The sequence below is a fragment of the Eretmochelys imbricata genome, chromosome 5 (genome assembly GCF_965152235.1).
Source record: "Eretmochelys imbricata isolate rEreImb1 chromosome 5, rEreImb1.hap1, whole genome shotgun sequence".
NCBI classification, from domain to species: domain Eukaryota; kingdom Metazoa; phylum Chordata; order Testudines; family Cheloniidae; genus Eretmochelys; species Eretmochelys imbricata.
Genome location: NC_135576.1, coordinates 12624083 through 12872317, shown reverse-complemented (window position 1 = coordinate 12872317; position 248235 = coordinate 12624083). Strand labels below are relative to the sequence as shown.

At 44.1% G+C, this 248235-nt stretch overlaps 5 protein-coding genes across 8 annotated transcripts; 3 read left to right on the top strand and 2 right to left on the bottom strand.

The window, feature by feature from the left end:
• Positions 1–11329: 11329 nt before the first annotated feature.
• On the bottom strand, positions 11330–30776 carry HAUS1 (HAUS augmin like complex subunit 1). Of its 2 annotated transcripts, XM_077816641.1 has the most exons (10): positions 30656–30776; positions 25046–25219; positions 24288–24462; positions 21203–21338; positions 19684–19818; positions 18670–18793; positions 17090–17155; positions 15546–15617; positions 13220–13267; positions 11330–11646 (listed from the first exon to the last, which is right to left on the bottom strand). In XM_077816641.1, the coding sequence occupies exons 3-10, from the start codon at positions 24319–24321 to the stop codon at positions 11563–11565; spliced, it is 699 nt and encodes a 232-aa protein (XP_077672767.1). In that variant the 5' UTR covers positions 24322–24462; positions 25046–25219; positions 30656–30776; the 3' UTR covers positions 11330–11562. The 2 variants fall into 2 exon arrangements, with proteins under 2 accessions (XP_077672767.1, XP_077672766.1); XM_077816640.1 differs by lacking the exon at positions 25046–25219 and having other exon boundaries at positions 30656–30763.
• A 5058-nt stretch (positions 30777–35834) lies between these two features.
• ATP5F1A (ATP synthase F1 subunit alpha) lies at positions 35835–46560 on the top strand. The gene is made up of 12 exons (XM_077816639.1): positions 35835–35989; positions 37141–37219; positions 39067–39236; positions 41173–41346; positions 41436–41602; positions 41781–41929; positions 43640–43791; positions 43928–44152; positions 44283–44390; positions 45094–45238; positions 45612–45762; positions 46334–46560. Exons 1-12 carry the CDS (start codon positions 35930–35932, stop codon positions 46413–46415), a joined length of 1662 nt encoding a protein of 553 aa, XP_077672765.1. The 5' UTR covers positions 35835–35929; the 3' UTR covers positions 46416–46560.
• Positions 46561–76683: 30123 nt separating this feature from the next.
• On the top strand, positions 76684–128341 carry PSTPIP2 (proline-serine-threonine phosphatase interacting protein 2). Its single transcript, XM_077816638.1, has 15 exons — positions 76684–76789; positions 101309–101409; positions 105316–105393; positions 107382–107416; positions 113000–113106; positions 114627–114689; positions 115306–115404; positions 116140–116185; positions 117213–117292; positions 119881–119979; positions 120400–120496; positions 120892–120976; positions 121667–121701; positions 122350–122407; positions 122987–128341. The coding sequence occupies exons 1-14, from the start codon at positions 76757–76759 to the stop codon at positions 122397–122399; spliced, it is 1008 nt and encodes a 335-aa protein (XP_077672764.1). The 5' UTR covers positions 76684–76756; the 3' UTR covers positions 122400–122407; positions 122987–128341.
• Positions 128342–129106: 765 nt separating this feature from the next.
• Positions 129107–215364, top strand: EPG5 (ectopic P-granules 5 autophagy tethering factor). 3 transcript variants are annotated; one of them, XM_077816635.1, is made up of 44 exons: positions 129107–129231; positions 139800–140741; positions 142928–143171; positions 144002–144138; positions 144728–144835; positions 145265–145338; positions 149133–149241; positions 151447–151561; positions 152064–152214; positions 152768–152923; positions 153413–153570; positions 155176–155330; positions 155985–156125; positions 156462–156626; positions 157575–157697; positions 159378–159637; positions 161859–161999; positions 163896–164040; positions 164884–165081; positions 167572–167682; positions 169353–169472; positions 170807–170973; positions 171194–171421; positions 173748–173871; positions 174938–175082; positions 180587–180758; positions 183956–184118; positions 185183–185325; positions 187256–187412; positions 188599–188793; positions 189517–189730; positions 190775–190929; positions 191079–191286; positions 192128–192203; positions 193376–193479; positions 195910–196085; positions 199193–199378; positions 204198–204407; positions 204543–204687; positions 206163–206405; positions 207354–207573; positions 209228–209443; positions 210834–210948; positions 213001–215364. In XM_077816635.1, the coding sequence occupies exons 1-44, from the start codon at positions 129169–129171 to the stop codon at positions 213181–213183; spliced, it is 7761 nt and encodes a 2586-aa protein (XP_077672761.1). In that variant the 5' UTR covers positions 129107–129168; the 3' UTR covers positions 213184–215364. The 3 variants fall into 3 exon arrangements, with proteins under 3 accessions (XP_077672761.1, XP_077672762.1, XP_077672763.1); XM_077816636.1 differs by lacking the exon at positions 129107–129231 and adding an exon at positions 139594–139706; XM_077816637.1 differs by lacking the exons at positions 129107–129231; positions 139800–140741; positions 142928–143171 and having other exon boundaries at positions 144013–144138; positions 144728–144837.
• Positions 215365–225697: 10333 nt separating this feature from the next.
• Positions 225698–238773, bottom strand: SIGLEC15 (sialic acid binding Ig like lectin 15). The gene is made up of 5 exons (XM_077818130.1): positions 238722–238773; positions 233409–233792; positions 230548–230907; positions 227325–227355; positions 225698–225776 (listed from the first exon to the last, which is right to left on the bottom strand). Exons 1-5 carry the CDS (start codon positions 238771–238773, stop codon positions 225698–225700), a joined length of 906 nt encoding a protein of 301 aa, XP_077674256.1.
• Between the last annotated feature and the right edge of the window lie 9462 nt (positions 238774–248235).

Here is a 248235-nt window from a genome sequence, read left to right as displayed (position 1 = left end):
TGTACAGGAGGCTCTGGGATGGAGCGGGAGGAGCAAGGGCACGGGGGAAGGAGCGGGAGGAGCAGGCTCAGGGGAAGGTGTGGGGGCCTTGGGGGAATGGGTGGAGTGGGGGCAGGGCCTAGGGTTGAGCAGTGGAAAGTTAGCAACTGTAGTTCCAGCCCTGGAGTCAGCACATATGCAAGGAGCCACTTATTAACGTCTGAGGAGCCTTGCAGCTCTGGAGCCACAGGTTGGCCACCCCTGCTTTAGGCAATAGTGAGTGTCCCAGTGCAGAAGAAATTGAGGAGCAAAGTGTAAATTATGGAAGTCTTATTACTAAGGAATTAGCAGATTTACCTGATAAGGAATAGAAATGTGAGGAAAGTGATGAAGAATCGTCCAGTTTTCCTGGCGATGTAAAGGAGAGTGATTATAAAGAAAAATCTGGTTTACATGGAAAGGAGAGAAACAATAGAGAAGAATCAGCCTCGCATGATGACAGAAACAGCAGTGAGAAAAATTACACCCCACAAATCGATACATCAGATCCTGCTTTATGGCCAGCAATCCTAAACTCTGCCGATACTGATCATAAAATTTTGAAGGGGCTGGGCAAATTCAAGGATATGATGTTTCCAGTAAATGAGCAGAAGCGACACTTCTCAAAGTCACACTGCGAAAGAGTGCTCAAGAATGCTAAGAAACTGAATCGGCATTAACTAGTTTACTCAGAATCAATAGACAACGTGTTCTGTTTTTATTGCAAAATATTTGACAAGAATGCCAAATGATTGCTTGTGCTTTCGGGGTACAATTACTGGCATAACTTAGCTGATGCTTTGAAGCAACATGAAAAGGCATCTGGCCATTTTATGGCCTACTCCAAATGGATGGCATTCCAGTCCAGGTTCAAGCTGAATAAATGCATAGATCCAGAAAACCAGCGCATTATTAATGTAGAAACCCAGCTTTGAAGGAACGTGCTCAAGCCTCTGATCTCAATTACCCTCTTCCCTGCAAAGAATAATTTGCCTTTCTGGGGTTTGGATAAGTTGTTCACGGAACATAATGGTAATTTCCTCAGTTTAGTAGCGCTCCTTGGGAAATATGACAATGTCATGCGTGAGCACCTGCATTGAGTAGTTCGTAAAGAAGCTATCGACCATTACTACAGCAAAACAATTTGTAAGCAGGGTCTGAATGAGTTCTTTCCAGACAGCTAGTTGGGGAAGAGGAGAGACTTGGACAAACTGGAGAAATGGTCTGAAGTAAATAGGATGAAATTCAATAAGGACAAATGCAAAGCACTCCACTTAGGAAGGAACAATCAATTGCACACATACAAAATGGAAAATGACTACCTAGGAAGGAGTACTGCAAAGAGAGATCTGGAGGTCCTAGTGGACCACAAGCTAAATATGAGTCCACAGCGTAACACTGTTGCCAAAAAAGCAAACATCATTCTGGGATGTATTAGCAGAAGTGTTATAAGCAAGACACGAGAAGTAATTCTTTTGCTCTACTCTGTGCTAATTAGGCTTCATCTGGAGTATTGTGTCCAGTTCTGGGTGCCGCATTTCAGGAAGGACAATGTGGACAAATTGGAGAGAGTCCAGAGAAAAGTGACAAAAATGATTAAAGGTCTAGAAAACATGACTTATGAGGGAAGATTGAAAAAAACTGGGTTTGTTTAGTCTGGAAAAGAGAAGAATGTGAGGGGACATGATAACTGTTTTCAAGTATGTAAAAGGTTGTTACAAGGAGGAGGAAGAAAAATTGTTCTTCTTAACCTCTGAGGATAGGACAAGATGCAATGGGCTTAAATTGCAGCACGGGAGGTTTAGGCTGGGCATTAGAAAAAACTTCCTAACTGTCAGGGTGGTTAAGCACTGGAATACATTGCCTAGGGAGGTTGTGGAGTCTCCATCATTGGAGATTTTTAAGAGCAAGTCAGACAAACACCTGTCAGGGATGGTCTAGATAATACTTAGTAATGCCATGAGTGCAGGGGACTGGATTAGATGACCTCTCAAGGTCCCTTCCAGTCCTATGATTCTATTAATGTTATTGTCTTTATTGTATGAGTAAAGGGGAGCAAAACTGTGCTTAACCTGTCCCAAATAAGGAGGTCACCCTCAGCTGAAAGGACCTCGTTAAGCCAGGGGCTCGAACGCCAGACCCCGATGAAAGTAACAGGGGTGAGGAGGAGACATGTTTCCCAGCTAGGAGGTGTGGACTCTCCCTAAGGGTCCACGGTCTGGTTTAACTCCCCACTTTTCAAAGATAAAGCTAAATAGGCTCCATTAGGAACCTTTTGTTATTTTAAGTGCTCAATAAGAGCTGAAATCACTTGTGCAGGGACAGTGTTTCTGCCCAGCCTGTTAAGAGCTAAAAATCACTAAGAGCTGACAAAAAGAAAGCTCTACACGAAAGCTCATGAAAGCTTATGCTCAAATAAATTTGTTAGTCTCTAAGGTGCCACAAGTCCTCCTTTTCTTTTTGTGGATACAGGCTAACACGGCTGCTACTCTGAAACCTAGGAGCTGACAGTCACTAAGAGACTGACCTGCAGAGGTCACAGCAGAGAGGCAGATGGCAGCAGAAGGCGAGCATTCAGCTGGCGGGAGGTGGCTTGTCATTGGGAGCAGCCAGCGAGAGGCAGCTAGGAATAGCGGCTGGCAGAATGGCCAGGCAGCCAAGCAGCGAGGAACAGTGGCTGGCGAGGCAGCCAGCCAAAGCAAGCACTCAGATGGTGGAGCAATCACCTTCTTCCCCAGGTGTGAGGTGAACTCACACAGATGCACCTCTGAACCCTCGGTCCTCACTGACCAAGGTCAACCACTGTGAGTAGGGTATGGTGAGGAAGCGGGGGCGGCGGCGAAGGGAAGGCGTGGCACAGTAAAGGAAGTTTTGGTTGTAGAACTCAAGAACATGAGACAGAAGAAATTGCCCCACACGCTCTGGGGTGGGTATCCTGCTTACAGGTTTATGTTTATGAATCCTGCTTGTGGCGTTTTCCCTAATTAATGTCAGGTGAGTTCCTTCCTTTCATTAAAAGTTTCTTTTCTACACTCAGACTCTGTGCTTGCAAATGGGAAAGTATTGCCTGTCAGAGGCGTCCAGGGGTGGTGTGTAATTTTCCCAGGTTACTGGGAGGGAGCTTGAGCCAGTTCTGTGTTGTATTGTTGAAAAGGAACCCCTAGATATTGAACCCCGCCCTGGTTGCTGCTGGCTCCACCTGGCAGAAGGGTTACAAATTCAAAACAAATTGATTGACCTTATGGCAAGGAAGGTTCTTGATAACATATTGATGCGGCTTGGAAAAGTGAATTACTATGCCATAATAATGGATTGCACTCCCAACATTAGTCACACGGAAAAGATGTCATTTACAGTAAGATTTGCTGATGACAAGGATGGCTGTATCCAAGTAAAGGAACACTTAAGCTGTTTCCAGTCAGTGGATGACTCTACTGGAAAAGGCTTAACAGAACTCTTCATGAACGTTTTGAATGAGAATAAAATAAAGCTTCACAACTGCCGCAGCCAAGGCTACAATAACAGCATGAATATGAAGGGAGGAAACAGTGGTGTCCTGGCAAGAATCCTTATGCTGAATTCAAAAGCTTTCTTCATGCCTTGTGGTTGTCATTCCCTCAACCTGGTTGTGTCAGATGCAGTGTCTTCTTTAGATTCAATCTCTCTCTTCAAAGTACTGCAAGGGATATACATCCTGTTTTCAGCATCAACTATCAGGTGGAAAATCCTGTAGGTCATGGACAATGCTACAAATCTGACTCTGAAGCCACTAGTGACACTTGCTGGGAGAGCCACATTGACAGCGAAAGGCCAGTGAAATACCGAGTGCCTGAGGTTTACGACACCCTCATGGAACTGCTGTAGTCAAGTAAAGCCAAGGCCAGAATCCAACACAAGGTGCAAAGCCTGGAAAACCAGATCACTGACTTCAAATGTCCTGTTCCAAGTAAACATTGTAAGCAAAGCGTTACAAACTCAGTTGATGGACATTGCGACCACTACTACTTTAAGGAGAAGCTGACTTAATTTCATCGTGGCCCACAGAGATAATGGATTTGGAGGTGCCATCACTGCTGCCAAAGAAATGGCGGAAAACTTAGGAGTTGAGCCTGTCTTCAAGGAAACTTGTATTCGTCAGAAGAGACAGTTTGGTTCTGAGGGAAGAGATGAGGTAATGGGAAGCTCGGAAGAAAAATTCAAGAGGGAGGTTTTTTGCTCACTCGTTTACAATGCTTTAGTGTCCCTTGAAGAAAGGTTTGGACAAATGAAGCACCACAAAAGGACCTGGGGGTGGAGTTGCGGGGGGTTGTATTACCTTAGTAATGTTCTTGAACAGTTGTACAGACCTTCACCAGACACTGACACATGGGGAATGGAATGTTCAGATGTCAATGATAAAGATCTCTATGTTGAATTGAACAACACCTGTCACATTTTGCAACACGGGAAGCACTCTCCACCCCAGGTTCTCCAATTCATTCATGATGCAGAGCTGAAGCACACTTTTCCAAATGTGTGGATAGCTTTGAGGATTCTGCTCACACTGCCAGTCACAGTCGTGAGTGGTGATTGCTACTTTTCAAAGCTCAGGCTCATTAAAACATATATTCGGTCGATGATGGCCAACAAGAGATTGATATCGCTTGCTATTTTATCACTTGAAAATGCCATTGGCCAGTCTTTGGATCTCTCGGACGCTGTGCTTCAGTTTGCAACCAAACCAAAAATCAAGTGCATACTTAGACTAGGGAAACAGAATACATACTTCCCTGTGGAGCTTTCTAATGGCCTCTCCTGGAATTATTCCCCTTAGAGTCATTGTGTAAGGGAGGAAAAAGGCATACAAAGATCAACATTGATTTGTTACAAGAGCTCCATGACACAGCAGCATCTAGAGATACCCATTCAAGTGCTCAGGAAGCAAAACATTCCTTAAAGTAAGGTGGGACACCTTTAAGACCCTTCCAATTCATACTAACTTGGTAAGGAAAAGCACCAATGACGCCGTCTCAGTAAGTTCACACAGGCAACATCAGACTGATATTTTGCACACCTCATTGATACAAGCTGCAGAGTCCTTAGCCAAGAGCAGGAGTCTTAGAAACTGCTTTAAAAATGAAAGCCAAGCAAGTCAGATTTGGTTTTAGATTTAGATCTTAAAACCTGTCTCATATAATGTCTTACTAATAATCCGGAAAAGGGTGTGAACAGCACACTAGTGAAATTCACAGATGATAATTTGGGAGTCCTCTAGATTCTAAAACCTGACAGGACAGATAAAGAAATGGAGCAAGGTACAGAATTAATATATAATCTACCGAGAGATATAGTGGATTCCCCATCATTTGGTGTCTTTAAAATCAAGATTGGATGTCTTTGTGAAAGATACACGTCAGATTCATGAGCAGTTATGAGTTTGATGTAGGAGGTACTGGATTAAATTCTATGGCCTATATTATGCAGGTAGTCTGGCCTTAGAATGCATGGGCAGAAAACAAAATCTAGGAAGCAACTTGGAAAAATATACTCAGCTACTTCTGGGGAAAATAATCCAGCATACATATTCAAAAGGAGGGAGACACCTGGAATTATTAATGCTGAAAGAGACCTGGGGGTGACAGCCAAGTAGAACTACATTTGTATTGTGATATAGGGACAAAAGAAAGAGCTGATACAGGTTTGGACAGCATTCAGAAAGGCAGAGCAGGTAGTAAACCTTCATTTCTGCACAGCCATGGGGCAACAATATTACACAGCAACACAAACATGAGGGATAATAACTAGTAATAATGGGAATAAGTTAAGAAAGGGCATGTTTAGGCTGAATATCGGGATGGGAAACTTTCTGACAGAGAAAACATAGGGCTGGGAGGCAAGCATTATTACTTGCAACTTTTAGAACTAGATTAGAAAATATAGCATGGAATAATGTGTATGCACTGCAGTAGCTGTGTTGGTCCTGGGATATTAGAGAGAGACAAGGTGGGTGAGGTCATATCTTTTATTGGACCAACTTCTGTAGGGGAGAGAGATTGAGCTTTCGCGCTTACACAGAGCTCTTCAAGTCTGGGAAACTGAAGAGTCTGGGGCACTCTGAGTACATTTCCCAGACCAGAAGAGCTCTGTATGAGCTCGAAACTTCATTTTAACATTAGCTAGCTAAAGGGAGGGACATGACATCCCCTAGGTAGACACCCCAAAATAGGATTGCCAAAGGAGGTCTTTTTAAAGAAAAAAGTTGGAGGATAGCGTTTCAGCACTGCAATGCTGGAAATGGTATTTAAGTAAGTAATAACGGGAAGATATAGCACAAAACTTGCATTTACAGAGGATACTGAAACCCAATTTGCAACACTCACACTAGCTACTCAAGAACACTAGAAGAAAGTTAACTAAGCCTTCATAATAGATGATCACAGTGAGTATAAAATAAGGTCACCTCTAAGCACCAGAGTGAAAGCTCATCTCTAAAGAAAGATATACTTAAGTGCTTGATACCAAGATACAATTCTAAATTTGAACCCCTTTTCCGATGGAAGTCTCAATCATGCCGACCCTCCCTTCCTGATCATTGCACTTAGGTAGAAGCCACCTCAAAATTGCTCATTGTTAGACCTCCAAAAACTAGTTCTGGGGGGTAACAGTTCCCAATCCAAGACCTGGACTTCAGTAAAGAGCCCTCTCTACCGGAGGATGACTTTTAAAAACCATACCCAAATTGAACAATTAGAGATCTCTATCGTCATGTTACTAAGCACCACCTAGAATAGAAATACACACATCTCCCCCACTCTCCTATTGTAAAAAGAAGTCACATTTAAAATATGCATTATTTTCCCAGTTTAGACATAGGTCCCCGAAAGTCTGAAGTCTTAAATGCACAATTAAAATCCATCTAAAATTTCAAACCACTCTGCTATTTTTCTCACAATAGACCACACTCAAATTAGGCTACAACCTCTTTCATACCCACAACCTAGTTCTTCTAAGAAAAGAAGAAAGGAAAAACAGCAAAGGCCTACCTGTTGCGGTTTTATACAATCCCAGTATTTAGCTAATTAACTGACTGGACTAGTAAATTAGCATGAGGGTATATGAGGAACGTCTATCAGCTTAGACTACTAGGGGATGTGGTGTTTTAAGATGTTCACAAATTTCAGTGGCTGAATTACTCATGGGTAGCTGGAAGTTGTGTTAAAAGTTCTATCTACAATTCTTTAGGAATACCAGGAAAGGTCTGAGTCTCTAAGTCATGAACAAGAAATGAAGTTCAGTGCATCGCGGTCATAAACTCAAGAAGTAAGTCTGCTATGCCACAAGAATAGTAAGACTTGCCATAGTAAGCCTGCTTTGCCACACAAGAAGACGACAAGAAGTAGTAGAGTATTACAGTGAGGAGATATTCAGCTAAAACAGCTGAGCGAGAGAAGAAATTCTGGATTTTTCAGTTTAAACAGATATTTGTTAGTAAATCCTAGTTTATTTTCTGATTTTGTGGAAGAAACACTTGAGTTTGTGAAATGGAAGTTCTAGTTATGCTAAGCCAAATTTATCTCTAAGATCATTTTACTGAAGACAATGTAACTTCAAAGTGCAAAAAAGAAGAAAAAAGTTTCTAAATCCATTAAGATAGTTGAAGGACAACTGAATGCTCAGATAATAGTGGGATGGGTATAGTATATAAACCTGAATGGAACAGAATTATCTATTGCCTCATTTACAAACCACAAGTATTTTAAAGCAAGAAATGAATAGTTACGAATTTCTTAAATCTTACCCTATCATCATCATCACAACCACAGTCACATTCTTATTAAATACTAGAGCTACTTCTGGATTTTTTGAACCTCTTTTTGTTCAAAATGGAACCAAAAAGAAAATTCTCATTGGATAAATTATTAGAAATGTTGTTCACATACTTTGCTTACAAAAAACATTTTTGGTAAATGAAAAACTTTAATAACCATTTCAGTAAAATTTTATTTGTTAATAAATATTTCCCAAAAACTATTGCAAAAAATGATCTTTTGAATACTAGAGAATGAAAAGTTTGAAAAAATTGCACTGAAATATTTGTAAACAGAAACATTTTACATTAATTTATTTTGAAAAAAAATCTGTAAAAAAACAACAACCACCACCACCAAAAATGTTCAACTAAAATTTTCAACAACAAACTTAACTTTGCCCCTTGGATTTGTTTTTGTTTTCTTTAGTTTTTATCTTAATTTCAGCACCTCCATATTTTCTTTTAAGGCATATGCTGTTGATTGGGAAACACTAACCAGGTAATATATCTGACAGTAGATTTTTTTAAAATTACATTAACTGTAATTTAATAGGAAAAGTAACTATCATCGTATAGTAAAATGTACACATATGAATGTGTATTTGAAAATGACCAACGCATTGTGTACTTGTGTAATTTTTCTTTTCCAGAGATGTTTTTGACCTGTTTGTATCTTGATATTCTCAATGGAAGAATAGTGTTTGTTTTGGGTCAGATTATTGCATTATAGTCAAGTATCTTTTGTACGTGATAAGCGTAACTGGGTTGATTTTCAGAGACTGAACAATTCCATAACTCATACTGACTTTGGCCCAGATCCTCAAAAGTGTCCATTGGTGCTTAAATACATTTGAGGATCTGGGCCTTTTGGCCCCAATCCTGCAAAAGCCTTCATGCCTGCTTAATTTTATGGTCAGTGAGTAAACCTTTTTGAAATCAATGAAACTACATAAAGCTAAGTAAGCACACAAGTCTTGGCAGGAGGAGGGGCCTTCTCTTGAAATGGTGCATACTCAGCACCTCTGAAAATCAGATGCAATGTCTTTCAGAAATATGAACAGATAATTTAAATGGAACTGGACTATCTAGTGTCTGGAGTATTTTCAGTTGTGTGACAGTTTCATAATGTACAATACCAATGATGAGGGATCTCTTACTGTTTTGTAAAGCAACCTGTACATTTACAACACTATGTAACTGAAGAACTGAGAACGCTTGTTAAAAATAAGTGTCAAGGTCTAACATTTATTTGGTTTTCACCACACTTACTGAAAGCTGAACTGTGCTGTGTGACAACTGGCAGCTGATCTACGTGACTGCAGCAGATGGCTCAGTTCTGGCACAGAGCTACCACATGGCTGTTTGATTCCCCCCCGCAAGACATTTCCTAGCAGTACCAAGTAAGAGTAGCAATCCAGCTATCTTTGGACAGTAGCACAGAAGTCAAACTCCAGCCTCTGCTGCTGTCTGTATGGTCAGGCTGTCGGCCAATACCAACGTGCATAGTGTGGATGCTTGGGTAGGTACTGCTGCTGCTGCAAAGCCAGATGTGGAACAATGCAAGTTTGCAGTGTACGGTACTAAAATCAAGGGCTTAACTTAGCGCTGAACTGAATAAAGCCTCACAAGTATTATTCCCAGCTAGTCCACGGCCACAAGGTTTCCAGTAGATTGATGTTCCTGAAGCCTCTAGGTCCTACTAACTGAGCCTAGAAAGAAGTGAGGTGAAGTGAGGTCCTACTAGCTGAGCCTAGAAAGAAGTGAAGAAACTCTCACCTGAGAAAGCCCTACCCGTGGTGAAGAGGGATCAAATTCATGAAATAAGTGCCACACCATTGATCCTAGTGGTACAGTCCAAAGAGAAGGACGGTCTCATAACTGTGATCCTGACTGTATAGGGCTTTAATGATTATCAACACCTTCAATCGCATCTACAAGGGTAAATGGCCCTAATCCTGGTTTATTTAACATTACCATTTAACAGCCAAACCACAACAGTCCTCTCCTCCGGAAAGGTGAGATGGTCCAGAAGACTCCCATGGAGATTCAACCCACGGAGCTTTCTTCAAATCACCCCCTCGGGGAAAGATTTGGGGAGGATCACAAAGGAGGCTGAGTGTAGCACACCAGCCCTGTAGATCTCCTGCTCCTGATCACACACACCATCAAGATCACCGTGGCCCTAGATCCCATGCTGGTATTGTATCAAGCGGCAGGTAGGCACAAGTGGGAAGGTGGTCATGGAGAAAGTAGATCCTCCTATAGGTCCAGCAAAGCCCAGTCCCTACTGTACATTGAATGGGGGAGTGCAGTGGAAGGAGGGGACAGTAATTGGCATGCAAAAGTGGTGACTAATGGATGCAACTAACTCCTCTCCCCTCGTTTGCCTGCTCATTCAGCCGTTGCTTGTATCTCTACGTTCTCCAGGCTTCATGCGCCAAAAGCTTAGGCGCTCCCAGCACTAGAGGAGTCAATTAGGCACCTTTATCTTTTTTTCCTCTCACTTTTCCCCTCATAGTTGAACTACAGCAAGTTCTCTGGAGTTTCTTCCATTGATTTAGTATTAATCATAACGGACTAAAGAGCACAAGGAAGGAAACCAAGCATTAACTCGGTGTAAACCTGTTCCCCACCCCCTTACCGTACCGGAGCCCGCCACGCTGCCCAACAGGAGCGGCAGGCCAGAACACTGCCCGCGCAGCTGCAGGGGAGGGGGGACAGTGGGGGAAGGGCCCCCGGGCCGTAGTTTGCCCCCCTCTGATATAGTCTAATTTGATTAGACTGCAGGGCAAGTGGAGACCCTCAAGAGGTCAGTATTAAGAGATTTCAGCTCTCGGTCACTGATTCAAATCCAACCCAGGTGAGCAGTGAAAGCTGTTGCCAGCCAAAGGCTGTTAAGTGATCTCTATGAAATGAGGCGCTGAGCTCAGGGTGATGGCAGGCCGCCGTCGATCCCACCGAAAAAGGCATCCTCCTTGTTGGCGGGCTGCAGGGCTTGAATAGGCTATAGTGACCTTACTACTGTTAGTGCCCTACTACTACGCTCAGTGCCTTCCAAGTCAGTCTCTTCGATCTATGTCTGCAGCAGGCACCAGTTATGTTAAAGTGGGGAAAGTAATTAAACTTTGACTTAACAGCTAGAACTCTACATTCATTTTTAAAAAGGATTTGAAGAGGAGAAAGGAAGAGAAAAGTGATTGATGTTGGGTGAGGAGACTCATCTCACAAGATGTAATACCGAATACTGTCTAGTTTCTCTTGACTCACCAAATAGAGGACCCTTCCAAGGCTAGAGATCCAGAACCTGATAGGGTAGAAGAAGAGACCAAGACTAACCAGGCAGCTTTCTATCAAGCCCCAACTTCTTCCTCCTTCCCTCCCTTTTTCCCCAGTTGATCTAATTTAGTAAAGCAGAAGATACCTGGTACAGACATTGAACCAAACATAAAAACTGCTTGTTTGCTGATTAGGTCGCCATCTGGAGGTCATTTACCAGTTTTAGCTCATATTTATAAAAATACATAGAGAAGGAAGCCTTGTTTTTATTATTCAGCCTTACAGAAAACAGAAATATACATACTTTTTACAAAACTAAAGCTATGAGAAACCCTCAAAATCTGTGCGCCTGGCAGAAAGATGGCAAGTGTGCAGGCCCCAACAGCGTGGAATACGCCACCATGTTTAGGAACCCAAAAAGTCTTTAAAAAAAAAAAAAAAAAAAAAAAAAGTGCAGTCCTTTTCCCACACAGGTGACTTTAGGTAAATCGGCGTTTGCTGGGCTCTGGTACTGACAGTGCCATCATGTCCACTTTACTGGAGAACTCAGCCTCAAGAGCATTCTAGAGGAGAAAGAAGCAAGAGAAATCAGTGGCAATGCAAATAACTTTTACATCATTGTTAGACAAATATGTCTCTAACGGTCAGCCCCATTGGACATCATTTGTATGCATTAACCCAGCTGACTGAAAGAGCCTTACTGGTGTGGGATATTTATCAGTACTCAGTACAGAGCACAGTTAGTTGAGAATATAATAGCATTTAGCAGCTCTTGAACAGAGAAAAATGAGTCATTACAAACAGCCAAAATTAGCATTACTAATCCAAATGATGACCCAAAAAGATATACAGTATTCTTAAATATTATGACAGTGTTGCATTGTTCCCAGGACAATCTCCAAATATCAAACCCAATAAAGCATCCATTGTTTATGGACTATAACAAGACAAACTTGTTTGTTATACTAACATCTAGAGAGCTTATCGCCAGGAACCTAAAAGGCTAAATCACAGTAATTGTTTCCAAACTGACACCACTGGTCCATGCTGTGTGATCCTCATGGTCCTTGGAATGCAACATTTTTAGAACCAAGCAGCTGGTGAACAGGGGGTGAATAGAGAGCCCATGACACAATCTCTTACAATGTGATGCACAGAACGTGAATTTTGGAGAACCTTGTACTCTTGTTTTACTGAGATTAACATACAAATTCCACACGTATGCACAAATGATAGTCATATGTGGTGGGCTTCCCATCATGCTCGGAAGGATTACTAGACACAGATAGGCTGCCAAAGCAAATTACTAAGGTGAAAAAACTCTCACCTGAGAAAGCCCTACCAGTGGTGGAGAAGGATCAAATTCATGAAATAAGTGCCTCACCATTGATCCTAGTGGTACAGTCCAAAGAGAAGGATGGTCTCATAACTGTGATCCTGACTGTATAGGGCTTTAATGATTATCAACACCTTCAATTGCATCTAGAAGCAGGTAGGAAGCTAGTGCAAAAACTAACGCACAGGTTTTATGTATATATTGGTCCATGATACTCAGGAGGGCAGCTGCAGTCCCATGTGGACTTCAAAAGGAAGCATATACACAGCACTTAGCAGCAATCAAGCCTGCAGGTGACAAATGCATGGATGACCATTGCGCAGTCTGTTTTATATAGAAATGGCCTTACTCCTGTCCAGCTGCTGATTAAAAAATGCATTACAGGCCACAACTACCCTCTGAGAATCCAAGAGCAGCGAGTGATGTATCCAAAAGGGCCTAGAGACTGCAAACCATTTTAGCAAAAAGCACCCTCGAAAAGTGGCGCAAAACTTCCGCACAGTTCTTCAAAGCTATTTAGGAGACTAACTTCCACTGATTGCTAAGTGAGAATAAGGCATCTAAAGAACTCTGAAAAGCTGGGCCTTCCCTCAACATCTGTTCCTCCCTATCAACAAGAATCACTTCTATCTAATCTGAGCCACATTTATACCCAGATCTTTATCTCTGGAGAGCATCAAGATTAGAATCTGAGGCAGATGAACCCAAACCTAACCATCAGCTACATTGGAGTTTTAGATGATTTTTTTCAGGAAGTGACAGTGTCCATTTAAATCTCTGTAAGTAACAAAAGCTCCTACCAGCTCCCGCTTTGCTTCTTCAATCTTCACTCGAGCAAGAGAAGGATTCTAAAAGGAAGAAAAATGGCACGTTAACTGCAAGTAGTGACAGTCCTATTTCAGCTTGAAAACACAGAGTTTCTCCTCACCCAAAAGATTTTAATAAAGGGTAGGAGAGGAGTGGGGGCTAAACAAATGGTCTCCATGCATTCCCCCAAGATGCAAAAAGTGCTGCAATTAAAGATAGAAAAACCCCAAATGTAATGGATTTTGAAAGAGCTGTTAAGAGGCCTAATGTTAAAAGAAACATCTCCATGAAATTTGCAAAACTGTTGATCAAGAGAGCCTGGCTTTAAACATTTCCAGCAGTGTTTGCAGCCCAGACACTGGATAGGAAGGTGCCCACAGGTGCACATAGCCTGCCTGTAGGATCACTCTTCGCCCCACTCAGCATCTCAGGCACTCAGCCAGTGATGAGAGAAGCACAAAGGCTCAGGGGCAGGGGAGGCCGAGCCTTCCACATTCACTGAAAGCAAGATAGGGAAAATGGGAAGATTAAAAGCCAATTTTGGTGTCTCGAGTCCCTTGACAGAACAAAGCAAACTGCCTCTGGGGACTAGGATAGAGCCAGGCCCCACCCCTTCCCCAGGAATGACACAGCAGGAAGCTTTCTGTTTTTGTAGCAGGGGTAGCAATGGTCATCTAAGGCCGTGGGTCTCAACCAGGGGTACACAAACCCCTGGGGGTACACAGAGGTCTTCCAGAGGGTATGTCAACTCATTTAGATATTTGCCTAGTTTTACAAAAGGCTACATGAAAAGCTCTAGCAAAGACAGAACAAACTAAAATTTCATATTGACAATGACTTGTTTATACTGCTCTGTATGCTATATCAGTGTTTAACAACCGGGGGGTGGGGGGGGAGGAGATCACGATTTAGTTTATAATTACATGGTAAAAATTTGAAAGGAAGCAATTTTTCAGTCATAGTGTGCTGGGACACTTTTGCATTTTTATGTCTGATTTTTTTAAGCAGTAGTTTTTAAGTGAGGTGAAACTTGGGGGTACGCAAGACAAATCAGCCTCCTGAAAGGGGTCCAGTAGTCTGGAAAGGTTGAGAACCACTGATCTAAGGTGAGAGAGTCAGGCCTGCATCAAGGATGTGTGTAGTGGGGAACTCACGGCAAGGAGCGGGTTGGTGAAGACAAGAAGGATGGTCTAGTTGTTAGGACATTAGCTGAGGACCTGGATTCAGTTCCCTGTTCCAGCACAGATTCCCCATGTGACCTTGGGCAAGTCACTTAATGGCTCTGTACCTCATTTCCCCATCTGGGATAGGGGATAATAGCACTTCCCTACCTCACAGGGTGCTGTGAGGATAAATACATTAAAGATTGTGAGGCGCCCAGAGACTACAAGAATGGGGCCAGATAAATACGAGAGGTAGAATTGTGAATCTCGACACATAGGTTCATTTAATAAATCACAGTGCTACCCTCCCAATTGTTACAGCATCTTCCTTATGTCCAAGAGGGAGAATCCCTCACTGATTTGAGAAAGGAACATGAATTGCTTCTTTCATCCACTTGCAGAGGAGCTCTGCAAGTGCTGCAATTAGATTGTCCCCCGACCAACACATATAGGTGACCTGTCCACTTCATACAAAGCAAGGGTTTGGATACCTCTCACGTTGTGGATTTATAAACTACTGTTGGCTCTAATCGCTTTGAATTACTGTACAGTTATTTACAGAGGTTCCCTTAACTGAACTCCAATTACTACACAATGCTGTAACCATTTATACGGCTACATACATGAGTAACAGTAATGGTGGTATGTACCAGCAGATTCAAAGTTTGATGTATATACCGTTTAAAATTATTGATAATCTTTGGAAAATAACCGTGCCATAGACTTTTGTTTTCCTCTCAACTTTTCCAGATAATTCACCTGATGCCTAGCTTATCCAACCAGTTTATTTGAGTTCGATTCCCATGCATTATGATAGGAGAGAGCAAAATCTATCTATTGAAACTATTTAAACAGCCTTCTGTTTAAGCAAAATCCTTCATCTAGACAATTCATTAAGGGACATACACAGAGTTCGGACACAGCACAACTGTCAGCCTGTCAACTCCATTGCAACAGAATTTATTTACATTTTGATGTTTGTCTACATATAAAATATTTCAGCTACAAACACAACCTCCACCCCCTGAAGTTAATTTGACAGTGAAATTAATCCCTAAGTATAGCACCTAAAAAGAAAGTTATTCCATTTTCTTATATATGCACATACACGTTTAGGATACTAGAAGATAATAGTAGTAGAAGAAGAAATAATTACAGGAGTTAAGTCTAAATAGGACTCCAGTTTCTTCTTCAAAGGCACAGTCTGTTGCTTTAGTTCAGTCAGTTTCTGTGAACACAGCAAAGCACCAGGTTATATTTCTGCAATCTAATTTGGTATAAGTGATGCAAATCGGTAAAACAAAGCATTTATGAATTTCCAAATGTTTTATTCTGTATAGATTTTAAGGGAGCCCATTGTTGCTGTAATTCTGATTAAGGATCTATAACTCTTCCCAGGATTTAATATTCCAACAATTTTATTTAGTCAAATCCAGTTAAGTTTTATATTGAAGTAAAAATGCAAATTTCTGTATTACCCTTATGAAAAAATACAAGGTCTTTAAACACAGTGTACCATTTGATGGCTGTTCGCTGGTCTGTGTGAAATGAGGTGTTGATCTCAATGTAGAACCTAGTGGACAGGTGTCCACGTCACAGAAAAACACCTTCGCAATGGGTACTACCTGAGACCCTTGCTGGTGATCTCAGCACAGGCCAAGACTGAATAGATCATGAAGAAATGAGTTACACACTAACACCTAGAGGCTGCCCTGACAGAACAGGGCTGAGCCACATAGGTGCGAAAGTGTGGGGAACCTTCCACTGCCACTTTTGGTGCTGTACCCATTCAGTGCACAAAGGAAAGAGTTAACTCTTGACTGTTACTGATCAAGCAACTTTCACCAGCACTAAAGCTATTTAAAAGTCAAAGATAAACCTATGATGCATTATGATGCAGTAATTTACAACCCCTCCACCCCAAACATTTGTTCTGCACTCTGCAAAACAGATAAAAACACTGTCAAGTCAAACTTGCCCCCATATTTAGGCTCTATGAGAAAACAAAAGTTTTACAAAACCAAGACCTACATAGAAGTTTCTATGATTTTTTTAAATTTAAGATTTCAATGGGAACATTTTTCAACCAGCATTTCTCCTGCAACATTTTGCAATCCAAATACTGCCAAACAATGCTAGTTCATGACATCCACAAAGTGAAACCGACTAGGCTATATTCATCATTCAAACTAACTAACAAGCAAGAAATAAAACAACATAAATGGCAAAAAGCACATTTCAAGTTTGGAATTCTCTCGGTTATGGTAACAGGGTGATATTAGTGTTGTGACAGTAGAAAGAACACACTCAGACAGACATCATGTGCAGCCGCAAAGAGCTGGACAATCCACAATTAGAAACACAGAAAACATGTTTTTAAAAAATGAAAGTATTGTGACAGTGTCCCTTTAACAAATTACACCATTATTGTCTTATGTAGTCACAATTATATCCAAAAATGTTATATTCACATAAAACTGGAGGTGGCCTCAGGATGTAAAATTTGGATCACAGATTAGATTTTGGACACCCCCACACATCAGAGGCATTTGTATGTGGGATGTTGGTTTGGGCCCATCCCTAACATACACATGTACTCAAGTATCCATATGGAGAAATGTTATTTCCTTAAACTATCCAAACAAATGCTGATTCACATGCACCACTTCAGAAATGTCCCTCTTGTCACAACACACCCACCTCTGAGAGGCTCACTAATGACTGATGTGTCAAGGAAGGATCCATCCCGCTTGCCGAAAGCTGCTCCTACAAGAGAAAAAAACAGTTCACAGTTTGTACAGCACACCCTGCTCCTCTACTGAACAGACAGTGTACAATACATTATTCATCACAAAAATTTAAACAGAAAATGCATAGAGATATTTTGATGCTTACTTGTATTTTAACATAAGCAGGCAAAAAGAAAAAAAAGTTAACTATAGCAGGAATTTAGGTCTGTTTTAAGTGCTAATCTCCAAGCAACTTTAACTGTGGAGTCAGTGGCTAATGAAACATGCATAAACAGCAATATACCTACTAGAAAACCAGCATGACTAGAGCATTCAGAGAGGACATGAGTAGGTTTACCTAGTAAAATGTCATCATACTAATAGAACACTTATCCCTCAAAATTGCCAGACTATCGTACATAGTTATTCTGTCAAAGTGGCCTGTAACACTCACCCTTACTTGCATCATAAGGGGGTTGGGAAACTTTATTTCTCATATAGTGCTTAACTAGTCCAACATTGGGTTTCAGAATCAGTCAAGTAACCAATATGCAATGCACGTTACACTGTACGACTACCAAAATCATGACACTGGAAGAGAACATGCTCTCTGATATCATCTGTATAGAAATATGTGAAGAGTAATTCCAACTATAATCCATGCTTATACGTTTTTAAATTTATGAAGGTTCCGCAAATTTATGAATGTTCCTGCTTTGAGCAGGGGGTTGGATTAGATGACCTCCTGAGGTCTCTTCCAACCTGAATCTATGACTCTGTATCAAGGAACACTGGAAAAAACAGCTATTTTTCTGTTGAATAAGAGCAATGGGGGACCTGAATTTACTCACGTGTAACTGTTGCTTTAAGGTCCTAGTCCTCCAACACTTAAAGCCCACGTGTAACTTTGACTTTAATTGGACAATTCATGTGAGTAAAAAGCTACATACTTGCTTAAGTATTTGCATTTGTCCTCCCAGTATACAACTAAGGCTATATTTTTGGCACAGCAGTGTTCATGGTAATCATTAAAGTCAATTTAATAAAGCCACCATTGTGGGGTGAGCTCATTCTTCAACCCCCACACCCCCAGACAGTAACCTTTCTGTGAGTATGGTTCCTCCTACCCGCCTCCTGTTGTGAAATGACTAAATATTTGTATGACAAAATCATAGCCTTATATATGATTAGCAGGAACTTCCCTAACTTTAAAATATTGGGGCAACTACTTGCCACCCCACTCCAGCAGGGGACACATTCAACCCCTAAGGCCTCTGTTACCTTTTAAGCAAAATGATCCAAGCATCACAACATCCATCCACTTATCCCCAGCTCTGCAGGAAAGGTGACTGGGGATCAGTTACAACCGATTCCCTTCAGGGACCAACCATACTTTATTTCCAAGTGTCAGCTGTAATAGATTCCCCCTCTTGGAGGCTAAGAAGCTCCAAATATGTCTCTAACTAGTAGTGAAACCATACATTTTGAGGCCCACTTTGACATAATCACATATTCCTTTAAGAATACTGGTAGAAGACTTTTATCATCAACCTCTGCAGCCTTGATCCTGAATTTAAAGTCCTCAGATTTATCCTTCAGGAACTTCATGTTCTGGGTTCGGCTGTCAGCTTTGGCTTTTTCCGTTGCCAGATGTTCTTCTGTTTTTTTAAGGTCCCTTTAAGAAGAAAATTATGGTGAATATATGTGGCTTACTAACCTTCAGCCAAATTAACGCTCTCAAGTAAATACCCACAGGAAGGACAAAGTGAAGCAGAAAACGGAGTTGCACTCAGTCTCTCCACCAGCTCAGTCTATTGGTGGGATGAGATTTCCATGTGCACAGATACCCCAAAGATTCCCAAGACCCTAGGATATGCATGAAAACTCTAACAACCGCCTGGTGGGTCACTATACTAGATTAGTTAGTGGAGAACTTGGGAATACAACTGTTAAGTGACTTAACTAAAATCACGCAGTGCAGTAATGGCAGAGCTGGGACAAGTACACAGGAATGCTAGTTCTACAACATTAGCTATGCTGCTGCTGCTCTCAGTGCCACAATAGTTAGAGTTTACTGTAGTGCCCCTCACTGTAGTATCCAAGCACTTCAATGTAAATTAAATCTGCATGGTGAGGTCGCTGGTAGACTTAGTGGAATCTGATAATCTTTTGGTTAAAGAAGAATCTTCTTGGGAATCTTTTTTGTTTTAACCCAGTCCTTTATTTTTACCACTAAACAACACTGCTCATGCTCAGAAAAATATGCTCACTTTGAACCTGTGCACAAAGCAATAAATGGGAGATGCAGGCACGTACTTATGAGCACTATTCAACCCATAATATTTAATTACATCATTGTAGGCTTGGGATTTTTAAACCTTTTTTGACTATTTGAAGTAAATTTGCTGCAAGGACCTTGACTAGTGGTTTAAATTGCGGTGAAGTAGAGCAATATTGAACTGAATGTTCAGATATCCTGGTTACTGTTCATAGACAATAAAGTTGCTGAGAACAGGGGACCAGCAAACCCCATTCAGCTCTTTCCCTTTTTCCCCTACTACTCACTCTTTGAGATGTTTTTCCAGCACCAGAGCTGCAGTTAGCTTTTTCCTAAGGCTGGTCAATTCAAGCTCCATTTCTCTGTTTCTCGATTCTGTCGCATGTAAATCTGAGGTCAAATCATTGATAGCGGAGATGAAGCTAATGAAACAAGAGATTTCATTGATCTGTTTAGAAGTCAACTCTGCTGAAGCTCAGGGTTATATAATGACTTATTTTCTTTCACACTTCCCATAAACTTTTCTCAAATCATGGCAAATCTGATAGGTCTCTCTAAACTATCTTACAATCCAAATAGCTAAGAACTTCTCTAAGCCAGTGTTTGACAATGTACATAAAATTCAAAATAGCTTAACATTTTAATTGCTATGCAATACACATGTATACAGCTCCTTTTATCATGAAGCATTTCACAAGCTATAAACATGCACTAACTGAACTGCAACCACTTCTGGGACAGATGATGGCATGCAGCCTGAGCACACCCCACTGCACAACAGCTGGAGTAGGAAGGAGAGGAACAGAGGCAGAAAGGGACATTTTAGCTAAAGGCACATGGAAAACCCCTACTTTTATTAAGAGAGCCAGACTGAACCTCATTTTCGTATGGTTTCACCTGAGAAATCTATGCAGGGTACACAGCCAAATACTCAATTTAAATCTCTCCAAAAGGATGAAGGGCTGGGCAGACCCTGGCAGGTTTTAGGGAATCAGATTTGAAATAATGAGGTGTCCAACCCATGGCTCTTGAGGATGACTACATTAAGGAAAAGTCTATTTAATTATGAATTGAAAATGCAACCCCTGAAACTACACCCTGCAATTCTTCAGAAGCCTCTGAATCAGCCAAACACTGCAGCTGCCCAGGGAGCAGCTATGGGTTCTTCCCTGCTGCAAGTGCTCAGCAGTGCCCCTGCTGGCCACCTGCTGCACCACAGGAGTAGGAGGTGAGAGTAACATTGACTACTCCATTGCCTGCTTCTTTGCTGGCTCTGGGGGCCCCAGGAAGAGCATGACAGCAGCTAGACTGGCTCCCTCTGTGCCTATGGGAGTGGCTAGCAAAGGATGGCTCCCACCTCCACACACTGACTCAGAGCAGCCCAAGAGCGGGGAAAAAGAGGAGAAGCTGGGAATGAGCAGCCAGTTACAGCTCCCTGATTCTTTTGCTGAGTCCAGGTTAGAGTAGTCTGGGAGCTGCTGTAAATTGTGCCAGCTAGCATAAGAGCCCCCAGGGAGGGACCATATGCCAGCAGGGGATAGCTGGAGTGCAGCATCCTTCAACTACTCCCTCTCGTCTCCCCTGACCTGCCACAGGGAGTATAAGGAGGGAGGAGTAGGAGATGGCCATTTCATCTCTACATCCACTGGGAACTCCCCCACCCCAGAATTGCAGGTGCTTTCCACTCCCTTTGTGCTGCATGAGTGGCACAGGGCAGAAAGCTGGCCCCAGAGTACTGACTGTGGTCTCAAGCTGAGAAGGTTGGACACCATTGACCCAGACTTCAGCAAACTGTGGAAGAATTACCTTGCTAGGGAAGTGTCCTTTGTTTCAAGCGCCATTGCACTATCTACCAATGCATTCAGATAGCTGGTGCCTGCGCTAGAGAGACTGTTGAAGGAAAGATTCACACTCTCCATGAGAAGATCCTGTAGATAGTTGACTGAAAAACCAAATAGTTACCTTCATTTAATATTCATCACAGGTGTGCATGGGACTGTACACATTTAGAATACACAGTCTCTGCTTCAAGGTGCTCTAATCAGACACAAAAGACACAGTTTAAGGTTCAATGTGTTGTGCTCCATTTTGTAAACATAAACAATCTATTGGATGGATCTTAAACAGAGTCCTACAAAAAGTGAAAACTAGGTCAAATTACACAGGATGGATATAAACAAATAACACAAGTATGTAGGGACAAAATTAGAAAGGCCAAGGCACAAAACAAGATTGAACTAGCTAGCAACATAAAGGATAACACAAAAACATTCTACAAATGCATTTACAGCGGTTCTCAAACTGTGCATCGGGACCCCAAAATGTGTCACCATCCCATTTTAATGGGGTCACCAGGGGCAGCATTAGACTTGCTGGGACCCAGGGCTGAAGCCTGAGCTCCACCCCCACCTGGGGTGGGACTCAGGCTGCGGCCCCTTCTCCCACCCTGGGTCATAAAGTAACTTTGTTGTCAGAAGGGGGTGGCGATGCAGTAAAGTTTGAGAATCCCTGAAGCAAGAGGAAGACCAAGGACAGGTTAGGCCCATTACTCAATTGGGGGGGGGGGGGGGCGCGGGCGATAACAGAAAATGTGGAAATAGCAGAAGTGCTAAATGACTTTTTTTGTATCAGTTTTCACCAAAAAGGTTAGTAGCAATTGGATGTCTAACATAGTGAATGACAGTGAAAATGAGGTGGGATCAGAGGTTAAAATAGGGAAAGAAAAAGTTAAAAATTACTTAGACAAGATAGATGTCTTCAAGTCACAAGGGCCTGATGAAATGCATCCTAGAATACTAAAGGAGATATCTGAGCCATTAGCAATTGTTTTTGAAAAGTCATGGAAGAAAGGAGAGATTTCAGAGGACTGGAAAAGGGCAAATATAGTGCCAATCTATAAAAAGGGAAATACAAACAACCTAGGGAATTACAGACCAGTCATCTTAACTTCAGTATCCAGAAAGATAATGCAACGAAGAGTCCTGTGGCACCTTATAGGCTAACGGACGTATTGGAGCATAAGCATGCATCTGACGAAGTGGGTATTCACCCACGGAAGCTTACGCTCCAATACATCTGTTAGTCTATAAGGTGCCACAGGATTCTTTGCTGTTTTTACAGATCCAGACTAACACGGCTACCCCTCTGATACCAAAAAGTTAATGGAGCAATTAAGCAATCAACTTGCAAACACCTATAAGATAATAAGGTGATAAGTAACAGTCACCATAGATTTGTCAAGAACAAGTTGAACATAATAGCTTTCATTGACAGGGTAACAAACCTTCTGGATGGGCGGGGTGGGAAGGGAAGTGGTAGATGTGGTATATCTTGACTTTAATAAGGCTTTTGATTCTGTCTTGCATGACCTTCTCGTGAACAAACTAAGGATGGAGCTATTATAAGGTGGGTGCATAACTGGTTGTAAAACCGATCTCAGAGAGTAGTTATCAGTGGTTCACAGTCAGGCTGGAGGGGCATATCAAGTGGGGTCCCGCAGGGATCAGTTCTGGGTCCGGTTCTGTTGGGATCTGGGGGTCACTGTGGATCCCAAACTAAATATCTGTGAGGAATGTAACACTGTTGCAAAAAAAGAAAAGGTCATTCTGGGATGTATTAGCAGGAGTGTTGTAAGCAAGACACAAGAAGTAACTCCGCTCTATTCCTTGCTGTTTAGGCCTCAACTGGAATATTGTGTCCAGTTCTGGACATCACATTTCAGGAAAGATGTGGACAAACTGGAGAAGTCTAGGGAAGAGCAACAAAAATGATTAAAGGTTTAGAAAGTATGACCTATGAGGGAAGATTGAAAAGATTGGATTTGTTTACTCTGGAGAAGACAAGACAGAGGAGACATGATAATAGTTTTCAAGTACAAAAAAAGTTGTTACAAGGAGGTGGGAGGTAAATTGCTCTTGTTAACCTCTGAGGATAGACAAGAAGCTAGGTTGGACATTAGGAAAAACTTCCTAATTGTCAAGGTAATTGTAAGCACTGGAATAAATTGCCTAGGGAGGTTGTGGAATCTCCATAATTGGAAATTTTTAAGAGCAGGTTAGACAAACACCAGTCAGGGATGGTCTAAATAATACTTAATCCCGCCATGAGCATAGGGGACTGGACTAGATGACCTCTCGAGGATCCCTTCCAGTCCTATGATTCTATGATTCATTGGGAGACTACACAGGGAAAAAAAAAACAAAACAAAACACATTTTTGGGAGCGATTAGGAAAGAAGAAAGAAATTCTCCTGCATACAATATCGGAATTCTTATGATATCGTAAACTTATAGAATCCTACCTAATTAAAACCTTGCAAGTGATTTTTATTAGTATATGAAATGTTAAAATAAAAATAATTACGGTGGCCTGAGCTGCGGGGTTGCTCGAGAAATACTGATCGCTGTTCTCCATTTTATCCAGTGCTCATGCCCTATGATTAGCTAAGGAGTTGCTAAATAACATCGCTGCTGTTTCAGAATCCTAAATTGCTTCCCTTAGTTAGAGATTAGCATTGGCTCAGACACTTGAGATCAACACTATCCCTGACCCCCACCCTTGCACATATAGTATCACTATTTCCGTGCTGTGCCATCTAGCTTAGCAGTGTAGGAAGTTTAGCAGCTAAGCTGCTTGTCAGTCTTTATAGCCTGCTCAAGTTGATTTAAGAAACTGTTGTGGGCCAATCTGATGTCACTTTTGGGAGAAAAGTATTTGTGTACACGGTGTATGACAATATATAGCTGGATTTCAGGAAAACCCTAGCCTATTGCTACTTTTTTACACTTTTTATAAGATATTACAGTGAATAGAAAATAGAAACCCAAACCCTATAGTGTCACTTAGAAAAAGGCGTTTTTACTGTAACTGGAGTTTGAAGCTCCACACTCACCTTCTGACTCATATTCAGCAGTCTTCTGTTTCATGTCATCTATCACGAGGGAGACATCCCTGTCTCTGGTTTCATTGCATTCCGCAAGTTCATATAAAATATCAACAGTCCGTGAATTCACTTCGTACTGTGGAATGGGTTGATCCCCAAATGTCCTTTTAAGCCATAAAGTAACCTGCCAGGAAAGTGGGAGTAAAAAAGGTAAATGATTTAATTTAAGGAACTGGAATTAAATATCAGGCAAGAGACTGGAATGTAGAGCCATCAACCACAATTCTTACTCCTGTCTGCGGGGTTTTGTCTACACTATACTTTTTGAGGAGGATCTTCCATTGTTGCACTACCGTTGGTTGTAGCAATGGTAGAAGCGCAAATGTAGACTGGAAGCACAGGGTTCATCCCCAAATTTAGTCTGCTGATTGGATCATTAGCTTCCCTGGCCCTGGCTGGGTACTGATGGGGAGCACGGCATGAATGCTTATCCATGCCACCCTTTGCAACCATGAAGGAGCACATAAAGTTCACATGCAAAGTGGGATAAGATTTCAGGACAACACTCTCAAGACAATGAAATAGTAGACAACATCTGGTAAAATCTAACAGTCTGGAATTTCCAATACTATACAAAACTGTTTGGCATGCTAACACAGATAAAGCCTAAACAGTTTCAAAGGTACATTGTGGTTGAATGCAGTTCTTTAATTTATATTTAAAGAAATTTTTTAAAACCATAATTGGCTTTTAGGCAACCCAGTTACCTTGCCAGCAAGTGGTGTTAAATATAGTTTTTCTTCAGAATTCAACTGTAGCCTTGATTAGAAGCTGTTTGGCTCATCTGCTCTAGCCAGACAAAGACAGAACGCACTGTGGCTCCTGTTGCCATCGTATCTCAGCCTCCCACGATGTTTAATGTATTTACCCTCTCAACAGCCCTGTGAAATAGGGGGATGTTATTATTCCCATTTTAACAAAGGGCCAGATCCTCAAACTTCCCCCACGGACATTAGGACCCTAAATACCTTTAAGGATCAGGGGTCTAACTGATGTGCCCAAGGTCATATAGGAAGTCTGTGGCAGAGTAGGGATTTGAACCTAGGTCTCCCAGATCCCAAAGTAGTGCCCTAATCACTGAACTATTCTTCCTGTCAGGTTAGCCTGAAATGGTTTTATATTGAATTTAAATGTGGTATGAATCCACAGAAAAAAAGCCCAGAAAATGAGAGACTTAACATCAGCAGTGATTTCAGGTTACAAACAAACCACATGAACACCGCAGCATGAACTAGACACTTCATAAACAAAATCCTTGGAAGGAAGTGTGAGATTTTAAAAAGTCATTTCAAAAGATCTTTATGAAATCTAAAACCCATTTTCGTATCACCCTTGTTCACCTCAACAGACCAAGCAGAACTTGGAGAGTTCAAAAGGCACACTCTTTTTTCTGCACTCCCACCAGAGTAGAATATTGACCTTGAGCTTTGTACCTCTTACTTAATCAGTGGCCTTCATCCTAAATCATACTGGAGAAAGCAAGGTTATAGCCCCGGGGGAAAAGCCAGACCTCCTGGAAATGTACAGCAATGACGTTTTATTGTAGTGAAATATTACAAAAGTTCCAAGGGTCCATCGACACACGATGGAATGCATCTTCCTGACAGGAACCTGGCACAACATAATGTGATGCTGGCAAACCCAGTGCTACCTCCTGACAAAGTCCCCATAAGACTCAACGGAACACTGACAAAGATGAGCCAGACTGAATCCAGCTACGTAAATGGGTTAGTATTGTTTACAAGAATTATAAGAATGTGTTTAGACTTTATTGAATGCCTGTGAGTTGCTGCCTGCATTAATTTCATTTATAACATCTGTATCCCATATTGTAAGGTAATATTTGAGCATTTGTATTGTGAGCCTCTCTGACTGTAAATCACCAGACAGTAGAAAGACATTAACCAGTGTGAAGTGCTGGTTTCCCACAGAAGGTGTTACATCCTGCCCTACATCCTACCGATGGACTATTGTGGGACATTAAAGAGGACAAAAGACGTTAGTTGTTCTGTCCCCCTCATTTTAAAGACAAGCCATGCAAGTGGATTCCGCCGATCAGCTGAGTCTGCAGCTCAGAGCACAATGGAGGAGGGGGAGAAAGACACCTAACAAGAAGGAACTGGATCTCTATGCTGCTTAAAGTCTGAAGGGCAAAGTTTTCTAAGCATAAACCAGAGGTCTACAGCCTCTTAGCCTGGGTTAGCCCTAAAGCAGTAGTTTTCAACATATTTTTATTTGTGGACCCCTAAAAAATTTTGAATGGAGATGTAGACCCCTTTCGAAATTCAACCTGTAATTCGTGGACCTCTATCATAGAAGTCTTAGACTGAAAACTGACTGAACAGAATTCAACTATAAATGTTGCGTGTGCTTGGCACAGCATTTGACGTAGTGTGAGAAAGGGTGCTAAACAGTGGGCTTCTATGGTACTGACAACACTTCCAGGTTTTGACATGCATGTGGAGGATTCACATACTTTTGACTGAAACTTTATTTTCATAGTATCAGAGGGGTAGCCGTGTTTGCTGCTTTTACAGACCCAGACTAAGAGTCCTGTGGCACCTTATAGACTAACAGACGTATTGGAGCATAAGCTTTCGTGCGTGAATACCCACTTCATTGGATGCATTTCGTCGGGTATTCACCCACAAAAGCTTATACTCCAATATGTCTGTTAGTCTATAAGGTGCCACAGGACTCTTTGCTGCTTTATTTTCAGTCACCTTTTGTGCCCTTTAGATATAGTCTGCGGATCCTCCAGGGTCCTAAAGGACATATAGAACTTGCTGAATAGAGAAGCTTCTATTATCTTTGGAAACTTAAGACTGTAACTCATCTGGATGTGTATGTTCACCTGCTTTAAATTTTATAAATAACTCATTTCCTTTTCCTACTTAATATATTTTCTACAGTTTATTATAAAATTGGCTACAAGCATCATCTTTGGTGTAAGATCTAAGGGTCTTGGATGAAGAGGGTAAGTAACTGATCCTTTGAGACTGGGTGTAACCTGAATATCACTGTGATTCTTGGTGTAAGGAACCATCTATCACAAAGGTAAGCTTACTTGGATGGCAAGATAGTGCCCAAGGGGACTGTCTGTGACTGCATGTTAAGGCTGTATAGCATCTGAGGAGCTTATACTTGATAATTGGTTGGTGTAATCTAATTATAGAACTCTCAGCCAATTTGGTGTTTGTGCCCTGCTTCAAAAACAGTCTGCCCTGAGGCTGGTACTCCTGGTTTAGAGTCACTGCAGGCAGCTTTACATCAGCAAATCACAATTTTCTGACACATAAGATCTATTGTCGGATCATATTAAAGAAGTTCTGTATTAAAAATCACAAATAATTTTGATTCCCCATAGTTTAAATCCCAGGGTATTACTAATTAAGAGGTCTCTTCGTTTTTAGTCTCTTGTTTTTACTGTTTCTCTCCCTCTCTTTGTGAAACTTGCAAGCTGCTAATTGTGTTAGTACATCCTAAGACAGAGTCTGTTCTCAAAGCAATACTTTGTAACAATAGAAACAGCACACAGAGACTCCCCGCCCTTTTGTTGTATTTATCTTGCTTTGTTAACAATTGTGATTAAAATAGAGAGATAGAGGATGGATGCTTGGTGTGGATAGTAACTGAATGATCAGGGAGGTGCTAGCCTAAGAATCTAGTGTCCATCGGCCGAAGAAGGCATCAAGTGGAAATAATCAGAGGACCCCCGGACGGCAGACTGGAATCCACCCAACAGCCTCAAGGATGGGAGAACCGAAGAACAACAGGGAGCCGTCAGAAATGTGCCATCTGCTGATTAATTCAGCAACAGCATGATGAAGCAATTCCCATAGACTGGCATAGGAATAAATTCCTATAAAAATGGACTCTAGAAAGTGAGAACTTTGGGGTCTGATTCTGCAAACCAACTTCCAGGAGCATCAGATGTGCATCTAACAAGGCCCTGCTCCCTCCTCGTGTCCCTCCTCGTGTCCAGGTCACCTGGTCAGTGTGTGCCATCTAGTAACTATGATAACAACCTTGTAAAACCTGTGTCTGTGTGTGTGTATGAATGAATGTGTGAATAAATATGAAATTGAATGGAATGTTATAGCTATAACTAACTGCTTACTATGATTCTTTCTGTATTCACAATAAATGTGGCATTTTGCCTTTTCCCCTTTAATAAGATCATGCTGGTTTTTATTTTATTGGTATAACACTATCTTAATAGTGCAGTTCCTTAAACCTACCAAGGCTACCAGCCCAGACATCATTTAAGGCACACTGAATTAGGGCTGACTACTTTTTTAATGGGACTTTGTTTTGTTTTAAACATTCCCCTTCCTTTCTTCTGGTTACAACCATAATAAGAAAGAAGGGTTTTTGGTTTAATGCTCCATACAAACAGGAGGCAGGAAAGCACTATCTAGGATAACATAGGTGTACACCAGCCTGTGCTACTGAAGTGGGATGTGGAATCTGCATCCCCTGTTCTTCCTGAGCACATATCTATTTCTCTACAAACTTTGTGCAAAGCACAGTGTCTAGTTAAACACAGCTCATAAGCTACAGAGTTCCTCTCCCCCAAAATTGTTGAGAAGGGTCAGGGGGCTTCAAGTAAGCCCAAGTGACCCTACCCATTAGTAAGTAATATACAGAGTATATTATGAATGTACCCCTCCACATTCCATAGGATGGATAGATATTTGTGGCACACTTGGGGGCGGGGGGAAGGAAAGGGGAGAGAAGGGAGGCCTTGAGAAGATTTGGGGCACACAGTGGGGATTTGAGGCACACACTAGGAGCAAGGGAAACCACAAGGGGAGAATATTTAGCGTACACACCAGGGAGCAGGAGAGGCCTGGGATAGGAGAATATTTGATGGCACACACCAAAGGGAGGAGGCCCATGGCAGGGGCACAGAGTGGAGATGGAGCACGGGCTGGGGGGGAAGGCCCATTGTGAGCACATGGAGGGGACAGGGGCACAGGCTGGGGGTCCACTGAGGGCACACAATGAGGACAGGGGCACGGGCCAGGAAGGTGCCATTGGGGGCACACAGCAGGGACAGGGAGGCATTGGAAGCATATATCAAAACCAGGGCATGGGCCCGAGGACCAATGCGGGCACACAGCGGGGAAGTGTGGGGAAGCCGGGGCAAACACCGGGGGGGGAGCGGCATTAGGAGCACACAGAGAGGAGCTGGGGGGCATGGACTGCGGGGAAGCAGAGGCAAACCCTGGGGGCCATTGAGAGCAGACAGCGGGGAGCTGGGGGATGACAGCCTCAGGTGAAGCGGGGGCAAACACAGGGGAGGGCCGTTGGGGGCACAGAGTGAGGAGCTGGGGGGGGGGTGACAGCCTAGGGGGAAGTAGAGGCAAACCCCATGGGGTCATTGAGAGCACACAGCGGAGAGCTGGGGGGGGGAGGGTGACAGCCTAGGTGTAAGCAGGGGCAAACACGGGGGGGGGGCATTGCACACAGCAGGGAGATGGAGGGGTGACAGCCTAGGGGGAAGTGGGGGCAAACACCGGGGGTCCACTGGGGGCACAGAGCGGGGAGCTGTTGGGTGACAGCCTGGGGGGAAGTGGGGGCAAACCCCAGGGGCCATTGAGAGTGCACAGGGGAGAGCTGTGGGGTGACAGCCTAGGGGGAAATGGGGACAAACACCAGGGGGGAGCATTGGCAGCGCACAGCAGGGAGCTGGGGGGGGGTGACAGTCAGGGGGGAAGCGGGGGCAAACACCGGGGGAGGGCATTGGGAAGCGCACAGCGGGGAGCTGGGTGGGGTGACAGCCTAGGGGGAAACAGGGGCAAACACCAGGGGGGAGCATTGGCAGCGCACAGCGGGGAGACGGGGAGACAGTCGGGGGGGGCAGCGGGGCAAACCTGGGGGGGGCATTGGGAGCACACAGCGGGGCGACGGCGGGGAAGCGGGGCAAACTTCGGGTAGGGGGGCCATTGGCAGCGAACAACAGGGAGACTGGGGGGAAGCGGGGGCAAACCCCGGGAAGGGGGGGCCATTGGCAGCGCACAGCGGGGAGACGGGGGGGGTGACGGTTGAGGGGGGGAAGCGGGGGCAAATCCCGGGGGGGGGCCACTGGTAGCACACAGTGGGGAGACGGGGGGGTGACAGTCGGGGGGGGGAAGCGGGGAAGGCCTGGTGGGGGATACCGTGGCCGCGCTGCGAGGAAGCGGCCAGGGGGCGTCAGGGGCCAGGAGCCGGGGGCGGCGGGGGGCGGACTCGGGCCGGACATGCTCCTCTCTGCGGGGCCCCCCGCGGGGACCGTCAGTCGGCAGCCGCCCGGCCCGCGCAGTGACCGTTACCCGTCTGAGCTTCTCCTCCATCCCGGCCTCCGCCGCGCTGAACCCCGAATCCTCCCGCCTCCTTCCCGGCCTCCTCCGCGCACTGCCCCGACCGGCGCAGCGGGCGCCGAGGCCCGCACAGATGACCTCAGGGCCGCGGCGCTTGCTGGGAGTTGTAGTTCGCAGCCGGTGTCCTTGTCTCAGGCCCCGCCCCCTCCCGAAACCACTCCCAGAAGGGACTGGCAGGCTGGTGGCAGCTCCCGTTGCCCTAGAGACGGCACACGAGGTGTCTGGGCTGTGACCCGCTCTCTGTCTGCAAGGAGGGGCCTCGCCTTGCTCGGCCTGGGGCAAGAAGAATGTTGCAGAATATGCCAAAAAAAACCATGTCACGGTTCAGTACAGTAACAAGTCCCCAGCAGGGAACCTGTCACCGTGTCAGGACATGGTCCTCTCGTCGCGTCACCCCCCACCCCGCCCCAAAAAGCCCACCACCGTTGTATCACAATATATTGATGCTGTCAGGAAACCCATCACCATGCCCTGGCGCAGTGACATGGTGTCACAAAAACTTGTGATTGTACCATCGTGTCATTGTCAGGAAAACCCATCATCATGCCTTATCACAGTGACACAGTGCCAGGAAAACCACCACTGTGTTGTCATGCCATGCTGTGATGACATACTTTTGTTCTGAGAGGAGAAAAGAGTGTTGTTAAAAAGTTACCACGTTGAAAATGTTGTTTCAAATGTTACCATGTCACACCACTTCCACACAGTCTTAAAAAATAATCACTGTGCTGTTACATGTGATGATTTAATGTTATAAAGAAACCATGGTGTGCAAAGATTACATGATATAGGGGGGAAAGTTGCTATACTGCAATGCACTAACCCTGTGGGGAGAAAAAGTGTTGCTCTGTCATGACATGATGTCACAAACTCGTCTTTATATCATGATGTTATGATGTTGGTCACAAAACATGGCACTGTTGTGCCAAAAAAAAAAAAAAAAGGACCTGTGATATCACTGTGTATCCACACAGTGTAGTCAGGTTTCAGAGTAGCAGCCGCGTTAGTCTGTATTCGCAAAAAGAAAAGGAGTACTTGTGGCACCTTAGCGACTAACCAATTTATTTGAGCATAAGCTTTGTGAGCTGTAGCTCACGAAAGCTTATTTGAGCATAAGCTTATGCTCAAATAAATTGGTTAGTCGCTAAGGTGCCACAAGTACTCCTTTTCTTTTTACAGTGTAGTCAGATTGCTAAAACGTGTTATCAGGTCACAATACAATGGAACAATGCCCTGAAAAAAGTCGTCATAATATAGGATTTGGACATCTTGAAGAAAATAACATCACACCATGATATGATGTTGCCCATCTCCTCAGTAACACTAGCCGCTATGAACACATCTGTCAAGGTTCCTTCCCCACTCTGAACTCTAGGGTACAGATGTGGGGACCTGCATGAAAGACCCCCTAAGTTTATTCTTACCAGTTTAGGTTAAAAACTTCCCCAAGGTACAAACTTTGCCTTGTCCTTGAACTCTATGCTGCCACCACCAAGCATGTTAAACAAAGAACAGGGAAAGAGCCCACTTGGAGACGTCTTCCCCCCAAAATATCCCCCCAAACCCTACCCCCTGTTTCCGGGGGAAGGCTTGATAAAAATCCTCACCAATTTGCATAGGTGAACACAGACCCAAACCCTTGGATCTTAAGAACAATGAAAAAGCAATCAGGATCTTAAAAGAAGAATTTTAATTAAAGAAAAAGTAAAAGAATCACCTCTGTAAAATCAGTAAAAATCAGGATGCCCTTATAGGGCAATCAGATTCAAAACATAGAGAATCCCTCTAGGCAAAACCTTAAGTTACAAAAAGACACAAAAACAGAAATATACATTCCATTCAGCACAGCTTATTTACCAGCCATTTAAACAAAAGGAAATATAACACATTTCTAGCTAGATTACTTACTAACTTAACTAACTGAAGAGCATTCCTGACCTGGTCCCGGCAAAAGCATCACACAGAGAGACAGACCCTGTGTTTCCCACACCTCCCCATCCACCTTTGAAAATAATTTGTCTCCTCATTGGTCATTTTGGTCAGGTGCCAGCAAGGTTATCCTAGCTTCTTAACCCTTTACAGGTGAAAGGGTTTTGCCTCTGGCCAGGAGGGACTTTATAGTTCTGTATACAAAAAGGTGGTTACCCTTTCCTTTATATTTATGACAACATCAAACCTGTCTTCCTCTCCCTGCATTGCCTTCCCATAGACTAACAACTGAAGTTCAAGGTCAAGTCCTTCTCTTCATGATGCTCAATGGCCTGGACCAGGGTATCTGAAAGATCACCTAAAGGTCTGAGATGAAGACTGTTTTCAGCAACTTTGCTCCTCTGGTACAGAGCAACTTGACAGTGGAAAAGCTCATCTATGCAAGATGCAAAGCTTTCTCTGAGGCTTGCCCAAGTCTGTGGAATGAATGTCCCCAGCAATTAAGGACCATCATAAACCTCGCCACTTTCTGCTCTAGGTGCAAGAAGCATTTCTTTGACTTTGCCTTCTCCAACAAATGTATAACAACTTGTATATTTGTTATCAAAAAACATTTCCTAAATAAAACAGTCCACTGCATGTACTTCTCCCCATGAAGGGAGGATGAGACAACAAACCCATGACAGATGTTAGTCATGTTGCTTAATGCACTACTGGAAGGCCTCAGATACTACCATGGTGGGTACAGTAAAGAATCTGAACAGAATATATTAGAATAGCATGTTTTACAGGTTTGGATATAATTTATGATGGTAAAAAGATCTTTCACTATGCAAAATTGCCCCAGTAAAATCGAGACAATCCCTCTAAAATTCCAGACAGGTGGCAATCCTGGTTTAGTATCATAAAGACGGATCATAGGTAGGGCTCTGTGTCTGTCACAGTGGTCGCGGAAGTCATGAATTCTGTGACTTTCCGTGACCTCCTTGACTTCTCAGGGGTCCCACAGCCAGCTGCACTGGTGGTGCTCAGGTTACCCTGGGCATCTGGCAGGTGGGCAGACCCGCAACCAGCCACAACAGTGCTGCTGGAGCGGCCGAGGGCCAGCCGCACGGGCCACTTCTCAGGTGGTCCCAGGCAACTGACCACAATCCCTGGGCTGTGGGAGCAGCGGCGGGTGGGCAGCCCCGGGGGCAGACGGAGCAGCCACTGCTTGGTAGCAACCCCCCAGCAGCTGGTGTCACTTGCCTTGGTGGCCCCCGGCTAGGGTTGCCAGGTATCCAGTTTTCGACCAGAATACCCAGTTAAAAAGGGACCCTGGTGGCTTGGGTCAGCACCGCTGTCAGGGCCGTTAAAAGTCCGGTAGGCAGCGCAGTGGGGCTAAGGCAGGCTCCCTACATGCCATGGCTCTGTGCGGCTCCCAGAAGCAACGGCCTGTCCTCCCTCCGACTCCTACGCGTAGGGGCAGCCAGGGAGCTCCACACGCTGACCACACCCCAAGTGCTGGCTCTGCAGCTCCCATTGGCCAGGAACCACAGCCACACCTGGCGCACCTCTGTGTAGGAGCCGGACAGGGGAGATGCCGCTGTTTCTGGGAGCTGCTTGAGGTAAGCGGCGCCGGGAGCCTTCCACCCTGAGTCTGCTCCCATGCCCCAACCCTCTGCCCCAGCCCTGATCCCCCTGCTGCCCTCCAAACCCCTCAGTCCCAACCTGGAGCACACTCCTGTACCCCAAACCCCTCATTCCCAGCCCCACCCCAGAGCCCACAGCCCCAGCCGGAACCTTCACCCCCTTCAACACCCCAACACCCTGCCCCAGTCTGGTGAAAATAAGCAAGTGAGTGAGGGGTGGGGAGAACGATCAACAGAGGGAGGCGAGATGGAGTGAGAGGGAGTGGGGCCTTGGAGAAGAGGCAGGGCAAGGGGCGGGGTAGGAGTGTTCAGTTTTGTGCGAGTAGAAAGTTGGCAACCCTGCCCCCGGCCGCTGGTGCTGCTGGCCCCTGGGACCCCTCCCACAAGAGCAGCAGCCCTTCGCCCTTCCCATAGCAGTGCCCAGCCCCAGCTCCCCAAAGCAGAGTTCCCCTCACCCCGCAGCTAGTAGGGTATATAGTAAAAGTCATTTCTGAATTTTAGTTTATTGACTGTGACCTGTCCATGACTTTTACTAAAAAGACTCATGACTAAATCATAGCCTTAATCATAGGCACTGAGTAGAATAATAGATAGATAATACTTTGCTTTTCTGTTTAGAAGTCCTAAATTCCAAGCTTTCAAAATTCATGAGTCAGGCCACCAAAAACCATGAGATATCTAGGGCCACAAGTACTCCTTTTCTTTTTGCGAATGCAGACTAACACGGCTGCTACTCTGAAACCTTAAAAATAATGACAGGTTTCAGAGTAGCAGCCGTGTTAGTCAGTATCCTCAAAAAAACCCAGGAGTACTTGTGGCACCCTAGAGACTAACAAATTTATTTGAGCATAAGCTTCCGTGAGCTACAGCTCACTTCATCGGATGCATTCAGTGGAAAATACAGTGGGGAGATTTATATACACAGAGAACATGAAACAATTTATATACCTGATCACTCTCGTTACAGTGTGTATGGTAACACCCATTGTTTCATGTTTTCTGTGTATATAAATCTCCCCACTGTATTTTCCACTGAATGCATCTGATGAAGCTTATGCTCAAATACGTTTGTTAGTCTCTAAGGTGCCACAAGTCCTCCTTTTCTTTTTTCAGAATCCCATGACTCCAGGATCTGGAGCTTCAAGAAAACCACCAAACATAAGGATATTATTGTGAGAGCTGGTGACACTGCGTACCAGTGTGGAATGGGCACTATCATGTTGGCTATGGGACAGGGTGGCAGGGGTCACAAGTTAGCTCTACCCTCTGCCAGCCTGGACTGGCCTCACCCCTTAGACGCGGCCTGCCTGGGGGAGGGGGAGCTGCTTCTGCTTACGATGGGTGGGGCCATTTCAAGGGCAACGGACAATTTTTTTTTAACGATTTCAAACTGCTTTTTTAAAAAAAAAAACAAAAACAGGCAACTGCCTAAAAACGGTGACAAAACCCCGAAATCGTGAAATAAAAGGTGTAAGAGCTCACTCTGCGGGACGGGCTGCAAGAGCCGCTTCCGGGTCAGGGCCCGCGCTTGCCCCGTCGCGGCGGGGTGAGGGGCGTGACCTTCCCGCAGAAGGGGCGGAGCGGAAGCGGCCATTTTGTGCGGAGTGTGTAAGGCGCCGGCAGCAGCTGCAGGAGACGCTTCCCGCTCGCTCCTCAGCCCAGCAAGATGCTCTCGGTCCGTGTGGCTGCTGCCCTCGCCCGCTCGCTGCCCCGGCAGGCCGGCCTGGTGAGAACCGCGCCGGGCGTGGGGGAGCCGGGTGCACCCGCCGCCATCTTGGAGTCCGGGCCTGGGGTGACATTGAGAGGGGCCCGTGGGGCTGCCCGGAGCCGGACCCCCCGCACCATCCTCCTCGACTGGCTGGGCGCTGCGCGGGGCCCGGCCCCAGCGAGGGCAGGCCCGGCCCCAGCGAGGGCAGGCCCGGCCCGGGTCCCTAGGGCGGGAGGAGACGCGCAGGGGTCTGGGAGGGCAAGCGCAGGACTGAACTCCAGGCTGGGGTAGCCCTGGCACCTCCCGCCCCGGGGCAGGCGCCTTGGAAGCCTTGGGATCCCTGGTGGGGGCTGGGGTGGGAGCGCAGGGATCTCTGAGGCTACTCAGCCCCAGGCAGTGACCCTGGCGAAGGTGAGTGAGGGGCGGTGGGGGCGTCCCGGTCTGACTGGCCTGGCATTTGCTTGTGTTAACACTGGATTAGACCGTCTTCTGGAAGCCGTGGTGCTGCTTTATGTCTTGTGCAGTCTGCCTTGGTGGCGCCAGCTTCTTTGTTGTTGTCTTTTACCCAAACTCATGTTCATGGATCTCACTTATGAGGGTGAGAACTTAAGGAGGACACTCTGTGCTTAAATTGATTACATTTTTTTTTTTTAAAAAAAAATCCCAGTTTCTGATAGTGCTCTTCTAAAAATCCTTAAAAAAAAATCAAACGGTCTGGGGCTTAAAAACCTTTATAGCAAAGAAGAATGTCATTAAACCCCAAGTGCTGTGAGTGATCACCTTGCTTAAAGCAGTTCTGGAAGATGCTCATACACTACAGTGATGAGGACAGCATAGAATCTGAATAGAAAATGCATTAAGTAAACTAAAAATTAGGAACGCTTTACTAGCTACTTTTAATTATACTAATCTTGGGCCTGATCCTTCAAACTGCGTAGGAGGCCTTCTGTTGAAGTCGGTGGGGTTCTGCATGGGGTATCCCCAGGAAGCAACTTGTGAAATTGAGGCATTAGGTGTTGGGTTTCTGTCTGGAAATTTTTGTACATGCAGATGGCTTTCAAGGTGGTGGTGTCCTTTAAAATACTGTTTCTCCTGCATGTTTTTACATAGTCAGTAGAAACCCCCCCCAAAATTACTGACTCTTTAAACAAAATGCTTTTTGTTGTTAGGTTTCCAGAAATGCGCTGGGTGCAACATTTGTTGCTACAAGGAACATCCATGCCTCCAAAACTAGTCTTCAAAAAGTTGGTGAGTCCAAAGAAACTTCTTAACATAAGACATACGCTATTCATGCAAATGTACAGGTTCAGATTTGCTAACTAAACGGCAATATTCACAGCAGATAGAAAGATGTCCTTGCGATATGAGTGCTATGTTTCAGTTTGTAACAGTGTCTCCCATCTCCTTGTTTTGTGGAGATTTGTTTATATCAAACCATCTTTTAGAAGTTTCATAGATATTAAGCTGTACCTTAGTTATTTTGTTTGAATGACTTGGTCAATTGTCAATGGTATGCTCAAACTAGAGAGAATGGTGTGGTAGTCTTAAGCATCAGATCTAGTTTACCTAGACTGCCTGGAACTGAAGGTTGAATTTAGCCCCCCTAAAAGAGATAAGGGGAGTACCATGCAGAAGAGCTTTGAAGTCTTAAACCCCTGGTTCCTGTTGGTTCAGTATTCGTGCTAAACTCATGGCTTTCTCAAGTGTTCGGCTTTGACCCTGTGTCCTTGGTCATAGTTTCCCTGTCCCTCCAGCAGTATGCTTTCTCTGGTTGGCTGTATTTTCAGTGCTGCTGTAGACCACTAGTCAAGTGGTTTAATACCTTTCAGGATGAATGAAATTTTTTTTATAAAATATAAATGTCTTAACAGCAGGGGCCTAGTTTGTCTACTCTGTTGGTACAAGCTTTTGACCTTAGTTTGGCAGTGTACCATAACCAAATTCTAATGGAGTAGGACACAACTCATTCAATTAAACATAAATTAAAACAAAGAACTAAACAGACTAGATTAATCCTGCTTTGGGGGAAAAAAAAACATTTGTTAGACTAAACAGATTGAAACAAACCATGTTTTGTGTGTGGTGGTGTTTTTTTTTTTTTTTAAACAAAGCAAGATTAATCTAGCCCAGGGGTGGGCAAACTTTTTGGCCTGAGGGCCGCATTAGGGTGCGAAATGGTATGGGCTGCGTAGGGAAGGCTGTGCCTCCCCAAACAGCCTGGCCTGTGCCCCCCTCAAAACACCTGACCCATCCAACCCCCCTTGCTCCTTGTCCCCTGACCTCCCAGAGCGCTGCCTGTGCAGTGGTGTGGCTGTGGGGAGGGGAGGGGCTGGGGGCTAGCCTTGTGGGCCAGGAGCTCAAGGGCCTGGCAGGACAGTCCTGTGGGCCGTAGTTTGCGCACCTCTGATCTAGTCTTAGTTCTTTGTTTTGTTTTTCCCTTGCTTTGCAATAATGAAAATAAACTGTTCAGTTTCTTCAATTGTACTTCCATATGCTAATGCAACACTACTACAGTCTGAGTTGTGAATTTTAGGGGAATGTTCACTTCTTAAACTATCTGCTTTTTATGGGAACACTTCTCTGGGCTTTTTGTAAAACTTTGTTTTTGCATTTACAGAATTTTAATGTTTATCCAGTCCGAGTGAATGCTATAGTAGTCTAGCCACAGTGGAACTAGGTTTAGATCCTGCAACTGGATTAGCCCAGGTGCTCCCAAGTGGAGCCCTGTACACCTTGTTACTACCTGTCCACCAGCTTCTAACCCCTCAGTGGGTCCAAATCTAATGGTTTTTTTGAGAATTAAGTGGTCACATCTTAATACACTTTAGCCAGCATCATTCCTGAATTCATTATTCTAAGCCTGACAGAGGCGCTGTACTGTTAATGGTGATAGCAAATTCCCATTTAGATATGGGAGCAGATAGGGGTACCATTGGCTGTTCTCCTCAGCAAGCTGTAGGTTCTAAAGAACAGTTGTGCCTAAGATCTTGCATTATGCCAGGTTTAACTTGTATTTTCTTGAATTAATGCTCCTAAATTCATACAACTGTTTCAACAAGGTACTGTTCTAGTTTAAAATTATTTGTTCTTACCAGGCACTGCTGAGGTATCCTCTATTCTTGAGGAACGTATTCTGGGAGCTGACACCTCCGTTGAGCTAGAAGAGACTGGGCGTGTGCTGTCCATTGGTGATGGTATTGCACGTGTATATGGCCTAAGGAATGTTCAAGCAGAAGAAATGGTGGAGTTCTCTTCTGGACTAAAGGTAAACTTGATACAACTAAAACTTTGTTTCAGTCTGAGTGATTCTTGTGATGCTAAAAGCGTCATTGGAACTTCTGAGATTTTACTTGATGGCATACTATGTGCTGAAGCACTTATTCTCTGCTTCATATGGGAGTGCAGGGAATATTTTGAGTAACATTTGTTGTGGAGACGAGAATTTAAATTGGAATCTGAACAATAATGTCATGGTTTTAGCGTGTTGGTATTTAGTTTCCCTCTGATGTATCGCTGTCTTGCTGCTTTATTTCTTCGCATTTTCACTTATCCAGTAAGTCTTAAGATAGAAACTAAACGGAACAGGTGAACTTGTGAGGGTCTGAAGGAGGGGCTTCCCTAGTTTCAGGGAATGTTTTTTAGTTCAGTGAAGGAACTTTAACATGGATGAATACAGTGCACAGTAATTAGCTGGATTCTTTATTCAGGAGTCAGCAGTCCATTATGAACAAAGTAGTGAGATGAACATATTGTTCTGATCCTCACAACACCTGTGAATGCTTGGTTAGTAACTTATGAGTGACTTTTGTTTTCCATATGACTTGTCTCCAAAACAATGGGAGGGAGCTTGAACTTGATACTAGAAGCCTATGGCTACTCTGTTTCAGGGAGTGAGGTGGTTTTTAATCTAACTAGACATTAGATTGCCAAAACTAGTACAGTGAAGGAGCTTTAATTTAAAGATGACTTGGAAAACACACTTCTCAAAGACTACACTTCCCAGGAAAAGAGTTAATCCAGTATGTGCACCAAAACTTTTTAAAGGGGGCATTGTTTACCCCTTTGAACTGATATTTCAGTTGTCATAGTACTGAAATATTTACCTTGAGGGAAATTATTAGTATGTCTCTTCTCAGAGCTAACTGTCAACTTTTTGCTATTCTTAAGCCAGAATTGCTTGTTTTAAGATCATAAGAATGGTCATACTGGGTCAGACCAGTGCTCCAGTGATGCATCCCCTGTTGTCAAGTCCAAGATTTTGGCAATTGGAGGTTTAGAAGCAGTCAGAGCATGGGGTTGCATCCCTGACCATCTTGGCTAATTGCCATTATGGACCTGTCCTCCATGAACTTACTAATTCATTTTTTTAACCCACTTATACTTTTGGCCTTTACAATATCCCCCCACAAGGAGCTCCGCAGGTTGACTGTGGGTTGTGTAAAGAAGCACCTTGATATTTTTTTAAACCTGCAGCCCATTAATTTCATCAGGTGACTTTTTTTGGTTCTTGTGTTATGTGAAGGGGTAAATAATACTCGCTTTCTCCACATAGCCATGATTTCATAGACTTCTGTCATATCCCACTTTAGTCACTCTTTTCTAAGCTGAACAGTCCCATTCTCTTTCATCTTTCCTCTTATAGGAGTTGTCCTGTATTCTAATAATTTTTGTTGCCCGTCTGTTTCTTTTCCAATTCTAATCTTTTTAGAGGTCCAGTGACAAAAATGGATTTATGTAATAGCATTATATTTTTCTGTCTTAGTCCTTATCCTTTTCCTAATGGTTCCTAACATTTAGCTTTATTGACTGCTGCTGCACATTGATCAGATGTTTTCAGAGAACTATCCACGATGACTCTAAGATCTTTCCTCTGTGATAAGAGCTAACTTCGACCCCATCATTTTATATGTATAGTTGTGGTTTTCCAATATGTATAACTTTGCATTGTCAGTGTCTTGTCATTAATTTAAAACATACCTCTAGAGGTCCCTTTCCTTCTAGAACCAGCTTAACTATAGATACACATCCTCAGTCTACCTGTTGTGGCAACTTTATCTATGGAGAACTCAAATGTGTTTAAGCCTGTTATCATTCAGAATACCTTCATTTTTTGTAATTCTTAGTTCTTGCAACAGTTTAACCAGATATTAATTGAATTCCTGGCTGCTTCATGTTCCATAATGGCATCACCTCTGTTTTAGGGTATGTCCCTGAACTTGGAACCGGACAATGTTGGTGTTGTTGTATTTGGTAACGACAGACTGATTAAGGAAGGGGATGTTGTGAAGAGGACTGGGGCCATTGTGGATGTTCCAGTTGGTGATGAGCTCTTGGGCCGTGTCGTAGATGCGCTGGGTAATGCCATTGATGGAAAGGTAAATATGGCAAACAAACTTTGCTGTATCTTAGATTATATAGTCACAATGCTTTGTGAATAGCTACAGAATCTTTCTTTGCTTTCAAGGGTCCACTTGGTTCTAAGATACGTAGGAGAGTTGGTCTAAAGGCTCCTGGGATCATTCCCAGGATCTCTGTGCGTGAGCCCATGCAAACTGGCATCAAGGCTGTGGATAGTTTAGTACCCATTGGCCGTGGCCAGCGTGAATTGATCATTGGTGACAGACAGACTGGGTAAGCAATATGTGTCTTCTGAAGCTTACTGTCTAATGTCTAAGCTGCTAAGGAGCTGTTCCTTTATTGAAGAAAAGGGGTGGACTATACAAAGCTAATCTGTACATGTGGAGGGAAGAAAACAAAGTAACTTGGACAAATTAGCCCATCTGAGTTCTCACTTTCTACTACTTTGCAGCAAAACTTCAATTGCTATTGACACAATCATCAACCAAAAACGATTTAATGATGGAACTGATGAGAAAAAGAAACTGTACTGTATATATGTTGCAATTGGTCAGAAGAGATCTACTGTTGCTCAGCTGGTGAAGAGGCTTACTGATGCAGGTATAAAGAGTTGGAGAAAACACTGGAATTCTTTAAAGTGACTTTCCATTTCCGCTTTTACACTAATACTATTCCTTCTGTGCACTTAATAATGGGTTAACTGGTGCAACTTGATTAACTAATACAAATGTTAAATGTCATGGGAGTGCACAAATCTCCCCAAGAACAAACTGTCTGCTGAATCTCTGATGCACAAGAAAAGAACCAGCTTGATTTCAGATCCCAAATTGTGTTTTGCAGTACTTCCAGTTGGCAGAAAAAGCACATTCTGTTCTTTCCATGCTTGCCTCAGCGACTTCCAGTTTGACAGTGCTCCTGTCTGGGTGGCTTTTCAGAGTAGAACCACGCTATTGATTTTAATGTGTAGCCAGCCCTTCTCTTTGGCAGTAGGCTGGTAACTATACCTGACAAATTGCTGTGCATTGTACACACTTCATAAAGTAGATAAATGAATGTCAAATAACCTGTGTCTATACTTCATGTGCAGATGAGTTTGCACAAAATAAATGGGGCATTTTAAGAGTAATGATAGCAGGTCAGGCTGAAGGAAAGACCTTAATTGTAGTCTCATGGTTAGTAACTACAAATGTTGTAGGTCGGTGGTTCTCAAAGCTGGTCCGCTGCTTGTTCAGGGAAAGTCCTGGCGGGCCAAACAGGTTTGTTTACCTGCTGCTTCTGCAGGTTCGGCCGATCGTGGTGCCCGCTGGCCGCACTTTGCCGCTCCAGGCCAATGGAGGCTGCAGGAAGCAGTGCAGGCCAAAGGACGTGCTGGCCGCCCTTCCCGCAGCCCCCATTGGCTTGGAGCGGTGAACCGTGGCCAGTGGGCACTGTAATCGGCCGAACCTTCAGACGCAGCAGGTAAACAAACCGGTCTGGGCCACCAGGGGCTTTCCCTGAACAAGCGGCGGACCGGCTTTGAGAACCACTGCTCTAGGTCAAAAAGAAGGTTCTTCTTTGCTTACCTCTATTTTGAATTCAATAGTCTTTCACTGCTATTTGAAAATACCTGACACTAATCATGGAGATGTACTGCTTTGCTTCATGGGCAAGTGGTGTCAACTTCTGGCAGGGGGGAAAAGGTTGAACTCTGCTGCAGTACATTCTCACTCTAACATGCTGTAGTCCCATGGAGCAAAGGGCAGTGATAACTTTGCAGAAGCTGAGAAATTGTTACCTTGGAGTCACCTGAGGAAGGAGCCCTTCAGCTTATGCATACTTCAGCAGATAATGTAATACTATAGCAGCAGCTTCATTTCAATTTAAACTATAAATATCTCATTAGAGGGAGACCAAAACAGTGACTGAATTAGTCACTAGACTTCATCGCTATTATAACAGGTTTCTGTGAGATTTTATTTTCATCTATCTAGGGAAAAGTGTGTTTTGTAAGCCAAAGATAGTTTTGCTTGCTATTCTATGCATCTTAATTTGAGATTGCCAATTTGACTAAATCTTACAGTACATGTAAACATTTATCAGATGCAGTTCTTAAAGAAACCTATCCTGATAGAAACTTTTCTGCAGCAAATTCCCTAATTGGGGAGTCAGTAACTGAATTGTCTTTGAGGTCATATTACTAAAACAGTAATTGTTTGGCAAATACAGATGTCCATTTTTATGTCCAACGGGGTATGTAATCTAAGAGGAAGAGTCTAAAGTGGTTTTTAAACAAAGCAACATTTTTCAATAACTGTCTCAAACTCTTTTCAGATGCTATGAAGTACACTATCGTGGTTTCTGCAACAGCATCAGATGCTGCTCCTCTTCAGTACCTGGCTCCTTATTCTGGTTGCTCCATGGGAGAGTATTTCCGAGATAATGGGAAACATGCTCTGATCATTTATGATGACTTATCCAAACAGGTAAAATGAAATATTCCCTATTTCAAGAAACTGACATAGCTTTGGGAACTTAACACTGGAATTTAAACAGATGTATGATTTTAAACTTGTCTTTAGAAATTTGTTACTTTTCTAAAGCATTTTTCTTTTTATACAGGCTGTTGCCTACCGTCAGATGTCTCTGCTGCTGAGACGTCCACCTGGTCGTGAGGCCTACCCTGGTGATGTGTTCTACCTACACTCTCGTCTCTTGGAGAGAGCAGCCAAAATGAATGACTCCTTTGGAGGTGGCTCCCTGACTGCCCTTCCTGTCATTGAGACTCAGGCTGGTGATGTGTCAGCCTACATTCCAACTAATGTAATCTCCATCACTGATGGACAGGTAGGATTTAAGAATCTATTCCTTGTGTGCTGGTGTAATTGAGTGATCTGATAAGTAATCAACTATGCACTTTAATAGTGAGTAAGTCTGTTAGTATTTAGGTAGAAACTTCAGAAATCTCTCTCTTCAGATCTTCTTGGAAACTGAACTGTTCTACAAAGGCATCCGTCCAGCCATCAATGTTGGGCTGTCTGTTTCCCGTGTGGGTTCTGCTGCCCAGACCAGAGCCATGAAGCAGGTGAGCATAAAATAACTCAAATGTTAACAGAACACTTGCTGCTTAAAAACAAAGACCTCTAGGTCCTGTCCTATACTCATTTTCACTTCTTTTTGCTAGCGTTTAAGATCGTAACACACAAAGTAGCTGCACACTTAAAATGTCTTCACTATTTACATAAAGCCAGTTGTAAATGACTGTAAACTCCCAAAGACTAAACCTCAAGAAACTGGTCTCAGCTTCCTGTTTTTGTAAATATTTTGGAGTTATAGAAATCCCCCCCCACCCCCTCTCAATTTAGACATGATGAAATCAAACAGAAGTATCAAACTATTGTCTGTGTTGAATCCAGACCTGAAGGTATTATCTCTGATCAGACTTGTGGTAATCTGTTTAATCAAAATATGAAGGTGATAAACACTAACTTTAGCTTTAATGTAAATTGCAACATTGTTCTCCACTTACAAATTTGCTTCAGGATGCAACACAGCTCCACTACCTGAACTTCTGCTTACCTTCTCAGTTCTTGACCGTCTGTTTCTTCTCATCCTTATGCACATTATGGTGCTCTTTTATGCTTAAAAGTGAACATAATACCCATCATATGGACCTGAAATGAACCCATGTTGCTCTGATAGCTTTCTAAGGAAAATAAGTTAGAGGATTTTAGCCGCTTGCAAAATGGAGCATAAAACCAAACCCAATAATTTTTCTTGTATTTTAGGTGGCCGGTACCATGAAGCTAGAATTGGCTCAGTATCGTGAAGTAGCTGCTTTTGCTCAATTTGGATCTGATCTGGATGCTGCTACTCAACAGCTGCTGAATCGTGGTGTGCGTCTGACTGAGCTTCTCAAACAAGGACAGTATTGTGAGTTCCCTGTCTTTTTATCCAACACTTAACTAGCTGGGGAAGAAACAAGTCTGGGTCCATAGCAAGGTCAGACCGGCTGCAGCCAATGGGAAACAGTTCAGTCCTTTTGGGTGACTTCTGGTTCTGATATGATGTTGCTAGGCCAGTAGAACTTTGATTACTAATCATCAGGTCAGCTTGTTAGTACAGCTACAATAACATAAAGCTGAGTAGTTGTGAACAAGTTATGTGCAGAATGCAGTCTTCATTATTTTTGAATCATCTTGTTGCACAAACACTGAACTTTCCAGGGACTCCTGCACAACTCTGAGCTATGTTCTGAGGCCAGAAATACAGGTTGGCTAACACTACCCTCTTCTCTTCTGTGCAGCCCCCATGGCTATTGAGGAACAGGTTGCAGTCATCTATGCTGGTGTAAGAGGTTACTTGGACAAACTGGAGCCCAGCAAAATCACCAGATTTGAGAATGCTTTCCTAGCCCACGTTCTGAGCCAGCAACAGACCCTTTTAGGCACAATCAGGTATATGTGTCTTCAGTGTTCCCACTTTTTTATTTTGAAGGTGATGTATGCATAAATACTTCAAACACAAAGATTAAGATTCTTATTGGTATGTAACAGTGGAGTCTTGAGGATTGAAATTGGATTTTTAAATTGTGTAAGTAGAGAAGGAAGGGATGAACTATTTGAAGGATAGCAATGGAGGGCACATGACCTGGTCTCTAAAACTTATCTGAAGCATATTGGATTATCTTGAAGTAAAGGTCACTGACAACAAACAGAACCTCATTTAACCTAGATACTGAGATTTGTGCCAGAAGTGTACTTTTCTTCTCACCACAACTGAAATCTTACTGTTGTTGTTTCCACAAAATAGTATATTAACTTCAGTAGTACACTCTAAAGTACAACTTGATGCATTACCCTTGCATTCCTGTTCACTCACTTGCTAGCCTGCCACAGACCTCCCACTTACTAGTTAGCAAGATTCTAGATTGCATTGGTGGTGGTGGTTTTTTTGTCAAGGGGGAGAGGTTAAGGAATGACCTATTGGGTCTGAAGTGTAATTTGTGCCTGTCTTTTTCTCTAACAGGACTGATGGGAAGATCTCCGAACAGACAGATGCCAAGCTGAAAGAAATAGTCACAAACTTCCTGGCTACTTTTGAAGCATAAACGCTTAACTGTTCTAATATGCCACACTGTTTGTCACTGATAATTCTAGAGCTCTAACTCCATTCTTCAGAAGTTTGTGTGACTTGACTGTACAGATATCTCACTGAGAATAAAAGGTCCCATGTAAAAAAGCTCTAGACATTCATTATAAACTGACACCTTTCTATCCAGGTATTCTAGGTGTGTATACATAAACTACTAAAACAACACAAATTTAAAATTTTAACTGGTAAAACTCCCTGAAACGTTCCCTACTCATTGAAGTGCTGTTTATAATTCTGGAAAGCATGTGGAAAATATAAGGCTCAAATTTTGTCACAATACTCAGATAAAATTTTGCTTAATGTAAAACTATTTGTCCAGGGATGGCACTGAGAATCTAAAGTCTTAAAAGCTAAAGTCTGGGTCCCTTCTGGCTCACTTATCAATAGGAAAAGATTCTGTAGCTGAAATGAACAGCTCAGATACATGGTGGGCTGGTAGCAGGTGCCCAGATCATAATGACAGGTACTAGAAACCACTTAAATCACATTCTCCTATAGCTGTACTGGCCCTGCAGCATAAAATATCTGCTCAATGCATGTATTTGGAACCTGGAGAAGCATGCATTGAGTTTGACAGCTCCGAACTCAAGATTCCTAGACAGTCCTGTCTCCTGATCACAATCCCACTTTACAATCTCTCCTCCGCCCCAGTAACCAAGAGCTTCTATAAATGGACTTTGTAGCAAGTCATGAACTTGAATTGAGGCTGAGAATTCTATCCGCATTGCTACCTAACACTTTTTGGGACACTTCCTAGAACAAATGGTTTCTGAATATGTTCAATTCCCTAATGTAGAAAACTCAAGAGGGGTAAAGGACCATTCTAAAACTTATGCATATGAAAGGCCCAGGTACTACTTGCCCCCAAGCGCTAATTTCAGTTTGGGGGGGGGAAAAACATAGCTATTTGGGGAGAGCAGAGGGATATTTAGTAATGTTCACTAAGTCTCTTAAGGGAACTGAAGTTTACAGTAAACTTGCTATTTCATTCTTAATTGCTTTCAGCTCTGGGACTAGCCGTTTCAATTGCTTGAGGTATAATATACACAGCATGTGCCAGTAGCCTGTCGCAGTTTTCAAATCTGTATTTGAAAACTGTCCCATCTGTCCCACTTTTGACATGATTCAAACAGCAACTCTTAGAAAACTAACAGCAAGCAGAGGAAGCAAACAGTAATCAGACTGATATAAGGCTGTTGTACCTGTCTTGTTGCACTATATACACTTGGAGTTCTGTGCACAATGAAGAAACGTCCTCCCACAGGTTGTCTTTGCTTTCCAGCAGAAAAATGGTTTTGGTGGGGAAGCGAAGAGAATCTGCCCCAGTGCTTGTTCACCCCTCCCTGGCAGCATGGGTAAGTTATGTGTGTGGTGTGGGGATGCCCTGGCTGCCCAGGGCTGTTAGTCCTGGCTGGGCGGGGGTGGAGGAGTTCCTCCCCTGCATGGAGCAGCTGGGTCTGGGTCAGATCACCCCCCCACAGAAACTCCCTTGGCTGCAGGAAGCTCTGCATCGTGGGGTGGGGGGCCTGATGGGGTCTGAGGCTCCGCAGAGGGGTTTGGGTCTGGGGGGAGGAGAGGGTGTCTAGGTGCACAGGGGTTGGACAGGCAGGGGCAGCAGCTCAGTGGACAGTGACCCCCTCCCCCCACTTGCCCCATGGCTCCTTTGCCGCAAGGAGCAGGGTCACTGTTTGGGGAGCTGTTCCCCATATCTGCCCAACCCCTATGCATCCAGGCCCCGCTGAGCTCCCCCCACCACACACACATTGAGCCCTAGCCACCTGTACCTGGACTTTGCTGTGGAGTCCCATTCCCCCTGCATCCAGAACCCCTACCCTTCCTCTCTCTCCTCCCTCCCCCCCCCCCCCCCCCCACCAGAAGCTCCTGTGCATCCAGATCTCCACTGTTCCCAGACCCCGCACTGACCTGCTTGTACCTATATTGTGCCACACAGTACCCTGGTACTCCCTGGGGGAATTCTGCACCAAAAAATTAAAAACCTGCATACAATATTTTAAAATTCTGCACATCTTATTTGTCAAACATCACCCTATAAATTACACCACTTTCAAATATTTTGAAATAAATTACTAAAATATTTGAAAGCATAAATAACCCTCAACACTCTTCTCCAGGCATTGGTTCTGGATCACTGAGCACCCTTCAGCTTTAATTTACAGTGGTATTTTAAGTGCCTAAATAGGCAGATAAGTATGAAGACATCTAGTGGAATTTACAATAACCACCTTATCTGCTTGTGTGCACACCTGCTTCTGGAGGTGCTTAGTGTAACTTAAGTGCTTAAATATGTTATGTAAAGTTGCTAAGTAACAGCAGTCCAACCCTTACTAATATGTGATTATGGAACAAATTGCGGTAGAAGCAATCAGTGTTCTCTCTAATTTTTTCCATCCATGTGTGGAATGAATTTTATGTGCACCATCTTGAGGTAATGTGTGGATGTGCACCACCAATAGAAACAAAAAAAAATTAGATATATATTTAAAAAGTTACCATAGAGATAATTACTTCAGCCAGGACAGGTTAGGCATTTTAGAACTTACATTTAAATTTAATTCTGAGTAGTAAGAGAAATAAAAACTATGGAGGGCATAGACCAGTCAAAAAACTAAAGGAGTACTTGTGGCTGCTACTCTGAAACCTGTCAAAAAACTAAACATGTTGCAAAGTGTCAGGTAACAACAATAATACAAACTTGTGTTGGGAGGTGAGTGTGAAAGACAACGTGTGGCTGAGAGAACGACGCATGCTGCCCTTTTAAGGAGATCTGCACTCAGCAGTCTGAAGCCTGCTTGTTTAGACACAGCAGCAGCTGTCAGCAAGGTCCCTCCCTCCTGAGTCATGTCATGTCCTGTCCCCCTCTCCTGCTCTGTGGAGATGGGGTAGAGCAGTGGAGGGAGGGGGACACCCTGACATCAGTGACCCCCTCCTCTATTCCCTCCCACCTGCTCTGCACAGAGAGCAGGAGGCTCCTGGGAGCAGCTGGCCAGGGGCTCCAAGGCAGAGAGCAGGAGCAGCCTGGCAGTGGGGAGAGGGGCACCTGAAGTGCAAGGCACTTGATAGCCTGCTGAGCGGCTGCCTGGCCACACAGGTTGGTGGGAACTTAAGAAGCAATACTCTATCCATAAAATCATTACATAAAATTATCACCTGTTTATAATAGGATGGCTATAATGAACAATGCTCTCAAACCAGCTTATCAATATGTAACTTTGGGGGGAGGGATAGCTCAGTGGTTTGAGCATTGGCCTGCTAAACCCAGGGTTGTGAGTTTAATCCTTGAGGGGGCCATTTAGGGATCTGGGGCAAAAATTGAGGATTGGCCCTGCTTTGAGCAGGGAGTTGGACAAGATGATCTCTTGAGGTCCCTTCCAACTCTGATATTCTATGAACTTTCAGATATACTGTGCTTTCCTTGCATGTTATAAAAATGTAAGGGTCAGCTGCCAGTACCATCTTAGTCCACATTCTTCAAACTCTGGGAAAAATATAACTTGCCTGCTTTTGAGAGTTTTAGGTATTTATTAACCACCAGGAATTTAATTTGTGCTGTTGAAATAAATCATCCTACAAAAGAACCCTATTACAGTTAAGACAACTGCAGACTTTAGCATGTGCATGAATAAAATAGCTATCTTTGCTTTTACATTTTTTATTAAATAATGAGCTCTAAGTTCCTTGGAGTCTGGTGGGTCCAATATTCAGAATTTGCTCCTTAATATTCAGCTGCTTCATCCTTTTGCAAGCCTAAAATAGCACCACTAGTGTTAATTCATTGTCAAAGTTCTGTGTGGAGCAATACTCCACTATCTAAGCATGCTGGGATTCACAGCTGAAAGGTCTGACAAGTGGGAAGATGTGACTATTTAGCGTGGTGAAGTCGTAACACAAACTACTAGGATTCTGTAGTTGACAGCAAAAACCGACTGTTGTATGTTAGCACAATATGCATGTTTAGTCCATTGCAGGAAAATGCACTGGCACTGAATAGTCCATAGGTCCTCACTACACAGCAAATGTCAATACCTGCCATGTGTAGCACTTGTCTTCAGAGTGCTTCACAAACATTAATCAATACGGTATTACCTACTTGTCTTCCAGGAATATCCCCTTTTATACAGGTAAGTGTCTGAGGCTCATTTTAATTGAACGGATTTGCCCAAGTGCTAGGGTTAGGATGTTCCTAGCTCCCAGATCTGTTCTCAGACTGCCAGACTTTCCAGTTTCCACATTCTATGGGGACTAGTTGCAGAGCAAGCAAGTATAATTTTTTTTGTTACTGTATGATCTGTAGATGTGACAGGATTTATTGACATTTTTTCACTGAGTATTGGAGTATGAGGTGTGTGCATATTGTATATACAGTCTGGTGCACTGGTTCTCAACCTATTTGCTATTGTGGGCCGCATCCACAGCTCTCTGTTACGTGGGCCGCATCCACATATATACACTATCTGTATGGCCTTGAGGATGTTACATGGGCCGCAGCTGTGTGCTGATCGGGCCGTGGGTTGAGAACCACTGGTCTGGTGTATAGTAAGATTGGGGGCTAAGGTAAGAGTTCGACAGCCTCTTAAATTCTAATGTTGTCTACCATTGGTATGCCTTTGGACAAGTGTAAATTGTTTCCTCATGGTGATGGAAAGCACACCATATAAAGTAGGTACTAAGAGGCATACAAAAAATTTAAGTTAGGACTTCCGAAAGGTTAGCTGAAAGTGAAGTGACAGCTTTGACCACAGGATGGTGCTAGATTAACAATGCTGTTATCATGGAGTACTGGGCCTGGATAAACTGTTAGAACACAATGTGGTGACAGCTTTGATTCACAGGGTGTTCATGCTCTGTGGATACTGGTATATAATCTTGAGCACCTATTGCAAAAGGGGTGCTAGCAGACATACAAAAACTAAGGAACACTTCTGAGAGGTTGTCCATAAAGCCCTGTACAAGTATTAAACAAGACTCAACCCTGGAAATCAAATACTGCTGAAAAGCAAACTTTTTTATCTCTGCAGTGGACTCAAGATTTCTGCAGTGTGGTGAAATCTAGAAGTGCCCTAGAGGAGACTGCCGTAACCTCCCCAGCTGTCTAAGACCTTGAACGCTGTCCAACTACCACTCTGAAAGGGGTAGTAACTGCTGACAATAAGGTTGCAAAGCCATTTCCGTTACAAACTCCTGTTGTTTTCAGCACAGTTCTCAAGAACAAAGTATAAATGTCCTCAGCAAATGCACTGTTTGCTGAATGGTGTTATCTTGGTTACAGTTGAGCAGCTTTGTTTCAGTAAAGGGGAAGATAAATAGGCCTTCAGCCCTCCTCCGTGTGAACATGGGGGTTTATCTCAGACTGGTTGACATGTTTTTAGGAGCCCTTTGTTAAAGTATTGACAGCACATCATGGCCAAGTTCAAGTGACAGGGACAAGAGGAACTGTCAGGAATAGATCAGCTGAACACAATGCAGTGACTCTACCCTCATGAAAATTGAATGGCTTTGATTCACTGATGACCGACCAAGCATCACGTGCCTTCTCCCTTCCTTGTAGGGGAGAACTGATTTCTGAAATACCCAGCTGGAATTTCATATAGTTGCTGATGATGACAGAGGTGAATTAGTCCTCAAACTTACCGTAGTTGCACAACAGAGCACATCTTACCCATCACTGCCTACAAGCTTGCTCAGTTTGGCTAATTTCATTCCACCTGCTGAAATTCCCCTTCTGTTCCAAAGGGCAGTTGTGGTTTTCAGTTTCTGTCCTTGACTGTGTGCTGTGGGTAAACAGCTGTCATGTTCCACTTGAGAGGTGGCTGCATCTCACTAGTGGGTGAAGTAATTCTCAGCAGTGAATGGCATGCTCTACATCTATTTTTATTAAACCTAGCTAACTATGCTCTTTCTGGAGTTAGTGGCCTAAAAAAGGATTGTGTGGCAATTCAAAGCTCTGTATCTTAAAAGAAGCTTTGCTTTCCTCAGTTTCTCCATATGGAACTGCCCTTGGACCATACTGGAAACCCAGGTGCGTATGGTTATCAATTCCCCCAATGCTGAGGCATTCGTGTCCTCTCTCAAGGTTAGGGATTGAAAGAATGACTGGAAACTTATTGGAGGAGAAGTGGAGATCTCAGCACAGTCAACACTATAGAGAGGAACAAGCAAAAGTGACACATCATAGACACAAGATCCAGAGGAGACAGAGATGGAAAAGACCCAGCAGGTCATAAAGTTCATCCACTCTACAAGGGCAGGACATGTGCATTCCATTCATGGCCATGATAACCTAGTCAGTATTTCCTTCATGAGCCTCGCCCTGTATCTCTACAAGACGTCACATGCTCTGAGAAGCAGCTTTTGACTCTTGCCTGCATCCCGGCTTGTAGAAACAGAATCCAAGTCTGTTGGCATCTTTTTAGTTGTCTGTGAAAGACGAGGAAGAGAGGACTAGATCTTAGCTAATGCTTTGGAACATGCCAAATGAAGGTTTTGATTGGATGACCCACATTTTCTCAGTTAAACCAGCAACTTGAAATATCATGCTAATTAGCAAGAACCACATGGGGTCAGAAATTCAGGGTGCGTTAGAGCATGCTGAGCAGAAAGGACCCTGGTTTCAAATTGGGTTTGGATAACATTTTAAATTTTTTTTGACTGCGGCATACAGTTATTCTATTTATGTTGTGACTTCTACCCTGAAATGGATCTTTACAAACTTAAACATAGAGAGAGAGAGAGACACACACACACATCCCACTTCGTTCATGCTCTTCGGAGCTGTTGTTTCCAGAGAGCAGCAGAGATAGGGAAGGAGAGCACTCGGCAAAGGGCAGGCAATGCAGGTAGGCAACTTCCCTAGGCTTCACATGGAGGCGCTGTGCACAAGTGTCTGCAGGGGGGCCCAGGCCCTACATGTATTAAGGGCAGCTTTTGAGACTGAAAGTCAGTTCTGAATCACCCTAGGCCTCTTCAAGGTGTCTGAACAGAGCTGATTATCCCACACAGCTGGCTAGGAGGTGCCTGCTTGGCCCCTGGCCATGTTGAGCACATTGTAATGGACTATTTCACTAAACCAGTAACAGATAAGGGCAACACAGTGAGGGCAATAGAGGCCTAGCAGCCGGAGGCTTGGCTCCAATGGATTTCCATGTGGAGTGATAGAGTAAAGCAGAGGAGCAGTTCCTGTAGCAAAATTTGGCTGTCCATGATAAAATCACTTTGGCTGTAGAAAGCTGTGTCACACACACACACACACACATGTGGTGCTTCTCTTAAAAGCAATGTAGTGAATTCTCCATTTCCTGGACCCACTGAGAATCCAGCAGTGGAGCGCTGCACAGCTCTGAAGTCAAGGGAAAGACATTTTGCAACCCAATAGCTGCTTCCCTTCTGGAAAAGTACTTTGAATTCACAACCCAGTGCAAGGAAACAGGTTGCACAAATGCCTGGAGCATGGGGTATATTTGTTGCTTTCATCAGTCTCATGTACGAACATTCACGTTTCTGGCAGGCCGGCAGATAGGATTATTATTTGTATTGTGGTAGCACTAAGGAGCCTCAATCATGAACCAGGACCCAGCTGCACAAACACAAGAAAAAGCCCATCCTTGCCTCAAAGAGCTTACAGTCTAAGAGCGAGGGGGTGATCCCTTAGGGGGAGGCTTTTTAAGACTTGTTTTTATTGTCGTATGTTCAGTGCAACTCACAAAAGGAGAGATCTGAACGACATTCTCAACTCCCTGACCTAAATATACCATGGGGGGGGAAAAAACCTGAGTGTCAGTATAGATTTGCTATATGTTGTATTTCCTTGCTCAATAATAATCGATCAGTGGTTTGCACTTCTGTGGAGTCGTTCATCTGAGGCTCTCTCAGCACTTCACAAACACTAAGCAAGCCTCACAATGCCCCTTTTAGGTATAAAAGGATACAGAGAGGTCACTTTACCCACAATGGAAATGCAGCCACCTCTGGGGTGGAACATGGCAGCATCCACATTATTTCATCTTCTCGTTTAAACTGGTTTCTTATGTGAATAAGTAAACCCCCTCAAGATACCACCTCTATTAAGAATGTGCTGGTTATACTCATGTAGAAAATAATTGTAGGCCAGGCCTTTTCTAATGTGTCTGGTGTGTTCCACCCCTTTCCAATTAATGAGTTATAAGCACCCAAAATCTACTAGAACCTTTACAGACCAATATACAAACAAGGCTGCTTCCCCGAAGTGTTTACAATCTATGGCCTTGGTCCTGCATTCTCATCTTTGTCAGCCAATCTGCAGAGAAGTCACTAAGTCAACAGTCATCCCTCCGGCCGCTGCAGCTCCCTGGGGCCTAAATAGTTGTAGTTAGAATGATCTAATGGAAGTGGCTGAGTGATGAAATTAGCGCACAGCTATAGCGGGCAGGAGAAACCGTACCCCACAGAAGTCAATGACAAAATTAATTGACTTCAAGAGGGCCAGGATTTCACACTCTCATGTTTTTTGTTGAAGAGGGTTTTTTTTTTCCTAATTTTAACTTGATTCTCAGATACTCGTTTCCATGCTGAGTGATGGATGCAAGTGCCTGTACCTAAATAACTTCTGTAAATTTCACTGATTTTTTTAAAATCAGTGAAAATAGTGAATGGTAATGGAGTGGAGGTATTTCAAGATTGACTGTATGTTATTGATAAAAATTGCCCACACAGATCTTCAATTTACTTTAAGTTTATTTAACAATTATTTTAGAAGCATTAACAAATATATATGTGCAGTAGCTTGTTTTATAGCTCAGGAAAATGAGCACATAGTGGTTAAGAGACTTGCACGAAGCCACAGAGATAATCCGTGTCAGAGCTGGAGCAGTTCTCAGCTCCCCATCCTGGGTTCAGCTGACCAGACAAGGGTTTCTTGCAATAAACAGTACTGATTATAATAATTAGAGACATAACACTATTTCAGGACTGAGAGATCTGGGGAAACAAAGCACCGAAAAGAAAACAGGACAGTGACTCTTTAAAAATATGAAAAGTGGAAGTTTGCAATAGCTAAGAATCATAATTGCAAAACTAGGAAAGGACCACACTGAGATTGCTTCATATGCGCTAGCTGTTACAGTGACCTGAATCTCCCAATGGGGAAGGCAGGCCCGTGACCTCACTTTGTGTTTTGATCAGCCCAGACTGGTTTCAGGTTGGCAGCACGAACGTTCTGTTTTGGAATCCGCAGACCACCTTTTCTAGTTAACTTTTTTGTTGCCAGGCTGGACAGAAACCTCACATCCAGCTGAAATGTCAGGGTTTGTTGTTTGGTTTTGAGGTCAGTATATTGCTGCAGGGATTAAAAAGAGGTGATCTTTTAAAAAGGATTAAAAGGCTTCTAAAATGAGTTTGTCCTATTATATTGAACATCTTATTTTCATAGCGTTTCTTCATTTTCATTCATCTATTCCCAAGCTTGCTTTTACTTGCCCACTCACTAGCATTAATTTCTGGACAATAATTCTTAGGTTTAGTGCACTGTGACGGCTAGATGAATTTCAAGGCAAGGATTGTCTGTTGGGGGATTCAGGCACTATTGTTCTATAAATATTTACTTATGCTATTACCAATGTGTGACATTCCCCTGTGGTGTTATCTGGACCGGTGATCTGCTACGTCACGCCAATCCTTGACTCTGGTACCCAGCCTTACCCTGCTCTGCTGTGAGAACCCCCACTCCTGGGCTGTTCACGCACATCATCTGGCATGTAAGCTGCTCCTTGGATTGTGCAACCAAATGACACTGGCCAATATCTCTGGTCCCAGACACAACCCTAGGAGCCTCCGTCTTGCAGTGTCTAGTTATGCCCGCTGGACACTGCAAGCTTATATGAGTTCATCAATTTAACAAAGAAATTGATATTCACCAGGCTTGTTATCCCAAGGGGAGCCTCTGACATGCTTCAAACCAAATGCATGGCTTCAGGTAGAATAAACAAACAGATTTATAAACTACAAAAGATAGATTTTAAATGATTATAAGTCAAAAACAACAAATCGGATTTGGTCAAATGGAATAAAAGTGAAACGCATTCTAAGCTGCTCTTAACACTTGCAGTGCCCTTACACGCTTAGATGCTTCTCACCACAGGCTGGCTGGTTGCCCTTCAGCCAGGCTCTCCCCTTTGATCAGTGCTTCAGTCGCTTTGTGGTGATGTCTGTAGATGGAGGTGGAAGAGAGAGGTAGAGCATGGCAAATGTCTCTCCCTTTTATCATGTTCTTTCTTCCCTCTTGGCTTTGCCCTTCTGCCCTCTTCAGGGGCAGGTGAGCATTACCTCATCATAGTCCTTGAGTGACCACGGGAAGGGGGGTGACTCACTCGAGAGTCCAATAGATCCTTTGCTGCTGCCTAGGCCAGTGTCCTTTGTTCCTGTGAGGGTGGGCTGGGTTTGTCCCATACGTGTCCTGATGAGGTGTGAACTGCCCCTCTGTTCCTGGAGAGTTTTGCCTAGGCTTATTTTAAGTCATGAGGGCACATTTTCAGCCTCATAACTATATACGTGAAATTACAACCTATAACATTACTGTAACAACAATGCTCAGTGCATCATGCGCCTTCCGAAGACACCCGACGTGACAAACTGCATTGGATACCACACAATCATATTATAAGGATGAACATGGGGGTGCAGGGTGTTCCCCTGAGGTACATAGTGTCACACAATGGATATGATTTATTTTCTGCCCTGAAAAACTTGCATTGTCAATAAGGCAAGACAAGTCTCCGGTGAGCAGAGCTGATTTAAAAATTAAAATAAAAAAAGTTTGTGACCATTTTTTAACTAGACGTTATTTTTTGTTTCACAGGGATTGAAAAGGGCTAGTTTTTCGTGAGATTTCTCTCCTCCCAACTCACATTTCTTTTATCAAAAATTCTGTTGAAAGCATTATTGGCATTCTAAATAATTCAGTTACCATTTTGAAACATTTTTGTTTACCAAAAAAACCAGGGGTTTTGGTAAACAAACCATTTTGATAAAAAAAAGATTTCAAAAATATTTTTAAAAATTCCAAACAAAAATGATGTCAGTGCTATTTTTTGCAAATATTTTGACTGAAAAAGAACTGTTTTTTAATTAAAAAAAGTCATGAAAAATTTCAAGCCGTTCCATCTGCGAAGCACTTTGTGGGGTTTGCTTACCAGGCTGGATACTGGCAGGGTTCTGAAGGTGCAGAGAGTAACTGGTAAATGAAGATAGGTGTTTTGGGAAGCGTGACAACAGAAAGGGGGAAAAGCAGTGAAGTTCCAGTCCATGTTGGTATGAATGACTCTTGACTGATTATTTTTTCCGCACCCCCCCTTTAGCACATTTCCGTTCAGTGACACTCCTTGCAGATGGCTCAAAAGGGAGCATGAGCTGTGCAGTCAGTTTCCACGCAGAAGCAATGCACGATCCTGGCTCTGTTTAACAGTAAACATTCAAGGTCCATTTCCCTGGCAGGTGGATATAGCTGGAACAAGAAGTACTGTCAAGGTGGGAAACTGAGCAGAAATGCTAAAGAGGCCTGTCCTACATGATGAAAAAGAGGCCGTGTATTTCCCCACCCATGGTAGCAATGGTGGAAGCTGCATAGTGTAGTCAAAGTAGGGTTAGATAACCCAACGCTAAAAACACCTGTGCTCTATCTGGACTACAGCTTTTCCCACTGTGACCACTAGCAGAGCTGTACCATTGGAGGATTGCAGGTGTGAATTTTGACTGTGCAGTTGGGGCCAGGGCGGTAGTTACGAATTGCCACCCAAGGTCAGACCAATAGCCCAGCTAGTCTCCAGCAGTAGCCGTTGCTGCTGCTTCAGAGCAAGGCAAAGTCCCCCAAAATGCTCCTAATTTTGCAAGGCTCTCCCTTGGATATTTTGACCAAGAATCTCAATGCACCTTAGACGCATTGATTAAAGCTCTTGGAAGTTATCAAAGTATTTCTATTCTCATCTGATAGGTAGGTCAGCTAAAGTTAATTGACTTGTCCAAGGTGAAACAGTAAGCCAATGGTAGCCTATAGATAGTGTGACCAGACTTTGTGATATTGGGGGCTTTGTCTTATATATGTAACTATACTCACCCTCCCACCCCCCCCATCCCCCACCCCCCAAAAAAAGAAAAAAAAGATGTGTCCCGATTTTTCACACTTGCTATCTGGTCACCCTACTAGAGGTAGGACTAGAACCAGGAGTCCTGATTTCCTATCTGTAGTACTACCCTGCCTCCTTAACAGAGAATATTGTATTAACTGTTCCATATTAATAGCCTGATCTAGGTCCCACTAGCAGGAGGGTACATACCCACTGCTACACCCTTCAGAGGATTCTTCATAGTTCCCCCACATGCTGGTTCTGCTCCAATGCCATTGATTTTAATGGTGGTTGGATCAGGGCCTAACGGAGGATAAGCAATTTATGCTTGAAACTGCAAGTACTTAACAGTGTAGCAATGTACAGGAAGAGTGACCAGAAAATACACTATTACAGTAGTAATCTTCCCCATCAGCACAGACCACATGGCCCAGTGGTTTGGGCACTAGCCAATGACCTGCTCTGGTTCAGTTCCCTGCTCTGCTACAGACTTCCTGTATGACCTTGGGACAAATCACTTAATCTCTCTGTTCCTCAGTTCCATGGGGACAGTAATACTTACCTGCCTCCTGGGCATGTTCTAAAGATAAATACATTAAAGATTGTAAAGTGCTTTGAGGTCTAGTGATAACACGGGCTATATCAGAGCTACGTAATATTACTTTAGGAACATGCTTGCTTGACTAGAAAAATATGATTAGGTCAGAAATACAATACAATCTGGAGAGTAGGTCTTGCGGCATGTACTGCATAAGCAAATTCTGATCTGTCTGGCTCTCTAGTGTTCTGAGACAGTTAAAGAAAATGAACACTCTTGTCATGTTGATCTCAGATGGAAAAATGATATACAGTAGGTGGGTGAATATGAGCCATTCACTGGGTTAGCCTCACGATAGAACACACTCCAGAAAGGACCACTAATCCACCTGGTGTCCCTGTGCAATGGATTTAGCCTTTGGAGTTGGAGCTGGCTGCCGGATGTCATGTCTGAGAGGTGTCTACACACAAAGCTGGCACAAGAACAAATTGGTATAAACTGGTCATGGATCAGTTTAGGCTGGAAATTAGAAGAAGGTTTCTAACATCAGAGGAGTGAGATTTTGGATCAGCCTCCCAATAGGAGTAGTGGGGGGCAAACAACCTAACTAGTTTTAAAATGAAACTTGATACATTTACGAATGGGATTGTATGACAGGATTGTCTGCAGTGGCAGAGGACTGGACTTGATGACTCAGAAGGTCCTGTCTAGGGTGACCATATTTTCCCAAAGGGAAAAAAAAGACACCACACTGGGCTGGCCCAAGTCCTGCCTCCCTGCCTCCCGTGAGCCCCCTCCTCCAGCCCTCCATGCCTCTTACCCATGCGGGGCTGGCCCAAGGCCCACCTCTACCCCCTGCTCACTTGGGACCAGCCCGAGGCCCCCATACCCTCTGCATGGAGGGCCAGCCCAAGACCCCCTGCCGCCAACCTGTGCAGGACTGGCCCGGCCTGAACCGCTCTCCTGAACCCTCCCTCCTCTGTAGGTCTGGCGTTGCCACTTGCCCCTCCCCCGCATGTGTTCCTCTGCACCCCAATACAGGTCACACCCCCCCAAGGGTTGCACCCCGCTTTTTGGGCAAAACTTTTTTTGGTCAACTGACCATCAGTTGGCAAGAGCAAAAGGGACAAATGCCCAGTTTTGCCAAAAAAGTCAGGATGGCCAGGATAGGGCTTAAAAAAAGGACTTTCCTACCCAAATTGGGACACATGGTCACCCTAGTCCTGTCCTATGTCCCTGTGCAGCCACATGGCTCTCTATTAGTATTGAGTCTAAGCAGGCTGTGATGGCAGTTATTTGAACTACAGATCCATAGTTACCTATGCTCCTCCAGGAGGTGCACACCTACTGCTGAGGCGTGATCGAGGAGTTGAGAGGAAGCAGCATGGTCCTGCCCCTTTGGGGTACTGCATGCTCACCAGGGTGTATGAAGGAAGCAGTCCTTGCACTCAGGGACTGCAGTGTGTCTGGATCTTACGTGGGCTGCACAAGGACAGGAAGGTTCATCCATCTGCCCCATGTGTACAAGGGCCAGGCCCAGATCAGCTACTAAATGAAAGACATTATCTAGTGCACTGAGAGCCTTTGACACCTGGATCCCCCGATCACTGACTCTCTCTGTGGCTTGGGGATAACGCTGCTTCCACACCTCACAGACAGGGCTGGCCTTACCATGGGGCGAACTGAGGCGGTCGCCTCAGGTGCCAGACTGTGGGGGGCGCCACTAAGACCCAGTGTGTAGAAAATTGTGTCTGCTGCTGGTGCATCTGTATTCTCTCTGCTCTAGATGCACAGAGATGGGGGAGTGCTGTGCTGGAGGAAGGAGGGCACAAGAGACATAACAGGCGGGCAGGAGAAAAGGTGAGAGGGAATAACAGAAAGCAGCAGGAGCTGCAGGGAGAGAGAGAGGAGGAGGAGCCTCTTATGTACCTCTCTAGCACCCCCAAGGCCTGGACTGATTAACCCCAGCTTCTCAGGGAGCTTCCTGTTTCCTGCTGCTTCCCTGAACCCACCTGAGGAGAACAGGCAGTCAACTGAAGTGGTAGGAGCCAGTTAGGCCCTTAAGACGCTGATATCTTCCCTCACTCAGGCCCTGCTACCAGCCTGCTTATTTGTCCCCTTCAACTGAGTGTTGAGAGCCACTATAGCTGGCACAGAGCAGCAGTCATGAGTGAAAGGAGAAAACGCCCCTCTGGGGCAGCATTCAGAAAAAGAAAGCAAGCAAAGGAAGCTTTTCTATCTAAACAGGAAGGAGCTCTCCTGAGATACAGAGACACAAATGTTCACGGTGAGCCTTCCGGCCCTAGTGAGGATGTGAGTGGTGAGGAGATGCCTGATCTTCCAGTTAGTCAGAGTGCAGGTGACCTGGCAGCTACTGCAGCATCCATATCTCCATCTCAAATGGATGTAACCATGCACATTCCTGAAGAAAAGTATAGATCAGAGAAGAGTGTGGTGGAGGCGCAAGAAACAGCTGCTGCTGAGTTTAGTTCCTTAAGTCTAGATGATCCAGGACTGTGGACCCACTTGAGCAGTGGTCTGAGGGACTTCCTTATACTGCATGGGCCACAGTAAGTGAAAAACTTCATGTTCCCCAAAGACAATGAAAATAGAAATTTCCATCCAACACATTATTGGCTTGAAATCCCCAATGGTGACAAAGTGGAGAGAGCATGGTTTATGTACTCAAAAACCCAGAATGCTGCATACTGTTTTTGTTGCAAACTCTTCCAGTCTAATGTTCCAGCCACATTGGGTTCTACAGGAACAAAGGACTGGAAAAATCTGGCTTGAAATCTGGCATGCCATGAGAAGGCAGCAAATCACCAGAGAGCAGTCCACAGGTGGAAAGAGCTTGAGATGAGACTAAGGTTAAAGGCCACCATAGATGATCAGCATCAAGAGAAGATTGCATCAGAGTCTCTTTACTGGCGAAATGTTCTGAAAAGGCTCATTGCCATTGTGAGAATGCTGGCTACCCAAAACCAAGCACTGCGTGGCACTTCAGATCAGCGGTATGTGCCAAACAATGGAAACTTCCTTAAAATTGTGGAGCTGATGGCTGAGTTTGATGCTGTACTCCAGGAGCATCTAAGAAGAGTCACCACCCAAGAAATGTACACACATCACATTACCTTGGAAAAACAATTCAAAATGAGATCATACAGTTACTGGCAACAAAAGTCAAACAGAAGATTGTGGCAGATCTGAAGTCAGCAAGATATTAATTACTCTGTTATTCTGGACGGCACACCTGACATTCGGAACAAATGACTTTAATGGTGCGTTTTGTAACAACAACAGCTAGAATTTATTGACATTGATGATACTACAGGAGCTGGTATGACAAATGTGCTCCTTAAAAAGCTGGAAGATACGTGAATTGCGAAAGCTGAAATGAGAGGTCAGGGCTACGATAATGGTGCCAACATGAGAGGAAAGAACAGAGGAGTGCAGACACGGATCCGAGAGTTAGACCCCTGAGCTTTTTATGTCCCATGCAGTTCTCATTCATTGAACTTGGTGGTCAGCGATGCAGCATCAGCTTCTAGTGAGGCTGCTGAATTTTTTAATGTAATTCAAAGCATCTATGTATTTTTCTCTGCATCAACTCATCGATGACAAATTTTGAAGCAACATCTGGGAACATCCTCTCTGACACTGAAACCACTGAGTGCCACATGATGGGAAAGTCGAGTGGAGGAGATAAAGCCTATCAAACACCAAATTGGGAAGATAGATGATGCCATAGTTGCCATTATGGAGGATAATGCTATGACAGGAACGGTTCGTGGGAGAACAGCGGCAGAGGGAAATGGAATCACCAGAAACATACATAACTTTGAATTTCTGTGTGGCTTAGTGTTGTGGCATGACATACTGTTTGAAATAAATGTTGTAAGCAAGAGACTCCAAGGTGTTGACCTTGATATATCTGGAGCAATGGAACAACTGGACAAAGCAAAGTCATACCTACAGTCTTACTGGTCAGATGCGGGATTTCAAAATGTTCTGAAGAGTGCATAGAAGTTGGCAGAGGAACTTCACACTGATGCTATTTTCCCACCCATTCAAGAATACAAGGGTCACCAAAGAAGAAGACGACATTTTGATTACGAGGCACGGGATAATCCCATAAGAGACCCCAAACAACAATTCAAAGTTGAATTCTTTAACCAGGTGCCAGATTGTGCAATACAGTCAGTTGAAGAACATTTCATGCAGCTCAAGGAACACAGCAGTATATCTGGGATGTTGTATGATATTCCAAAACTCCTCACTATACCTGAAGAAGACCTACACCAGCAATTCAGGGCACTAGAGACAGTGTGGACACATGATAACATGCGCGATATTGATGCGAGTGATTTAGGTGATGAACTGAAACCCCTTTCAAGATACATTTCAGCAGGATCAACTGCAAAGGCTGTTCTGGAATATATGTGCCACTTCCTGTAAGAGTTGCCAGTGGAGAACGCAGCTTCTCCAAGCTGCAGTTAATAAAAACACATCTACGCTCCACAACGACACAGGAGAGGCTGGTCGGCCTTGCAATCATCTCAGTAGAGCATGAGCTGGCCCAGACTGTGGACCTTCAGGAAGCAGTTCAAATCTTTGCAACCAAGAAGGCACAGAAAGCACCACTTTGATTATTCAAACAGATAAAAATGCCAGTGTTTACTATGGAGACAAGAAAAGTTACATTTGCTGTTCAGGCATTTGAAAGTTAAGTGTTATTTAAAATTTTTGAACAAGGAATTTTAAGTAGTTAGTTCTCCTTTATTGGGATAGGTAGCAGAGCAGTACCATGGGAGGAGTAGAACAGGAAGAAGGCAGAACTGAGACCTTTCAAAGTTTTGGCCCAAGCAAGGGGGCATGGGGGCATCATTTGAGCTCCCCGCCTTAGGTGCCAAAAGGTTGTGGGCCGGCCCTGCTCATAGAGGTGGTGAGAATGAATTAGCTGGGTTTGTGAAAGCACAGAGCTGCTCCATGGTGAGCGCTGAAGCTACTTCTCTGTAGCTACCCCGTGCCGAATATCTCCTTCCCCCACCAGCTTTCCCAAGAATTAACCAATTCCTCTGGGATGTCACATGTGCCCCGCATTTTCCAGGAAGCTGGGGATGCCAGACAGTCAGTAAGTCCTGATTTTGGTCAAATAAGTTCAAAGTCTGCAATGTTGGAGGTGGGAAAGGGGTTATTTATTGACAGAAAACAAACTAGAAATTCTAATGAACCAATAATAGCCCAGAGATTAACTTCAGGAACCGCAAAGCCAAGGCTTTCAGCAGGGGACACCTCTGACCCTGAGGCTGAGCTGTGATTGGCTGGTTCTCCACCCATTCGACCCTCTCCTAGCTTCTGGAGTGCTCTGGGCAACACAGCTCTCTCCAGGGGAGATTTCCCTCACATGCTGCACTTGGTAAATAGCCTGTTAAACAAGGTCCTACCCAACGCCTACATACTTTTGGGCAGGGGTGTCATTTCAGAAAATCAGGTTTCAACCGACAGCCTCACTCTCCCCCCATCCCCATCCTGCCCAAAATGACACTTCCCTTACAAATATTGAACTTTAAAACTCAAGCCAAGCTGAGCAGCTATGTAGTGTATACTCCTTGGTCCCTGTTGGCACATGTAAGTAAAGAACCCTTTCAACTGGTGACCTTTTTTTCACAACGACCTTTCACACTCAGTTGTTACAGAAAACAATACAGCCTGGAGCTTCTTACCCACATACAGGCCAGAATGTGTAAACCAGGTGCCTCAACAAAAGTGGGGCCCCATCTGCAGAGGTGCTGAGCACCCCCAGCTCCCCTGGACTTCAGTGGGATTTGTGGATGCTCAGCACTTCTAGGGTTACAATATTTGAACATTCAAAAAAGAGGACACTCCACGGGGGAGGGGGGTATTTGCACCAGTATCTACCAACTCGTGTTGTATTAATGTGTTATTATACTGTTGTATGCTGAGTGCTACATGTTGTCTATATTGAGTATATATAAGAAAAAGTGATATGACCTCAAAAGTGAAGTTTAATTATTTAAAGTTTACTGTACTTCTTTATAATGTAGTGAGTCCTTTCCTTTCACCAGTTCTTCAGTTTTCTTTCTCCTCATGTGCCCACACATACTTCTCTGCAGATCGCATTTTTCTCAGCAGTGGTTGATTGCTCTTTAAGAAGGCATGAAAGCCTTTACAAGAAATTTGTCTGAAGTTGTACTGTACAAGTAGAATTCCTTTCAGTGACTCAACATTCAAGTTGTTCCTTTCCTTTGTCCACTGGCTTTGCATCAGTGGAAAAATTCACTCTACATTTGCATTGTGAGAAGGAATAGCAAAGAAGAACTGTGCAATCTTTAACAGTTTTGAATGACACTCAAATGCTTTTGGATTTCTCAAAATATTTGGTCCACTTCTGGTGTGCTAGCAAATTACTGAACTCTTCATCACTGTTGCAAGTTTCCGTAAACTTCTTCAGGTTGCTGACCTGATCAAAACACTTCACATCATCAATTTGAACCCCCTTATTGATCAGGTACTTGATGAAAGGTTCCACATCACTCCAATTTGGTGTCTCATTCAGGGTAATCTACCTGAAACAAGAGAAGTCTTCCAGGGGTCTAAGCCACTTCTCCAAATATTCTAAGCATCTGCTGTACATATTATCTACTTCAGCACAGAATTTGTCATACTCTTCATCAATTCCTTCCATGCGCTTTTGTGCCAATAATCTCCTAACTTTCAGGGACATAAAGTTGTGAGCCTTGCGTTCAAGAAAGATAGTGTGAACCGAGTTCAAAGTTTTCAGGACTTTCATGACAGAATTGCTTTCCCTTTCGATTTCTTGGATGTAAGTTTGGAATATACTCATAAGTGAATACATGTGCCAGAGGTAAATCTCACTTAATTCATACTCAAAAAATGTCTTAAGCACTGTGGGTGGTTTGTCCTGTGACAGAAAGAATGACTTGAAGGCCAGAAACATCTGTATCAGCCTTGAAATGCCTGGAAATAATGACTGCTGTCGTGTCTTGCTTGAAAGCAGCTTTCTGTATTCAACATCAACAAACTCAAAGTACTCCTTCAGCCATTCAGTTTGGACAGTGTAGATATGAAAGTACTGGTAAATTTTAAAAATAATGTTCTCAATGTCACCGTTCATTCTTTCTGCTGCATGGTGAACACAGTTGTTCAAAATGTCTGCTGGGCAACCCACACCAATTAATGTTCTCTTCTGCAACAACTTCTTTAAGTTTGCAAACACATTCTTTCCATCTTCATCACGCCAGAGTCCTCCAAACATTGTATTGCTGTTGTCACCTGTAAATGCAATACACTTCTCGAACAAACCATTTTTTTCAAGCGTTTCTTTTACGTAATGAGCAATCGTGTCGGCAGTCTCATTAGGTGTGTTCTGGACCTCAATCAGTTTTGACTGCAAACCGCCAGTCTTCCAGTCGAAATACTGAATAATTACTGGAAATATTTTCACTGAACCATGATTGCTTCCATCTATAGCAACTGCATAGTAAGCGATGTCATTTTCTTCACACATTTTCAGAAGAACATCAGCAGAATGCGGTGCAAGCACAGAGATAACAATTTGCTTCTGTCTTGGTTCGAGCGCTTGAAAATTTCCGTGCAACGTCAGAATCAGGGAGTGTCTTCTTCAACAAGACAGATGTGCAATCCATTGACGTAAAGCGATCGTGATGCTTAGCGGTGTGAAATGCAAAAGCACCCTCTGCTGCAGTAACAGCATCCTCTGATTCGCTGCCTGGTTTTACAAACTAATCTGTCAATTTTGATGATGAGCTCTCTTCTTGAACTACTTTTTTGTGCTTGTCGGAGTCCACCTGAGTTTGTAAATCATTAGTGTCTTTATTTTTCACAGAAACGTAAGTACCAGGTCTACCGACCAAGCACTCAGCTTCCCACTCTTCTCTACCACTTCGAAAACACGGGAATTTCGTCTTTAGTTCTGCAGTGAATTTACATTTTCGTTTTGGCTTTGTGTTTGGGGGCAGTAAAATAAAATATCAAATAAAGAGCTCTTGAGGAAACACTACCGTACACGGCACGAACTCAGAAGAGACACTGAAATTGTCGACGTTGCGCTGTCGCCACAATGGAAAAATGATCAGACCTGTCTGGAACCAAAGGCTCCAACTTTCCCCGGCACTGGAGGGTGCTCGCACCCCCCTGGCCCCAGCCCCGCCCCTTCCCCACCCCCATTCCAACCCCTTCCCCAAAGTCCCCGCCCCAATTCCATCCCCTCCCTGCCTCATTGGACCCCTTCCCCAAATCCCCGCCCTGGCCCCGCCTCCTCCCCTGAGTGTGCCACGTTCCCCCTCCTCCCCCCTCCCTCCCAGCCATGCGAGACAGCTGTTTCGCAGCGCAAACGCTGGGAGCTGGGGGAAAAAGCGGACATGCGGTACACTCAGGCGAGGAGGTGGAGCGGAGGTGGAGGTTAGCTGGGCAGGGGGGCGGGGAGCTGCTGGTGGGTGCAGAGCACCCACCAATTTTTCCCTGTGGGTGCTTCAGCCCCAGAGCACCCACGGAGTCGGCACCTATGGATCAACATTCATTCTCTTTCTTGAATGATCAACTCTTCTTTGGGGAAAAATAATAATGGCAAAATCCCGGATATTTTTAGATATTTAAAAATTCCTCCCAGATGGCGATTTAAGAACCAAAAAGCCAGATATGTCCGGGAAAATACGGTCGTATGGTAACCCAAAGCACTTCTGAAAAATCGGGTTTCTTTACTTATGTGTCCAAATAGGGACTGAGGAGCCTAAGTTACGTAGGCTTGGCTTGATTTTTAAAGCTCAATGAGATCTTATTTATGGTCCTGATCCAAAGCTTATTGAAATTAATGGAAAGATTCCCGTTGACTTCAATGGCTTTGGATCAAGTCATACATACCTATCTTTCTAATCTAGAGTTTATTTTGCCACGCCCATAACTGAGCACATTACGACCTTGTCTACACACAAAAATTGTCGTGCTTTATCTATACCAATATAGTGAAAGCAGTACTACCCTCCAAGTGTGGGCACAATTATACCAGCATAGAAGTGGTGTATTTCATTCCCACATGGTATATACCAGAATATAAACACTTCTATATTAGTCCATCCTTGGGGTTAGAATAATAGAAATGTAAGGCGGGAAGGGACCTCAAGAGGTCATCTAGTCCAGCCCCCTGCGCTGAGGCAGGACCAAGTATGTCTAGTCCATCCCTGACAGATGTTTGTCCAAACTCTTCTTAAAAACCTCCAATGATAGGGATGCCAGAACCTCATTTCAAAGTCTGTTCCAGTGCTTAACTATCCTTATAAATTAGAAAGGTTTTCCTAATATCTAACCTAAATCTCCCTTGCTGAAGATTAAGCCCATTACTAATTGTCATGAGTTCAGAAGACAGTTGACCACCGTTTCCTTTATAACAGCCCTTAACATATTTGAAGACTCTTATCGGGTCTACCCTCAGTCTTCTTTATAATTCAAGGCTGTGGATGCAACCCAGGATTTCTAGGAATCCAGATATTTCTCTCCTTTCTGACTAGAAAGTTATTGGGGAAGATTATCAACTGGTGTAAATTGTGGCCCTATGACAAATTACACCATCTGATAATCTGCTCCCTCTACTTTTCTATCTTAGAGTTTTCATGCTGTGCCCGTCACCGTCGAATCAGAGCACCATCCACGTAAAATTAATATCAACAGCAATGTCTGTATTGGATTCCCTGAGGTCTTTGGTACTTCTCTTTTGGATTACCAATTTTGCTAGAGGTCAGGCTTTTGTTTTTTTTAAATTTTATATATTCGTGGCTGGTTGGGGTGTGTTGGGCAGAAGCGTGGCAGTGGTGTGAGTATTGTTCTTATGGTGGAAAGGCCTTTTCAAAGAGGAAGGAAGACTTCAGGATGCCGTTGCTGCCTTTGCAGGAACTGATCTGGTCTGAAGGTAACAGAAAGGCTTCTTTCTGAAGCTTTCAGAGTAACAGCCGTGTTAGTCTGTCTTCGCAAAAAGAAAAGGAGGACTTGGGGCACCTTAGAGACTAACCAAGTTATTTGAGCATGAGCTTTCGTGAGCTACAGCTCACTTCATCGGATGCATACCGTGGAAACTGCAGTAGACATTATATACACACAGAGATCACGAAACAATACCTCCTCCCACCCCACTGTCCTGCTGGTAATAGCTTATCTAAAGTGATCATCAAGTTGGGCCATTTCCAGCACAAATCCAGGTTTTCTCACCCTCCGCCCCCCACACAAACTCACTCTCCTGCTGGTAATAGCCAATCCAAAGTGACCACTCTCTTCACAATGTGTATGATAATCAAGGTGGGCCATTTCCTGCACAAATCCAGGTTCTCTCACCCCCTCACCTCCTCCAAAAACCACACACACAAACTCAATCTCCTGCTGGTAATAGCTTATCCAAAGTGACCACTCTCCCTACAATGAGCTATTACCAGCAGGAGAGTGAGTTTGTGTGTGTATGGGGGTGGGTGGGGGGTGAGAAAACCTGGATTTATGCTGGAAATGGCCCACCTTGATTATCATGCACATTGTAGGGAGAGTGGTCACTTTGGATAAGCTATTACCAGCAGGAGATTGAGTTTGGGGGGGGGGGCGGAGGGTGAGAAAACCTGGATTTGTGCTGGAAATGGCCCAACTTAATGATCACTTTAGATAAGCTATTACCAGCAGGAGAGTGAGTTTGTGTGTGTATAGGGGTGGGGGTGGGGGGTGTGAGAAAACCTGGATTTGTGCTGGAAATGGCCCACCTTGATTATCATGCACATTGTAGGGAGAGTGGTCACTTTTGATAAGCTATTACCAGCAGGAGAGTGAGTTTGTGTGTGTGGTTTTTGGAGGGGGGTGAGGGAGTGAGAGAACCTGGATTTGTGCTGGAAATGACCCACCTTGATTATCATACACATTGTGAAGAGAGTGGTCACTTTGGATGGGCTATTACCAGCAGGAGAGTGAGTTTGTGGGGGCGGGGGCGGAGGGTGAGAAAACCTGGATTTGTGCTGGAAATGGCCCAACTTGATGATCACTTTAGATAAGCTATTACCAGCAGGACAGTGGGGTGGGAGGAGGTATTGTTTCATAGTCTGTGTGTGTATATAATGTCTACTGCAGTTTCCACTGTATGCATCCGATGAAGTGAGCTGTAGCTCACGAAAGCTCATGCTCAAATAAATTGGTTAGTCGCTAAGGTGCCACAAGTACTCCTTTTCTTTCTGAAGCTTGTATCATCATCATCATAACCCTAAGGACATATAAAGTGTCTTCAAAATGTTTAAGAAACATTAATTAACTTTTACAATCCTCTTATGAGGTAAGGAAGTATTATCACCTCTGTTTTACTGTTGGGGAACTGAGGCACAGAAAGATTTAAGTACTGTAGTGTACTCAAGGCTACACAATTAACCAGTGTCAGAGGCAGGGTTAGAACTCAGAAGTTCCTGGTTTCCAATTTTACGCTGAATGGAGTAGCCTAATTTCTTCTATGTCCCTTCATGTATGTTTTCCATGCAACTTTTGGACTTAACTATGTTTGAGCTAAATTCTTCAACAAAAAAACTTCAAAAACAGACTCCAATGAGAAACTGCAGAACTGGAATTAATTTGCAAATTGGACACTATCAAATTAGGCCTGAATAAAGACTGGGCGTGGATGGGTCACTACAAAAAGTAATTTTCCCCTCTGCTAATACTCGCTCCTTCTTGTCAACTGTTGGAAATGCGCCATGTCCACCTTGGTTGCATTGGCCTCGTTAGCACTACAAAAGTAATTTTCCTCCTTTGATATTCACCCCTTCTTGTCAACTGTTGAAAATAGGCCGCTTCCACCTTAACTGAATCAGCCTCATTAGCAGTGACCCCCTCACTTGGTAAGGGAACACCATCTTTTCATGTGCTGTAATATTTATACTGGTCACTGTATTTTTCACTCCATGCATCTGATGAAGTGGGTTTTAGCCCACAGAAGCTTATGCCCAAATACATTTGTTAGTCTCTAAGGTGCCACAAGGATTCCTCGTTGTTTTTGATTTTGTATTTTTCTGCATAACATGCAACTATATAAATCTGTGGAGACATTTCCCATGGGCTCACATGTCCCCAAACACCATCCCGTGCTGGTGTTTGCCCTGCAGTGCCCCACCTACATTTGTGCTCCACAGACTGCTCTGTTCTAGAACTCCAGAATAGCTGCTCCTTCCTGTTACCTATGTTCATACCTGTTACACTGGCTCTGCTAGTTGGGATGGTGCATCAGAGCTGGCAGGTGCTGAGAGAAGGAGAGACATGGAATTCTTGTGGAATAGCTTTGCCTCAATAGAAAAACCTATCTTCAAGGTGATGGCACCGCAGATGCAGGTAAGAATCTTTGGTTGTGTTTGGGGTGGGCAGGGGAAAAGTGAAATGCCCCCCCAGCAAAATGAGTGAATGCTGGGGATAGTGATTGACTGATGGTTTTCCAAATGCATTGGTCACCTGTGTCTGGCATGTATCTGAATAATAAAAGGAATGTGCAAAATTAGCCAGTTCAGAACAAGAGACAAAAGTGTCACAAATAGCTACAGGCAGAGGTTCCGGTGGGAGAGTGATTTTGTTGTTATGACGCAGGACTTGGAGTTAGGCGATGGGGGTTCTGCTTCTGGCTCTGCCATATGACCTCAGTCAAATCACTCACCAATTATATGCCTCAGTTTCCCTACCTGTTCTGAGAGGGTGATAATACTTCTCTACCTCACAGGGGCAGAGGCAGGTTTTAGGACACATGCAGACCACGGGATCCCACTGCTTTTAGAGACCAAGAAATATCGAGATATATTTCAGCCCCTCTCCGTGTGGAGCCCTGACAGCCTAAACCAATAGGAACTGATCATTTATGATGTTTCTGTGGTTTTCCCTGTAGATCCCATATAAGCTACTGAAAGCAAAGGACTGCAATGGGCTAATCTCAGCTCAATCACTGACTCCCTCTGTGGCTTTAGTAAAGTCACTTAGCATCTTTGCCTCAGTTTCCCCATATTTAAACCTGTGATGCAGATACTTTACTTTATCTGCCTGTGACAATTAACTAGTTAGTGATTGTATAACACTAGTCATATATGTGCTCAAATTCACCAGAATGCATCCACATTCTCCAGTACCTAGCACACAGCCTCAGTTCATTTGAAGGACGATCCCTCAACTAACCTTTCTGAGAGCTGGAAATGATGGGCCATCTCCAGCTTGTAGCTAGGCTTTACGTAGGCTCGGAAGCTGATGATGATGATTATTGTTTAATGGTGGTGCCTAGAGACGGCAATTGAGATCAGGACCCCATTGTGCCCAGCACTGTACATGTGCATAGAGAGAGGCAAACCCCACCCCGGCAAGCTTACAATATGCATAGTTAAGACAATTGGAGTGGGAGAAAAGAAGTACTTGGACTGTAAGCTCTTTGAGGCAGGAATCATCCTTCTGTTGTGTGTTTGTACAGCATCTAGCACAATGGGGCTCTGATCCATGCCAGGGGCTCCTAGGCACTATGGTAACAAAAATTAGTAATAATATTGTTATCCCCGTCTTACACTGAGACACTAAGTGACTTGGCCAAGGTCACACAGGATGTTTGTGGCTGAACAGGGAACTGAATCCAGGTCTCCTGAGTCCCAGGCCAGTGCTTTAAGCACAAGACCATCCCTTCCAGGAAGGGTGTTTCTACTCTGTTTGATAAACAATAAGTCAGTTAAGATTTGAGAAGCCCTAAAGGCTTCTCTGGACACGATAAGTACAGAAATCTATTTCAGGTTCTCCTCTTCCTGGCAGCAGAGGGAGCTCTGCCTGTGATCATGGTTCCTAAGAATCATTGGCTTTGTGGATCTGTGTGAAAGATTGTTCTGTGTGCCTAAGGCTGGCTTTGCAAACTCTGCAAGCAATGAGGCTAAGTCCATGAATACTCCCGGAGCACCAGTAGATTCTTGGACGGGTGTAATTTAGCCAAGCAGGTCAAGTGCTCTTTCATTATACACACCCAAAGCTTGAGCCAACATACGTGGAGAGTCATTATTCCATCAGTCTTGGGACAGGAATTAGGAAGCCTAATGAGTTAATAGTTTTCATGCTGTGGTTACTGAGCATGGAATGTTGCCTCTTCAAACATACTTCATGATGGGTAGCCTTTTGTTCTCTCAAAGAGGCCAATCGTGCACCGGTATGTTAAACTGTACAAATATCCCTTCCCTAAGGATGCTGCAGACCCTCAATCTGTATCAGAGGAGAAAGAAACCCCATTAGGAGGAATTAATTAGATTGGTGCCTGCCATTGTCCCATTTAAAAACAGACAAATCTCTTTGCACGGAGGACTGACTTGACCCAAAGCTTTCCTTCTCTTTACCCTGAATAGAAAGGGAGACTAATGGATTTAATTATTATTCTCAACAGCCCTGCTTCCCGTTCCGGCTCTGAATCACAGGGTTATGTGACATCCACATGTATATTACAGGGCAATAGAGCAGGAACCTGTTTTATTTTTCTCATCAGGTGGCAGAGTTATTCTTAGTAACTTGACAGGGCGGATTCATTGACGGAACAGCCAGGTCTTTCTGCTTTTGTGGGATGTTAATGAACAAATGACATTGCTAATGGTTATGAAGCTACTTAAAGCCTGTAATGAACCACCCTGAGAGCTCATTCCTCCTTCCACGTGGTGTTCTCCCTTCCCACCTCTTCATACACATTATTACCAGCATGTGACAGCTACAGCTACTGTTGCCCTGTCCAGGATGGAATGGCAAGAGCTGCTCAAGTATTTATGACTATGTCTCCTTCAAATGGCTGGCCCAGAAATCATAAGACAGTTACAAGCTCCCCCTCCTCTTCTAGATAGAAGCCTTGGTATTTTGGGGCTGAATGGTGTTATGTCCATCTAGCATTGGGCAAATCTTGGTGGTTTCTTTTGTGTCCTGCAAAGGACTAGAGATGATCCTTTGACGTTTTCAAGTAGAAGGGCCTATTTCCTCCAGGTTTTCTACATGGGTTTAGATGACACCTCACAACAACACAGGATGCTTATTGTCACGCTTTCATTCTGAAGGATCCCAACGCACTTTGCAAGCTAAGGTCTGGATGGTTCCATGCAGAGGAGACCCCTTACTAACGTGGAAAATGTGGATAGCTGCCTCTATAGCAGAATCTTTCCGCATCCTGGGAGCTGGTGGTGTACCCTCCAGGGCTGGGGATGTGTGCTTCATCGCCCCTTTTAACCTGCAGTCCTTTGAGAAGTAAATACAGTCTCTGCAGCCATAGTAAGTAGTTGACATGGAAGCTGGAAATGGCGAGGGTCCCTGGAGCCAATGCAGCTGCATGGGGCCTTTGCACACAGCGACATGGGCTCCAGCAGATTCTCATTTTATCTCTAGATCATTTCTCCTAGGGACAACACTGTCCTGCCATGGAGTGATTTGGGTTTACCTTGTTAGTTACAGCATGTGATAAACCAGGTAGGCAGCTACACGTCTACATTGCAATGTTAACCCAGGCTCTTACCCAGGTTTTAGCCCAACCCTCCCACCCACACTCAAAAACCTCCTATCTGGATTGGGAGGTGCTTTAAACCTGGGTTGATCTTATGGGTGCATAGACTAGAACCCAGACTCTACTTCAGCTTGGGCTGGAACTTGCCCGCTTTGCAGTGTGGATGTAGGCTAAATCACTTCAGTGCTTATAGTCCTCCCGTGCCTTACCATGGTGCCCTCTGAAGGATTGAGTAGTTCTCTCACTATTGAGTGGGAAAGAATCCTAGCCTAGAGTGTCTCGGCACAAAGAACCATGGGCTGTACCCTCCAGCAACACCTGGGGGAGTGCAGAAACAGCGAGGACACAGTAATGCTCGTAGGACACTTTTTGCAGTAGGGCTGCTCAGAGCCAGCCAGGCAAGATTAAAACTCAGGTGCCAATCACACAAGTTAACTTAACCTGAGTGAGATCTACCTCCCCCTTTGCCTCTTTGTGGGAAGAAGCATTAGTAAGTGACTGACAGCAAATATTACCCTAGGATATGCTGGTTTTCTGCAGGTTTTGGTTATCCAGTGGCTGAAAAGCAGCCACGAGACTGACTAATTCTAGGCTGTTTGATTAGTCAGATGTCAGTAAATGGCCCTGCAGGTTCACGTCAGAAGGTTCTTGCTGGCGACAGTGCTTATTACTAAAGCAAGGCATTGGCTCTATGGAAAATAATCAGATGCATGCAAGGAAAGCAGCACTGTCTAGCGATTAGTAGGACAAAGCTTGGGTTCTCATCCTGGCAATGCTCCTAGCTCACTGTGTGACACTAGGATCAAAGGTGCCCCCAGATTGCTCGACTGAGGGGGAGAGGGGCTCTGGCCTTCCTTAAGATCAAAAGTGGGCGCTAATTTTGGGTGTCCAACTCGAGACACCGTGAAAGAGTCTGATTTTCTGAGGGGATGAGCAATCCTAGGGTGAGGTTTCCGGTCTACTGGAAGTCAGACTAGATGATCACAATGAACCCTCTTGTCTTGGAATCTGTTAGTGATCTAATCTGAGGGGAAATTCACACACACCTTGTGGGAATGCTGCCCAGCCAGTTGCACAGAACTAATTGTGCTCTTTGCCTGTTGGCACACATGCAATGGAACTGTGCCTACATCCCAGGGATTCTTTAAAGAAACCCTGATTATTTGCTGTCTTGGTATTTGGGAAGGTGATTACCACTGGGCGGTGATTACTGATGGTGTTTTTTCCTCTTTTTCTTGGTATTTCCATTCTATCCTTGAATTACTCCTCACCCTCACCCCTTGATTCAGCCCTGCAAATAACTGTGTGTGTTTCAGATCATTCACTTGGAAAGGCTGAGGCCCATCCAGAGCCAGTCGTGGGCATGGAGCAATTGAAAATCTGGCCCCACATCATTCCTGACCATGTTCTTTGCCTCATAATGCTTTACACCTGCAAAGGGTTGTACATGCATTAGCGATTTAACATATGATTATTGTTAATCATAATGCCTAACTCTTACAGCTGTTTTCATCAGTAGATCTCAGAGCACTTTACAAAGGAGGTCAGTATCACTAATTTTCTCCATTTTTAGATGGGGAAACTGAGGAACTAAGAGTCACTTGCCTGAGGTCACCCTGCAGTCCAGCGGCAGAGCTGAGAATAGAATTCTGGTCTCCTGAGCCCCAGCCTAGTGCTCACTCCACTAGCCCACACCGATTAGGGGCAGGGACGTGACCCGTGATTTTGTAATCTGCTGCAGTCATTAACTAGCCCAGGGAGGAAACATCCAGCCAGGTGTGCGCTTGCTGGGCTCTTCACTCCTAAAACCCAGACTCTCTCTATTCCTTGCCCTTCTTCCTCAAGGAAAGAGCCACTAAAAAGGAAACAAGCCCAGAAAGGAAAGGGGAAAGTCCTGCAATCCCATGCAGATAATCGCTGCTTTGGCAGGGAGGAGAGGAAAAAGCAGGGTGGCTGGTTGCTGGCATTGGGGTTTAGGACCCAGAGGAGCCAGCGGCAGGCGCCAGGGATTGAGGAGGAACTAAAAAGTTCTCGGTTCTCGGTGTGGCTCAGACTCTGCAGCCTGGGGCGCTGGGGGACTCTGCTGCAGCCCTTCCTGCACCATGAAGGAGACTCTGTTCAAGGGGAACTTCTGGGTGAGAGGGGGAGCTGGCTGGGAGGTGTCGGGGGGAACAGCTGGCCTGGGGAAAGAGGAGCTGGAATGAAGCTAGTACCAAATTGGGCTTTTCTTGATTCCCAAGAGCCTTTAAGGAGAATACCCTGGGCTGGAGCTGCCTGCTTGTCCCAGCCTTTCTGATCCTGCTTTCCCTCAGCTGGAGTAGGCTGGCTTCTGCTTTAATGCATGTCATCTTGGAGACCTCTGATGCACAGCAGGAGAGGAGCGCCAGGGTTTCTGTGGCTCATAAAGTAAATAATGTTCATGGTTAAAATTGCCTGCCAGGCAGTAACTGCAGCTGGCTGGTCCTCTGTGGCGTTTGGATGCCATATGCTGCAGCTTTCCTTGGATGGGGTGTTCTTCGCTTACTGTTTGTGTGGCTTTTGTTGTGTGCTGTCCAGCAGTGGCTGTGCGGCACCCCAGAAGTGGCTGCAGTTTCGTGGTGAGTGACACCGTCCCTCGGTGTCTACACTTGGGGGGACATTCGGGTCCCACTGAAGACAATGGGAGTTCTGCCAATAACTTCCATGGGACCAGGATTTCAACCAACGGGGGGGCACACAGGGTCAAATGCTCCCCCCCTCCCCCAGATTGCCCAAGAGGGGCTCTGTCCTCCTGCTGTGCCTGCCCTCTGGCACCCTGGGCCCCTGTCCCTGGCAGCTGGGTCAGGCAGGGAGTGGAAGGGGTATGAGCAGCCGCTATATATATATAATATTATGTATAGTCATATAGCACTTCTATGGCCTTGATCTCCTACAAGCTGCTCCGCAAGCCAGATCCAATCGCTCCTGTGAGCTGTCTCTCCACTGGGGACAGGATGTAGTCAGCTGGGCTCGGTGCAGGGGTCTGCCTGCATGAAGTAACTTGCCAGGACAGGGTAGATGATGGAAACTGACTTTCTGGTCCCTTGACATAGTCTAATCGCAGGGGTAGGAACTAGACACTCTGGCGTTTGATTCTCTGCTCTTACACTAAATGGTGTGTGATCTTTAGGAAAGCCACTTGAGTCTGGATTGCTCCATTGTCTTTGAGTTCTTTAATTTTTGGGTGCCCAAGTGCTGAGTGGCTACAACTCCAGTGACAGGCAGTCAGAGCAGTGGGTATGCAGCACCTATGAAAATCCAGGTGCCTAGATCTGGATACCCTAATACTGAGGCACCCAAAATCGGTGGGCACTTCTGAAAAGGTCGTCCTTAGGAAATGGCAGCACCAAAAGGCTATCTGTAAAATGGGGCTAATGACGCCTCCCCTACCTCACAAGGATGTTAGCCCGTCTGAGAAGCACAGAGCAGCCTCCCTGAAGCCTGCTTAGGGGTTGGCTGGATTAGCTGAATGCGACTGCTGTGGTTTGCAAAGTGAAGTGTAAATTCTGAGTGTTGTAATGGGTTCATTGTCTCGGCCTGTAGCATGGCACAATCGGTATGCAAACACAAGGTATGTATTGGGAAAAAGTATGAAAATAAGCATTGGTTCATGCCTCACCCTCGTTTTTCAGCTATAAACGACACCCCTTTTTATCTTTGCTCTGTTTTGTAGATGTGCCACAGAACTTCATCGGTAGGGAAGGAGGTCTGTGAGATCCAGGGCTGTGTGTTTAAAAAAAAAAACAACCTCACCTCCTGAAAACTAAATTCAACTAAATCCTCCTCACCCCTAGGATTTTAGAGAGGGCTGGGAAAAAGGGTGTGTGAATGAGCCATCAAGTGCATGTGTAGGGAAAGTATTAGAGAGGTTTGAAAAAACGGGCCTCTGAGCAGTTTGCCTCTCTGAAGTCACTGTGGACTAAGGGAATGTCTTGACTCCAACTTACTTTGTGGTCACGTACAGTCAAGTTCGCTAGCTTGAGCGACAGCAGCCCTGCCACAAGATAACCCAGATGGGTTAGATTAGCCACCCAGAGCAGCTGCATTCCTTCTGTGTTACTCGCTTGAGCCCCCCCCGCCCCCCCCGACAGGTCAGCTACCTCAAGTTTAACGTAGCACCTAACCCAAGCTAGAGATTTTTGTGTGTGGACCGGAGTGAGGTTAGGGGCGGTGCTCAAGTTATACCTTGAACTAGCGCTGCAGTGGAGACAAGCCCTTAAGTTAAAAATGGGGCATCAGATCATCCCCTCCCATTTTGAAAAGCTGCAGGAGGGGGCTCTGTGGGAGGAAATCTCTAAATGGAGTCACCTCTGTGCCACCCCCCCCCCCCCCAACCCTAGTTGGAAGAGCCAGGACCATCTTCTCAGAGCCCTGTGTCTGTGGTCTTGGCTGGGCAGCCCTCTGCTTCCTGGCTCCATTAGATTGCTGATAGTGTCTGTGTCCCCAGAGGGGCTATGCAGGAAAGGCTGGGGGCTGAAATATCTTTTTCTGTTAAGGCCCTCAGAGGCCAAAGGAGAATGATGTATGTTTCTTCCCCTGCTACTCTCCCCACCCTTCGAGACTCCCCAGCATGGAGTTTCCTCTACTACAGTGACGGGGGAAGGGTATCACAGCAGGGGCTGATCCGCCCTTCTGCACTGAGAAGGGGAAATCCATGCATGGAAGGCACTCGGGCCTTCCATGCATTCATGTATTCATATATGAATATATTCAGCATTCATATATTCATATAGCCCAGGGGGAGGTTTTCTGGGGCCAAGGGAAAATGCTGCGTAAACCTGCGTGCCTTCACACCCAAGGGAAATACAACAGAATCTCCCAAATTCCCTCCTCCTCTGGCCCGGCCACACACTGCTCGCTCTCCCTCCCCTGTCTCAGGAAGGGTTTACAAAACATCTCCACTGATGCTGGCTGAACGTTTTTAGCCAAAACTTTTTTCCCCAGAGAGCAAAGCTGCTTCGTCGACACTGGAACGTTTTTGGAATTGGTGTCTTGTTTCCGAATTGTTTAGTTACAAAGAAATATGAAAGAAAAAATCTGATATTCGCACATAGAATATCAGGGTTGGAAGGGACCTCAGGAGGTCATCTAGTCCAATCCGCTGCTCAACATCTCTAGTTGGGAGGCCTCAGGTCTTGGGTGTCCAGGTTGAGACCATCAAAGGCCTACTTTTCAGAGGTGCTCAGTGCTCCAAATTCCACTTGGAAACCAAGGGTGCTGTAAGTGCTGACTACTAGTGAAAACCAGGCCTGAGGGAGGGGGACGGGGGGAGCTGAGCACCCAAATCTACTGAGATTGTCAACTTTTGGGGGCAGCTTTTTGTTCTGTGTCTGTATAGCACTTAGCATAATGGGGTCCTGGTTCAGGACTGAGGCCTCTAAGTGCTACCACAATACACATAATAAATAATAATAATGCTGGACGCTTCTGAAAATGTTGTCCCCATCTCCTTCTCCCTGTTGAGGAGTCAGAGCCCCTTAGTGATGAAAGCACCTGCAGCACTGGTTTAGCAATGTGTTTTACATTGCCAGCTGGGGTAGAGCTCCTCCCAGATAAGTTCTCAGCAGCAACCCCACCTGGCCTCTTCCTTTCCCCTTGCATTTTCAAAGAAGGGGTCAGGGGTTTTGTGGTTAGCAGCCAAGTGCTGTAGGATAGTGGTTTTCAAACTGCGGGTCAAGACCCGGTACTGGGTCGCGGAATGTCAGGCACTCAGTCGTGGCGGTTCTGGTCAGCACCACCGACAGGACTATTAAAAGTCCCGTCGTCGGTGCTGCCTGGCTAAGGCAGGCTAGTCCCTACATGTTCTGACACAGCGCTGCGGCCCGGAAGTGGCCAGCAGCAGGTCCGGCTCCTAGGCGGCGGCGCCACGGGGCTCCGTGTATTGCCCCTGCCCTGAGCACCAGCTCTGCACTCTCATTGGCCAGTTCCCAGCCAAAGGGAGCTGGGTGGGGCGGTGCCTGCAGGCGAGAGCTGCACAGAGTCACTTGTATGCCTCCGCCTAGGAGCCGGACTTCCTTCTGGCCACTTCCAGGGTGCAGTGCAGTCCATGGTGCCAGGACAGGCAGGAAGCCTGCCTTAGCACCCCCTCTGCACTGCTGACCAGGAGGTGCCGGAGGTAAGCCCATGCCCCTGCCCCAGCCCTGAGCCCACCCCAAACCTGGAGCCCCATCCTGCACCCCAAACCCCTCATCCCTGGCCCCACCCCAGAGCCTGCACTCCCAGGCCAGAGTCCTGACCCTCTCCCGCACCCCAACCCCCTGCCCCAGCCCAGAGCCCTCTCCCACACCCTGAACCCCCTAATTCCCAGCCCCACCCCGCAGCCCTCACCCCTGCACCCTAACCCTCTGCCCCAGCCCTGAGCCCCTCCCAAACCCCTTATCCCCAGCTCTGTTGGGTCACGGGCATCAACAATTTTCTTCAACTGTGTCACCAGAAAAGAAGTTTGAAAACGACTGCTGTAGGGGGGTGTGTGTGTGTGTCTCTCATGAGTAATCTTCTGTTTCTTGGAGAAGATCTGCTGCAGTTCATTTAGGAAATATCCTAAATGAATAAAGCTAATCAATGGAGCTGGTGGGGAAAAGAGAAATAGATTTTGTGAAATATTTTGAAAGGAATGAAAAGAATTAATTTCATTTGAAATTTCCAGTCATTTTTTTTAAATGAAAATTTGTCGTTCATTTTCGAGTTCTGAAACGAAGCTTTTTGAAATTTTCAAATACTTAAAAAATTTTTTTTTTTAAATTTCATTTTGTCAGCAGAGCAAAACCACCTTTCCCCCGCCCTTCTACTAGAATGATGGAGGGCGGGGTATAAAAAGTGCATATTCTTCCCCCACCAAAACAAAACCTTCCCCCCAAATTTCAAAACTTTTTGTTTCTATTTTTTTTTTTGTAAACTACACACATCTAATTTTGGTTGACATTTTGTGGGTGCGCACACGCACGCGTGCATTCATTTTGTTCAAAAAGATAATTTTCCATTGCAGTGAAAGAAGTTCCACATAACATTTTTGATTGGTTCGACTAGCCCACACATGTCAAAATAAAAGACTATAGAACGTCGTATGGTGCACGAGCCTTGTTCATTTGTGAATCACGCAGGCCCCGATCCGGTCAGCACTTATGTCTTGTGAGTTAGTCAGATCGTGTGCGGGGTACCACGGAATTCAATGGCACTATTCACACGAGTAAAGTTACCCTCTGGCTATGTCCACAGTGGCACAGCTGCAGCGCTTCAGTGTAGACGCTCACTATAGTGATGGGAGTGGTACTCTCTCGTTGCTGCAGTTAATCCACCTCCCTGGGATGTGGTAGCTAGGTTGACAGAAGATTCTTCCTTAGACCTAGTGCTGTCTATACCGGGGGTGAGGTCAGCATAGCCCAAGGGTGGCCAACCTGAGCCTGAGAAGGAGCCAGAATTTACCAGTGTACATTGCAAAAGAGCCACAGTAATATGGTCAGCAGCCCCCCATCAGCTTCCCCACCCCGCTCCCAGTGCCTCCCACCCACCGGCAGCCCTGCCGATCAACACCTCCCCCTCCCTCCCTGCACCTGCCAATCAGCTGTTTCACGGCGTGCAGGAGGCTCTGGGTCGGGGGGAGGAGCAAGGGCACGGCAGGCTCAGGGGAGGGGGCGGGAAGGGGTGGAGTGGGGGCAGGGCCTGTGGCAGAGTTGGAAAGTTGGCACCTGTAGCTCCAGCCCCGGAGTCGGCGCCTCTACAAGGAGCCGCATCTTAACTTCTGAAGAGCCGCATGGGGCTCCGGAGCCACTGGTTGGCCACCCCTGGCATAGCTAGAGCTCTCAGGGGTGTGGATTTTTCACACCGTCGAGAGACACAGCTTTGCCAATTTTCAGAGTAGCCATGGCGTTAGTCTGTATCACCAAAAAGAACAGGAGGACTTGTGGCACCTTAGAGACTAACAAATTTATTTGAGCATGAGCTTTCGTGGGCTACAGCTCACTTCATCGGATGCATAGAATGGAACGTATAGTAAGAAGCTATACATACAGAGAACATGAAAAGGTGGAAGTACCCATACCAACTGTAAGAGGCTAATGTCAGTTTTCAGTGTAGACCGGCCTTCAGTCCTATGTGTTGACAGGATTTGATTGCAGTAGTACCTGCGATTATTAGTCCATTCCACCCTCCTCATCCCCCTCCTTTTTCAAAATGCTCCAGTTCCAGTATGTTGCTGTCCCCTTTCAGCCTGGTGGGAAGTTTTATTCTGGATTCTGAACACCGGAATGTCAAAGCTTGTAATGGACATGCAGCTAGATTCTTAATCCTGCTATATATGGCACTTTACGAACAGACTGGAAGAGATGGCTTTTACCCGAGCATGATTACAGTCTAATCTGCAGGGATTTTGTTGTTGATGTGGTTTGGTTTGGTTTGGCTTTTTAACTATTTCTATATTTAGGAAGTTTTAACAGGTTTGCTTATCCTAGCCATGTAAATATCAGAGCCAGTACAGTAAACATTACAACAGTGAGCTTTTGTTTAGAGAAACATTATACAGTACTATAATCACTGGATCTCTTTATCTGACGGGGTGTCAGCATGCTACAGAGTGAGCATCTTTACACTTTTCAGAGAAGCAGCCGTGTTAGTCTGTATCAGCAAAAAGAACAGGAGGACTTGTGGCGCCTTAGAGACGAACCAATTTATTTGCGCGTAAGCTTTTGTGGGCTACAGCTCACTTCATCAGATGCATAGAATGGAACATAGAGTAAGAAGATATATGTATACACATACAGAGAACATGAAAAGGTAGAGTAAGAGACTAATTAAGATGAGCTATTATCAGCAGGAGAAAAAAACCTTTTGTAGTGATAATCAAGATGTCCCCTTTAGAGTTCTAGTGATTTAGTTAAATTGAGTGAAATCTCTGATGACATGTATTTAACAAAGCAGGCACATCTCTCAACTGTTAATATTCAAACAAATCAGACAGGTGCACTGGGTTTTTTTTGCCAACCGTGGTTTGAATATTGAATAAATAGTAACTAAATATCTAAGTATCTATTTGTCCTCTGTCTGTTTTGCAGGGTACATAATTGATGCATTAATTTTTCAGTGACAGCCACCTTTGTTTGAACCATTCCTCTAGAGTTGGACTATTTTTCTTTTTCCAACAGAGGCTATCAGAAGCTTATCAGCTACTAGCAGATAAGAGATTAATTCCTCATTTCATTGTGTGTGACCATTTCTGGTGGGAAGCCCCAGTAGATTGCCAAAGGATCATTTGGTAATTAATATCCATTAATTTGTGATAGTTGGTTATAAATTGCATTCAGCACCCTCTAATGACTGCAGATGTCCACCATATATGTATAAAATCTCCTCATTTTCCCAACATTTATCCCCCTAATTTTGCTGTTTTTCATTTGGCAAAACTCTCAGTGTAATAAAGATGACAGCATTGAGCCAAGAATTCAAGGGTTACAGTACATTATTATTTATTTGGATTTGTGTTGTGAATGACACTTCTAGGTACTATCAAGGATCAGGGCCCCTTTGTGCTAGGCTCACAGGATGAAAAGACAGTCTGTGCCTCAAAGAGCTTATGATCTAAGTACTGACGACTGTTGATTGGCCAGGACTGCTTGGTGGGGGGTGCAGATGGGTGTGGGAGGGGAATGAGTGATGGAAGGAGAAGCCAACCAAGTAAGTTTAAAGAGGGATTTGGTTTTAGGTTCTCAGGTCGTTGGCTTTGACCGGTTATCTGTGTATCATTGCTGTGCTAGCTGTTGCATGCAGCGTTAGCGCTCCAACTTCCTCCTTTCATTTTTTCCTCTTCGTTTACTGAAAAAAGCAAGAGGAAGAAGAGCTTTTCTCCACTAAACCTACTGACCTTGTGTGAACGATGAGGACAATACCCTGGGAGAGTAAGAACTTCTCTGTAAGGCTGTGTCTGCCCCGGGAAACTTGGTAGCTATACTTCTCCACCGGTGTTAGCAAGGGTGGACTCTGTAGGGTAGACCAGCATCATGGCTGGTGGGTAGGAAAGGGTTAACTGTGCGATTGGGCTAGGCAACACATTGGCTAAAAATAACAAAACCAAAGGCTGAGTCCTGTTCCTACGGGAGTCGCATTGATGGTAAATTATGACTACAGAGTTTCTTAGTTTAGACTGGTCTGAACTGTCACCACTGAATGACAGCAGGTACAAAAGAGCATCCATTAAAGTACAGCTGTGGATGCTGACTGTCCAAAGCCACATTCTGATTGGCTGGTGGGGCCTTCTTGATGTCACAGGTGCTCACCAGTTTCCAGCTGTACTCAGCTAGGACCTCCTGGTTAACTTATTCAAGAGGTCTCATAGACTATCAGAGTTGGAAGGGACCTCAGGAGATCATTTAGTCCAGCCCCCTGTTCAAAGTAGGGCCAATCCCCAATTTTTTTTTCCCCAGATCCCTAAATGGCCCCCTCAAGGATTGAACTCAGAACCCTGGCTTTAACAGGCCAATGCTCAAACCACTGAGCTATCCCTGACCCCCAGTGAGTGTTGTGGTAAAGGAAGGAACAGTTCTGATGTTTCACTGATAAAGCACAGAAGGACAGTGAGTCCTTCAAAGTCACTACCTTGTTAACCAAGCAAACCAACTTCCACTTGATTTTGATGTGAACTGCTTATTTTGTATCCCCATCTGTCTGTCTGCACTGATCCTCTTGCGTGACATTAGAATTCAAAGAGCTGCCACATAAAGCTGTTTATGTATTGTTTTCATCTGAAAAATAGTAGCTTGAGGTTTCAGATTAGGTGAAGACTATACATTTACTAGTAAACACAGTTCAGATGGTGCAACCATCCCTTGTTACCTGGCGTCACAGTCCCCTTCTGTTTCCAGTCTCATCCACTTGCTCCACTGTCCATATGCTTTTCTTCTGTTCCCCTTTGTTCTTCATGCTTTTTTCTTCACCTCTGTTCTCACAACTTTTCTCCAAGTATTGTCCCTGTAGCTTATAAACAAACATTTTAAGAGTGCAGCTCCTTCAATATGCATGAATAAAAAACCAACTTGAAAGATGCTGGCTCAGTGCGTGTGATGTGCCCCTCTTGTCACTGACTTATAGAGGATAAGAGTCTACTACTGCTACCAGCTAATGAAGGCACTCCTTTAGGTCCAGTGCTAGAGGTCCGTGCTTTGAGGGTGAACATCTCAGGCTCACTCCTTGCTGGTGGACTTGTGGAGGGGATTGTTGCAAAACCAACCACATGATGTTATTTTCATTACCCTTTCCTTCACTCCACCTTGTTTCTCACTTGTCCTGTTAGGTCTAAACTCTATAGGGCAGAGAGATCTCTTGTCTCTAAATCACCATATTCACTGCAGACATTGTAGACATAAGCTGTGTCAGGGATTCTTAGTTACGCCCTTCACTGAGTGACACTCCAAGTCCAGAAGCAAAAGATCAGTTATTAATGTAAAGCTGCCTCTACAAATGGAACATAAATGGAAAAGAAACCTGCTGAAGACAATCTTTTCCCCATTCTTCTATTTTCCGTTGGCCTTTCCTGAAGCAATTGCTGCCAATTGAACAAGCAAAGTTTTTGCAACTTGTCATTTTCATCTCATATTGTTAGGCCTGTTCTTTTATTTATTTTTTTAATCACTTCCTGAATTTAGGTGCCTGCTTCTCCCCAAACCAGTTTCTTTCCTCCCACACCCCGAATATTTCAGGTAATTTGGCAGGCAAAACCCTTGGCTTGTTTTTTTTTTTTTTTTTTTTTTGCTGACCGTGGTTTGAGTATTGAATAAATAGTAACCAAATATCTAAGTATCTATTTGTCCTCTGTCTGTTTTGCAGGGCACATAACTGGTGCATTAATTATTAATGTCCACTAACTGGACATTAATTATTGTCTTGGATGCCTGTAAATCAAACCAGCAATAACAACGATTTAATTGCTATAAAACGGACAAAGGATGACCTAGTGGAATGCAATCCTGAACTTTGAAAGCAGGGTTTTCGTCCTCATGCTTTGCATTTATGGGAAAATGCTTCAGGAGGAGATGTCTGGTAAAATTTTCAAATGTGCATAAGTGATTTAGGAGTCTAACTTTCGAAACAGCTCTGTACACGTGGAATATAGCAGACCTGGATGCTAGGTGCCCTCCACTCATATTGGTAAATGGCTCCTTGCAGCTTGGAGCTCTGAGCATGTTTTTTGGAAATGGCTGAAATATTAGTTTCCATTTGTTTGGAATCCTCTGTATCTTTTGCAGAATCTGGAAACATCAGCTGCTGATTTGTCACCTTGAAATTGTTTTTAGCGTTTCCGTGGATAACGCTGTAAAGCATTTCTGGGTTTCTGTTAATAGCTCTAGCCGAGAGCTAAGAAGGTGGGTGAGGGGTGAGAACTGAACTTGTGCTATATTAAGGCTCCCTGTATATATCCTACAAGATTTTGTGAACAAAAACATTTCCCGTCACGTGCTTGTTAGTTTACATAGGAATTCAGGTTTTCTCTGCCCTGGAAGCCTTGCTGCTGGGAAACTAGTAAAATTGTGTCAAACCAAGGGGCTGAGGGTGAAATCCTGGCCCTATTGAACTCTATGACAAATGTCCCATTGACTTGAATAGGGCTAGGTTGAATGATTGAGGGTGGAAGGGATGCATAGTCATGCTTTTTAAAACTGATTTTTCATACCTATTAAATTCTAGTGCATAATAAACATTAGGGAGAAAGAACATCATAGTTAAAGATGTATCATCTCTGCCCCTTATTGAGGTGCCAGAGCTCCCAGTACTCACCTCTGAGAGCCCCAAGAGGTCCTTTAGTAGAACTAGGGAAACTTCCCTGATAGTTGTAAAGTTTACAAATAACCAAAAAATTCTCCTGTGCCCCCCACCACAAACAACAAAAAGCCTTTCAGAGTTCCTTTGTTCATCGAACCCCCCCTCATCCACAAATCCACTTCCTCTTCCGTCTTCCTTTGCTGTGACACCTTCCGAAACTTGACTGTTAGGCAGCTGCTGGGCTGAGACCACTGCCTGTCCCCTTTGTCTCATGGTTTCCTTGTGCTCCCCATCTCTCTGTTTGTCTGCACCTGCTCTCTCTTGTCTTTGGGTTTGTCTTCGCGCAGACCTGCCCTGGTTAAGTAAAATTAGTTAAATCAGTGCAAATCCCATGGGGGCCTCTCTTAGTTCAGTTGAGTGGCTGGTTTTGCTTTAACTTAAACCTATTCATAACTAACTCCAGATCAGATGGAAACAACCCCCCTCTTATAATGGAACAGGAGTGTCCTACCCAGGGATTTACACCAGTTTAACGATACTGGTTTAAATTCACATTTTTAGGCTATTATATTTTTAGGTACATTTACTGGCAAAGCCTTATACTTACACTGGGGCAGGGGCCATCTTTTTGGTCTGTGTTTGCACCGCACCTCTCACAGTGGGATTATTGCAATACAAATAATAAGAATCAGGTAAAAAACAAAGGCAGAGTCACCCTTTGCATGTTACCTTTAAAATAATCATGAGCGACCATAAGAACGGCCCTACTGGGTCAGACCAATCGCCATCTAGCCCAGTATCCTGTCTGCCGACAGTGGCCAACTCCAGATGCTTCAGAGGAGATGCCATGATGGGACTGCCTACAATGGCATGTGTCCCCTCAGTGACGGCCAATAGCAAAAATCCCCAACTGCTGGAGACGGGACGCTAGATGGGGAGGGCTCTGAGTTACTACAGAGAATTATTCCAGATAGTGGTGGGTCTTGCCCACAGGCTCGGGGTCTAACATATTTGGGGTCAGGAAGGAATTTCCCCCGGTTCAGATTGGCAGAGACCCTCAGGGGTTTTCGCCTTCTAATGCAGCATGAGTCATTTGCAGGTTTAAACTAGTGTCAATGGTGAATTCCTGTAACTTGGTCTTTAAAGCATGATTTGAGGACTTCAGTAACTCAGCCAGAGGTTATGGGTCTATTACAGGAGTGGGTGAGGTTCTGTGGCCTGCAATGTGCAGGAGGTCAGACTAGATGATCACAATGGTCTCTTCTGACCTTAAAGTCTATGAGTCTATAACAGAACAGGCAATCACTGAGTGATCTGTCCCGTTTTCCACTCCCAGCTTCTGGCAGTAAAGGGTGGAGTCCCCACTCTCTGCCTTTCTTCATTTTATGTGCACCTGTGACTCTTAACTTTGACCCCCTTAAGGTTTTCAGCGGGGTCGGATTCCTGGATCTGAGCCTGAACTTACAGCTTTGATTCTGGGTTGGATGCAAAACCAGACAGAGCTTTTTTTGTTGGTTTGGTTCAGAAGCAGCCAAACTATCCTGCCAAAGAGCTCAGGAGACTTTAATGCAGTCTGCACCTGAATTCAGATCCCTAGCACTAACCTAGTGTGCATCGGAGTGCTGTTACTGTCTTGCCTCTCATTCCAATATCCAGGGTGTTTTAATCCCTCTAAATGGCTCTATTATATTTTTACAACATACAAAACAGAGTACAGAGCTGGTGGTGATTGGGGGAGGGATGGGAATGTGTCATAACGAACCTTTCAGGCAGTCAGAGGAAAATATTTCGAGCCCTTGTGTCAAATCCTCTTTGAAATGACATACATTATTCATCTGACTTTGCTTCTGCAGATCTCTGAATTCAGCTTGTGAGAAGGGGAATTCTGAGGCTCTCTGCCCTCTATAAGGGATGCAGTGGACAGAGCACTGGGCTGGGAACCAGAAGACCTAGGTTCTATTCCTACCTTTGCCACTGGCAAACACCCAGATATCAAATGTACATCACCTGCTGTGGCAAAAATCCTGCTGTCCTGAGCTGAACAGTGCTGGAGAGACAGAAACCAGGCCTGAATAGGGGGACCTTCCTATTTCTTATTTCAGTATCATGTCTCTGTAACTTGCACTGCTGAGTGGAGCTGCTGATAGGTGCTTACTGTTATGTTTCTGGCATACATACAGAGAAGTCAGATAAAGACATAAATCGCTCTTGCTGGAAGGTTGCAGCATAATACTATGTTTGAGAATCCAGAACGAAAACACACCATAACCAAAAACCAGAGAGAGACAAAGCAGGCTACTCCCTAAGGCAGAGAGACACCGTTCACCCCACTGTTTTAGGCTAGCTCTTTCCAGACTGACTTTGATTGTGTGCTTTCCTACAGAGCCCCCCTCACTGGCAAGCAGGACCAGTAAACTCCTTACCAATTAAGATGACAGCCTACAATTCCAACATAGTTTTCAAATATACCACACCTACATTGCGACTCCAGTCACTCAAAAGAGAGTTCTGGAGACCATCTGTGTCCTAGCCTCAAGGAAGATATTGCAGCCCTTAAAAATAGTGGACTATTATGTTTCCAGTGGGTTAGAAATACTAGCTCCACTGCATTCTAGCCCCACTGGTTGAACCCACATTGCTTTCAGTGAACTCTGCACTGAGCACAAACGTGCAAAACCTCTATCTGCAAAGCCAGAGATGACTTGATCTTATTTAAGTGCAAACAGAGCTTAGCACTGAATGAGCTCATGCTCTGCAGAGAAACATAATTTCTGTGTAACTTGCTGAACACCTACGGAGCTCGGCCTGGAACCGGGATCCTTTTAGCTATACCCTCCCCCAACCTCTACTATTTGAGCTTGAGGAGAACTCCTCTATAGCAGGTCAACTGGAGGGCTGGCCAGCCCTCACAAACCTAGTACGTTCCAAGGGGACCATGCTTTAGGCATGCTGTCTTTCAGTCCAAGAAGCAGCGACTGGTTTTACTTTTCTTACTCCTACCATAAGGGATGTGTCTTAACCAGAAATTGCTGAAGCAAATGCCAGGTCACTGTGAAACAGGAAGCACTCACTAGTGGGGCTGGCTGCTGTCACACAGGTCTGCAATGACACTTGCATGTGAGTCAGGGATGTGGGCAACTTGTTTTGCCAGATTTAGAGTTCACTTGAAAATCAGTCTTTCCAAGTTTAGAACGGCACTTTGGAGCTTCTGAGGGTCGGGATTTTGTGTTTGGCACAAGGCAAGTTCCGGGCTGCTGCCGTTTTTGAATGTATCTTATTTCCCTGGAGTTTTAGGAGCACAGTGACTTTCAACCAAGAATCTTTGCTTGCATAATACAGGCTTCTCTTTTGTTAGATGTTTAAAAAAATGTAGCCTGCCCTTGGAAAGTATCGTCTTTACATGAAGTGTGTATGGCGGGGAGGGAATGTTTTTATCACATCCCAACCCCACTCCTGCTTCTCGCATCTCTGAATCAGATATCCACCCTGGGAGAGCCCAGCTGCCGTCCCCAGTTAGTTACATCAGTGTAAACCCTGAGTAACCTGGGAGTCAACAGTTGCCGGGGGTTGAGATGGACGTAAACTGAGGCCAGATTTTTATCCGAGTCCATCACTGGCCTGTAATTAGAATGTGCCTGGCCACACTCTGCATACCCTCTCTCTTAGCTAGCAGGATACTTGAAGATGAGTACACCAGAGGCTGACACACTGCCTCTGCAGGTAACTATTATACAGACTGTAGGCAACCTCTAGACTTCCACAGGTGCTCAGCAAAGCTGCATCCTCATTGTGCTTTTTAGCAAGTTCATAAAGAAATATATTAACAAACAAAAAAACCCCCTTTTTGTAAATAAGTCAAAAATGACAAGAAATCTCTCTCCAATTTCCTTGTGGCTGTGGATTGTCCCTGCTAAGCCTCCAACCACAGGTATGCCACAGACAGTAATGTTTCCAAGTCCTTCAAACTGCTTCTGAGCATGTTGTCACAGTGGAACCCTGTCTCGATGGTTTTCTAACGCAGGTCCTTTTCCGGCTGCCGGCCCTTGGTGGTCATTCAGTTTGGTGCTTAGAATTCTGTGTTGGCATGGTTAAAAAGCTGGCAGTGCTCCTCCTCGGTGGCTGTGTTCTGGTTAATAAGTACATCTTCTCTGTGGCAAGTCCTTTGGTTATTGACGAATCGATTCAAAATCCTCGCTGTAGCAAATCCTTCTCTGCAGGAGAGATTTTACACAATGGGAGAGCTCAACCCACGTGGCTCTGAAAAGTGATTGCCCAGAGCCCCAAACAGGAGAGGCACATGGATCTCAGATGCAGATGATGAGGATTCCCGAGCTCGCTGGCATTAACGAGGCCAGTACAGCGTGAGCTGAGTAACTCCATCGGAAGCCGACAGTTACTCTGGATTTACCCCAGCGTAACCGGACTTTTATCTGACTGCCCCCGGTGGCAGTGTGATCAGGATATGCTGGGCATATCGTGCAGTCTCCTTATAGGAGCTTACCATCTCGATTGTCACAGCATTCCAATTGCCTTCAATAACATAGACCTTATGATGTGCCAGTGAAAGTGGTTCCAGCCAAACTTTTAGTCAGCACACACAGCATGCCCCTTACATGCCTGAGTCCATCCCAAGACATCAGGAGGAATTTGGCTTCACTAACCTTTGATTAGAACCCAAACTCATCTGGGTCTTGCATGAAACCATCAACTGTGATATTTTATTAGTGTGTAGTGGCAACAATGGCTCCTGATGCAGGGCCTTTAAGTTCTGTACCTCAAATCGAGTATCTATTATAACCTTTCTGAGTCCCCTTGGGCTAGCCACTAGCACAAACAGCCTCTCAAGATGAGAAGGGAAGGTGTATGGATTTGTGTTTGTGGGCACACAGGGCCTTTCCTGAGAACTAATTGTGGGCATGTTGATCTGGATTGTTGTGATGGGTTGTATGCATCTAGTAGAATCATAGAAGAATCATAGAAGGTTAGGGTTGGAAGGGACCTCAGGAGGTCATCTAGTCCAACCCCCTGCTCAAAGCAGGACCAATCCCCAATTTTTGCCCCAGATCCCTAAATGGCCCCCTCAGGGATTGAGCTCACAACCCTGGGTTTAGCAGGCCAATGCTCAAACCACTGAGCTATCCCTCCCCCCCAGATCTGTCCTGTGTCTAGTTCCAGTCAATGTTTTCATTAACGACTTGGATAATGGAGTGGAGAGTACGCTTATAATATTTGCGGATGACACCAAGCTGGGAGGGCTTGCAAGCACTTTGGAGGACAGGATTGGAATTCAAAATGACCTCGACATGTTAGAGAATTGGTCTGAAATCAACAAGATGAAATGTAATAAAGATAAGTGTGAAGTACTAGACTTAGGAAGGAAAAATCAAATGCACAGCAACAAATGGGGAATACCCAGCTAGATGGCAGTACTGCTGGAAAGATTCGGGGGGTTATAGTGGATCACAAATTGACTAAGAGTCAACAGTGTGATGCAGTTGCAAAAACAAGCTAATATTTTGGGATGTACTAACAGGAATGTCATATGTAGGACACAGTAGGTGGTTGTACTTGGCACTGGTAAGGCTTCAGCTGTGTCTAGTTGTGGGCACCACAGTTTAGGAAGGATGTGGACAAACTGGAGGGAGTTCAGAGGAAAGCCACAAAAATGATAAAAGATTTAGCAAACCTGACCGTGACATCCTGCTGGTACACAAGACTGAGATAAAAGGCTGAAGAGAGGAATTTATTTCCAAATGAAGCTTTAGACCACAATCCCTCTTTTTTTAAAAAAAACAACAATGTTTTCAATTTTTAAAAAATGGCCCTTGTGAAAAAATATATTTTTGTGAATGTTAATTTGTTTTTAATGGCCGTTACTATTTTTATGTTCCTACCTGACATTCTACTGAAAGCTATTTAGACACACAACACAGTTTTACTGCCAACCAGTCCCAATGAAACCCGCCCTGAACTTGCGACTTTGCTGAGTGTCCCTGGCCGAAGCTGGAGCCATCACTTGCAGAAGTGGTGTCTTCTCACAACTGGAAGTTCCCCTTTTGTGTTTGGAGGTTTTTAAGAACAGATGACACAATGATGGAAATTCCACTATGGCCCCTGGAAGCCTCGTCCAATGCTTAACTATCCTTATAATTCAAAAGTTTTTCCTAATTTCTAACCTAAAACTCCCCTGCTACAGATTAAGCTCATTGCTGCTGCTTCTATCTTCAGTGGACTTGGAGGACAATTGATCCCCATCCCCTTTATCACAGCCCTTAACAGATTTGAAGAGTCTTCTCAGGTCCTCCCTCAGTCTTTGTTTCTCAGGACTACACATGCCCCATTTTTTTAACCTTTCCTCATTGGTCAGTGGGACAGAATACACCCTTGTAGTCACACCCTACACCATTGTAATAATCTTTGTACAATGTACACCTTTTAAGGTAACACCTGAAAGCTCATAATTTGTTGGTTAGTATTGTCATGGTAAAATGTATGCGGCAACATTGTATGTGAAGTTATAAGATTCCCTGGATAATGTTATTAACATGTGCCAAACCCCACAGCCCTGCCCAAACTAAGGTAACAAACAGGTCTCTCCTAAACAGCAGAACGTGTGCTCTGCGTAACTTGCGTTTAGGTAGTAAACATAGTCATCAAGCAGGAAAGAAAACAAAAAAGGTTCAAACAGGTGAGGAAAAGCCAGCAGGGAATATCCTTCCACATAGATTCCGGCTCCTAGTGCACATCTGGAAATGTTTTCAAGAGGGGGACTGAAACTATAAAAAGGACGGACAAAACACCCCAAGGCCCCCTTCCTCCCCTGCCCATCACATTCACTGCACCTGAAAGGACAAAGAAAGCATTCATTGGACAACATGGGGAGCGGTCCTGACCTACAGGTTTTGGTCAGTAAGACTGCTGAAAGCATGTAATAAGAAACTCTGCTTGAATCTAATACAATTTGTTAAGTCAGGTATTAGTAAACGTTTTATCTTTATTTTCCTTGTTACCATTTCTGATTTCCATGCCTCGTTACTTGTACTCATTTAAAATCTCTCTTTTTGTAGTTAATAAACTTGTTTTATTGTTTTATCTAATCCAATGTGTTCAAGTTGAAGTGTCTCCATTCGGGGTGACAAGCTGTGTGCATATTATTCCCTTAAAGGAATAACAGACTCAAAAGATTTGTACTGTTCAGGAGAGGGCTGTGCAATACAGGACATACATTGCTTGGAGGAAAGTCTAAGACTCGGGGTGTGTTGGGATCACTCTGCAGTATGATCCAGGCTGGTGAGAACCCAGAGTGTAACCCAAGTATGGTTGGCAGGCTGCAGTTACACACAGACACTCAGGATGTGGCTTGGCATGCTGTTAGGCTGTTTGTGAGCAGCCCAGATGGGAGCTACTTCAGCAAGGCATTGTAAGGCTCCCAAAGTTGCAGGGCAGGGATGACACAGCTGCTCATTAGTCTTGAAACAGGGATTTGCCCAGAATGTTAAGTTTTTTTTTATTGAAAAAGTTTGCTCATCTCAGCTCTAGCCCCTGCAGCAAATATCTGGTCTCTCTTGAGTTTGTGCTGAGAAACTCACATGGCTGGAATAGGAGCAGATGGGGCCACACAGACCACTGAAGTTTACATCAGGGATGGGTCTGGTTCACTGATTGTATATTATATGGAAGACAGGGATGCCGGAACAGGGGTGGCCAGGGGGCTTTGGCCCCATCACTTTTTACCAGCCATAAGGGCCAGGGTCTGGGGGTGGGGTGGGGAGAAGACCGAACGGGGAGTGATGTCTTGGGGGAGAATGAACGGCGTAGGGGCGGAACCTTGATGGAAGGAACGGCGGTGGTCTTCCCACCTGCTGCTGATGGCTGAGGAATTTGCTGTTTATTTTTGGGTTTAAAGTCAGTTTATCAACACTTGCTGTAATTCACTCATCCTCTGGTTGTGTAACCAAAGGGCCTAATAGATTTGAAAACACTTGATAACCTTTTTGTTGTTGGCTGGTGCTAGCTCAACATTTTATTCATAAGAATGACCATATTGGGTCAAGCCAATGGTCCATCTATTACGCTAGCTTCTGACAGTGGCTAGTGCCAGATGCTTCAGAGGGAATGGATGGAACAGGGCAATTCCGAGTGATTCATCTTGTCATCCAGTTCCAGCTTCTGGCAGTCAGAGGTTTAGGGTTACCCAGAGTGTAGGGTGCATCCCAGACTATCTTGGTTAATAGCTATTGGTGGAGCTATCCTCCATGAATGTATCTAATTCTGTTTTGATCCCGGTTATACTTTTAGCCTTCACAACAAGCCCCAGCAACAAGTTCCACAAGTTGACTGTGTGCTGGGTGAAGTAGTATTTCCTTATGTTTCTTTTAAACCTGCTGCCTATTAATTTAATCAAGTGACCCTTAGTTCTTGTTATGTGAAGGGGTAAACAACACTTCCTTATTCACTTTCTCCATGCCATTCCCGACTTTATAGATTTCTATCACATCCCCCTTAGTAGTCTCTTTTCTAAGATGAACAGTCCAAGTCCTGGACTCCTCCGATGCCACCAGACTCCTCGTTTTTGTGGATACAGACTAACCTGATTACCCCTCTGATACTTGAATCCAAGTCCTTTATATTCTCATATGGAAGCTGTTCCACACACTAATAATTTTTTGTTACCCATCTTTGTACCTTTTTCCAATTCTAATATATCTTTTTTGAGATGGGGTGACCAGAACTGCACACAGTATTTAAGGTGTGGGCATATCCTGGATTTATTTGGTGTCATCTGTTTTGTCTCCTTTTCCTAATTATTCCTTGCATTTTGTTAGCTTTTTTGACTGCTGTTGCACATTGAGGTGCTGAAGTGTAATGTGATGAGTGGGATAAGAAAAAACAGGTTTGGTTTCAGGTGGAAATGGTTTGGTGTGACATGAGGGGCTCAGGAATGCAAGCTGATGGCCAGGCTGCTACTGGATAAACACGCCTCTCAGCATTTAGCAGAGGCCACTATGCATGGTCAATAAAGACTTTTCTTACAACTCTGCCTGCCTGTCACAACTCTTAGTGCTAATGAAACTGAATACTAGTAATATCAAAAAAATTAGTGATATTAAGTCCTGTTCACAAGAGCCTATAATGGGGACTCTTTTAAAAATTCTTCTCTAGGATACTGACAAAAGAATGTCAGATCATACAGGTTTGATCGTGCCCATTCATCACACAATAAAATTAATGCCAACTCCCAGTTTGCCTATTGGCTTGATGGGAAATCTGTGTGGTTAAAGAAGGCAGTTGTGTTTATGTCTCATCTATCAGCTGTTCTAACACTTATCTCAGAGTTGTATCTCAGGATTTGATCTTGGGGCTACTTGGTTCCCAGATCTTTGGAGCTTCATTACATTAGAGGTGGCTGGGAAATGGAAATCCCTCCCTGCAAAACAAACAAACGAAAAAAAAAAGCAACACATTTTGGGGGGAAATGATCATTCTGAATTGGGACAAAAAATCCAAAATTGTTCACAGGAAGGGATTTCCAGAAATATTGTGCTTTGGGAAAACCCAAGTCGAATTTTTTTTTTTTCCTTCACAGCTGCCTGTCTGAAAGGCTCTCCTCAAGTTCACCTTTTCCTGGCAGGCAGAGATTGAAATTGACAAGAGCTTTCCAGGGAGGCCATCATTTTGATCTTCTTGATGGAAAAATCAAAAAATTTGTGAAAAGAGCATTTTTTGTTGGACCAATGGCAAATTCCTGACCAGCTCTAGAAGTGACTTAGAGCCTGGGGGAAAGGAAGTCTTAGTTGCATACAACATGAATGTTTCTTGCCAGCTAACTTGTAGTGCAATATTTGTGCTGGTCTTTGTAGACGGCTGCTCACCTCCCTCCTGTGCTAGAGGGACAGTAACTGCACTGAGGCCATTTGAATGGCATCTACATAATCACTATTGGTATGGAGAGGAATTGGTTTATATCCCCATGTGTCATTTCCTAAATAAGTGTAATGAGATGAAATGTAGGCTGAATAGAACTGGGTGGGAAATATCTCCCCTCCCCCCATTCCACATTAGGATAAAATAGACCTTTTAAAGTTTTTCAAGGTAGAGACACAAAGCATAAATCCAGAACAGCCCAGTAGCTTGGTGCCTACTCACTTGGGAGGTGGGAAGCCTGGCTTTAAATTCCTGTTCTGCCTGGTCTGGAGCAGACACTTGAGCCCAGGTCTGTCATACCCCAGGTGAGTAGCCAACAGCTTGGTGAATAGGACAACCTGGAGTAGATCTCTTTTCCTCTGTACCTTAGAAATCTCTCTTCACAAATCAAAGTTTTCCAACAAAAATCTGTTTTCATTGGAAAATTCCCAAACAGCTCTAAGGCTGACTCCCACGGCTTCAGAGAGTATGATCTTTTAGGGTGTGAAATGGTGTCTCCAAAAGGTAGTGGAGGTAACTCTGTCTCTTGGGACATCTAATGACTGGACAAAACACAAGAGAATATGCTGGAGAGAGCAAATCTGCAGCGGCAGGGAGATGGGTTGGATAATCTAGTGGGGTGTTGCCATCTCTAACGTCTAAGATTCTGAACCATGAGAGTACTGGCTGACTGGTGTGCTTGATGCACAGTGATGTGCTGGCTTTGGCAGTGGGGTAGAGTGCTGGAGGGAGAACCGTTTTCCCGAACCGGAGAGTGGGTGGCTGGCAGAGGATGTATCTGACTGAAAATTGGCTCCAGAGCATGTGGAGACCATTTCACCTCCATTAGGTTTGTACAAAGGGGCAGCTGTATTAAACAGTGTGGGTCGGGTGTACGTATGTATTATTGGTTTGTATTACCATAATGCCTGGAAGCCCTAGTCACAGACCGGAACAAGAAGACCGTCTCTGCTCCCAAGGGGCTTACAATCTAGTGTAAGGCACAAGGCAACAGATAAAGACAGACCGACGGGGGAGTAACAGTAAGACAATATTTTTTAAGCCACTGGCTGTGTTGGGGGGTAGGGTGGAGTGAGGAGAAGCCAAGCAGACACAGGAGTCTGTAGAGGAATAGCCAGAATTGCTCTGTGGGGAAGACTAGGCCTGAGTAGGTGCTAGACCAGGCTGCAGTGAGGGCTCCTCCATGCTGGACCCACTCTGCTGGTGCATGCTGATGGCGATGTTGATCTAAAGCGTCCCCCGTCCTTTGCTGAGGCCTGCCTAGTACCGGGCCTGGGATCTCCAGGTGAGGTCAGAAGGAGCCTTGCTCCCTTTGTTCCTCTTCCCTGCCCCTTCTCTTGTACGTCCCCTGTAAATATACACCTGGGAGGGAGATTTCTGGGATCGGAACTTTCAGAGAGTTGCCTGGGACCCCTGAGTGCTGCCCCCCACCCCGTCTAATACCTATTGGAACTGGGAAAGGTTCAGAGACGGGTAACAAAGGTGACCAAGGGGATGGAGCAGCTTCCATACAGGGAGAGACTAAAAAGGCTGGGGAAAAGAGACGACTGAGAAGGAATCTGAGGGAGGGCTAGAACATCACGCCTGGTGGGGAGAAAGTGAATAGGGCCGTGTTGTTTACCCTTTGCCAGGATACAAAAACCAGGGGTCACCCAATTAAATTAGCAGGCAGCAGATTTAATACAAAATAAGGCAGTTCTTCACACAATGCTCCGCTAACCTGTGGAACTCATCGCCAGGGGATGTTGTGATGGCCAAGAGTATAACTGGGTTCTAAAAAGAATGAGGTAAGTTCCTGGAGGTTAAGTCCATCAATGGTTATTAATTAAGATGGTCAGAGAGACAACCCCATGCTTGAGGTGACCTTAAACCTCTGATACCCACAAGCCAGGAGGGGAAGATGGGTGGATCACTCTAGTTGCCCTGATCTGTACACTCCCCCTGAAGTCTGATACTGACTGCTGTCAGAAGACAGGATACTGGATTACATGAACCATTGATCTGACCCAGTATGGCAGATCTTACTTAATCTGGGCTCCATCTGCTTTTGCATGGTTTTTGCTAGCTGGATACAAACGCTATTTTACTGGCCAGAATCGACTGGGTAGAAACCTATCTATAGGGTCTTATAAAAGCATGGTTTTGTAAAATGGCTTTGTGATGGGGTGTGCAAACCCCAGACGAGTCAGGAAAGGGTTAATGGGCTGCTCGGGGCCCAGGCAGTCCCACCCTACACCACCTTCAAGGTGTCAAGCTTTGAGAGAGGAGCCAAAAAGGGAGAGCCCAGTCCAGTTGCTGTCTGGTGGGGATAGGGAGCAGAGCTTGTACTCTGACTGTGGGAGAGATGGCTGGCTGGGGCCAGGAACTGGGGAAGGCTGCTGCCTAACGGAGCCTCCCTGAGTGAAGGGGAAAACTTATGGTTCTTTGTGATTCTTTTAGCCTGTGGGTAGCTGGGGAGGGATAGAACTGTTACATGATCTAGCTGGAGGGTAAGGTGTTGGAGACAGGGTGGAACAGCGAAAGACTCGGAGGGAAACTGAGGCAGAGTTACTGCTGCCATGCCATCTGGGGTGGGCAGCCACAGGCTTATAAACCTGCTTTGTCCCCACTGGTGCTGGCCATAGGCACTGTGCAGTCTTAGCACTCATGTAGCCAGGACCATGTTGAAATACCGCTCTTGCGAAGGCTCTCCCTCTGCATGGCGAGGCTCGCTGCGTCCGCTTACAGTTGCCTGGCACAGTTAGGGGATATTTGCATTCCAAGGCGTGCCTGTAGGTGGCACAGAGCAGGACAGCTGGGGATCCGCCTCTGGTTGCAGGCCACTTTAAACTCATACAGAATCTCATGGGCCTCCTGCTGTTTCAGCCCTGGGGTTCACCAGATCTACATGGGATTCCTTGCTCTCTAGCCTTCACCGACTTTCACTTCCTTGACATACAGCGGTGAAGTCTGCAGTGCTGAAATCCTTGCTGTGTGCAGGCTGCACTGCTGCAACTTCTCCTATGTACTGGGGTACAAATCCTCTAGAAATCCCCCTCCCCTCCAATGACTATCTTGGGTTTGAACCATTTCCTGAATCTTAGTCCTGACATTATTCCTCTTTTCACTTTAGGCTTCCTGTTAGCTGTCAGATTGTGGCTTCTAGTTCTTTTCTGCAAGCTGCATACCCATCCCTACCACCGCTTCCTTTTCCTACCACTTGTGTCGCTATACCGTCTGCCCATATGTTTGTCTCTTCTCAACCAGCTTAAACTCTCACGCACACAACACAGAGCTATCCTCTTCAGCTTGGGACATCTTCCATTCAGATGTGGCTTGCGGCATCTGCTTCAGGCTTCTTATATAGAGGAAAGACAGTTTGGTGCTTAGATCACTAACCTGGGCCATGGGAAAGTCTGGTTCAATGCCTGCTCTGCCACTAACTTTTTGTGTGACCTTGGGCAAATTCCTTAGTCTGCTTGAGCCTCAGGTTCCTATATGTAAAAAGGGGTATAATAGCACTACTCTCCTTTAATGTATATGCCCTCACAAGACCCTGGTAAAGAGCATGAGGCACTGAGATAGGAATGTGATGGTGGCCCTATAATTACCTTAGATAACCATTGTGAGTTGAGACTGTTTCGATTATTTACACTGCAGGAGCGCCTACAAATCTCAGTCAAGATCAGGGCCCCATTGTGCAAAACTCTGCACTAGATCTCTGTAGTATTTACGCCTGGCTGTTACGTTTTCCTGAAAGTCAGCATAGATCCATTGTCCTAGGCTCTCAAACTGAGACCTCGTCCAGTCCAGAATAAAGGGATCTCATTTTATATAATCTTCAGATACAGGAGAAAAAATGTTAGTTTCCTTTCCAAGTATTAGAAATGGCTAAACTGTGAGCATCTTAAACTCCAAGTGGAGGTGGGGAATATTGACAATGATCTGTCTTGATGCCCATGTGACATGTTTTTTATTTGTGCTTGCAGAGTACCGATTTAACAAGCACAGTTGGCTACGACAGCATCATTCAACATCTGAATGATGGCAGGAAGAACTGCAAGGAATTTGAAGACTTTCTGAAGGAAAGGTACAGAGCTTTCTCTAACCACCTAGTGTGACAAAGCTCTGTCCTTGTCTCCATATGTCCAACGTTTCCTGGCAGATTTCGCTAGCCTCAGAGTTCTCACTGTGACCCTCCACATAACCCTTCTCTCTCTAGGGACAAGGGTCACAGTCTACTGAGCCATTTTCATCATAAGCCAGCGAGGGAAGTGAGGAGAAGCTATCCTCCCTTGCAGTCTCTGTTGTCTCCCAGTCTCAGTGATTAATCGGGGGGGGGGGCAAAGGGGGGAGCCCAGGCCCACCCTCTACTCCAGGCTCCAGCCCAGGGGCCCTAATAGTATCAGCTATGTTAGCTGACCTTTTAGAAACATGACACATACAATTCTCTGGGCTACTTCCCCACAGCAGCCCCCACTTCCTCAGGCTCCACTTCACTCTTACCTCAGGGCCTCCTTCCTTGTTCCTGATCTGGTGTGTACTACTCAGTCTCTCCAACAGCACAACTTCCTCCCACAGCTCCTGACATCCACACCCACCTGACTAACTGGGAGGCTTTTAACTCGTTTCAGCCAGTCCCTGATTGGCTTCAGGTGTCCCAATCAACCTAGAGTTCTCCCTGCCTTCTGGAAAGTTCTTAATTGGCCCCAGGTGTCTTAATTGACCTGGAACAGCTGCCATTTAACTTATCCTGGTACCAGGGATTTGTTTAGACTGGAGCTAATATATCTATCTCCCACTACTTTTCTATAGCCATCTGACCTTGCCCCATCACACTAGTTAGTCATGACTAGGAAATGGGTTAGTAATATTTTTGATCTGCTGTTCCACATCTGGTTTTTCTGTCTTTCACCGTCCACAGATAATGTAAAAATCTTCCATGTTGAACTATATGGAACATGCATTTTTATGCTTTCTCTGGTTTGAGGCTGGTGCCGTGTGTGAAGGGTGACCAGATGTCCCGAATTTATAGGGTCAGTCCCGATATTCGGGGCTTTGTCTTATATAGGTGCCTATTACCCCCCGCCCTGCCTTTCCTGATTTTTCACACTTGCTATCTGGTCACCTTATGTGTGTGTTGTGCTTGAAATCCTGTGCCAATGAAATTTAATGTCAGTTCCCGAGCCTTGTGTTCGATTCTGCAGCCATTACGTGCCCATAACTCCTATTGAAGTCAATGGGAGGTTTCTCTGGGCATAGGGAGTTCAATCTATGGTTCTTATGTGGCCCCCATTGTGAGGTGCTCAGATACTGTAGTGATTGTTGGCTGTTTTTTCCTGAAATCTGCTCTAGGAAGTATTCCGGCAGTTCTAGAGCCTGTGTTACACAGGAGGTCAGACTAGATGGTCACATCTTATGGCCTTGGTCACATCTTATGACTTTTCAATGTGTGTAGCCCCCCAACATTCTTGTAAAGCGAGGAGGGGCTGTTATCTCTATTTTATATGTTCCCCCTGGGGAACGGAGGTGACTTCTCAGGGTCCCACAGGAAGCATGTGGTGGAGCAAGGAATTGAACCCAGGTCTTGGAATGATGCCGTAACCTCTAGACCATCCTTCCTCTCAGGTTAGGCCAGTTAGGCAGCTGGCATTTTATGGAAAACATTGGAAGGGAGAGGGGGCAAAAAAGTCTACTTGAAACTATTTTCACTATAGTCTTGCCCTGTGGCTTTGTGAAGAATTTCAACGTCGATCCACCCAACAAACTAAAAGTGTTTCTTACGCCAGCAGCTCAAGAGTACTTTGAACGTGTAATCTGGATTTCTGGCCATTATTGTTTTGTTGACTTACATGATGGAATCTCTGAAGCCTGGCACGTGTGCCCATAAACTGGAGGTGCGTGACTCCCAGATGGCTTCGGAGTGGTCGCTTTCTATTTTCCAGGGACTCTCATGACTTTCAAATTGGCAGTCGGGAATTTTTCGGGCCAAGTCTTGTGTTGTGTGTTTGACCATTTCAGTTAAAAATAAAATAAATGGGAATAGTGCCAGTAGAGTTTTTTTTATTTTTTCCTTAAATTCTTTGGGGGTGGGTGTTGGTAGCTCTGCCTGGAGCACCCTTTACTCACTAGAGTGGGGACAGTGGTCTTATGTTTGCTGAATTAGAAGCACTTAAGGTTGTACTGAAAACTTTGTGGACATGCGTATTTTTTTTACAGGCTATTCAGCAAGCACTTCTTGGCATCATGCATCTCTGTGTCATTGCGCTCAAATGTGCAGGAGACGCAACATGATCTAGTGCTTAAAGCAAGGGACTAAATTAGGTCTTTATGTTTCTGTTCCTGATGCTTACTTGTGGTGTGACCTTGGGTAAATCACGTAACTCTTTCTTGTCTCAGTTTCATCATCTAGAACAGAGGTGGGCAAACTACAACCCCGCGGGCCACATCTGGCCTGCGGGACCGTCCTGCCCAGCCCCTGAGCTCCCCGCCGGGGAGGTTAGCCCCTGGCCCCTCCCCCGCAGCCATGCCACAGCGTGGGCAGCGCTCTGGGAGGCGGGGCTGCGCGCTTATGCAGGGCAACGCGGCAGCGTGTCTGGCTCTGGCTGGGCGGCGTGGCTCCCAAGCATGCTGCTCTGAGCAGCATGGTAAGGGCGCCGGAGTGTCCTGGGGGGCAGTCAGGGGACAGGGAACAGGGCGTGGTTGGATAGGGCAGAGGTTTGGGGGGGCAGGGAGTGGGGAAAAAGGGGGTTGATAGGGGGTGGGGTCCCGGGGAGTGGTTAGGGGCGGGGGTCCCAGGAGGGGGCAGTCAGGGGACAAGGAGCGGGGGGGGGGGTTGGATGGGTAGGGGGGCAGTCAGGGGGCATGAAGTGGGAGGGGGTGGATAGGGGGCGGGGGCCAAGCTGTTGGGGGAGGCACAGCCTTCTCCACCCGGCCCTCCATAAAGTTTCGCACCCCGATGTGGCCCTCGGGCCAAAAAGTTTGCCCACCCCGATCTAGAAGATGGGTCTAACACCGCCTTCCCTGAGGTGTGAGGCTTAAATAGGCATGTTGATCTTCTTCTGTAGCCATTTAATACTAGAAGAGATTATTTTTTAATTTTTTAACTCTTTTGGCGCCAAAGGTGCTGTATGGGCAGCCCAGGAGGCCAATCTCCTCTAGTTATGCCCAGGTACAGTCGAGCGGCAAGACGAGCTTTCTCAACCCACTAAGAGGTTTCAAACCTGACTTGCAGGGACCACATCTATGGAATAAGAATTAGTTCAGCCTCCATGGTCCAGTGTGAGACTGCCAGCGAAATTGCCAACTGGTGCCTTTTAGTGATGGGGACACGCGTCCACTGGGAATCATAGAATCATAGAAAAGTAGGTCTGGAAGGAAACGTGAAAGGTCATCTAGTTCAGCCACCTGCACGGAGGCAGGACCAAGTATCATTACACCATCCCGGCAGGTGTTTTTCCAGCCTGTTCTTAAAATCTTCCGGTGACGGGGCTTCTACCACCTCCCTTGGAAGCCTAGTCCAGGAGCATTGGGTGACTTTTGTTTTGTTTTAACAGATTTTTTTTTCACTGAAAAATGCATTGGGGGGGAGGGGTGTCCGTTGAGTAAACAGCGACAATATAATCTTAACTGCTGCTCTTTTGGAATCACCACGTGCAGCCTGTCTGTAGCAGCTTGTCCGTGGCCGGAAACCTCAGAGGTAGAAGGGTGAAATTCACAATACTTCATTTCCATTTTTGGCCAAACCTCAGCTATTAGTCTTCTGGTGGTTCAGACCTGGTAGAATAGTTAGCAGTCTTTCATGGCCCCTTAGACCAGTCAGCACTCTGCAAGACACAGTATGGCAGTACGAGGCAGTGCAGGTTGTGTGTAGTTGGTTTGGGACCTAGATTTCATTCTAGCACCATCTCCTTCCAGCCTTTACCCTTCTAGCAAGCACCTTGCAGACTCTACATTGCATGTGAGTTTCCCCTAACCTCCTCTCTTTCCACAACAGGGCAACTATCGAAGAAAAATATGGCAAAGAGCTTATTAACCTGACAAAGAAGAAGCCCTGTGGGCAGACAGAATTGAAGTAAGTTTAGATCCTTGTGTATGTTCTCATTCCTATTTGTGTTCATAACAAAAGATACCTTGACTTGGAATGCTGATGGAGGGGGCTGTGATGTCAAATCCAAAAAAGGGAGTGCAAGTTAGAAGGAGGCTGAAATTAGTATTGATATGTCTGGAAAAAGGCTGACTAAAATCAGATTCTTGTGAATGAGAGACATGCCAGTAATTGGAATCTGCTGACTTTAACCTCCCATTAACCAACTTCCTGTTTTCAGAAATTAACACTACTTACAGGAAGTCAAGACTAGCTGTTGTGGTCTAGTGGTCAGAGTAGAGGACTGGGAGCCGTGAGAGCTGGGTTCTCTTCCTGACTTCATGGGTGGCCTTGGGCAAGTCCCTTCACTTCCCGAAGCTGCGGTGTGTGGACGTATGTGAAAGGCTGTATTCTCTATTTGCTTGCATCTTCCTGTGTCTGGGCTTTGTATAGAATGGAAATAAGATCTCCTGTACACTTCATCATTGAAATTCACTATCCACAAGATTCCAATTTCTTGGGACACATTTCAACATGTGTATGTTAGGGGTGGTGAAGGGGATGTCTAGGTTGAACCTACTATGCTCTGAAAGACACTGCAAACGCAAGAGAACATATGACCAGGTTTCTTTATGTTAATTACACTTCCTTTTCTGCAACAGCTTTCCTGTTCGGATACCCTAGGACTACACTGCAAATGAAGGTGTAGTTATATCCCAGCTAGGCATAGCTGTGCTAGCCGGGTAAAAGTGGGTATGTCTCCACAGCCCACGGCAGTGAGCCTCCCAGCCCCGGTCTGCACACTTGGGCTTACATGAGTGCTGTAAAAGTAGCTGCACTCTGAAGTCGTGGCTTGAGCTGGAACTCACGCTCGGAAGCCTCCCCTCTGCCCCCCAACACCTTAGGCTTCTGAGCCTGAGCTCCAGCCTGAGCCACAACCTCTGCCAGTTATGTTTGGGGTCACAGTGCAAGCCCAAGTGTGCAGACCTGGGCTGGGAGGCTTGGTGCCGAGGGCTGGGTAAGGAGACTCCGGGGCAGTGTGTTGACTTGCTCGCATGGGCTTCAGTGTGGGCCAGCAACCCAAATGCTTACTCAAGGTCCCCGATGGGTGGCTAGCCCACGCTGACATCTGTGCCACCCTGTCTACATTGCTACTGTGACCTGTGCTAGCTAGACTACAGCCTACCCTTGCTACAGTCACAGAAAAGGATGGGGAATGAGAGCAAACAAGCTAGTTTTATGTTCTTTGGAGTTTGTAATGTCTGTCAGAGCACCTCAGCTCCCCATCTGTAAAATGGGGATCATATCTCTTTCTTTGCCTGGCTTGTCTGTTTAGACAGTCCCTGCCCTAAACATAGAAAGAGGCTGTGTTTCTGTACGGTGCCTAAACCAGTGGGACCTGATCTAGGTCCTACTATAATACCAACAAATGTGAATGATGATGGTAATATAAGTGTGGGTTAAAGCTGCCCCGGGTGTCACAGGAATGTCATCCTGGACTGCCCAGTTGGTTGGCGTATGTAGTGTCTCCTGTCCCCACCGCCTGTGTGGCTGCTGCACAGGGGACTGAAATCTTGTCCTTGAATGACAGAACGGTGAAAAGCCCAAATCTCCATTTGAGCCTGACTTCAAGAGCTCACGCACACCCCCACAGCCGCCCCCGCCCCCCCATTAGCGTACATGATCTCAAAAGATTGTCGGAGTGGATGTGAGCAGCATGTGAAAAGGATCAACTCCTGCCAGGTTAGAGCGAAGGGGGAATCTTGCCCCTGTGAGCGAAGCTGTCATTAAGCCGTCATTACATGCCATGGGGAATCTGCGAAAAGAAAAGGAGTACTTGTGGCTCTTAGTCGCTAAGGTGCCACGAGTCCTCCTTTTCTTTTTGCGAATACAGACTAACGCGGCTGCTTCTCTGAAACGTGGGGAATCTGGCAATTCTCTTACCTACCCTGTAACTCTGTGCCTGTGTTTTTCAGCACGCTGAAGAGAGCTCTTGAAGTTTTTAAGCAACGTAAGTAACTGCTTAACATCGTTCTTTGTATTTGTCAAGAAATCCGGCTGCATTGGCGACTGTGGATGACAGTTTGAAAAAGCATATACAAAAGTCAGTGAACCTGTACAGTCGTTTGTCTCAGAAATAGACTGTAAAATCAGATTAGCTGGGGGTACAGTGAGCTATTCCCATTTTACATTCATTTGTTTTCGTCTCCTTAGCAGTTACTTTCACTCCATACTTTCTAGGAGCATAGTGCCATTATAGAACGCACAGCACCGTTCCCTTCAGAGCATTTTACAAACCTTAACCAATGAAGCCTTACAAAGATACCCTGTGGGCAGATCAGAGAGGGAAGTGTAATCTTTGGTTCACAGACTGGGGAGCTGTTGCAAAGAGAGAAGAAGTGACTTGCCTAAAACCCGCGTCAGTTGGAAGCATTGTTAGTCACAGGGCACCCCTGCAAAATGTAATTTGCATTATACTTACTGGATCCCTGAGAAGCTAACCATCTAAACAGATCAGATGAAGGAGTGGGGGGAAGAGCAGGGATGTGACAGAAAGCAAACTGCCTTGGCAGTGTGGTTTAGCACACGCCCTGTTTGTACTTTTGATTTGTCTAATGTCTTTGATGGGAATGCTGGGATTCTAAGAAGGGATTTGGAGGAGAGATATTGGTGCTATGTTCAAAGTGTCTCCACTTTCACCTTCTGTTCAGCTTCATGTCTCGTCCTGGTTTGGAGTATTTACATTTGTGGATGTGCTTGGTTGTTCCATGGTGGCCCAAATATTTTATGTCTTTCTCCAGCCTGCAGCTAATCCGTATCATCCTGTATGTAACAGCTCATTGTATTGCTTAGTCTGGTGGTGGAAAGAGAGAACCTGCTTACTGTGGTGGTTAATTTTTAACACTAGAGAAAAAACTGATCTGATATGAGAAGAAGAGCTCTGTGTAAGCCCCAGAGCTTGTCTCTCTCACCAGCAGACGCTGGCCCAGTAAAAGATATTACCTCACCCACCTTGTCTCTCTTCTAGCCCTGTTGGTCCCAGGACACAACAACACTGCATGCTCTGACAGGAAACATTTCTTTCGCATATCAAAGAGACTAGTTAGACTACAGCGAGGTGCTGATTGGAAATTTTCTGAGGAAACAAAAGTTTAGTTGGAAAATGACAAATCAGCAGACTGCAGTGTTTAACCAATCCTATTACAGGTTACATGAAACTTTCATAGGGACACAGGCAGCTTTCTACTGGAAACCTGCCTGCTTTCCTGGTGGGCTGCTGGGAAGCCCTTGTTCCAGGGCCCACAGCTCTAGGACAGTCCAACCACGCAGACTGCTTGGGGCCTACTTGGCTCCGCGCTATGCGACAGAGACTCAGGCAGCCTTGTGAGTGCTGGCTGGAGCCAGGGACTCCAGGGTCCCCCCTGTGTAGTGGGGAGATAAGAACTCAAGAGCCTGAGCTCCAGCTGCTGCTCTGGGGCAGCCCCACCATGTCAGGCCTTCCAGCCTCCCTGCTTGGAGCCAGGAATCTGAAAACCCCTGGTGCTGTGGCTCTAGCAGCCGCGTGGCTCCCAGCTCCACAGCGAGGCGCCTGGAAGCCCTGAGAACCATGGCTCTAGGTGGGGCTCATCAGGGCTTCTAGGCTTCCTGCTACAGACCTGGGAGTCTGCAATTCCTGGAACGAACTTCCGGTGTCTGTGGCTCTGGGGCAGATGGCCCGGGCTGGGGAGCCCTGGGCTTCCAGACTCCTGGGCCAGCTGGCTCCCTGGGCTGCCCTCCCTGAATAGCAGGGGTGAAATGGACAAAAATGTCCATTTCACCTGTTTTGTATCCAAAAGGCCACATTTCAGTGTTTCCCAGATGCAGGTTTTTGTGGTTTGTCAGTTAACAAAATATATCAGTAAATTTCAAATCAGAGAGAAACCAACTTCCCAAATACCAAAATTTTTTGTGAGCTAAAAACCCCGAGTTTTGGCCAGCTCTCATGCTGTATACTTTTAAGTTATTTTCCTTGTGTGTGTGTGTCCAATGGGCCTGTTTGGCCTTCCACTTATAATCGTATAAAATCAGGGGTAACTCCATCAACTTCAGTTATGTTACACCAGTGGGAAAAATGGAATGACAGCGTGGAGAATGGAACAGTAAAGTGATTGGGTCCTACAGGAAGGTTTTTGGTGTACTTCATGCTGCTCTGTTCTAAGCACATGCTGACCACTACTGGAGAGCTTGGAAGTCTCTTTCTAGAGACAAACTTGTCTCTTAAAAACAGTTGAGGTTAATGAGAAGTAACTGGCTTGATAGAGCCACTAATGCAGCCTTGGGGTCCTAATGTGCATTTTAAAACAGGCTGGCACTAGGTGGACAGTGCAGTTATTTTCGTGATAACTGTTTCTTTCCTGGCAGATAATCTGAAAGGGAGGAAGCTGATTGCGCAAGAATAGCAGTGCTGGGATTTCAACACCCACGCACGACATTGTTGGAAGTGAGAGAGGCTGAGAAGAATGTGACAACACAATAACATTGCCGGAAATCTGTGGTGCTCTAGGAACGGCACACTTGTCACTATTCTGCACGCCGCAGTCACTCGGCGTGTCATGGCATCTGTAGGGCTAGAACTACAAGCAAGCTGGTGTCCGTTAGAGCAGGGCAGGGAAAGGCAATTCCGTTTTGTGGGAGATTTTTGATATTTCGAAACTTGCTTCTGGATCAGAATGAAACCAAAAGAGAAATTTTGAAATTTGCTGCCAAACGGAATGGAGCCCCAGCTTCCGGGCAGTCTGCCTGGCGGGCTGCCAACCTTGGAGGCTGAGCCTACCAGCTGGGCTGCAGAGGAGCCAGATGGGGAAGCTGGCAGGAAATCAGGCAGGTTTCTGTTGTAACTTTGTTGAAATCGTTCTGTGTCTGTGAAACATTTAGCTAAATCTTCAAATTCTGATGGAAAAAAATGTTTTGTCAGCCTTTTCCTGACGAGCTCTCCTGCATAGAGACTAGGACCCTACCAAATTCAGGGTCCATTTTGATCAATTTCACAGCTGGAGGGTTTTAAAATTGGTCAATTTCACATTTTCAGATGTTTACATCTGAAATTTCGTGGTGTTGTAAAGGTGGGGTTCCTGACTGAGAAAGAGGTTATGGTGGGTGGTGGTCACAAAGCTTATGGGGGGGGGGTCACAGGATTGCCACCCTCACTTTGTGCTGCCTTCAGAGCTGGGCTCAGAAGGTACAGCCACGGAGTTTTCTGCAGCCAGGGGAGGTACCCAGAGGTGGGTCTGATCTCCCCCTGAGAGCGGCCATGCAGGGGAAGAGAAAGTCCCATTCCTCTCCAGGCCGGTGGACTAGTAGCTGGACCCTGTTGAACAGTAGGAGACCCTGGCTGGGGCGCCCCCAGGCCTGTCCCTCCTCCGCCCCTCCAATAGCTAGATTTCATGGGGAAGGTCTGATTTCACGGTCTATGAAGTGTTTTTCACGGCTGTGAATTTGGTAGGGCCCTACCGATGACACACAGATGCACAATTCCGATTACATCCAATAGAGGACAGTGGTGCACACAAGCCCGAGCCAGCTCATTGTAATGTCTTGGTAGAGGCTAGTGCTGCGGTCATGGCAAGTGCTGGCCTTTCAACATTTTCCTGTTTTTTGAACTGCACAGGGCGCAAAATCGAGCGGGGCAGCAATTCACTTGAAAACATTTAAATCAAATTATGTCAGTTAAAACCCAGCCTTTGTGGTACACCCTGTGTTGTTTTATTCAGTCTAAAGCAGGGATACGCAGACCTCAGTGGACCAGGAGCCAAATTAGTGATCAACATTGCCCAAAAGAGCCACAGTCGTGTGAATTCATTGTTTCATTTACTCTTGTACTATTCATATTTAAACAGTACGACAGGGAAATATTTAGTTTATATAGAGATATTTATTCTCACAGCAAATAAGTTGATAACTTAGTGCAAGTTAATAAATTAATTGGTTTAATGACATAGTAAAAGCATCCTGATTGGTTAATAATTAAATCACACAGTGATTTAATATCATATGTTGCAAAGAGCTGCAGGAGACACATTAAAGAGCCACTGGCGGCTTATGAGGCGCAGCTTGAGTATCAGTCTTCCCCTGACTTCCCACAAAACTCTGCCAGCCCACCTGGATCCTGACCCGTTGCGTCCCCTACTCTTCCAGGCCTGGAAGTCTTGAACAGAAGCTGTCAATTAGTTCTTGGTGTAGTTCTATATAGTGCCCTGTGGGATGAAACAAAACTTTCATCTGTAAACCAGGTGGCCTCTAACCCCAGGCAAGGCCAGTACCCAGTCAAGGGGGTTCATAGGAAAATGAAACCAATCTTGAGTCTTTTCTTTTCTGATTCAGGGTCCATCAATGGGAGATGTGGGTGCTCAAAGCTTGTGAGAATCAGGTGCTAGGTGTTTCAAATTGGGCCCTCCAAATCCATGGACACGGCACTAAAGGGCTTGTGTTCACTGCACCTTGAGGTATAACTCAAGTGTTGCCCCTAACTGGACTCCTGTTCATATACAGAAATCTCTAGCTGAGTTAGGTGGTGCCATTTAGCAGGCCTGTGAGAGGGCGTGGGGTGAAGCTTGAGTAATGTAGTGGGGACACAGCTACTGGCTACAGCTCAATTTTTAGTACAGCTTATCACTCTGCTAATGCAATCGCTCTGCACTGTTAATCAGATCTCGAGTGTTGTTTCGCAGTGTGTGGGTGCTCTTGCTTGAGCTAGGCTAACTTGAGAGGTGTAACTCAAGCTAACTGTTGCTGTTATCTAAATCTAGTCCTTCACCTGTCCCTGTGCCTCCGTTTATCTATCTGTACAGTGGGCGTAATAGGCTGACCTACCTCACAGGGGTGTTTTTAGGGTTTGATGCCTATGAAGCATGATGGAGCTAGAGCTGGGCAAATAACTGATTTTTCAGTCGGTTGGCAGTTCCAAAAAAACAAAAAAAATTCAGACCGAATCTGAAAATTTCCTCCCCAAAAGTCAGCAAATCAAAAAAGTCCACAAAAATGTCACTGTGGGTTGAACTAAATGTTTTGTTCAACCCAGAATGAACTGGTTCATTTCCGGGCACCCTGTCCACATAAAAGCACAGGAAACAAAGGGTCAGATTCACCAAACAACTTGCCTGTTGGCCAGGTTGGAACAGGGATACAAACTTGGGTCTCACAGGTAAGTGCTCTAATCACCAGCTGTTGAGTTATTCTCACATTCTCTCTCTCTCTCTTTCTCTGGCTGAGTGACTATTCATGTATTTTATACACAGTTACAGTTTCAACAGAGGAGACTGAGAAAGCCCCACACTAGGCTCTCCCATACCCAGTAGTTGGGGCACTCGCCTACAATGTGGGAGAGCTAAATTAAAATCTCTTCTCCACATCAGGCAGAGGGCGGGATTTGAAACTGTCTCCCACATCCCAGGTGATTGCCATTTGCCTGAAGAACTTCGCCTGGCTCTAGTTGAAACTCTCAGAGAAGGTGTTTTAGAAATGCTGACTAGAGTTATGAGTTAGATAACACAAGTGACTCCAGTCAAGACGGTCTTTGTGAGCATGTGGGTTTTGTTTGTTTTTTTTTCACTTGCAGAGGTAGATGGTGTAGGGCAGAGTCACATCCAGCTGGCCCAGACCCTCCGGGAAGAGGCTAAGAAGATGGAGGACTTCAGGGAAAAGCAAAAACTTCATCAGAAAAAGGTCGGGAATTTGGGAAGGCGTCACGTGGTTCTGTGAGCTGGAATCTGGCCAGAATGCCAGGATTAAAACCTTGACTTCTGCAAATGGCGCTGTGGGATCTGTGAGGACCCCAAATGGCCAGCTCTTTAGCTTTGGGCCTGGGCCTGGGAGCTGTGAAAGAGCCCAGGCTTTACTGGAAGTCTGCAAGTGTGCTAAGTTTTCTCTTCAGTGTATATGCCGGCTGCTGGGTAAGGGTTTTCTTTCTCTGTCCCGCCCTTTCCCTCGCCCATGAACTCCCTGCTGCTCCGGGAAGTCCAGAGTTCATTCCTAAATGCTGTAACTGCACCAGACTGCATCAGTGCAGTGATTTACAACTTCCTCATTCAAGCTGCCTGTGTTTGCCTTTGGGTTCCTACGCTTCTTTTTCGGAAAAATAGATCATTTTTGTATTTTCTTCCCATCGAAAGCTGCGCCCGGGGCCTTTCTGCTCCCTGAACTTCACATCTTGACAAGTGATCTTTACAACATACAATTGCTTTTAGTGGGGCAGCTGTGGTCTATGGCCCGGTTTTCAGACACACACAGTATCCAGTAGTTGCCTTTGTTCTCACTGTGGGCTGGATTGCATCTGAAAATCAAGCTCTGACTGGGTTGTATTATGTACAGGATCCAGGAAAGCTGGGTTCTATTCCTGACTCTTTCCTGTTGGACTTTGGGCCAAGCCACTTAACTCCTCTGTACTGTAGTTTGCCCTCTGTCTGTAAAAGGAAGGGTAACAATAGTCCATCAGTAGTTAAAATTGTACAGTTTATACCAAACAGGAAGGAGAGGACTCACCGATGTTGCCAGACCTCATGAATAGGGCCCTACCAAATTCACAGTCCATGTTGGTCAATTTCATAGTCACAGGATTTAAAAAAATCATAAATGTATTGATTTTTTTTAGCTATTTAAATCTGAAATTTCATGCTGCTGTAATTGCAGGGAACCTGACCCAAAAAGGAGTTGTGCGGGGGGAGGGAGAGGGTTGAAGTACAGTTACCCTTATTTCTCCGCTGCTGCTGGCGGCAGTGCGGCCTTCAGAGCTGGGCAGCTGGAGAGTGGCGGCTGCTGGCCAGGAGCCCAGCTCTGAAGGCAGGTCAGAAGTAAGGGTGGCAATACTGTGACCCCCCTCAAATAACCTTGTGACCCCCCCAGCCCCCGCAACTCCTTGTGAAATCCTTATAGTATAGGGTAAAAGCACACAAAAGACCAGATTTCACAGGGGTGAGACCAGATTTCATGGTCTGTGACACATTTTTCCTGGCCATGAATTTGGTAGGGCCCTAGTCATGAAGGGTGTCGGTCATGTGATGCAATATATCGTTATGAGATTTGCTGGTCTTGCATTGCTGAGATGATGTCACACACACACAAGGCAGGACTTGAACTGGGAACCTATCAAGGTGACCGTCTTAGTCGCTAAGCTCCTTGGTAGCTTTCGTCCTTGCAGCGCTTCTGGCGTGGATGGTGCACTAATGCAGGTGTTGTTCCCTTCACAGATAGAGCTTGTAATGGAGGCTATTCATAAAAACAGGAATTTGCAGTATAAGAAAACAGTGGAGGTAAGTGGCCCCTATCATCTGGTTCTTACCGGCCATAGATCTGTAACATGCAGTCACATTAGAAATATAACACTGTCCATGTTACCTACAATAGTTTTGTATTTGCATGGTTAAACAGAGGTAATGGTATTTGCATGAGCACACGCCCTGTGTCCAAGCACTGAAGCTGACTAAGCCACCAAATCTTTTCATTGTCTTTGTATTTACTGTATTTTTGTTCTGCACCTGGCGAGTGTCATCCAGACCAGGAGCTACAGAGCAAATGCAAAGAATGTGGGAGGAAATGAATGTGGGACCAGCTGTGTTATGCAGGCTGTAATGAGGGTGATCAAATCTCATGCTTCAGGACATAAACTGATCTCGGGTCAGGAAGGAAAGGTGTCCTTACATATGCAGCATTGCACAGTTGGCTGCCTTCATTTGAGGGGCTTGTCTTCCTCTGAAGCATCAGATGTTGGTGGCCACCAGAGGCAGGATACTGAACTGAAGTTCCAATAATGTATGTGGCAGATCCTATAGAATCCTTAACGTGCATGCAGGATTTGATCCAACAGTTGAGTGTGTGTGTGTGTTGTGTTGCATTTCCAACTGGCTTACATACCCACCTCTCTCCTAGGCAAAGAAGCTGTACGAGCAGCGATGCAGGGATAAAGATGAAGCGGAACACGCCGTGCACCGCAATGCAAATCTTGTAACACAAAGGCAACAAGAAAAGGTAACACAGGGAGGGTGAAAGGAAGACAGTTTTCCTGTTCTGCTTTAGGTACTGTTCAACAACTAAATCACCTCCAGGAAAAAATACCATTAAGAACATAAAACAGCCATATTGGGTCAGACCAATGGTCCATCTAGCTCAGTGCCCTGTCTTCCGACAGTGGCCAATGCCAGGTGCCCCAGAGAGAATGAACAGCACAGGTAATCATCAAGTGATCCCTTCACTCATTCCCAGGCTCTTGCAAACAGAGGCTAGGTACACCATCCCTGCCCATCCTGGCTAATAGCCATTGATGGACCTATCCTCTACTAATTTATCTAGTTCTTTTTTTAACCATGTTATAGTAATTTTAAAACTAAAGATAGTGGCTACAGTTTCTAAGAAACCTGCCAAACCGGGACCCTGACCCTGCTGTTGGATTTACACAGGAGAGCCTCCTTTCACTGCCCGGAGGCTCTGGTAGTGGAAGCGCCAGGAGTTCAGAAGTGGTTCTGGCTACTTGGTAGCTGGCTGGAGGCCTGTCAGTTGACAGCCAGCATGGAAGACTTCAACCACTAGTGAGGAATCATTGACACAGAGCTTGGGGGGAAAAAAATCTGGGTTGGTGGTTTGACTTCACCCTCTGGTTAAGGATGGATTTGTGGGATAGAAATGAGGTCCAACCTTACTTTCTCTGCAGTGTTTTTAGGTTGAGCTGCTGTCTCACAATGACCCCTTTATCTTTCTGTTTTTCAGCTGTTTGTAAAGTTGGCTCAGAGCAAGTCAGTTCTGGAAGATTCTGGTGAGTGCTGATAACGTGGAGTATCTGTTACATTTGGAGGGGCTGGGACATGCTGGGAGCGGCAGGTAGGGGATGGGATGGAGGGGAACCCATTACACAAGTGCTCTATTCGGGGTGACTGGCATAGACCTCCCTTTCCTAAAACAGTGGGTTGCACAGTTATACGCTGGATAAATTTGCCCCAGGGAGTCAAATGTTATGTCTTGATGGCTCATTGTCTCCTTGTGATGAGAGAATGTCCCAGCTAGAGCTGGTTGGAAATGTTTAGTTGAAACTTTTTTTGATGGAAAATGCCTTTTTTGTCATACTGGGAATAATTTTGGAATAACAGTTGTATTCGACTGAGACAAATATTTCAGCAGAAAAAAATATTTTGAAATAAAAATATTTCCATTTTGGAATATGCTTGTCTTGGAAAATGTCAAGAGTTTCTTGTTTGTGCGGCATTGTCTGGACTAGAACTGGCTGCAACTTGGAATTCCTGGTTTGCAAAACATTTCAACACCTCAGAATTTCTTTTTGTTCTGATTCAAAATGAAAACAGATATTTTTGAAATTTCCCACCAAATGGAATTTCTCAAAAGTTTCAGTTTTGGGAATTTTTTGTTTTGAAATTTCGTTATTTCATTTTGGGATTTCAAAATATCGTTTTGAATATTTTGATAGCGTTATTTCATGACACGTCAGTGAAAGTCGTGCTTAATGTTCACTACAACTGCTGTCATGTCATGATATGATATGTGATTGAAATATTCTATTTTTCTTTTAACAATTAAGAGCAGCTGCTACCTAGAACTGATTGAAATAGCTTCGCTTTTCTAGGTGAAAGTGTCTCTGTGTTATAATTTACAAAATTTGATCCTTTTGAAATGAGTTCAAAACTCATTTCACGTGCTCTAGACCCAAATTAAACCCAGAGTCCAAAATATTCTGATCACAGTGTTTAGAATTGTTTACCTGAGCCTTTCATGCATCCAGACCTGTGTGTTGTACGTGTGACCAAATTGCTGTTGGATTTCCCTATCAGACAGGCTATATCAGCTGAATGTTGGTACGCTTGAGAGGATCAGGGAAGAATGGCAGAATGAACACACCAAAGCCTGCGAGGTAACACACCAAAGCCTGCCATCCATCCTAGAGATAATGAAGGGTTTTAATGCTGCAACACTCTGTCTTTGAGGTTGGGATTTCATTTCCTTCACTGCCAATGCTAGTGAGGGACCACAGTTGGCCTCTTCTGTTTCCTTAGTGGTTAAACTTCAAGACACTTCCCAATTTAACTTGCATGTCCCTGACTCTTGGTTTCTGGATACAAAGCCCCGGAATTTGGCATTTAAAAGTAGGGAAATATATTGGAAAGCCTTCAAGTGTCAGCGTGCAAAATAGTGGCAATTTTGTGCGCTGGCGTCTTTGTATGTAAAGTGCTGCCATCTACTGGATGGAATCTTAGATTATTTAATACAGTAATGGACAGGCTCAGGGAGATTAAGATTTGCCTTTATTACTTTATTCCTCTGGTGTCAAGCTGCAGAGAGGTAGCCGTGTTAGTCTGGATCTGTAAAAGCGGCAAAGAGTCCTGTGGCACCTTATAGACTAACAGACGTATTGGAGCATAAGCTTTTGTGGGTGAATACCCACTGCGTCGAAAGCTCATGCTCCAGTATGTCTGTTAGTCTATAAGGCGCCACAGGACTCTTTAAAAAGAAAAGGAGGACTTGTGGCACCTTAGAGACTAACCAATTTATTTGAGCATAAGCTTTCGTGAGCTACAGCTCACTTCATCGGATGCATGACAGGACTCTTTGCCACTTTTATTTCTCGGAGCACCCATGAACTCTTTCCCTATTCTATTCAAAGAAATGAGCTGCATGGTATTATTGTTGTAATCTTTGTACTTTCCCTGAGGCTTGATGGCACTCCTTGTCAGGTCATATCTTACCTTATCCTGCAAACCCTCTCAGCCAGGGATGTTTGGCCTCTTTCTCCTCTCAGTTAGACTGGTATAAAACCAGGAGTAGCTCCTACACCAGCATAACACATGTGTCAATGAGAGGAGAATCAGGCCCTTTGCCTGTAAAGCACCACATGCATTTACGATGAGAAAGAGATGGATGGCACCAGACCGAGACTCACATCTAAGTTCTACCCCCAATTCAGCCAAGAACTCCGTGCATCATCTTGGGCAAATCTTGAGGTTTCCGACACACTTATGAGCCTGTCACGTTGCTTAAGCATCAGTATTTTGCATTTGCTATTGGTGACACTGCTGTTCCAGACAGAGCAGCTGGGTTCTGTTCCCTTCTCTGCCACGGGCCTGCTGGGTAACCTCGGGCACATCATGCCATTGCTCTGTGCCTCAGTTTCCCATCTGTAAAATAGGGATGATACTCATGCCCTTTGTAAAGTGCTCTGACATCTCTGGATTAAAAAGGGCTCCAAAAGGGTGGCACTGTCATGAGTTCAGCTCAGCCCATGCCCCAGCGCTGGCCCCTTCCGAAAATATTGCTGCTCGTTCTTCCATTTTGCTTTGGTTTCTTAAAATGAAATGACCTGCCTGTGTGTGCTTTGCCCATCCAAACCTTGCAATGGCTCTGTGTAACGAAAACCCGTCCGCTGGTAGTGAGGGGTGGGAAACAAAGATTCACTTCCTCAAATCAGTCAGTTTGTGTTGATTCGGCCTGCCACGTATGGAAGTTCTGATGCAGGTCCATTACAAAAGGTCCTGCTGATCAAATGTGTGCTCTAGGTGAGAGTTTACTTGTTCTCAGTGGAAATGTGAAAAGGGCTCTTCCTGATGGAATGAATACATATTGAAGGGCAGACTTCAGAAGGTTTGGGCTCTGAGGAGCATCCAGATAGTTCCATCCTATCGGAACGATCCAAATGTTGGTGTGGGTCTGGGTGTAGGGATGAGAGGAGTGGCCTCGGATCACTAAATCAAGCGGTGACCAAACAGTGCATTGGCTAGCTGGCTTGCCTCCCCACCATCCGCAGGTGTCAGCTTCTGGGATCAGTCCTCCCGCCATGGTGCAGCAGGACCCAATAACCTGACTGAGCTTCCCTTTTAAGTTTTGGCCATGTGATGTGGCAGGCAGGATGATCTCACTTAAGGTGGGGTGTGTGTGGATGAGATGGGGCTGGAGGGAAAGTTGAAGACCCATTTTGAAGGAAAGGGGTCCTTTCAGAAAACGTGCAAACCCTGATGGAGCAGAATGCCGGGACCAGCTGGACCTGGTGGCTCCTGACTTGATGCAGGCTTCTGTTTATAATCTCATGTAGTGGTGTAAAATACACAATAAAAAGGCATCAGTTCATTGTTGCTGGCTGTTAATCTATTTTTCTCATAAAGAATAAAGGATGGTAGCAGTTAGAGATGGAAAAGACTCATTAGACCAAGTCTAGCCCCGTACGAAGGTAGGAAAGACTCCCCCAGAGAGGGGGAGATTAAGGCCAAAATGCCAAGAAGTGGTGAAGTTAGACCCAAGGTCAGGTCATTGCTTAGAACATCTGAAAACAGGACAAGCAAAGCCCTAGCATGGGTCCAATATGGCTCAAACCTGTATTGGCAGGGAGGTCACCTAGGTGTTGTATGTCTTCTCCTTCTCTAACTTCCATGATTAATCCCAGCTGGCTGGGACCGCGGCCGTTAGTTATTCTGTTAACATACCCTGACTTGCCTCCCCGTGTCTCTTCAGTTCTTTGAGACCCAGGAGTCTGAACGGATAAACTACTTCCGCAATGCGCTGTGGCTGCACCTGAATCAGCTCTCTCAGGAGTGCGTCCAGAGTGATGAGGTAGGCCTGAAAAAACCAAGGCCCTCCAACCCTTTTATTTGCCGAGCGGAAGGGAAGTTTCTTCACTGCTATTGTTATCTGTGCTTGCTCTATTCAAGCTAGCTCGGGTAGGGTGGTCTGCGCGCAGCTTTTGCTTTCTTGATATTCTCATAGGTAATCCAGCAGAGAGCAATAACGAACACCCCGTCAATAGTGTGGGACAGGATTTGAAACCCTGGCTCCAATGAAGTCAATGGCAAGAGCTCCCGTTGCTTTTATTGCAGCCAAGACTTTCACCCCTTGCCTCTTGTACTATTGACACTTATTTTGCTGATGCAAATTGTATCCTTTCTCCTTCAAGAAAGACGAATGAAGGAGAATGTTTCTGCACTTTATGCTTTTAAAAGAAAACACCTTTTTTTTTGTTTGTTCTTTTTATAGAGGTACGAAGAAACCCGTAGGAGTCTAGAAATGTGCAGCATCGAGAAGGATATCGAATTTTTTGTAAATTTCCGTAAAACAGGAAATGTGCCCCCAGGTAACTGCTTGATGTATGCTTTCTAAGCAGCGTGGCCATCAGCATTCCATACAGCTTCTCGGCTCTAGCAAGGGTCTGGGTTTTATTAAACAAAGCTTGGTGCAGAAAGCAAGCATGCTTGATGGTTCTGCTTCTGTGTTGGTCTCAAAATGAAGCCTGTTTCTAGAGTGGCATCCTTGCACCAGGATAGCAGGCAATTGCCACCAGACCCTGAAGAGAACTCAAACCTCATTTCTGTAGACTTTGGTTTCTAAAAATACAGTTTTTTCAGCGTGGAAGGGATGGAGCTGAAGAAGAAATAGGATCTCCTGTTGTGCAGATGTGATGCTGTACATTGCATGCCAACCACTCACAAAAACATTTTTTACAGCTGACTTGTATTTCCATGCCCCCAGCTCCTGTGGTCTATGAAAATTACTATAGCACACAAAGAAATGCAACTTCAGCAAGAAATCAGGCCCCAGCACCTGGGATAGGGAGGTAAGAATAAACAAACCCAACACAAACCAAATAATAAAAGGAATGGCCTGGCTATTGGGAACCTATAGGTTAAAAATGAGTGTTGCTTCTTTAAGTCGTTCGGAACCGTTTGGCTCTTAGGCTGTTTCAGGGTCCCATAAAAGTTGGTGGGGGTTGGGGTATGTGGTCAGCAGGGAGGCAGGGCAGGTTGGGAATTTTGCCTGGATTGAGTCCCCCTCTGTACCAGGAAACCCTCGGAGATCTTGGGCACTGGTTTGCCACCTCCTTTGCTCCCTAGCCCATCCCTGCTGCTGGAAACCTTCCTTCATTCCTTGCATGGCTCCCTTCTCCCCATTTTTGTCTGCGGAGAGCTGGATCATCTAAGAACACATGCCCACGTGGGCAGAGGAGAGAACCTAAATCAGGTGCACTGGGAGAGCAAGGGAATCTGCTGACCAAAGAGGGGAGTTGGACTACGGATGCGGGATGGGTCTTCTGTGGGGAGAGAAGGATTTGAGAGCACCCTTGTCATCACTGAAGGCTACTGTCCATGGCTGCTATGCAGTAGGAGTCCGTCACAATAATGACTACCTGATGGCTTGCGTTGGAATACTGAACTGCCTAAATGATGGCACATTTGTTTCATAATATGAAACAATCAGATCATTTAGCAACAAGGAGACAAGTGTTGTCTTATTTGTTTTTGTGCAGGAGGGGGCCGTTACCAATCCCTGCAAGTGGGCCCGGTGAGTTACACCAAGTCATTCTAGAAATCACACATTTTTAAGCATTTTTGTGTGCAATCTTCTTTTGTATTTCAATTTTGCAGGTGTTGCAGGTTCTGTCTGTAATTCCACTGCCATGTAAATATTGGTGGTCTTGCCTGATTCTCATATTCCCCTGATCATTCTAGCCATTGATATGTTGTTCTTGGCACCTGTAAGCTTCTGTTAGAAATAGAGGGTGACATCATGGCTCCATTGAAGTCAATTGGAATTTTGTCACTGATTTCAATGGGGCCAGGAGTTCACCAAGCAAGAGGTTCAAACCAAAGTCCTGGTTATGGACAGTCCTGAACTTTGAGAAAGGCAAGACCTGGACCTGAAGGCTGCAGCCTGGGGTCTTCTCTACTTGGAAAGCATTGATTTTTATTATTTGCAGTGTGGCCCAGTAGATAGCGGACTTGGACTTAGAAGACCTGGGTTCTGTTCTTGGCTCTGCCACTTACTTACTGGGTGACCTAGATCAAGCACTTTATCTCTGTCTGCTTCTATTTCCCCATCTGTAAAAATGGGGATAATGTTATCCACCTCTTTTGTAAAGTGCTCTGAGCTTTATGGATGAAAAGTGCTATGTAACAGCTACGTGTTACTATTGTGATCTCTATATTACAGGTGACCCTGATTATGCTACGATTGATGGTTACAGTTTAATACATCACTAGCATGAGCCGTAAGTATTTTCATTCTGAAAAGGAATTACTTGGGGCCTGCGTTAGTCACACCAGTGAGGTGTAGGGTCTAGTCCTCACCGGCATGTTGCGCGCTAACTGCCCTGTGGAGACCCTGCTAGTGTGCACTCCGAGGTCCCTAGTGCGTGTTAATGTAGTCTGGTTTCAAACAGTACTATGTCAGTGCTCACTAGGGAACTTTTAGTGCGTGTCAGCAAGGTCCACACGGCCCAGTTAGTGCATGTCACACTATTGCGGACTGACACGCTGCACAGAGAAAGCGCAAGAAACAGTTATATATTTAGGAGAGACCGTTAGGAAAGAGAACTATAGGCTGAAAATCTGGGAAAACTTCCCAAAGGTGAGATTGCATAGATTGTGGAATAGTCTCCCATGGGAAGAATTGGAGGTCCCATATTTGATATTTTAAAAGCACAGTGCTGTGGTGGAACAGTCCTGCATAGGTTGGGAGGGGGACTGGATGATCTAGCTGGCTACTTTTCCTCCCATCATTACATTTGATTCTGTCTACGTTTCTTTCACTGAAATATTGACTCTTACAATTCCATCCTCTTCTCCAGGGTCTCAAAGCTGCTTGCCCAGTAGTGCCACTGAGTGCAAGAAATGAGTCGTCTGATCCACCCATCAGAGACCGTGTATTCAGTTGCAATTCCAGCATCGGGCACAGTGATACAGCATGGGACTGTTTCTTCTTTTAAAAAATATTTTGAAACTCTAGGGTAATTATTTAGTATGTTCTGAGGATCCACACAAGGTCCAACAAGGTCCCTCTTCCTTCATGGCGACAAACTACATGGACTGATGTCCTATTTTCAAGGTCAGCAAGGAGGACATTGAATCTTTGAATAATATTCGCTGATCCAATGGAATCTCTCCTAACAATAAGAGACACTTGTGTTCTGGGATTGGTGAGAGTTCTTTGTGATATGCAAACCTCAACATCCGTGTGGAAGACTCTAAAGGATTTTAAAAAAAGGAATTTCTTCTCACCATGACGACTGAGAATTCACATGTGCCACTGCAATGCTGCCAATGGGAATCATGTGCAGTGCGTTGGGCATGCTGGGGCGTGCGCATAGCACACAGGTCAAAGTATGGGTTTGGTCTGTTATGCTGGATTTTCACCAGGGTGAGTAAGTTCATAGCCTAGCCCTAATTGTGGAGTGCTCATTAGACTGCTTACTCATGGCAACGCTGAGAGTTAGGACTCGAGGGGTATTTATATGGCTGTACTGTGCATTTGCTCCAGGCTACGCAAGTGATGTTGGGAGAAGTTGATCTGAAGAAGTGAGGTTTTTACCCACGAAAGCTTATGCTCAAATAAATAAATCTGTTAGTCTTTAAGGTGCCACCAGACTCCTTAATATTTTCTTATTGGCTTTTCCTGTCTCCATTTAGCAAACCTTCCTCCCCCCCCCCACCCATTTCTTGGGGGTCTAATCCTGCTCCCATTGAAGTCAATGGCAGAATTCCCATTTGTTATAGTGTTGTGCGGTCTGGCTCTTTTGTTTCTAATAAAGCACAAACTAACTTGGTTACTGTTGTTGGCCTAGAGCTGCAAAACTCATTTCCGGACCAGAACTTCCCCAGCTTTCATGTTCATCTCCATTGGCTGTTACCTGTCAGGTGCACAGACACTGATGAAGTCTGCCCATTTGTGTGTAGCTCTCAGTGCGAGGGTGTACAGGTTTTAATGTCTTGCTCTAGAGCAACAGGGATGATTCTGCATCAAATTGTGCCTGAGCTATGCGTGATTTGTACAAACCTAGGGAATGTCGCTTTGTTCCCTTGTGTGGGAAAGACCCCAATGTGATAAGTGAGATTTGAATTCTTCCGTGCTACATTTGAATGACCTGTACGAAATGCACAATTTGAGGAATACGTTGTCTTATAAAAAAAGACCCTTAAATATCCCAATATAATTTTATATTGTAGATTATTTTTAATCTCTCTCTCTCAATATAGATATAGATATATATTTTAGATTTGTGGCTTGCATACTGAACATGTAATTATATATGCTCTAAAATAGACTTCAATGTGGGGGGTGACTTTGCTCCTCCCACATGCAAAGGCCTGGACAGACTGGTTGTAGCCACAAGTACAGCGTGCAGGCAGGAGGCGTTGAAGATTAGAGCTCTGCTACGGCATCTTTTCCCTGATCTAACCTCTCTCTGCTCTGCCAGTCCCAGCCCTCCCTTTGGATCTCAGTCCTACACTCCAGCCCACTACTCTTTCAAATCTCTCCCCCCAAAGAGTTCTGTCGATGCTTCCCAGCACTCTCGATCTGAAGAATTAATTGAGCGCTGGTCCTTGTAGCATGTAAGTGCTGGCCTGTATTCCGCTTCTGCTGGGCCTTCGATGCAAACTTGCTAATGCAGCGCAACGTGGTCCCCAACCTTTCTGTTGCAATAGCATATTCGTGTTCCCAGAAGAGTGTGGCGGGCGCCGGACGACCAGCCGCCGAAATGCCACCGAGAAGCAGCGGCGCTTCTTGGCGTTGCCGCTTCTGGGCGGCATTTCGGCGGCTGGTTCCCATGGGCACCGCGTTGGGGACCACTATGCTAGTCCAGTCCTGGGTCTCCAACACCATCCTGCCAATGCACCTCAATGCTCAGCTTGAGCTTGCTGGGGTATGGACTTGTGCTTTTCCTCCCGTTCTGGAATGTGTAGCCTCTAGCACATATACTGTGTCTATTCCAGTGCAAGACACCTACGGATGTATGGAACTTCATTGACTGGATCTCCATATATAATGGCCCATTGGGCAGACTCTGTTTTTCTCTTGCCTCAGTTTGGAGGGGAGTGGAGGTGGGAAACTGATCCCACGGGTTCCTGTAAATGCAAGGGAAGCCCTGACTTTAATGTGGTTGAAAATGCTGATGTAACACTTGTTGAATTTAAACAGTGGTTCTCACTCTTTTTTCCATCCTAGGCCCCCTTCCCATCTAGCTGAAATCCTGACCCATTTAGAAACATGGGAAAGATGGGGTGATTGTGATCCCTGTGATCCCAACACTTGTTTGTGACAGTCCCTATCCCTGTTCTAGTAGTTGCAACTCCCAAGATGAGAACCCCTTATTTAAAAGATGCCAGAAGCTGATCAAGCCTGGATTTCATTTGTAAATCCAGACCACAGAGCATTAAAAGAGCAAACAGGTAAAGTGCAGATGAGAAAATCCTTCATTGTTTTGTGGACACCAGAACAGTTGATACCACCTGGTGATACCACCTGGCCCTTATATGGTGCTTTTTCATCATTTGTTCTCAAAGCGCTTAACAACGGAGATAAATAAATTGGTTAGTCTCTAAGGTGCCACAAGTACTCCTTTTCTTTTTGCGAATACAGACTAACACGGCTGTTACTCTGAAAGGAGATCAGTATAATTATTCCCATTTGACAGGTGGGGAAACAGGCATAGCAACTTGATCTGTCACCAAGCAAGTCAGTGGTAGAGACAGGACTAGAATCTAGGTCTCCTGAGTCCCAGTCCTGCATTCTCTCCACGAGGCCACACAGCCTCAGTGTGTGTGAGAATTAGCATTGGTACAGAGCCTTTTTGAGTAGTGACCAAATGTTACTTCCATCTGAGAGCTGTAGAAAGAGAATTGACCATAGATCTACAGCTAGGGCCTTTCATTAGAGATTACTGGGATGGCAGTATAGTAAGGTCAGGACCATAGTATAAGAACTAGTACTCATGAGCATATTGGACAAGAAGCTCCTTTTCTCTGTTGGGATTTCCAGGCTGACTCAGGGCAGTAGATGGTCTTATTTTGTTTCTTGCCTACAAAAACTGCTACTCAACAACTTTCAAAGTGGTGCACTGCGGTTTAGGCACATGACTCGCAATAATTGTAATGGAAGTCATGCAGCTAACCCCACATGCCTCACTTGAAAAATGGAGGGGTTAAAATGCAGCCCCATATCAGTTGTCCAAGAGTGACGATCCTATCTCAGTCCTGAGAGTAGTGACTGCGATTATTTCCTTATTTAGTTGACTGAAATAAATACACCAGGACCCCAATTTATAAGTGCTTTTCGAAAGGATCTTTTTAGTTCAGAGTGTAGTTAATCACAGGGCAATGCCATGAACATTTGAAATGTGGATTGCTTCACTGTATTTGCCCTCTGATTTAAAGAAGCCAGTCCTGAAAATGAAAGCAAAAAGTACGAGTATTCTGCCGAGCCACTCTTAAAGAGAAAGAAAGCAAGCTGCCACCAAAAATCAAGGTTCTTCTCCGAGTTGTGTCCTAGAGAGTGTCTAAAAGCACTTCAAAATCAATAGGTCAGTACTCCCTAGATAAAAGAGGAAGGTTTGAAACCACAAGCAACACAATATTGAGTTGTTTTTCAGGACGTGAATTAGGATGGTGGTAGGCGTGTGGAAATACTTTCATTTCTAGCCTGACATTTTCAGTTTCTAAAGGAATTTGAAAAGGCAGATTGTTTCAAACTGTAAAATGTTAATGATAAAAATGACAAGTGTGGTCAGTGGCTATTGTAAAAGCTTTTTATTATTGTGATTAGAGCAATAGTATGTAAGAGTTGAGGTAAATTTGGAATATACCTGAATTTATTAAGAGTTTAGCACAACTGAGCTAAAGTGAAACTTCACAAGCAAGTGGTACAAGGGAGCTTTCAATCTGGAGCCGCAGAACTCCATCAACCAACAGCCCCCCATCCCTGTAGCTGCAGAGTTACAAGTGATACATCACCAGAAAAAACAATGAGGAGTCCTTGTGGGACCTTAGAGAATAACAAATTTATTTGGGCATAAGCTTTCGTGGGCTAAAACCCACTTCATCAGATGCATGGAGTAGAAAATACAGTAGGGAGGTATAAATACACAGCATATGAAAAGATGGGAGTCACCAGAAAAAACTCTCATTGAATGTTTGTTTCCAAAGCATGAGATTTGCTAGCTGCTTTTGGAAACAGTAACTTTTCTACACATTAAACATCCTGTGAATATCCTGCTGTATTTCTCTGTGCACTTGCAGCGCAGAGATTGCTGCATTCTATGTTAAAGCTGTTAACTGAATCAAAAGAGAATTTGAGCTAATTTGGAAATTAAGCACAAAACTCTTTCTTATCTGCACTGGAAATTGCGATTGCATCTTTGTTACTCATTGTGTGAACTGTTATTGACACTACTAGACTTGCCAATGTTGTAGCCAATACAACAGAGCCCTGAGGGCAGGTAAGTGATCTGTAGTGTGACTTAGATGGAGGGAACATTAGTTAGTGGCAATAAGAATTTTAAGATAGCTAAACTGTTGTGGTACAGAAGAGGACATCAGTTAATGTGTCACAAAGATATCACTCACCACTGCAGTAAAGGCGAGGAAAAAAAGCTTGAAGTAAGTTAGTGGAAGTTATTTTTGCTTATGTTCGCCTATCTGTAATGGGCTTCCTAACCAGGATTTTAACCTTGTGTCATAGACCTTCCTGCACATTTTAGCAACCATGCATGCACAGTTTAATCTGTGTCTGAACACCATGTGGTAGGTCAGTGTGGCTAGATCCAACGCTGTTGGAATGCTGGGGTTGTGAGAGAGGGGAAATGTGCCGTCCAGTGACAACACAACGACATACTGTCTCGTTGCTTGTAAAACACAGCAGAACTGTTTGTTTGCAGAGAGCCTTACAAAATACTTGTCCAGAACTGATTTTTGTTAATAGAAAATGAATGAGTTTTGACTGGTAAATTATCTGTGTGATGAGTTTTTTGTCTGTGCTGAGTAAGATGTGCAGTGCTATAAATGAAAACAAATGGGCTGCTTCGTCATGGACTGTGCATTTTATTGGATTGTTTTTGTAAACTTGTAATGATTTGTTTGTCATGTAAATTAAGAGCTAGCAGTTCCCTGCTATCATTTTTCGGAATAGTTAATAAAATGGTCATGATACAGGTCTGTGTGAAGTTGTTCATCTCTGATCAAGGTGATCAAAGCTCCTTTGGTCTAGAGGAACCCCCTGTCAGCTTGGCCGTGTGTGCTGTTGCAGGGCAGGGTGTATTTGGAGTTGCCTGGGTTAATGTTAGGGGTAATATGCCTGGCACTGCTTCTGGCATGTGTTGACAGTGGCGTGACCAGGCTATTGGTGTTGGCGGTGTGTGAGGTGGCTGGCGGGTATCCAGGAGAAGCGCTGGGGTGGCTGAGGGGCTGACGGGGATGACATGGACAGGTGCGGTGGTGGGTAGAAGTGATGGGGTGGATGTCACGTTGGGGAACTCCAGAGCAGGGGCTGGGAATGGGATATCACGGGGGTGGCCGTAGCAGCGGGGATGGGACGGGCAGGGGTAGGCAGGGTGGGTATCAGTGGTGGGGGGTGGCTGAGATGGGTGGGGATGGCAGAGGTGTGGCTGGGCCCTAAAGAGGGTGGGGATGGCGGGGCAGGGGTGGGTAACATGCTGGGCAGCTGGCCCTGGCGGGTGTGGGGAGGGCAATGGCACTGGGTGCCCAAGGGGCCAGAGGTGGGCCCTGGCAGGGGGGCTAGCCGCGCCGGCTGAGCTAGCTCTCAGCGGCCTGGCTTTGCGCCCTGCCGCTGCCTTGTGCAGCACTAGGGGGCGCCGCGGCCGAGCCGCGTTCCGTCCTGGAGAACGAAAATGTCCCTCCTCGCGTTCCATAGCCACCGCGGCGCTGATGGGCTGGGCCCGGGGTGGAGAGGCCGGTCATGTGATTTCGCCCTTGCCCGGGGCTTCCGGTGTGAGCTGCGGGAGCGAGGCGGCCGCCGGGGATGGCGGAGGCCGCGAGACCCCCGCGCAGGGAGCGCCCCAAGCCCGGCCGGGGCAAGGCCAAGGTACGGGGCGGGGCGCGGCGCGCGGGGACCCTCGGCCACCCCCGCTCCCCGGGCCGCGCCCGGCTCCGCACGGGACGGGACGGGAGGGAGGCGCCTGGTCCCGGTCGTGAGGGGGGCTGGAGCTCGCTCCCGGAGCTGGTCCCCCAGGGGCCGGGCCTGGCGGGAGAGGGGAGCACAGCGCGGGCGTGTCCCCGCGGGAGCTGACTCGGCCCCCCGGAGCTCCAGAGCCGCCCTGTGCTCCGCCTCCGCTCCCCCCGCCCCGCCCCGCCCCGCCGGCTGCCGCCTGGGCTGCGCGTTGCGGGGCAGGGGCTGCCACTGGCGGGGTCTGCCTGGGGCCTGGCGGGCCTCTGGGCGCTGCCTTCGCTGGTACTGTTTTATTCTAGTTAAACATGGCTCGACCCTCGTCCCTGTGACTGGGTCTAGCTGCTGATCCTCTCCGGTGCGATCCCCCCGGTGCGTGTCCTGGTTCCCATGGCAAGTGACGGGATTCACTCAGTCATTACAAATAACACCCCTCGCCCGCGGGCACCACTTGTCACCTGGCTTTGCCGTAGCATCTTGAGTCTCCTGCAGAGTTCGAGCCTCTTTCCTCCCCGATTTAAATAGCAGCCTGCTTTAGTCACCGAAGGAACTGTCCCGTCATTCCTGCTGAAAGCAATTGGAACTTCTTATATTAATGATTGGGTTGCTGGTATTTCGATCAAATTATAACGAGGCTTCGATTAATCGGGGATTGAATTAAAGGAAATTTATTTTTGCTTAGCAAACTGATACATAGACAGGAATTACGTCAGTCAGCTCTGGGGTGGAGCATTGTAACTACTTAATTGTGTATAGCAACACATTAAAACTAGGGCTGTTGATGAATCGCAGTTAACTCGTGATTAATTCAAAAAAATTAATCGAGATTAATGGCAGTTTTAATCGCACTATTAAACAATAGAATACCAATTTAAGTTATTAAATATTTTGGATGTTTTACTACATTTTCAAATATATTTCAATTACAACACAGAATACAAAGTGTACATTGTTCACTTTATATTATTTTTATTACAAATATTTGCACTGTAAAAATGATAAAGAAATAGTATTTTTCAGTTCGTCTCATGCAAGTACTGTAGTGCAATCTCTTTATCGTGAAAGTGCAGTTTACAAATGTAGATTTTTTTTGTTACATAACTGCACTCAAAAACAAAACAATGTAAAATTTTAGAGCCTACAAGTTCACTCAGTCCTACTACTTGTTCTACCAATCACTAAGACAAACAAGTTCGTTTACATTTACGGGAGATAATGCTGCCTGCTTCTTATTTACAATGTCACTAAAAAGTGAGAACAGGTGTTTACATGGGACTTTTGTAGCTGACATTGCAAGATATTTATGTTCCAGATACGTTAAACGTTCGTACGCCCCTTCATGCTTCAGCCACAATTCCAGAGGACATGCTTCCATGCTGATAACACTCATTAAAAGAATAATGTGTTAATTAAATTTGTGACTGAACTCCTTTGGGGAGAATTGTATGTCTCCGGTTCTGTTTTACCCACATTCTGCCATATATTTCATGTTATAATAGTCTTGGATGATGATGTACACTTTGTATTCTGTGTTGTAATTGAAATCATTATATTTGAAATTGTAGAAAACATCCAAAATATTTAAATAAATGGTATTCTATTATTGTTTAACAGTGTGATTAATCACATGATTAATTGTGATTAATTTTTTTAATTGCTTGACATCCTGTGCTGTTTTAATTAGGGCTAAGAGTCCTAATATCTCTTGTGGTTAAAACTGTAGCCATGTGTAATGTTGGCTTTGAAATATCCAAAATATGAGGCCATATGGGGTAAGGGACCGCGTATTACTCCTGCAAGAGCCAGTATTTGTTCATATTTTAAACATACAACTACCTACATATCTTAGCCTGTTGTAGATGAGATTTGGGCTTCTAGTTGTCTGTTTTGTTTTAGCATCTTGAAATGCAATCTCTCAAGGCTTTCATTTGCTTGCTGCTAATCCTCACCCATCTGACATTAAGATCTAAACTGTTATATCTTGTGTTGGATTTGAATCCCAAGGATTGCTCACTCTTCTCATTTTGCAGTTGTCCCTCTCCATTGATGTAATAAACTGTTGTGCGTGGATAACAGTCTGTGAAATCATGTGAGTCAGAACTGGTCTGAGTAGAGAACCATCAACCCATGTTATATAAACCAAATATCAGTCTCAAGTGTCAACCACTGCTAAGAGCTGTTAACCTACTTCAGAGAAAACATTACCCAAATATGGGTTGGAGAAAGGACTCCAAACCAGAGTTGAGAATAATAACTGTTCCACCATCTTTGTCTAAATTCAGCCTCATTGCACACACAAAACTGAATTCCAGGCCACTGTTTGTGAAGGATTAATTTCTCTCATGGTTGTTGAAAGCCAGTGAAAAGCAACTGGCCTGTTAGTGGTGGGAGTTATCAGTGCCTCTTTCAGAGAAGGTGAACCTCCTGAAGAATGTGATAGTCCATATAGTTCCTAAGAAATAAACACTTCATGTAGACAGTCTCTTAAACTACTGCTCTGTCTTCAACCTCCTCTTTCTTTTAACACCATTACAAGGTAGTGACAATCAAACTCCAGCAACTCTTGGCATTTGTTATCCTGAAACTTTGCACAGTCATTTTTCAGATGAGAACATGGCCCCAGTTGTTCTCTAGTGACATGAGTGGGTAGCTTCTCTATGGCTATGGATGTCGGTTTAGAGTACTTGCTGTCTCAAGCCTTTTACAAAGTTGATCCATAGTGCTGCTCAGGGTGGATTTGATTTAAATCATGATTTAAATAACTAGTCAGGAAGATTCAATTTAATCATGGATTTCTACACAAAAGTGTATTCTTGTTGGTTGTTATAACCTTAATACATATTTTTCACAACTCTGAGATAGTTGAGACCAAACTGGGTCTCTTTTAGGGCTTCTGCCATTATAGGTTTTCCCTTCTAGTGAGATAATGGTATGGTAGATCTCAAATCAATGAAGGCTACACTCAGAAAGACCTCAAGACTTCTGGAATATGCTGCTGAAACAGTTTCACTTTTGTTTCTACTGCCTGTCCCTCCCTTCTCACATTTATCTCCAGATTTCTTCTTGTCCAGATCTATTCCGTCCCCAACAATGAAACTTTGCACTTCTAGAGAGAGGTAAAGGATTGACTCTGTGAACACACATTTGCAGAGGGACAATAGTTTTGAGGTCTGTTATTTCACCTCTATCCATTTATTTATTTATTTATTTATTTATTTAAAAACATTTTTGCTGTTAACAAGCATGTTATCTTTGGAGACAGAAATCCACAGTTTGGGGACTGCAAAACTAAGCATCTCTGATGGTATCTTCTAGACTTAGCACTGAGTCCCATTGGGTAGATAGAAAGATTAACCTAAGTAATTTATACAGAAGCCCCTGGAACCCCATAAGGTTGGGTCACCTATCCATGAACTACTGGAACTCATTTACAAAACTTTTCTTAAACATTACATGAATATATAGTCTCATAATATAGAATTAGAATTTATAATCCCGATTCCTTGATGAGATATCTTTGAGCTATAATGTATCTTAATTAAAACTAGATCAGTTTTTTTTTATAAAATGCTTTTTGAGAAAAAAACCTATTTAAATTAAAAAATCCGTTTTTTTTAAATTTTTTTTTTAAATCATTGATTTTTATCTACCCTGGTGCTGCTCACCTGTACCCAAGACCTAACTGGAGTGAGCAGAGAAATGTTATAGTGGTTCCTGTTTATCCTTTCAAATAGGATTTATAGGAGTTACGATGAACAGCTACTACTGATCACTCAAGAACCCTCACATGTGGTGATCTGCAGATAATTTTGGAGAGGTTGAAAGACCCTGGGCTGCTTTGCCAGCAACTTGCTGATGATTCACAGTTTTGTCTCCTATTTGCTGGATACTTTTCAAGCCATTACAGATGTATCAGTACCTCTGTGATGCATAAAGTGGGGGGCGGGAGGGGGACTAGCTCCCTTTGATGGACACCCAGCCAGCCAGTTAGCTGTAAAATCCCTCTTGGTCTGTTCTCTGCTTGCTTTGTAATACAAGCCTGGAGTGGCAAGTATTAATTTTTAAAATCCTTGCGGGCCCCCACTTCTGCGCTCGGAGTGACAGAGTGGGGATTCAGCCTTGACAACCTCTAAAAGGTTAGCACATGGATGAAAAGCAGCTGTGGTTCTGTCTGAACCCAGTCAAGACAGAAGTAATGTTGGCTGAATGGGGAAATCCTTTGAACGACACACAGCCCTCCCCCTTCATCAAATGCATCTCCTGTCAATTCGTCAAGGAGGTATTGAGTCTTGGGGTGTTTCTGAACTCACTACTAATTTTGGACACCCCACCTAGGAAGCAACAATGATTGGAAATATTTTTTCACCTCTAGTTTGCCAGAAAATTACAAGCTGCTTTTCTTGATGAGACTATAGCTAGTGATCTCTGCTGATCATCCTGACTAAACTCTTGTAATTCAGTACGTCTGAGGTTAAAGGTGCGGGCAACATGGGAACTCCAGTTTGCCAGAACACATCAACCTTCATCCTTAGCAGAAAAACTGGCTCTGTTTACATTCAGTGTAATTTCAGGGTACAAGTTGGGGCCCAACCACATCAGTACCTGCTTTTCCATTCATAACCCACTGAACCATATGTGATCCTCTGGGACAGTGCATCTGACAACATTATGTTCTTGGGAGCAGGAGATGAGGCATCCATCCTTTGCTGAACTTGCTCAGTTGTGTAACCAAGAACTAGAGGGCAGAAAACTGAATCTGAGGTTTTCAGAGAAAGCTTCAAGACTCACCTTTTTGCAAAAGATACAATAAACAAAGATTAGTACTTACATCACTAACAAGAAACAAAACACAATAAGGTGGCAAAGCTACTGAAGCTGCGAGAGGTGAAGAGCCGTTTACCACTGGCATCTGTGTAACTCTTAATTACTGCGTATGACTCAGAACGCAGCTGAAAATTTTATTAAAATACAGGTTGAGAAAAGAGTGTACATCTGCGTATAGTGATTAGATTATTCACAAAGTTTGTTTTTAAAGTCATAAGATACATATAGTGCATAATCAGCAATAACCCATATTTAGGTGAATGAATTTAAGAATACAGTTTAGATCTTCAGCATCTAAGTATTCAGGTACATTACTCATGAAAAAAGTTACACAGAGCTGGTGGAGGAAAGGAAAATGTATCAATGAGTGAAGATTGTCCCTCAGTCATTGAGAATTTAGGATTGGTTGTCCATTTAGAAAAAACAGTCCATTAGGGAAGTAACAGACTGTTCCATACAGTCTTATGCCCAAATAAATTTGTTAGTCTATAAGATGCTACAAGTACTTCTCATTGTTTCTGTATGAAACAGTTACACACTTACGGGTCATAAGACATCTACATTACTTCTAGGACATCCATCAGTGTAGTAAGTCGGGAAAGTAACTCAAATACTTTCCAGTCTGTTATTGAGTGTCCAGGGAGGTTGAAGTGTTCTACTGGTTTTTGACACTTCCTGGACACTCAATAACAGACTTAAAAGTGACAGGTTTCACAGTAACAGCCGTGTTAGTCTGTATTCGCAAAAAGAAAAGGAGTACTTGTGGCACCTTAGAGACTAACCAATTTATTTGAGCATAAGCTTTCGTGAGCTATAGCTCACTTCATTGGATGCATACTGTGGAAAGTGTAGAAGATCTTTTTATATACACACAAAGCATGAAAAAATACCTCCTCCCATCCCACTCTCCTGCTGGTAATAGCTTATCTAAAGTGATCACTCTCCTTACAATGTATATGATAATCAAGGTGGGCCATTTCCAGCACAAATCCAGGGTTTAACAAGAATGTCTGGGGGGGAGGGGGGGAAAGAGAAAACAAGGGGAAATAGGTTACCTTGCATAATGACTTAGCCACTCCCAGTCTCTATTCAAGCCTAAGTTAATTGTATCCAATTTGCAAATGAATTCCAATTCAACAGTTTCTCGCTGGAGTCTGGATTTGAAGTTTTTTTATTGTAATATAGCAACTTTCATGTCTGTAATCGCGTCACCAGAGAGATTGAAGTGTTCTCCGACTGGTTTATGAATGTTATAATTCTTGACATCTGATTTGTGTCCATTTATTCTTTTACGTAGAGACTGTCCAGTTTGCCCAATGTACATGGCAGAGGGGCATTGCTGGCACATGATGGCATATATCATATTGGTGGATGTGCAGGTGAACGAGCCTCTGATAGTGTGGCTGATGTTATTAGGCCCTGTGGTGGTGTCCCGGAATAGATATGTGGGCACAGTTGGCAACGGGCTTTGTTGCAAGGATAGGTTCCTGGGTTAGTGGTTCTGTTGTGTGGTATGTGGTTGCTGGTGAGTATTTGCTTCAGGTTGGGGGGCTGTCTGTAGGCAAGAACTGGCTTGTCTCCCAAGATCTGTGAGAGTGTTGGGTCATCCTTCAGGATAGGTTGTAGATCCTTAATAATGTGTTGGAGGGGTTTTAGTTGGGGGCTGACGGCTAGTGGCGTTCTGTTATTTTCTTTGTTAGGCCTGTCCTGTAGTAGGTGACTTCTGGGAACTCTTCTGGCTCTATCAGTCTGTTTCTTCAGTTCAGCAGGTGGGTATTGTAGTTGTAAGAATGCTTGATAGAGATCTTGTAGGTGTTTGTCTCTGTCTGAGGTGTTGGAGTGGCAATTCTTCAACAAAAAAACTTCAAAAACAGACTCAAACGAGAAACTGCAGAACTGGAATTAATTTGCAGACTGGACACTGTCAAATTAGGCCTGAATAAAGACTGGGAGTGGATGGGTCAATACAAAGACTAATTTCCCCCTAGCGTTACTCACACCTTCTTGTCAACTGTTTGAAATGAGCCACCCTGATTGCCACTACAAAAGTGATTTTTCCTCCTGTTGATAATAGCCCATTTTAATTGAACTGTCTCGTTAGAACTGACCCCCCCACTTGGTAAAGCAACTCCCATCTTTTCATGTTCTGTGTATATATATCTTCCTACTGTATTTTCCATTCCATGCAGCTGATGAAGTGGGTTTTAGCCCATGAAAGCTTATGCCCAAATAAATTTGTTCGTCTCTAAGGTGCCACAAGTACTTCTCGTTGTTTTTGCTGATACAGACTAACACGGCTACCACTCTGAAACCTATTCCATACAGAATTAGAATTCACGTATTTTAATATTGACTATTTAGTCTTCAAATATACAAAACCCAACCCATACATAACTTGCTGTTGGAATTAGTTCTGTTTGACATAAAGTAAATAATCCAATTTTTTTTTATGTAAGTTACCTGATAGGCACAACCAGATGTATTTCAGATGCCAGGTTCAGTCCTGTCACTATAAGTCTTCTTTCATGTAGGAAAAGTGTCTTTTTTGGGAACATGTTCAGTGGAATTCAGCTTGCAGGGAAGGAAATCCCCCGTGGAGTGGAAGGACTTCCTGTCGTTCCCTCACAACTCGAAAGTGAACTCATCTTGGCCCCTAAACCGTCTGTCACATTTAACTGCACCCTGTCCCATCACTCAGGCAACATGGAGCCATTTTTAGATTCCTCTGCCCCCTTCCATACCCAGGCTCTGGCCAAATCTTATTGGATTTTCCTTTACAGTGTCTAAAACCTATGCTTTGCTTTCTGAGCACTGAGATTTTTTACCGTACTTTTGTCGTGTCCGACCTCAATTACTGCATACTCTTAGTCTTTGGCATCTCTGCATTTCAATTTGTTTCTCTCCAAATCATTTTGTGCTGTGAAAATCATCTTCCTGTCCTGCCACTCTGATTACATCACTCTCTCCTTTAAATCCTTTCTCTGGTTTCTTCTTGTCATCTGCATTAAGTTCAGGCTGTCTCTTCTCTTTCTTACATCTCTGCTCTTCTCCCTTCCTACACATATTTCTTGTTTGTTCCCCTCAAACCTTTTATGTGGTTGCTCCCTTTGTATCCTCCTTCAGCTCTTCCCTTTGAGCGTTCTTCCATGCTGCCCGTTATGCTTGGGGCAGTGTCCCCTTCTGCACCAAGCAAACACCTAATTTTGAAGAGGGAATTAAAAATATTGCATGTAGTAAGTACATTAACAGTTGCCCATCTAATACTGAATATAAACCTATAAATCCAGCTATTAAATAAAAATAGCCCGCAATTATCCAAAAAGAAGAAGACTAACCAACTCACTCTGCTTTATGTGGAAGTAACTATACCCTCTTGCCTTGTGTTATGGCTGTCTCCACTGCTGTAATCTGTTGTTGTTCGTTGCAGTAGTGCCTAGAGGCCTGTCTGCACTGTGCTAGGAGGCATTGAACAAACACAATGAAAAGATGGTTCCTGCTTGATAAGTTTACACTCCAAGTATAAAAAGAGAAACAACAGGTGTTATGTTCTTCTTTGAATTCAGAGCCTGATCTTGCAGTTCTTACTCAGATGAAGTTTCTATTGAGTTTGTAGAATTTTTACCCTGAAAAGGAAGAAATGTCAGACTTCATGTAGTCTGCTGGGGACTTCAGTATCAATTTTATGCGGAAGGTGCTCAGATATGATGGTGGTGGGCAGCAGTATAAAATGCTAATGTAAGAGAGAGGTTGATTTTACCTGAATAAAACCTGCAAGGTGGTCTCTTTGGATTTTAAGCATCAAGGAGCATGGGGAATGTACAGGAAAATAAGACAATAAAGTCCAGACTAATGATCCTATAGAAAGAAGTGAACAGGAGAGTATAAAGTAGAGTATCCCTCTTTAAATGGAAAATGAGGCAAACACCCGTATGCGACTGTGGTCACCAGGCACAAATGACAGAGCACATCATATCTGAATGTCCCCTTCGTTCTTTTGCCGGGGGCCTGAAGGACATTCACCAGCTAACTGTTGGGGCAATGTGCTGGCTGTCAAGCTAAGATATACATTTGTAGTTGTTGCTACCTACCCAAGCCATACGAAAGAAGAACAGGAGAATGGGAGATGTGGGATCCAAAAGCAAGCCAAATATATTGCCATTGTATAAAGAAGCTGCAAGCATATGTTTGGATTAAAAGGTGTTCAGTGGGAGGGTGAAAACAAATATGCTAAGTTAGCTGGGGCCTTGATATCTATTGTTGTCTTTTAGCTGCTTTATAAGGCAGAACCGCTCTGCTAGGAAATGTGAGAAATTGTCAGTAAATGTTCAGAACTTTACTTTTGTTACTTAGCCTTTTTCCAGTGTTGAGTAGGGACTGAGAGCTCTTCGTTAGTTCCCTCTCTCTGACTTTTGTCACATGATGATTTTCGCAATCTGTTGCATAATATAGAGAAATTAGAGCAGTATAAGCTAACTTTCCCTGTATTTTCTCAGTTCTGCTCTCATTTAGTCTTTTGAACTCTGAATTTTAGCTGTTTGCACAGGAGTGCTTGTATCATATACTGGTTGTATTGTCATATCATGTGATGATTCCACATGTTTGTGCTTTTGGTGAGAAAGTCATAAAAATATACTTCAGACTAGGCCAGCTGTTTGTCTCCTCACAAGCATAAGCATCCCTGTTCAGTAATAGCTAATGTTAATTGAATAGGGAATAATCAATTTAAAATTCACACCGCTCATTTTATTCAGCTTTTCTACTTCTCCAAGTGACATAATTCCTAGTGAAACTGCTAATTTCTCGGTTATGGATTGCATCGCAGGGTCAGTCTTTAATTAATTGGACATTGCAAGAGCAATATCAGCTGAAAATTTAGGTTTTGTGAAAATAAGCTCTTACAGAACTGAAGACCATTAGGCATGTTTCCGTGAAATTAAAAACACCTTCCAACGTATTTATATTATGGTACAGCCTAGAGGTTTTTCAGTCAAAGATCAGGGCCCCATTGTTTTACTCATTTGTACAGCACATAGCGCAAAGACAGTCTGTGCCTCTGAATGCTGACAGTTTTTCATTAACAACATGGTGGGCATCATTCCAGCACATGAAAGCAGGGAAATGAAATTGATAGGGCACGGGCTGCTATCTTTTGGGACTAAGGGGTGGGGAAGCTGAAGACTGAGAGTGTGTCAGGCATGGTGGGGACTGAAAGTTACAGCTTGCACAGTTTCTCTCATGCTGTGTATTAACTCACCTACTTGCTTCCCAAACAAGACATTGAGTAAGAAATAGAGGAGTTCAAAAAAGAGGAAATGAATAGAGGAACACAATCTGCTTAACCAGGGATCATGTGCAGTGTTTGGTACCTTTGGCATGGTCTATAGACATCTGATGACTTTAAAATGTGCTCTGTTTAGCAGAATCCCTTATCATTCGTGGATTAAATGAAACAAGGGGCCTAGTGACTGCAGCTGGCTCTCCAAGTATTCCACATCAGCATGCAAGTTGAAATATGCATTTTTTTCTTACCTTCATAACTACGGAAAATAGGCTGGTGATGTAAGCTTTAGGTACATTGTAATGCAAGACAAATGCTGACTTTCTTTTGTTATTCATTTATGAATGTCAAATTCCTGATACGCTGTCTATTCTTTTGTTTCTAGGAAAAAAAGAAAAAATGCACTGAAGAGCCCCAGAAGCAGGACTTGGACGAGGTCTTCCTCCCCAACAAAGCTAGAGATCAAGAGGTGTCTTCTCGAGCTAGCAAGGTGCAGGTGGAACATCCTGAAGTGTTTACAGAGATTCGGCTCAGTGATGAAGTAGAAGATGGAAAAAATGTGAATGATATGTGTGATATCTCCTTGACTTCTTTAACCATAGCAGATGAAGGATCCCGATCAGCTACCCTAGAACCTCTAAAACACGGAGAAGAATTCAAAGCTAGTCTCTTGCATGAGAAATGCAGGGAGTGGTCTGAGGAAGATGGTAGAAATAAATTGGACAAACCCCAGAGCATTATGGAAGCACTTGCTAATCAATCAGAAAACTCTGGCATAGGAGAAAGTACCTTTAAATGCAGTGCTGCTTGCACTCAGTCACTAATGGGAATTGTACGGGACAGAGGAACTGAGAAAATACAAGAGGCTACAAATCCTGTTCTTTCTTTAGAGGCACAACCTGTTCTGTCACAGCTCTCTAATGAAGCCAAAGAGTGTGCTCAACCTTCCGGGTTGAAAACTTTGTATCCCGATTTATCTGCTGAATTGTCCCAAGCGAGACTGACCACACTCGCAGTAAAACCGCTATTACATAACGAGAGGCTATATCCAGAGATTCCGTCTGAACCAGAACTAGTGCCATTTACCAAAGAGCAGCTGAAAATCTTTGAGCCGTGTTCGTGGCTGGAGAATGTTGATTCCTACCTGGAGGAGTTTGATAACATTGCTCATCAGGATAGACATGAGTTTCACGAATTGCTCCTGAACTATTGGCGCTGTAGGAAGCAGCTCTTGCTGGCTGAGGCTGAGCTACAGGCCATGACATCAGATTGCCAAAGTGCCAAGGGCAGGTTATGGATTTTTAAGGAGGAACAGCAGTCTGTCAAGGTGGTGTAACTGAAGTTGCTTTTGATCCTGGCTTGGCTATGATCCTAGTCATGTGCTCTGCTGAATGTGGATGTTTGCTGTATTTAAGCTGGCTTGTACAGAGAGATTTATTTGCCTTGGATGTTGTCTTTTTTTTTTTTTTTTTTTTAATTTTTCTGTTCAAAGGAAAATAAACCTGTCACTGCTTAAGTCAAGTTCATTACATAGAAATACTTATTCCACTGAATCCTTGATTTTAAACTTGTAACTAATATAGTGGAGTGCAGTCTCCCTTACAATGAGCTCTGATATACTAAAATTCCTGTATGCAGTGAATTGGAGTGAGAGTTCCAATGCATTGCAATATGAAAACTGGAATTCAGCTTAGAATCACCTTCTGCTGTTAGCGAAATACTTCATTATGGTGCCTATTCTGTCCAGCCTCCTTCCTGGGTGTGGATGACTCCATGTCCAATAGTCTTGGTACAGTGGTTCTGGAAGGATTTGAAGATGCAGCGCAGCAGCCTGGTTATTTGGAGCAAGGGGACTGAGGGGCTAGATTCGCTTCCACTGGGTGTTGCTTCCTTTATGCAGCACAGAGATTCCTGTTTGTGGCTACTACTGCAGCCCTGAAGTATCTTTGGGCTTGTCTATGCTGCACCGCAGTGAGGACTACCGGGGCGTGAATTGCAGAGTGCACCAAAGTGTTATGCTCAGCTACCCCATTCAAAAGAAGGTACCGACTTCATATTAACATAGTCCTGTTTGCAAGAGGACTGTGTTACTGAGAACTAGGTACCATCTAGTTTGCACCAGCAGCTTCAATGTGGGGCAGTTACAGCACAATACTTCAGTGCGCTCTGCAGTTCGCACCCCTGTAGTCCACACTGCAGTGCACTGTAGACATAGCCTTTGTAGCTCTGCAGTTGCCTAATGGGGAAGGATTGTTCTGCCCATGTCTCGGGAGAACCCCATCACACAGCTTGATGTTTCAGCTGTATGCTGATTTGCAGGAGTTGGTCTTATAGGGCCCTGTCTTCAACAAGGAAAATGGGAGATACTCAGGAGTGGTAGAAGTTGTAGTCAGTGTAGATGTTCTTACCCCTGTCCGGTCCTTCCCAGAGCAAGTTTAGATAGCAAGAATGTGTAAGCCGTATGTATTCGAGAACTTCCTCTTTTGCTCCCATGAGTTGAGCTACAAGCCTGGTGAATTCCCTGTCCAATTTTTCCTACACTAGATGAGACTTGAGGGCCCCAATGTACGGATATTACTCTTTTTTTAGATGAATGTGGTCTAAATGAACATTATAGAGTTTAATTACGATTGAATTTTATCAGTCTCTTAAATTTAGTATTTATCCATTTTTATGTGCAAAACACCACATCTACACTCTATCCACAGACTTTTACATTAATATACTGATTTCCTAGTGTAAAATCCTGCATGTGCTGTGAACAAGTTTCAAACCAAAGTTTATAAGTGTGTGCTTTGAAACTTAGTTGTATGGCTGTAGGAAGCAATGACATGGGCAGAATGAAATAATGGCTTCATTATATTAAAGAACATCGGATGAGGTTTGGAAAGACTCCACTCAATGACCTGATTTTCAGTTTGAGGAAAGTCCTTTCACTCTTGGCAAGTCTGAATAATTTTAAAATATATTGTGGCAAATTGATGTAAGGTGGGCTGGAGTCTAGAAAAATTGTGACTTTAAAATAAGATCAGGGTGGGCCTGGAAATTCTTTGTATGTTTTATACATACATTTTACGACTAGACTGGACCAAGGCTGTGAGGCAGGTGTGCTCTGCTGGATTGGGTGTGAGGGTGGGAGTCGAGAGACCTGATTTTATTCTCACTTCTGCCACTGACTCACTGCGTGATCTTGGGCCAGTCACTGAAACTCAAATTTTTAAAAATAGTTTCTGATTTTGGGTACTTGGGTTTGCAGGGCCTGATTTTTCAGAGGTGCTGGGCAGTAATCCACTCCAGTGCTCAGTGCCCCTGAAAATCAAGTTGGACATCTAAAATCAGAATCTGCTTTCAAAAATGTCTTGGCCTGTTTCCCCATCTGTTATGTGCGCAGAATATTGCTGACCCGCCTTTGCAAAGAGCTTTGAAATCTGTGGCTTAAAAGCTCATGTAAGTGCACATTTTTTTTAACACACTTTAAAAAGAAAGCGCATAAAATAATTGTTCTCTTTGCAGGGTATCTGTGCAGATCAGTGCCAAGTGTCTGACTACCATCGCTACCAGACAGTAGAGATGAATGCAAGTGTGTTGGGGGAACTAAAGAGATTGTTTGAAGCCAAAGCGGAGCACGTGCATCAGACGTTGGTGCTTCACTCGTACACTTCAATGTTGTCCCGCTTGCAGGTGGAGTCTTATATCTATGGATTGCTTAATAGCTCATCCCTGCTGAGATCTGTGGCTGTTCAACAACAAGAGCAAGGTGTGTCCCCGATCTGAGTTTCCGCCTCTGGTGTCCCTGGCATGCAGAATACTACACCTGATCTATGTAGTGCCACTGGCTTTGCCTGTGTCAGAAAAATATTGTTGTTCTGCCTGCAGGGGGGGTGCAGAAGGGAGGCTTTAACTTAAAGTAACAGAGATTTTTATCTCAAAGTTGCTATTTAGTGATTATAAGATGTTTTAAAAAGCCACTCTAAAAAACTAGTGTCTTAGTTTTAGAGTGAAGTAGGGTATTTGTTTGGATTTAATGTAATATACAGTAGAACCTCAGAGTTACGAACACCAGAGTTACAAATTGACTGGTCAACCACACACCTCATTTGGAACCGGAAATACGCAATCAGGCAGCAGCAGAGGACCCCCCCACCCCCCCCAAAAAAACAAACAAAACAAACAAACAAACAAAAAAAAACCCAAAACAAAACACCAAATGCAGTATATCGTGCTGTGTTAAATGTAAACTACTAAAAAATAAAGGGGAATTTAAAAAAAAGATTGACAAGATAAGGAAATTCTGCTTGTTTAATTTATAGTAAGATGGTTAAAAGCAGCATTTTTCTTCTGTAAAGTTTCAAAGCTGTATTAAGTCAATATTCAGTTGTAAACTTTTGAAAGAACCACCATAATGTTTTGTTCAGAGTGACGAACAACATTCCCGAGGTGTTCATAACTCTGAGGTTGTCCTGTACATATAAAGGACAAAGGAGAAATTTTCTATAGAACCCCTAAAGCCATGAGGGCATTAGTCAGCCTAGAAGGGCTCTTAAGAGTCAGCAGCGTCAGAGCTCTAATTCTGTTTATAATTCACAGCTTCTAAGCAATCAGAAAACCTTTCCTCGGACTTGGGTCACCTGAAAGAATGTGTCAGCATTCTTTTCGGTTTCACGCGCAGAGTTATCGAAGATCCTCAGTTCCAGAGTGACCTCCTCTGTTGGCTGCAAAGGCTGGTAAGGGAGGAGTGTGTGGAGTAAGTGCTGTATATTAAAATGAACTGAATCGGTCGCAGTGGCCATCCCTGAAAACCTCACCACTGCTCTTGCTGTTTGGTGTCCTGGGTGAAAAGAATTTGGTGGTTTCATTCCAGGTCTTAGCAGACAATGGCCACATCACTGAAACCACTAGGATAATTGTTGATAGACTCAATGGAGAGGCCAAGTGTTGAGAGGACTGGAGCCTGTGAACCCCAAAGTGGTTGGTTTGGATAGGACAGAGCACATTAATAAGGCAGCATGGGGAAAACTCACAGTACTTCAGCTCATGTTGGAGATGGAGTTTCATCGCTGTCAATCTGGTAATCTTTCATCACTCAGTTTCACTACATCAGTTCTTTGTATTGTAGCTCTTAAATCAATCAGCGGCCCCTGCTTGTAAAAGAGCACTGTTGTCCCCTTCAGCGTTTTGGTGATACAGCATTCTTTGTACAAACCCATTGGGTGTTGGAAAGTGGAAGGAGAATTATAGAAATGCCAGGTTTTAACAAGTCTGTGAAGGAGCCAACCTTGAAATTGCCCTTACATGTTGCTCTTTATTGTTTAGGTGTCAGTCTTGCAAAGAGTTGGCTGTCCAGGGGACCACCTCTTCCTTTTAAACCACATCCTCCGTTGCCCAGCTGGTGTTAGCAGATGGGCTGCTTCGTTCATTCAGGTGTGAATGTTTAATCCTGTGTGCTTTGCTTTTTTTGGCTGAGATTTTGGAGTGGGTAGGAGAAAAGAAGAGTATCCCTCCTGCTTGAAACCATAAGACTATTACTAGAGTAACTGGCAGATTCCAGAAATATGGAATCTGGGGCCTAGGAAGGAGAGGAGCCAAAGTCTTTCTGTGGGGTTTTCGTGGGCTGGATTTTCAGCCCTACAAATCTTGTAGTGAGATCTGCAGCTAAAGGCAGAAGCTGTGTCTCCTTTGAAGACTTGTTTCTCTCTTAGATCAGCAAGTGGGCTTTGTCAAGATTTTTCTTTAATGTTAGAAGTTAAAGGAAAAGCCACATAATGGAAATTCAGAGATTTTATGTAGATGCTGAAACTAAGCAGCTGTGGATTCTGGTTTGCTTAGACTGAAATTTTGTTTTAATTTCAGATCAAAGTCTTGGATAACCCATCAGGAGTCTTTCAGTTTATGCAGTCTCTTGCCTTGCTTATGTCTCCTGTCAAGTAAGTGGGAAAGGAGAGAATTTGTACACGTGTTCTGAAAAAGCTTATCTGTGGATATTCAAACACATGGTGGCACTAGGTATATTCAGATGACGTTGAGGAATTGTCAAAATGGGCACAGTGAACTGGTAGTTAAGTCTAAAGCCTTGTCGTTATTCACTCATCCCCTATTTACAGCCTCAGCACTATTCTCAGATGCTAAATGTTTATCATGATGAATGTGCAGTAGCCCTATTGTTCTTCTCAACGTTGAAATAAAGTTCTTGGCTACTGTTTGGAGGAACAATTGTTATGGATGAAAAGGAAGTTCCTGAGTCAGTAGGTCTGGAACAATTGTTGCATGCAAAGATTATGCTGTTTAATATTTTCCCCTATACTTCTAACTTTAGTCAGAAAAAACAATTGCAATACTTGATGAAAACAGTGACGTCAAGGACAATGTTAACAAATGAAATAAAATTAAATGATCTGATCAAACCACAATCTTCTCCTGTTTGAGTGGCCTCCTCCCTACCCCGCTCTGTTAGATTAGTAAAGGTTAGTGTGGGGTAAAGTTTAGTAAAGGTAAAGTTTTATGTTTTTGTGTGCTCACTGCATTATGAGAGTTACAGCCACTCGTTTTCTGAGTGTCAAGATAGTAGCTATTGAGCTTAATTGATCTGAAGAAGGTCTACAGAAATATTTTAAATGGCTAAGGAGAGAGCTGGACTGAGTTATTTTTAGAGTTAATATTGGTCAAGCCTGGATTGTCTGAACTCCAGTTAACTGAAACTTCAACCATCTGTTGGAGCCTTGATTTCAGTGCGTAAGGATTTATATGCTAAGCTGAACTGGCTGAGGCAGTGTGGGAAAGAAATTGGCCTACACATTTTGACGTCTGTGCTCAGAGTTTGCAGGCTAGATTGAAAAGCATGGAGCAGATCCTTCATCTCTTGTAAATCTGCAAAGCTTCACTGAACTTCTTGAAGCTATACTGAAGTACATCAGCTGAGGATCTGGTTCCCCGAGGGCAGACTTCAGTCTGAGCCAGGGTTTGGGTGTCCCCAGAAACCTTGCATAGTTGCACTGTAGCTATTTCAAGTCAATAACAGTAGCCGTGAATCTAGTGTCTTAAAATGAGTATGAATTTACAGCGATCAACTTTTCTTTTTTCTGATCGGTGTTGGATGCTGAGAGAAGATGTAGTTATCCTGACAGTATGTGTAGTGTTTCACCAACATGTTGCTGGCCCTGACAGGTTGAGAGAAATTAGACCTTAAGATAGTGTCATTTTGGTTACTATGTTGCTTTTCCCCTTACTTCATTTTTGATGTGGAAGTATCAGCTGACATCACCTGTACAGTTAATGAATCGTGTACACCGTTTGTAAACTAGTATTTCAGGATATTAGGTGATCTAAAGTATGGGATTCTGTCTCTAGAGGCTTTCAAGTTAATAGCCACTAAAATAATCTTGAAATGGAAGTCTGAAGAAAAACATGATGACCAGTGTCATAAATATAAAGGGAAGGGTAAACCCCTTTAAAATCCCTCCTGGCCAGAAGAAAACTCCTTTCACCTGTAAAGGGTTAAGAAGCTAAAGGTAACCTCGCTGGCACCTGACCAAAATGACCAATGAGGAGACAAGATGCTTTCAAAAGCTGGGAGGAGGGAGACAAACAAAGGGTCTCTGTCTGTCTATATGCTGCTTTTGCCGGGGATAGACCAGGAATGGAGTCTTAGAACTTTTAGTAAGTAATCTAGCTAGGTATGTGTTAGATTATGATTTCTTTAAATGGCTGAGAAAAGAATTGTGCTGAATAGAATAACTATTTCTGTCTGTGTATCTTTTTTGTAACTTAAGGTTTTGCCTAGAGGGATTCTCTATGTTTTGAATCTAATTACCCTGTAAGGTATCTACCATCCTGATTTTACAGAGGGGATTTCTTTACTTCTATTTACTCCTATTTCTATTAAAAGTCTTCTTCTAAGAAAACTGAATGCTTTTTCATTGTTCTCAGATCCAAGGGTTTGGGTCTGTGGTCACCTATGCAAATTGGTGAGGCTTTTTATCCAACATTTCCCAGAAAAGGGGGGGTGCAAGTGTTGGGAGGATTGTTCATTGTTCTTAAGATCCAAGGGTCTGGGTCTGTAGTAACCTAGGCAAATTGGTGAGGCTTTTTACCAAACCTTGTCCAGGAAGTGGGGTGCAAGGTTTTGAGAAGTATTTTGGGGGGAAAGACGTTTCCAAACAGCTCTTCCCCAGTAACTAGTATTTGTTTGGTGGTAGTAGCGGCCAATCCAAGGACGACGAGTGGAATATTTTGAACCTTGGGGAAGTTTTGGCCTAAGCTGGTAAAGATAAGCTTAGGAGGTTTTCATGCAGGTCCCCACATCTGTACCCTAGTGTTCAGAGTGGGGAAGGAACCTTGACAACCAGAATGAGGAGTTTAAGGTCCAGTGACTAGCTGTCAGAGCTAGATATGAGTGCTTCATGCCACGGGAGGAGTCCCAGCTTTCAGCTAGTATATAAAACATTTGGTTATAGTCCTTTTGATTTATGAACTTATGGCTTGTTTTCACTTTTCAAGGCCCTTCATGGCCTATCACCACGCTTCTAGCCATCTTTCATTCACTATCAAGACATAGACTCCTGTCTTGGATTGGCCAATGATCGATCAATCCATCTAAGATACTTTTATGGCCCTCATGACCATAGTATGATAGTCCTTCATGAATTTATCCCCACAACATCCCTGTGAGGTTGGGCAGTGCTGTTATTCCCATTTTACATACTTGGAACTGAGGCACAAAGAGGCTAAGTGATGTGCCCAAGGTCACCCAGGAAGTTTGGTAGGGCAGGGAGTTGACCTAGTTCAGATTAGGATCCTAGGTTGGTGCCCAGATCCACTGGATGATCCTTCCCCTTATGATGCCAGCCTTCATTGCCCACTTGTTAAATTTTCAAACATGCACCTTTGTGCTGTCTCCCATGCTTCCCCTCACACTTGGGTGGAACTCCTTGAAAACATTCACTGTCTTGTCATGCTCCAAATCCCTCTTTAAAACTCTCTGTTGCTGTGATGCTTAAAAGAACTTAACAACGATTAGGCAGTGGGTGCTAAACCGTTGCCCATCATGCTCACCAACATTGTCTCATTATTTCTTTGTGCTTTCCTGTCTGCCTGTATCCACCTGTTGTCTTATCTTACACTTGGACTCTAAGATCTTTTGGGCAGGGATCATCTTTTTGTTCTGTATTTGTACAGTGTCTGGCACAGTGGGATCCTAGTTTGTGACTGGAGCTCCTAGGTGCTACCACAATACAATTAATCACTGTCACTGCTTTTGGACTGACCATAACAAATACTGGCTGTGAGATCAGTGTAACTTTCAGCCCCTGGTTCACCTGCAGATGTTTGTCAATGGTTGGCATAAGCTGTCTCTTTTTTTCCATTTTGTTTATTATGGATTCACAAAGGTACCCAGCAATGCGTGTGCTGTAAATTGTAACAGCAGTGTCCCTTAGAATGGGCGTCTTGCAAACAAGGGTTGATAGCAGTTTACATTTTTCCGGGTATGGTACATAAATCAACTCATTAAATTGGTAATCAACTTGAGTATGAGTTTTTATTGACTGGTAACTTGTTCCACACTTGATGCATTGGGCAACCTTGTTAGTTTCTTGTTCCTGTGTGAGTTTTAAGGGGTTTTTAAAACAAGAAGAATAGTTGGACTGCAAATCTCGAATGTTTACTTTTTTTCTCTAATTTACTTAAGCCTGGCTTTCATATGAAATAAACTTGTATTCCCCAGAAATCGAGCAGACTTCATGTGCCACATGACACCAAGTGAAAGAAAATCCTCCACCTCCTCTGGGAAGGAATCTGGGAACTGGACGTTAGTGGATGAGGGAGGAGAAGAGGTACTTTTAAAACTAAACAGCTCTGCTTAATGCTTGTGCTCAAGCCTGTTGTAGGGGTCTTACTGAAGGGTTGGAGGAGGGAAAAATTAAATATTCTCCTGTAATGGATTTCCATTTCAAACAATAAATTTTATATTCCCTTCATCATAGAACAGTGATACTGAGACCTCAGTTGTTCAGGAGCCAAATTAGCAATCAACATCATAGGTGCTGGAACTGGGGGTGCTACTGCACCCCCTGGCTTGAAGTTTTTTCAGTTATATATAGGGTTTATAGTTTGCTTCAATAGCTCTCAGCACCCCCATTATACAAATTGTTCCAGTACCGCTGATCAACATTACCCAAAAGAGCCACACAAGTATGCATTCATGTGTCATTTACCATAGTACTCTTCATTTTTAAACAGTATCACGGGCAATATTTAGTTATAAAAAATTCTCGCAGCAAATAACTTAATGCAAGTTGATAACACATTGGTTAATAACATAATAAAAGTATCTTGAGTGGTTAATAATTTAGATTGGTTAATAATTAAATCACACTGTTTTAATACCATGTTCTGCAAAGAGCTGCAGGAGACCCATTAAAGAGCTACTTGTGGCTCTTGAGCCGCAGTCTGAGTATCACTGTCCTAGAGTATTACATTTCCAGTAATATAAATCTGAGATTAAATTACCTGAGGTATTCTGTTGGGAAGGAGGGAGATAGAATAGACTGTTCTAAAAATAGTTGTTTAAAATTACCCTTGTTATTTAATAGTGTGGAAATAGATACCCGTTTGAGAACTTTCCTCCTTTCAGTCATCATGGAAATATTACTGTACTGGGGGCTATGATGTTTTTCCCCTCTTACTTTAAAGATGGTATCTACCACTTCTTTATAGTTGATGGCTGCTGTCATATAGGAACACACAGAGAAGGGGAATGAAAAGTACGTTGTGAGTGTGATACTTCCTAGGCGTGCCCAGTGTTGTGAGGTACCGCACTGCACCTGCCCTTAGCATTGAGCAGTCTTGTCTGTGCCTTCTGTGGGTCAGTTCCCTGAAACCACCGGCCTCTGGCAGCACAAGCACTGCTTTCCAGGCCTCTGCAGGACACAATAGGCACACACCAAACCCTCTCCGCTACACCGCCCTGCCTCCTCCGTCCTCAGAGTGTTCCCTGCAGGGCCCAGCATCTTATCCATTGGACACACGCAGAATTAGCAGGCCCTGCTGTTCACAAGGGAACCGTACACACTAACTTGTAAGAGTCAACCCAAAATCACTGCTTTGCTTAACACCACAGCACTTAGGTATATTTATAGTGAAAACAAGAATAACTTTGGTTACCGAAGAACAGAGACTCCATTGACAATGAGTAAGAATATTGGAAACAAAGGCTTACATATAAAATAAAATCATTGTCTACAGAAGTTTATCTTGCCCAAGGTTTTTTCCAGCATTTTCAGCCAAGCCTTACTGAGACCTTTCGTAAAGCAGAATCACTGTCCTTCCTCAGTGAAGGGTGACAGGGTGTCCTCTTTGCCCCCACAAATATAGTTGAGCAAGCCTTTGATGTGCACCTTCAGATACGGTTCTTGCCATTGCTCTTTCTCTTCATGTTAGTTTCTTTCTGAAGTCCCCACAATCCTTCATTTGCATTCAGCTCAGACTGATGATAGGAGACTCATTGTGAAGTATATTCTACTTAGTTTACATTCAAACAGCCGTCTAGATAAAACATTTCTTGTTTGACAGGAAACTAGTTTTTCACCTTGGCTGGCAACCTGTCCCTAAACCCTGACCTTACAATTTTTAGTGCATGTACATAACTGCTTACATAGTACCTGTACAGAAATGTCAATGTTATTGGTGACCAGAGTGATATAGACTTTTATTGGAAATCTTACATGACGTTCTTTGGTGAACTAGAACACACATAGCCTCAAGAGATTCCTATAGCCCCTATGCACCCCCTCTGTGCACCATGACAGTTGGCACTGACGTTCAGGGGTCACAGTGAGGAGTGGGAAGAAGACCAGTATCCCCTTTTCTACATTCTTTCTCTACCCTCCCCCCACTTCCCTTCAAAAGAAAACTGGAGGTAGATAGTACAATAGTCAGGTCCATTCATTGTCTGTCTCCCTCCCTCCCTCCACCCTTGGGGAAGGTAATAAAATCCATTCTGATTTTTTTTTTTTTTTTTTTTTTTTTTTTTTTTGTAGGATGAAGATCCTGAAACTAGCTGGATTCTCCTTTTGGAAGATGACTTGATTGTCCTCCTGTCACAGTTTCCATTTCATGAACTGTTTCATCATTTTCTTGGGTTTAACTCTAAAGGTGAATTGGCTGCTAAATATGTAGACTTATAGGGGATAAGGAATGATTTTTAATGTTAAACATGTCAGGGACTTCTATTTTTCCAGTGTATTCTGAAGGATTAGATTTTATTCTTTCTTTCACTCTGATCTGTTAAACAGTTCCTTTTTGGTAACTAGCAGTAGATCTGCTTTTCAGATCCCATCTCTTTTCCCTGGCCTATGAGTTATAAACCACTCACTCCTTGTGCTCCATCAGCTTCTCCATCTCTGTCCACCCACCTGAAGAGATTGCCTGCAGGGGATCTTGTAACTTACATAAATTATTTGTACTTGCACAATTAGATTTTAATCTACTGTGAATCTGTTTGTTATAAAATGGTATTCATGTTGTATGAAATAAGTCATATAGATAGCAGAATAGAAATGCATTCCTCATTGCTTCTAATGTGTTTTGAGTTCTAAATTTCTAGGTAACTTTCTGATTTTTGTGAAACTTATGCTTCAGTGTTTTGATTTTGTAGGTGTTTATTTCCCTGAAAAAACAACCCCTCAGGAGATGATGAAGATTTTTTCCTTTGCGAACTCCTTAGTGGAGCTTCTAGCTGTGGGGCTGGAAACATTTAACAGAGCACGCTACAGGCAGTTTGTGAAACGAATTGGTCATCTTATCAGGTAAGAGGAACAGCTTTCTTTCCTCTGTCATGTGAATCTGCACAGACAGATCTTGGAGTTTAACAGGGGTTTAATAGGGGCAGCAATAAATCTAGCAATGTTAGTGTGTGTAGGCATAAATGTATGTGAGGGTATGAATGTGAGAATACTCTCTTTAGGACAAAGGTTATGGCTTCCTTCATACTTGTTTGGTGCTGAGCACATTAATGGTGCTTTATTGATTATTAGATGTGTGGACTTTTTTGTGTATACTGCCAATCCCTAAGGAAGGGATGTATTTGACACACAAGCTTATGTGTCCTAACCAATTTAGTCTAGTAAAATGTCAACTTATTTATCTGTAAGACCTAGGAAAGATAACATAGGAATTATGACTCTGTAAAGTTCTCCACAGATGGAAAACTCTGAGGGTATAGGTGCCAGACTCTCTGAAACTTGAGGACAGAAGATTGAGTTTTTGGCTCTTGCTTGTGATCAGAGTTGCTGTTTCTGGACACTGATGATGTACTCTCTGATCTTTTTATCCTCCTTTCCCTTAACCCCCGTTGCATAGGATGACAGTTTGTTATGTGAGCGACCACTGGGCCCAGTATGTTAGCTGCAATAAAGAATATGGATCAATAGCGCACCCCTATTCTGTAGAGAAACTGCAAGTAGAATTTGATGAACTGTTTCTTCGGGCTGTTCTACATGTGCTGAAGGCAAAAAGGTAGGAAATCCCACTGAAGGATATAAAAACTCACACCCAAATGCTATTAAAAACAATAAGAGGGTGAAAGTTGTGTCTACAGGCGGGACAAAATAAAACCCTGCATCCGAACTGCCCAGGCTGCAGAATCCAGAATCTGCATGGACAGCTTTGATCTGATTGTGACTTAATATTTTAATAGTGTTTCAGTATTTTCTGTGGATTCAGACTAGACTGTAACATACAAGATCCTTTAAGATCCATGTAGATGGTTACCAAAAAGGGGAGAGGTTAGAATTCAAATTTCAGGCTTCTGTAACTTTTATGCTGTGGGGACTTGCCCAGCACAAAGTGGGATCAAGATCAAGGGAACAGAAAGCCCACTCTTGTACTCCTCTTCCCCAAATGAGGTGTGGGCTCCTCAGCAGAGGGTCTGGACCTGTAACTTCTTTTCAGGTACTGAGGCTTATTATTGTGCAAATTATTTCTACTTGGCTTAAAATCCAACAGGCTGGGCGTCTGGCTGTTCATGTCTGAGATGCCTTATGGAACGTTATCGAGTCGCATGCTTTGGAAGCTCTTCTTCATCATGCATTGTGCAGAAAATGAACACCTGGAAAATATCTGCTCCACCGTGCAGCCTGCCGACTGCAAGCACAAACTCGGAGGTAGAATTCCTTTGCTAGCGGAACCTGCAGGGCAGTGTTTTGAATTCTGTTCTGGATCCGTAGCTAAACACGGCCCTTCTTCCAGTGCCTAGGCTTGTGAATTCCAAAGAACAAGGATGTTGCCCCTTCTGATTGGTGACTGCAATCACTCAGTTTTGAACAGGGTGGCGCCCACCTCTCACGGGCAGCCCCTTTCTGGATGGGCGGCCCCTTTCTTTCAGTTCTTATAATGGGATGGCACCCTTCTGTGTTACCTCAAAGTTAACTGCATTCACACAGTTTTCTAAAAACAAGGTTGAAATCTTCAGTTCAAACACTCAGCGGTTGTGTAGTGTTCTCTTTAATCCAGTACATGGCACAACAACTTTTGTTGTACTACGTCTGGGAGAAGCAGAGCTTCACCAAGGCTTTGTAACAGAATTCTTGGACATCAGTTGGTCTTGGGGTTCAGTGTTCCAGTGCTCACTTTAGTTTTCAGTTAGTGCAGAATGACTTCACTAGCTTAACTGCTGTCTAAAATTATGGTATATGGGATGAGCAAAATCCCTGAACTTACTTAAAACCTACCTGCTTGGCTGTCCCCAGTTCTGATCTTGCCTTGACTGATTATATAAACTGTTTAAAACTGATAAAAGGAAAAGGTCTTGTAACAGCATCGGGACTCACCTCTTGAGAGCCCCTGCCCGGGGTCAGTGTTCAACAAGATCAGCAGCACCCATCACAGTACCATCACCTAGGTTCTGGGTTCAGTTTCCTGGGCTCAATCCTGCCTGCACTGACCTGTCCATGGTCCTGCTGCTCTTCAAGCCAGCCAGGCACCCAGTTATTGGGAGCCTTCCCTGGGCTCAATCCTGCCTGCGGTCAGCTGTCTGCGGTCCTGCTGCTTTTCCAGGCAGCCAGGAACCCGGTTTTCCCTCTTCAGGCTCCAGCCGGTAACTGAGTGCTCTGCCTGTGCTGTTTCCTTTTATATGGCCCTTTTGGCCCCTGATTAGCTGCTCCAGCAGCCTCTCTGATTGGCTGTCTGGAGGACTTCTGTTCTGCTTTTTTCTGGGGTGAGGCCGGGTTACGAGGCCTCCAGCAGAGGGCCTCCAGACCTAGTTCACCCCATCACAGGTCTTTTCACACAATTTGTAGTTCATTTGTGGAAATCATTGCCACAAGATATCATTGAAGCCAACAGGTTAATAAATTCTTTAAAAACCCAACCATTTTTATGACTAATGAGCATCCAGAGTTAGAGTAATAGCAATTAACACCCCCCTCCCCCACCCTAGGAGTTTTGGAAGGAATATAAATCTTCATGCTTCAGGACATAAACCAACCTATAACTATTGGGGTTTGGAAGGAATCTTTCAGGTGGGCAGGGTATTCCATAACTGCCTGCTGCTGGGTTTCTTGCACTTTATCTAAAAGGGCTGGGACTGGCCACTTTTGGAGACCGGATACTGCACTATGTGGGCCACTGGGTTCAATCCATCCTAGCAATTAGTATGTCTCTGTTTCTGTTCCTGGTATTAAGACTACAGGTAAAATATATGTTTTGTTACAGGAGGCAATTAACCATTTCACCTATATTGACCTGTGTTCCCTCCATGTGATTTGCAGACCCAGAACACATTGAAAATTTTGAGAAGTATCTTACATCCATGAACTGCTCGGAAGAAATTTGTCTGCTCACCACGTTTGCTCAGATGGCACAAGCCAAGCGGGCTGATGTGGATGAGGACTTCATCAGAGTCGTCGTACTGGAGATATACGAGGTGGGCAATGCCACGGGGTCAATTCTGTGAGGTGCTGAGCACTACTGTGGGGCACTGAGCAGTCTTCCATTGTTAAGTTAAATGGAAAGTTCAAGGCATTCAGCATCCCTTAGGATTAGGGCTTTAATTTATAACCCTATCAAACTGTTCTCTTCTCCTGGTTTGATCGTTTAATACTCTAGGACTGAAATAAAGTATCCTGGATGCCTCGTTTGTCATTGCTACATAGGAATATCACTTCTGGAGAACAGGCTGAAATGAACAAAGTCAGGATATGGGAAATCTTTTCCTTTCCTTGTCTTGTTCCCTTTCCCTGTTGGAGGTGGCCTGCAATGCATCAGAACTGACTGACCTGGAGCTCTGACTCTCCAATTTTATTGCTCCCCATGTGTGCTCCATTTTAATTTTCTGTGACTGATGGAGTCCATGCAGTCTAGGCAGTCCGGTCCAATAACTTTTCATGCTGTGTCAGGATAAACAGTTAAGAACTTAGACTGGAGTTTGCAGTTTGTAAACACCACTGTCCAGGATCAGCAGAAGAAAATACATATTATTTTATTGTATTCTCCACTACACTGCCAATGAACCCAATCATAGTGTGTGGTGGTTTTTTGGTCCTGTGCCCTCACCCCTTCTTTGTTCTCACCTTCTCAGGTATCTTATGTCAGCATTTCCACAAGAGAGACATTTTCAAAGGTTGGCAGAGAACTCTTGGGAGCTATCACGGGTGTCCATATAGGGGTCATTTCTGTACTCCTGGATCGAGTTAGAGACACCATTGAAAAAGTCGGCATGGTAAGAGCTGATCTGTGTCCTTTAAAACAGCCACTGTTAAGAGCTTAAAGTGGATGTTATGACCTAGTGTGTTAAGGATGAATAACTTGAAATTTTGGCACACAGTGCTTTGTTAGGGGGTGCAAATAGACGTTGGTTGTGCTGTGGCTGTGAGCAAATATGCTCAGTGTGTTCAGATGGGAGTAAATAGAATGGGGGAAGGAGGATGTTGGGATCGGTGTTGGGTAACAGTCAGTCCTTTTCCAGGGTGTTGTACAGTTCTGAGCACATTGTCAGCACTAAAGAAACCAATCTCTTTAACCATTGATTTGTAATATGTGTACTCCCCCCCTACAGGTTTCCTTATACTTGTTTAAAGAGCTGCCATTGTATCTTTGGAAGCCCTCTTCCTCGGAGATAGCGCTGATCCGTGGCTGGCTATTGAATTACAATCTGAACATGGTGGAGAATAAACTAGCCTGCATTATCCTGGAAGGGCTAAACTGGGGATTTGGTGAGCATGTATGTATTAAAAATTGAAAGCTTGACACTCAGTCAGACCTGAGAAAAACTGTTCAGCTAGCATTGTAACTAATCACAAATGTTGGAGATCAGTTAACAGCACTAACACATTCTATTGGGATGTGATGGGTTGCTTTGTATGCATTTGAAGGTGCAAGAATGCTGGTATCCCAATGGTTTTGGAAGATGCTACTGGAGGAACCAATTCTGTTCCCCTGCCATACTGTCACGGTTGTGACTGGTAGAGGCATTTGAGCTAGAGCTCCCTCATTATAAACCAGAGGAGGCAACTGGCAGTGTCTTTTCTGAGGACCTGTTGACTCTGAAATGTGCTTCTCTCCTGGGCCAGCCAGTACCCACATTTTCAGGTGCATGGCATAGATCACCTTTTCCTTTCCTGCATTTAAGGAGGCCGGTGGATTTATAGGAGAGGGGGGTGTGTGTGTCTGGAAACTGAGCTAATTTAAGTGTGAAGTCTTTCATATGTTATGATATGGTTGGTTGGAGTCCTTTGGTGGTTGTGGAAAAGTCCTTCAAATTGGAAACTAATCTTTGGAGTTGTGGTTTGAAATATCGTACAGAAACTTTAGCTTTTGAAATGTTTTTATATGGTATTTTTTGGATGGGGTCAGAAAAGTCAAAAACAAATCAATAAACTCTTGGGGTCTCTAGGAAGGTCATTCTCAATAGACAGGTCCTCAGCTGTAGAGCTCTGTGTCTAGAAGTCTCTGAGCCTGAGTTCATTATCCTTCAGTGTACGGTGCAAGATTCCTCTTGCTGACCAAGCATTTGGCTAATCTAATGCACCAGTTATGTTCTTCCCTTTTCTATTTATATTGACATCTGTTCCTTGGTGATGTAACCAGAAGCCTGGTGAGGGTACATTACACTGAGAATGATGATACAATTTTAAAGGTCTTCTTTAATAAAGAAAACAAACTTTAACAGGATACTACTCTTCACCTCGATCCAGCTGTCCATGCTGAAGTTGCATTAATGGTCCTAGAAGCATACCAGAAATACCTCCCTCAAAAACCGTATGGCGGGCTGCTTTCTGAAAGCATGAAACAGGTACTTCTCCCTCTCTCCCTCCCTCTCTGAATTTTTGATGGTGGTAGAAGAAGGAAGTGTAGGATGGGAACCTCAAGCTTAATTCTAAAAAACCCAAACACTCATGCCGTTGTATTGGGCATTTCATGACTGAAAGGATAGTTATGATGCTCGAGCTAAGGTATTTGTTTCTGTGTGTGTGTGTGTGTGTGTGTGTGTTAAAAGAACAATATAAAGATAGCAAAGTCAAGCTCTCAACCTTAATTCTTGCATTTCCTAACTTTTATCTGTGAAATTTTGATTCATTCCCCCTTATGCGTATGCATGATGATACAGTCTTTAATTATGTGATCCCATGTAATTTGCACAGGACCACTTCCGATTCAGTGCACAGAGTGGATGATGCTCAATTAATGAGCAAGCTGTTGAGTATTATGTTTTCTTCTCCTGGTTCAGTGGTTGGCCCTGATACCTATTCAGACCCTGCTGTGAATACAAAATTATTAATTTCCTCATGGGGTTTTCCTTGGTGCTCATCTCTGTAGCATCTGCATACTTCACAAACATTAAATTAATTTTCTAGCACCCCAGTTGGGAGGGTAGTATTATCCACATTTTACAGATGGGGAACTGAGGTACAGAGAGATTAAAGTCAAAAGTATCTATCCCCCTAGCTCTGTCCTGTCCCATCTGGCTCTCTGTCTCCTTGCCCAGCCAATCCATCTCCCCACGATCCTATCTCTTAGTCCTACTCCTTTCCCTCACCCCCGCCAGCCACCAGTCCCAGTCATGCTTGTGTCCTTCCTATCCAGGTGCCTTGCCTCAATGTACTTCCCATCCCCTTTGCATTCGAATCAAACAGCTTCCTCTTCCACACTGTCTGGGACCAGCAGAGAAGGGCACAAAAAAGACAGGCTCTCAGTTCCAGTGTCAAGTCTGGCCTGGTCCACATCAGCCCACTGCTGCAATTGCAGGGAAAGTCCTGCTGAGTCCTCCATAGCCGTGAGTTGGAGCATGCTCACTGTGGATGGAATCTCCAGAGTTTTTAGCTGCTGTGCTTTAGCTAGTCTCTACTGAGCATATGCAAACTGATTTCCCCCCCCACCCTAAAGGCTTATAGTTTGACCAAAGTTGGGTGGATTTTCATAGGGCAGCAAAAGGCACATCCCTGATAGAGCACCCCTGTGCCAAATTTCAAGTCTCTCCTCTAAAGCCTGGGCGTACAGAGCTTCTCAAAGAAAAGTTTGCCAGCATTTTTTTTGACCTAGCTTTGTTCTTGGAACAGCTGAATTGTTTTGGCTGAAATTTCCCCAAAACGTTCAGCCTGAGACAGATGCCTGTTATGGGAAATTTCAACGCAAGCACTGAAAGTTTGGCATTTATAAGCAACTAAAACAGGATCTTTATAATGGATAGTTTGGGATGAGCTTAATAATAGGTGGGGTTACCAGCCTTGCCTATAATAGGGCCTTCATTACGTTGTATCTGAATGCCTCACAATCGTCAATGTATTTATCCTCACAACATCCCTGTCGGGTGGGACAGTGCTATTAATCCCATTTTACAGATGGGGAACTGAGGCCCAGTGTCACACAGGGATCTGTGGCGAACAGGGAATTGAATCATAGTCTCTAGTCCTAGTCTAATGCCCTAACCCCTGGATCATCCTTCCTCTCTGGTCATGTTACTTCTTTGTTATAGGTCTCCTACTTGGCTAGTGTTGTTCGTTATGGAGAGACACCCGAGACCTCCTTTAATCAGTGGGCGTGGGGCTTGATTTTGAGGTTAAAGCTGCACAGAAATGACCATGGTGTGCAGCAGTGTTGGCCTGCAGTTCCTGCTTTCAGCACTGTGCTCGACATGACAGAATCAGTCATGCTTCATCCACTGCTGAAGGCCGTCAAATCAGGCATCCCTATTGGCTGTTACCTCGCATTGGCAATGACTACACTGGGTCATAGGTAAGTGTGCCTTTTACTGGTGCTTGTGATGAGTGGGTAACTTCAGTGGGCTGATCCATCCTAATGGTAATGGATTGGGAGGGCTAATAAATTCTTCTTGTTCATCTTCAAATGGTCTCAGTGTTTTGCTGAGGGGAACAGAAAACCCTTTTCTCTGGCCGCCTCAAGAGAATGCTTTCCAGTAACATGCTGATGTATTTATTTCCTCAGTTATACCTTAGGCTCTCTTCACATTATGGTTGAAACAGGACGAAGTGATGACAGTGTTAAAACAAAAATCGCTGGCGTAATGTCTCTACCCGTTGCAGACAAGGATTCTTTCTTAACCCTGCTAACCAAAAAGTGCTGTCTTGTATTCCCTCCCATATTAGTCTGCAGCAATGTTCTAACAGTGTTGCAATAGGATGTTCAGAAAATTGAAGAACATCCCTGTCTGTGTTGTATACTAGAAATTGGTAAGACCCTTGTTACTTCAATCAATATGTTAATGAGCATCCTAACCTAGTATTAAACGTGTTTCAAAACAGTCCTTCCTGGCATAGTCTCAGCCACTTTGTGGTTAGGCTCTCTATGGGGTTCTCCCTTGATTAGTTCAAAACTGTACAGTGATGCTACTCTTGTCCTGCCTCAATATTTTCACTCTTTTTCCAAGTTTCAGACATTTTGCTTTCTCCATACAATGTTGATTTAATTTGTGAGGAGAAATTGTCTTAGTGTTCTTCTGAAAACATCCAGTCAATGTGCAGCGGCAGTCAAAAAGGCTAACAGAATGTTGGGAATCGTTAGGAAAGGGATAGATAATAAGACAGAAAATATCATATTGCCCCTCTGTAAATCCGTGATATGCCCACATCTTGAATACTGCGTGCAGATCTGCTCGCTCCGTCTCAAAATTATATATTGGAATTGGAAAAAGTTCAGAAAAGGGCAACACACATTATTAGGGGTATGGAACAGCTTCCATATGAGGGGAGATTAGTAAGACTGGGACTTTTCAGCTTGGAAAAGAGATGACTAAGGGGGGATATGATAGAGGTTTATGAAATTATAACTGATGTGGAGAGAGTAAATAAAGAAGTGTTATTTACGCCTCATAACATAAGAACTAGGGGTCACCAAATGAAATTAATAGGCAGCAGGTTTAAAACAAACAAAAGTATTTTTTCATACAATGCACAGTCAACCTGTGGAACTCCTTGCCAAAGGGTGTTGTGAAGGCCAAGACTATAACAGGGTTCAAAAAAGAACTAGATAAATTCATGGAGGATAGGTCCATCAATGGCTATTAGCCAGGATGGGCAGGGATGGTGTCCCTAGCCTCAGTTTGCCAAAAGCTGGGAATGGGCAACAGGGGATGGATCACTTGATGATTACCTGTTCTGTTCATTCCCTCTGAAGCAGCTGGCATTGGCCACTGTCGGAAGACAGAATACTGGACTAGATGGACCTTTGGTCTGACCCAGTATGACTGTTCTTATGTTCTTCCTCTCTTGCATGTATGATCAGAGCAGTTTGATTCCATGTTTTTAAAGAGCAGTTCTAGCTTGAGAAAGTGGGTGGTGTGATCTGAGCATAGGATGAGAAGCGAGGAACTTCTGATCTGTGCTATGATATTGACTCCTACTGTAGCTTTGAGAAAATCTTTTGCTCTGGCTCCCCATATGAAAAATGGGGGCTAATACTGATCTTATATCACAGGAATGTTGAAGGCCGATTAATGTTTAAGCAAACTGAAAAAGTAAAGAGCTATGAAAGTGGAAGTGTTTAATATTCATGTTATGTCTTCCTGGCATGGAAGATCTGGGCATAGAAATGTTATCCTCGCTATGTTTGACATTGCCCCAGGGCTGCGTGTTTGTACTGCTAACTCTGGATACCAGGAACTGCACTGAATGAGATGCAGGCTCCCTTTTCCCTGCAGTGTCTGAGGCTGCTGCAAGATAAGAGCAGGAATCCCATATAGCTCCTCACCTAGCATCTCCTGTAGTGAAACGCATTGCCAGCTATTGAATGGGTCCCCATCTCCATAGGCAGCAAATACCTATCATGATTAGAAGCCTTAATTCTCTAGGGCTGACAAACCAGGAAGTTTCACCACCCTTAAATTCCTCCTCCTTTGGGGGGAACGAGGTGGAAAAACTTTAATCTGCTTGGATAAAGTCACAAAGACTGACGCTATTTAGTATTTGTTGGTCACTTTTTTTTGTTTCTCTCTTTGCAGCATTGAAAAGTTCTGTGCTGAAGGGATCCCTCTGCTGGGCATACTGGTGCAGTCTAGGTACCTGAGAACAGTAGTCCATGTACTGGATAAAGTTTTACCCTTGTTCTATCCCTGCCAGTATTACCTTCTGAAGAACGAACAGTAAGCATGATTTTTATTTAACTGTAGTACCAAGGGAGAGCGTTATTAGTGTGTGGCAACAATTGACTAGAAATGTAACCGGCATATTTGCCAAGTTGTTTTTTTACGATTGTGATCAGTGGCACAGCTGTGATGGAAACACCCACCACATGGGCTATCACTATGTGTGCAGGCATGGTGCTGAGACCAGTGCTGTAGCTTGTAGCACAGTTCTCCAGTCTCTGGACAGCCTGACATGTTCTGTCAGTGGATGGGCTAGGTAGAGGAGCAGGCAACACTCTGAGTGTCAAGCTGTTAATTCCGTTACTGCTAAGCATGTTAAAGTTCCAGTCAGAGTCTCCATAGGGCGTGGCTCAAAGGCCTGTTAACACAACACCCTGTCATGACTAATTGCTATGTTACTAGGCCAGGCTGCATAATTTTCTATCCAGAATTAACCTCCTCCCAAGTCCTCATTGCTGTCATGCTGAAACATGGTCTGTTCTGGGACTGACTGGTCGGTACTTAGAGCCCCCTGGGGCAGGCAAGGGTAGTTTTCAGTCTCTTTCAAAGCAGCAGGTACTTCTGAGAGTGCTTTCCTCTGCAGGGTAACTTCTGCAGAGAAATCCTGAAATATAAACAGCTCCTTCCATCAGTGTGCCATGTGCCTTTCTCCTGAATGCTGATCTATGTCAGTTCTTGTCAGACATCTCTCCAGATGTTCTTCAAGACTAATGTGCACTGATACCACCCGAGCTGTCTGAGGAGCAAGGTCAGGTTTTCTTAACAGGCTGTTCCTCCTCTGCCCCACTGCCTTTCCTGGTTGTGATGCCATACTACGCTTTCTTGATTTGAGTTTTTCTCCTGTTCTTCCCGTTTCCTCTTGCAGAAGTCTGCAAGTGTCAGGCACTCCTGTGCTTATATAGCATTGCAGGGTGTATTACAAACTCTGCATATAGAACTGCTGATGTAGAGAGTGGCAGTCCACTGGCACACTGTGCAACACCAGGTAATGGGGAATTTTGGCTAATGACAATTGGGCAAATCTATCACAAGTAGTACCGTGATCCCTGAAGAGCAGGCTGGACCTCAGTTTTTTTAAGATCTCATCTGAGACCTGTATACACAAACTGATGGAACTCACCCTCCTAAATATCACTGGCCTAGCTTTGTCACACACACATCTTCATGCCTTGTTCCATGTTGGTCCCTGTTCCTGGAATTCTTTCCGTCTCTTCCCACACCAGTCAACTTCCCTTTCATAATTCAGCTTTCTCTTGAAAAAACACTATTTCTACCAAATGTTTCAGTGTTGATCTAGAGTCAGCAATCCAAACATCTTTGAAAAAGAAATTGCATTGATCTGAGATTATACAATTTGAGGGGCTGTGGCATCTGAACTGTCTGAATTAGACTGAGGTAGCTCATATGTGAGCTCTGTGCATTTCTGATGCAGTAAGGGTGATAAATTGGGTCCCATGCAGTTTACAACATGTTGGTGTGTCAGATGAGGCGGTAAAAGCCTGTGTCCTATCTTCTCTTTGCTAATATTTATGAAAAAGCATGATGAGATCTTTAGAGTAGGATGTCTTTGGTCGGAATTTTCCTTCCTTACAAGTTCTGTATAGTGGCTCGTGCCTTTTGCTCCTGGTGCTGCTGTATTTCAGCAGTGGGGCGTTTAGGAAGGGTTGAGATGAAAATTATGGTATAAACTCAAGATGGTAGTTCAGATGTTCATGTGCTGATTTTTAAAAATGTGGACTTCTTTATAATGGTTTGGGTTTAAGTCTAATCATTGTTACCTTCGGTATTATGACACTTAAATTCCTCAGAACAAACCAACCCAGCCCTTTATGTATGATGTAGGAGAAATCTTAGAATCGAACGAATTTCATTTGTGATTATTACGGTCTCTAGGTTTTTATCTTACACCCAGCTGTTCCTTCGCCTGGATAGTGGAGTTCCACAAGGCATGACTCAGCAGGTTACACACAAAGTGGCGCAGCACTTGACAGGAGCAAGCGATGGAGAAAATGTTAAGCTTCTCAACAGCATGATCCAGGTCAGAAAACGAAGCATGAATAAACTGTACATCTAATGGCTGGAGGGTGATGGATTAGGATTTCACTCTGCAGAGCTCTCGTGCTGACGATTTTTTGTTTTGTTTTTTTTACTTAGCGTTGCAGCTCTTGATTGTTAAAAAGAGAGAATTCTCACCAGTGTTGCTTAGAATGTGATATGAAGCGTAATTTGCACACATTAGGGTTGGGTACAGCAGGGATTAAGAGGCCTGTCTGGCTGCTGTTAGGGTTTGTAAGTTTTCCTTTCTGGTTGCGGGTTTGTGCTTTGGAAGATGGTACTGGTATAGAAAGAATTGTCACTGGTCTGCCAAAGTACCTGTAGCCCTATCTGCTCATGAAGTCTAGACCCCAATGGAGTTAAATGGAAAAAATACTAGGGTTAGAAAAGATGATAAACTGATACCCACGCTGAGATTGCAAGTTCTGCCTTGCAGGGAGAGCAGAGTGAAAGCTACAGGGAAGGCATTGCCAGGCTGGGAGCCTGCAGGGTTTCAAATGTATGGCCTCAGTGGCTGTTTCTTCTGCTGCAGAGTTAGAAGCCTTAGAAATGGTCTCCTCTCCAGCAGTGTTCGTAAGCTCCAGGGACCCCCGCTTCAACATCTCTTTATCCTGAGAATTTCTGTGGTCAGGGATAAAGAACAAAAATAGCAAACCGTTTACAGTGACGTCATCCGTGTCCTTCTGAAAAGAGACGGATATCATTAGAGCCCTTGATGCTGTCACAGAAACCAACCAATGGAAATTGGACAATTGTTCAGTACCGTTTTGTGCTTTAGTAATTCAGGCTGGGTGCTGTTTGTTAATTCCACCCTTTAACTTGGCAGACCCACATTTTTATGAGCCGTCAGCCTGATGGAGTGTGGCCAGCTGCGGTGCTGGAGTTCTGGGTGCAAGTTCTCACTGCTCAACAGCTGTGGCACAGAGAGAGAGCAACGGTCTACCTGCTGGATCATCTGTGCAAAGCAGCTTTTCAGTATAGTCAAGAGGACTGTGTGCAAAAACTGCTCTACCAACAGCATAAGGTAAAACAGATGAATTAGTGCAGCTGTAGAAAAGTTCTAAAGGTTTAGGTCTGGGATTATCAGTTCCAAATAAATCTGTGTTCTATATGTAGCTTGAGCCCATTTATCTGAAAAGTAACAGGGATGTCGGTAACAATTGCAAAGGAGGACTTCTGGCACCTTAGAGACTAACAAATTTATTTGAGCATAAGCTTCCGTGAGCTACAGCTCACTTCATCGGATGCATTCAGTGGAAAATACAGTGGGGAGATTTATATACATAGAGAACATGAAACAATGGGTGTTACCATACACACTGTAACGAGAGTGATCACGTAAGGTGAGCTATTACCAGCAGGAGAGCGGGGGAAAACACCTTTTGTAGTGATAATCAAGGTGGGCCGTTTCCAGCAGTTGACAAGAATGTCTGAGGAATGGTGGGGGATGGAATACACATGGAGAAATAGTTTTACTTTGTGTAATGACCCCTCCACTCCCAGTCTTTATTCAAGCCTAAGTTAATTGTATCCAGTTTGCAAATTAATTCCAATTCAGCAGTCTCTTGTTGGAGTCTGTTTTTGAAGTTTTTTTGTTGAAGAATTGCCGCTCTTAGGTCTGTAATCGAGTGACCAAAGAGGTTGAAATGTTCTCCGACTGGTTTTTAAATGTTATAATTCTTGACGTCTGATTTGTGTCCATTGATTCTTTTATGTAGAGACTGTCCAGTTTGGCCAATGTACATGGCAGAGGGGCATTGCTGGCACAGGATGGCATATATCACATTGGTAGATGTGCAGGTGAATGAGCCTCTGATAGTGTGGCTGATGTGATTAGGCCCTATGATGGTGTCCCCTGAATAGATATGTGGACACAGTTGGCAATGGGCTTTGTTGCAAGGATAGGTTCCTGGGTTAGTGGTTCTGTTGTGTGGTGTGTGGTTGCTGGTGAGTATTTGCTTCAGGTTGGGGGGCTGTCTGTAAGCAAGGACTGGTCTGTCTCCCAAGATCTGTGAGAGTGATGGGTCGTCCTTCAGGATAGGTTGTAGATCCTTGATGATGCGTTGGAGAGGTTTTAGTTGGGGGCTGAAGGTGATGGCTAGTGGCGTTCTGTTATTTTCTTTGTTGGGCCTGTCCTGTAGTAAGTGACTTCTGAGTACTCTTCTGGCTCTGTCAATCTGTTTCTTCAGTTCAGCAGGTGGGTATTGTAGTTGTAAGAATGCTTGTAGAGATCTTGTAGGTGTTTCTCTCTGTCTGAGGGGTTGGAGCAAATGCGGTTGTATCGTAGAGCTTGGCTGTAGACAATGGATCGTGTGGTGTGGTCTGGATGAAAGCTGGAGGCATGTAGATAGGAATAGCGGTCAGTAGGTTTCCGGTATAGGGTGGTGTTTATGTGACCATCACTTATTAGCACCGTAGTGTCCAGGAAGTGGATCTCTTGTGTGGACTGGTCCAGGCTGAGGTTTGATGGTGTGATGGAAATTGTTGAAATCATGGTGGAATTCCTCAAAGGCTTCATTTCCATGGGTCCAGATGATGAAGATGTCATCAATGTAGCGCAAGTAGAGTAGGGGCATTAGGGGGTGAGAGCTGAGGAAGCATAGTTCTAAATCAGCCATAAAAATGTTGGCATACTGTGGGGACATACGGGCACCCATAGCAGTGCTGCTGATTTGAAGGTATACATTGTCCCCAAATGTGAAATAATTATGGGTGAGGACAAAGTCACAAAGTTCAACCACCAGGTTTGCCGTGACATTATCGGGGATACTGTTAATATCGGGGATACCTTAAGTGATCACTCTCGTTACAGTGTGTATGGTAAAACCCGTTGTTTCATGTTCTCTATTTATATAAATCTCCCCACTGTATTTTCCACTGAATGCATCCGATGAAGTGAGCTGTAGCTCATGAAAGCTTATGCTCAAATAAATTGGTTAGTCTCTAAGGTGCCACAAGTACTCCTTTTCTTTTTATGAATACAGACTAACATGGCTGCTACTCTGAAACCGGTAGCAATTGAGTAAATTGGTTTGACTAATTGGGTGGTACTGTGGTACTGAGTGAATTGGGGTGGGGGCATCGCTGGCATTAAGACAAATAGGGAATTTTGAAGTATGGAGTTTTGGGTAAAGGGAGTTTAACTGTATCTTTAAATTATGGTTCCTGATTTACTAATATTGTGTTTATAGTGTTCTCAGTGCTTTACATGGTACAAAACTATACAGGCCCAGCCCTAAAAGACGCAAGACAGAACGCATTGGTCTTGCTTTTGGATTTTCCAAGCTAGGATGGTTTAATTATATTAATTGTTATTTGGCCCCCTGTGGACCTCCTGGAAGAAATGAGGTTTTTAGCTGGCTTTTCAGTGATGGCTTTGTGAAGCAGGATTGGGAATTGGTTACACGCATAAGGGGCAGGCCGGAAAAAAGGCACAGAGACAGTTCCGTTGCTAAGTAAATTCACCATCACTCTCTCACATTCATTCTTTCTTTTATGCAAACTTTCCATACAGAATGCCTTAGGTTATCACTGTGACAAAGGTCTGCTCTCTTCCCTGGTCAGCTGGATTGTGGCAGGAAATGTGACCCCTTCCTTCATCGAGGGCAGTGCGAATTCCACACAGGTGGGCAGTTACATTACTCTAAAGTGCTCTGTTTTTCCCATGACACCTGTTTGAACTGTCGTCTTCTACTCTTGCCATTCCTTTTTTTTTTTTTTTTCTTATTGCAAAAGGTCTCTTGGGATGAAATAAAATTCTAATTTAGTCTGAGAGGGCACTGCAGGCTTATCAGACTGGAGATGTCACAGGCCTTTGGCACTGACATTTTTTGGCATGAGGGAGTTGGCAATTTAAATCCTAAATCTATATCCAAGAACTCATTTAATGTGACTGTCAGTACATGCATAATGTGTACCTTCCCCAGATAATCCCTTGTAGGCTTCAGTGTGAGAGACTGGGCTGCCATGTCTGACAAATGTTCTAAAAACTGATCACCCTCCTCTCTGTTTACAACATGTCACAAGTCCCTAAGTGGAGACTTGTTGCATGTGTTGTGTGGGAGAGGAGTTCTGACGATAAAATATGTGGGTTGGTTATTTTATCTGGAATTCTCTGAATGGATAATGGTAGTTACGGATCTCACCCCTTTGTCAACTAAGATCCTTCTAGTTCTAATAGGTCAGCAGTGAAATTGAAGGTGTCAAGGTTCCTCCCCCACTCTGAACTCTAGGGTACAGATGTGGGAACCTGCATGAAAAAACCTCCTAAGCTTATCTTTACCAGCTTAGGTCAAAACTTCCCCAAGGTACAAAATATTCCACCTGTTGTCCTTGGATTGGCCGCTACCACCACCAAACTAATACTGGTTACTGGGGAAGAGCTGTTTGGACGCGTCCTTCCCCCCAAAATACTTCCCAAAACCTTGCACCCCACTTCCTGGACAAGGTTTGGTAAAAAGCCTCACCAATTTGCCTAGGTGACTACAGACCCAGACCCTTGGATCTTAAGAACAATGAATAATCCTCCCAACACTTGCACCCCCCCTTTCCTGGGAAATGTTGGATAAAAAGCCTCACCAATTTGCATAGGTGACCACAGACCCAAACCCTTGGATCTGAGAACAATGAAAAAGCATTCAGTTTCTTACAAGAAGACTTTTAATAAAAATAGAAGTAAATAGAAATGAAGAAATCCCCCCCTGTAAAATCAGGATGGTAGATATCTTACAGGGTAATTAGATTAAAAAACATAGAGAACCCCTCTAGGCAAAACCTTAAGTTACAAAAAAGATACACAGACAGAAATAGTTATTCTATTCAGCACAATCCTTTTCTCAGCCATTTAAAGAAATCATAATCTAACACATACCTAGCTAGATTACTTACTAAAAGTTCTAAGACTCCATTCCTGGTCTATCCCCGGCAGAAATCAGCATATAGACAGACCCAGACCCTTTGTTTGTCTCCCTCCTCCCAGCTTTTGAAAGTATCTTGTCTCCTCATTGGTCATTTTGGTCAGGTGCCAGCGAGGTTACCTTTAGCTTCTTAACCCTTTACAGGTGAGAGGAGCTTTCCCCTGGCCAGGAGGGATTTCCAAGGGGTTTACCCTTCCCTTTATGTTTATGACAGAAGGTTTGGTTGCATATACATGGGGAATAGGGTATCTGTTCATAAAACTTCCTGGCTCCATGTGATGATGCTTTCAGAACTTCATAGTAAGGATCTATTAAAAATACTTAGAAAACAGAAGGATTTCTTCTGTAGTCAAGATTTTCTGTACACTGTATCTTACAGGTTTGGTTTTCATGGATGGTTCTGAATATGGAGTCCATATTTGAAGAAGATTCCCAACTTCGCAGAGTCGTGGAGGGTGAATTGATCATCAACGCTTTAACTCCTGATCAGGCTCTGAAGGCAAGAGAACAGTTACCCCTTCATACATAGAAAATTGAGTCTTCTCTTGAGCCATTCCTGGCAATTTTGCTTGCACGGACACCAGTGTATCTCTGTAAGACCTTATTTGCTTGGTTTACAGAGGAAAAAAAAAATGCTCTAAAGGATTTTCCATTCTTTTTTTTTCGTTTAACATTTTAAAACCAGCATGCCAAAGGCCTGATTTTTAATACGTTATTATTTTAATGTCTTTTTATAGTAAATCTTCCATCTGTATATAAAATACTTACATAGCATATTTACTATGGCATCTGAACACCTCTCAGTCTTCAGTGTATTTATCTCACAAAGGTGCTGTGAGGATAGGGCAGTGCTATTATCCTCCTGGTATAAATGGGGAAACTGAGGCATAAAGCAATTAAGTGATTTGCCCAAGCTGAGTCAGTGAATGTCTCTGGAGTCAGGAACTCATGTCTCTGGAGTTCCAGACTAGTGCCCTAACCACTGGACCATCCTTCCTTCAACTTTTGCAGTGTAAATGTACACAATAATTTTGTTGTGAAATTGTGTTTACTGAGTGAGCCTTAAACCATTGGTCATAAATATTGAACTGGATAATAAAATAGCTTATTGCTAATATGAAACCAGTACAGGTGGTCTTATGTTGGAAGGGTTCAGGGTTTGGTGGACGCGCCTGTATCATTTTGCTTTGCCTTCATCTCCTCTATCTTTGGAAAAGCTGATGCAATTTCTCTTTAGTGAAAAAGTTAGCTTTCCATTCTGTACTGCTCCACTACACTAGTTGTCCCTACATTTGCAAAACACTATTAAAAGTGCTCAGCACTTATTACATTCATTAGTACCCTATTGGGTTCTTGGGCCTCACAAAATATATATGGTCCGCTGTTGTCTACAGGATGGCAAGGGGATGTAAGCCCCCATACGGAAATGTCAAACTTGTTCTGTGGAGAAGGACAACTTACAATCTGAATTAAATTCTATGCCCCTGATGTGGCCTTTGGTCCGCAGCAGTCCTTCTGCTGGTGCCAGCAGTACGTTTGCATGAAGATCGAAGGTATAATTTGGCCCTCCAACAGCAAATCAAGTGGACCGGATTGCGCCTATAACTGAGAGTTGGGCACCTTGGCCTTAACATTACTGCAGAAGCACGACTGTTTCATGGGTTATTGCTATCTAATAGCCGTAGTTTATTCACAGTTCCCAAACCATCCTTGCTCTGTTAATCAAAATTAAAGATGTAGGAATAAAGTAGAACAAAGTCTATTGTAGGGAACTGCAATGGAAATGGGCCTCCTGGAACACTTGTTGAAAAGAGTTCTCCACTTCTTTTGCAGAAAGCCCAGGCCCAGCTGAAGCTGCCTATTGTACCTTCTCTCCAAAGACTAATGATCTACCGTTGGGCTCATCAGGCCCTTGTTACCCCTGCAGATCACCCCCTTCTGCCCCTCATCTGGCAAAAATTTTTCCTCCTTTACCTTCACCGACCTGGGCCGCAGTATGGGTAAGTTTGTTATTTGTTAAAGGTTCTAATATAATTAGTGGCCGGTGTTTGTGTTTACAGTATAAATGAGATTACTAAGTGCCTTGTACAACCCCTTTTCCATGGTGCCAAGAGCTCAGTTCAGAGCAGTATTTAGTGTTAGCCGTCTCCGTGAAGCAAAAACCAGTTTATGAGGCAGAGATGTTGATTTGGCATTAACAACGAGACTTTTGTTTTGAAGGTTACCTGTAGATGGCTGTATCGGAAGAAGATTTTTCCAGAGTCCAGCTCATGTTAACCTATTAAGTTCAATGAAGCAGCGCTTGACGGAGGTGGCAGACTTCCATCATGCAGCTAGTAAAGCGCTTAGAGTGGAGAGTGCTGCAGATGGCAGTGAAGGCTTGTCACAAAGGGGGAACTGCTCACCAGATTACCTGACTTCACCAGAACTGCATAAAGAACTTGTCAGGTAAAGAAAGCCAGTCCTGTTTCACAGCTAATTTCGCTATGGCAGTTACTGAGATCCTACTATTATCTAGTATGTACGAGACACATTCTTCTTCGAGTGATTGCTCGTGTCCATTCAACTTAGGTGTGTGTGCTTGCCACATGCACTGGTGCTGGAAGTTTTTCCCTCAGCAGTATCCATAGGGGACCAGCTCTGGCGCTCCCTGGAGTGGCATGCATATGCCGTGGCATATAGGGCACCTCCGGCCCCCTACACCCTCAGTTCCTTCTTGCCTCCAGTGATGGTGCATGGAACTGGTGCTGCTTCAGCTAGAGCTGTTGCTTTCGTTCGTTCGAACTTATTTGCCTCCTGCAAATTTTATTGTATATAGTTTCCCTCTAGTTTAGTTCAACCTATTTGTTAAGTTAGAGGCTTAGTAGGTCCCTAAAGGGACTTCGCTTCGGGATGGGGCATGCCCCAGTCCCCAGGCTTTAAACCCCACAATCACTGTAAAAGGCCAAGCCCATTAGCGATCCACAGAATAGTTGTTTACGGTTCTTGGGTAAAGGTCACATTAGTGATAAGTGCAGAATCTACAAGTCCTTCAAGGCCAGGTTGAAGAAGGAGTGTGACATTCACTTGAAGGCTCTCCTGATGGAGTCCGCCCTTACCCCAAAGCCGATTCGGCACCGAGCACCATGACCTCATTGCGCAGCGCTCCGCCGATACTGTCTGAGCCGGCACTGGTCTCCTTCCGTGACTCCAGCCAAGAAGCTCAGGAAGACAAGGCGTGGAAGGTCTCCAGCTTCCCGTAAGGGAAAGGACAAGTCTGGGGTGGACCAAGGCCCTGTTTCGGGTGCCTCTTCAACCCCTTCGGGATCCCGGGCCCCAACTCAGGTCGAGCAGTGTAGCCCAGCCTGCTCCACGCCGGATACTCCAGATAGCAGTGGAGGTCCTAGTCAGCTCCGGGTGCCGTCCGCACCAGAGGCCCTGCAAGCAGCACAAGAAATATGTCCCTCCCAGTGCCGCCCACACTGGCCCCTGCAGGGTCCTGGTCCTGGGGTAAACCCACGTTGGCACCACCATAGTCTCCACCTTTCTGGCAGTGCTCCCCATCGCGGGGGACATCCTGCCAACGGTCGCCCTCTCGCATCCGGCGTGCTTCTGCTTGCGATAGGCAGAAGCTTTGCAGCCCCATCTGGTCTCTGGACCTCGGACAAGGGCAGAGAGGCTCGAGGTGTGGCTCACAGGTAGCCGGACGCAGACCTCTGGAGGCACGCACCTCCTGGCAGGAGTTTTGGAGTTGGCACCCAAAATCTCTGCGGCACCAGTACCGCTCCAGGGACAGGTCGAGGGACCAACAGTACCATTTTCCGGTCCGTAGCTGATCCTCCAGGGCAGCTTCACCGTGTGTGGCTTCATCTTCGCGACACCAGGCCCGCTCTGGTTCCCGGTCCTGCTCCACATCCCGGTACTACACGTTAAGCATGAGGCTTAGATCGCTAGCTTGGGGCTGTCGCAGATCCGCTGAGCGCTGCTGGTTGCCAAACCCCGATCCAGACGCTTGTTGAGGTCAGCCAGATATAACTCTGGGAGGGGTGACCGGTACTGGTCGGGACAGAGCCACCAATCAACCCGGTCCTGGTCGCAGGGGGGTGACCGCTCGGGCTCTCGCTCAGGTTTGGAGCAAGGTTCCCTAGCAGCAGGACAGGATAGACCTACTGGACTATTCCCCAGATCCTTCCTGCCCTCTGTTTGCCAACAGCCTTTCTTTCTTCCTTCCTCCCTGCATGGGTGTCTATAATATCGGACCGATGCGTCCTCGATACAGTGGCACAGGGTTACACCCTTCAGTTAATTTCTACCCTGCCTTTCCCCCCGCATCCCCGTCCCACTTCAGGGACCCCTCTAATCCTTGAAAATTAACTCTCCAAAGCTCTTTCTTCCTGCTGTCCCATACTTCAGTCTAGGCTGACATGCCATGTTCCACACTGGAGAGTAACAAGGCCATTGAGCTGGGCTCTGGTGTAACCCACCAGTCAGTGTGTGTTACATGTCCCCCTTTATGTTAAATGTGTAAAGGATATTAGTCTATTACATCTCCCAGTTACTGAGCCTGGTTCTTTAGCTCAAGTTGAAAAGCCTCATTCTTTTTAGCTCCAGAGGTTCCCATTTCAGTTATTAGTGTTGATCAGAATGGTGATCATCACGAGCTGCTGTGAATACACACTGTGTGTGTGTGTGTGTGTGTGTATGTGTTCATGTGCCATTAAGGAAGAAAACACACACTCTGTAAACGTCTAACTTTTTTTTTCTCCTCCTCTCTCCCCTCATTTTTCTCTTTTAGGCTTTTTAATGTGTTTGTTCTGTGGCTGGAGGAAGAGAGCTTTCAGAAAGGCGATGCATACATTCCGTCTTTACCGAAGCAATATGATGTGTACAGACTTGCTAAGATCATGCAAAACCAGCAGGTGAAACAGGGACTTCAGTATCACTGACAGTGCAGGGCTGGGTTGATTTGTGATCCAAAATTCAGCTCACTGGTTAACAGAGACACTTAGTAACTTCGTAAATTGTGGAGCACCCTGTGCCCTGATAGTCTGCAGCACTGTCCATTCTGCAAGCTGTGGCTCTCCAGCACGAGTGGGCTTTTTCTTAGACTCCTGTATGCTGACCCAAACAGCCTCCCTCCATATGTGAGCCAGAGCTCATGCCCAGAGTTCTTGCATGCTACAATAAGAACATAGCTCTTATTCTGCACGTACTTGTGCTTTTTCAGATGGCTGTGGGAACAGTCCAGAACTGGATTTTAGATAGCAAATAAAAAACAGTTGAGGCTCAGACCTGCTCTCACTGAAATGTTATGTATTATTTCCTGATCAAGCAAAAATGAGCCAGAGGGAAGCTTACATTATTCTGTTCACTGTATATACTGTGCATGTCAAACCTTGCATGGCACTATTAGTTGAGGCCTCTTTCATTAGGTGAACCCTTGAAAGTTACTCCTTGTGGCTGGAGCTGTGTGTTTTCCCCCACTCATTTTGAGTATGGGTAAACTCTAGGAAATACAGCCCTTTTTTTACCTGATTTCAATAACTTATGCCCTTGATATTTAAGGAGCTGCAGCTTCCTCTCCATTTCTTGCAAGCAGTTGTTTGAGTTGTGCTTGCCCCTACTGTCTTGGGGTTCAGTTTGAACTGGGCCTGGAATGGAGCCCTTTAGGCTCGGGGAACTCATTTATAGAAGTTCCTCCCGGAGACTATCTGTTAGATTCCTTCCATGATGGTCATGAGTGCCTGTCAGTGCTCTGTGTGTGTGTAGATGGGTTTATCTCTAGCTGCTGCTTATCTTCAATTTTTCTCTTTTGGGAGCTCAGTTTTTCTGGGAAAGATTTTCTTTAAAATATTGGGCCTGGTTTCTACTCCATGATTGTACTGTCTCCCTGGTACTGTACGTGGAGATGGGTGCACTGTATATTGTACTTTGTCAGCTGTGCAAAGTTCCCTATAATAATTTGAGCCTTCTCTCATACCACAGGATTTGTGGATGGAATATGTCAATATTGAACGCATACAGCATGAATTTCAGGAAGCTCTACATCTTTGGCTTCAAGTCAAATTTGAATCCCATGCAACCCCTAGCACTTCATCAGTGCAGACAGATTTCACTAACCCTTTGTCAGGTAAGCCACAAACACAACATTGTTCAAGCTATTGCAGAAGCAACGAGTGTACGTTTAGGACTGTTGTGGAAAAAAGCTCATTTTAGCATTAGGCTGCTTTGGGAACACAGTGGTGTTTATCATAACTAGTGGGTTAATGCAGTTCATATATTCTTAATTGAAGTAATTTTGGCTTGCAATAGGATAACATTTTTGTAATGCAGTTAATGGCCAAGATTTTCAGAAATTAGGGGACTACTAAATCCTCATTTAGGCACCTAAATAAGTAGCCTGATTATTCAAAAGTCCTGAGCCACCCAGCAGCTCCTGTTGACTTCAGTTGAAAGTTACATGGATGTTGAGCACTTTTAGGCCACTTACTTAAATGCCTAATTTTGGATCTGGGGCCTAACGTTAGGCTCCTGACTCTTGAAAATCTTGGCTCCATGTGGCTTTGCAGAAGTATATCTAAAGGCAAGAATTATCTAAGAAATATCTCAAGGCAAGTATTAATTCCAAGATTATGACCTCACATGTTCACAAACAGTTTGAATGTGGTTCCATCTAGTGTGCATCACTTTTATTGGGTAACTTGGGGAGACCCTGTCAGTGTTGCGATGTGCCTTTTTCTCTTTATCATTTTGCAAAATTCATGAATTTCTGTGTTTCCTTAACTATAAGTGCTCAAAATATTAGAGGTGAGGTTGCTAGCACTGCCTAATATTAAGGTTGCCCGAAATGTGCCATTATAAGACTCTGTGTATAACTTTGCCAAACTTTAACCATTTGGGTTTAACATTTGATGTCTGCATCTGGCTGAACTGGTTTGGGAAAATTTCAGCCAAAATATTTTCAGGTGCTTCTCAGAACAAGGCTATTGAAAAGTAAATTGTGTTAAAAAATTCTGGTGATCTTTCCTTAGAGAAGCTGAAGTACCCCCATGCTTTGGAGCAGGGATTTGAAATTTGGGAGGGGGTGGCCTTTGAATCAGGGATGTGCCTTTTGCTGTCCCCATGAAAATCCTCCGAAATTTGGCCAAATTATAAACTTTTGAAAAATTGCAGTTTGCACATGCTCAGTAGAGTTTTTTGCTAGAGCTTTGCCGCTAAATTCCCTGAAGATTCTGTGACCGACCATGCTCCAGCCTGGGTCTGAAGGGATGAAGTTGGACTTTCCCCGCAGTGTAGTAGTTCTGGGCTGCTGTGGGCTGGGGCTGGGCACCACATCGCATCTGAGAGCAGGGAGCCTCCCTTCCCTGTGCTTTCACTGCTTCCCCTGGTGGAGCCAAGCAGCCTGGAGGAGGAAGCTCTCTGATTGGACTGCAGAGGGGAAAAAAGCAGAAGAGGGGAGTGTATTGGGACAAGGGGGGGAAACACTTGAAACTGGACGTGGAGGGCGGGAGGGAAGGGAAACTGGGAGTTGGGGTGTGGGCAAGGCTGATGCTTGATGATGGATTTTTTTAAAAAACGTAGAAATTAGACACACAAACTATGGTAAAAGAAAATATTAAGGTTGCAAAATCAAGCACCTAAATGTTAGGAGATATCAGAATTAAGGCTGTCTGTACAACCTTAACTTGGTCCACTTGTGCATATGCCTTATGATACAATCCTAATTACATACTCATATGCTGTTTATTACCCACAGGACCCCTGTCTCATTCAGCGCACATGATGGACCTTCTCTGGGAATGAATCAGGGTTGTGTAGTGAAGGAGGCTGTAGGACCCTTTTTTGTTGCAGAAGTTGGAAGATGTATAGTGAATAAAACGGGATTGTAGGAAGAAATGGGATGATTGTCACAGTTCCTGAGTTGACTGCACCTCTTCCTCCTCTGTTGTCTGTTCAAAGGTGCCCCCTTAGGTCTCGGGCCTGTAGCCGTCACTTCTCTATTGGTGGTGACTTGCATCCCTTTCCCTCCAGACCTGGGATTTAGGTTTGCAGTCCCCTTGCAATTCACTGGGCTTATCTCAGTAGGTCTGACCCTAGTCCAGTGCCTGCCATCGTGCTCTCTCCTAGGAGCTACGACATTGTTAGTAGGGGCTGGCCAGCTTTCACAAACCACGGTATGTGTAGAACAAAAGCATTATAGAGAAAACATGTCACAAAACAATAAACAGTCTATGTACATGCTAGGCTTACCAAGTATCAACCCATCATCTGCACGGAGAGCCTATTAAGTGCCCTACATTCTTCAGCAGGGTTTTGCCCTCTTGTTTATAGTCTCATGTCCATTTAAGTATCAAAAGAAGGTCCCTGAGTCAATTCAGAATGCCCCCTATACCAAAAGATGTTTCTGCTGGGCCTTTTGAACCAGTTTATGGAGTCCCTCCGGGGGTGAGACTTCTCTGCAGCAGTTGTTTACCTTTTGTAATTGTTACTCCCTTCTCCCCCCACTGATTTTTAGTTCCTGGAGAAAGCGCTGTACCTTCCCCCATGGACATAGAATACGCTGTCTAGCTCACGCAGATATGTATGACATTTATAGATACGATAGTCTGGATACCCCATTTGCCTATGGTGTCTGGCATATAGAATTGTAGGACTGGAAGGGACCTCAAGAGACTATCTAGTCCAGTCCCCTGTACTTGCGGCAGGACTAAGTATTATCTTCTAGACCATCCCTGGCAGGTGTATGTCTAACTTGCTCTTAAAAATCTCCAATGATAGAGATTCCACAACCTCCCTAGGCAATTTATTAACCACCCTGACAGTTAGGAAGTTTTTCCTAATGTCCTACCTAAACTGCATTTTCAGCCCATTGCTTCTTGTGCTATCCTCAGAGGTTAAGGAGAACAATTTTTCTCCCTCCTCCTTGCCACAACCTTGTATGTACTTGAAAACTGTTATCATGTCCCCTCTCAGTCTTCTCTCCTCCAGACTAAACAAACCCAATTCTTTCAGTCCATCCTAGGTCATGTTTTTCTAGACCTTTAATAATTTTTGTGCTCTTTTCTGGACTTTCTAGTTTGTCCACATCTTTCCTGAAAAGTGGTAACCAGAAGTGGACAGGTGAGGCCTAATCAGCGTGGAGTAGAGTGGAAGAATTACTTCTCGCATGTTGCTTACAACACTCCTGCTAATATATCCCAGAATGATGGGGTTGTATTTTTTTGTTTTTGTTTTGCAACAGTGCTACACTATTGACTCATATTTAGCTTGTGCTCCACCATGACCCCCAGACCCTTTCTTCAGTACTCCGTCTTAGGCAGTCATTTCCCATTTTGTATGTGTGCAACTGATTGTTCCTTTCTAAGTGGAGTACTTTGCATTTGTCTTTACTGAATTTCATCCTATTTACTTCAGACCATTTCTCCAATTTGTCCAGATCATTTTGAATTTTAATCCTATCCTCCAAAGCAATTGTAACCGTTCCCAGCTTGGTATCATCTACAAACTCTGCAAGTGTACTCTCTATGCCGTTATCTAAATGATTTAATGAAGATATTGAACGGAACTGGACCGAGAACTGATCCCTGCAGGACCCCACTTGATATGCCCTTCCAGCTTGACTGTGAACTACTGATGATTACTCTCTGGGAATGGTTTTCCAGCCAGTTATGCACCCACCTTATAGGAGCTCCATCTAGGTTGTATTTCCATAGCTTGTTTATGAGATGGTCATGTGAGACAGTATCAAAAGCCTTACTAAAGTCAAGATATACCACATCTACTGTTTCCTCCCATCCACAAGGCTTGTTACCCTATTAAAGAAAGCTGTTAGGTTGGTTTGACATGATTTGTTCTTGAAAATCCATTCTGATGGTTACTTATCACCTTATTATCTTCTAGGTGTTCGCAATTTGCTTAATTATTTGCTTCTTTATCTTTCCGGGTACTGACGTTAAGTTGACTGGTCTGTAATTCCCCAGTGTAAGTCTATGGTTCTATGTGCACGACACGTTAGTATACTAGTCTTTGAAGTGTCCCTACTCCCAAAGTAGGTCTCGCGTCTATCACAATGGGCTCATGGTAAAGGTGGTTGAATGTCTTCCCTGGATAGCTGGATTCTATCCCTGCCTCTGCCAAGAGCTCCTGTGTGATGCTAGTCAGGTCACTTAAATCAGACTTCTTGCAGATAGCCAATAATTGTGTGTCTTTGTTTTTTGGGTGTCTTACTTGAGACCCTGGGGTCTGATTTGCACAAGTGCTGAGCAATCTGAGCTGAACCTGAAGCCAAAGGGAGCTGTGCTCTGAAAGTGTCAAGTGCTATATATTGATAAGTACTCTGAAAAATCAGATCACGGGTATCTCAAATTGGGCATGCAAAATTAGTGGATACTTTTGATCTTAATCTCTCTACCTCAGTTCCCTTTTTGTAAAATGGGGATAAAAATACCCCCTCATCTCAGTGCTGTCACAATAAAGACATTAATGTTTGTCAAACACTCCTATACTGTAGTGATGAGCATCATAGAAAAGCCCTAAAGGAAACCAATCTATTTCCAGAGCAGGGTTTGAATAGTGTGCAGTAAAAAAGGACTGAAGCCCCACACTGAACAATGAGGGGAAAAAGAATATTTAATTGAGCATCATCTGTTTTGTGCAATGAATGAGGCAGAGGTCTTGGGGAGAAAATAGCATGTGATCATATAATTAAAGACTATATCATAATGCATACACATAATGCACACAAGGAGGTTGAGTTATTAGTTAATAAAAAGAAGTGAGAGTTAGAGTGGTTAAAGCAGATAAGATACATTAACAGGTGAGTCCAAGCTTGTAAGTCCAAAATGATAGGAGAGATGTAGTAATTTGCTAGTTTTCCAAAAGTCTTTTCAGGGTCACCCAGGGTAAATCTGGATATCTCTGTCAACTCATTCAGTATTCCATCCTGCTAGAATCCAGAACAGATCAGTGGTTCAGAATCATTTCCCGGGATCTGTTCTCATAGCTGTTTTCCCCTGAAAACAATCTGACCAGCGTCTCCATCACAGCATGGGCTTTTTCCTTGTTGACTAAATGCAGACTGGGTCTGTGGATTTCCCATTGCTGAACACAGTGACCCATACTTTGACGTTAGCATGCTTCTTCATTTACAGTTCCAAGGCTCCAATCCTGTTTGATGGGCAATCCAGTTAGAGATATACACAATGCATTTAGTTACAGCAGTCCAAGCAATCTTTCGTTAGTTTTCATGACATTTACACATCAAACATCTCCTCATCTTGGTATTAATACATACTTTTGATCTAGGGTTAACTAAGTACAACGATATACATAAAGTAAGGCAATAGCAACCAACAGTTAAATTTGGTGTAAATGGAATTACCGGGGTATATGCCATATAAATGTAATATGATAACTTCCCCCTTAGTTCTGTTCTAACAAGTGAATTGGCCTGTGCCTACTAGCTCACTTAACATTTCTTTGCTATTCACACGCAGATGAATTGGCCCACAGCTTTGATTTGAGCTGGTCTGTCAGCGTCACAACCAGTAATAATCAAATTATTTGTATGGTCAGATTATAACCTAAATGTTTTTCTTTAAGAGTGACAAGAATTGCCCCTCCTTTCCTTTCTAGCCAAGGAGAGAATAATGAGTAATTTGAAGAAATATGATGCACCCAAACCCCCTCTTCCCCTACAACCAGTGAAACCTCCTGTGCCTGTTATTTCCTCTGCCAGTCTAGTAAGTCAGAAAGAAGCAACACAGCTTGTGCGCATGGACCTTAACAACTTGCAGCAACATGCCAAGTAAGATTTAGCTATGTTTTGTCTGCTTTGCTGGTATGTTCAGATGACTTCGGAAGCAGCCTTCTTGTCTGCATTGTTAGCATGATTAGAAATAACAGAACCTGATTCACTATTACTGACCTATTTTGTGTTTTTCTTGTAGATTGCATGATTATTTAATTGATATAACAAATTTAGGACCAGAACTAACTACTAGGATTTATTCTGTTCCATGGAAAAGAGTGGAACAGTCACCTCATTCTAATTAAGACATAACTTATTCCTACTCTAGATTGTTATAGTCAGTAATTAGTTAACTAATCCTTTTATATAAGTCATCCTACTGTGGCCATTTCTTGCAATGGAGCCGGCAAGAGGAAAATCTGATCTCAAGTTCTGGTAACTTCATACATTGTTTTTGGTGACAGAATAATCTGTACATTCTCATAGCAAAATGCAGCTGAAGAAGAACGTAGAGTTTTAAAAAAACTGATAAATGAATAGTTTAAAAAATGTTACCCTTTTTAGCCATTCAGAAACAATCTTGACTTGATCACATTTGTAATGTGCAAGCAGAATAAATAAATATACTTATTGCATTAATAGAGCGAGTTTCACAAAGCTGAAAACAATTGAGCCAAATCAGCTGAGAGGAATAATTTAATCAGAAAAATGTGAATGGTAATTGGGAAATCATTTAAGAACACTTCAATAGATGACCAAAAAGGCACAATCTTACAACTGAGGAAGGAGGCCATATTGGGTAAAGAAAAACCCAAAAACAAAAAACCTGGTTTAAAGGGGAAGTGAAGGTAAATATAAAATTAAAAAAAAAAATAAGAGAAGAAATGGGAGGTTGATAATAATATAAAGTTAGTAATTGTAGACAATTGATAGGGGAAGCAAAAGACTACAAAGAGAACTGACAAACAACCACAAAAAGAATTCTATGGCTAGCAGAGTTAAGTTCAATAAGAAGGAATTTTTTTAATTTATTAGGAACAAAGAATCCTGGCAATGGTATTGGTCCATTAATAGATGGAAATAGAATTATAATAATGAAAAAAAGGCAAAAGTGTTCACTAAATATTCCTATTCTGTATTTGGGGAAAAAACAGATGCAGTCTGATCATAGGGTGATAACACTCGTTCATTCCACTAGTATCCCTTGAGGATGTTAAACAGAAGCTACTGAAGTTAGACATTTGTAAATCAGTAGGTCTAGATAATTTTCATCCAATAATTTTAAGGGAACTGGCTGGACCTTTATGTTGATTTTCAATAAGTCTTAAAGCAGTGGGGAAGTTCCAGAAGACCAGAAGAAAGCTGATGTGACCATTTTTAAAAAAAGATAAACATGATGGCTAGGGTAATTATAGTCCTGTCAATCTGACATCGATCCTGGGCAGGACAATGGAGCAGCTGATATGGGACTTTATTAATCAAGAACAAAATTGCTAATCAATATGGGTTTATGGAAAATAGATCCTGTCTAACTTGATATCTGTTTTTTTGTTTTGTTTTGTTTTTTTATGGGATTACAAGGTTAGTTGATTAGGACAACCATGTTGATGTAATATAGACTTCTCTAAGGCATTTGACTTAGTACTACATGACATTTTGATTAAAAAAAATTAGAATGATATAAAATTAGAAGGCACACACTAAATGGATTAAAAGCTGTCTGATAGGTCTCAAAATGTAATTCTAAATGGGGAATCATCCTCAAGCAGATGTTGTTCTAGTGGGGTCCCACAGGGATTGGTTCTTGGCTCTACGCTATTTAATATTTTTATCAATGACCTGGAAGAAAGTATAAAATCGTCACTGATAAAGTTTGCAGAGGGCACAAAAATTGGGGGATTGGTAAATATTGAAGACAAGTCACTGATACAGAGCTATTTGGGTCACTTGGTTAAGTTGGCGCAGACAAACACTATGTGTTCTAGTAGGGCTAAATGTAAATGTGCTCATTTGGGAACAAAGAATGTAGGCCATATTTGCAGGCAAGTGGGACTCTATCCTGGAAAGCAGTGACTCTGGAAAAAATTTGAGTATCGTGGTGAATAATTAGCTGAGCATGAGCTCCCAGTGGGACACTGTGGCCAATAGACCTAATGCAATCCTGAGATGCATAAAGAGGGGAATCTCGAATAGGAGTAGAGAGGTTATTTTACCTTTGTTTTTGGCACTGGTGTGTTGGATGCCAGAATATGGTGTCCTGTTCTAGAGCTTATAATCCAGGAAGGATGTTGATAAATTGGAGGGGATTCAGAGAAGAGCCATGAGAATGATTAAAGGATTAGAAAACCTGCCATAGTGGTAGACTCAAAGAACTCGATCTATTTAACTTAACAAAGAGAAAATTTAAAGGTGATTTGATTAGTCTATAAGTATCTGCATAGGGAATAAATATTTAATAATGGGCTCTTCAATCTAGCAGAAAAAGGTATCATGTTTTCCCAACGGCTGGAAGTTGGAGCTAGACAAATTCAGACTGGGAATGAGATTTTTAAGTGAGAGTAAATAACCATTGGAACAATTTACCAAGGCCATGGTGGATTCTCCCTCACCGACCATTTTAAAATTGAGATTAGATGTTTTTCAAAAAGATCTCCTCTAGGAATTATTTGGGGGAAGTTCTATGGCCTGGGTTATGCAGGAAATCAGGCTAGATGATCACAATGGTCGCTTCTGTCATTGGAGTCTCTAAATTCTTTTAAAGAGTTGGCATGATCATGGAGAAGAGATATATCAAACTGCTTGAGATACAGAACAAATCCTCAAAAAAAATTTTTTTTTTTCAGCAGTAACTCTGTGTGCTTCACTGTGTTAACTGAACCATCCAGCCCTTTTATTTAAAGACTATTTATACCTAGTTACAATATGTTGCCTAATTAATTTCCTGCTTGGTTGTCCCAGAATCTTTTTTTAGGTGCTATATTTGAGTAGTTTATGATCCTCCTGGTGAAGTTACTTCTCAGTTGTTATGAATTGCTGCTTGTGAAATGTACGTCTGTTTTTATTTATTCTGTTTTTCATTTAGTAAACTTCTATACTGCCTGAAGTTTGGATTATATACTATCTAGAACTATAGTTAACTACCTTTTTCCTTGTAAAACCCGTAATCTTGCAGTCATGGTATCTCTTGCTATTAAAGTTTCCAATGCCCAGCTCTGTGCTAAAGGTTTTGCTAACTTCTTGTCTATATTTTGCAGAACTGCGGCTCGCCGGGAGACCCAGCAGGTTGCTCTTGACGGTGAAATATTGGACACGATCCCCAAACTCTATATCAACAGGGAAGAACAGATTACCCTTGAGTTGAAGTGTCCGGGTACTTCAAATAAAAGCTGTCAGGGAGCAGCTCTTGTGACAGTCCAGGTTAGAAATCTAATTTCACATCCTCTAGCTCGGCGATCCCCAAACTTTTGAGGATTGTGCCCCCCGGAGCCAGTGGTGCCGCAGCTTGGGGCAGAGGGATGAGGACGGGGCAAGGGGGCTGAGGTTGGGGCCTCAACTGGGGGGTGAGTCTAGGGTTGGGGGCGGGGCTGAGGCTGGGGGCAGAGCTGCAGCTGGTCTGTGGTCTGTGCCTGCAGCCAGGGGCGGAGCCGCTCCGGCCTTGGCCCTGGGCTGGGAGTGGAGCTGCGGCCAGCAGCAAGGCTGGGAGCAGGTGTTGGGCCATCAATGGAGCCATGCCGAGGCTGGGGATGGGACCGGGCGCGGAGCCGGGGACGTGGCTGGGGACGGCACCAGCGCAGAGCTGGGGGCGGGGAGGTCCCTGTCACGCCTCTGTGGACGTTCCTCCACACCCCTGTAGTGGGGCACTGCGCACACTTTGGGGACCTCTGCTCTTGCTCCGTGTTTTTGGATCGTTGAATTGGTATACTGAAAGCACCCAGTTAAGAGTTCTTGTACTTGGGGCAGTGCAGATATGCACTGTTGTACAGTTGCTACATTTCACTCCAGAGGTGGTTGCATTTCCTCAACTAAAGAAATGGTCCCTTTGTACAGTTTGTATTTAATCTTGTTAAATGATTTTGCTGAAAGACACTAGGCAAATATGTTTGTTGATGGGAATAACGGAACCAAAATGGGATGTTTATAGACAACCTCGCTGGTTGTGTAAACTGAGTTTTAGTCTATTCTAATTGTTTAGATTTTATCCATTTGGTTGTATATATTTAAAAATACTAAATAGAAGAGCATAAATTATGTTACTACGCGATCGTTAACTATGAAAATTACCAACATGTATGTGCTTAAGCAGTACGTTCCACAGAATCAAGACGTGCTCTAGGCCCAAAATCAGGAAATCCTCTCTCTTCAGGACCTTGCTGCTGGGTTCCAGTTTCTTTTTACTTTTGTTGTGACAGGAGGGAGAATTTTAGAAAAACTTGTCTTGTAAAGGTTCTTAAATTTTAAGTAATTGGCTCTATCTCCCTTAGTTTGCAGGGAAGCATAAAAATGAAGCAATAAGTCAGCAGCTTCACGCTCTGCGTAAAGAAGTAAAACTACTACAAGCAGAAGCCACAAAGCCGCCTTTTCTGAGTATTGTGGAAGCAGCTGTACATGTGGAAAACTTTATAACGTAAGTAACACAGTTACTGCTATATACAGTAGTGTTTTACAATGAGAATTTGACTTTCTGTACAGCCAAGTGAAAAGGCAAAATCTATTTTCATGCTTTTGTAATGCCCACCAGTCTGAGTCATAGCAGGATTTGAACCCTCAGGTTTACTGGTTCATAACACAGACCTCTACCACATGAACAAAAGGCTTGACTCTGTCTTTTGGCAGCAGTAGTAGGCTCTTCTTATCCAGCCTATCTTATCTCATAGTGTTTTGCATGTTACAGTTTCATTTTTTATACTCTGCACTAGTATAACCATTGCTTTTTAACTCATTTGCAAAAGCAAATGACAGCACTTCCTTTGTGCAATGGCATGGTGTACTAAATATCAGGCCACAGCAAAATTTTACAGCATTTAGATTGGCCATGAACTAAAAATAGGTGTTTATAATGTCAGTGTTTATGGACTCTCCCCAATGCAATCAACAGTGCTTTGATAGTCAGAGCTATGATTCAGAGCTGTCACACCAGCTTTCCAAAATGTTTGTGGGCATAATGTAATGGAAGAGGGCTTTGTAATTCAATCTGCTGTTGACTGAATTAATGTCCAACCTAAACCTCCCTTCTTGCAATTTAAGCCCATTGCTTCTTGTCCTACCCTCAGAGGTTAAGAAAAAAAATTTTTTCTTCCTCCTCCTTGTAACAACCTTTTACATACTTGAAAATTATTATCATGTCTCCCCTCGACTTACCTCCGTAGCGATTGATCCAGCGTGGGTCGATTTATCGTGTCTAGTGAAGACATGATAAATCAACCACCGAGCGCTCTCCAATCGACTCAGTACTCCACCGGAGTGAGAAGCACAGGTGGAGTTGATGGTGGAGTGTCAGCAGTCGACCTACCGCAGGGCGGTAAGTAGCTCTAAGTACGTCAACTTCAGCTTTGCTATTTTTGTAGCAGAAGTTGCATAACTTAGACCGACTTAGCTCTTGCCGCCCCCTCCACCCCGTGTAGACTAGGCCTCAGTCTTCTCTTTTACAGACTAAACAAACCCAGTTTTTTCAATCTTCCCTCATAGGTCATGTTTCTAGACCTTTAATCATTTTTGTTGCTCTTCTCTGGACTCTCTTCAATTTGTCCACATCCTTCCTGAAATGTGATGCCCAGAACTGGCCATAATACTCCAGCTGAGGCCTAATCAGTGCGGAGTAGAGCAGAAGAATTACTTCTCGTATCTTGCTTACACCACTCCTGCTAATACACCCCAGAATGATGTTTGCTTTTTTTACAACAGCATTACACTGTTGGCTCATATTTAGCTTGTGGTCCACTATGACCCCCAGATTCCTTTCCGCAGTACTCCTTCCTAGACAGTCATTTCCCATTTTGTATATGTGCATTACACACATTTTGTATTATACTTTTCTCTGCTAGATTGAGCCTATTATCAAATATATTCCCCATATAAGTACTTACAGACTCTGATGAAATCACCCCTTACACTTCTCTTTGTTAAGCTAAATAGATTGAGCTCCTTGCATCTCTCGCTTTAAGGCATATTTTCTAATCCTGTGGCTCTTCTCTGAACCCTTTTCAATTTACCAACATCCTTCTTGAATTGTGGACACCAGAACTGGCTGGAGCATTAGAGTGGAGCATTAGAGTACAGTACTCTCTCTATATTTTATGCTGGTTCTTAAAGGCTAACGAGTAAAATGCAGTAAAATCTTTTGAAAATAAAGTGACTTTATCTGACTCTGATTACAAAGGTCAAGATCTAAGGTGCTGCTTGTACATACTGGAGCCATTTTTCAGGGCAGAACCACTCTTAAAAAATCCCACCAAACCCAAAAGTCCGCCTCATAGATACCAGCCGTAGTAATGTGGTTTTTGTTATGGGTGATAATTTGTGTACAGACTAGCAGTTTTATATGCATTCTTCTGCAGAGCCTTAATAAATATCTACAAGGTGCGGCCTACGTCTACAATTCAGAAAGTTGGAATTAGCTTGTTCTTTGCAGTAATAGATTTTGTGTGTGATGAAACTCAACGCCATCCACCCACAAGGCAGTTCTTTACCTCCTGCATCGAGATCCTAGGCCAAGTAAGTTTATTCTGTATACGCTCTAATTCTGCATGCCTCACAATTTTTTAATGCGAACTGCCTGCTAATATCTAAGGTCTGAAAGAAATCCACAGAAATCTGGGAATTCATAGCTAAGTATGTCACTCATTCTCCTACCACCACATTGCACAATACCTCAGTTGTGTCACACATAAGCAGCATGAAGATTGTTGTTCTGAGATGCCTTTTATAGCTACTGCAGGCTCAATGTGAGAAGAAAACGATAGAGTTTAGTTGTTAAGAAGTCTGGATCTTCAGTTTGCCCTTTGGATCCCAGGTAGCTGCACTGCTTACAAGGGCATTTTAGCATTTTGGTTCATTGATTGACTGTTTCGTTGCTTCCGTGGACCTGGCCGGTCACCCAGGCCTTTGTCACCTTCAGATTAAACTGTTACAGTATGGTTGATGTAGAGCACCAATCAGAAGATACTGCTGGTGCAAAACATAATTCCTACTGCTTGGTAGTGTTGACTATAGGGAGCATATTACACCAGTGCTCCAGAGAAGCCATTAGCAATTCATGGTGTTTATGTTGATTTATTAAACCCCGTATAGTTTGGGTTCTCGGTACCACTTTCCCTATGTGCCACTGCGGCATTTGAGATCAGCTGAAGAGTTCTTGTTTACTGCCCCTGCATTTCAAATGTATACAACAGGAGGAAGAGCTCTTGAATCAGGAATTCATTTCCTCTTGTTGGCCCATCGGAGCCAGAATTTTTGACTTCTAGGACCGTGGTGTAAGACTTTTCTGGACACTTGGGCTTTTGCTAAAGGCAGTGGTGGAACATATTTATTTTACAAATGGATTTTGGAGGTGTTTCTGTTATGTTTGTTTATTTGTATTACCTAGCTGCCCAGATCATGGACCAGTGGCTCGGTCCTGGACAGACACAGAACAAAAAAGTCAGTCCCAGCCCCAAAGAGCTTACAATCTCAGTTCAGTTTGTATTGCGTTTTAAGAGTAATTTTTATGTGTGTCCAGAGACAGATCTGATGGGATGTATTTAAAAAGACATGCATTGGATTATCTGTTTTTCAGAGAATCCTAATCCAACTGAATTCTCCACCCCCCCCCCAAAAAAAAAAAAAAAAAAAAAAAGCCTGCTGTAAAGAATGAAACTACATTCTCCAGGAATTTCTTTAATAACTGTGTCTCTGTTTTAAGGTATTTATCAGCGGGACCAAATCTGAATGCAAATTAGTCCTCCAAACCATCCTGCAGAATCGAAGACTCTGTAATTTGCTCTCTCCCTTCTTCACTCCAGTTGCCTCACCTGATGAATTTGTAAATTTGTATGAAAAAGTTGTCGCGTTTCTGAGTGATGACAACAGTGATGTTGTTTTCACGTTGCTGACGAAGGTAACATGCTCTTGAATGCCCGCAATATAGTGTTATATGGGTTGCATCTCAGGACTGTTTTCCAAAAGAATCTGAATTCAGACTAACAGAGAAATAAATACATATCTGATTTTTTAAAAAGTAGCAGTGATAAATTATTCGTTAGGAGTATATTGCTAGTATAGCACAGCTCTTGTTGTGGCTAAGTTGAAGCATGGCTGGAGGTGAAGGCTATATAAGAGACGAAAAAGAGATCATTTCCCATCATGGGCAGCAGCAGTACACGCTTTCCAGTGCTTCCCTTTCAGCATGGTTTACTTCTGAGCTGGGGTCTCCTTGGCTCAGTCCGTCCTTGGTGCCTCTGAAGAGGCAACCACAAGAGAGCCAATCAGTCCCATTGTGATGGCAGTGTTGGAGACACGGACACATGTCCACTGGGAACCTGACTGAATGCCCCAACACACTTCCCGGAGGCAGCCAAGCAACCATCGGGTAATGATTATGTTCAGTCACTGTTGACCGAGGTTGGATTTGAACAGAGAACCTACAGGTTAGACAGATGCTATCCCTGTTTTCAAACTTACGAGCCATGCAGCCATCCCTTCTTTCCTGGCCTTTCTTGAAACAAAAATATCCTTTTTCTGTCCCAGCAAGTCCTTTATTCTTAAAATTTAGCTCTTCAGTTAACTCTGTTTTTAACATAGAGCTTTCTTGAACAAACACTGCCTCTCTCTTCTGTTTTAGTTTGACCTCCCACAATGGCTAAACCTCACTAAGCCTTCTCTGTCTGAACGTACCCGGCTTCTGGAGTCCATTCACATGGCGCTCAGCGCATGTGGCCTTGAGCCTGAAGAAGACATTTTGATGCCATTTAATATTTTCTGCAAGCACTGGACATATCTCCTTCAGTACCAGTTCCCTGACCATTACAGTGACTTTCTAAGACTGCTCATGCAAAGTGAGTATCTGGGTCAACCAGGGCAAGGCTCAGATTAATTTTAAAGTAACTAGTACATTGAACTGTACTAGACTGCTTCAATATTTATACTCCTAAAATTTGGACTGGGGGATGGAGAGGGATTGCAATACAGTTAAACCACTGCAAATACAGTATGATTTAAAAATTGCCACAGTTTAGTAAATACAGATTTGTGTGTATATTTTCTGCTAGTTGTATGTTACTGTGTTAAAAAGCTACATTTTCCTTCATATTAAAATTCACAGATCTGGGGTGATAGATTTTCAGCCTGCATTGCTGTAGGGAGTAGAGCACAGGTTTCTCTCACTGGCAAAGCTGGAGTGTCTCATATCAATGAGCCGTTTTGCCATCAGTTATGTTACAACATGTTTTTGAGACACCTTTGACTGGCCTTGCGGTTAAAACACTGGAATTCTGGAACCTGGATTTGATTCTCAGCTCTGCCACACATGTCCAGTGTGACTGGGGAAATTCCTTAATCTTGCTATTCCTCAATTCCCCCATCTGTAAAATGGGGTGACAATACTCTTTTTCTTTCACCCATTGTCTTGTTTGTTAGGTTCCAAACTTTTGGAGGCATTATCTGTGTCATGCTATGTCTGCATAGTGCCCCTACTGCAGCGAGGCCTTGATCTTACTTGGGGCCCTGTAATCTGTAATAAAAATAACACTAAATCTGAACATTAAAATATCCACATCTGGGGAATAGCTTTAATATCCTAAGATTCAAGCCACCATCTCTCTCATAATTTTGTCATTGGCTATTCTTGTTGATCTAATGGCAGGCTCCTATGCCTAATATTAAGTTTTTAAGGCCCAGCTTGACAAAGCCTTGGCTGGGATGATTTAATTGGTGTTGGTCCTGCTTTGAGCAGGGGGTTGGACTGGACCTTCCAGTCCTCCTGAGGTCCCTTCCAACCCTGATATTCTGTAATTCTATGAAAGAGGAATTAAAGTTATCATTGTGATTTTAATGTATTTTTCCTAAATAAAAAACACAACTGCCATTCTCTTTGTCCTAAGGTTCTGCAGAGCAGCTCCTTAGCCCTGACTGTTGGAAGGCATTGCTTAAAACTTTGGGCTGCTGTACCTCAGAAACTGAACGAAGGAGCAAGGGTGACTCTGCTAAAAGTCCAGTACTGCGAAGCTCTGCAAAAATCCTTTTGTCTGTAGAACAGGTGGGAAGATTTCTGGCTGATCTCTGAAGTTTACTGTAATTCTCAGCTGCAATCAGTATCCACCATTGAACAACAACATAGCGCTGTAACACTTTTCCCCTTGAATTTGTATCCTCCTTGATTGATTCAGAGCTCTCTACTCTCTGCAGGTCACAGAGACAATAGAATGGCTTTGCAAGTCTTTCCACAAGCTTCGGGTAGCTTCACTGAATTTCAGGAGCTTTGGCCTGTTTTCAAAGTGGAGTCCCTACATGACTGAAGTGAAGACGTTGCTGGAGTACCTCGTGAAACGGCTGATTGATTCTGAGGTGGTCAATTTAGCACAGGAACCAGTAGGCAGCAGCAGAATTCTAGCAGGTAATGTGCATAAAGCAAATTATTTAAAGAGAGACATTGAATATCAACAATCTGGTGGTTTAAGATCTTCTATTGAAGACCTTTGCGCTTGCAAATACAGTAGAGGGCCCAGCCTTATAAAGATCTCAGCTTATGAGCTGTGAAATCATTTAGCTTAACTCCTAAGGAGTTTATCATCTCCCCAGAGCTGAGGCTCCATATGAGCCCAGTTATCAGGAGCTGCAGTCAGGGAACCCAGGGAACATAATTAACCCATACTTATCCAGAGTTCAGGAAATCCAGGTTGATCTGTATTTGGCATTTTTAAAAAAAACAGGGCGAGATATTGTGGGAGCACTTTGTCTTTAGTACTTCACATTGCAGGCATGCCGTATAACTTCTCCCCTCTATAGTGACGGGAAAAATCTAGATTTACTGCTGTGAGTTGTGTGTCCTGGTGCCAGATTCCCTTCAGATGCATATGTGCCGCTTCCACTGTTCTCAGAGAAAGAAGTGTGGCATTGTGATTTGAACACAGGAGTGGGAACTAGATTCCTCAGTTGTGACACAGACCCTTTTTGCCGTGAGCAAGTCCCTTTACTCCTGTGATTCAGTTTATAAAAATCATGTTAATATTTACCTGATAGGGGCTGTGAGATTTAATGAGGTAATATCTGTGAAGCTATTGGAAAATATAAAGTACTTATTAATTTATTTCCAATCTTCATTTGCCCATGATTTAGTCTGGTTTTGCGCCCCTTTTGAAGGAAGAGGTTAAGATCTTTTATCCAGGTTTGGTGGCTATGTGTAATTTGGTTGCTACAGTTATACTTGAGAAACAAAGTTGTTTGTTTGTTTTTAGTGGTGCGGTCCTTGCATTCAACCATCACTGAGCTCTTTAAACCATGGATTCTGGTTTTAAATGAAGAAGATGCCAGGTAAACACTAATGCAATTTTATTTTTCATAATTAAATGAACTGTTATTAAAGGGGTATTTTTTTTAAAGTAGTAGTTTCATTGTAATCCTCTGTTTAACCAGCAAAGCTGTTTATAATTTAAAGTCATGGCATTGATCAATTGTGGAACTAATCAGTGAATTCATTAGAACACTGTTTTTAATCTTAATTTTTTTAAGGAATTGCACTTCACTAAGAAAAGTACTTGTTCAGAGTCTTCTCACTCATTCCAGTCAGTGTTGTGTTTGACTTGTGTTTCAGATAAAACCTGAAAAGGCACCTAACTTATCATAAGTGTGTTTAAAAAAACAACACACAGTTAATGAATTACCTTAATCCGCTGTCCTACCCTTGCTTCATTCAGTCTTGGACCAGTGAAAAAGAAGTACTGCCAGGCTGAGGGACTAGGGGCAGTACTGAGAGCTAATAACTTGCTACTGTCAGGACAAAAAATATCTTGCCATAGAGGGACAATCCTTTCTGGACCTTGTACACTTGACCCAACACTGGTGTGGAACCACAGATGATAAAAAGAAAAATATGGATGTTGTCAATTAGTACTGGATACAGATTAAAAAAGTGGCTTCCAGATTCCTGCCTTCAGTTTCCATAATACAGATGTCTTCCACTTTTCAGCAAGAAACAGAAATGCCAATTGTAGTTAAAAACCATTCTCATGAGTCAGCCCTCGCATTATACCTCCTGTGGGATGTGTGTTTTCAAATACATCTCAGAGTTTTCACTTGGGGAAACACTTCTCATATTAGCAAATTAGGTGCGGTTTCCTTTTAAACCCCCAATCTTCGTTGGCTGTGAATGTATCTCCCGCATATAATTGAAAAGTTGACTATTGCTGGTGTATTCTGTAGCTTGGCACTTGTGAAAGAGATCTGGGAATGTTGGCTCAGGTGACTAGATAATACTGTGGACCTCAAGGGTCGCTTTACTACAGTCCCATAATGCGTACCTGTTCCAAGCAAAGAACAAGTGAATGTAAATGCTTGAGTTTGAATGGCGTGCACACACTTGTAATATTCCCATCCAGGGACAAGCTAGGGTGGCTTGTGCAGATATTTCTGAATTACATAAATGTTTATTACCTATGGTGGCTTGATAAATGCAGTGACACGACTTCATTGTTTGTGTTTTGAAGTAAACAGCAGTGCTACCCGTGGTTGGAGAGTGACACTCCTGTAGCCTCCAGCATGGTACAGTTGTTCACAGATTGCATATTGGTTTTACACCAAAGCTTTAAAGGTGGGTGAAGTCCAGATTTATGCACTCGTTGTTTCTATCCATTTGCACTTTCTGCCCTAGCAGCTCAAACAGTGTTTTGGGTGGATGTGTTTAGTGGGTATGAATTTCTAGCCAAGCTTATGTCTGTTATGAGCACTGTCCCTCTAACTCGTTCATGAAATGAAAAGGGTTTTGGTGGCACGGACAGAGAGGAAGGGGTAGATTTTTAGAAAGGTTGGAGGGGACAAAGCAAAAAGTTTTGGCAAAGGGCCTGGAGATGAGAAGAGGAGGAAAGGGAAATTTAAAACCAGCCACAAATATTTCTGGTTCCAATGGCAGATGCAGTTTGGGGAAAATCCTGTCTTGGTCCTGAATCATTAGGAGATAGTCTCAAACAGATATTTGTGCATTTTTGAACACCCCAGTAGAGGGCACTCTGTGTTACAGTGCTCAGATCAGTTTTCTGAAATGTTCATTACTCACTTGAGAATTGGGAGGGTTCAGCATTAGTAGGGTGATTCATGGGCACATGTCGTAAAGGTGGTAAAGCAGGAGGATTAATGATGATCCGGGTGTTGTCATTGGTTGAGGGCTGGGAGTGAGAAGGGCTTTGGGCAGGGTTTGAGCAATTAGTCTTCCATGTTCTAGGATTCTTGGCAAGCCACTGGGGGTGAGAGAGGTCTTGGGTGTGGGCTGGGGCTACAAGGCACATGCATACGGGTACTGCTGGGCCTGAACTGTAACACCGTGGTATCTTACAAGGATATCCCAATTACATAGCCACAGAATAGATGGCAACAGCTCTAGGCAAAATAGGGGTTTTGTTTGTTTCAAAACTTTGTGTGTAACTTCTGCTGATGGAGGGTGCCTGACTGACCATCCTGAATACTTGCCGCCTCCATTTATCAACAGTGCCCATGTACTGCTACTGCCCGGACTGTAACCTTCCTGTCATTAGCCTGCTAATGTGTCTCAACCCCTGACTTGGAGGGGCAACCTAATCTCCAGGCTCATCCGTTCTTAGACGTGGCTGTTGAGTTTGCAAACGGAGTTGCCATTTGTCATGGTGGTTTTTATGTACATGTAAATGCTTATCCACCAGCAATGGAACTGTCCCCACTAATTCATACTACATAGGCCACTAAACAGCCATCACACGGTAATAACTTGGGGTGGCTGCGCTGAGCTCAGACTGGTGACAATAGATATGAAACAAAAATATGTTGTGATGCCTTTGATGGTTTCCAAATTCTTTAACAGTTTTGAAAGGATGCACAGAACGAGTTCACTACTTACAGAAAGAAGTGGTTTATAAGCAGGGATCCTAGTTTTCCATGATAAAAACCCAAAGTTTCCCAAGAAGAAAACCATAAAAATCTGTGTTTTTCTGCAATTAAAATGAAATGCTGAACTTTAGTTTCCCTAGCCACAATATGTATAGTTACCTATATATATTGTGTTTCAGAGTAACAGCCGTGTTAGTCTGTGTTCGCAAGAAGAAAAGGAGTACTTGTGGCACCTTAGAGACTAGCCAATTTATTTGAGCATGAGCTTTCGTGAGCTACAGCTTGTGGCTAGGGATCAGTAGTACACAATGTTTGATTGATATATTTCAGTTGTAAAACGTTGGAATGTTCCACTCACAGTGCATTGTTTCTTTACTGTTGATGGCCCTGCTGTTTCAGCTTCTTGTTTTTGTTTCTTTTCATTCAGTTTAGCGCTTTCCATGTGTTCTACAACTGTCTGCCTTTGAATGTAACCTACAGCCTTGCTGCATGCAGTTCAGAACAGCACATTACCATCCACATGAAATTTCTCCTTGCCAAGCTCAGTGACGTGGTCTTTAGGGGGTGATTTTTTTTTAAAGTTTTGGGCATTTTTTTCATAACTTTAATTACTCGCATCTGGAGGCTGAAGTGAAATTTGAGATGCATTAAAACACAAACCCCTACATGCCACTGAGTAACCTCTCTATGCCTGAAGCAGTTTATTGGAGTATGTTTAGCTATGTAAATTTAAAGTGCATTCAAAAATCAACCCCAAGGGGGGAGGTTGTGCTCATTGAATAAGTGACACTGGTACTTTCAGTAAAATTTAGTTAATATGGTTTTATTTGTTCACAAAATGTAAAAACTAAAGATTCTTTTAAAAAATGCAAATTCCTTTTGCCACGGAAAAACATGGATTTCTAGAATCCCTGATCACAACCCTTATTGTCCAATTAAGTTTTTCAGAGTGAGTGATGTTCAGGAGAAGAAGCACCTGAGTGATAGATTGAAATAAACAAAGCTTAGAAAATTGTCCTTTTTCTTTGAATGTTATGTCCATGGAAGAACTTGTAGAGTGAGTGTGTGTGTGTGTGTGTGTGTCCCCTTTATAGTCAGATTTGTCCATGTTTGGCTAGGTTTCCCTGGAGTTGTGTTTTAAATGGGCTGTTTCCTTTTAATCTAGATAAGTTGTTGCCAGGCTACTACGGGGCTCTCTGGTTACATCTGATGCATTATTGTGACTCATGCACAGGCCCCAAAATGCCAGAATTCATTCTCTATACTTTCCATGCTGAATTCAGCAGACTTCCATGGAGAGAGATGCACCCAGATCAGATGCTCATGGAAGAATTCTTTAAAGTAAGCACCTAATGCGTATTGAAATAAGACCATTTATACTTTAGTTAATTCCGTCTTTGAAATTAAATGGATGTCTGTTGCAGTTTATTTAGCCAGAGTACATCAATTAGGTTTATTGTAGAATCTGAGGGTATACAATATATTATTTATAATTATTAATACTATAATAATTTATCAGTACAATACTACTGCTGTGGGATTCAGTTACATTGATGTATGGCCCTCAATGGTAATCTGAGCTTATGGTATCTGAGCATCACAGTCTGAAAACATCCACTCAGTGTGCAGCGTTAGTCAAAAAAGTGAACAGAATGTTGGGAATCATTAAGAAAGGGATAGATAATAAGGACCGAGAAAATATCATATTGCCTCTATATCAATCCATGGTACTCCCACATCTTGAATAGTGTGTGCAGATGTGGTCACTCCATCTCAAAAAAGATTATTGAAATGGGAAAAGGTTCAGAAAAGGGCAACAAAAATGTTTACGGGTATGGAACAGCTACCATATGAGGAGAGATTAATAAGAGTGGGACTTTTCAGCTTGGAAAAGAGACGACTAAGAGGGTATATGATAGAGGTCTATAAAATCATGACTGATGTGGAGGAAGTAAATAAGGAAGTGTTATTTACTCCTTCTCATAACACAAGAACTAGGCTTCACCAAGTGAAATTAATAGGCAGCAGGTTTAAAACAAACAAAAGGAAGTATTTTTTCACACAACACACAGTCAACCTGTAGAATTCCTTGCCAGAGGATGTTGTGAAGGCCAAGACTATAACAAGGTTGAAAAAAGAACTAGATAAATTCATGGAGGATAGGTCCATCAGTGGCTATTAGCCAGGATGGGCAGGGTTGATGTCACTAGCTTCTGTTTGCCGGAAGCTGGGAATGGGAGACAGGGGATGGATCACTTGTTGATTACCTGTTCTGTTCATTCCCTCTGGGGCGCTTGGCATTGGCCACTGCTGGAATACAGGATACTTGGTCTGAGCCAGTATGGCTGTTCTTATGTTCTTATCCTCAACCTCCTGGTGAGGTAGGGCAGTGCTATTATCCCCATTTTACAGATGGGAAACTGAAAAACATAGTGACTTGCACAAAGTGTCACAGGATGTGCATGGTCGATCAGCAGTTGAGCCCAGTTCTTCCATGGCAGCATGATGGGCAGTGGCCACAGCATACCAGCTGCCTAGCCATTGTCACCATGCAGTGAGGTATTAAACTTTCTAAGAATGATTTTGTCAGCTTGGCTCTAGGCTTTCAGGCATTTGCGCCTAGGACAGCTTTTAAATGAATTTCTAGACAAGTAGTGAGCTTGAGAAAGAATATTAATCAAATTAGTGTTTATTTTGGTAATGTACTGAACCTTTCCCAAAAAGTTGACTTCTCAATCACTTTGGGTTTATAATGCATAATTAACATGACTTTTTGGAAAATACATATCAATATAGAGACAATGTGTGAAGTATCAATCAGTGAATTATAAACCAGTTTTTTGCTAACTAAATTGATGATCACCGTACTTCCATGTTCTAGTTGACTGCTTCTGATTTGCACCCTAAAATTGTGGTACATATAGAAGTGGAACTCCAGAATCTTTCCCCCAAGGCCTTTACTGCCTTCTTGTCGGTGTTGCATTGTCCATGCACGTCTAAAATTGTTACAGAATTTTTCGGTCTTCCCCAAAGAGAGAAAAGCCAGTTGCAGTTTTTCAACTGAAAGTCCACAATAGCCTGAATATTGCCCCTGCATTTGAAATGGTCTGAATTTAGTCTACTGCGAAAGACATTTCTTTGACTGGGGTTTTGGGAGGGCTGAAGGTTATGCTTTCTTTATGATGAAGCGGTAGAAGGGAATTCTAGTAGATGACTGGCTGATTTGAGGTCCTGTTGAATGGATTATTTAAAGCTGCGGAGATTGAATTGCTTTATTAATGTTGCTAGGGTGCCTAAAGCTATGAATCATAGAATCATAGAATATCAGGGTTGGAAGGGACCTCAGGAGGTCATCTAGTCCAACTCCCTGCTCAAAAGCAGGACCCATACCCAATTAAATCATCCCAGCCAGGGCTTTGTCAAGCCTGACCTTAAAAACTTCTAAGGAAGGAGATTCCACCACCTCCCTAGGCAACACATTCCAGTGTTTCACCACCCTCCTAGTGAAAAAGTTTTTCCTAATATCCAACCTAAACCTCCCCCACTGCAACTTGAGACCATTACTCCTTGTCCTGTCCTCTTCCACCACCGAGAATAGTCTAGAACCATCCTCTCTGGAATCACCTCTCAGGTAGTTGAAAGCAGCTATCAAATCCCCCCTTATTCTTCTCTTCCGCAGACTAAACAATCCCAGTTCCCTCAGCCTCTCCTGATAAGTCATGTGTTCCAGACCCCTAATCATTTTTGTTGCCCTTTGCTGGACTCTTTCCAATTTATCCACATCCTTCTTGTAGTGTGGGGCCCAAAACTGGACACAGTACTCCAGATGAGGCCTCACCAATGTCGAATAGAGGGGGACGATCACGTCCCTTGATCTGCTCGCTATGCCCCTACTTATACATCCCAAAATGCCATTGGACTTCTTGGCAACAAGGGCACACTGCTGACTCATATCCAGTTTCTCGTCCACTGTCACCCCTAGGTCCTTTTCCGCACAACTGCTGCCTAGCCATTCGGTCCCTAGTCTGTAGCTGTGCATTGGGTTCTTCCGTCCTAAGTGCAGGACCCTGCACTTATCCTTATTGAACCTCATCAGATTTCTTTTGGCCCAATCCTCCAATTTGTCTAGGTCCCTCTGTATCCTATCCCTGCCCTCCAGCGTATCTACCACTCCTCCCAGTTTAGTATCATCCGCAAATTTGCTGAGAGTGCAATCCACACCATCTTACAGATCATTTATGAAGATATTGAACAAAACCGGCCCCAGGACTGACCCCTGGGGCACTCCACTTGACACCGGCTGCCAACTAGACATGGAGCCATTGATCACTACCCGTTGAGCCCGACAATCTAGCCAACTTTCTACCCACCTTATAGTGCACTATGGACAGTGTCTTTTTAGTTATTTAAATCTAAATAAATAAAGGTGCCTGTCTCTTTTCTCCTAGGTTGAAAGAGGCAGCCCAAAGAGTTGTTTCATTTTCTTGGGTTCTGTTTTATGTGATGTAAACTGGGTCAGCGTCCTGTCTGATGCCTGGAATCCCAAGCCCCATCCTGAAACACACCATATGATTGTCTGCTTGCTCTATATGGTAGTCCTGTTGGCAAAGGAGGAGCAGCTTATAAGCAAAGAGGTAATTTTGAAAAGGTTCAGAGATGGATCAGATTGCCTTGGGTTTGTCACAAACATAAACAAAGCTTAGAATGCTAAGATTTCTGTGTGCTTACGGGGACCTATGCAGATGACATATGTGGAGATGGCAATTAGAAGCCACCATATTAATGGTTGAGGCCAGACAATGTGTCTGATAGGCTGTTGACAGAGTGGTCCGTCAGGTTTACAGAAATATACCTTGCATCCATTAATCTCTATGTTGTTTGCCATTATCAGGCAAGCAAGTGTGCCATATCTAAGGCCTGCCTGAGCTGCAGCACACTGGTAAAAGAAATTCCATGAACTATGTTCAAACCTGGATCCATTGGGTCTGTCTATCTTAGATATGTATGTCACGCTGTCTGGAGTGGCTCTCAGCTGTGAGTGCCTGTCTCAGGGCAAACTGTCAAAAAAGAGGACAGACAGCCCAAACTGCTGGTGTTTTCTATAATTAGATTTCACCACAACCCACTGACAAATGGGAACTCCTGGATTACTACACTAGTCTTTCCATGGAGTCACAGACAGTCCATTCAGACTGTCCAGTCTGTCTTGCCACTGAGACAAACTGAACTTTGTGATAAAAGTTCACTCAGACCAAAAATCACATCACATCAGGTTGCTCCCAGTCCCAAGGGACAGCCCAGATCAACTGGTACTCTAGATCTTACACCAAAGACAATACTGGTAGCCAATTTCTATAGTAAACTACGTACAGTTTTATTAGCTAAGAAAAGGAAATGAGAGTTATTAAAAGGTTAAAACAGGTAAAATATAAGTACATTGAGTAATTCCAAATGGTAGCAATGATGTAATAAACTGCCAGTTTCCCAAAAGTCTCTTCAGGGTACCCAGGTGACTTCTAGGGATCTCTACTTTTGCATCTGGTAAACTTCCCTGTAAGAGTCCAAACAGTCCAGAGATGAAGGAGCTTTCCTTGAATCCAGACTTACAGCTTCTTCTCACAGACAGCAAGTTTACAGTGATGCTACCCAATGTGGGCTTTTCCTTTGATGTTTTGTTTTGTTGAATTGTACATAATAGTACATCAACTCCTGTTTCCTTTGCAATATGAGGTCCAACACTAACACACATGCCAACAACCACTATTTTTCCGTCACTGCTGGAGTTTGTTTTTTAGGCTTTCGCTTGAAATATAAGATGATCATGGCAATGCTTGCATATGTAGATATTACATAATTCCTTCTGCCTGTTGTGGTGTAGGAATTGAAGTATTTCTGAATACCAGTGAACTTGTGCTGTGTTCCAGAGTCATGTTCTACCATGGTTGCTGGTCTTGCCGCGTGCTCTCCTGCCGCTCGGTGCCCTTCGCCAACTCCAAGTTGATGGGCAGTGAGGAATGCATTTTGAGTCTCTTTGACCTCAGGCCATCACACACACTGACCATGTGTTTTGAAATTAGTCTTTTTTCTGATGATAAAGCTCTTCATTTGCTTTTCACATGGCCTTAGTTACAGGTGTATATGTTATGTAAGTGTTTGCTATTACATTATAACAGGACTCAAATGATTGAAAACTATGCAAGTAACGACCCATTCATTTTCATTATGTTTAAACACCAAATACATTCATACATTTAACAATCACTTTGATCTATGCTAATACACAAGCGAATTAACCTGGCTTTGACCTGAGCTGGCATCTGGTCTGTCACTGTCACAACAGATATATATGGAATGCATCAGATGAAGTGAGCTGTAGATCACGAAAGCTTATGCTCAAATAAATTTGTTAGTCTCTAAGGTGCCCCAAGTCCTCCTTTTCTTAACATATATATGGTTCCCTTTAGCATAATGTCCTTTCAAAATGCAGGGAAGTGCTATTATTCCCATTTTACAGATGGGCAACTGAGGCACAAAGATCACATAGGAAGTGTTTAGTGGAACAGGGACTTGTAGCCAGGTTACCCAAGTCCCAGCCCAGTGCCCTAACGACTGGATCACTTCTCTCTTTTGAGGTAGCTTTCCAGTGCCCACAGTGGGACATCTTCATGTGAAGAGCCTGATTTACCCTGGTGTATTAAATAAAATTATTGCTTCACCCTGCTCCCCATGGCCCCTGTAAATAAGAACATTTCACTGGTTAGGGCCTTTCTGTGAGAATAAGGACTGAAAATACCCTTAGCTATGTTGTTTCAGTTTAATTCAGACTGGACTTCTATACTGTGTTGCATGTGGCATGATAACCTCTCTGTGAATTGAATTTTACAGTTTTTAATGTAAATGCATCCAGAGCTTGGGGGAGAGGGGAGACATGTTAGATGAATCCAGATAGATATATCTGGTTCCAGGCCTTTCTAATGAGGAGTCAGCCCTCTACAAGGAAGCAAGCTGCTGTATTTTCTCAAGCAGGGAATGATTAACAGACATGTGCTACTCCTAAATGTAATAAACAGCCCTCCCTGGAGTACAGCTAAGAGATTTGAAAGCATAGTAATGTTTTGTGTGTTGCTTAAGGGGAAGTTGTCCTGGCATAGGAAGTGGTTGTAAGAAGCAGTGATCTAGCTGCAACTGAGCCTCCAGTGACTTTTTAGGGGGTTGTAAAAAACCAAATAAACTCAGACTATCAGGGTTGGAAGGGACCTCAGGAGATCATCTAGTCCAACCGCCTGCTCAAAGCAGGACCAATCCTCAATTTTTGCCCCAGATCCCTAAATGGCCCCCTCAAGGATTGAACTCACAACCTTGGGTTTAGCAGGCCAATGCTCAAACCACTGAGCTATTCCTCCCCCTAAACATACCTGTCCCCACCAGTGAGTCTTTATCTCACTCCTCCAGGTGATCCTTCCCTAATAGCCATGGAAGGCTTTTCCTAGAGAGGCTGCCCTTCTCCCCCATGTAAAAATCTATAGGAGCTCTTTTCATTTTCCTGTATGATATTTAAGTACAATTAGCTTGAACTGCTGCTGCCCACATCTGCATCTATCCCTGGTCAGCCTAGGGCTGTTCAAAACAGGAGAACAGTATTAAGAAAAGACCTAAACCTGTGGTGCAGGAACCCAGACATAATTGCCAAGGAGCATAAAACAATCAGCATCCTGTTTAAACCCAGATACACTCTGATTCTGTACTTTTATAGCATGATATAAGCAAATTGAATCAGTCATCAGCATTCTTTACATTTCCTGGAATATTATGTATAGCCTCCTCCGTATAGCTGCTTCTACAAACATTTATTTCTTACCATAAAACTCTCCCTTCCCTTCTGAACATACACATGGAGAGGCTATGTAACTATAGCAACAGGTCAGGGTGATACAGCGTTCCCGAGGCCTGATTCGTCTCTGTGCCAGCTTGACATTGGCTGTGACTCCTCATTGGGCAGAGATTGCAGCACCATCTGAATATTTTTTGTAACCAGCTGCCTCTGGCTGAGCTTATTCCACCTGTCGTCAGAGAACTATCCACGATGACTCCAAGATCTTGCTCCTGAGTAGTTGTAGCTAATTTAGCCCCCATCTTATTGTATGTAGAGTTGGGGTTATTTTTTCCAATGTGCATTACTTTACGTTTATCCACATTAAATTTCATTTGCCATTTTGTTGCCCAGTCACTTAGTTTTGTGAGAACTTTTTGAAGTTCTTCACAGTCTGCTTTGGTCTTAACTATCTTGAGCAGTTTAGTATCGTCTGCAAACTTTGCCACCTCGCTGTTTACCCCTTTCTCCAGATCATTTATGAATAAGTTGAATAGGATTGGTCCGAGGACTGACCCTTGGGGAACACCGCTGGTTACCCCTCTCCATTTTGAAAATTTACCATTTATTCCTACCCTTCGTTCCCTGTCGCTTAACCAGTTTAGATAAGCGGGAAGATCCTTTCATGGATTGAGATACACTTGTGTATAATGTGTGACACCCCCAAAGAGCTTTTCCTCCCACCTCCAGGGGACTCGGTGTAAAACCCATTAGAGTAAGGTTCATTAGCATCTGAACTATTTTCTCCCCTTAGAACTTTCGTGTGACTTCTTTACCTGAATGACAAGTTCTGATTTGAGTCCTTTGTTCCTGAGAGTGTCCTAAAATGGACCCAACATGTCTGAATTGTTAGATCTGTATTAAAATTATAATTGTAATATTCTTGTCCATCTGATTTCATTTGGGTTATTTCCAGGTCATTAGGGTATTAGATTGTACTGAGTTAACTGCAATTGAGAAACCTAGGAATATTCAATCATTCTGATTTATAAGTAAATTCACAATGAACTAACTTTGGAAAGTTCCATTGTATTAGGAGAATCTTTGTGGCTGCAGCTTTCTTGGAGTGGAATGTTTTTGGAATTTCATAGGTGGGAGGAGGGAAGAAGTTGAGAGAGAGAGAGAGAGCATGAGAGAGAGTGTGTGTGAGTGAGAGACCAAATGATGGGACACCTGGGTTCTGTTCCCGCCTCTGTCACTGACATATGTTATCTGACCGGTGTGACCTTAGGGAAGTCAGGTCATGTCTCTGTTCGTCCATTTGCCCTCTTACAGTTTCCTATGTGTTTAGATTGAAGCTCTGTTCATGTTATTGTGCCAACACATTGGCCTGCTAATTTTGGTTGGGGCTTTCAGATGCCACTGTAATACAATAGTACGTACAAATACAATGAGTATTATTTTAGTACAATGAACTATTAAAGCCACACTGCTAGCAGTCAGCTGTTTGGTGGATTTTTTATTACACTCTGCATCTCTAATCTAAACATTGTGGATTGATCTTTCCATTAGTTTCCAATATTTAGTATTGTGAGTGTTCATAGAAAGGAATTTAAAAAGTAATTTGGTTTTTTTAACTTCAGGAATCGCCATTGATTAACCTTCTTGGACAGACCAGCTCTCTTCCATGGCAACTTGTACGCATTGCATCTTATCAAAGCATCATCAGCTACTTTAGCAGCCACTATCCTCCTTCCATCATCTTAGCCAAGGATTCTGCAGCTGAACTGATAGTGAAACTCTTAAAAGTTTCTGCAGGCTTTGGTGCTTCTTCCGATAGTCATGTACATCTTGTAAGTATGACTGGCAGTTCCTCTGGACTGTTCTTGATCATCTTCTAGTTGTCTTGTTGAGGTTGTGATGTGTCATGTGGTCATCTGGTCCGTGAGAATAGAGCTAAGTGTGCCAACTCTTTTAAATTTTAATAGGATGCAACACTAAAATGCCAAGCATACATTCACCAGGTGGTTCAGTTTCTCATCACCCTGGAACAAAATGGAAAAATAACTCTTTCGGTATTGGAACAAGAAATGTCAAAGCTCTTAGACGATATTGTCATCTTTAACCCTCCAGGTTGGTTTGAAGGAAATGTCATGTTTTTTACAGTTGTCAAAACATATTATTTATAGAGTTAGGCTAGTTACAGATAATTTTTGAACTATTTCATGCATTTACAATACATGCGATATTTCTGAGATGGGCATTGGACCTCTGAGGATTTATTGACCATGTAATGAATGTCCCTTGGAAAGTATCTTGGTTTTGAAGAACACGTATGCGCTCTCACACAGCTGAAGGGGAGAGAATTCCCTCTCACACTCATCAGCCAAACGAAAGAAGGTCCTTGGGTGTAGGCGATTTGGAACGGGTGGTGGAAGAGCCCTCCTTTTAGCAGCTGAACAGCATGTTGTCATGTATCAGCTTTGTCAGACACTTGCTAGTTAGAAGCTGGCTGGAGGAGGGCCGGGGGAAAGGTGCAACTCCCTTAGCAGCATCCAATGACAGCACATTCCCACTTCACAGCAGCTGGGGTAGGGAAGGCCAGACTTCTCACAAGAGCATTGCCCCAGGGCCTTGCTCATATGGAATTCTCTCTTTTTTTGGTCATCATTTGGTTCATTATGTGTCTGGTAAAAATTTTTGCAGCCGGGTCTAAGTGGCTGTGGCCTTGGCAAAGTCATTTAACTTCTTAGCCTCCATTTCGCCATTTGAACTATGGTGACAGTAATACTTCCTTGCAGCGGGCTGTGAAGATTAATGAGTTAGTTATTCAGTTTATAAAAATAGTATTAAAATACTTAATTTCCATTTAGTAATGTAAATTGTTGAATTAAATTGTGAAAAGTGCCATCTTTAGATAAGGATTATAAGAACTAAGCATTATAATTACATGTTTAAATTGCTTTAAAGAAAATTGTTTTAAGTGGTTGCTGTTTAAAGGGTCCCTATGAAATAGAATAGGCATTATGAAAAGAGATTCAGGGTCTGAATATGAAGCGAGGGGTTCAGCTGCTTAGATTGGCAAGATTATCTGGATAATCTAGTATTTTGGGAAATGCCGTGGGACTGCTAAAATCTCTAGGACTCCTCTGGTCATATTTGAAGTGATCAAACGGCTGTAAGGTGTTCATTAACTTTATTTTATAACCAAGTTGGGTTGAGTGGTAGCCCAGTAAATGTCCGCCCCTCCTCCCCCTTAAATAATAGTAGCACGTAGAGGCCCCAACTGAGATCAGGACTCTGTTAGAGTGAGGTACTGTATAGGTATATAGTTATAGGGCCTAGCCTGAAATGTCTAATTCGGCAAGACAAAGTGGATTCTTAGGAAGGATTATCATCTCCTTTTTACAGATGTAGAACTGAGGCACACAGTGAATAAGTGGCTTGTTCAAGGTCATACAGGAAGGCTATTGCAGTGGCAAGAATTGAACCCAGATCTTCTGAGTCCCAGTCCAGTGCCTTAAACACAGGACCATCCCTCCTTCCTTCTTTCATTTTATTTTCACACCTGACTTATTCTTACTGATATTTTTTTCTTTGACTTTCAGACATGGATATGCAAACGCGTCATATGGCCCTCAGTAGTCTCTTTTCAGAAGCGCTGATGATGATGAATAATGCTAGCATCACAACAGCAGAGTCGCTACGGGGTATCTTACAAAACTGGATCAACACCAAAGTGCATGGCTTGCTAGTGATGCCCCTGTTAACAGCAGCATGCCAGAGCATGGCCTCGGTCAGACATATGGCGGAGACTACGGAAGCTTGTATTACAGCTTACTTTAATGAAGGTAAGAGAAAACCTCTCATTCTGTCACTTATGCCAAGTTCTGAGCTAACATTAAAGGTCACCCTTGAAATGTCCACTAATTAATTGCTAGGTTAGAGCTCCTTATAGCCTCAGGCTACTCAGTAATAGCTTTAACTTGGTTTTAATTTCATAATTAGACCTTCTTTCCTGAAGTACGTTGTTGATGTTACTTACTGTGCTCCGTGTAGGTATCTGCAGTAATACACAGTCAAGTAGGTTATGGACAGTGTTGTTGCTTGTTTTTGAATTTCTTTGGTTGTATGTTTTACAGTCTTAATGTAATGATTTCTTAGAGTTGTTTCCATCCACACATTACTTTCTGATACTGTCTGGATTTACCTGATGGCTACTCTCTCTTTCTAGCTGAGGGGAATTAAATGACTCTTCCTATGTATTCTAGTCCATCCTGTTATGGAAAAGTCATACAGAATTTAATAGAAAAGGATAGATTTTAAAAACAGTCATGTAAAATTTAATACAAATTTTATGATGTTTGGTAGAATTCTGTGGGATGGTTATAAGAAGCCATGTAGAGAGGATCATGTTCTCTCTCAAATTGTGTAGGTTTTTGGAGTGATTTCTATGGAACTATATATCTATTTCTGCCCCAGTCAATTCTGTAAGATTTTAGCCTGCCCAAGGGAAGTGTTTGAAGTCCTATCACTGGGACTTATAAAATTAATACTGCTGTAACACCAGCAAATGTACTTGGTTGTATGGAGATGGACGAGATAACCTAATAGTCTTTTCCATCTTTAACCTCCATGATTCTCTGACAAACTGATGATTTGGAAAATAGCTGCCAAAGTATGAATTACTTAATTGAAAGGAACATAAACAAGCAGGTTAGGTCGAACGCTTTACCTTGTCCTAAAACTGTTTTAACGTCCTGTCCTTTCTGTATTCTCTTCTCTCCCTTTGTTTTAAGAATTTCCTCTCAACCAGGATTTAGGCTGGGGCCCTATACTTGCCTCCCTTCAAGTTCCTGAACTCACAATGGAAGAATTTCTGCAGGAATGTTTATCCTTGGGAAGCTACCTGACCCTCTATGTCTACATGCTGCAGTGTTTAAACACTGAGCAGACTCTGACCAATGAAATGAAAATGCTGCTAACTCTTGGCAAATGGCTAGAGCAAGTGTATCCAAGGTATTTAAAGTTTGATTCAGTACAGTCATTCTTTCTGGTATAGGACTATATTCCAGGCTTTCTAATTCCAGCTCTGCCACTGTTTCTTGAGCAAGTCATCTTGGCCTACATTTTCAGATGTCCACTAATTTAGAATATGTTACATTCTCAGCCCTGGTCTACACTAGGGTGTGGATCAACCTAAGATACGCAACTTCAGTTATGCGAATAGCGTAGCTGAAGTCAACGTATCTTAGGTCGACTTACCTGGCCGTGAGGACGGCGGCGAGTCGATCGCTGCCACTCCCCCATCGACTCCGCTTCCGCCTCTCGCAAGCTGGAGTTCTGGAGTGGACGGGGCGCACGTTCAGGGATCGATTTATCACGTCTAGACAAGACGCGATAAATCGATCACTACCCGCTGTGGGTAGTGAAGACCTGCCCTCAGTGTTCAATGTGAGATGCTTGGGGCCTGATTTTTTTTATAAGGTCCTGAAGCTAATACGGGAACTTTGGGGGAAAAAATTCAGGCCCGAGTATTTCCAACTGGGCACCCAGTATTGGTGGGCACTTTTTGAAAGTGGAGGTCTTCATGTCCCTGCATCCCTGTAAAACATAGATTAAACCTGAACAGGAAGAGAATTGACTGTTGTTTGTAAAGAGCTTTGAAGCTGTAAAGTGCTATGGTGTACTGTAAGTGCTGTTTATTAAAATACAAATAGTGCTGGTGTATAATGCATTAGCAAGTATTACATGCTGATCAACAGTTCTATCCAGAATGTAGCAAATCTATTGGCTGGTAAATGCCTCTACGTTTCAGTGGCAATAGGGGCAAAATTTTCTTGATTAAAAAGTCTTGTTAGGAAAATGTATGCTCTCCTGTTTGCAATTCAGATCTCTTGGCTGTCTGATGACTGACTGTAGTACCCTCCAGCTCTATTCACTTGATTGCCAAAGTGGGGAAAGACAGCAATCTGAAAAAGGCTGTTTTGGTACCTTCTCCAATGCTAAAAGCTTGCTCCAAGATTGCTGCAGGGTTTTTGGTGGTAGAAGAACTGGGTAGACGTTATTGGAGCACTGCCTGTTGCAGATATCTTGTGCTGATGCTTTCTGTGGAATATCTGAGTTCATTAACCTTGGGTGTGACTTCAGACCGTTTGGTTTTAAAACAATCTTTAAAAATATCCACAGAGGAACTTGTGCTGTGTGCCTTGCTCAGCAGAAGCCTTCAATGTTTCCACTGCTATACAATGAAGTGGAAAGTTTTAAAATCATGGTTAAAACACAAAATCTACTGCTTCTCAGAGAATCAAATACCTGTAAACAAAGCCAAGATCAAAGAACAATGGGCCTGACTCCCCAGTCCGTTACACCAGATTTTATACCATTTATTAATAAATTTAAGGGCAGAAGGAGTCAGTGTGATAGTCTAGTTTGACCTCCTACATAATACAGGCCTTTGAACCTCCCCCTTTAACTTCTACATCAAGCCCATATTTCACTGGAGTTATTCCAGCATAAAGACTAGTGTATCTAAATGTTCTTCACAAACTTGTCAACTAAACACCTCACTGGGCTGGTGGGCAGAGGGACACTTTGCAGTACCACAGGCTTAAGAGATGTTGGAATAGAAGGAAGACCAGTTTCTAAGCATTGTTCTTTCATCTACCAAAAGCTCGGTGAAGGAAGAGGCAAAGCTGTTTCTTTGGTGGCATAAAGCCCTGCAGTTATCCTTACTCCAAACGGAGCAGAATGACACCATCCTGATTGAATCAGTCATCCGGATATTGCTCTCAATACAGGGCAGGCAGAATCAGCTGGCTGAGGAGAGACTGATGTCTGGAATATTGGGTGTTATTGGTCTAGGCAAGAAATCTCCTTTGTCACCCAGGTAAGAATTTAGGAAGGAGTGCTCTGATTGAGAAGGCACGTATTTTGAAAATACTTGCTCAAATCCTATGCACTTTATGAATGGATGGAACTAAGCTCTGAAGTTGGGTTAGGAATCCAAAGTTCCTGAAGGTTTGGGGGTCTTCTTGTTTTGGCCCATTATAGAGAAGCAATGGGGTTTGGGATTGCATTAAGATCTGAATGTAAACTTTCCCATAATTTGTGCTGGAGAGAGGGGAAGTTGGGAGTTCTGGTTTGGTGCCATTTCTAATTACGTTTGCAGAGAGATCTATCAAAGAGAATACTTGCCTGGCTTTCTTTTACCTTGTCTCTAGCAGTCAACTGTCTTGCATGTCTTACATTACCAGCATGTGTATATTCATGTTCCGCTCTGCCTTTCCTATATTATCCTGTATGTGTTGGAAAACATGTGAGAGTGGTTCAAAGAAACACCAAACTTTGCGTGTTATGCAGTTTCCTTCCTGAAGAGATGGATAGGAAGCTTGGTAATAAGAGAAGAAAAAGGAATTCAACTGAAAAATGAAAGGGAAACTAATCCAAACCAGAAATATTTGTTTCTAGTTTGGCCCGGATCCAGCAAAGCACTTGAGCATGAGCATAACTTTAAGAATGCGAGTAGTTTCTTTTGGGTGAAATCCTACCCCCATGGAAACCAAAGGCTAAGAATACAATTCTGTCACAGAGGTCATGGATTCTGTGACTTTTTGGGACCTCCATGACTACTTCCAGGGCAGGGCTGGAGAAGCTGTCAGCCCCGGGGCCACTGGAGCAGCAGCAGGGGTTGGGTCAGCCCCACTGCTGCTGGAGCAGTGGTGGTCAACCCTGGGGCCGCCCCACTGGGACTGGAGCGGCCGTGGGCTGGAGTGGCTGCTGGAGATCAATCCCAGCATCACTCTATTAGTCTTCCCTTAGGGTATTTTGTAGTGAAAAGTCAGGGACAGGTCACAGGCTTCCATGAATATATTGTTTATTGCCCGTGCCCTGTCCCTGACCTTTACTAAAAATGCAAGTGACAGAATCTTAACCTTACTAATGGCAAAGCTCCCATTAAGCTGAGTGGGGCCAGGATTTCACCTTTGGATTCCAGTAATAAACATCTGAAAATGCACAAAAGATGTGAGTACAAAGAATTAAAAGAAGTGCTTTGGGGTGATCTGAGGATATAATTAGGGACCAACGAGATCTCCAGTTTGTTTGTTAATTTATATTATATTGCAAGAGGTGCATTGCATTAAAAAAAAAAAAGTAGAAAGATCGCTCACCTGGTTTAGTGCAAGAAATAATAGGGTGATATTTTTGACATGTCTAATCCTAATGCTCAGTAACATCTAAATTTTACATCAATTTCTCTCTTCCTCTTGACACTTAAGGTTCCGGGTGGTTGCCCGCAGTATGTCAGCCTTCCTGTCAGTGCAGATTCCTCAGGAGAATCAAATCCGTCTGAAGCCTGGTTCAGAATTGCAGCTCTCACAGAAAGCCCAGCAGGTAGTGTGCCAGCCATTGATTTCACTGAGCATCCTCTGTCTCTGTATTGGCTAATCAAGTTGCAGTGTGAGGCTCATGGGAATCGTTACAAACAATGTATATTAAGCCTACCTTCTCTGAAATGCCTGATATCAGTGAGAGCGAAATGTCCGTCCTAATTTGGCCCTTGCTTTCCCCCTCTTTATATCTGGGTCTAAATTCTGAATTTCAAAAGCAATTAGGTGATCTTATCCTTGTAACTTGAGGCACATTTGTTTGTATCACAAACTACTGCACTATTGGATATAACTTGGCAAGACTGCTAGCATGTATTTGAGAGAGCAAGACTAAGATACTTGAGGTGATCTAGGCGAGGGCAGGGAGTTGTATAGGCAAAGCTGGTTGCACAGCTACTCATGTTGTTTGGCAGGAATATTTTGTCGCATTAGAAATCTTAAAACACACCGCTTTCAGTGAAATAGTAAGTTCAGTACACTGAGTAAGAAATAATGGAAACTAGATAACAGAAGGAACTGGAAAATATACTCTTTGGCAGTGAGGCGAAGGAGAGGAGTGAACACTTTTATCAATGGAACATCGATTTCCAGTATTTTGTGTGTTTCTTAAACTTTGGATCAAAAATAAACCTTTCCAATATCTTCAGAATACAAAAGGTGTCAATAAAAAGCAGACAGGAAAGGGTTAAGTTCTTCTGAGGTCTTGTCTGTATAGACAAGATTCACTGGCTTAATTAAAAGTGTGATTTTTAAATTGATTTAAACCGGTGCATACCTCTGTGTGGTCTCTCTCTCATATTTCTATTTAAGAGGGGCTTATTTCAGTTTAACTGATTCCTAATTGTCTAAGCTAAATAAGACTGGTTTAAATCCAAACAAGAGTGTCTGTGAAGCCTTTTGTACCAATTTAACTTAACTGGCTTAAAATTGTTTCTTTGGGTAAATCAATGCAACTTTTTCATGTCCACGATAGCTGAGTTCAGGAACATTGGGACCCAGCAACAGCAGGTAGAAGGGATAAAAAAATGTCAGCCTTCACTTTAATATATTCTCTTTAAAGGATTTTATTCAGGCTATGTTTAGCCCAACATTTTAAGTTTTGTGAATACAAACCTTTAAATGACTCAGACAACAGAAAAACATCCCCCTGCAGAGTGTTTGCAACCCGCACATCGCAGCAATGCTAGTGCATGAGAAGCTGACAGCGGAATTAACCAGAAATGAAAGCGAAGCTGACTACTCTCTTTTCCTTCTTTGGTATGAGTGAAAAGTAAATGAGGTTAGAATCATAGTATCTCAGGGCTGAAAGGGACCTCAGGAGGTCATCTAGTCCAACCCCCTGCTCAAAGCAGGACCAATCCTCAATTTTTGCCCCAGATCCCTAAATAGCCCCCTCAAGGATCGAACTTGCAACCTTGGGTTTAGCAGGCCAATTCTCAAACCACTGAACTATCCCTCCCTCCCATTCAGAATTCTTCCAGCTTTAATTAATCACTGGTGTTATTGCTAACTTAGGTTAGGGATTTCTTTTTAACATTATGTTTATCCTGACAATGTTGGGCAGAAACAATATATATACTTACATGGAAATCATGGGAACTGATAAGAACATTGTGAAGTGAATTGCAAGAGTACTACGAGCTGTATTTGATGTGTTTTTCCCCAAAGGTTAACTCTTTAGTGCCTGATGTAAATATAAATGGAATGCCTATTAAAGAACCACAGTGAAACTTAAGACGGTATTTGTTCCTATCCCCCATAGAGAGAGAACAACATTGGCATATGTAGTGTGAATCTAATCTGCTGATACTGTACTATACAAAATGTGCATGTTGAATATTACATGATCATGGGAGCTTGTTATACAAATATTTGTATAAAACCACTAGGTAGATGCGGGGTCAGATTCTCAAGTAGTGTAAATCAATATAGATCCATTGCAGTAAATGGAATCACATTTGTTTACACCAGCTAATGATCTGGCCCATGAATGATAACTGCAGAAAATAGGGACAGAATATACTTAGCTAACTTTATTTTTTTCCTGTATTTGTAGGCACTGAATACCCTTGAATCTATGGCATCAAACAAACAATATATGGAGTATCAGGAACAGCTCTCCCAGGCATCCCAGTTTATCAAGCACCCAGATCATTGTCTTCAAGATGGAAATAATCTCTTGGCTCTCCTTGTGAACACTCTGTACCCAGAAGTGCATTACTTGGACATGATACGATAGCAAGCACTGAGATCACCAGAAACCTTTTTACAGTTTTGGCTTTCTCCAGTTTACGTTCAAAGTTGTTATTGCACAAGTAATTTTCACTTGGAGAGTTGTACTTTATATCAAAGGGGGAGCCTGGGTGGGAAATGTCCACGGGCATGTTTTCACCTCTCGGGGTTTTTTGTTAAGTTCTTAATTTACTGCTTTAAGTGGAGTCACTCAATTTCTATCTGGTGGAAACACTTGAATGGCTTCCCGTGTATAGTACAATCTAAAAGGGTAATTGAGAATAGATATGTGAATCCTTTGAGAGGATGTAGCTTGTCCTTGTCTTGTATACAGCAGTTGTTTTTTTGCTTTGTGCCTTTTTCTTCTTCTGAGACTTCATTGCTTGGGCCAATCCAAATGTCAGGATTGCGTGTAAGCAGAGTTTTGAACCACTGTTTAACCATTGCACCTCTAAAAGTTATCAACCTACCTATTCTGAAACTTGGAAACTCACTATATCCATGAATATAATGTCTCTTTAAAAATCGCACAGACCTCTGCAGTTGAATGTGACTTTTACGTTTCTTTCCACCCCTCTAAGCAGTAGCTGAAATTTTAACTAAGCACTTGAGATTTTTCCCAAGTTCCAGAAGTTACTGAATCTGATTCCATATTGTTTGCTAGAATGAACCATTCATGTCCATGTTGCTTCTGTTATAAAGACAGATAAAGTCAAGAACTGAGTTTCTAGATGTAGAAGGGAAAATAGCCAATCGCATTCATGTTAGCTCACCAGTTCCTCAGTGCTGCTGAAGGAGACTGGTTGTTTTATGGCTGAATTGACCAGCATGGAGACTATTGTGACTTTCCTTCCTCACTAGTTGGGTATCTTGATATTGGAGATGACACTATGAGAAGTGACCTACTCTGTGTTGAATGTGGGGATTCCTTCTTAAAATTCTGTTACCAAGGTGTGAACCGTGGGCCTGTAAATTTGTCAGTTTAATTATCATAATCTTTGTTGCCTTCTTTGAGAGCATTAATGAAAGGAACATGTAATAAGAAAGCAGAGAACAGGTCTTCCCAGCTGTGTTTATATGGCTCTGTGGCCATTTTATTTGCCGCTGTAGGATCTGATGTGTTCCAGATGTCCTTAAAGTTCTGTAGCCATGGTCTGTGAATACCTCAGGATTTTTGCAAAGGAACCATGATATCTTTTTCCCAGCTATTACTCAGTGCCTTTATGTTTAGGACACGCTCACATTTTAAAACACTTAGCTCTGGTCACCAATAAAGGAAAAGTTCTACCTACAACCTCTTCCATAATTGATCATCAGCACATTCGCCAGTATTGCACTTAAATATAGTTTTAGTGTTAGAGAACAAACCAGTTACTGAATGACTCACTTGTTTTGTGATTTCCCTTTCTCTTCTTGCCAAATTATATAAACCATGTCAGTTGAGACTTCAGACAACACCTATTCTCCAATTGGTCTTGTAGTTTTGTTCTCTGTATACCAGCCCATATTTGCTATGTCCTTCGTTTTGTGCATCAGCCAACCATCACTCTGCATGTTTTTAACAAACCCATTTGAGAAATTTGCAACTGGAAAAATAAATTCTACTGCTTTTTTCATTTAGGCTTCAGGCACTGGTTTTAGCACTTTAGTAGAAGTAATGTTATGTATCAGTTGTGTAAAAAATGTGAAAACACAGGACTATTCTAGATATATATATGACATGCAGGTTTTAAAACCATTGTGTCAGCACTTGAGTTTTTACAGATGGTGAATTTATAATGTACTAGGCCTGCAAAGACCAGATGAAATAAAAAAAAAATGAAAATCAAGTAGCTCCTGGTAAAGGTCCCAATAATTCCATTGAGCCACAAGAAACAGCCATATTATCACACATTTGGGAGATGACGGTATCGTCTGGGTGTTTGAAGTCTTCAAGTTAGGTTAGTTGCCTTTCCTGACTCTATTCCTTGTGTGCCCATTGCACTACCATGTTATATGATTGGCAGAGGTCCTAAGAGGCCCAGGAGGAGAATGGCAAGAATGTTGCTTTTTCTTCATGGTAATATTTATTACAATTTTGGAAATAAAAGCTGTTTGAAGTTAATTTTGTGCACTTTTGATCCCTATATTTGTGGCTTTTGGAAAACTTGAACTGTGTCCATTGCAATAAAGTGAATGGTCTGCTGGACTACAACCTAATTTCTGTTAAGAAAATGAAGACTAGAAGGGCAAATTCATTGATGCCTTCTGGCCTTGGACTCTTTGGGACCATCTAGTCTGACCTCCTGTATAGCACAGGCCATAGAATTCGTAGAGCAGATTGTGACAGGTTGGACCCCTCTTCCGGGGTGCCACCTGATGTATTGGGGTACCACTGAGCCCACCTGTACCACCAGCCTGGGCTCCGTCATCCTGTCTTACAGGTAGGGACACACCCAGCTGTAGAATCACACAGTCTCTGCAACCAGCTCTGTGTGGGAAGACTCAGCTCGGTGAATTGCCCAGCACTCAGGTGCACACACCCTCTGGAGTGTAAACCGAAAATTATATTGTCTTGCGCTCTGTAGAGATCTATACAGTATAAGCTCATGGAATTTGCTCCCTCCCTCAATGTGGAGAAAGATATGCACAGCTTTGCACCCCCTCCAGTTATGAATGGCACAAACTAGGGTTTTAGAATAAACAAAAAACTACAAAAGGTAGATTTTAAGTGATTATAAGGGATAGCAAACAGATTAAAGCAGATTACTGAGCAAATAAAACAATCACACAAACTAGGCTTAATATATTAAAGAAATTGGCTACAAATAGTAATTTCTTACCCTAAATATTGTCTTATGCAGGTTGCGCAGTTTCTTGAAGGTAAACTGTACTGCTTGCAGTTTAAATCTCCAGGTTTTCCCTTTACAGGTTGACCTTTCTTGCCTGGGCTCAGCCCCTGACCCTGCCCCCACCACCCCCTCTCCCCCGCCATCTTAGTTTCTTTTGTTTCTTCAGGTGTTTTCAGCTGTCTTCCTTCTTGGGTGGGGAGGCAGTGGAGAAGAGCCAAGATTAACTCATTCCCCAGCCTTAAATAGAATTTGCTTATGGCAGGAATCCTTTGTTTCCCAGTTTGACCCCCACCCCCTTCCAGTGGAAAAATACCAGAAGTCCAAAACGATGTCCAGTACAAGGTGACATGATCACCTGACCCTGCAGTGTTAAAGCAGCATCCCAGGAAATTTCTCAAGAAAGAGGAGGAGTACTTGTGGCACCTTAGAGACTAACCAATTTATTTGAGCATGAGCTTTCGTGAGCTACAGCTCACTTCATCGGATGCATCAAGAAAGAGGGAGATTAGCATCTTCAACGACGTATTGTCCTTCCTAATAGCCCATCCAAGCTGGTTGCCTACTGTCTGGTGGGCATTCCCCAGGTGCAAGCTCTTTTGTAACTGATACATAGTTCGTATTACTAACTTCAGATACAGAAATGATACATGTATACAAATAGGATAATCACATTCAGTAAATCATAACCTTTCCAATGATAACTCACATGACCCATCTTACATAAAATACGTCTTAGTTTTGCCATATGCATAGCCTAAGCATATTTCAGTGAAGAATATGGGATGTAATGTCACACAGATCTTTTAGAAAAACATCCTATCTTGATTTAAAAATTGCCAGTGATGGAGAATCCACTATGACCTGTGGTATATTGTTCCAATGGTTAATTGCTCTCACTGAAAAATGTATACCTTATTTTCGGTCTGAATTTGTCTAGCTTCAACTTCCAGCCATTGGATCATGTTCTACTTTTCTCTGCTAGATTGAAGAGCCCCATTATTCAATATTTGTTCCCCATGTAGATACTGATAGACTGTAATCCAAGTCACCCCTTAACCTCTTTAAGATAAATAGATTGAGCTTGTTGAGTCTATAAGACGTGATTTCCGGTCATTCCCATGGCTCTTCTCTAAACCCTCCTCAGTTTATCAACATCCTTCTTGAACTTTGGGCACCAGAACTGGACACAGAATTCCAGAAGTGTCAAATGTACAGGTAAAATAACCTCTCTCCTCCTACTTGATGTTCCCTTGTCTGTGCATCAAAGGAGCATATTGGCGTTTTTGGCCGCAGTATGACACAGGGAGCTAATGTTCAGCTGATTATCCACCACAACCTCCAAATCTTTTCCAAAGTCACTGATTCCCACTGATTCCCAGGTAGGCCCCTCCTATAATATGGCCTACCTTCTTTGTTTCCAGATGAATACTTTTACATTTAACCTTATTAAAACACATGTTGTTTGCTTGAGTGCCATTTACCAAGCAATCCAGATAGCTCTGAATCAGTGATCTGTCCTCTTCATTATTTACCACTCCCCCAATTTTTGTGTCATCTGAAATGTTACCTGTGATGATTTTCTTTTCTTCCAGGTCACTGATAAAAATGTTAAATAGTGTAAGGCCAAGAACTGATCTCTTCAGGGCCCCACTAGAAACACACCTACTTGATGATAATTCACCATTTACAATTACAGTTTGAGACCTATCAGTTAGCCAGTTTTTAATTCATTTAGTGTATGCCATTTTAATGTTATATCATTCTAGGTTTTTAATCAAAATGTTGTGTGGCAAGTCAAATGCCTTTCAGGTTATGTCAACAATATTATCCTTATCAACTAAACATGTAATCTCATTAAAAAGCAATCAAATTAGTTTGATAGGATCTATTTTCCATAAACCCATATTGATTTGTATTAATTACATTTCCTTCCTTTAATTCTTTAATTCTCTATTCATTGAGCCCCATAGAAGCCCACCATTATATTGTCCAGGATTGATGTCAGGCTGACTGATCTTATCCCGTTTACCGCTTTTTAAAATTAGGCACATCATTCGCTTTCTTCCAGTCTTCTGGAGCTTCCCCAGTGCTCCAAGACTTATTGAAAGTCAAATACTAACTGTCCAGCCAGCTCTTTTAAAAATTTGGGATGCAAATTATCTGGACCTGCTGATTTAAAAATATCTAACATTAGTAACTTCTATTTAACATCCTCCAGAGATACTAGTGGAATGGGAGGAGAGTTATCACCATGTGATGAGACTATATCAGCTGTTTTCCCATCAATTTCAGAACAAAAATATATAGTGAACACTTTTGTCTCTTCTTCCTTATTATTGATAATTCTACCATTTCCATTGAGTAACGGACCAATACTTTGTCAGGATTCTTCTTGTTAGTATATTTTTTAAAAAATTCCTTATTGTACTTAACTTTGGTGGCCATAGATTTCTCCTTGTGTCCCTTTGCTTTCCTTATCAATATTATACAATTATACAATTCCTAACTTCTGATTTATACTTTATCAACTTTCGCTTTCTTCCATTAATCTATTTTTTAAAATTTTTTATAACTGCCTTCATTTCCCCTCTAAATCAGGTCAGTTTTTTAACCAGCACAGCCTTGTTCCTCACTTTTAATATTTGTGGGTTTTGTCATCTATTAAGGTGTTCTGAAATAATTGCCAATTATCATTCACATTTTTCTGATTAAATTCTTCCTCCCAGCTGATTTGGCTTATAATTGTTTTCAGCTTTTTGAAATTGGCCCTATTAAATCACAAAATATATATATTACTGATCTGGACTTGAAATTCTGCTTGCAGGTTTATAAATGTGATATAGTAACATAAGAATGGCCATACTGAGTCAGACCAAAGGTCTATCTAGCCCAGTATCCTATCTTCCGACAGTGGCCAATGCCAGGTGCCCCAGAGGGAATGAACAGAACAGGTAATCATCAAATGATCCATCCCCTGTCACCCATTCCCAGCTTGTGGCAAACAGAGGTTAGGGACACCATCCCTGCCCATCCTGGCTAATAGCCATTGATGGACCTATCCTCCATAAACTTATCTAGTTCTTTTTCTTTTTTTGAACTCTGCTATAGCCTTGGCCTTCATGACATCCTCTGGCAAGGAGTTCCACAGGTTGACTGTGCATAGTGTGAAAAGATACTTCCTTTTGTTTGTTTTAAGCCTGGTGTATATTAATTTCATTTGGTGACCCCTAGTTCTTGTGTTATGAAAAGGAGTAAATAGCACTTCCTTATTTACTTTCTCCACACCAGGCATGATTTTATAGACCGCTATCATATCCCCCCCAGTCATGACCACTTGAACTTAAGCTACCATTAAGTTGTAATTCAGCTCTTCTTTCTATATCAGGACAAGGTCTAACAAAGAATTTCCCCATGTTGGCAGCAAAACTTTTTTGTGTACTTGTGGCACCTTAGAGACTAACCAATTTATTTGAGCATAAGCTTTTGTGAGCTACAGCTCACTTCATCGGATGCATGCCTACATGTTTTTTCATGAAGTTGATAGATTTCCACTCCATACGGCTAAATTCAGTGCCGTGCATAATGACAGGTTTCAGAGTAGCAGCCGCGTTAGTCTGTATCCGCAAAAAGAAAAGGAGTACTTGTGGCACCTTAGAGACTAACCAATTTATTTGAGCATAAGCTTTCCTGAGCATCCGATGAAGTGGGCTGTAGCCCACAAAAGCTTATGCTCAAATAAATTGGTTAGTCTCTAAGGTGCCACAAGTACTCCTGTTCTTTTTGCGGATAGACTAACACAGCTGCTACTCTGAAACTTTTGTGTGTGCGTATGTGGCAGGAGATTGTCATCAGCAATGTTTAGAAATTCCAAGGATGTTTTAATACTGACAGCATGAGACTTCCAGCATTTGTCTCTCAGACTGAAGTTCCCCATGCTCATGCAGGTGGTTTTCCTACGCCATATAGATAGGTGTATGAGAAGATGGCCATCCTGTTCTCAGGTTTCAGAGTAGCAAACGTGTTAGTCTGTATCCGCAAAAAGAAAAGGAGTACTTGTGGCACCTTAGAGACTAACCAATTTATTTGAGCATAAGCTTTTGTGAGCTACAGCTCACTTCATCGGATGCATAAATAAATTAAACTTTAATTATGCATCCGATGAAGTGAGCTGTAGCTCACGAAAGCTTATGCTCAAATAAATTGGTCATCCTGTTCTCAGTGTGATTTGGTGGCCTATAGCAGACACCAACTAACACCCCATCTTGTGTTTTATCTGTTAGGACATTTATCCTTACGCATTCAAGATCATTTTCTTCTGAGTTATCAGTGACTCGGTAATGCCATTTTTGACACAAAGTGTCACTCCTTGTCCCCTTTGGCCCACTTGATCCTTCCCGACTAGGTTATAACCGTTGATTTTTAACATTCCAATAGTGCAAATCATCCCACCAGGTTTCAGTAATACCAATTAGATTGAATTTATGCTCATAAATGAGCAATTCCAATTCCTCTTGTTTGTTACTCAGCCTGTATAGGCATTGGTGTATAGGCAATTTAAGAATTTCTCCTCTTTATGTCCTTTGGTACTTTGATTACTAGTGCTAATTTAAGAGTAGCAGTAACCTGTGATAATGCAGCGCAGGAGAAAAACTGAAGCATAATACTTATGTACAATGTTTTTATCTGCAGAACTCCATGCACTTCACAAGTTTGCGCACGGAGTCCATTGCAAAGCCAGGAATCGAGCTTTCTATGACCTGAGACCTGGTCCTGATCTCACACTGCTCCCAACTCTGTATATTTTGCATGTCTTAGGAGAGGATAGATTCGTGGACATTTTGTGACTCGCCAAGCTGAATGATTTAATGTTGCCCATCTACCCAACAAACAATTGTAAAATGTGTGTGTATAAGAAAGAGGGAGGCAGTGGGAGTGTACATGTGGTATGTGTTGATTGTTGCAACAAACAGAATCCGTAGTAACTACTGTATTATATGTCCTAGAAATAATCTGAAAATGTATGTTCCCCCCTTTAAATGTATTTTATTTAACACTAATACCCGTGGAGCCCTTTCCCCCTGCAGAACAGCTTGAGGGATCAGCGTGTAAGTGGGGAAGACACAGTCAGAGCAAAGAAGTATTTTTCAAGATCCAGTTTGTCCTGTTAAGGAACAATCCTGTACTAGGATGGGTTAAGGATAATGTGACCCTAGTGGCTAATTTCCATCTCAAATTTCTGACACTATTATTTTAATAGGAACAAAATGCAGCTTGTATTCTAATTAGAACTCCCCCCCTCCCCCAATAAACAAAGCCAAGTACAATATTAACTGCATGCTGTTGAACTGCAGACTGCCTATTTTTTGCTATTAAACTACACAGTGCATCTGACATCAGCATCCAGAGTCTTCCACTGACGGTTGAGACAAAGCCACGGCAATGTGTGGATATTAGACATCATTTAAATTGTGCATCTAGGAGTAGAACTTGGATCTTATGCTCCAAAAACGATCTGAGCCAAAGGATGGGCTTGCGATGGCATTGTCACTGGATGTTACATAATCACATATCTGAGGAGATCTGGCAATCTGCTTAGAGCAGAGAACTGTGTACTTACTAGCTAGTATATTACACAGAAACAAAATACAGGCAGCATCTAGTCTGCCTTCTGTGTGTCCCCAGAACCAGGACCTCCACGCCAGGGGGAGGATTCTCCAGTGAGGTGCGAAAAAGCATTTATTTTGCTTCCTCTGTCCCACTCCCAAAATGTGTGTGCGCTTCTTTCCCCACCTGATGGACAGGCTTCCTTTCCTTATTCTTTCTATCCCTTTATAGAGTCAGGTGAGGAAGGAAATGAGATCCAGTAGGTATCTTGAGGTCAGGGGGCAGCTCTCTCACTGCAGGGGCCTTTTGTTGCGGCTCCTGCTGTAATGCAGTGATGAGAGTGAATGCACTGTGGGCAGATTGCCTAGAATTTTGTTTGCTGGGCGAGGGCAGTGATGCAGAAGTAAAGGAGATCTAATCTGCTCTCCGGCCCATGAGTCTAGCAAACACGCACTGTACTTTAGATTTAATTGACTGCTTAATACTGAAACCCAACATAACCACCATTCTAGTCACAGCAGTTACAAACGGTAGGTTATTGCGGTCAGTCAAAGTGAATGTTATGGAGGGTAATTACCAAAGAGGAAGGTGCAGTGTGGGGCTTGGAGGAATTAGGGTTTCAGAGTTACTGAAAGTAAATTCTATGCATCCCAAAATGGAGTTCAAGCTGTTGTGAAACACATTAATTAAATCAAGGGTATCTATGTAATTACTTACATGGCTCTTATCACCATAGTATCCGACCATCTAACAATCATCAATGGATTTTAGCCTCCAAACAGGGAAGAACTAGCCCCATTTTACAGATGGGGAACCAAGGCACAGACTAGATTGAAGTGACCTGCGCAGGGTGACACACGAAGTCTGTGGCAGAGCCTGGTATTGAACTCAAGATTTCCTGAGTCCTTATTAATTTGACCGTCTTTGATAATGAATCCACAGCAATTCCAGGGCAACACTGAAAGGTAAATGACATCAGCTGAAGATGAAGAACGAGTACCTCAAAACAGTTCAGACAACTGAAAAGTTTTTAAAAAAATAAAATAAAATACTGAATTTCTCTTGTGGCAGTTCTGCAGCTCACTGACTCCTGCTTTCTCCAAAAGGCAAGGACTCCATCTGCACCATCACCGGGAACGGCCTCCTCGGGTGGTGAGTCATTTAAAGTGACATTAGCCATTGCTCACCAAAAGGAGCTTCTAAACCAGAAGCCGGTATTTCTAACCTGTTTTGGATAGGACTTTAGACACAGTCTTATTAGGTTGTCCCAGGCCTTTTCCATATAAAGGCCTTGTCCCATTTAGCACTATGGGAACGGTAGGAGGGTGGTCAGGTTGAGACCTCAAGACTGAACTCCTTGCTGCAGTTTTTAAGGCCTATTCCCACTTCTGTGGATGTCAGGGAGTTTTCCCACTGCCTCCAATGGGTGCAGGATTGATCCCCAAATTGGAATTCAATATATCCTGCGCGATGGTCACCATTAAGCCAAAATATCCCCATGGTTTCCACACTGCAGCATCAGATCCTGCAGCTAGTTCTTGCTATGTAGATAAGGAAACAACCACAGGAAATCAGGCCTGAAAGAGTAACATATTGCGATGTTGACCCCTTTCCCCCCCGCGACTCTGCCAACATTCCCAGCCTTTATTCCTCACCTGGCTTCTTCAAACAACTCCCTGCTTTCTTCTATGATGCCATTTTGCAAGGGGAAAATTCCCCAATTAATATCTGTACAGCCACTACGTCATCCTCCTCCACAGCCCCCCATTAAAACTCCACTCTGTTGTGCCTACAAAACCTGGCCAGCTGTCATGGCTGGTCCTGTGACCAGCTGTGACTATCACTGTCCTCATTCCTGTCTTTTCTCTCTCCCTTACTACTGGTAACTCCCCGAGTGGTTAGGGCATTGGCTGAGCACTTCAGAGACCTGGTTTCAAGTCCCTTCTCTGCCACCCATTTTGCGTGACCTAGGACACATCACTTATTCTCTCTATGCCTTTGTTCCTCATCTGTCGAAAAGGGATTCCAGCCCTGCCCTACCACACAGGGGTGTGTGAGGATAAATGTATTTTTTGGTATGCTCAGAGGAGAAGCTGGCAAGCCAGAATCTTTAACCAAGCTCTTTGACTATTAGCCTCACCCTGAATAAGTAGTGGGCGATGTTGTATGTTAATGGTTCATTGTAACTTTGCTTTAAAAAAAAGATCGTGAGGTGTTCATATGCCACGGTAATGGAGGCCATGTAATTAGATACCTAGGGTCCCGCTGTTACCTCCCTGCTACTCTCAGTTCAAAGCAGCAAAAGCCTATAGCAACAAAACGGCCTGTCACCACCATGTTCATTAGCTTGTATTTTATTCCCTATCCCCAACCCGTCGTCCGTTTGTGCCTTTTAGAGTACATCCTTACTGTAATCCCAGGCTGTGACTGCAGCTTGAGCAGATGTACCCGAGCCACCTTGGGCACCAGAGCCGTGAATCTGCAGGCTGGCTGGGCAAGCCCGCCTGGACCCTGGGTAACTACTCATGCAGCTAGCCCATGGTGATGCCCATGCGGTTGAGCTAACTAGATTAAAGCTAGATTGGGTATATTTCCATGCGCAGCAGTAGCATTTCAGGATTGCAAGTGTAGACGTACCCTTTGACTGTAAGCCATCCATAGCATAGCCATCTTTATGCATGTTAGTACAGCAGCCATCATGCTGGCATCCGCATCCTCATTCAAGGCCTTTATGTGCTACCATGATATCAAAATGTAGTAATAACAAACAGGTGTGTCAGTGGTAATTGTTGATGAATGGCGACTCTTTAATAGTGAGCACTGTAGCGCAGTATATAAAGTGCGGGGTGAGCCTGCTGAAGGAACCGTTCTGCATAACGCATCTATGTATGAGAGTTGGCTGGGAATATTTCTTTTTTGGAAAAAAAAATTTAGAATATTTTGGGGGTTTTCATAGAAAAATGAATTTTTTTTGGACAAGATTTGAAAAATGTTGGTTTTCAGTTGCTGAAAACAATTCTTTTCCCAGGTGATTTTTTTTCCACAAAAGTTAAAACATTTTTGACAAAAAAAAAAAAAACCAACAGTTTTTTGCAGAAATTTCTGTTTAGTCAAATAGCCATTTTCCATTGGAAAAACAGTTGGACAGAAAATTTTTAACCAGCTATAATCGATCTTATCTGCATGTGTGTGTGTGAGAGAGAGAGGTTGATGATATAGCTAACACAATTTTTACTGCAATGTAGTCTATGAAGCCTCTTATCATAAGCAAATGTCATATAATGTATATACTGCTAGAATTGAGGCTGCAATACAGTTCTCATTCCAGTGTCCTGTTTTCCACTCCCACGGCTTTCTGAAAACGTTTCCCTTTTGGGCTGACCGTCTCTGCCAGAAGGTAAGTATATTTGGGGGACAGGGAGGGGCCAAGGTGGTTTCTTTTTTAAAAAAAGATGGAATAACTTTTTTCAGCAGGTTTTAAGAGGAAGAGTAAATATTTATAAAATATACAAAATATATATTTTCCTGCCACTTAAAAAAAAAACCCAACAACCTTTTTCTTCACATCTGAAGAAAGGCTGAAGTTTGAAACAGGACCCTCAGTCCGTTTGTTGTCTTTAATAAGCTGCATGCGTTTTGTTAAGTTCTAGTGGCGGGGGGCAAATGGTTTTGAAATAATGTTTGGAAAATGCAGCCAGGAGCCAGCGTTTGACTTTTAACTGTGTCCTGAATGCTGAGTGGTACAGGCTGAAAATATGCCGGTTGGTTGGAACTGACATCTAAAGTAGTCGTCTTCTCCTTTGCCCTGGATATTCCTTCCCTTTTCTCGCTCTCTTTACCTACCGTTCCTTTTTCCTTCCTCAGAGCTTACATTTTCTGCAGGTTGCAGCCCGTAGGGCCCAACCTGCTCATGCATGACCAGTCTGACAGTCCATTCATCAGAGCCGGTAGCACAGATGCACGTTGTGGGAGAAAAGACACACAAACATAACCTGTTTTGTTTTACATGTAATGAATAGGAGATCAACATGTGTAAATATGTGGAAAATGATGTGGTCCAGATTCCAAAGGCCAAGTTGCTGCAGGTCATTCTGTCGGCAAACTCTGACTGCCACAGTTGTTTCTGCGGTCAAGATTTTCATATGTAGAGTCTTGCGCTTGTTGCCTGCCAACCAAAGAGTCGAGAAAGGTAAAGGCTAGTGTGTCCGTTGGCAGTAAATATAAATGCTGGATTCCCTATGCAGGGCTTTTGAAATGATGCGATCTTTAGAACTTAGCTGATTTCAGATCACAGTTTCAGGGCGTCAGAATCAACCTGATGATAACCCATTTTATTTGAAGTTGGTCCTGCCATCTTTTGTTTTGTTTTTTTAGTTTCATGTGTTTGTATGTAGTGTTTTTCATCCTGAAGGATCCAAAAGCATTTCACAAACTATATGCATACAACACTACTGCCAGGCAGCTGCTTCTGAGCCTTAGATGACAGGGACAAACCTCTCCACTCATGAGAGGTGTCATGGGATCTTGAATATTCATGTGGAGCATCCAGGACCTTGGTTTTTAAGCTGTCATCTAAAGTGACATAAGAACAACGAGGAGTCCGGTAGCACCTTAAAGACTAACAGATTTATATGCCCAAATAAATCTGTTAGTCTTTAAGGTGCCACCGGATTCCTCGTTGTTTTTCTGGGTACAGACTAACATGGCTACCCCCTGATTCTTGATAAAGTGACATAGGGCATTTCCACCCCATAGAGCTTTTGGCAGTATAACTATGTCAGCAAAGCCCCCTAGTGGAGATGCAGAGTATGCCAGCAAAAGTTGTTCTGTGGGCATAACTACACCACCTTCCCGAACAACATTAGCAAAGTCAACAAAAGCTCTCTTCTTTTGGCACAGTTATGCCTGTGCCAGGGTTTTGTTGACATAACAATGTGGGCTGGAGAGGCGAATGGGGAGTGTGATTTTTTTCCCCAGGATCCTCGCTGGCATAGCTATGCCAGCAAAACTTCACAGTGTAGACCAAGCCCACAAGACACAGTCAAATGCATGGGACCCAGTTCATCAACTTTAACAAGGTCAAGGGATGAGTCACTCCTAGCAGGGTTGAAAGACATGTTCCTGGCACAGCTAGGTGTTTTCCACTTAAATTTACAATGTTGTTAGGCTAGATCTACCCTTGAGTTAAGTGGAAGTCAGCTAACACATTTTTAAAGACTCGTTTAATCCCCAAAAGTTTCCTTTAGGCTACAGATGTTTGTGGTTTACTTCTGAGGTTCAGCCTGGAACAAATTTTTTGGGAGATTAGCCTTAAAAATTGGATTACCTACGTGGAGCCAACTGACAATCAGTAAGGTTAAGATTTTGTCGTGGGCATTTTTAGTAAAAGTCATGGACAGGTCGCAGGCAAAAACCAAAAATGATTCACCCCTCTAGTGTGCAGACCATGATACTGATATAAAGGGGCTTATATCAGTATAGCTTATTTTGGTATATTGATACAAGCACCTTTATACTGGGGTAACAGTCCACAGTAGAGAGCTGCCTTGATTCACGTCTATTTCTAAAGCAATATAGTTTCATTGGAACAAGAACTGTGTATAGACCAGCCCTGAGATTCTAAGGTGGTTACCAAGTCAAGGATAAGTTGCAGTTTCCTGCTTAAAAAGGAAGTCCAAGCTTGTTAACTTGACAGAAGGCATGATGTTCTTACCTGGACAGCCTGGATGGGGCTGTGCCATGACCTGTCAGGTGAGAATAAAGATGCGTATTAGTTTACTGCAAATTTCAGTTGGAAGAGCTGATAATCCAGCATTGATGGTGGGTTTCTGAACCACAATGAATGGGAAAAAATTTCTTAAGTTCTGTTTATGGTTAGTCTTTCAATATAGTGGGACTGACGTCTAAATACAAGGAACAAAGCATCTCGCTGCTCCTTCCTAGATGCAGTGATGAGCTGCCAAAATCTTAACAACCAGTTCCCTATAAAAAGTTCTGAGTTAAGGGATGTGCCCCAGTATGTATTTTTTGTACCAACAGGGTTACCATACGTCCATATTTTCCCGGGAGGAATTTTTAAAATTTAAAAATTCCTCCCGGATGGCGATTTAAGAACCAAAAAGCCTGACCCGTCCGCGAAAATACGGGTGTGTGTTAACCCTGCCGAAAGTTCTTTTTTAAAAAGATGGGCCTGAACTAGAAATGAGATCCGTTTCACATGTGTGGGTCCCCGCCACTCCCTGGGGGTGTGCTAGGGGGACCAGATGTCCCGATTTTATAGGGACTGTCCCGATTTTTGGGTCTTTTTCTTATATAGGCTCCTATTACCCCCCAACCCCTGTCCTGATTTTTCACACTTGCTGTCTAGTCATCCTAGGGTGTGCACATGTGTGGGTCCCAGCTGCTCCCTGCCCCCCTCATTGAAGCAGGTGTGCAGGGTTACTGGCCTGGGAACTGCAGGGCACCAGTGGACGTGGGGCCAGCTGCAGACAGGGGCGTGGGGCAGGGCTAGCTGGAGGCAGGGGGGGCAGGGCTAGCTGGAGGCAGGGGGGGCAGGGCTGGCTGGAGGCAGGAGGGTGCGGGGCTGGCTGGAGGCAAGGGGGTGCGGGGTTGGCTGGAGGCAAGGGGGTGCGGGGTTGGCTGGAGGCAAGGGGGTGCGGGGTTGGCTGGAGGCAAGGGGGTGCGGGGCCGGCTGGAGGCAAGGGGGTGCGGGGCCGGCTGGAGGCAAGGGGGTGCGGGGCCGGCTGGAGGCAAGGGGGTGCGGGGCTGGCTGGAGGTAGGGGCTGGCTGCGGGCAGGGCAGGGGGTGCGGCAGGGGCTGGCTGCGGGCAGGGCAGGGGGTGCGGCAGGGGCTGGCTGCAGGCAGGGCAGGGGGTACGGCAGGGGCTGGCTGCGGGCAGGGCAGAGGGTGCGGCAGGGCTGGTGCTTGAAGGGCAGGGGGTGTGTGCGGCAGGGGCTGGCTGCAGGCAGGGGGTGCGGGGGTGGCTGTAGACAGGGGCTGGCTGCAGGCAGGGGGTGCGGGGGTGGCTGGAGACAGGGGCTGGCTGCAAGCAGGGGGTGCAGGGCTGGCTGGAGACAGGAGAGTGCGGGGTTGGCTGGAGACAGGAGGGTGCGGGGTTGGCTGGAGACAGGAGGGTGCGGGGTTGGCTGGAGACAGGAGGGTGCGGGGTTGGCTGGAGACAGGAGGGTGCGGGGTTGGCTGGAGACAGGAGGGTGCGGGGTTGGCTGGAGACAGGAGGGTGCGGGGTTGGCTGGAGACAGGAGGGTGCGGGGTTGGCTGGAGGCAAGGGGGTGCGGGGTTGGCTGGAGGCAAGGGGGTGCGGGGTTGGCTGGAGGCAAGGGGGTGCGGGGTTGGCTGGAGGTAGGGGTTGGCTGCGGGCAGGGCAGGGGGTGCGGAAGGGGCTGGCTGCGGGCAGGGCAGGGGGTGCGGAAGGGGCTGGCTGCGGGCAGGGCAGGGGGTGCGGCAGGGGCTGGCTGCGGGCAGGGCAGGGGGTGCGGCAGGGGCTGGCTGCGGGCAGGGCAGGGGGTGCGGCAGGGGCTGGCTGCGGGCAGGGCAGGGGGTGCGGCAGGGGCTGGCTGCGGGCAGGGCAGGGGGTGCGGCAGGGGCTGGCTGCGGGCAGGGCAGGGGGTGCGGCAGGGGCTGGTGCGGGCAGGGCAGGGGGTGCGGCAGGGGCTGGTGCTTGAAGGGCAGGGGGTGTGTGCGGCAGGGGCTGGCTGCAGGCAGGGGGTGCGGGGGTGGCTGGAGACAGGGGCTGGCTGCAGGCAGGGGGTGCGGGGGTGGCTGGAGACAGGGGCTGGCTGCAGGCAGGGGGTGCGGGGGTGGCTGGAGGCAGGGCAGGGGGTGCGGCTGGAGACGGGGGCTGGAGGCAGGGCAGCGGGTGTGGTGGTGGCTGGAGGCAGGGCAGGGAGTGCGGCAGGAGTGGCCGGAGGCAGGGGCTGGCTGCGGGCAGGGGGTGCGGCAGGGGCTGGCTGCGGGCAGGGTGGTGGGTGCTCACGGGGAGAGCAGCAGGACGCAGCCCTGGCCCAGCAGAGCAGCCGGGGACCCACCAGGCAGCAGCGGGAACCCCAGGGCCAGGGGTTGGGGGAACAGCAGCAGCCGCAACAGGGGAATAATATTTCCCTACTCCAGCCTCACTGGGGCATTGTGAGGATGAAAATCCACGAATGCTTGTGAAGCACTCAGCTAATACAGTGACATGGGCCATGGGAGTATGCAGACAGACAGTGATTCTCCCTCTGTGTTACATTTACGCAGCAAGTCTCAGAACCGGGCTCGACCTACAGCGTTAAAACCAGCTGTGTGGACATTGCAGGTTGGGCTGGAGTCAGGGCCGCAAAGCCCACCCCCATCCCTGGGCTCCCGAGCCTGAGCTGCAACATCTGGGCACCAATTTTTAGTGCTGTAGCATGAGCCCAAGTCTGTCGACCTGGGCTCTGAAACTCAGTGCTGTGGGCTGTGTAGACATACTCTCTGTGGCCTTGAGCAAGTCCCTTAACCCCTCTCCTCAGTTTTGCCATCTGTGAAATGAGGATGACGATACTGTGAGGATTAAACTATTCTGTCACGTGTACTGAAGGCAAGTTGTGACGGTGTCTAGGCGCAAAGCATTAATAATTAGTCTGTTTTAAAATGGCACCTCCCAGCCATACATCTTGCTTCCTAAACCCATAGTGTTAGACATATGGAAACTCCTGTTTACTGTGTCTTTTAAAAAAATACAAGGGCTGAATCCAGCAACCCTGTAACTGGCATCTGGGCAGTTTTGCGTTTCTCCTTCTTTCCTTGTTACTTTGCTTGGCTTTTCAGTTATTAAACATCCCTAGAGGAGGAAAATCCTGGCGGATTGCGTCTTTTTCTTTCCGCTGAGTCACTCCACTAGTTAACAGTCTGATTAAACGCAGAGAAGGGTATGAAAGCAAATAAATAACAGCACATACCTGCCCTCCAAAACCCAGCAATTCCTAATATCATCAGCAACACCAGGGCTTTAATTCCTAGTGCTACAAACATCAGGATCGGAATCAAGGAGCTGCTTGCTGCTTTGAATTTATAGAAATACACGGCTCCCTCCGCTCTCCCGTGGCTGTTAACGGCTGTGCACGTGTATTTTCCATCGCGAGTCAGGTAGTGCAACTCTTTGGTTATCTGGTGGTTCAAGCTTGTGACTGACGTTGCATTGCTGAAGAGAGGGCCGGTCCATGTCAGAGAAGGCAGTGGCTCCCCTTCGGCTGTACACTGCGCTCTGAAGGTACGGTCCTGGTTGGAGCCAATGGTGATGTTAACAATCCTGGGAGCAGCTGTGCGGGTCACAAGAAGTATTTAAAATCAAATGAAGATTCAAATACTATGCTGGTTTGGGGCTCAAAGCATTTAGTGCCATTGTTGGCCTGAGCTGATTCCTAGACTGCTATGATTTTGTAACGTCGAGATCAAGTCTCTCATCGCTCCTTTTCCTTCAACATTTCCTGGCTCTTGATTTCATCATCACCCCTGTGCTTTAGAGAGAAGCACCGGGTTCAAGCAAATAGAGCCCAGGCCTCAGAGTCAGGGGATCGGAGTTCCTTCCCTGTTTTATGATTACTGTTGACATCGGGGTGATTAAAAATAGAAAGAATGTCATCAATCTAATTTTCCCTTCGCTCTCTGTGTGGTTTGGTTTATTTATTGTTAGTCTCTCATGCAGCCTGAGCAATGAAAATAGACTAGTCAGTTTCACGGCCTGATTCTTATGCAATTGCACAATGCCTGCAACAATTGGACTGCAAATACAGTGTATCCCTTGCATGGAGGAGTTGTGTGAATGAATTCGTGGGTGTGAAGTGCCTTCCTCAGATGTAAAATGTCACCCAGGTGCAGACGAATATGTTCTTTTAAAGGTATTACTGCTATTTTTTTAAAAAATAACCTCAGACACTTTGCAGACCCCCACAGGAAGGGATCACTCATCCGTTGCTGGACCCTGGACAGTCTTTGGGGGTGCAGTACTCCTGCCATTGCCTACCAGTAGTGCTACACCCAGCAAGGGAAGTGAAGAAACTTCCCCAGATGCAACTAGAGCCGGATTATCAGCTAATGGTGGTTTCTGAACAGGGGTACGCGTACCTCTAGGGACATGCAAGATCTCGTCAAAGGGTACTCGAGAAAAATCCTGTAATGGCGGACAACACACTTTTAGTCAGGCTTGGCAAGCTAATCCTAGGTATATTGTGACCCTATCTCAGATGTGGTACACGGTAGACTTTGGAAAGGAGTACACAGCCTAAAAAGCTTGAAAACCACTGAGCTAACAGAACCGTGGCCCTGATGCTGCCGTGAGTTCTGCACAGTTGGACCCTGCATCCATGAAAGCCCTATTGATTTCAGTGGCTGCAGCATGGTTTAGTGGATAGGGCATGGCAACTGGATTCAGAGACCTGGGTTCTGCTGCTGACGCTGAGCTGCCATGTGACCTTGGGCAAATAGCTTCACCTGTCTGGGCATCCACTTCCCCTCTTTCCCGTTGTCTGATTAGATTGCAGACCCTCAGGTGGGGTCTCTCTCATACTATCTGTCTGCTCAGCGCCTGGTATGATGAGTCCCCAAGCTCAGTTGGGGCTCTAGATCAGGCGTGGGCAAACTACTCCCCACGGGCTGGATCTGGCCTGCCAGCTGTTTTAATCTGTCCCTCGAACTCCTGCTGGGAAGTGGGGTTTAAGGCTTGCTCTGCTCCAGCGCTCCAGCTGGGGAGCAGGGTTGGGGGCCCCTCCATGTGGCTCCCGGAAGCAGTGGCATGGCTCCCTCTCCGGCCCCTACATGTAGGGGTAGCGAGGGACCTCCGCTCTGCATGCTGCCCCCGACCCAGCCACCACCCCTGCAGCTCCCATTGGTGGGGAACCGCAGCCAAAGGGAGCTGCAGGAGCAGTGCCTGTGAACAGGGCAGCATGCAAAGTTGCCTGGCTGCGTCTCCACATAGGAGACGGAGAAAGGACATGCCGCTGATTCCAGGAGCCACTTGAGATAAGTGCCACCCAGAACCTGCACCCCTGAGCCTCTCCCCACACCCCAATCCCCTGCCCTAGCCCTGATCCCCTTCCTGCCCTCCAAACCCCTCGAGCCCCGCCCAGAGCACCCTCCTGCACCCCAAACCTCTCATCCCCAGCCCCAGCCCAGAGCCCGCATCGCCAACCAGAGCCCTCACCCCTTCCTGCACCCCAATCTCAATTTGTTTCTTACTCCTGGTGGCCAGAAGCCAGCCCTTTTCCCTGCCACAGTTCCCCCTAGCTTCTATTCTATTCTATTTATTCTGGTTCTTATATTGTACACATCAGCATAGTATCTGAGCATCTTAGATGCTCAGAAAAATGCCCTAATCTGATGTTGTAGAGCTCCTCAGGAATGACTAGTATTGGTTCAATGCTGTGGCTATGTCTACACTACCGCGGGATTGATGCTCTGGCAATTGATGCGCCGGGGGTCGATTTAATGGGTCTAATGAAGACTCACTAAATCGATGGCAGATCGCTTTCTGGTCGACCCCAGTACTCCCCACAGAAGGAGAAGTGTAAGGTATATTGACGGGAGACTCCCGTAGACCCAGCACGGTGTAGACCCCGCAGTAAATTGACCTAAGCTATGTCGACTCCAGCTACGTTATTCATGTAGCTGGAGTTGCGTAACTTTGGTCGACTTACCCCCGTAGTGTAGACGAAGTCTCAGTGTGGAGTTCAGTGGCAACTAGCATGAAGTGGTCCCTCCAGCTTCCATATCCTTCCAGCTCTAGCCTCTGTCGGTAGCACCTTTAGAACTGATGTTCTCTTACCTATCAAATGGAGCCTTATCCCAGTCCTGCTTTCGTACTTGTCATGAAGATCCCCAGAAAACTCCACCCGGCAGAAGTATCTGTTGCTGTCGCTCCAGGTCAGGTTGTCGATCTTGATGGAGAGGTTATTGTGCCTGGGGTTTCCAATCAGTTTGTACTTGTTCTTGTAGCTAACTGCAGTTTTACAGAGGTCGCTCGAGCTGTGAGTAACGCATTTGAACACTACCATCCCATCGTAAGGTTCCTTGATCCTCCAAATGGTTGTGAGGGTCCGGTCATATGTTTTGTGGGGGTGTGTGAAAGTACAGGGCAGAACAACCGCCTTTCCAATCTCACCAGTAGCATCTGATGGAACCTGAATGGACCACCCATTGGACTGCAAACCTGGAACCAAAGGAACTGGCTTCAGAAACCTGAATAAACCATAAAGGCTGATGTACCAAACCTGAAGAATGACTTTTTCTCCTATAAATCAGGAGAGCCCCACCTTACCCTGAGTCCTACCTGATCCATCCTTAGTGAGCTTATAGATACTTCATTGGCTCCAGGCATTTTATATCCTCTCTTTTTTGTGCGAGGAGCCATCTCACAGATCTGTAGGTTATGTTATGCCTTTGTCCTTTGGGCATGATCAAGCCCTTTAACCCAGTGGGTTCAGCAGCTCCAATAGGAGCGCACACGTTAATGTGCCACCTTCTTCATTGCACGCTCAGTTAGAATGGCAGCATTCTCCGTAGGGAGGTTGTGGCTTCTGACATTTCCAGAAGTCCACCTTCTTATCAACCCGGGGACATGTCATTTGTGAGTGATGGGCTCTAAAGGCAGACTTAAGAGCTGCTGGCAATACTGATCTAACGAACATGGCAAGGCTGGAGTGTGCATGCCAGTTCCCAGCACCTTCCCCCCAGCTGTCTTGGAGGAGAGAGACCGTCTTTGACTGTTAGAGGAAAGCAGTCAGTGTTCGAGGCAGAGCAGTGGAACCAGGGCCCTATAGTACCCTACAGCTGCCAGTAACTTCCGTAAACAATCCCTTTCCCTGGAACTACACCGTGAGTACCCCACCCAAAAGTGTTGCAGGAAACAAAACAAAAAATCTCTCTGTCTTGACAAATCCAGCCCTGATAAAAATCTAGTTGCAGTTAGTGGGAACTGCATTTCCTTCATGCCTGGGCCAGATTTAATCTTTGCTGTTTGATAATCCTTCTCTCGAAACCTCTTCACAAAACCAGCTTTCACCGGAGTGGAATACACATAGAAGTGTCAGAATCTGATGTCGTTACCTTGACAGTTGTGGAAAAGAACTTCAGGGGCTGATCTCATTTGCATAGGTACACCCACCCTGCCTAGCATGAGCCCATAGCTGCCCAAATGGTCACTTTGGCTGCTGTGGGATCCCCAGTGTCTCTGTTATTGAGGCAGGAAGAATAAATTGTTATTATCCTGATTATGTGAATCAAGGACAGTGGAACTGTACTTGGCCTTTTGTTATGATGGAGGGACTCACCATCAACTAAGTAGTACTCGCTAGGCAAGGGACATGGGTTCCAAAACTGAGTGAATTGAGAGAGGCTGGGGACAGGTATTAATATCTGGTAGTATGGGCCCCCTGGTGAGGGCCTTGCATGCTAATTGCACCTCCTCTCTCCGCTGTGGAATATCAGAGCTAATTTTGATTCCATTAGGAGTCTAGTTACAGGCTGCTGAGCTGAATTCACTTTGAGCCAATGGTGCACCAGCACTGAGGCTCCCCTACTACAAGTTAAAATGACAAAAGAGCTAAAATTACTAAGAGCTGAAATCACTGAGTGTTCTGTTAAGTAGTGGGGGGCCTGAAGATATATTGCAGAGCAGTTTGTGGGATGGCTGGAGTGGCTCATGGCGTGGCTGGCAGAGCAGACCAATTTGTGGGTCAGCTGGTGGAGCGGAGCAGTGGGGCAATTGGCTTTGGATTATGTAAGGTGCCCCTTAACCCCCACCCCCCCATCTCCACCCAGGTTGGAAGGTAAAACTCTGCAGATAAACTTTCGAACTCTGGCGCTGCACTGACCAGGGACAGAGACTTTTGGGTTGTTGGACTTTTGGGACTTTGGGTGACTTTTGGGTTGCTGGACTCAAGAACCAAAGGGAAAGGGAAACCAATTTGCTTGGGGTGAGGTTTTTTGCTCATTGCTTATGAATCCTGTAGATGCTGTTTACCCAACATAATGCCACATTGTTTCTCTCCATTATTAAAAGACTTTTGCTACACTCAGACTCTGTGCTTGCTGTTAGGATATAGATATTCAGGCCTGTCTGTAAAGGCTTATACTCTAAGAATTTAGGTGTATTCTTATCACTTAGCTAGTTATAGAGGTATAAAAGAAAGAAAGAGAATCAAAATCACTGTCTGCTGGTGTAAGGGCCTTCTCTTACTGTGACAGTCTGAGACCCTGTGCTTAGGCTGAGATCTTTGGCTGAGCAACAGAGGCAGCCATAACCTGGGAAGTGAACGGTCACATCCTCACATTCCAAACTAGTCACATTGAAATAAGGTACTATTGGGCTGTTAGGAATACAATCCTGTCCTGATAAAGCCTATCACCTCCAGAGAAAGGGAAGTGCCTAGAAGATGTAAAAGGAAACTTAGTTTGATAGCATCCTGTCTGGCAAGAACTCACTTATCAATAGCTGGGATGTGAAATCGTCATTTCTTTGTTGTTCTATCACTGTAGTCCCCATTTTCCTATTGTCTGTCCGTATAATCAATGTCTGGTTCTGTGATTGTTTCTGTCTGCTGTATAATTAATTTTGCTTGGTGTAAACTAATTAAGGTGGTGGGATATAATTGGTTAAATAATCATGTTACAATATGTTAGGATTGGTTAGTTAAATTTCAGGAAAATGATTGGTTACGGTATAGCTAAGCAGAACTCAAGTTTTGCTATATAGTCTGCAGTCAATCAGGAAGTGTGTGTGTGGGAAATGGGAACAGGGAATGGGGGTGGGGAAATTGGAATCAAGTTTTGCTAAAGGGGGAAATGGGAACAGGGAATGTGGGTAAGGAAATTGGAATCATGTTTAGCTAAGGGCAGGAATGGGAGCAGAGACACAGATAAGGCTCTGTGGTGTCAGAGTTGGGAAGGGGGACACTAAGGAAGGAAACTGGAATCATGCTTGCTGGAAGTTCACCCCAATAAACATCGAATTGTTTGTACCTTTGGACTTCGGGTATTGTTGCTCTCTGTTCATGTGAGAATGACCAGGGAAGAAAGTGGGTGAAGGAATAAGCCCCCTAACACTTGCGAGAGGGGAAGTATTGCCTCTTAGAGGCGCACAGCGGGGGTGGTATATATTTGTCCCAGGTCACTGGGTGGGGGCTCGAGACGGCTTTGCATTGTGTTATTGGAATGGAACCCCTAGATACTGAACCCAGCCCTTGTTGCTGCCAACTCTGACGGGCAGAAGGGTTACATATAGATCAGGGGTGGGCAAACATTTTGGCCCGAGGGCCACATCTAGCTATGGAAATTGTATGGCGGGCCATGAATGTTTATGAAATTAGGGGTTGGGGTGCGGGAGGGGGTAAGGACTTTGGCTGCTGGTGCGGGTTCTGGGGTGGGGCTGGGGATGAGGGGTTGGGGGTGTAGGAGAGTGCTCTGGACTGGGACCAAGGGGTTTGGAGGACGGGAGGGGGATCAGGCCTGGGGTTGGGGCACGGGAGGGGGTCAGGGGTGCAGGCTCCAGGCAGCGCTTACCTCAATCAACTCCCGGAAGCAGAAGCTCCCTCTGGCTCCTATGTAGCAGTGTGGCCAGGCGGCTCTGCGCGCTGCCCCGTCCACAGCTGCTGCCCTGCAGCTCCCATTGGCTATTGTTGCTGGCCAATGGGAGCTGTGGGGGAAACATGTGGAGTCCCCTGGCTGCTCCTATGTGTAGGAGGTGGTGGGGGGACATGCCACTGCTTCCGGGAGAGGCGCGGAGCCCTGGCATGCGTGGAGTGGGGCAAATCCCTGACCCTGCTCCCCGGCTGGAGTGGGGCAAGCCCTGGACCCCGCTCCCTGGCTGGAGCTCAAGGGCCAAGTTAATATGTCTGAAGAGCTGGATGCGGCCTCCGAGCTGTAGTTTGCCCACCTCTGCTATAGATCTTCCCTGACAGCTCACTGCAGACGTAACTTTTTCCTGAGTATCAGAGACCGGAGTAGATGGGAAAACTGAATAGCTGGTGTCCAGAAGAGCAGAGCACTCTCAGCTCCGCTTGACTTCCCTGGGATTTATGAATTAGTGAACACTGGGTAACTGCCTAGAGAGGTTAGGTAGAGACTACAGGTTGTTTTATTTATACATGTGATGTTCTTCCATGGTACCTGGCAGGTATCTCTGGGCCTGTACAACTGGCATCAGTCAACTGCATGTTTTCTGAGGGGGAAAAGCCAATATAAGGGCAAATATATGTGCAAATTATTATTTATTTCATTAGGTTTCCTATATATTGCCCCTCTCTGGCCCTCAGTGTTTTATATTTTAGTGGCGGCTGTATTGTCAGTGGAAAATGTCTTAATTTTGAGGTCACAGATCAAAACCTATGATGATGGGCTTGGTTAGCATTCATCTTGGACCCTGAAAAGATCAGGCAAAAGAGATCTTCTTGCACACTGATAACGATCTTATACTCAGATGGGCCTGGATTCAGAAAAGAAGACACTTAAAGAGAGGCTTAACTTTAAGCATGTGCGTAAGTCCCATTAAAATCATATGCTTAAGCATGTGCTTTAAAGCTTTGCTAAATCTGGGTCATTATGTCATCCCTCCGTAGGAATCCTAAATTTTATGAGCTGATTTATGAATCACAAGTGTAAGCACTGCATTGCAGCTCTGCGTGTATGTGGGTGGTGGGTACGTGTGCACACACATTAATTTTGTCTACCACTGAAGGGCAGTAAACTCTAAAGCAAACTATGTTCATTGTAAAATATCTCCCAGGGACACTACACAACAATTCAGGGCAGGCAGAGAAAAATGCTGTAACTGATTGACAATGCAGGGGGAATTTAGGTAAATGTAAACTCCTGAGTTGGAATTTGGCTGTGATACTGGGATTAACCCCCCTAGATGGTCCTGGGCTCTCTCATGGCCGCAAAGAGTCAGAACGCTGGTCTTTTCCATAAGTTATTCGCCATATTTAGTAATTCTTGCCAAAGCCAGTTGGAATTTCCGGGCACTGTAAAGCAGCATTCTGGTTCCTATCGAATGAATTGCATTGTGCAGTTCCATCGGCATCTCGGCTGAGCAAGAAGGCCGACAGTGATAATAGAGGCAGGGATAGCAGTCAGAACTCACCCTTCTTGAAGATGCAAAGTAGACACGCAAGAAATAGCCCAAACCCTTTCATGGTCGCTGGTGCGCCTCACTCCGGACAGATTTTGGATCAGCAAACCAGCATTGTTCACACCGAAGCCGAGGGGTCAGACGCGCAGCCCCGGGCTGTTTGGCTGAGGAGTGGAACCCTCAGTGGTTTCCCTCTCCCCGGAGGGAATGAGTGAGTTCAGCAAAGCTGGCAAAGGGTTTGGTTAAAAATACTTTTGTGGTCAGTCATGTGGAAAACATAAAGGGAGCTCAACATCTGATCATTTTCCCCCCGAGGGAGGGGCCAAGAAATCCCTGCTGAACAGCATCTCCATTTGTAACCTTTACTATACATGGGTGAGCCAAAGTGACAAAGGTCCTAAGTGCTCCAAACCCATCGACCCATGGGGAAGTTATAAGAGTCTGACAAAGTGGGTCAACAAGTGACACTCTGGCTCCTGTGGCTTGAAGGGGGCTGTTCCCCGGTCCCCCTCCCCCAGCTGAGACTTGCCAGGCTTCTGTACCCGTCCCAGGTAGCTCAGCTCCGGGGAGACAGGTGGGGCCCCACAGGCCTGGAGTCAGAGGTGCACTGCAGTCCTGCCAGGGGGCAGAAAGGAGCAGGGGGGTGGGACCGGGGGCATAGAGGAGGTTGCAGCCAGCCGGCAGGCAGGCCAAGAGGAGCAAGTGGTGGGCGGGAGGAGGAGCGGAGTCTCGGGGCGCAGTGCAAATGGAGTAGGCCGGGGCCCCTTCTGAGCATGGGCCTGGCTCCATGGAGCCACTGGCACCATTGTAAACCTGGCACTGCTCATCAGAACTTTCTAGAGCTATGGTACCATGAGGCAGGATGTGCTGAAAGGAGGCACTTAGGATCGGAGCCAGGCAGGGCATGTGTGCTGCTGAGCCTGCACACTGAAGGTATACAGGGGAAGGAGAAGTGGGACAGAATGGGAGGAGACAGGTGAAGAGGGCTGGGGAAGCTGATATTTTAAAGACCACAGAAGGGCCGTGGAAAAGTTTAGAGAGAACACAAAGACAGATGGAGTGAGAACTGGAGAACACAACACAGGCAAAAGTATTATTGGGAGGGCTGTAAGCTGGAACAAAGATGCTTAGATTGGGGGAATATTTCATTAGCTATTTTTCAGAGTGGAGATCTAAGGAAATTAGTCGCCTAAAAAAACAAAAACGGGACACTTTATATCCCATATTAGAAATGTTTCTTAACAATAGGGGTCATGAGGATCTGACAAGGAAATAAATCATCGTGCGCAGGAATCAGGTCCCCGTGACTGGAAACACTCAGAGAGCGAGAGTGAGAGTGGGGTTAGTGAAAGTGGATTTACTCTGAGTGTGTACAGCACCTAGGACAATGAGCTCCCATCTCAGTTGGGGTCCCTAGACACTCCTGTAATAATAAATAATAGAGACTCAAATCCAATGATCCCGGAGATCTCTCTCTTAACCCCGAACCATCTGTCTGTCTGATATTGCTGTTCTCAAGGCTTTCAGGATCAGTTTTGTGGCCTGAAGCAGCATTTGAGATAATCTCTTTGTAGGACTCACTTTGCCCAGGGAGCAGAGGCAGGGAGGAGTGAGCAGGAGTGAGCAGATAAGGAACTCTGGTATGATTCATTGTATGGCAGAAGGTGAAGGAGTGTAGCTGCATCAAAGACCCTTATTTCCCCTTGCAGCTAGCTGTTGCTTTTCAGAATGCATTTTAAAAATATGTAGCTGTTTTTCATTATTTCAATCTTTCTCCTTCACAGGCTGCCTCCCCAGACTGAAATCAGTGATCAGTGCTGTGGGAGCATGAGACACTGTAGAGCCTAGGAGAATATGGACTATGTCTCCATGGGTTGGATTCTGCTCAGTGTCACAGATCTGCTGAAAGGGGTCTCTGGTTTAGAAGGATGCCTTAGCAATGACATTGTGCTGGTCTGTGTTTCTTATCAGTGTCTTTGGCTTTTAAATTTACTTACTCCAACTACCAGCCCTACAGATCCTACCTATTGTCTGAAAAGCCAGGTGGGAAATAACCCTGTGTTTTGTCCACTAGGTACATGATCACAGCTTTCTGAAAGAGATGGTCTAGTTTATCCACAAGTTATTGGGCTTGAGACAGGACTCAGGGGGTGAAATTCTTTGGCCTGTGTTATACAAGATAGAGTGGTCCCTTCTGGTCTTAAAATCTATAAATTGCTGAACCAGTGCTAGAGAATTTTGAATGAGCATAGCAGTGGCCCTGTTGCTGATGATGGAGGAGGAATAATATCTTACAGTCCACTCTTCCAGAGCCTTCATGGCTCTGTTTTGTTATCAGGGAAGCAGTCAGCCGGGTCCACTTCACCCACAGGTGCTCCACCCCACGGCGCCTTGTGAACCAGCAGCCCTTGGGAGCGGGGGCCTCTACCCATGCTGAGTCCAGCATCCAAGGATCCAGTGGGACACTGCCTTTGCCCTCCTGATCCCAGTGCCCCCCCGGCACAGCAGCTGCAGAGATCCCTCCTCACCTTTCTGGGGAGGGGCCCAGGCAGCTTGTGCAAACCCCTCCCTCCCAAGTCGCCCCACAGTGGTTTCCTCTGCACAGAGGGACCCAGCAGTGACCTCTCACCCTTGTAATTCACCCAACATTACTTTCAGATAAAGCCCCTGACCCCCGTTAGTGGTGGGGGTCAATTGTGAAAAAGAAAAAAAAAAAAAAAGATGTGATTTGAAACAAACCTGGCTAGGGATCAGATGTTTGCAGTACCAAGTATGGAGGGCAATTTTTGATCACTTTTCTGGTAATAATCCCACATTATTACATTCTGTTCAGATTTGAACACCACTATGCACATCAGCTTGGTATCTGAGTTTGTCTGTGACTCTGATGAATCATAGCAGTTTGAGATGGAAAAGAGTTCTTTAAATCATCAAACCCAGTCATTGTTCTAACACAGTCATTCTAACACAGAATTGTTCCCAACATCCAGTGCTCTGTCCTGTTTTAAATGACTCAGAAAGTCACCGCTTTCCTTAAGAAGAATATTCTACCGATCTCATTTGCCTTTGCTCTATTTCATACCACAACACACTTGGACTACATAACCAATTCCTTTGCTGTACATTGCCTTTAAATTGAGATATGATGTGACTCCTATGAGTTTTAAATACTATTAGGAACCACATGCACTGGTTTTGCGGGAATTTGAAGTGGTCTTTTTATCATTTGCAATGCATTTGGTGATGCACATTTAAATCTGAAAGATCTCTGCTGTCTAGAGAGATATGGCCTGCTTGTGTTCAGTTCTTTGCAGACTATCAGAGAGAGAGGGGACACACCCTGTGTTCTCTTGCGGAGACTGTCCTTTTGTCCTTCCTTGCTGTTATCCATCATCTGAAATAAACCATTTTAGACTGAACTCCATGCTTTGCTCAAAATCCTCACACAAAGGCTCCCACCCACACCAGTTCCATCTAGGTTTAATTCTTTTCAACCCCTCTTGTTGCAACATATATTTCAGACAGCTATGACAGAGGAATGATCCGCCAGGGGGCGCTCACAGTTAACAGCAACAGACTTACCATGGCCCACCTCTTTCTGCACAATGGGCTTTTGATGCTGTTACGCACCTTTGTTCTATGTTACAAGAATAATCACATGGGCATTGGAGGAGCTTTAAATTCTCTTTCCAATCTCTTCCTCCTTATAGCTTCTTCCCCTTATGCCCTCTGACCCCTATTTCCCTCCTCAAGAAACACTCTCAAAAGAGAGATTTAAAGATTGGATGCCTCTGTATTTAGTCTCTCACTCTCTCCTTCCAATCCCTTTCTCTTCTTTTTAAAAAGTGGACCTCCACCTTGATCTTCATGTGTTTGTATTTTAAAGGGTTGGGTTCTCTATTTTTATTGTTATACAATGCCCTGAGCACTTTGCTAGAAGTTCTGATACCATGTAGCTCAGAGGCGGGCAAACTACGGTGTCCCAAGGGCCACATCCGGCCCGCGGGACCCTCCTGCCTGGCCCCTGAGCTCCTGGCCCAGGAGGCTTGCCCCCAGCCCTTCCTCCGCTGTCCCCCCACCCCCGCAGCTTCAGCTCACTGGGCCGCTGGCACCATGCTCTGGGTGGCCTGACCCGGTGCTCTGTGCTGCGAGGTGTGTGGCTGCCTGACCTGGTGCTCTGGGCGGTGCGGTAAGGGGGCAGGGAGCAGGGTGGGTTGGATAGAGGGCAGGGGAGTTCAGGGTGGTGGTCAGGGGGCGGGGGTGTGGATAGGGGTTGGGGCGGTTAGAGGGTGGGGAACAGGGGTGTTGAATGGGGGCAGCGGTACCGGGGGGGGCAGTCAGGAAGGAGAGGGGGGGTTAGATGGGTGGGCAGGGGTTCCGGGGGCTGTCAGGGAGAAGGGGGTGTTGGATGGGGCAGGGGTCCTGGGGCTGCAGTCAGGAAGGAGGGGGGGTTGGATCGGGCAGCGGGGGGGGGCAGTCAGGGGCAGGGGTTCTGGGGGGTGGTCAGGGAGAAGGGGTGGTTGGATGGGGCAGGGGTCCCGGGGGGGCAGTCAGGAATGAGAGAAGGGGTTGGATGGGGCGGTGGGGGGCAGTTAGGGGCGGGAGGGTCCGGGGGTGGTCAGGGGACAGGGTGGTGTAGATGGGGCAGGAGTCCTGGGGGGGCCATCAGGGGACAGGGAATGGGGGGGTTGGATGGGGCAGGAGTCCCGGGGGGGCTGTCAGGGGGCGAGAAACGGGGGGGTCGGATAGGGGTCGGGGGTTGGGCCATGCCTGGCTGTTTGGGGAGGCACAGCCTCCCCTAACTGGCCCTCCATACAATTTCAGAAACCCGATGTGGCCCTCAGACCATAAAGTTTGCCCGCCCCGGATGTAGATGATAACATTATTATTAGTGTGTGTGGTAGATATGGCTAGCTAAATAACCCCAAGAGGGCAGTAATATTTCAACAAATGTCTATTAGCAATATAACACAGCATAGTAACTGTTCTCACATTTATGATTACTATTTGTTGGTATTACAATAGCACCTGGAAGCCCTAGTCCTGGACCGTTGTGCAAAATGCTGTACGAACATAGTCCCAAACTCAGACTACAGAAGAACAGATAAAACAAGACTTGCTTCCTCAGTGATGTCTGCAAGAAATGAGTCTAGTCATAATTTTAAAAACTTAGCCTGTTCAGATTGAATAATCACGTGATCCGAGTTGCAGAGGCAACATGACCTAGGGGGCAGGGCACTGAACTATGAGCCAGGAGACTTGCATTCTAGTCTCAGCTCTTCCATTGTTACCTTGGGCAAGTGACTTCAGTGTTTGTTTGTTTCCCTTCAGGCCCTTTGTTTGACGTTTCCTATTTAGGACATTTTTAGGGACAGTGATGGGGTCTTATTACGTATTTGAAAAATGAGTTTCAATGGGATTTAAGTACATACACTTAAACCTCTGCTTAACTGTAAGTATTGCAGTATTAAGGCTGACATGACCAGTTGAAAGTCCCTGTCATTTCCAGTTTCTTTATTTTTAAGATTTAGCCCAACATCTGAAATTTGGTAGTTGTACAAGGTCCGGTCTACTCTTAAAAATTAGATCGACCTAGCTGCATCGCTCAGGAGTGTGAAAAATTTTGAGCTGTGTTTAGGTCGGCTTAATTTCCAGTGTACGCTCAGTTAGGTCAATCTAACCCCCAGTGTAGATGCATCTAGGTCACTTGAAGAATTCTTCCGTCAACCTAACTACCGCATCTTGGAGAGGCAGATTAACTACATCGATGGAAAACCTCCCTTTTGTTGATGTAGGAAGCTTCTACAATACAGCAGCATAACTGCAGCTTGTGATGTAGACATAGCCATGACAAGTGGACTATAACACCCATACCTACCTTATAGCTTGTCGTGCAGCATTATTGGCTAGAATCTGATCCAATACTTACTGAAGTCATTGTGAAGACTTCCATTGATGTCAAAGGGCTTTGGATTCAGGCCCATAATGATTATAAAATACTTAGAAATCCTTGGCTGAAAGGTAATATAGAAAGGCAAAGTAGTATTTACTGCAATATTGTGCTGTGGAGCCAAATTCTAGTCTAGTGTAATGCCATTAACTTCAACAGAGTTAACATGGGGATGAATTTGTCCCAAGTGTGTTAGATCACTGCTGTAGAATACTCTAGATTCCCAGAATTTGCTGCTGAAAATTGTAACTTTTTACTGGAGCTTCTCAAAAACTTAAAACAAAAGTTTGCAAATAGTTTTTAAGCATTTTAATTTTTTTTTAACAGACTGATTTTTGCTTTTCTCAAAATATGCCGTGGAATTTTTTTGTGGAAATACCTTTCACTTTTGAAAACAAAATTTCTTTCAGACTTGAAATCAAAAACACTTTAACGTGATTTTTTTTTAATTTTGAAAAAAATCCTACCATGGGACTAAACTAATTTTGAAAAATTGTCAATGCAAAAAAAAAAAAAAAAAAAAAAAACCAAGCAAGGAAGCAAACAACTCTCCTCAACAACCAGCAAGATGGAATGAAAACTAACAAAAAGAAAAGGCAAAGGAACCATTTTTATCAAAAGTTTCCATAATAAATATCAGAAAAATGAGAAATTTGGAGGGGAAAACCCCCAAGCATTTGAAACAAGACCTGCCCATTTTTATTAACATTTAATTTTTTTGTTCTGAAAATTTTGACCAGCTCTGCTCACTGCAAGCTATGCAATATTGTGTCTTTGAAACTCTAGCCTAGAATGTGCTTTGTGGTCATTAAGGGTTAATATTTTGTTGAACAGTTGAAATACTGCAGTATGTGTGGTGCTGTGTCTTGTGATGTAAACAGAAGGTAGTTGTAGGTCAAGTTAAGATATTTGGGATGGGTTTTACTAGGCATTTGTCTGAGGCTCTGTAACTGATACTTTGTCTTGTGAGCATTCCACAGAGACCCCTGCACTTTGCTTAGCTGCTTTGTGCTGTGTGCATCCGTGCTTCGCTGAAACTTTGTTTTTTGACCAAAAATGTAGATAAAAGGAAATGATTTTATTTTTAACTGTTCTTCTTTCTCCTTTCTACTCCTTTTTCAAATGGCTAGGTGCCATCATGTCTTTCACTGATTCAGAATACTGGACCCGTGCTCTGGTTTATGAAAGATCCTGGCAATACAATATACCGTCTCTAAAATCCAGTCACACTCCATCACATAACCAAGGGATTTGTGACTTGCTTAAATGATGTGTTGAGTATTAAAAATACATCTTTTTGGAAATACCACCCCTCCAATAATACAAAATAATACAATAGTACAAAATGGGGGATCTGATACCAACTCTGAGGAGTCAAATCACAGCAAAGAGCAGCATTATTAGTATAGTGATAAAATGGTCCACCCATAAAGGATGTCTAATTTTTATAGTATTTTATTCCTGTGTCCTGACAGCACAGCAAAGACAGAGTTAGCTGGATTCCTTTCTACCTGTGCAACATCAACAGAATTGTTTACTAAATCCTACTCTGTTACGTCTGTGCAACCCCATTGGAAGCAATTTGGCTACAAGGAAGTTACTGCGGGCAGAAATGGGCCTACAGAGAACCTGTGTGACCGCTGATGACACTCAAGGAGGAAAGGAGTACTTGTGGCACTAGCTATAGCTCACGAAAGCTCATGCTCAAATAAATTGGTTAGTCTCTAAGGTGCCCCAAGTCCTCCTTTTCTTTTTGCAAAGACAGACTAACACGGCTGCTACTCTGAACTCAAGGAGGAAACACTCATAAACGTTAAGGCCAGTAAGGACCATCATGATCATCTAGTCCAGTGGCTTCAACCTTTCCAGACTACTGGACCCCTTTCAAAAGTCTGATTTGTCTTGTGCACCCCCAAGTTTCACTTCACATAAAAACTACTTGCTTACAAAATCAGACATAAAAATACAAAAGAGTCACAGCACACTATTACTCAAAAACTACTTGCTTTTTCATTTTTACCATATAATTATAAAATAAATCAATTGGAATATAAATATTGTACTTAGATTTCAGTGTATAGTATATAGAGCAGTATAAACGAGTAATTGTATGAAATTTTAGTTTGTACTTACTTTGCTAGTGCTTTTTACGTAGCCTGTTGTACAACTAGGCAGATATCTAGATGAGTTGAGTACCCCCTGGAAGATCTCTGCATACCCCCCAGGATATGTGTACCCCTGGTTGAGAACCACTGATCTAGTCTGACCTTCTGCACATTGCAGGCCATAGAACTTCACCCACCCGCTCCTGTAATAGACCCCCTAACTTCTGGCTAAGTTACTGAAGTCCTCAAATCACGATTTAAAGACTTCAAGTTAAAGAGAATTCACCTTTTACACTAGTTTAAACCTGAAAGTGACCCATGCCATGCCCCATGCTGCAGAGGAAGGTGATTGCCCTCCCTGCCCCTCTGACCCAAGGGAAAATTCTTTCCTGACCTCAAATATCACGTCAGTTGGACCCTGAGCATTTCAGCAAGACTCAACAGCCAGACACCTGAGAAAAAAATTCTCTGGAGAGCCCAAATTGAATGTCAGACTGAATATGTATGTCGAAGAAATGGTTGCAGTCTTTTACCACTCAATCCATGCTGTTCATGGATCTGATCTTCCTGCTGTCATATTTATCTGAAGTTCTAATGTTTGGCCACTAGATGTCTCTGTGCCCTGTTGAGGGTTCCATAAAAGCCATAGGGTATGTCTACACTACGGAATTAGGTCGATTTTATAGAAGTCGATTTTTAGAAATTGATTTTATACAGTCGATTGTGTATGCCCCCACTAAGCGCATTAAGTTGGCGGAGTGCGTCCTCACTACCGTGGCTAGCTTCGACTCACGGAGCAGTGCTGTGGGAAGCTATCCCACAGTTCCCGCAGTCTCTGCTGCCCATTGGAATTCTGGGTTAAGCTCCCAATGCCTGATGGGGCAAAAACATTGTCACGGGTGGTTTTGGGTACATGTCGTCAGTCTCCCCTCCCTCCCTCCTTGAAAGCAACTGTAGACAATAATTTCGTGCCTTTTTTTCTTGGGTTACCCATGCAGGTGCCATAGCACAGCAAACATGGAGCCCGCTCAGCTCACTGCTGCTGTTGCGAGCATTGTAAACACCTTGCACATTATACTGCAGTATGTGCAGAACCTGGCTAAGAGACGGTAGCACAAGGACGATTGTGATGAGGACATGGACACAGACGTTCCTGAAAGCACGGGCTGTGGCAGTTGGGACATCATGGTAGCAGTGGGGCTGGTTGATACAGTGGAGTGCTGATTCTGGGCCCGGCAAACAAGCACAGACTGGTGGGACCGCATAGTGTTACAGGTATGGGATGATCCCCAGTGGCTGCGAAACTTTTGCATGCATAAGGCTACTTTCCTGGAACTCTGTGAGTTGCTTTCCCCCACCCTGAAGTGCAGGAATACCAAGATGAGAGCTTCCCTGACAGTTGAGAAGCGAGTGGCGATAGCCCTGTGGAAGCTTGCAATGCCTGACTGCTACCGGTCAGTTGGGAATCAAT

Bases quoted from the DNA above. Each gene is read 5' to 3' on its own strand.
- EPG5 (XM_077816635.1), top strand. From the start codon at position 129,169: ATGGCGGAGGCCGCGAGACCCCCGCGCAGGGAGCGCCCCAAGCCCGGC. The intron at 165,082-167,571 runs GTAAAACAGATG...CTTTCCATACAG, and splicing joins TGCTCTACCAACAGCATAAG to AATGCCTTAGGTTATCACTG. The intron at 180,759-183,955 runs GTAAGATTTAGC...TATATTTTGCAG, and splicing joins AACTTGCAGCAACATGCCAA to AACTGCGGCTCGCCGGGAGA.
- ATP5F1A (XM_077816639.1), top strand. From the start codon at position 35,930: ATGCTCTCGGTCCGTGTGGCTGCTGCCCTCGCCCGCTCGCTGCCCCGG. The intron at 41,603-41,780 runs GTAAGCAATATG...ACTACTTTGCAG, and splicing joins ATTGGTGACAGACAGACTGG to CAAAACTTCAATTGCTATTG. The intron at 44,391-45,093 runs GTGAGCATAAAA...CTTGTATTTTAG, and splicing joins AGACCAGAGCCATGAAGCAG to GTGGCCGGTACCATGAAGCT.
- SIGLEC15 (XM_077818130.1), bottom strand. From the start codon at position 238,773: ATGAAAGGGTTTGGGCTATTTCTTGCGTGTCTACTTTGCATCTTCAAG. The intron at 233,793-238,721 runs GTGAGTTCTGAC...CTTTGGTTCCAG, and splicing joins ACTTTGCATCTTCAAGAAGG to GTTTGCAGTCCAATGGGTGG. The intron at 230,908-233,408 runs GTAAGAGAACAT...TGACCCGCACAG, and splicing joins GATAAGGCTCCATTTGATAG to CTGCTCCCAGGATTGTTAAC.
- HAUS1 (XM_077816640.1), bottom strand. From the start codon at position 30,676: ATGGAGGAGAAGCTCAGACGG. The intron at 24,463-30,655 runs GTAACGGTCACT...CTTTCCTGGCAG, and splicing joins TGGAGGAGAAGCTCAGACGG to GTTACTTTATGGCTTAAAAG. The intron at 21,339-24,287 runs GTGAGTGTGGAG...TTGGTTTTTCAG, and splicing joins TGCTGAATATGAGTCAGAAG to TCAACTATCTACAGGATCTT.
- PSTPIP2 (XM_077816638.1), top strand. From the start codon at position 76,757: ATGAAGGAGACTCTGTTCAAGGGGAACTTCTGG. The intron at 115,405-116,139 runs GTAACACAGGGA...TCTGTTTTTCAG, and splicing joins CACAAAGGCAACAAGAAAAG to CTGTTTGTAAAGTTGGCTCA. The intron at 119,980-120,399 runs GTAGGCCTGAAA...TTCTTTTTATAG, and splicing joins AGTGCGTCCAGAGTGATGAG to AGGTACGAAGAAACCCGTAG.